At 38.0% G+C, this 288,358-nt stretch overlaps 1 protein-coding gene and 1 long non-coding RNA gene across 6 annotated transcripts; one reads left to right on the top strand and one right to left on the bottom strand.

Moving 5' to 3' along the window:
* Positions 1–32,612: 32,612 nt before the first annotated feature.
* On the bottom strand, positions 32,613–69,068 carry LOC135578981 (uncharacterized). 2 transcript variants are annotated; one of them, XR_010471165.1, is made up of 4 exons: positions 68,930–69,068; positions 54,201–54,270; positions 34,411–34,533; positions 32,613–33,535 (listed from the first exon to the last, which is right to left on the bottom strand). It is a non-coding gene; the product is annotated as an uncharacterized LOC135578981 (long non-coding RNA). The 2 variants fall into 2 exon arrangements; XR_010471166.1 differs by having other exon boundaries at positions 34,428–34,533.
* Positions 69,069–146,948: 77,880 nt separating this feature from the next.
* Positions 146,949–286,129, top strand: SEMA3D (semaphorin 3D). Of its 4 annotated transcripts, none has more exons than XM_021300628.2 (18): positions 146,949–147,142; positions 191,499–191,689; positions 208,333–208,493; positions 220,467–220,529; positions 222,207–222,326; positions 226,434–226,527; positions 229,827–229,955; positions 236,017–236,159; positions 249,645–249,759; positions 250,184–250,253; positions 251,645–251,789; positions 263,656–263,878; positions 266,987–267,075; positions 268,888–268,929; positions 270,177–270,334; positions 272,501–272,565; positions 274,726–274,865; positions 284,590–286,129. In XM_021300628.2, the coding sequence occupies exons 2-18, from the start codon at positions 191,575–191,577 to the stop codon at positions 285,001–285,003; spliced, it is 2,286 nt and encodes a 761-aa protein (XP_021156303.1). In that variant the 5' UTR covers positions 146,949–147,142; positions 191,499–191,574; the 3' UTR covers positions 285,004–286,129. The 4 variants fall into 4 exon arrangements, with proteins under 4 accessions (XP_021156303.1, XP_005512120.1, XP_021156302.1 ...); XM_005512063.3 differs by lacking the exon at positions 146,949–147,142 and adding an exon at positions 147,306–147,542; XM_021300627.2 differs by lacking the exon at positions 146,949–147,142 and adding an exon at positions 147,498–147,839.
* Positions 286,130–288,358: the final 2,229 nt, after the last annotated feature.

Here is a 288,358-nt window from a genome sequence, read left to right as displayed (position 1 = left end):
TTCTTCCTTCCTTTCTTTCTTTCTTTCCCTTTCTTCCTTCCTTTCTTTCCCTTTCTTCCTTCCTTTCTTTCCCTTTCTTCCTTCCTTTCTTCCTTCTTTCCTTCTTCCTTCTTTCCTCTTTCCTTCTTTCCTTCCTTCCTTCCTTCCTTCTTTCCTTCCTTCCTTCTTTCTCTCTTTGTTTCTCTCTTTCTCTCTCCCTTTCTCTCTCTTTCTCTTTCTCTCTCTTCCTTCCTTCCTTCTTTCCTTCCTTCCTTCCTTCCTTCCTTTTTCTTCCTTTCTTCCTTTCCCTCTCTACTTCTTTCCCTCTATCCTTCTTTCCTTCTCTCTTCTATAAAGGCAGCTAAAGCACTGAAAGGAACAGTTACATAGTATGTTCAAACCTGAAAAGGAAACTAAGACTGATTATCCCAATCTTAGCTGGATTCATTAATTACTAGACGATATTTCCTCTGGGGTTATTTTCAGCCACCAGTTTTTAGTCATTTACGAACAGGAAGAAGGAAAGGAATCGTATTACCATTATGAATAAGGGAGACCAGATTCAGATAATATAAGAATTGGCTGAGGTCCTTGCTCAAACCTCAAAACTATTCAGAGGTTTGAAAAAGTTTAGTACACCCCTTTTATATTCTTCATTTACCTCAATGGCACTTCCTGATACTGGTAGGGACAGAACAGTGAAAATACCATGTGAAAAGCTGAGATTTGAATAAATTTTGCCACGTGTACAGACCTTTGGTGTGGTTTTCTTTGTTTGTTTGTTTTTGTATGTGTGTGTGGTTTTTTGTTTTTTAGGAGGGTTGTTTGGTTGGGTTTTTTTGTTTTGTTTTTTGTGTGTGTGTTTGTTGCTTTTAATTTTGTTTGTTTGTTTTCAAAGTTTACTTTTATTAGATTTCTGTAAGCAGAAAAGGCAATATCAACAAAGTACACTCAGATATAATAGATATCTAAGCATCAAGCCTGAAGAATACAGTGGTATGTGGACGAGACACAGATGTCTCCAGGCTCCTGCTTTGCAATGGAGCCCTCTGGGTGGACCCTGCCATTACACAGTGGCTTCAGCAAGGCACTGGAGAGCCTGTGTTTTCAAGTAACATCATATACTTAAAACCTTGCATGATAATTGTCAAACATATGGAAAAAAAAAGAAAAAGGATGTACAAATTCAGTAAAAACAAAATCTTTCCCTTTTACTGATGTTCTTTCACACATTAATTATTACAGTCATAGAAACATCAAACAACTTCTGGGATGTCTGCATCAATCATATGTTGGTTATACATTTGTCAGATTATTGCCAGCACATATATGCAAGCACATCCATATTGTCAAAATCAATCTTCTCCTAGAAATTCAGAAATCGGAGGAGTATCTTGTTATAATGCTTGAGTGAAATCGTGCTTTAGGAGCATAACATCTGACATACAAAAAAGCCCCTAAAGTGTCATGACAATTAAGTTCAAGTTTTTCTAACATATTGTATTCTCTTTAATATTTAGAGTTTTTTAAAAAGTCATGCATGTGTTCAAAATCTTTCAGAGTCACAGTGAATTTTAGGGTGTATTTGACAGTTGCTTTCTTTTTATCTTATAGATCCACCTTTTACTATCTATGTATGATAATCACAAGTGAAAGTTTGTGATTGAAAGATCCTGGCAATTTTTTGGTCTATATGAAGTGAGTGACTGCTATCAGCCCACCATCTAGAAACCTCAGCAATTCAATTAGCCCTACTTGAAATGATAATTGATAATGTCAGCTCAAAGGCTGCAAAACAAATGAGTCTTTAATCTGAACGGCTCCCTTAACTCCAGAATTCAGATTTATATCCTGGAAATGCATATTGACAGAGAAATGCATTTGTTGGCAACTTCACTGGAAAAATTACTGGAAGTGTATAAAATAAAACTGGAAGTATAAAACTAAAAGAAGATGTCATTAATGTACTATAAGGTAGGAAAGAAAGTAAAATGTCCAGATACTGTCTGTCATTTCAAGAAAGGATTAATTTTCCCTAACTTTAGATGTTTTAGAACTTGAACTTCTGCTTCTAAGCTAAGGTATCTATTCAGGTGCCTAGTAATTGTCAGCTAGTTGTGTATTTGATGACCCATGAAATCCTGTCTTGTGTCTAACTGCTGCTCCAGAATGTCACAGATTTTCTGTGAATCGTAAGTGACTTTTGCCAACTACACATGCATGTTTGGGATGCCATGGAGCACCTCAAGTGGAAGGAGATACAAAGATTGAGGCAAAAGAATCATGCCTATGGTGTCTAGACTTCTTTTAGAGGAGTGGAGATTTTTATTCAAAGAACCAGTCTCCCAGCTTAGAGCAGTGATGGTGAGAGGTTGCTCACAATAGATAAGTCATGCCATTTGAGATGCCTTAGGGTACCTGGACTGGCCTCCCACTGCCCTAGGAGGGCACAAGTCTCCCATAATTGACATCACCCTGCAAATATCACAGGCAACTCAGGGCATGTCAAGTGTCACAGGTTACTTATGTGTGGACAGCTGAAATGAGCCCATATATCTCTGAATTTGGAGCTATATCTGACCTTTAATATTAGAAGTACTTAGAAGTATCTTCTGGATGTATTCTGTGATTCAGTAACAGGAATCCATGCAAAAGATAGGACATCACTTTTCTGTATGGTGGGTGCAGCACTCCCACTCAGCTTTGAAACTGAGGTTATAGAAATGAGAATGATACCGGTGCATGTGGATCTCAAGAGTTTAAGGCTCTAACCTTAACCTCTAACCTTGCCTTAGAGGGTTATTTAAGCAGCTGACTTGGATCAATTATTGACATAAACCTGTCTTTGGAATATCCATCCTGAACTACTGTTGTAAACTTAAACACTCAGACAAAACAAATAAATAAAGACACAGAAAATTCAGGATCAAATCTTCAGCTTAAAGAAATTCAGCATAACCATGTGCCTGGCTAGGAATCAGTCCTTTTCATTGAAAACTCCCCTGTTTCCCTGAAAATGACACCTATTCCAAAAATATGCCCTAGCATGATTTTTCAGGATTTTTGGGGATACTTGAAATATAAACCCTACTCCAAAAATAAATCCTGGTTACAGTTCCTTAAAAAGTCAATTTAAACAGTATCCAGGCAGCTATAGCTGTAAAAAAAAGTAATAAGTTTTGGAGCAAAAATTAATATAAGACCCTGTCTTATTTTTGGGCAAACAGGGTACCTAGTGGAAAATCCATCGCACAGTTACTGAGGAGATGTATGTACACATGGCAGATGGTGTGTTTCAGAAGGAGCCATAGGACAAATTACTTACCTAAATTTGTAATTTATTGGGCCTGTGGTCTAGAAAGACACTTAAATGACTGAGTATCTTTCATCATTGCTATGAAAAAGAATAATCCTGCAATCCTGCAAGAGCTTAAATATCTTATTCTACTTGTCAGAAAACTATCTTGTCTGGCTGTTCTATGAAGTTGCTCTACCAGACTGGAAAACACTCTACGCTTTCATGTCCTATGTTATTCTACCATTCTGTTTATTTTGCTCTTTAATGAGAATGCTTTCAGAGTGGCTTAGATATAATCAAAATACTATGATATCCTCACCTTCAAGGTTTGGCAGAGCATAAAGCACAGGCTAATATAGCTGACCAGCCAAAGAACAGATTATCTGTGACAGACAGACAGTGTCATGTTGCTTTTGCAAAACAATTCCCTGCATGTGTGCGTGGCAGGAGGGAATGAATTAGAGAAATAAATTTACACAGAAATAGGATATATTTGTAAACACAAAATGCTAATCTAAGAGTTGCACAATCTAATCACTTTCTATTAATGTCACTTGAAAACCTACCAATATACACAAAAAACTTTTAAATGAGGATTTAATTATAAGATGACAACAAATTGCTGAATCAAGTCAGCTTCAGAGAATATCAAAGGTCACCAAAGGTGCTTATCTATGAATGAACAAAAATATGTGTTAATTTTTTTCAAGATGGAAGTGGCTTCCAACATAAAATTTCTCATGAATATTTACTCATATGCAGTGAGCAGTTCTGTATTTCCCACATGACACTGGATAGGATTTTTCTGGTGTGTATTAACTAAAAATATACAGGTTTATGTTTATATTACAGATCATTATAATGCTTAAATAATCATAACACACTGAAGGAGTCTAAGTATGAGCAGTGTCAGATTAAAATATATAAAAGCATAGTGTATATTGATATAGTTCCTTCTCTGGAGGCAAGTAGGAGATTAAGTAACTTAATGAACGATGATGAAAAGACAAAACACTGTTGTAAACTCAGTCCTGCTGTAAATGCACATAACATGACTGATGACCAAATCTGTTCTTGTCCAGGGCCATATTTAGTTTGTGGGGTCTCCATCCTTGTACTATACCTGTTACTTCTGTTTCACACTAAAGCAGCTCTATTGCTTTCACTAAACGGAGCATGCTATTTTCTTAAATAAGTGCCTGGCTGTAAAAAAAAAAAACAAAAACAAAAACAAAACAAAACAAACAAACAAACAAACAACAAAAAACTATATAGAGCATAGCATGGAGAAAGCAGCTTCATATTCTGGTGCATGCCTTTGATTTCACAAGCCCTATTTCTGTCAATAATCATATTTAGAGCACATCCATTTTAATTCCCCAAAGCACTGCATATGTATGAGTGAACAAACTCCTATTATTAAACCAGTCTTGACTTAACTTCACAATTAAGCTGCCGTAACATACTTGACCAGAGTTCTTGAGAAAGTACAGCAGGTAGACTGTGCTGGGACTGGGAAACCAGGATCTCTAAACCAACATTTCAGGCCTGGACAGCAGAACTGAAAATGTGAAGTTTTTCTATCAATCCAAGTTTCTTGGAACCTGGTTATACCTGAGATGTCTCTCCTGGAGATGTGACACAGAATCCAGCCTCCTTCAAAGTTTCAAGAAATACCAGGACTCATGTACCCTGGCATCCCAGAGTTCCAACAATGATTCAGTGTTACACGAAAAAGTGACAAGAGGCCTCACTGGCAATGTCCCGGGTTCTCACTCCCCAGCTATGAATACTAGATTTGTCTTTTGCATACTGGAATTCTTGACAGGGCCATTTCCCTGGATTTCCTTTCTATGAAAAACCCAGACACAGATGGGAAGTTGCTAAATACCTAAGTTTCTGGGAGACTGGCACAGTTGTTATGTTCAGTCAAATCTGAAAATCTAAAATTTTCTGACGGATCAAAATAGGGTTAAGGGGTTTTGGGTTTAATAACAAAAAAAAAAAAAAAAACAAAAAAAAACACAACAACAAAAAAAAAAACCACACAAAAAAAAGTTTTCCTAATTCTAGTTATAAAACAATTTTACCACAGCTACATAGTTTTCGTTATAGATCTTGATTCCATCAGTATTACAATTTGTCATTAATGGACAGATTCTACCGTAAGTGTTATTTCCTGCTAACAACTAGGAATTTTGAAAGTATGCCTATCTCTTTCTTTGTGTCCAAACAAGTTTCATCAATCTGAGAAGCATTTGTATCAGATATGTGGAGAGGAAATCCACTCAGTCTCAGTGTCAGGAGGATATGGTATTGAAGAGATTCCTCAAATTGATTGAATATTTGCAGCAGCCTTCACATTCCACAGTGGGTTCCTCCAAAAGATTACCCTTTCTTCACTCCCAAGGAACAAGTTTCCTACTCTCATACAGATGTGAATTAAGTTGATGTGGAAGTAATTGAGATTCCTCCATGTATCTTAGAAAGAGTTGGATTAGAAGTACAATCTATCTCTGCTCCAATCTCACTTCATGTAGAGACACCAAAATGAACAGCAATGGGTACAAATCACAATATCTCACAGAAAACAGTCCAGATTGAGTAAAACTCAACCTTACTTTTCTGTGCATCTTTACCCAGTCTCCTCTGGGTTGGCATTGATGTGTTTGCATCGTGGATGCATAAGAAAAACATTCAGACAAATGGTCATGAAGTGTATGCAAAATAAAAATAAAACCACTGATACTGCTAATCCTGCATTTAAATGAAGTAATTGAAGCATGGAACCAGGATTAAGAGAGGGGTACACAGCAGAAAATAAAATATGTCAATATATATGTATTTAAATGTAGGAAAGGGTGGAAACATACGGTTAATCAAGACAATGTGACATTCCCCTCTCTCCATTTCAGAGTAAATAAAACAACCCCATTTTCTTTCCAACAAATCAATCAAACCACACCACTAGTACAATGACACTCTATTATTTCTTATGGCTTTCAAAATGAGTGTGAAGTTATGCGTGTTTTGCTTGGCAAAACTGATTCTCCTCCTCAAATCCCACCAACTAGGTCCCAAGACTTAACTTTATCAGAATCCTCTGCAAATCATTATTTTTCAGTTGAATGGTCTCTCTGAAAGCTTCCTGCACTTCTCATTCCAGGCATCTGCAGGGATGTTGTGTGTTTTTGGAGCACAGGGAAGTGCTGACTGTTTTCAGCTCCCTTGCTGTCTACAACCAGCAGCCACAATCATTTTTAAAGAAAAGCTGAAATATTTCCCTCAGCATCCTTCTCCTTCTGAATTTAAAATGCACATAAATATATGTCAGAATACCACCTAAGTTATATAGCTGTTAATATTAACAGATTATACACCATCCAGAAATAAGGTGGCCTTTGTTTTTGATCTCCCCTCACTACAGCCTTCTGTTAGGAAGCTGTAGGAGTGATTGCTGTGCAAGAGGAGAACCAGGAGCTGGAGTGATGGGATGGAGCCATGATCTCACCAACCAGGTGTACAGTCCCACAGCTATGTAACAAGAAGAGTAGATCTGAAGATGGCAACCAGGGTCAGCCAAATAGTCCAGTCATCATCAGGGTAGTCTGCTGTGATGAGACAGACCAGAGGTCAAGCTAGGAAGTCAATTCAAGAAAGCAAGGTCAGGATCAGCAAGGGAGGCATGGGAATATCAATAATGAAGCCCAGGCAAAGACCAAGACCAAGCACACGGCTGAAGGGCAGCTTCTGTGGTAAGAAAGAAATATGCAAGTCTTCTCACTGTTTTCTCATGCACTTTGCTGTGTTTATGAAAGGTCAATCCAAGGTTACATGGCTTCACCGTATCAGAGCTGACAAACACATGCAGCTAAACCCCTAGGAGGGAAGGGGTTGCTGACCCTGTTGATGCACTTGAAGCCTTGACACCTTCTTGATCACCATGCTGTTTACTTACCTTTCAATATGTCCTTCTCAGAATGCCTCCAGAATGGGTGCGTGTGGCAAAAGCTCACATCTTCCTCAAAGAGAGTAGGTAAGCATCAGTCCTGCACAGCTGAGTGGCTGTGGATAAGCTCTGCAAGCTCTGCAAGCTGTGTTGCAGGTTTTTTTGAATAGTTTCATGTATCCACAGTGAAAGTACAAGGAAACTAAGATTTGGGTTAGTGAGTCATGCTCAAACATAATATGGCATTTAAGATGGGCTCAAGAATCTATTGTGCTATCAAAGCTCCAAAGTCAAAGCCTGCAGAATCCCTTTATTTCTAGGCGTGTCGTATCTCACACCATTAGAGGAGAAGGGGAAGATCTGTTACTGAATTGTTTTGTCATAAATTATCCACTTATTAATATTTTGCATCTATGTTGGACACCTACACCCTTGCAAATTTTACTTCAATTTTAATAGATTATTTAGATACATCTTTGTGGAAACAAAATGTTGTTATTGAAAAATTAATACAACTATCATATGAATAGGAAACAAAGGCCAGTCTGGATCTATAAAAATTCTCCCTGTTTCAACATATGTATGCTCTAATCAACACTCAGGCAGATCAATTTGTTACTCACTTAGCAATATGTCCATTTTTAAATGTTAATTTTTTCCCAGTTCAGTAGTGAATATATGTTTAAACCATCAGTGTTACTTTTATGCACTATAGTCACAGTCCTGATTTCTCTGCTTAGCTTCAGCAATGTGTAGAAAAAAACAATACAGAAAGGGACTTGTCAATTTAATTGGCCTGCCACTGATATATGTTAGAATAAAACGTTATTAAAAACCAAGAAAAATAACTGTTTACAGTTACAATGGCTAAGTTGAGCTCCTGAAGTAGTGTTTGTGAGATAGTGAATTCTGGCAAAGAAACTCTTGGGATTTTGTGGATTTTCTTTAAAACTAAGTACAGCAGAAATAGATGCAGTTGCTTCACTTGAATAAGTCTCCTAGTGCATTAAAATGATATTTGATGTCACAATATGTTTACTTCAGCTACGTTAATTGCAGGCAAACATTTCTGTTTGGTCACATTGAAAAAAAAATAAGATTCCTGGGAGTCTTCTGTATGCTCATTTCTTCTTCCAATTTCTTATTTGCTTGAGGCAAATGATTTTCCGAGAATCTCGTCTGTGATTAAAGATGCAATAATTCTTCCCAGAAAGCAATGACACCATCCAACAGTACCACATTCTTGATTAAGCTTCTGTACTTTTGTTATTCATTTGCAGAAACCAGCAAACACTTCTGTACAGTTATACCACAGGTTCATTAGAGTCTGTGCATATATATGTGTTTGCCACTGAAAATTCACATCCATCCAAGCCTGACAAGTCATTTCAATTAAATGAAACTAGTCTTAAAAAATGAAACACAGTAACCTGTGGGTAAAGGCAATTGAACATTTTAGGGAAATTGGACATGATGGAGACCATCATCTTTCCACACTAATTACAGAACACAGTTACTCAAAACATAAATTTGAGACATGTACAGTACCAACTAGGATACAAATTATTTTATAGACAATGGGGAAATTCTGCTCCTAAAAATACTCAATGTGAATTGCAGTTAATTTGAACAGTGTTACCTCGAGACATCACACCAAGAATTAACATTACTTTCTGGCAGAAAAGTTTCCGCAATCAACAACAGAAGGCAAAAAACATGAAGTTTAATGACTGCTGCCTAGAGTTCATGAGAGAATTTACAGTGATGCCTAATTTAAAATGTCCTGTGCAGCAGCTGCATCTGTCTGGGTATATCTTTAACAGAAAGCTGTAGAGGCTCTTAGGACCAGATAAAGTTTGTCTCAGTTTAAACATTTAACTGAGACATTTAAGAAAGAATTGTGGTCATGTTAGGTTCACCATACGAGTTAATGAGAACAGATAGAGGCCTGTAGAAGGAGAATTAGTTCTTAAGTAGATACAAAAAAAAATGGCATGTACATGGATTTGAAACACCCTCTGAAATGCATAAATTTCTGTGGTCTATTGACTGGTACCTGAAGTGGGGAGGAAGGAATTCAGCTCCAGCGTATTTCTGCCTACTCAGACATCCTCCACAGCTTAAATATTTCAGTGACTGTGTCATTTCAGAATCATGTTTATGCTTTCTGGCAAGCAGGCAGTTTGGATCCTGCTCCCTCCTCAGTCTGGAAAACTACAACTCATTTTTCTGAAAAGTGACCTAATCACCTCGAACTGAGATTGCCAGAAATCTATATCTACTCCCCCTGCTGAGAATATGTCACTGTGGAGAGACTAATAGAAGAAGAAGAAAAAAAAAAAAAAGAGAGAAGGAAAAAAAGTAAGGAGACTGATTTTATCCTACCTACAACAACATCAACCTGGACTGGGTTGGGGCCAATGCCTTGAAGTCAAAAGCAGGATTTTCAAGAACCTGATCACCACCCAGCCAGTGATCTTTTACCCCCATTTCCTTTATGGGTCTGACAAGTAAATACCTGATTGGGACTGGATATTCGCATGGTTCAGGAAACACTGGGAAAAATCATCACTTTGGTCCTGCTGCACCAAGGACAGTACTGAATAAATTCTATGAAAAATATCTTCAGAGGCATCTATTTGGCGAATTATAGTTCAGGTGTGATGGATTCCTTTAAAGCTACCACTGAGTTTGGAAAATTCAGTCTTCAAACCAATCTTCGTGTTCTTCTATGATCCTCTTTCTTCAAGAAAAAAATCTTAGTAAGCTGAATTATGTCACTTTTATAGGGGTCTTTTACTATTAAAATTTCAGTAACATCTATAAAGTAATGTTATCTGTGCCTTAAAGAAGTCAGGAATACAGAAAGGCATCCTGTGCCTAAATCTAGAAATGCAGTAGTCCAGTAAATCTTAAAAAGAGAAGAGAAATATGACACAGAAATTTCAGCAATACTGTATGAGATACCATTGCTAAATTTCAGGGAAATGGGAGAATAAAAAGTTAAAAAATTAAAAAAAAATAAAATAAAAAGGAAGGAATATTATAGGATATTATAGTCTTCCTGTAATAAACAGGAACAGGAATAGAACAGCTTCTATTTTAGGAACTTTCCAGGATATGTCAGCTGCTATTAGCTATCCCCACAAAACAGCTAAGGAATGCTAGAGCAAAGCTTTAAGTATTATCCTAGTAATTAATTTCAGTCTTTGAGATTTATGAATTGTTACTCTGTTACTGAAATCAGAGTTTCAAAATAAGCATATCTTTTCTAAATTTCAAAACTTTTTTTGATAAAGTTGATTCTGAATAATGTTACAACTCCTAAGACATCTCTGTCCTTTAAGGCAGTGATTTTTGAGAGCAGGAAACTGAAACACTTTCCGAGTAATCAGAGCACTTATTACACATTCCCCAGGATTTCTAAGAAACATCTTGACTGAGCTGAACAAACTACTCCAAGCTCCGGTAATTCATGGATCTAAAGAAAGAACTGTCAGGTAGTAGCTAATATTAGCCAAGAAACCTCTGTAGCATCCTTGTGTTTCAACCATGAGTGTCCCAGGAGGCTTCATAACATCTGCCTAGAACTCTAACAAGGTTAACCCTATCAAATGCTTGGTCAGCTTTTAGAAAATGAATTATGACATCATGGTAAACTAAGTATTCCACTTCCACAGCTTTATGTGCAGAGCATGGGGTTCAGCTGTAAATCTATCGTCTGTTTCCAGATACTTAACGTTTATTTTTCCTTCCATAATCAAGAAAAAATATAATGCAGAAAGCCCTGTTTACTCTGCTGTTATTCCATGCATCTGAGTGGTGTGAAACACAAGCAAGAAAGTAAGGTTTTACTATCTGATAGAAGATGTCTAACACCCATTTAAACATCTCCATGTATGTACATTTCAGTTGTATAAACCCATCTTGTAAAACTGCTTTTGTAATGAGACTAAAATGTAAAACTCAACAGAAAACATGCTTTAATCAGAGTAAAATTGAATTAATGTCTGATTATGCTGTCTTTCTAAGAAATTATTGCCAGGATATGCTCTGGGGAAGCCCTGCAAGTCTTTTCAGTCTCTGCGAATATAAGCTATAGAAGTTAAAATAATAAACAGTTAATTAACTGATCTTTCAGCACAGTAGCTAGAGGATACTGAAATAATATGGAATTCTCATATGTCATATTATCAACTTTACTGTTTTGGCAGGGGTATGGGGTTTTGTTTTTGGTTTTGTTTTGTTTTGTTTAAAAAAAAAATAACATTGTGAATATTGTGAACAAAAAATTCAATAAGATAGAAGTACAGATATTTTATGGATGGTCTGTTGTTCATAGTGTATAATTTATGCTTGGATCACAGAATTATCCAGTAACTGTTTGCCCTGAGGATTTTTTTAGATGAGTAAGAAATCACTAAATGGAATTCAGAAAAGTGTTCATAATAGTATGCTTTTTTTTCAAGCCACCATGATACATATAAAGTTTTAACTAGCACAGCTTTTGAAGACAAAATACCTAAAAAAAAAAAAAAAAAAAAGACAAGCAAGTCTTTAATCAATTCTAAATGTTGTTAGAATCCAGGATAACCTATTTTTAATCTATATTGAGGCTCAGACTGATCTCATCAAGCTTCAACGCTAAAATTTATGAATGCAGTCTCAGTCAGCAGGGTAGGCTCATTCAATAGCCCATAAAAACAAATGGAGACCTCCACTGGAACATTCATCCTATGTATTCTCAAAACTTGTTTTCAGATAGATCAAATTATCTTTTGGAACTGCCTGTATCTTTGGACTGATGAAGAAGGAAGCTTTAGTAATTAATTCATTCCTGACATCTATTTTAAGTAATAAAAGTATTGACAAAATTAATTCCACCCTGAATGGGAAAGGAAATATTTCTAAACATCTCTGTGTGTTTCCATTCAGAAATCTGAATACTGTTCCTATTAATTGGATATGCCTGTAGACTTTCAAGACTGTAAACCAGAGACATTAAAGTGCTAGTTTCTATGTGTAACATGGGATGCGTCCTTGCATCTCTGGGATGTTATTCTGAAAACTCAATCTTGTACATATGTATCAGCTGCACTTACCTTAAGCATCTCTGCAATCTCAGTGAAACAAAAATTAAATGCAACTTCATGCTTGGACTCAGAGAACCACAGAATTGTCAAGATTGGAAGGGACCTCAGGAAATTGCTCTAAGCAGAGTAAACTAGAGCAGATTTTTAAAGGTTGTGTCCAGTCCAGTTTTGAATATGTCAAAGAATGAAGATTCTACAGCCTCTCTAGGCGACCTTAAATATCTATTATTTATTTTGATATGTTCCTTAGTCTTTTTATTTTAGTGCAATTTCATAGGAATTTCATACTTATTTGGTAATTATATTCAGAGATATGGCTGCAGCTACTGCAGATGTATCAAAGTTAGTTTTAAACTATCTACTTTGGGTTCTCATGCACTACGGAAGCAAAGTTCTTTAATAATAGTAGTCACTGACAAAGTATTAGAAATATCTCCATACTAACAAAAATCAACCATCAGTGAAAACGCAGCAAAAAATTTTAAGGAACATTGTTGTGTTTTCCGAGCTAAATCCTGCATGTGCTGCTTTTTTATAGGCTTTTTTTTTTAGAAAAGTTCACTACATTGTTGAACTCACTGAGCAGCTCAAATGAAGGATGTTAGAAGGAATCTTTCAATCCTCGGTCTGCATATTCATGCTCTCCAATAAACTGTAATCTCTCCCTCAGCATGACTATCCTCCCATGTGTAACATAAGTATCCAACTGTTCCAAATCTGATGTGCTTTCCTGTGAGTTTCTTACCCAGCACTTAGCTGATCACTGTCAATTGACTGTGCTGCTGAGTTCCCCTGAGATTTCTCAAGCATAAGTGTCTAGAAAACTGTTTTCTTTATATGATCATGTATAGAGAGGACAAGCTGTCCTAAAAAGAAAGAGTAAAAATTACTTATAACAGAATCACAGAATCACAGAATGTCAGGGATTGGAAGGGACCTCAAAAGATCATCCAGTCCAGTCCCCCTGTCGAGCAGGAATATCCAGATGAGGATACACAAGAATGCGTCCAGGCAGGTTTTGAGTGTCTCCGGAGAAGGAGACTCCACAACCTCCCTGGGCAGCCTGTTCCAGTGTCTGTCACCCTCATGGTGAAGAGGTTTCTTCTCATTTTTAAGTGGAACCTCCTGTGTTCCAGTTTGTACCCATTGTCCCTTGTTCTATCATTGGTTGTCACCGAGAAGAGCCTGGCTCCATCCTTGTGACACTCAGAGTTTTCATATTTATAAACATTAATGATGTCACCCCTCATTCTCCTCCAAGCTAAAGAAACTTAGGTCCCTCAGCTTTTCCTCATAAGGGAGATGCTCCACTCCCTAAATCATCTTCGTTGCCCTGTGCTGGACTCCCTCCAGCAGTTCCCTGTCCTTCTGGAACTGAGGGGCCCAGAACTGGACACAATATTCCACATGCAGTCTCACAAGGGCAGAATAGAGTTGGAGGAGAACCTCTCTCAACCTAATAACCACACCCCTTAATACACCCCAGGATGCCATTGGCCTTCTTGGCCAAGAAGAAAAGCAAAAAAGGAAGTGAATTAAAAAATAGAACTTTAGAAATGCCTAATTCTCTCCACTGACTACAAAGGGAAGGAAACAGGTTACATAAGAATTACAAAAATGCCTATTTCTCCCCATTGACTGCAAAAGGAGCCCAGGGTGACTAGCTCAGCTATTGACACTATTAATGTAAATGCTTAGTTAGGGGAGACAAATCCCATCCTAACAGTCTGCAAGAGGCTGTCTTTTCCAATCTTATTTTTCTGTCTCTGTCTCCCACTCTGGTATATATATTTTTTTTTTCCTTTTTCATTCTTACGGATATGTTGTCAGGAAATGAAGCTACAATGGCAGCAAAAATGTTTGGATGTATAAAGAGCCTAGGAATGTTTAGGCCTCCAGACACCCTTAACAGTATCAGCATCAAAGCTTTAGTTTCTTTTGTTTCCTAGGATTAAAAGAATAACTACTTTTCTTTTGTTATAAAAATCTAAAACAAGATTGTTGGTTTAATCATCCCAACTATCTGCATCAACTTTTCCAGAGGTAAATAACTAGCTAACCATGCTGTACTGTGTATTATATCCTCTACCATTAGTTCCCACTACTTGAACAGAGGGAAAATATATGTGGAGATAAAGACTGTGCTGTGTTACCATTGTGCAGAGACAACATGAGCAAAGAAAATGCCTGAACGAACCTGTATCCTAGCCTCACTGCACAGAAACAGTAACATGGCAATAAGACCAGTGTTACCCTCAGTTATATAGAGTAACAAGTCTAGCTTTGGTTCAAAGATTACAGGCTTCCCAGTTATGAAGGAAAAGATTCTCTAAGGAGCAGAAGAGAGTCAGCTTGGCTCCATGTTGACTCCTGGAGGTTCCAGTTTTTGCCTGTTGAGTCGTAATGGGACTAGGGTCCTTCAATAAATTTAGCCTTTGTGGAGATATGTATGGTCCTACTTTGAGAACTGAAGGTGTATTTCCATTTTTCAGTGTCAACTAAGTGTCATGAAACAAGGAAGGAAGGAAAGCTACATGCAGCAAAGTTTGCATGTCCTGTTACTGCTATGTCTGGGCAAAGGGGTAGGTGAGTAATAAAGCTGTAATCCAGTAAGGATGCTAAGACATGGTAATGCACTGACTAGTTCTCCCTCAAATGAGTTTTTTTCATGAGACAGATTGACTTTGTTTAAAATAGAAAGTAACATTTTATTTTTCCCTTTAACTTTGTAAGTGCTCATGTTAAAGTCTTTCAAAATTTATTCTTCAAAATCTGCTTGCTGAGAACTACACCATACTATATATACTATGTTAACAAGCCATCTGACATCTTTAAAATATTTGCCTATGTAGTCTAATAATATTAAAGAAAGGGATTCAAATACAAATGATCAACTGTTTTATATCCATGCAGAGAGAGAATCCAGTCATCAGGGATGTGGGATATGGGGAAAGACAGAAGGCTGTGTAGGTCTGGATTAGAAAACAGCTTCCAATTGCTTCTGTGTTTGGTGCTGTGGAATTTATTAGCTTTGCTCTAGTAAAGTCATAGGAGAGCTGGTAGGGAAGAAATATAAAACTGGTTGAACCTACAGCAATACCAGGTGCACAAGACTAAACTAAAACCTTTAAAAAGTTTGTATCAAGCAGATTGTATGAAGCATATAACTCTAATGTATCCTTCCCTGGGCAAAAATTCAGTGAAAGGAAAAAAGGAATGATGCAGTGTGTATGCACAGAAGGTTTACAATTTTCTCATCTGTATTTGACATTTAAATTGGATGGACATGAGCCAAGCACTAGAGGAGTAGAAGTTATGTGGGACAAGTTAATATGTATTGGCACAGAGCTTAGTGTTCGTGCTTGCTTGCATGGCTCCTGCTGTTGTTATAGAAAGCTTTGGACAACCTGTTATAAGACTTGTGTACTTTAGCAATTCATACTGTGGAGAGGTTTACTGAAACAAAATAATAACTTTCTTCTGGTAATGGTTTTTCTGAATGTCATTTTCTTGCTATAGCAGAGATCTGATTTGTGCTGCAACTTGAAACCAAAGAAACGTAGAGATTTGCACATACACATGTTTTTCTTATCCTCCCTTTCTATACAACTAAAGGATTTAAATTCTTTAAAACATTAGTCCAACTGGCTGTTTAACAGGACATTTCCATATTCCATATCACTTCCTGAAATAAAAATATTCTGTGGTTCTTTTGTTGACCATGAGCTGAATCTTAATTAACCACCATAAAGGCTGGTTCATACTTTACCATTATGAAGGTAAAAATATCCTTCTTTATATGAACTGAAGGACTGATTGTCCATTTTCATTTTTTTGTCTGCTCCCTAGGTACACATCTTCCTGGTCCAGTATCACTAGACGGTTTTGTAGTTTGGTTTTAGTCATGCGGATGAGTATATGTATATGTGCATGTCAATCCTCCAATTATAATGATGCTAAGTATTGTGATTATGATTAGATTTGTACAAAGTAAACACCTAGGAAAGATGGAAACACTTTGTAAATCTTTCTTTCTTCTGCCAAACAAACAGGAAGAATTTATCTTCATTCTGGAAGGTAAACAAAGATCCTGATTTGAAGACTGACTGCTTGAGGTGGAATTCAGTTCCAAACTCAAGACATCTAACTGGAGATAACAGCCACCGTTGAAGTCTGTGAAGCTCTAGTCAATACAGTCAAGAGAACTTAAGAGGGAGGGAGGGATGCAATCCTAGAACTGGCACATATTTGGTGAGCTCCTCAGTTATCTGGGCTGTTGACTTGATTGGCTATAGGTGGATTTCAGTTGCTTGAAAATGAGTGTTTAATGCCATATCAAGCAGCACAGGATATTCAAGATGTGTGCACAGGGCCTGCAGATAGGACACAGAATCTGTGAGAGACTAATGCTCTTCTTGTATGGCAGCTGAATATTAGCAGGGAAACAGTAAAGTTATTAAAGTGACACTATCTGTCTGTGTTAAGGCAGCTGAATCTCTCCTTAGAGTTGAACTGACTCTGATAGGAGTATAGATACCCAGAGTGCATGCAAGAAGCTAAATTTAGGAATCTGAAAAATATGTAGCTGAGTCCTAGCTCATTGGCTCAAATTGATTGCATAGTCATAGGTATTTATTGTCATTTAACATATCCTGAGAGATGCTCATGATAGGGTTGGAGTTATGAGATATGATTTATTGCCAACTCTGTACCTTTCTAGATCTGTCTGGAAGTTAGATGGGTAAACCTTAGAGCATGTCTAAGGGCATTACATGCATATACTGGAAGCTGAAATAAGCTTCATATGGTGAAATTCCTGGGGCAAGACTCAATTATGGTATCATGGTACCTCTGTCCTTGGGAGGGGTGCATGTGGCATTGGGCCCTATCAGGTGATTCCTGAAAACACCTTCTTGCTGAGTACTCTATGCTTTGGTTATCAAAAGAGTCTGTAAGTATTGTTAAAGGGAAAAACAACATTCACAAACACAAACATAGAGAAGATCTGACACACTGCCTGACTCAGTACATCCATTTAGCACCTCTTGCTTGTTTTCACTCCTTTTCTTTCCCCTGCTCCATTGAATTGAGCTGGAGAAGACACTGGACTGCTTTGTCTTTGAAACCTCCTGGGGTTGCAATGTACATCTCTGAAAAGAGACTGTGTTGAGAAATGAATGGAAAATACATAGCACATTAAGTACCACAGTTCTCCACTAGTCCTGGATTTCCCTGTTAAGACATGCAATACCTTCTTACCACTTACACATCTTTGCTCCATTTCTCCATTATCTCCAGCCCCAGACCCCCCAATTTATACAGTCACACAAACTGGCCTTTCAAATGACTATTTGGAGGGTGGAGAAATCAAGTGGTTCAATAAAAGCACAATCTGAGGCTTGTTTTGTCTGGATTTCTTTCTTGTCTATTGCCTAATTGGGGAAAGGACAAATACCCTTTTCTTTCAAAGAAGAAGCTAAGCTTAAAAGAACTTTGATTAAAAAACCAAAAACCTCAGTTTCAGAAGGGAACAAATTAAATATTTCTTTCATCCTTTTTTTTGTGACTGAAATTACTTGCTACAGTGGTATTCACTCATTTAATTGCTCCTAAATTACATTTGTGGAAATTATTCTATTGGTTTGAAAAAAGCCAACAGAAGTGGTTTTAATAGTTAAAGGTTACCATTGAATTGTTTTCTGGGAAATTATTTTCTTGAGTTCTCATGGATGTCTGCGGTAATATGGTAGAGTGTCTGGTGCATGTAGGAATCCAGGTATTAAGTGTCTAGATGTGTCAAAATTCCAAACAAAATTAATCATTTCATTTTAACGCATGTGCACTTCATATGCAAAATAATTATTTTTATTTTTCAATGGCTTTACTTCTTTTTTTGTACAAAATACATTATTCAAAGATAAATAGTAGAGCCTATTCCAAGTGACAGTTTAACATGGTTTTATTAGGAAATATTAAATTTCCCTTTTATCTGTCTCATGGGAAGTTTCTGCAAGTCCTACTCCCCGTGAGAATTTTGCCTGGGAATTTTGTCTTAATATACATTAGTTTAGGTTCTTGTTAGTGCTCCAAGGGGCCAAATCACTGTCATGTCTGATAAGTTTCCCTGTTATTTGCAGTGGTTATATACACAATCTTGTTTCACATGGGGTAAAGAAGATGTTATTTATTGCTATTTCTAAAGTATTCTAGGTGCTCAGAGTTAAGTCATGCAAAAATAAGACATGAGAAATGAAATCTTGAAATCTGTTTCATACTGAAAGATGAGACAAAAAAGAGGAAAAACTCTTTTTTTTTTTTTTTTTTTTTACAATTCCATAGTATTCTCTTTCTTTTAGAATGATCCTTATCTCTATACCCCGAATGTGCTGTGTAGTTAGTACTACATGAGTGCACGTGTTACTCCAATTTTCATTTCAAACAGTTTAGAGAGGTATATTGACAATTATGTTCTGATAGACAGAAATCCTGACCAGCAAAACTGAGTCAAACACTTTTCTATCCCTCTATGATTTTTTTTTTTTTTCAGTAGCATTATCTCCTGCACCAGACTGAGCAATATCAAAGTCCAGAAATCATCTCATTTTCCTTTGCTCATCCTTAAAACTTGATTTGGTTGAGATAAAATTGGTAATGATTAAACATCCAGTAAGCTGAATGTATACCCACTCATGCTGAGCAGTGCTCTCCTCTCTTTTTCCTGGCTATTGGGTTGTGTGGAGTTTCCTGTAGTGACAGCCTTCCTATTACTTGTTACTGTGCTTTTTTGATCACATCTCTTTTCCAGGAGCTACTTAAGCAAACCACAAGAACTCTTTGCACCTCTTGCGCCTATAATATTAGTCATATAAGTGACAGAAGTGAAACTGTAACATAATTTGGAAACACCAACTCAGCCCATTTAACAGCAAATGAGTGAAATTCCCAGAAACAGACAAGATCTAATAGTGTCCCAGTCTATCCTCCACCATGTTGATAACACATCCTACCATATTTTCCATACCTATTTGTTGGCCCTATTTCCTTTGCTTTGGTTCTGTTCAAGAGTTAGTGGATAAGTTAGGACTTGGGAAAACAAAATGAAGAGTGGGAGTGAAAGGGAAAAGTAAAGATAAGACTCATAATCAATTAATCTCCTTAAGAAATACGGCACAAAAACATGAACTCAAACTTCTTGTATGGACTTGTTGGGTTTCCTACTTTGCATGTGAGATTGATTTATGTGTTACAGCCCTCCATTCGAATGAAAATTTCATTCATTTTTGAAGACCATATCAATGGCAATACTTTTTTGTAAGTCCATATATTAGATGTAGTTGAGGTGGTTTTTGTGCCTTTTTTTGTTTGGTTGGTTTGTTTTTGTTGTTGGTGGTGTTTGGTTTGCTTTGGGTTTTTTTTGTGTTGTTTTTTTTTTTTTTTTTTTTTTTGTTTGTTTGTTTTTTTTGTTTTTCCTCAAACTGCTGCATGCTTGATCTGGGTGAAGGAGCAGGGGAATGGTAGGAATATGCATTTAATGTAGCAGTCTCTCTTCACTTCCACATGTATTCCTTACTAGGAAAAAAAGGTAGGACACAACTTTACATGTGCAAAAAAAGAAACTTTAAAGGTCACTTTCTCTTAGCCTGTGTCCAAACTGATAGCCATACCAAAGAGCTCCCTTTGCCAACTGCTGTGCACTGGCTTGTGCCACATGTCCTACATTTGTAGAACAGCCAAGCAACAAACTATAGTAGTTTTTAATTAGTTCAATTCATTTGTCCAGTAATCTGAGTGTGTGAACAAGCTGAAAATCATGTTTTAAAAGGTTCAGACAAGGACTCTGTATTGCATCACGTGTGCCTCATTCCAACAGAAATCTCTCCTAGACCTTCCCTCTAGCTACATCTTATTGCTCTAGTCATTATTTTTTATAATGTCATATTTCCATACAGGAGGGAAAGGCAGTGATTTTTATCCTCCACATTAAAACACACATGAGATCAATATTAGGTCCCTTTGCTTTTGTAACATGCAGACAGCCTGGACTTTATTGTTCATTCTGGTTTTGTGCCACTAGGAGAAACATTTTGCTGGTTGGTGTTTCACTGTGTGTCAGTTTTGATGGTGTTCATTTTTCCCCTCTCACAGTATCGACTACTAAATATTTAGCCAGAAACACATAAAGCAATTTCAGACCTACTTTATAGAAGATCATTGCACAAAAGAGATGAGCAGTGGGACAAAGTCAAGTCATTCATCCACTCATGGTGCACAACAAAATCGGCTTCTCTTTTAGATATTCCCTATTCTGATTTTATAAACATGTTTCATATTAGGGTTTTCTTAGCAGAGTATTGATAATTTTGTTTTTGCTAGGAGCACTGTAAGGCTATAGAAAAGGTGGGTGTGTTCTAAGTGTTTCTTGGTGATCACCAGATAACAAGGTATTTATGTGGGAAGGAAAAAAGAAATTGCATATTCATTGGAGAGAGGTTGCTGTAAATCAAGATGCAGGTGTGTGTGTAGGTGTAGTTTGTTGCCACTGCTTGTGTAAGCTCTGGGAGGGGGTAGAAATCAATAAATCAATCTCACTCTTGTCTGTGGTCTTTTGTGGTGACAGAAAAGCTAGCAGCTTTATAGCAGATGCAGCTATAATGCGTCCCAGGTACCTCCTAGTTTGTGTGTTGGAATTCAAGTGAGACTGTGGTTAAAAGACAAAATAAAGCATTCTTCCACTAGCAGTCATTTAATATAATAATTTTGTCCCAGAGGGCAGCTTGGCAAAATGTTATTAATAAAGGAGTGTAGCACAGTGGAGAGCTTCCTGGCACAGCTTCTGAATACTGGCTGGTGTTACACAGTTGTAACTGGAGCTGTTCGGAAGTGTTGTGGTATAACTCTGTTCCTTTAGAAAGCTAAATCTGAAATCTTCCGGTCACAACATTTGGTGAACATCTTCCACCAAACACAATGTCTTGACTTCTGGCCATCTGGTCCAACCAGTGACTGACAGAGGTCCAAGAGTGGAAGTCTTCACCAAGGGATCAGTCTGGGAGCTGGAGTCGCTGGAAATACTGTATGTCCAGCTCTAAGGCAGTATGTCATTGGAAATGCCAGGAACAAGAGGGACTTGGGTTACTGGGACACACCAACTGGGAGATGTTTAGACATGGACAACTGTAAAGAGTTGGCAAAGGCAACAGAATAAGGGGATAACATCTTTAGCTCCAAGGGAAAACCAAAAGCTCACTCTGTGGCATGTGTTTTCCTCCTTCTAGACTGCTGGGAGTAGGTAAGACTGCAGCTAGACAGAAGTTTGTGCATCTGTTTGGAGAGGAACTTGTACTCTGTGTGCATGTAAACCTCTTTATTTTTAGCAAGATTCTGTTCACAATAAGGGGCTTCTCTGTCATTCAGTCACCGTTAAACAGCTTACATCACATTTTTCAACTGTCTCTGGTTCAAGGCCATCAAGTGTAGCATTAGTTTGCATTGCAGCCCTCACCACAGCCATCATTCTCAAGTGACATATCCTGATCCCCCAACATGATCAGATTTGTTGGGGGTTACCAAAGGGAGAAAAAGGCAGAAAATTCACTGGCTCCAGTCTGTCTGTATCCTGAGTGAGCTTTTCTGTCACTGTTGCAAGAATACATTTTCTTGCAGTTAGAATGAGGGCAAAATTGTGAAGGAAAGTATGGTTAACAAAATATACAATGCCATAAATGCACAACTTGATAGAAAAGACATATCAAGCATGTCTCTACTTCAGAAGGTTTGGACTGATAATTCTTTGAAACTCTTTGTGGTCCCACTCTGGCTGCCATCCTTGGACACGATATACTTCAGGAATTTTGTAAGATCGGTTTAGAAAGGACCAATGTCTTTTTCAGATGTAATTCTCTGTATTGTATGGAACAGTGAATCTTGCCCAGTCAGGAGTGCATCGTAATTTCTGTATTAGCTACAGCTTACGTATCTCTTAAAAATTGTTCATATGTTAAAGATTTCACGTTAGATAATTTGCCACATCTTTCAGTGAGCTGTTGCAATGGTTAATTACTTACACTGCTAAAAATGCATGCCTGTGTGAATTTCTAGTCTGAATTTGCCTAGGGTTTGCTTCTGGCTATTAGATCTTACACATGCTATTTCTGATCTGTTAAATACATGCTGTCAGAAATCTCTCCCTCCACAACACCTTGCAATGCTAGATCTCAAGACAGCAACATATCAAAGGAAAAGGGTTCTTTAACTGTTTGTGGAACAGGTACATTGCACTCCGAGTTTTTCTCCTACTTTCATTCAGCAGTCTGAAAGCTATTGGGTCAAATCTTTCCTGACTTCCGTTGCACACCAGGGGCAAAAAAATAGGTGTAAAAATCAACCCTCTGGACATGTTTGTCTCTCCACCTTATCTGCAGAGGGAGCCTGGTGAACGAGAGAGACTAGGCAGCTTTCAGAAAGCTGAATACAAGTGAGATGGATCCCCCTTTACGTGACACAGACTGTTCAAAAGGACAACTAGTACTTAGATACCACAATGATTGGCACCCTCAACTGAAAATATAGGGAACAGGTCCAGCATGCCTAAAAACCTTGTTTTCTGGCTGTCAGCTGTGACATTTTAGAGCGCCAGCACTATATGCGCACTGGAGAGGCCCATGAGAACTCAGACATTTCTGACTGCAGCATAACTGAGAGATCCATGAATAACTTGTCATTACTAAGGTTCATTTAACTTTGCAGCCCAGATCTGGTCAGGCCCATACAAGAGTCAGAGGCCCTTGATTCAGCCGAACAATAGCGTCGCAGGGTGAACCCATGGCACTGCTAGGGCTGACCACAACCACTGAGGGATGTGTACACATGTGTGGCTGGATAAATGAAAGGGAGATGTTGGCAGCAGCAGGCTGAACATCCAGATGTGCTCCTACAGCCCTAAGGAGTCTAAGATAGGAATGGAAGGAAGGGGACCCGACGTGAGCCACAAAACCAGGCAGTGACTTCATCATGTTTATAGTGGAAAGTGAATATTTAGGAGAAAAACAAGGCAGCAACCTTATTATGAGCACAGTTTTCAATGTTGTGTGTGGTGTACAGTAGATGTAGTGAGGGGCTCTTTGTTGCCATTTTGTAAGAGAGCTTGGTATTATCTCAATGAATCTTTCTTTATCTCTTAAAGCAAAAAAAAATGTTGACCCTGGCTCTCTTCTAAAGGATCTCTCCAAGATCAGTCTTTAGAGAAGCATTGTGTGTTTGAGAATGACCAGGGATGTCCAGTGCAGTGTGGAGTTGAGAGAATAGTGGGCAGCTGAAAGGAAGTGCCTGATTCCAAAGACTTGGAGGAGCAAGCCAAAAAACTCAATGTAGCCAGGTCATAGCCAGAGTGAATCTGCCTATTGTCACCACCTGCAACTAATTTAAACTCTGAAGGCCTGCTGGGACCTCAAGGCAAGCCATCAGCTGTAGCTATGGTTGACCATTATAGTCAGAGGAAAGCTGTCGTTTTGTTGTTGGTTCTTTGCAATTTTTAAAGTGAAAACTTCTCTCTAAGGTAGTATCCATAGAGGAAGCAGTCTGAATCAGTGGGCTGCAGAGTATTATGGACCAAAAATCTTAGAGAGGTCCCCATGATGCTATTAAATTATTTGTGGATAATTCCCTTCTCACTGGAGCAGAGCCTGAAGATACCTATAAACTGATGATTAAGTGCCCATGGAGGAGCCAAGTATCTGGGTTTTGTTCTGATCCAAGATAAAATGTCCTGTACTTTAGGTGAGCATCCTGATTACTGCTCTATTGCGTTCAACTACGTAAAGATAAAATCTCTTCCCCTTCCTCAACTTTCTGAATTGCCCTTTTGTGTCTAGCACTAAACAAAGTATTTTCTTTCAGCATTTCCAAATTTATTGCTGTTTCTTGACTGAAGAAAGTCCAGTTTACAATCGGCATTAATTTCTCTAACCCACATATTGAGTGAATAAATAACTTTTAGAGGGAGAGGGAGGCGAGCTGCCTTGCTTTCAAACAAATTGTGGTGACACAGGCAATTCCCCTCAAAGCAACTTAATTCGGTACCCTGTTATCAGATAAACTTTTTCTACAGTAACTCAGAATTCAGGTTGTGAAAGTACTGTGATTGTTGCTTTGCTGTTTTCATACTGATATTTTGTTTATACACTAACTTTTTTTTTATTCACTAGTTGTTTGTTATTATATTTAGATAATAAGTAGTCCTGAATTTTTGTAGTCTCTTTATTACACTCATGGAGTACTTGGCATAATGGGCTCTTATTTCAAATATACAGGTATTTCTTAATATAACAAGATCCTCAGTATACCTGACAAATGCTATTTTCATACTAGCAGCAATCAAAAAATTTCAAATTATGGTAAAATTAAAACAACCAAGAAATTCACAACTGAAAAGGCAATACGTTTGCTTCTGTGCTTAGAGATTGCAGATGGGAAACTGGGATCTTTGGCAAAAAACAGTGGCAACGTTGCCCTGCAAATCCATTTTACTGTGCAGTACATTAAGGCTGTGGTGTTGGCTAATATAAGAAAAAAGATTTATAGCTGGGAGATGGATAATACCATCAGCATAAGTTGTTTTTATTACTCACCACATACTCCCATACTCTGACACACAGCACTATAATATTAGGAGGCCTGCTTGGGCTGATGCTGGACTACATTTTTTTGTTTATGATCTGTTCTCTGAGATTTACTGCATGCTCCCGGATGGAGCTTGGCAGGCTGTAAACACCAGAGCTCAAGCAGAGAATGAATTTTTATCTCTGCCTGAGTCACCGGGACAGGGTGGGTGACCACAAAGCCCTGTGTCCGCCCAGCCACGCTGCTGAGTCAGGAGTAGCATCCAGCAGCAGCTCATGGCCTGGCACTTCTGGCAACATGGGATTACATCTCCCCGTAGTGCTGACTATCAGCAAAAAGCTGAAAGAAGGGGACCTGATGGGAACCACAAGAGTAGACTTCTCTGGTCAGCACAAATGCTCTATGTGACACACATGAGGAGGGCAGAAATTACTGGTAGGTACATAGATCTATCAGTTCACTTCAGGCACCTACTGTGGGGGAAAATGGATGCTCAGGGAGTAATAAGCACAAACATACAAAGCATGTTCTAATTTGCTTTGTAAAATTAATCTCCAAACACAAACATGCTGGAGTTATTGCAAATTACAAACACTGTAGGGTGCAGGGCTTTTCCAGCCTGTTTACAGCCCTCATCTTGTTGGCAAGTGCAGAGTTTAAATCATGAGATGAGCCACAAAAAAGCATGGACACTGGCTGGTGTAGCTTTTGGCTTCAAGGAGAGCAACTTGAACAAAGCAGGGCAGCAGTGTTTGCATGGGTGTTAAAGCAATTCTTCTCCTTGCCTGTTTTCTCCTTCCCAGTCCATTATTTGCTTCCACTCCTTTGCCATCCTTTTACCTGCCATCTTTGGAAAGAAAAAAAAAAAAAAAAAAGAGAAGAGGAGAGAAAGAAGGAAAGATAAGAAGAAAGAAGGAAAGAAAGAGAAATAACTATGCTTTTAACTTGGATATGTTCCTACCTCTCATTCAAATACATTCGCTCAAACAGATGCCTGAGAAAATGAGAGGGCAAAGCACAAAGGCAGCATAGGAAAACTTCTGTGGAACATCAATCTAGATGATCTAGTCTTTTAATCTCTCCAAAACACTGTGTATTGCATTGATGGGAGGTACTGGCATTCCTGGTAAGAGGCCAGTATGTCTTTGCGATGGCTGTTGCACAAATTTATTGTGAAAAAGCAGGTTCATGCTCTGATCTGGTTACAACTGTGTACTATAATCAGTCTTGCTTTTTTGGTTGTTGCCACAGTAGTTTAAGATGCCACCGCCTCCTGATGTTTTATATAAACTCTCTCATCAAGTTGTCTGTCCTTCCCACATCAGTCAATGCCACACAAGTATCCCATGCTCAGCTTATTACAACTCTCAAGGCCACTCAGCCCATTTTACTCCTACCTGGTCTTTCACTGCATCTCAGCTACAGAGGAGATGAACGCTAGGCCATGGACAGTCACAGAGAGCTCTAGGTTGTGTCTTCTTCAAATTATTTTCTATATCTACCAAAGGATATCCAAGTATGCCTCAAACCCAGGACAAAAAGGCAGGACCTTATTTGACTTGGTATAAAAAATATAAAGTACTCTAAATGCTGGATTTGAGAGACATTCACATACACAATATAAACCCAAGATCTCACATAACATTTTTTCTTTCTCTTTAAAAGTGATGCAGTACACTTGAAAATCACGAAGAGGATGCATAATAGCTGTTAAACTGCATCATTATCTTTATTCCTGTTGGATGTGTCATGTTTGTCTAATGCAGGTGTAGGTCATGAAGAAAAGAAATTTCAGGACACGGGTTCAACTCACTGATTAAGATGCTCAATCTAGGAGAACTGGGGAGGATGTCAGACCTTCCCCTCTCACCACTACTGATCCAGTACACCTTGTCCAAGAAGCTGTAGAGTTCTCTATAGAGCATGCACCTTCTTTGGTCAGCTATGAACTCTGTGTCCTGGTTTTGTTAAAAACAAGTTTCTCTTTCAGTGAATTTTGCCTGTCAGCTAAAGCCTTCATATTAACTGCATTTTCCTGGAGAACCAGACACATGTTTTGGTAAACCTAGCAATGGAATGCAAACTTATTGATAAGTATAGATGGACATCTCGCGAGAGGGGCGACAAGAAACAAGTGACCAAGAAACTGACCAACTGTGTATAACATTCCATTCACATGAATACTTCATATAAAAGTGGGAGATCATGAGGATCTCGTCCCTTTTTCCCTTTTGCCTTTGCTTTTTCCCTTCTGCTTATGGCCGACATTAGGAGAGGACCTTGCTAGTCGTCCCTGCGAACTGAGGCCAGTGAGAGACTGAATCCAGCTCCGGTTGGCTGCAAAGTCTAATCCAGGACTTTGGTTGCCGGCTCTGCAGTTGCTGAGACTTTCAAGATTGGTTTTGTATATTTTGTATTATTTTCTCTATTCTTATTAGTAGCATTAGTAAAACATTGTTAATTTTTCCAACTCTCTTCTCTCTGTCCTTTCCCTCCTGATCGCCCGTGGGAAGGGAGGAGAGGGAGGGGCAGAAAGGGCAAGTGGGTGGGGGGAGAGGAGGTTAACAATACATCTGCCAGGCTTTTATTGTCACCCCGCAATCTTAACCCTCGACACTCTGTCATCAACATTAAGTGGTTAGGAACTTAGCTTGGTTCAGCTGGTCACTCACAGGAAGCTACTGTCACATGTGATGCTCCAGGGCATCCTGCCTGGTCTCCTGCTGCCCCTGTAGGAGATTGCCAAGATCCCATGTCTTTTATTCTCTTGTCTTGGACACCATCTAGTACCTCGTGTGGTAAAAGACACGCAGATTTAGGTGACTGAATCCCGTGCCAAATATCTGTTGCATTCTAAAAAGTGTCACAGCATGAGACAAGCAAATCAGTAGAGTGAAATGGTCCTATGGAAAACTTAAGTGAAGTCTGTGAAATGCACATACATGGTCACTGTCACAGGGTCTGTTGTAAGGGTGGGGACACAGAACAATACACAGTCAATGCCTTTAGGAGTTCACAATCCAGAGTTGTGATCCTGCCAGTACTGCCATGAATAAACCCAGTGAATGGTTCTGCCTATATGAGTAGTGACAAGACCAGGCAGAACTATGAATAGTGACCAGTTTGTGGTTAGCAAAATTCTTACAGTAACTCTGGGAAGCTTATATTGGAGCATATGCTGATGCCTAGTTGAAAGTTTCCAAATAAGAGCCAAGAGGAGTTGTCTCTTTGCTGCCAACACCAGGATCAAGTACACATTAATTTTTATGTGTTTTGTGTGTACATTGGCTCAGGCACACAGTTATACCTGAGGTGTAGATAAAAATCACCAGCTATATCTCCTCTGGAGGTGCAAAGGTCTTCAGAGCTAGCTGAATATTCTGCTAACGTGACATGGAATTAAAGGTGAACCTGTTGGTGTACAACACAGGCAGAGTGTGTTATAAGGTGTGATTCATGTGCTGTGCAAACACATGGTAAAAGTGGTCCCTGTGTCAGTAAACATACTTTTTCCAGAAAAACTTGGGAGATATCAGCTACATAAGCACTACTGTGGGCAAGATAATCAGAGCAAAGCAAATTCAGTGAGTCAGCTGTCGACCTTGTACATACACCAACTCCTTAGGAGGACACTGTTAAAAAATATGTATCACACCTTTCAGGAGGTGTATGAGCTTGAACAACTAGTACTGTGTTAATAAGTATAATTTGTCATCAAATCTTTCTTTAAAAAAAAAAAATTGTATTACCAGATCAAAAAGACAAAGTTGATTCCTGAAACAGACTCCAGTTGCACACTAATAGAGCAGAGAAGTGTTCAAATGTAGTTTGAGTTTATCAAATAACCTCCTAAAAATAAGAAAGCACCTTGGGCCAGCTTCATTTCTGTGTGCTTCTTTTAAGTTGCACCAATGAGTGGCTCTGCCTTAGCTACAAAACAAAGCCATAAGGCTAGACCAGATATGACTTGAACATTTAAACAGGACAAAAGTGCATGGTAAATACTAAAATTCAAAAATCTGATTCCAAAATTATTTTATTGGAACTGCAGCTCTCCTTTGACCTGAAAGTTTTGTAGAGGTCTGCAGCTTTATTTTCACATGTGTGTTTAGGGGTGGCTGCTTTTCTTGTAAAATACAGAGTTGAGTTCTCACCTCTAATGAGACATCTGGGTTCAGTTTTCTGACCAGTCTCAGGGGATTCAGAGAAATATCTGTTACTTTACTAGCACACCTTAAACAGATGACTCGGCAATGACACTCTACATCTTACATAGAGAGTCTGGGACATTTTTCCAAAAGAACTACAAATTCTGTGTGAGAAGAAAAGAACTACTGTTGATAGTTTGGTTAGGATGCTTGGTTGAGAAAGGGAGGCCCTGCCTATGAAACCTTGTAGGTATGATCTAGTTTTACATAGTTGAGTAATAAGTTGCAAATCCAAAATAAACAAATGATTCAGCTTTCACCCTTTAGGTTTTTAGAAGGCCTTGGCTAACTCTAGCCCAAAGATGCTCAGCCTTTTTGGACAGGCTATATGGCATATTCTGATGGCAGAAAAAGACTATATGCTTTGATCTTTTGCATGTGACTTAGTCTTATTACATCTATGTGCAGTATGAGCAAATTGTATATGCAATAGGTCTTATGTCTCTCAAGCGTGCTGGGCTTGCTGCATGTGCTACATAGCTAACGCACATTGTCACTCCCTAGTTGTATTCGGTCACCTTCTTCCTTAGTGGTCCATTTGGAAATGCTTAATTTATATATAATTTTCAAGAGTATGCTTGCAACACCAAAGCATTGATGAGTATCTCTACCAAATGTTTTATTTCTCATCAGCAGTTCTGGGGACTCTCCAGCACTGTCCTCCTGAGGCTGGAGTATGATTGTATGTGGTCCAGTTCCTTGTCCCCTCTGCTGCCTGATGCTTACGCCACCCAAAATTTAAGGGAGGAGGAACATACTTGCCACCTACCTGCTTGATGAGGAGGATCAGCAGCTAACATCTGCAAGACAGTCACAAACCGCTTCCAATGCAGCCGTAATGGTTGCGTTGCCCATACTGGCAAGGACCAGTACATCTTTGATCCTGGGGCCACCAGACCTTTCTAAACCTTTACTAGAGATCAATGTATCCCAAGCAGAAATCTTTAAAAATGTGGGCTGGAGACAAGTTAAAGTATTAGGCCCAATTGATTTTTATGCCAAATACATAGTGTAGACAAAGACACAGAGTTATGAAACTAGAAAATTTTGAACTGCCCTCATTTACCATTTACGCATACACATGGTTCAATCTGGCCTTCATTTAAAATACATTGTTTTCCATGTGCTCTATATTTTCCTTAAGAAAGAGTAGACATGTCAACTAACAATTTAATGAGGCAAGTTGCATACTTACAAACAATTTACGAGCAAGCTGTGAGATGATATCAGAGCCTGTCTATAGCTCATATTAAACTAGATTAATAAACATCCTCAGGCAGTATTTATTTATTTATTTGGTTTTGTATTCAGATCACTTGGGAACATATTACTTGGATACTAAATCCTTAATATTGCTAAACTGCAAGACTTTGCAGCATTTTTCTGTACAGAAACACACAGAAAAATATTTAATTTGTATTTCCTCTTAATATTGTAGTGAGAACCAGCCCAATATGTACTATAGCAATAATAAAAATATTTTATTCCAGAAATTCACTTAAATGCAACTGAAACACAGGGCAGTATGAGTAAGTCAGTTCTGGTTTTCCAGCTCATTTCAGTATTTTAACACAACCACCTCTAAAACAGTGTGGAAAATGTGGGTTTTGTAGTGCACCTGCTGGGATGATGTGTGAGTCACTGGCTAAGCACACTTTGGAAGCCAGCTATCATATAGCTGTAACATTGACAAAACATATTATTACTGTCATCTGCCATCAAGAATATGAGTAATGTGGAAAGAAACACACAAAGAGAATAAATATACACTTTTCTTCCTTTACAGGAAAAGTTGTCATTTTGAACAGAAGAAGCCAAAATATCTCAAACTGCATCCCTTGTGTAAGGTACCATGTGTAACATGCATCAATAACTGGAATTTATTTACCTTATAAAAGTTACCTCAGTGCTATAGAAGCATCATTCATGCTGCTACATTTAAGTTTATTACAGTCTTTCCAGTAAAAACTTCATTTTTCAAACATCCGGGATTCAGCTGTGCAAATCTAGGAGATGAAATGGAAGTATACATGTGGAATTGCCGCTAAGGTGGTATCTCATATAGAAAAATGTGCAAAGAACTGCCATGGCCCTGGCAACCTTTACATTAAAGAAATGAGGGGGAGAGAGATTGGAGAATGCGGCCACTCTGCTACTTCTGCCCGACACAGAACGTGTTCTGTGTCACAGGGTATGAGAATCAACATTCTCCTCCTTCCCTCTGCCTTCAGAGTCCATCCCATCTCTTATCTTCTAGCCTGGAAACATTTTGGTTCACCACATAAGTGGGAGCAAGTGGCTAGAGTATTTTTGCCTCTGGGTTCTGATTCATGGATAGAGACCACAGAGGTGAGGATTGCCCAAGCCTGGCTACCCTGTCCTGGAGCAGTAGCTGCACAGAGGGGCTGCTCACAAAACAGCTCTTCAGTGACCACAATTTACAGAGCAGCAGATTAAGGCAAACTAAAATTGCTGCTACTTTATTTTAAAATATGACACAACAACAAACAGTGTTGTCCTTTTTGCATCAGCAGCTGACTTGTGGGATTTTTTGTCACAGAAACTCTACAGCCTCATGGCCCCCCAGAGTACATCTTTAGTGTTTTAACTCATACAAGGAGTGCGAATTTGCAGCAAGTCATTTATTGTCCCTAAATACTGTGCTTTTAGTTGGCTTACAGGAGCAGTCCTAAAGCACACAAAAGGTTTCCTTTCACTAAGCCACAACTGTTTTGCTAAAGCAGAAGATATCGCCTGGGAATTCACTAATGGTGAGGGGTTCCCTGGCAGATTACAACGAGTTTGAAGTTTTATCCTACAGATCCAGCCATCTTGGGCTGTATTTCAGGTAAGGAACGCAGTGTTGATATTTGGAGGTTACATCTCTGATTTCCTGGAGGATTTGGTTTTGCTGGATTTTTTTTCAGCAGTCTTAGTGCCAAACAAAAAGAGAAAATGTCATAATCCCATGAAAATCTAAACTTTGCAGCTGACAAAAGGCAGGAAGACACAGATGGGATATATTTTAATTGGTGTGGCTGAAAAATGACATTTTGAACAGAATTATACTAAATACCTCTCAAACACTAGCTTTTTAAATGCTGTTATCTTGCTAGGAGAAGTTTTTGTTTTCTATCAAAGATAGCCAATGCTTTAGCTGCCAGAGAAAGAATAAATTTGGACTTTTCTACATTCTTTCTATACAGTTTCCCAAAGTTAGGGAAAAACTCTTCTGCCTTTGATTAGGTTACAATAACATGAATGTTATATATTGATGTACATCTCCCAGTACATGTTCCTATTAAATTCAATCTGAAGTCCTGTAGTTTCACTTAGAGTCAGTAGAAGGAGAGAGGATAAACCTGCTAGAGAACATTTCAGGTGACCAAAGAGGCAAGATGTGGTACCCTCTTGGAACTAAGTAGCATTTTGAGAATTGTAGTGCCTGCTGGTGTAAATATGGAAACCATCAGAAAGTTAGGGATACATCAAAGGTCTGACAAAACTTTATTTGACAAAAGAAAAGTATAATCAAAGCTTGACAATCTGCACTTATGTGGTTGTTGTTGGACATTTAATGACATGTTAACTAAGCACAGCTGACTAAAGCATCACTAATTGGTCAAACATATATAGCCTGCTTCTCAGTACAGTATAATATAACATTTAAGGGTACATATGTTTTATATCTGTCTTCAGAAGTAGTGTGTGAAAGTTGCATGTAGGTTACAACACTGTATAGCTCCAGAGTTTGTAGAGGTGTCGCATATGTGAACGAAGTATGATATAGGCCCTGTTAAGTGAAATTTTCCACAGGAATTTTCAAATAGAAATAACTCTTTATTCATTATACGTACTCAAGATGAAGTGAAAAAATTTCACTTTGACCCCTGCCAAACCAATGCACAGTGCCACAAGCTGGCCTTAAATGCTAGTTATCTCTACAAATGATTACAAGCAGCAAATAGTCTTTTGAAATCAGTTAGACGAGACAATAATAGTCTCCATACAACAAAAAATAACAAACAAGTGAAATAATTTTGCTGTTTTCTTTGTTAGGAATAATTCTGCCTGTGAACAGAAGAAGAATAAATTAATAAATTAATAAATTAATAAAAAAGGACAATTAAACAGCAGAAAGCTGAAGGAAAATGCAGCAAGGAATGTACAAAACTACTGAGCATGAGTTTTAGAAGCTGAGTTTTGGTATTTACTGCGAGATGAAAGGGGTATTTTGAGTTATGAGCAAAAGTACTCTTGTAGTGTTACTTTTGTGATTCACAATACAAGCCTCTGTTCATTGTTTGCAAACAGAATTTCATCAATAAATTTCCAAATCCATACATTTCTCCGAACGGGAACAACAGACTTCTGACTTTTCGGCTAACTCCTGCAGAAGAAAAGGAGACAGCTTTTAATTATCAGTGAGCAGTTTCTAAGTCATCAGGCCCTTGAGGATATCTAACCCTCATTTAACATTATTACCTATCGAAATTAATCAAGAGAATATAGTAGAAGACACAGGACTGAAATAAAGAAACCTGAGTTGTACTCTTTGCTCTTGTATGAATAGATGCTCTATTCCTTTTCCATTTGCTCTTCTTCCTACTCCTGTCCTCTGTGTTTAGAGCTCAGGTCTAGTTTTGAGGCAGGTATTTATTTTCCTCCTGTATGATAGGTGCTCCAGTCCTTGTTCTGCAGAGAGCCCTGGGCATGTGCTTTGTACCATTTACAGCAGCAGCAAAGGGTGAACCCTCCAGACTGTCACACTGCAGGTGGGCTTCAAGCAAAATAAGCTTAAGACTGTCCAAGGCTTTTCAAGAACTGAGTAGGTTGCAGCTTCATGGCCCAGAGAAGATTCCAGCTACAAGCAGACCCTTTCCTCAGAGTTTTCCAGATATGGAAGAGCCCAACCTGCACTGCATCTGATGGGAGGGAGTTGAATAACATCATTTTTCAGGTGAGAAAATAAAGCCCAAACTGCCTCACCAACTTTCTGTCAATGAGTCTTTCACATAGGGTAGGGCAGTGCTCTCATCCCCAGCCATCTGGTTGACTGTTAGTTTAAATCCCCTAAGAAACCGGGAATTGCTTTTTTAATGAAACTGCACCATTGAGAGGAAAATCTCCATTTCATCTTAGCAACCGATGGCTTTGAAATAAATAAAATAAAATAATTAATAATAACATTCCATAGCTCTGAAAGCAATGCCAAAGCTGACCAAGGTAGTTCAAATGCAGTCAGGTCAAACCTAACAAACACACCTTGGCATCCTTCTTACCAGCTCGCCGGTTGAAATAATTGTCAAGTCCCTCTATGAAAGGAACAGCAACCATTACTTTGTGAAGGTTTTGTTTCCTTGAAGATAAAAAGCAGTGGGGAATCCCCTGAAAAAAAAAAAAAAAAAAAAAATTTGTTGTCCTTTCTGCATATTTGCTAAAACAAACCTCCTGCTTGCATGATGTGTACACGCTGCTTACATTCCTGTAAGGCTGGGTGTACTACAAAGGAGTGAAGGTGTGTTTGACGTTTTGTGTCTCTGTGGTGGTCCAATGGAGTTGCCTTTTAGTTACTAGTGGAGAAAACATGTTTTTCAGAGTTAACTCACTCACTGTTGCCATATGTAGGAGGGAAATGATGGGGTGCTGACTAGCTCTGTGGGGAAGCTTGGAAAATCCTCTGAAAACTGAAATAAGAGACTGTCTTAGGCATTTCCTTCACCTCTGCCTTTTAGGAGTTTTCTCTTCCCATCTGCTCTGTCTACAATTGCTCCTGTGTTCTGCCACCTACATTGCTTATTTGGGGCTTCTGCTAGAAACTGGCTTGAAACTATAAAAGTATTTGTTTTGTAAGCTAGACAAAACATTGGAAATACATGACTCTAGAATGACAGGAGAAGAAATAACTATTTGAATTTGGAGTTTTCCTATTTGTAGCTTTCATCTGTTTCCATAAGTTAAAAATACATTAAGAAACGTTTAGAGACATTTAAAAAAACATACAATTTAATGTCTTTTTTCCTCATAGAAGCTGAAGAGAAACCACCACTGACATTAATGGGACAAAAAATAGAAATATTATTATCTTAAGCAAGGAGATTTTACATTTTGACTTTCTGATACACAGAGAGAAATACAAAATGGAAATGCCCACAAACACATTATTGTTATTATAGTCATAGTTGTAAGTTGTAAATTATAATTACTGGGCAAACTTATTTACTTTTGTACTTCTGGTTATATCATAGACAACATGCCAGTGTGTTACAAGAGCAGACCGTGAGAGAACAGATTTTCTGCAAAGGCAGTGAAATAGAGGGGTTACTCCTCACAGAAAGGGGAGAATGAAAAAAGACAGAAGGCTTTCATAGCAAATCACAGTAAAATGGATGTTAACATTCCCCTTCACCAGTTCTATGTCCCTTAACCTTATTTTTCCCCACCATGTTTTCCCCCCTACTTCTCTCATGGCCATTCTACAATAGCAGGACAACAACCCCTTTCTTCTGCAGGGTATAGAAGTCATTTATACTCTTGAGAGGAAACTGCTTCTCCTCACAGCTGAAATTTCAGTGACATTTCTAATCTGCAAAGTATTGACACATAACATTTACAGCCATGATTTGCCACGACCAATTTAACAACTTATTTACTATCCCTCTGAGTTACATATGTGAATCTTTTATATATGAAATGAACAATGTATCAGGGCTCCAAAATGCCATTTTTTTTCAAATAATTCTGTTTATCTTAATTACAGACTAATGTACAAACAACAGCATAGCAATGAACCACATACAGTTTGTCAGAAAGTGACAGTCTCCAACAGCTCGGATCATGCAAAACCCGTTCAGGTTCATACAAAACAATTTAGTTGTGTCTGTAAACACCCTTAAACTTGTGTTCAGACATACAACATCTGTTTCCCCCTTCTGAGGCCATTTTGCTTAGTTTGGATGGGTAGGATTTGCTCATTCTTGAAACATAATGGTGACAAAGTCCTCAGAGCCGGGCCCAGAAATGGATACAGCAGATCTGTTCAGCTTAGTGTTACTGACCTAAGTCCTGCTGAGCAGCAGAGCTGCTTGGAAGAGATGTTAAAGTATTGGAACAGTCCTCGCATGCAAGCTGGTGTATACAATGCTGTACTGTGGGGTGCAGTTGAACAGGTTTTCTTGAAGGATGTCTAGCAAGCAGCCCTTAACTCTTGGAAGGAGATTTTCTGTGCAGATTTTAAAAGCTTCATCCAACTACAAAAGTCAAAGAATCATTATTGGAATATATTAAGAGTTCTTATGACATGTCTTTTGCTCTCCTGTTTTGAATATAATGTTGAGAGATATTATTATCTAGCTGGTCACATGGAAACTAATACTTGGATTATGCTCCTGACTTTCTCTAGGATGGGCAGGGAAATTATCTTTGTAACTGTTTGTGTGCTGAGACAGTAAGATCTCTGTTCTCTCATTTGTGTTTGCACAGCTTCTAGCACAACACTGTAATCATAACATGTATTATAAATCTGATAGAAGACAAAGCTATGAATCCTTGGAAAGACAAGGATATGTTAAATAATATACCATTTTTAGGTGAAAATGTTAACTTTAGGAAGGTGAATTCTCTTCTGTTTTTCTTTTCATCTTTTGGAAAACTATTTTGTCCATGAACACATTGCATCTTTCTGAAACATCTGGCAAATGTCTTTTAGGGACAGACTAGAATTGTAGAATGGGGCAATACAAATAACATAATTATGGCTTTGTTTTGGTCCGCTCATGAAATTGAAGGATTAGATGTATGGGGCAGCTGTTTGTCAGGGAGGTGGCCCAAGGTCAGAAGGTTATTCACTTGACTACAAAAAAGATCCCTAGACCAGAGAGAATAAAGCTTTGGCTAGTAACAAACTGATGTTTTAGCTTAGTCTCTTTAAAAAAGTGAGTTTATGGGATGCCTTATATAGATATATATGCATGTATAGATATCTATATGTTTTAATCTCATTCCCTTCCTTTAATACATTTTGAATCCATTTGTCAAATTCAGTGCAATTTGTCAGAATTGAAGCTTTCAGAGACATTTTGTTCCTTCATGTGTTGAGACAACAGGTACCTGATTAAGCGGAGAGACTGTATTTGTTTTCCACAGAGTGAAAGGCTTTACTAGGGGCTTGGATCCACCAGAAAAGTTGAGACATCATGAAGATGCCCATTAAAGGGGCAACTTCTACCAAGGTTCACCCTAGAGACTCCAGCTGCAAAGGATCTCTCAATAAGAAAACAGATTTATTTAGTAATTAATTTCACTGTGGTGCAGATTCAATAATAGAGATAAGAAGTTCAGATGAAATAACTAATTGTGTGTCTACAGAGACAGGTGTAGTTTGTTGTGACCTGGCTCCACCTGTCCTTTGTGCTGACAGTGGCAGCCCCAGAGCAAAAGTCAGATGACCATATGCAGAGATTTGTTTGAGCTGATGCCTGCCTTCTGGTAAGGTTTTTATTGTCTCAAACACAGAATTATATCCTTAGGTTTGAACTACCTGGGTTGGAGAAGGTGAACGCACAGAAAACAATACCAACAGACACTGTGATCAAAGCTTTCTCCATTTCAGTTTACTGGGGTGCTTTAACCACACCTAGCTACTACCTTCCTTTTTTCCACTGAGGGGATCCCTTATTGTGCTGTATGAAAAGGTTGTTGCTTAAATAAAGAATTATGTGAACAATGGAAATGATAATAGCTGTTCTTTATTTTTCTGTTGAAATTTCTGGTGTGTAATAAGGGGAGAGTTTTGAGTGAAATATTGCTTGCTGCCCAACAAGAATTTCTCTGTCCCTCCTCCTCCTGTCCCTTCTGAAGTTCCCCCATAATGATGTATTTCTCTCATGTATTACCTCAAATACAGCACCTTTTCCTTCGACCCCCTTTCCCAAGCACCCTGATCTGGAACTAACTTTCCTCAGAGACAGCAGCCATCAACAGCTAACTCCATGCTTATTTCATGTTTTCTTTTTCTCCTAGAGCCATTCCCATTTATCACCATCTTCAACTTCTTCTTTCTTGAGTGGCCTTGTGGAACATTCTCATCAGGCAAGCCTTACACATCCTACTTCTGCAGTGATGACTCTGCTCCAAGACCTACTATGACGAAAGTACATGGAGAGAATCTGGGCAGCTAGCCCCATAAATGCACAGCATCGTATTCATGAATTCATGTAACTATGGTGATCCATGTTCTGAGAGCAACAAGTGAGATGAGGAGGAACCAAGGAACACCTCTTTCCTCTGTGGGTGTGTTAGAGGAGCAGAAGCAAAAAGAGCTATCAGATTGTGTTTGAACCTAGAACTCAGACTTCAAAATCTCTTCCTGCCTCCCCAACAGACAAAGTTTTACTCTACTCAGCTTTCTATTTAAGAACATGTTTTCACCCATGCCACCAACATAGCTTTTATATGCAGTGCACACAACTTGTGCAATGGCATAAAACCTCCAGTAAAAAAAAAACAAAACAAAACACCAAAAAGCTGAGCTATATCTGTCAAATTCAGTGGCTTTGATCCTTAAAGGAGGCATTCAAAGCTGAATGCCAGAAGTTAAGCATCTAAAATAAATATGTGGTTGGTTCATTAAAAGTGCAGAGCACCTTTTAGTGCTGTTGAAACCTGAAAATCAAACACAAAAGCCGATCAGAACCAACACTTGTCAATCTGATGAAAAAAAAAAAAAAGAGAAAAAAGAAACGAAAAAAAAAAGGAGGAAAAAAGAAGCAAAGAAGCAAACAAAAAAAAACCACAAAAAACCAATGACCTCCACCTATTTATACAGGTCATCAGTATATCACTTTAAAAAAAAGAGTTTGTATTCATCACTGAACAGGCTGTTACAGTAACTGAACAGGAAACTGAAGAAATAATATACAGGTTCATGGAAAAATGGCATTCATTTGTGCCTGCTGAGGATCTCATCCATACTGTTGCAATAGGTTATAGATTTTAAATCTTGCCTTGCTTACCAAGTGTGCATAAAAGTCCAGGCGTTAAATGGAAGAAAATGTGGAGGTTTCTGAATTCTTTCTTCTACTCTCCAGACCCTCGAGGCAGTTCTGACTCAAAAGAAGAAAAAAAGCTAAAAAAAAAGCTTAAATTCTCCTTTAGCTCAGGAAGGGAGGTTGCTTGAGACTGTCCCTGAGGGGTTAGTGCCATGCATACTTGAATGGCAGATTCCTGGAAAATGGGATACCTGAATATCCACACGTGCTTTATCAAAGAGTAGAATAGAAAGGTATGAGAGCTGACAGAATACAGCAGGACCCTTTTCAGGGGATTATCTCCAGTTTGCAATCAACTTAAAACAATCTTATTTTCTTTTGGAGGTTTATTGGGGGTTTTGTTATTTCTGCTTTTCATTATGCATAAGGCTAATAAGCTTTTCTGTCATTGTCAAAAATGAATAGATTTGCAGAGACTGTGAAACCTACCAAGCATGAAGGTGCTTCACATAAAGAGTTTCCTGAGCTTGGGTTGATGTGCTTGGGTCAGGGTTGTCCAACTGACATGAATAACATCCCTGCAAGACAAATGTTTATCCCTGTGTTTTCAATGGGCACTCAGAGAAGAATAAAAATTCTTTACATGGCTTGCAAAAGGTTGAAAGAACAGAAAGAGAAGTAGAAAATCATGTCCTATGTGTGGAAGTGAGATACATCTCACCTTATTTCAGCTGTCTGAGGCTTAGGCACTTAGTCTAAGCCAGTCACGTCAGTATCTCTGTAGTTTATGAAGAGCCAGGCACCTACAAAGGACAATTCATCTTCTCCAAGAACAGATGTATATGAAGGATGAAGGGGAAGTCTGTCTTTCATCACAGACTACCGGCGGAGCCCAGATGATGAGCTGAGGCCAGATGCCTTACTTTTAGACAGCTGACGTTAAAGAAGATGAATCTGCAACTTTATCAGAAGATGAGACGTGATTGTACTGCTGTGTGACCTGACAGAATAAACCAGTTTCTGAACAATGCGCACCATGGATTATTTTAAAATCAAGTTGTTGTCTCTTCTTGTGATAAGGAAAACAGAACAATATTTGATAATTCACTGGACTGCCTTTACGTGAGTTTCTTCATTAGTTTTGGACAATGTCTCTTCTGAGAATGGAACTGGAAAGTATCTAACAAAAATTCCTTAGAAAAGATGAAAGAAGAAAGAACCATGGAAAGAAACAAGGTTGTGATTAAAGTACATGAACTAAAGAACCTCTATGTTAAGGATCAAAGTGTTATGATGTTGCTCTGAATTGCCAGCCTTTTAAAGTATTGCAGAACATGGAAATGCATATAAAAGTAGTTCACCAGTACTTCATGCAGTCATGGGAATGGATAACTGGGATCAAGGCTCTCATTGACCCCAAGATAGTACTAGTGTCACGAAACATGATACCAAGCACTGGAGGGCTTTCTATCATAACCATCATACAGCTTCAAGGCTAGATCTCATAAAAGATTTAAGGTACTTGCAGAACGATACAGACACCTTGAATTGTCTAAAATCCCTTTTGCTTGCTCGTAAAGATTCTTATATGCAGGCCATACATACTTTAAGCCACCCCAATCATCCAAATCTCATACTTTACTGCTTCTTCGCAAGACCAAGTATCATCTTACAGCTATACATATCACCAATCTCTTGTGAAAGGCTTACTTCTCAAAGTGTTTAACACACAGAACTTACCCCAGCACCCAGGACAGCTGACTTAGCCCTGTTGAATTCTTAATTAAATAGAGGGCTGTCCAACCTCTGAATCTTGAGTTCTTCACATGAGATCTCCATGAAGTATTTGCAATACCTGACTTGCAACCGAGGCTCCTTCATAAGGACAATACTGTGAGATAGCATAAAAATTCTATGAACCAGATACTGCTGTTCAAGTTGCTCTCATTAAATCATCCTTGACACCCTTCAGCCTAGCACATATTTGGGTTATGGGACCTTCAGAAGTTTTCTTCTCTGAATCATTCTCTTCCGGTCAGCTTTCTGAAGTTTGTCTTTAACTTTCATGTTCAAAGGTAACTGTCTTGCTGGATAGATGATGTTGCAGCCATGCTCAGTCTGAGCTAATGTGAGAGACACCTGTCTTAGGAGAAGGTCCTGAGCTTTGGACTACCAAGAACTAGAAGGTGAATGCTTGTAGCCTTCAATCAAGTATCAAACTTATCTGCATACAGTCCTATGCTCTGATTTCTATAAGGTAGTTTTAAAAGACCCACCTGGCACACAATGTTTTTAAATACTTCATTCTCTCCAAACGTTCTGTCAGAAAGCTTAATTTCTTCTGTACTAAGACATGGTTCTGATTTCCACTTAAGGGGCTCAAGGTGTCTTAAAAATGAAGCATTTTTGCACTTGTAGACAATGAAGTCTTTTACTGAGCCTAGCCCTTTCCCTATAAATCTTGTTAGTAAAGGAGAGGAACTCACTTGTCACTATCTAAACAATCTACAGCTACTTACGGGTAAAATTGGAGCAGGTGCAATGCAGTTTTGGGTTTCCTCCTATAGGCCTGCAGCCATATGATTCTTTGCAGATGACAGACAGGAAATTTATAGCCATGCAATTATTGAATAAGCTGTAATGAGTCCTGGGGAAATCTCGATGTACAGGAATCCCTGAAGAAAAAGGCAATCTCATCTAGCTTTCATGCTACTCTTCCGCATTGATAATCAAAGCAGATATATCTACAGTAACTTCCTGCCTATTAATTTACTTGGCAGTGCTTTGCTTTTCCTGTCTTCAGTGGAGAAAAACCTCAAAACTGCATTAAATCCATCAATTCTCATTCATCTGCCTGAGAAATTAAATGTCTATGGAATATTTCCCTTCTAACAAGTTTAGTCCAATTGTAACTAATTGAAATAGTTACAATCAGATGGTAAAATAACCATATTTAATTCTATTTTTTTTCCAACTGGGGCACTCAAAGCTGTTTGATTCAAAGGACACAGCCTATGCATTTGTGAGACAATAAATCTATTTATAAAATTCTTAATGCATGATCAAAAATGCTACAGCCATATGAGGTAAAACACTGATACAGTTTGTGCTTCTGGTTTATTCACCGTGCTGGTCACTTTGCTACTTTAAGCTTATTCCAAAAAAACATAAAAGGCTAACTTTGTGCCAGAAGGTCAGCTACCACATCTCTTCCTACTGCTGCCATCCAAGTGGAATTAGCCACTGTATGTCCCTGCCTAACCTCCTGTGTCACACACATCACAGAGTCCCTTACCTGTACTGGAGGAGTTAACCAGAGCTATTGGAGGTCTCTACACATATGGACAGTGAATCTGGTCAAGGACTTCTAAGTGACAGTTATGGCTTTTTCTTACAAATGCAGAATACATATAGGGAAAATGTAATTTTTCATAAATTTACCTAATTTGTATTTGAGGAAACAGCTCTCATAAAATTTTCTTTTAACATTCTGCAAATTAAAATAAATAAATGAATAAATAAAAGAAAAATATTAATTTTAGAAAAATAACATCTGGGCTCTAAAATCAGCTTTTAAGTAAAACAGAATATGATAAAATAGCATTGTAATCAAAATACGTACTTCTGACAGTTTCAGAACATTTTCAGTGTCCTAACTCATATTTATTTATTGGTACTAAAAGCTGAAGATTTTGATTTTTGATCCAAATCCATGAAAGGGGCTCTTTGATTTGTTTGTTTATCTTTTTTGGAAAGTCCAAATCTTACAGTTTGGGGAAAACATCTTCTCCCTCAGCATAATGCTCCCCATCGACTTTAAAAGCCTGTCAAGCGTCTTTCTGTAATTCTGATTTATTGAAGCCATGCCAAAGGTGGACAGCACAACTCTGTGCTTACTTGACCGATTCAAAGGGGGTGTTTATGGGCAGACACTGTGGCCTAGAGGATGTTATCGCTTTCCCACCCCCTGCCAGGATGGAATCTGACACTTCTCACTTTGCTAATGTTTTCTTCTCCCTTGCCCCTGGCTGTGGCTAAGTGATTGTTTATGGCAGATACTTTAAATCATTATCACCTCCTGGGCCTTTGAGTACTGCTACATAATCTGCTTTTGCATCAAGGAAACTCTTCTATCAGTACAAAACAAGGCCAAATGTTTATCTGGTGAAATGATAGTCAAAGTGTCTCCTCTAATATTTAAAAACAAACAGCAGTGCCTCTGCTGTGTTGCAATGAACACCAGATAGCTGCAGCTAAGCAGTATCTCTGACACCCCTCAGTGCATGGCACAGGAATCCTTAGGTGCATATTTGTTATTTGTTTTCAAAACATCAGAAATATCCAAGGAAGTTGGAGGACGATAAAATATATGAAAAAAACCTTCACAAAATGTCGTTGTGTTTATGGCATTGCCTTAGCACTTAAACCCTGTTTTGCAAAGTGGTGGTGCCATCGTAATGATGAGATCTGTGCTTCAGTGACCATACAGCAATGACTCCAGGTCATTCAGCTGACAGCTGTGCAGAGCAGAAGAAGGTGCTGGGGGGCACCAGGAAGGCCATGACCTCTCTGCCCAAGTTGGGAAAGCAAAGCTCGAAGTTGTTCCCAGGGGAAATACAGGGCTATGAGGGCTGGGATTACTGATTAGTAGGGAAAACAGCCTCTCCCTGATCACCAGTAACTACAGCTATGACCCTCCCAACACACTGGGAAGAAGGACTCTTCAGGAGTGTCTTCCACAAACACTCTGCGATTCTTACCTCCTTGATTGTACCTCTCGACCTCCTAGCTCTCATCCTCAAGGTAGCAATATTCATTTTTTTTAAAGGGTTGAAAGACCTTCCGCAACCTCAGTCAACTGCCATAGCAATCTTCACAGCTCACCAAGGGTTTCTAGTAGTTGTCAAGTAGTTTGTTGGCAGAGGAGAGTTCAAAGGAAGCAATTGAAGGATATGCGTCAGTTGACTGGTTATAATTACATATCTCCTCTTACATACTGAGGCCAGGGGTATATTCTGGAAAGCTTCTATTTGAAGAGGAGTTTGAAAACAAAAGTTTCACCTCTTGAAAATGCTCAAGTGGGTGTTGAATACGTGCTGAATGGAAATTGTCCCAAATTTGCAAGTCTTAGGAGTTTCAGATCACTTCTTACTAAGTAAATGTGAAAAGCACTGTCAAATATTGGTGGATAAAAACCCTAAAATGAGAGTTTGTTTTAGACTCTACACAGAATTTGTTATTTGGAACGGAAGTTTAATAATTTGCTCGATAAGTAGCTAATGTTAGTGTAGGGGTCGATGTATAGGCTTAAATCCCGGTCCAAATTAAGTTCCGCAGGGCTTTGGCACTGACCAGAGCTGTTTTGGGCTTTTTTCTAAAGAAGTGGGTGCAGAGGGAAGGAGACAATAGGAGACAGTATTTAAGAAAGAACTAAGCAGGTTTAATGGATATTCACATTTTTCAAAAGGAAGCTTGTTGTCCAAAATATAATGGTCTTACATTTCTGGTTAATCATATAACACAGCTGTTACCTCACTTCACTGTTCAATATATTGCAGGTTAAGTGCATGAAATTACTTTGACATCCAAACTAATCCAAAACATGGTAGCGGGAGTAAACACAACTAAATAAAGAAATGCTGGTTGTGGCTTTGAAAAACTCCTACTGTTGCACTGCATTGAAAATGTCCAGAATTGTCAGCACAGCCAGCTCAAGGCTGACTCACAGCATGGGTGCCTAGGAAATGTTTTAAGCAGCTAAAGGAGCTGAAGTTACAGTTCTCTTCAAGTCAGAGGCACAGTAGTTGTTTTGTCCTTTCTATTATATTACCCCTTTCATAGTAATTGCTTGACAAAGAAAGTAGTGGGCAACAGCACAGGAGCATTTTTGTTGACTTTGCCCCTGTAAGCATGAATTAAAGGAAAATCTTTCTGCACACAGAAGCACTTAAAGGGTAGCATTGTTTTCTAGCTTGGGCTATCAAGGACCAGACATGGACTATAATGAAATAATGAGGTTTAAATTTTAAACACTCAAAGAGGGAGTGAGTCTGGCCCTTTTATTATTCTTTTGGCTTTGCATTTAATGATCTATCCACATTGAGTATGTTACCTTTGCACTCGTGTTTCATTCAAACTATTCCTTCTATTGTAGCTACATCTCTAACAAGTAACCCAGAAGTTAAGTCTGAAAGGACATTTAATCACCCAGCTGCAAAACTCTGTGAATTTGACCTCAGCAATCACATTTTCTCTCTTTTAGATGACTCTGGTTTATTCCCAGGTAGATTTCATTCTCCCTACTTTGCTCAAACCACCTAGACAATATTTTTCATCTTTTTTTCTAGTGGTTTATAAAAAAAATATATTTTCTGACTCACTGTAGTTTGTGACACAGCCATAATTCAGCCTTCTCCTTGTCCTACTTTGTTTATAGTTTTTCTTTCTACCTAATCTGATCCTTGTCTACCCAACCTTTTCTTCTCTTTCTACTTAGAGATTCATCAAAATCTTGTAGAGTCCATTCTTTTTTTCTCTTGCTTTTCTTACATCTCCCTTTCAATGACCTCAGGACATGAATGACTCACTTAAAGTGGATTGCTCATATTTGCCCTTTTATCTCTAGGCAATTCCAGATCATATGATCAGTATGAAGTTATTTTTCTGATCTCTCATCCTCGACATTCTAGCGTGAGTTCAGACTTCAACGCCTCTGAAGAAGTATCAATTCTCTTGGTATCTCTTCTGCTAGATTTCTCCACAACTGTTGGTAGCTTTACTTCCCCATGTTCACATTCTCTCCCACATTTCCAGTCATCTAATGATTCCTATAATCTTCTTCAATAGTGTCCATTTTATGTCTTTCTTCAAGTTTTTATTGTTCTGATGTTAATCTGCCCCACACCTGTGTTATCTCTTGCCTTAATTAATCTTGCTGTTAGATTTTCAGCTTTTTTCTGAAGTTGTAGCTATTACATTTGTTTTTACTTTGCTTTCAGTGTCTCCTGGGGATCAAAATATCTTTCATTATTGGAGTGTCAGTTACTATCTAGGTTTTTTGCCATTTTTTTTTTTTTTCTAATTTCAGTACCTGGATAAAAATGCTTAAAGAATGACCCAATACTTATTTCTTTAAGCTTTTCCTCCCCTCAAGTTTTTCTCCTGAGTATGCATACGCATAGTATATGCAAAAGGCTGATTTCAAACAGAGTAGAGAGAATACTACCACGTTATTTTGCTGAAATATTTTGCTGAACTTTTCCAGAGTTATCTAGGATTTGAATCATCCTGAATCAAATACTAAATACTTGAAACAGAACAATGGATTTAGAATATTACTTCTTACCACCAGCTCTAGTTTGAGAATATTCATCCACAAAATCTTCAGACTATGACTCCTTAAAATTGCCAACTCCCATGAAACCTGGTCTACTCTTCAAAATACTTGTGTACTGAAAAGAGCAAGAAATTAGGATCTTGCCTCTTTCTCAATTCAGTCCTCTATACATCAGACAGAGAGGATTCTCTATACATCAAACAGAGAGTAAACCATATTTCAGATTATTGTAACCACTGAGTTTTAGGGAACAATTTGTTCCGGAGTTGTTAAAATTGATAGTTAACATATTAACTTTTTTTTTGCTAAATTGGGCCATACTTTTGAAGTGACCCAAGCTCACAATATATAGTGAATGGGTTTTGAAACTCAGCCAGCTAAATCTGTCAAATGTGAGAGGCATTTCATTGTTGAGATGCAATCTGACTTTGGTGTCAATTTCATATGTAGTAGCTTACACTGATCTGTATAAATCTAAAAGAACTGGATGAAGGATACTGAGTGAAGTAATTGGCATTTTTGTCCTGCTAGTGGAGATTTTGAAGATTTTTTTTTTTTCATTTGCTGTCTTGTCCTGATTGTGTAACACTGTTTAACTGGAATAACTGGATGAAAAAAAAAAAAAAAAGAGGAAAAAAAATACAGAAAAAATAAGGCCTACTTTTGTGGATTATGAGCACAAAGAAACTGACCAAAGGCAGCAAACATGAATTTAAATTCTGCTTCCAGCATGACAAAAACTATGCACAAAGCCTGAAGCTCTTTCATTAACACAACAGATTTAGAAAAATGTGTCCTCATTGGAACTTGATTTCTTATATGGCCAATACTCGAGAGCTTTAATTGCCCTAAGGAGGGAGTTCTGTTGTATTTAAACCTTTATTTGAAATATTGTGATGAGTAGAAGAAAAGGATTATCCTTTAAAGTCTACCTGCTAACTTGATGAGCATTTATTTTCCACTACTCATTAGTGGACTACTCATTAAAACACTTTAAGACACAGTGCAATGGAAAGGAACATCAGCTATACACCTCTGGAGAGCACTGTTCATACTGTCTGAGATCATAATCCAAAATGAGCTGTTCATCTCACCAGTTCTCATTTGTTTACAGCATAAAACCACCACATGGTTTGTCACAGAAAGAATTCCCTGTCCAGGGAAAACTGAGGCTTTTGAAGGGTGTAGCAGGTTTAGTATATAACTAAACACAAGGAATACACCAAGACCAGTGTTGTTTAAGCACAGAAGTAATTAGCACATGGAAATAATATGTTATTTGTGATTTCTGCTGTCAGATACCTTCATGGTTTGATTATTTTTTCCTTCTCTTTATATTCTGTGATCCTCTCTAATTAGAGGTTTCTAATTTCCAAACAGTATCATAGAAACAGTCTAGTCAGAGTATCTATGAGTTTGTTGTCTAGATGTTTGCATCATTTACTGATAAACACAGCTGACACTGTTTTAGCTGTTTAGCTCAAATTAAGCCTTTGCTTCTTAGCAAACAAACCTGACCTGAAAGACAATAACACCTTGGTCTACTGCATGGCCTCTCGTTATTTTCTGAAATTAATGTTAAATGAATAGGATGTTGAAAAAGGTTGTTTCAGCTTTTGTGCATGTGAAACTTGAACCTGTCCTGAACCATTGCATGCTAATTAACTCTTCACTATTCAAAGTCAACACACAATTACATCTTTTATGTCAGTGTTCAAATTTTGAGGGGGAAACGTTCAATTAGCATTGTCAAATGAAAATGTAGACATTCACTATATAGAAGGAACCTTTTGTTGACTTAGAGTCAAGCGGTGTCAAAGGCACAGCAGGAAATTACCATTAGCCAATCTGGACTTTCTCAGCATTCAGCTCTACATCCCACAGTCATCAGTTTCTGAAGGAAAGCAATTTAGGTAGCAAGTCAATCACATCTGTAACTTTGGTCAACCCATCTATGGCATGCATCCACAGATGGGATGAAGATTGCTTACACATTCCAGCTCCTGGACCTAGTGCTTGACTCTTTTCTTTATCAGATATGCTAAACACCATTGGGAGTCTGTTGTTATTTTGGAGGCAAGAGATTAATGATTTATCTTTAAAGTTACAACAGCTGTTTCATTTTATGAAGCCTATTTTTTTCAAATATTCATGGCTGTGTTTGGTAATTGATATTTATTGTCATGCTCAGGAGATGAAACGGTTGGAAATTGGGATTAATATTTAAATGGAAGACTGAGTCATATGGAATGTTTTTAAGCAAAGTCAGAAAGATGTACTGAATATAAGCCCACATGCCACTTCCAAAAAAGACAGTATTGGAGCCATGTGTCATGTTCATCCCATTTTTCCGCCCCACAAGTGATCCTCTGTGCCGTGGCTGCATGCAACAGTTGTGCAGTTTTAAGCTCTGGCTGACATTGTGCAGCAGCTGAGCTTTGGTGGAGGAATGAACTTCCAAATGTGCCCCTCACTCAGCTGTAAGGAAATTTAGCTCACATGTGTATCCTTTTTAGAAAAACCTTACAGAACTTAATGGAACACAGATTTTAGATAACGGTGCTGGGGGAAGACTGTGCCTCTGTTAAACAGAATCTGCAGTTATTTTGATTTTAGCTAGCAAATGGTTAGGCTCAGCATTGAAAGATGCAATAAAGATTCATTTGATTTCTCTTGAAGATACAGGTTAGTTGCAAGCTCAAGGATTAGAATTAAACAAATTAATTAGTTAAACCCAAACATACTGATATAATGTATCTTCAGATTCTTAGTCTTCCTCTCATTTTGCTTTGTATGTGTGCAAAACAATTAATCTCAGATATAATTTCTCTACTGTCTAAACTGAATTGAAGGGTTGGAGAAAATAATGCAAATAGTCAACACTTTGTTTAAAAAATGTACCTTATCTGGAGGGGGAACTTTGCTGAAGGTGTATAGATAACTATGGCTTGCAATAAATATCCTGAGCTAAATGTTAACTTAAAACAGCATCCTTTCTGTATTTATTGTTGAAAGAAGGCACGTCAAAAGATAAAGCTAAATATTTCTTTAGGCTATAGATACAGAGTACCATAAAAGACCAAGTATGCTTCTTGCAAGCAAATGCCTTAGTGATGTTTAGCAAGATTTTCAAATAGCTTCACTTTATCTTAATCTGACTTGCTATTTTTTTCACATGAATTTGTATTTATATTGGTTTGAATCACTGCTGAATGCAAAGAACTGGCTCAGTTTTGCAAGAAGTACTGAAATACAGAAATACTGAAATACAGAAATACTGAAAGGACTAACATATAGACTGATAGAATTGTAACTCAGCTGACAGATGTAATGAATTCCAGTATGTTGGTGTATACTCGTCCATCACAAAATCATCCCTAGCTCAGAAAAGTAATTCAAATTTTCATGGACCACTTTTCAATAAGCACATAACTCAAGACCATGTGCTCTTACCTTGAATAGCTAAGAAAATATAGTTTAAACGTAAGGAAATTGCTGTTTTGTTGTAAGTTAGGTTCAGTCTACTTCTAGAGATGCAGTGGCAAATCCATGATGACAGAATAATTGATGGTATGTCACACTACTGATGAGATAAAGTCATTACTGATCTACATTTTAGTAACACAGCAAACACCATGATTACTTTGTTACTGGTGAACTAATCTCTCAGTTCTGAAAGAGCAATAACAAATATTTCACCTTAGAGGATAAAACACACACAAAAGTAAACCATTTTCAAGGAGGTTGGAGCCATGATTTCCAAGTTTTATGTCATGCAACCTTTGGTTACATTATGAACAGTCAGCAGTTTTTCTTAATTGGTAGACATGTATCTGTGGTTGCAGTAAAGCAGAAAAACTGGTTATTTGGGTTTTGTAACACTAAAATAATGTTTTACTAGATATTAAGTAGGCATAACCTCCTCTACAGGTGGGATCAGAATACAAATACAGATGTATTATTGTACAAAATTAGTCCCAAAACTGAAAAATCTGCTCTTCAGGAAAATTCAGCAGCTCGGGAGAAGTTCTATTCTAAATCTGAACAACAAGCAGTAAGTCTGAAGTTTGTCTTGGAAAACAAAACTCCTGAAGATTCTACCAGAGATTCTGATACTAGGGGTTTAGCTGTTACCATAACTAGAGAAGACCCTGATAGTGCTGAAGGCAGTAAGCTTTTCTAGCATGGGGAAGAAAAAATTTGCTGCATCTAGATAAGAAGTGCAGAAGAATAAGACAGCCAGAGAACTCTCCCACAATTATAGGTTTATGACACAGACCCGGAAAGTTTTCACTCTATCTGCACAGCAAGGTTCTTCTAGAGTATCAGGTCTTGTGAACCCGAGAGGCATTTGAGCAAGCAGTCTTAGGACCAGGAAAATATTAATATTCTACTGAAAAAGTATCAGGCAAGTGAGATATACTTAGGATAGCTAGCTAGATAGATTAATTCATATTATAAAAATGTTAACAGAGTCATAGAAATCAGTATGATCTCCTGAAAAGAAAAAACCTCTACTGGAATCAAAATGAAAAAAATCTACTGGAAGTTTCATTTTCAGACATTTTATCTTCTTTCATTTCCTTGATTCTTCCTTGTCCAAGAACAAATCTTTATGATTGAAGTTATGAATTTTTAAGTTTTCTCTCTGCTGATGAAAAGAAATAAAAGTTGTTGACTTTGGTATAACACGGAATGTGTATGAAGATATCCAGGATAAAGAGGTAATTCAAAGGCAGTGCTTTATTTTCTTGGTCGTTATTAAGCATGGCTGGAGAATTAGAATGTAGTAATGTCTTTCATACTGATTTTTACAACATGTTTGTATAATGGATAATAGATATTTCTCTGGACATTTATGGTAATGAGCTGGAGATCTTTTCATCTGATAGAACTAACCTCTTCTTCCTGTTGGAAATGAGTGGAGGCATAAATCTCCGTTTGTTTGGGTTTTTTTTCAATTTACAAGAAATATAATTGTATATCAATGTACAGTTGATTCCTGGTCTTTTTTGTTGTTGTTGTTATGAACAAGTACCCAGAGAGTACAATTATCACTACAACTGACTGAATGCTTTGTCTATACTCTTTGTGGTGTGGGTATCTGAATTAACCATTGAGACTTTCTGATCCAGTGTGGACTTCCTGCTGGACAAGTGGAAGTATAAAAAAAAAACAAACCAAACAAAATCCTAATATTTTTTAGGTCACTTAAGAACTTTGTCGGGTTATTGAAAAGAATTGCCCCATTGCCCCTTGTCTTGTCATTGGTTGTCACTGAGAAGAGCCTGGCTTCATCCACATGACAGCCACCCTTCGCACGTTTATAAACATTAATGAGGTCACCCCTCAGTCTCCTCTTCTCCAAGCTAAAGAGACCCAGCTCCCTCAGCCTTTCCTCATAAGGCAGATGCTCCACTCCCTAAATCATCTTCATGGCTCTGCGCTGGACTCTCTCCAGCAGTTCCCTGTCCTTCTGGAACTGAGGAGCCCAGAACTGGACACAGTATTCCAGATGTGGTCTCACCAGGGCAGAGTAGAGGGGAAGGAGGACCTCTCTCAACCTACTGACCACCCCACTTCTAATACACCCCAGGATGCCATTGGCCTTCCTGGCCACAAGAGCACAGTGCTGACTCATGGTCATCCTCCTGTCCAGGAGGGACCCCCAGGTCCCTTTCCCCTACGCTGTTCTCTAGTAGGTCATTTCCCAACTTATACTGGAACCTGGAACATTACTATTACTATTACTATTACTATTACTATTACTATTACTATTACTATTACTATTACTATTACTATTACTATTACTATTACTATTACTATTACTATTACTATTACTATTATTATTAGGGCTCCAGCATTTCAGCACATGTAGCATTCCACTTGAACCAAAGAAAAGCATATCACCAGCTAGCTCTTCGTCTTTGCTATACCCCTGTTAAAAATGCCTTTCACTTCACTGACACAATGCCATGTGCCATGAAATGATTTTCCTTTCACAGATTCCTGGTGTCATTCATAAGAATATAATTAGATCTGCTGCTTGGTCATGTAAGTAGCCTGGAGAAGTAAAATACTGAGTTCAGAGACTTAATGTTTTTAACAGCCATACAAGTCATGAGCTGTGCTCTTCAGAACTTTTGAATTGTCTGCAAAACATTTAAAAAAACTAGTTAAAGCTTCCAGATGGTCAAATGTGCAAGTATATGTAATCTACTAGTGAGTTACCTCTCTATTTGTCCCATTGTTATCCTGCTTAGTATGATTCCTGCAACATACTTGGTAAAATTGACTCAAATGTAGACTAATCTCAAAAGTCTCCTAACTCTGATTACTCTGAAGGTGCTTGATAAGAATTAACAATCAGGAATAATGCATGGGATATTTTGCTGGCATTATGCAAGATGAGTGCAAGATATGCTTGTGGGTAGGCTAGGAAAGGTGGAGTGAGAGTTTTGAAATAAAGAAGAAAGAATGAACTTTTAGTGGAGGTTCCTTGTGAGGTAAAAATACAGAATATTTGTTATACAAGGCTATTAGCAAAGGTCATATGTTCCTACTGATCCCTTAGGGAGAGTCTATTGCCATCAGTCTTTGATAGAAATCCCAGTGATGGATGCAAAGCTTAGTAGTGAATACAAAGATAAAATTCCTCTGTTATTGTATTAATTTAGTGTTTTGTCACATTGCTTGTTAGAAATGATTGTTTGGATACTACAAGTTATAGTTCTGATTCAAATATTTATAAGTAATTATGTCTGAGATTCAGTGCATCAAAGCCTCTTCAGCTTAGATTTACAAAGGGCTAGACGTACTCTTATTCAGGAAAATTTTCCATAGAATTCAATTTCATAGCTGTGTGCTACCTTCTTTTCCCTCCTAAGCTGAGTCGTCCTACCTTCTCTTCAAGTAAGGGAATTTGCAGGTGTAGTATAAATCTTAAGAGTGAGACCCTCTGAAGTTTTACTTCAAAAAACAGGTAGTGGTAATTATGGACTGGAAAAATAATATTTCTAAATCAATATGATTCCATGACATTTCATATCCCATAATAAAATTAAAAAAAACCCAAAAACAGATAAAGTCTTTCTCACAAATGAAAAAAATGTTACATCTATTGTGGGCTCTGATTTGGTGTAACAGCAGATGCATGCTCCTGAAAAACAGGTTTACAAAGGAAAGGGTTCCAGACTCTACCTTAAAAGGATGACAACAGGCACCACTATGTTTGAGATACAGATAACAGCCCAGCTAAGAATGATTTTCTTTTATTGTAGTCACATGCAATTTAAAACCAGCTCCTGAATTTCATTGCTGAGTGAGATTCATAGTGGATAAAATTCAATCTTGTGAATTTTTTGTTATATGAAAATATAAATTCACTAGTTTATATTTATTTTCTCATGAAAGCTATTGTTACTACCAAATCAGATTCATTAACCATGTGTTAGATGAAGGACAGTGTGGTTTCAGCTGAAGAATGATGTTCAAAAGCATGACTTGCTCTTTCTATCAACATCTATTACTATTTCAGTGAATGCAGTTTATTATTTTTTCACTATCTGTAGGTATCTTAATAATTGGTACACTAATACTTCTTTTCTTTGGTTCTGCCAAGAAAGCCACTCATACTAACTCTTAGTAAGAACACCTTTTGTCTTCTTTTAGGCCTTACAGAGTTAAGAGCAGTGAACAAATTGTCAGTGAAGAAATCTTATTTTACTCACCCCAGCATTCTTTTTTTCCCTTTTTCCTCTTCCTTGTCATGACTGAACCAGCTTATTTATTACAGTAGTCCTGGAAACAAAGATAAAAATCATCTTAACAAGTCTGATAGTCATCAGTTGTTCAGCAGACACTACAAGACTGTCTTATCTCTTAATTACTCAGGAAGGCACAAGCTGCACTCTCATGGCTTTCCTGAAATGCAGGGAATTTGAATTTCTGTTGTACATGCACTTTTGTTTCTACAAAAACAAGAAGATGGTAGAAAAAGATTCCATGGAAGCCACTGTGCAGCCTCCTGACTCAACTGGTCTTTGATCCTGAAATCTGACTTCATCAATGGTAAATACAGCTATAGAGCTGCAAAGAAGCCAATGAAGGTCACCTGGATGAAAACAGGAGAGCTAAGTTAAAATGCTCGTAAGTCTGGAATATAAAGTCAATATACGAAAGGAAAAGACTTGGAAGATTTAAGAGTCTGTAGGAGCAAAATCTGACCGCAAGTGTGTTTCATCACTCTCAAAACCTACAGGAAAATTCAAAAAATTGTCTTTAGTGTTGAGAAAGTGAAAGTTTAAGTATGTGAAAAGAAAGAAGGAGGTGTTAGGGATGGTGTCAGTTTGCTGAACTGAGTGATTTGGCTCCTAAGAAGCTGTGTTGAGTGACAAGGAAGGGGGAAGGAAAAATGAAGAATTCCATTCTAGTCAATAAAATATTAAGGAGAAACATTGCACGAACAGCTCATTCTTTTGCAGCTTGATTCCTCCCTGCTGAATCTGAGGCAATAAATAGTTGGGGTTTTCAGGAAGAATGCATTTTTATTCCAGGAAGTGTTCCATTTTTTTATCAATAGTTTTGTATGCTGCATGTAAACGGTTACTAGGAGCAGTAAAGTGATAAGAAAAGGTTCAATTTACTGATGGAAGAACTGCATGGGCGAGGTAATTCAGGCCTGAGATGTTATTTTGTACTAAATGCAGCATGTTTCCTTCTTGACAGTCTGAGAAAAGCCACCCAGTTATGCTGCTCATGTAATTCTAGTTTTTGAGATTAAATCCTTCTGTAACAGGATCCAAAAAGTTTATTCTGAACTTGAACAGGTTAGGCTTTTGTTTTTTTTTCTGTTTCTGAACACCCTGTTCTCATGAGCAAAGGTTCTTCTCTGAGAGAAGATCCAAGGAATTTCCAGCCCATTCTGGAATGAAACAAGACTGAGGTACAATAGAGAAACAGAAGAAATGTGCCATATTCTTTATACTCAGTTCTTTCAACTCTTGAGCAAGTATCTGTGCATCCAGAAGTAGCTGCATCAACCATTTGGTCTTGATTTCTTCCATCTTCCTTACATGGATAAAATGTATAGTAATAATGTATAGTAATAAGCATGAGGGCATGTCAAGAAGGACAAATGTCAGATGTAATAGGGAGTTATCATCATGTTTTCCATCCCTTGTAAAAGTATGGCATAACAGTATCTGAAGACCTCTGTTTGTTGAGTTGAGATCTTCAACAAGATTATTCTGCCTTTATGACACTAGAAGTTATGAAGGATGGATATTTGCGTTGTCACAATGCCCGTTTCTCAGTCATTATTTCTGTAGAGAAGCATCACTGAGCTTTCCAAGCCAGCCTGAACTTTTTTCTCTGCATTTACCACCATGAAACATAACTACTATGGAGAAGACACAGCTTTTATCTGCCTGCTCCATAGGAAGTTTGACCTGTGATTCGTAAGAGGTGATCCTCACTTTCCAGTCTTCCCATCTTTCTGAAGGCTTCCTGCTCAGATTTGATTGATAAATAAATGCATTTTACAGATACACTTTCTTTTTCGCCTTTTTTTTTCCTCTGTCCCCTTTCCTTTCACGTTTTCAGAAAGAAGAAACAAGGGGGAAGAAATTAACTGTAAAAGAAGTACAAAAGCAAAGATTTGCTGAAAGATGAGAGCAGACTCAAGGGGCCTCCAGGTAAAAATGGGATAATTGAGCAGCATAATATCATATAACTTCAAGACATGATGTAACTAGCATCCATGCAGCATTCAATTATACGTGTCTAAATGCTAGTCTGTCTTCAACCACCCTTCTTCTGGGGCCTCTCTGTATCATTTAACTCATGGTGAAGGATGCTTTGTTCCTTTAGGCACAGAGGGGGATTTATCAGATATCTTTCAGCTTGCATTTAGGAGAAGTGGAGTTCACATGTTTGCAGCCTGTTGTGGCTGGTATGGCAGGTCTGTGACAAGGACTGTCCTCAGGGCTACTCAGTGTCCTCTTCTTCTGCTGTGGTTTTGATATGTCTGCATGCAGTCCTACTTTTCAAGTGAGGAAGTTGGGAAAAGGGCATAAAGAACACAAGACAAAGGTGATGTCTGAGATGTCTCCTATACAGCAGGTATTTCTTAATGAGGAAACATAGAGCCCCTTCCTTTTCTTCTTTCTGAATCTTCTGCTTAGGTTGAAGGAAATGTCTCTGTAACACAAGCTTGTATATGGTGTGAGAGTCTCAAACTGCCATGGCTAACGGGGATGATAACTAATTTCTAATCAAAACATGAGATGAACAGGAGCTTTTGAAAAAACATCCTTTGAGCTAGGTTGATTAGTGCTGCTCTATTGTTCAGAAATGTATGAGAAACTGTCTGTAGCTTGTATATTTAAAAATGTATTTCTATGTCAAACTGTATAGAACATTCAAAATATGTTTTGTATATGTGTAACTACATTTAACTAGTAACGATATATGAGAAATGCATTGAGTGGTTGACTTTACACTGAGTTTGTCACATAGGACACTAATATTTTTTAATACTATTATAATTTTTTTTTTTCCTACAGCTTTTTTCCTCTATAGCCTGTATGTATCAGGCATAATATTTCTTTTTTCCTTTTTTTTTTTTTTTAATTGAATCTGAAGAAATATCCTGACACAGATCATGTCAGATCTACCAGTTTTGAATATACTTCTTCAGATAAGTTTTGCACAGACCTAGCTAATGTACAGTGATTATGACAATTGTTCAGTATCTTCAGGAAGGAAAAAATAACCATTTATACAAAACTACAGTGTTTTATGCCTATTTCTGAGCATCATAAGTCATTAGTAGACTTCAGATGTCCACTGGATGTGACTGCCTTGGGTCTACGTTGCTATGTCCCCAGCCTATCCCTGAACATTGAAAGTTAGCTGTCCTTCTTTTAAGGTTTATATGCAGATAAAGTACAACATTAAAGACTTTGAGTCAATGGAATTTACAGCCACTTGAGCAAGTGGCATCTTTTCCAGTCTCTTCTTTCAGTGGAAGAGGAGAGAAAGTTGAATGTATCTTTGATCAGAGTGAAATGAGTGGGGAAGATCTGTGGAAAGTGGATAGGAAGTGTTTAGCTGTCTCCTTTCTTGTGACTGAAGTCACTTTAAAAGAGGTTTATTTGTATCACGCAAAACACAAAATAATTCAGTCCTGCAGAAAAACAGGGAAAGCTCCCTAGGAACAGCACTTACCCTCTGCATCAATAACCCTGTTTTGTTCTAACCCTTGGTACAGGGAGGCTTTTCTTCCATCCACAGAAGGTAAAAAAGGCACAAACGTGTTTTTTGTGCACACAGAAAGCAAGAAGGCCTTCTCCTCCTTTGGGTTTCTCTCCAGAAGTCTTCTGTTGCATCACCTTTTCCTATTGCAAAAGCCTCGTTAGTGGGTTTGTGTGCCGCAGGGAATTCAGTCTGCCTTGCTTGCCAGCCATTGTACTTGGCTTTCTTATTGTTTATTTGTTTTTTACTCACATTTCTGTGGCTTTGACTCAAAAATAAATGTTTACAGACTTCTGGATTCTCTTTTGCTGAAGGCATTATTTTTAATCAGTATCAGCTCCTGGGAAGTCATTGGTCCACAGACTAAAATTTGCATATATATAAGATAGCAAAAAGGGAATATAGGAATCTGTTCCCGTTTCTCAACCAGGAGCTATTTTTTTTTCATCTCTGTGTAAATGCTTCTCAGTTTTAGGCCAAAACAAGAAAGCTTTATGGCTGTTATATCTGTTACGTTGACTTCTATATCATCAGTGAATATGGACAGAGATGTTCTACATTATATTCTAGTGACCAAGGAGATGAAACTGGCCACTCCTAAGAGTAACTACACTCATGATGCTTGATCACTGCTGAGCAGGATTAGTAGCCTATATAACAGATCCATTATCCTTTAAACCAAGGGTTCCCAGCTATAGTCCCAGATACCACCTCCACTCTTCTTCTTCATACCAGCACTGCAGTTTATACGATGCAGTCTGTGGGCAGTTACCCCATCAGCTGATAAGCAGCTAACACTGGTCAGCTGGTGGCAGCACCTTGTTGTTGCTCTGTTCATAGTACTTGCAACAGGAATTTACAAACACGGGAGCATAAATATTGAATCCCCATTTTCATCCCAGTGAAATGAAGATATTCTAGTGTAAGGCAGGGAAAAGACATATTGTGGGTGGTTTTTGCTTAGGGGAAAGTAGTGATGGATTGTGAATGGAAAACCAAAGGTTGTACACTTGCTGCTGAGAGCTTGACATGGGGCCAATACCTTGGGCTCTACTGAAAAGCAGTGATACAGCAAATTAAACCAGGGATTCCTTCCTTAAAACTTTTAATCTCAGATTCACACTCTTCCAAGACATTATTTGCAACTTCTGTAATGCTCCAAGAGAGGTAGGATTCATATTGATCACAGCTGTCCGTTTCTTCAAGCTTCAAGAAGCCATATGTTGATCTTCAGAACGACACATCTGCCGTGACATTATCATGGGGATTTTCAGGGCATTCATACTGATCTTACTGAGGATGAAAAGCCTTTTGCAGAGCCATCTTCCTGTATGAAGTCTCTGAGCTTCCAGTGATGTTCTTGCATCTTGAATGTGCAATAGCCACTGTAATGGCAAGTATGGAAAAACTCACACATCTGAGCTGAAGGAGAGATCTGAATTCTATCCTAGACATGAATATCCCCACTGAACTAACTGAACTGTTTAGGCATTTGGAACAGTATCCCCATGTCAGGACTGCACACCCCATGTAGTTTACGGTGTTTCAGTGCACACGGATAAGTAACAATTTGAATTCAGTCCTTATATCTCTTGCTGCAGGTGAATGTGCTATATTCCCTCCATAGATCATTTAATCTGTTAATTTACAAATGGATAAAATGTTAATGCTCCAAAGCTATTACTTTTAACACTGGTTTCTGTTAACACTGCCCTTCCTGCGAAGACCAAACTTTTTGCTATAGATAATGTGAATGGTACAGTACAGTAAGCATTAATCTGTAAAACCATGTAGTTTCACCTGGCCTAGATCACTATACTCCTTCTATATGCAAGTGCAACTGCTCGTCATGTTAATGAGGAAAGCATGCTCTTTGAAGAACAAATACACACATCACACTTCACATCCTAAAGCGCTCAAGATGTTTTTTTGACATGCCAGAGATAAGTAGCATGACGCACAAATGCGCATAATACTTGATGAGGTACCGTACTACTTAATAAGATACCATAATATATACAAAACCATTATCACTCAGCTGTCTTCCACTATACATGCTGAGACTATCAATAATCACACTTGGTTTGGATTTATGGGTAATATCTTGAATTGAATTCAAATACAAGTATAACCTGGCACTAAGCCTTTATTTCCTGCATTACAGGAAAAGCAGAGCTAATTCAAAAATGATGTATCCACTGAGAACTTTGAAGCATGTATCTGCATCTATTTTGAGTAACTGGATGATTTTAATTCTCCTTCTTTCTTTCTTTCTTTCTCTTTCTTTCTTTCTTTCTTTCTTTCTTTCTTTCTTCCTTCCTTCCTTCCTTCCTTCCTTCCTTCCTTCCTTCCTTCCTTCCTTCCTTCCTTCCTTCCTTTCTTTCTTTCTTCCTTTCTTCCCTCCTTCCTTTCTTTCTTTCTTTCTTTCTTTCTTTCTTCCCTCCTTCCTTTCTTTCTTTCTTTCTTTCTTTCTTCCCTCCTTCCTTCATTTCTTTCTTTCTTTCTTTCTTTTTCTTTCTTTCTTTCCTTCCTTCCTTCCTTCCTTCCTTCCTTCCTTCCTTTTTTCTTTTTTTCTTGTTTGTTTTGTTTTGTTTTTTATTGTTGTTGGTTTTGTTTTGGTTTTTGTTATTGTTGTTTTTGTTTTGTTTTTTGAGTTTTATACCCTCTTCTCTATTTTTCCAGCTTTGACTTAGAAAAGTACAGAAGGGAAAAGGTAATGCTTTAGTTTTCTTTTATTTGTGATAAAATTGTAAATAAAACGTAAAGTGTGTAAGTGTGTCTTCTTTTTTTTTTTTTTTTTAAGGAATTCTGGCTTTGGTCAAAATGTCTTTGAATAAAAAAAATAACTGCATGAACTTGATCAAACTCAAATGTCTTGCTACAACAAAAATCATAGTTAAAGAATGAAAATAAATGTAATAAACAAAAAAAAGTATTATAATGAAGTAATAGAATTTGAAAAACATCAATTTTGATTGGCAAACTGAACACATGGAAATTTGCACATGGAAAGGAAACGAAGTAAGTGTGTTCTTTAGAGCATTTTTACTCATTGACAACTCCAGCAATTTAGATATGAGGCTTGCAATAGGACCTGTAAACCTTAGCCAGCTGGTTCTCTTTTTTTTTCTTAATTGCCAACAAATCAGGAATGAAATGCATGTTTGGCAGTATATTTTTGACTCATGCTCTTATTTTTGCAAAGTCAGGCTCCTGATCTCCCTGAATATACAAATCTCTTCATACTAGTGAAGACGTGTAGGAAGAACACAATATTTGACCTCATTACTCCATAGAATAAGACACAGTAAAATTTGGTTATAAGTAGCATGAAATAATTACTCTAAGAAAGTATCTCTGTCTGGAGGCATATACTACATTGAAAGAGCTACAGATAATTACTAAATGACAAACTGATCTGAGTTGTAGACATGACCAGAGAGGTTAAAAGGATGAAATGGCATGGTTCGTCTCAAGTCCTTGCTCTAACATGTCAACAGGACAATCAATTGCATTTTGATATTTCCTAATATGTGTACTGTTAGAATTTTGATTTTCTTCTTAACTGCTTAATTTTTTTTGTGTATTTTTGTGTGCCTTAAAAGGAAATTACTCAAATGAACACACCAACTTCACTCAAATCTTCAGAAAAACACATCAGGTTTTGGGTTTCAGTTCTCTCCTCCATGCTGTTATGTTTTTATTGCTAGAGCCCTATTTCTGTTTATAGAGACTATGTAAAAATGTGCTTACCTTGTGTATCAGTTGGGTTACGTTTCTTCAGATTAGAAGATCCAGCAACGAACACGAAAGCCTATACTGGGATATGTATGTCTATGTGATTCCACCTGAGCATGAATATATGACTCTAACTGTGAATAACTAGGATGATATAGTTTAGGTTTTCTTACTTCAAGGTATTTATGAAAAACATTGATAAGGAAACTGAAGACCCAGGAGCAGGAAACATGGGAATCTGAGTAGTCTTCATATAGAAGGATGTCACATAGGTCTGGGCAATGCAATTCCTTTTGACATGGTGTATCTTTTTCTCAGGCAGACTTAGGATCAATATGCAAATTTCACCTTTTCCTCTCTATCCAGAGTTCATCTTCTACCACATCTCCTTGCTTATTAGATGATAAGTTTTCGTTCATTTTTGGGTTTTGTTACTAGTTTTTTGCTACTGGCTGAAAAACTCAGCATCTCCAGGCAAATATCTTCCACAACTTGGAAAGGAACAAGAACATGAACAAATGTTGCTGAGGAGTATAAAATAAACAGGAAACACTTTCAAAGCCAGATCATTACATGCCTTCTTGCACAAATGTATTGCAATCCTATTCTATTGTGTGAGTCTGTATTTCCTGCAGTACAACTGCTTTCATCAGAGCACAAGATGAGCAGTTCAGGAGTGAGGACACTGATTTTTTTTTTTCCATTTGTTTACTTCTGTATAGTATTATGCCTCATTTACTCCACACTAGTTGAAGACTGCACAGAGGAATCTGTTCCTGGCACCCATCTGATTCTTACTGTGACAATATTTGAGCACATCTCCAACAGGAGCAAACTCCTCTTTAATCCCCCAGTTTGGGACGGAAAAGTATTATCCACAGCTGACAGAGATGAAAGAAGACATTGAGCCATTTTCTCTGTACAATATAGGGAAAAAATGCCAAGTGCTCGAAAAGTGTCTGGCTCTCTCAGATCGCACTCTAACACCCTAATTCATCAAGTAATTATACATCATGCTCTTTCTGCGATTAATGTAAGCGTACTACAGCTCTCAAACATCATCGGGGCAATGCACTGCAGGACAGTGCTAAATTCAGCTTTCCCTGCTCAGCAAGCAAGCTGTACATGGAACAAACAGTACAAACTCATGTAGCAAAGCCCTAGCAGCAGGGCTAAGATCACTTCTTTTTATTTTCTTTTTTTTTTCTTTTTAAACGGCTATTTTGCAGCCAAGTGTGTCACTGAATCAGACTCACACTGATTTTACTGTATTGTACAGTGGTAGAGGAAAGGACCAATTCTACTTTGTTTTCCAGTATGTTTACCGGGAAAATGTTGGACAGTAATCTGGAGAAAGAACAGCACTGAGACAACAGAAGTGTCTATGATTCAGCACTGAAATGGTGACAAAATAGGTAGAACTGCCTTCTTGCTGTTCCAGATACTGCTTTCCACAGCCAAAGGACTCAGTGCTTCCATTAGCCAGTCCTACATGGAGAGAGATGTTTGGGAAAATCACTTGTGATATTTGTGTACTAACTTCCCCCTAACTTTGTCCCTATTGTTGCTCTATCCTCATGATGCTCTGCTTGCTCCATTCACACTAAAATCCTGATTCATACAGCATGATGGGGAAGCCTTTCTTCTTGCAGGTAGTGCAAATTTTCTACAAAGAAAGATGATGTTTCTTCTTGCAGAAAGTGCAAGTTTGCTACAAGGAAAAAATATGTTTACGTTCCTCAGCTTGATTATAAGGAAACTGCTCTGCAATGTCTGAAATCTCCCATTGTGACTGATTGCTATCACTTGACCTTGACATGCTTGAGGAGTGGGGAAATGTGAAGTACATGAAGTTCAACAAGGCCAAGTATAAGGTCCTGCATCCGGTTGGAGCAATCCCCAGAATCAATCCAGGTTGGGGGATGAAGTGGTTGAGAGCAGTCCTGCCAAGAAGGACTTGGGGGTGCTGGTGGATCAGACATGAGCCGGCAATGTGCGCTTGCAGCCCAGAAGCCAATGGTGTCCTGGGCTGCATCACAAAGATTGTGGCCAGCAGGTCAGGGAGGTGATTCTGCCCCTCTGCTCCGCTCTGGTGAGACCCCCTTGCAGTGCTGGTCCAGCTCTGGGGTCTTCAGCCCAGGACACACATGGACCTGTTGGAGATGGGCCAGAGGAGGACTATAAAAATAGTCAAAGGGATGGAACAACTCTACTATGAAGAAAGGCTGAGAGAGCTGGGGTTGTTCAGACTGGAGAAGAGAAGGTTATGGGGAGACCTTACTTTGGCCTTTCAAACTATAAAGAAGGCTCATAAGAAAGATGGAGAAAGACTTTTTACCAGGGCCTGTAGTAACAGGGCAAGTGGGAATGGTTTTAAACTGAGAGTAAGTTTAGATTGGACATAAGGAAAACTTTTTTTGCAATGAGGGTGGTGAGACACTGCAATAGTTGCCCAAAGAAACTGTGGAAGTGTTCCAAGGCAGGTTCGACAGGGCTTTGAGCAACTCAATGTAGTGATGGCAGGGAGGCTAGACTAGGTGATCTTCAAAGGCCCCTTCCAAGCCAAATCATTCTGTGATTCTGTGACCTGTAAACTACTCTAAAAAATCTATGATGCTCATACAAAATGGATTATAAATGTCCTTAAAGCTTTGATATATTATTCAGTTTGCACTTGTTTCCGACAAGTCCGTGACCTTTCTGTTACATTGCAGGTGTCTACCATCCAACTCCTGCAGTCATGATGTATTTTAAGTACAGTAGAAAGCTTCTCTAATAGTGGAAAACACACAATTTTTCATCCATCCTTATTTTTGAAGGTTGTATGTTCTAGGGAAAAAAACATTTTGGACTACTACTCGAACTGAGAGGAAACAAGTTATTCCAGATGGAAAAATTAAAACAGAGAAATACAGGGAACTGAAGGGCTTCTCACAGAAATCTTTGTGTAGCTTTAGTGACAGGGATTACTTTACATTCTGACTATAACAAACACACATTTCATTGAAGCTTTAACTCCAGCTGGGAGCCCACGTTGTAAAGTAATATAGGGTGAAAGGATGGTTGTATGGTAAAAACAAAGTTCTGCATGTCAGGCCTGTATTTGCCCTGGACTATGCATTGAAATAAACCCTTTGGTCTGTTCCTCCATTTGAATAACTACTTATAAAATCAGTGTTGGTCTTACACACCTCTTGGTATTGTTGGACTGTTAAATTGGTTTAGTGGAGGATTATTTTGAGTGAACAGTTCAAGTTGCTGAAACGTCATTGCAGATGCTAACAAGACATCTGCCTTTAACATCATTCTCCATCATTTAGATAAAAGAATTTCAGGTATTTACAAGCTTTAGCCAGACAGTAGAAGTGGTATCATCAATAACTAAATGTATTGTTTTGATCCTGAGCAGAGTTTTGTATTTTTTTTTTTTTTTTTAGATATCTAAATTTAAGCTCCTGAAAGTCTGAATTTAACTTAGCAAAAGTCTTCCTGGGTTATCTGTATTACCCACAGAGAAGACTATCCTCCTCCAAAAGGTCATTCTGAATATGTAAATTAGGTTTTCCTTTTAAAATGACTTTCAGAAGAGTCATCACTGACTATGCAGGCAGTAGAGGGTAATTAGGCACAGGATGCACCTCACCAGGTTTCAATGCCTCATAGATACATACCTTCATCTGAACTAGCCATTTAGGTTTAGTGGGGAGAAATAAGTACTTCAGAGTGCAAAATACATTTTTCTCACAAAACGCAGATGCTTGTCCAAGCAGTCATGAAGAGAATTTATGCAGTGATATTAAATCTCTCTATTGAAGAAGTCTCAAGTCATATTGCTAATGTTTGAACAACTCTCTATTCCCTGTTGTCTACCTGTCTTTGCTAGGAAGTAGATGTACTGACTATCCTTAGCATTTAAAGTCTTGATTTTCAACACAGCTTTAAACAGATTATCCCCAAAACAGAAATTCTGGCAGTAAATAATTTTGGTCTGTCTCTTACTTTGAAGTGGCAAAACTTTTGTTGAACAAACTTCTTGGATTCGGGATTTAATTTTGAGGTAGGAATGCCAAACCCAAAGAGGCCCATACTCAGGGCAATCTGCCGGATTCAGAAGAGCAGCATGCGTCTCAATTCTTCTCATGCCAGATGAGAACCTTATCCTGGCAGCCCTTCTCTGGATGTCTCTTTTTCCTCTATGTCCCACTCTCCCTACCTTACTTCTCTCACCTTTAAAAAGATTTGCCAAGTTTGACTTGCTTTCGTTCTCCATCAGAACAGAAACACGTTTTACAATCTAAAATCCGAAAAGTGGGAGCTTTGTTTTCAAGCCAGACAGCCTGTAAGTATCCTTAGCATCAGCAGGTCAATATAATCAGTTTTGCTTAAATGGTGAAAAGTCTCTTTTTTAAAAGCTAAAAATATTCATTGCAACAAATATTTAATTAAAATAAACAAACAAACAAAAAAGGTTAGGAAATGGAAATTAGACTAGTCTTTCAAAACAACTTATAAAAATTTTTTTGCTTTAATTTTCTGCCTTCACTCAGTTTTCTGTTTCTATGTGTTCCAAATTCATTTTAGTTAACAGAAGTATTATTGCATTCTTTTTGTTATAGATATTGCTTTGTGGTAAACAAAATGTGATCTCTCTTTTTCCAATACTTTTGTCAGGCTAAATAAAATTATTCTAATGCTTTCTGAGTTTGTCTGGCAAGTACACTTCGATCTTCTGATTTCCTTTCTTTCAAAACATCAAAAAATTAAAAATCTTTTAGTCTGAATGTTTCCACCTTCATTTTTGCCCCTTTTAAATATTACTCTTTCTGCTCTCACTAAAATTGTATAATAGCACTGTCTCAGGATATGATCTGAGAGGGTGTCATACAACAAATGACTTCTACAAGGAGGTTTTTGCTGACCAATTGTTAAAACTTTTTTTGAGACTCTAGTTGACAACAGAGAAGAAAAAAAAAAACAAAACAACAGTGTACTCCTATTCTGAAGACCCTTACACAACAAAGCCTTCCTCTGTTTGCCATAAAGGTTTTCTCCTTGTGCTTGCCCATTCTTCAACTTTAGTCTTGTTGCTCATTGTCTGTTCCATGACCCTCTTTTCATCTTTTCCCCTTCAGCTTTCTGGGTCTCCAGAAGCAAGGTGCTTCCAGAGTCCAGTTAGCAGCTGGATAAATCAGTTTCTTGCTCACTCTCGTCAGTCCCAACTCTCCAGCCATTTGAACAATGACATTACTATGTATGGAAAGCAAAATTGTTGCACTTATAGCAGGTTTGCTGTATACCAGGCTCTCAAAACAGAGGAAAGGCCATGTGATTTTCAGGCAAGTGACCTCTGCTCTGTTCCTCGCACTACAGCTTCTGATAAATATGTTGTGTCATTGCCTGCACAAAGCACAGCAGCAAGTGCAGGATGTTTCTGTTTTTCTGATTGTCAGCTGGGTGTTGACAATGTGCCTAGTCTTGTACAATGCCTAAGAACATATTGTTCTGTCCCAGAAGGTCATTACATATGTATTAGACATACAATGCAACACTAGACCTCAGAAGGGCTCTCTCGAAACAATTTTCTTTTTTCTTGCTGGTAAAAAAGATCAAAAACCCACTGCATTTTTCACTCTGAACAAAATCAAAAGTGGAGTTGGCCTCTCAGGAATTTGTTCTGCCAGAGATGGTGTTATGCTGAGAGCAGAGGGGTCATTAAATATACCAGTAAGTTCTTACAAGAATAAGGCTTCAGATTTACTGTTAGATCCTAAGTGTAATGCCTCTTTGAATCAGAATCCTTCCATCATTTTTTAGGTCCATCTAATAATTATCCAGGTACCTCAAATTTCATAATCAATTTTGTATTTCCTAATTACTGTCAACTACATTTTAGAAATGGATTGAATGCTTTCTGTGGAAAACATTTTATGTGAATAAGGGTAAATATATGATGGTTTTCATCTAGAGAAAATCTCTGCAACCTCTTCAGAAGGACAGACTTAATCCAAACACATCAGTACATGCACTTCAAGGTGTGAACATCTGCGGTCTGGATCTGACCCTCTTCAGATCCTTCTCTGTAGTTACAGTGTCCAACCCTTCTAAAGTTTCTGTTTAAATTATTACGTATAGTATGACATTGTGCCTCCACTATAATAAAAAAAGAACTAAGATGTTACATTCTGCTTTTCTAGATCCTGAGAAAAAATATATTGTTTCACATTACTTTGCACCTCACTTTGTTCCTCTAGTATTAATCAGCAGTTCTATCTAAATTCAAGGATTTAAAGGACAAACGATACCTTTGGACTAAAGCTGTAGAACAAGGTTACAGCACAGTTACATTTTTTACTATTTTCTGGAAGCGTTCTGGAAGTATGAATACCAACATCCAAAAAACTGCAAAATCACCCACAGGAAAAAAAATTAATTTCTGCTTTTGAAACGACAAAGCAGACACAAATATCAAATGTCTTGCCATGGATGAAAGGTAGACAAAAAGCCCCACCTTTCAGACTTCATCATTTGTACCACACTTTCAGGGCTAGAACTCAGGAATGAAATCTTGCTTTCATTTGGTAAAAATTTCATCATGTGCTTTGAAGTTAAGTTTTCACAATGAACATTCCTAAATTTGAGCTAAAGAAAACCTCTTTCAGTAGATGACAGCAGGAAGGTTTTACTCTTTGAAGGAAACTCATTAAAAAGGGTTGAAGCCATAAATACATATGTATTATGTATGTATAACTATGAATATGCCAACTGTAGCTGTCATTGGCCCTGTTGCAAGTAATGAAATTGAGTGATGTATTGTGCGTATCATCTAACACGTTGTTAGAGATTTCTTGTGTAGACGTCTATAGAAGATCTGACTGTCTGAGTCTCCTTTCATTATCTATGGAGAGCGATTATCGCCAGAAGAGAATGATTTAGCCTATATATCTCCTAGCTCTGTATACCCTATATGTATATGGGATGACATGAGTTGTTCCTCAGAAGCGTTTGTTTTTCTCCACATCCTTTCAAGTGACTTTGTGATGACCCTCAAATCCTGTATTTGGCTTGATTAAATGTTTTCTCACTATACAACTGCACTTTTGTGATCAGCCTACGTTTTCCAATTGCAATTGCACTTCCATTTCATCATTGCAATCTAACTCCAAGGATTCTCTGACAAACAAATCCCAGAGCAGCTTAGCATCTGTACATGTGACATATTACAGACACAGTGCACTGAAATATATTGTAAAAATTCAGATTTTATATGGCATTTGGAGATATTTGAGTGAAAGCACAAACTGTGCAATCCAAGACCAGATGTTCATTAATCAGCCTTGTATCATATGTGTTCTTTATTCTTTATTGTGCTGTTTCAGAAGTATATTTCCAGACTAGTTCAGTTATCTCCAAGACAGCTTGTGTCTTCTATTGTCTCACCACTCCAAGAATAAAGTCAAATTCTTACCTTTTGGAGAACATATTCTGTCTGAGCAGTTCCATGTGTGCTAAAGCATATCCATCTGGCATCCGTGAAGAGAACTCAGTGTGATAAATATTACTACAAATTAGCATAGTTTGAAACCTTGGCTCAAAAAGAAGGTTTTAATTAACTGTATTTACTGAATGGTTTTGGGATGTGTTTTAAGACTACTCCCTGCAGAGAGATGAAGGTAAACAAAGACTTTGACACAGCACGAGTGTGTTTGCGTGTGTGGACATGTGTCCTCTGATCCATTTTCTTGTCCAAAATATGGGATTTATTTTCTTGTTCCAAATGGAATATTTGACAACCTAGTCGTTGCCAGTAAAAGTTTTGGATTCAAAATAAAATGTCAATAACTGTCTTTATAACACATGACTCAGGGTAAAAGTGCTATTGCCAAGGTTTATCAGTTGTTAAACTTTCACTCAGTGTAGATACAATCTGTCTGCCTGAGAGCTGAAACAAGAACATGTATTCCAAAGTGTAAACAAGTCTCATATGATTATAGTGCTGACTTACCTTTCGTTAAAATACTTCCCAAAACAGCGATGGACCACCAGGCACATACTTATGGACAACTCTTCAGTTGGTAAATTGATGGAGCTTCTCCTTTTGGCCACAGCCAATGTGAGGTGTAGGATTAACAGCAGTAGAGAAGCAGCCACTTTTTGGACAAAGTGTAACAGTAGCAGCAGAAGATAATAAAAGACAGCTGGAACCACTCCTAGGTGGCTAGACAGATGGAAATGAACTCAGTTTCAAAAATAAATTAAATTATAACACTCAAGTATGTGCAAAAATTAAGAGACTCAGCAACAAAAGACATTAGGAAAACGTAAAAAAAAAATAAATCTCAACAACTGTTCAGCTTTGCTGCTTTACCTGAAGTGATACTCCAGATGGACTAACACCAAGAAAATTGAATATGGTAAGGATACTTCAGATTCATATAACATAACTAGTACTGTACACTAAAAGACTGATTCACCTGCAAAATCTCACACGCTCATAGTAATGTTTTTTGGAAGACAGAAAGAATATTACTTCACAGAAGGACATGGGGTCAGGTCCTCAGCTGATGCAAATTGGCTTAGCTACTTTGATTTCAGTGGAGTTGTGCCAGTTAACTCTGGACTAGATCCTCAAATGAAGTTTTAACTTGTAAAACTTTCAAATGTTTTATTTAATGCCTTCTATGTTGGAAAAATTCTCTCTTCCACTCTTCTTCCATAGTTCTTATTTGGTTCTACAATTTTCTCCATCTTTTTTTGCAGCCACTAATGCATTCTGCTGGAATAATTAAATTGGAACAAATATTTTTTCAGGAAGATATAATAGGAATAAGGAATGTATCAGCTGAGTTCATTTGTAAGACAGAGCAATCCCAGTCAAAATGGTATTTCACTTATTCATTTTGGGAATCTACAGTTACACTGGTATTTGTCTTTTGTTCTTTGCAGTCTTGAACTTGCCTTTATAAAAAATTTGTGGTGTTTTTTTTATTTGTTTGTTTGTTTGTTTTGTTGTTTTTTTTTACATAAGCCACTTGACTCAGTACTGTACTCCACGAGGTGTGATGTCAATGTAATATGCTAATATGTAGATATATGGTCAGTTTCTTTTTTGAGTTTATATCTGAAAAAAAATATACAATAGAATTTTAATAAATAATTAGGAAATATAAAATATACAACATATTTATAAGATAAAATATGTGATAAGATTAGGAATTACAGGGCAAACCTGATTACATTACCCAAGGTCTTAAGAAATGGGACGTGCAGTCCCTGGTTCAGAGGTTTTCTATATTATGCTTGGAAACTGCTTACTCTTTTTGCTTCGGTATCCTTTTACTTCAGTTTAATGAGTCATTTTTCCTTTCTTATCAACAAATAGTGAGGATAAAGTTGCTACTATCTGAACTGTTAACTTGACATGTACGGGTATAATGCGATTCATCCCACCCAATTTTGCCTTCCATGCTGGGTCCTTCAGTACTGTAGTCTTTAGTTTGCATTGTAAACAATGGAAGAAAGGCTATTTCAGGAAGATGTTTCTTCCCACCCATCTCATGTTTGTCTTCTATGTCAATGTGGATCAATCCCGGAGATGTTCATTTTCTTCTCCCTGGGCTATAAAGAGCCCAGATTTCTAAACAGCTTAAGCTTTCAAATAGGTGAAATTAGAGAACATAATCACAAATATGGTCCATATAGTAGTTATATGTACAGCCAAATAAACATTTCTGAGAACACTACTATTTCTAAATTACAATATATATAAACCTACACACATAATTACTAATGTTCATTACCAGCTGGGAATTTCCCAACAATTCATAGCAGAAATGTCTGAACGAGGAATTTGATGGAGAGGAGATGATTGCAATATGCTGTGGTTCAGGTCAGTCTTTAGGGAATATTTTACAGAATATCAATCAACAAATATCTCTTTATTATAATCTCCCAGTTATGAGACATGTCATGTGTCAGTGCTTCTGACTTGAAAGAGGCAAAATCAGCAGCCCACCTGAAGTGCGTGTACACTAATGCACGCAGTATGGGCAACAAACAAGAGGAGCTGGAAGCCATCATGCAGCAGGAAAGCTATGACATAGTTGCCATCACAGAAACATGGTGGGATGACTCATATGACTGGAGTGCTGCTATGTGTGGCTACAAGCTCTTCAGAAAAGATAGGCAGGGTAGGAGAGGTGGAGGGGTGGCTTTGTATGTTAGAGAGTCACTCAACTCTGTTAAACTTGAGGTCAGCAGTGACAAGGTTGAGTGCCTGTGGACCAGAATCAGAGGGAAGTTCAACAAGGCTGACATCCTCGTGGTCTGTTATAGACCACCCAACCAGGACGATGAAGGAGATGAATTATTCTACAAGCAGCTGGCAGATGTCTCAAAATTGACGACCCTTGTTCTTGTGGGTGACTTTAACCTGCCGGATATCTGCTGGGAGCTCAATACTGCACAGAAGAGGCAGTCTAGGAAGTTCCTACAGTGTATAGAGACAATTTCCTTCATCAGCTGGTAAATGAGCCTACCAGGGGCAAACCCCGCTAGACCTACTGTTTACAAACAGAGAAGGGCTGGTGGGAGATGTAGTGGTTGGAGGCCGCCTGGGGCATAGCGACCATGAAATAATAGAATTTTCAATACTCAGAGATGCAGGGAGAATCATTAACAAAACCTCTACACTGGACTTCCAGAGGGCAGATTTTTGCCTATTCAGAAGTCTAGTTCAGAGCATACCTTGGGAAAAAATGCTTAAAAACAAGGGGGCCCATGAGGGTTGGACATGCTTCAAGCAGGTGGTTTTGAGTGCACAGGAACCGGCTATACCAGTGTGCCGAAAGGCTAGCCGTCGGGGAAGACAACCGACTTGGCTAAACAGGGAGATTCTGAATGAAATCAGAAATAAAAAGAGACTTTACCGACTGGAAAAAAGGGCTGGCTACTTATGAAGAATTTATGGAAATAGCTAGATCATGCAGAATAAAAATCAGGGAAACAAAAGTGCAATTTGAAGTTAATTTGGCCAATTCTGTCAGGGATAATAAAAAGTCCTTCTTCAAATATGTTAATAACAAAAGGAGGGGCAAGGAAAACCTCCATTCTCTGTTGGACTTTGAGGGAAATATAGTTAACAAAGATGAGGAGAAAGCTGAGGTACTTAATACCTACCTTGCCTCAGTTTTTACCAGTAAGACAGGTGGCCCTCAGGACAACTCATCTCTGGAGGTGGTTGACAGAGACAGGAAGCCAAATAGGCCCCTTGTATTCCAGGAGGAAATAGTTGGTGATTTACTGAGCCATCTGGATCCTCACAAGTCTATGGGACCAGATGGGATCCATCCTAAGGTGATGAGGGAGCTAGCAGAAGAACTTGCCAAGCCGCTCTCCATCATCTTCCAACAGTCCTGGCTCACTGGGGAGGTCCCATATGATTGGAAACTGGCCAGTGTCAACCCAGTCCACAAAAAGGGCTGCAGAGCTGACCCTGGCAACTACAGGCCTGTCGGCCTGACCTCGGTGCCTGGCAGGGTTATGGAGCAGATCATCCTGAATGGAATCACACAGCACCTTCAGGATGAACAAGGGATCAGACCCAGCCAGCATGGGTTCAGGAGGGGCAGGTCCTGTCTGACCAACCTGATCTCCTTTTATGATCAGGTGACTCACCTGGTGGATGAGGGGAAAGCCGTGGATGTGGTCTATCTGGACTTCAGCAAGGCCTTTGACACTTTCTCCCATAATATACTCTTGCAAAAGCTGGTAGCCCATGGCTTGGACAAGTGTACTGGCTGGAGGGCCGGGCCAAGAGAGTGCTGGTGAATGGGGCTGCATCCAGCTGGCGGCCAGTCACTAGTGGTGTTCTCCAGGGGTCAGTGTTGGGTCCAGTCCTGTTCAACATCTTTATTGACGATTTAGATGAGGGGATTGAGACCATCATCAGCAAATTTGCTGATGACACCAAGTTAGGAGGGAGTGTCGACCTGCTGGAAGGCAGGAGGGCTCTGCAGAGGGATCTGGATAGACTGGAAAAATGAGCTGATTCCAATGGGATGAAGTTCAATAAGGCCAAGTGCCGGGTGCTGCACTTTGGTCACAACAACCCCCTGCAGCGCTACAGGCTGGGCGCAGAGTGGCTGGAGAGCAGTCAGACAGAAAGGGACCTGGGGGTACTAATTGACAGGAAGCTCAACATGAGCCAACAGTGTGCCCAGGTGGCCAAGAAGGCCAACGGTATCCTGTCCTGTATCAAAAATAGCGTGGTCAGCAGGACAAGGGAAGTGATCCTTCCCCTGTACTCTGCATTGGTGAGGCCACACCTGGAGTATTGTGTTCAGTTCTGGGCCCCTCAGTTCAGGAAAGACATTGAAGTGCTGGAGCTGGTCCAGAGAAGAGCAACACGACTGGCGAAGGGACTTGAACATAAGACCTATGGGGAGAGGCTGAGGGAGCTGGGGTTGTTTAGTCTAGAGAAGAGGAGGCTTAGAGGTTACCTCATCACTCTCTAGAACTACCTGAAGGGAAGTTATAGCCAGGTGGGGATTGGTCTCTTCTCCCAGGCAGTTAGCAATAGGACGAGGGGGCATGGGCTTAAACTCTGCCAGGGGAAATTTAGGCTGGATATTAGAAAGAAATTCTTTACAGAGAGAGTGGTCAGGCATTGGAATGGCCTGCCCAGGGAGGTAGTGGACTCGCCATCCCTGGAGGTTTTTAAACTGAGATTGGACATGGCACTTAGTGCCATGATCTAGTAAACGGACTAGAGTTGGACCGAGGGTTGGACTCTATGATCTCTGAGGTCTTTTCCAACCCAGTCAATTCTGTGATTCTGTGTGAAAATATTCATGACTGGAAGCAAAATCTGTGTATATGATGAGAGGCATCAGGAAGACATAAAAAGAAATTCAGCCTAGTTTAGAGAACCATTATAGATCTATCCTGAAGGCTTAAATGATGTGTCACACTTAAGATATATAAACTAGTTTGTTTCATGGGAAACCCATAAAAGTGATCTCTTATGCCTAGAGGGGTTCAGCTGTCCCTCTTGGGGTTTTTGACTTTTTCAAGAGTTAGGTTATTGGGCAGGCTGTAAACTCAAAACTTCTGCCTGGAAGGCAGAAGCTCTGCTTGACCTGTGATTCCTCTGTTTTTGCCAAAGAAGGTTGCAGGAACAACATACAAGTAAATTAGGCCTCTGCCAGTAGAACGTATTTTTTGACCTGAACTTCCCTTGCTATTGCTGCAGCATTTGCCTGGAAATCAAATAAACTTTCTTTAGTTATCTTGTCATTCTTCTTTACAGACTGTTTCAGGTTAGTAAGAGAAAGTTTTGTGCTCCTTTCAAATCCAGAGTTCCTCTAAGATTTCTCAGGCAGATCTTGAAAGATAAATATGTCCATGAACAACATTTATGTATTCTTTTTCATCATGTTTCAGCTCCAGCGTTTTTATACTGTTTATTGGAAGTTCATCTTGAAACTACTTTAATTTTCAGCTGTTTTACTTTTTGCCGTCAAGTCTGTCCCACACTCAAAACCTGCCTGGAAGACAAACAAAAAATATGAATCAGTTTGTCAACTTATATTGGTGTTCAGAAACTAGTGTGCAGGGGTAAACTGTAACCACCTCCATTGTCATCAACTAGTACAACATATATTCCCACAAATTATTTAACGAGGGTAGAATGCATTCTTTTCTGTTACTTAATGAGGTCTAGAACAAATCTAGGAAATTACCTAATCCCTTATCATGAGCAGGACAATCAGTCTGCTTCTTGAGGGAACAGAGCAGCTTTCATGATTTAATTTGGTAAAAAAATCCTTGTAAAACTTCAGAATTGTGGTCATTCACCAAGAACAAGATAAGCATGGTGATGCTTAGGCAGTGGTATTGTTTATTCTTTTGATGTTTCATTTTTCTTCCCATTGACTGTAATAACTACTTTTAGAAGCTAACAACCTGCATTCTTACATATGACAGCAAGAAAACGAACATTTTCATACAAAGCACTCTGTTTTTCCCAGTCTCCCCTCTATGCAGAAAACAGAGAGAAATTCAGGCATTTAGACACTGTCAGTTATAGGTGTAATTTATTTTCCACATAGTTAGGTCTGCCTTTATTGACAAAGTTTTGTCCTTGTTTATTATCAGTTTAGACTCTTATCTCTGTACCTAATGCTTTATCTTTATAACTTGGAGTTGTGGGTTTCATAACCTGTTCTGCTGAAAGCAAAATGATAAGGGGAATAAAGTATCCTGTATCTCACGAGAGAGTTGTGTAATAGACCAGCTCTCAATGGCTTACAGTGCCAGTGAAAACAGATTAGAAAACTTGAGCTCCAAATAACAGCTAAAAACCATTAACATTAGCATTACCTTTACATGTCTCTTGTCATGTGTTTATGATGTGGTATTTTCATCTGTCTGACTTTGTGTTGTTGCTATGTTTGCTATATCCTTTTGCTTCTTCAAGAGCTAGAAGGAAAGGCACAAAATCCTATGTTAATTTGCATTTAGTTCTTGTGTTTTAATCTCTGATCAGTTCTCTGGATTGTTTCAGGAGCCCAATAGGTTTAGGACATGGTTGTACTTGCAGTGTAGATACAGATCTACAGTATCAGGCTTAATATTCCCTAACATGCCACTCTTGGAAAGTCTGCTACTCTAAAATCTGCTGACCAATTCAGTGGGATGTTACAGAGCTGTAAAATACTGCTATCCTGACAGTTTGCTGAATTTTCTGCTCCTTACTGAAAATTGGACTCTGAAGTTCTGATTCTCTCACCCATCTATTTACTCCTCTGGATTTCCTCTTCCTTCAGAGACGATAGACTGGGCCTCTACTGTAGTTCTTTATGCAAGCCAACAGTCTCTGACGTTGTCCTAAAATTGGAGAGGGAGTCATATTAAGAATCCTGAAAATACAAGTATAAAAAACACTTTATGAGTAGTATAATGAATACTTCAATTTTACCTTCTTTACACATTACCACAAACCTCAGTGTGTTGATAGCTTTCATTCACATTCCATTGAATCTATTAGGTGTTTTCATCCACCTAATTTAGGAATAAATTACTGAAAAAATATTTTAAATTAAATCCACTGCAATATTTTAAATTAAAACTTTCCCCATCTACACACACACATACACACACACTTCATTAACACAACTGTGCTACTTCCTTTTGACTGAAACTGAGAGCAGCTCCAGACAAGAAATCTCTGGATTAAGTCTACCCTTGCACAAAACTACTTCTTGGTTCTAACTCACTACTGACTAAACAACTTTATGGCAGGGTCTAGGGTATAAAAAGCATCAAAGCAAATTAAAGCCACTTTTGTTCTCCCTTTACTTATATGAGCTACAAAATACACAATTCAACTCATTGTGCTTTATACCACTTCATAGCCATCCCTCATCCAGTTTTCTTCTCATTAATGGCAGTAAAAGGGTCATGACTAACTTGGGAAAACTATGGCCTTAAATGCTGATGGTTTCCTGAACACAGTTCAGATGATACACACACTCAATCTTTGTGTTTCCTGGGATATTGGTCAAACCACCAAGAAAAGCACAAAAACTTCATTCACGTTTCTTTTTTTAGTAGCAGAAAGGGATATTATGTAACTTCAGAAATTTGATAAAGATTCAGCTTCAGAGATTGGCTAGTTAATGGAACTATTCTGGTTTCCTCAAAAGAACTATGTGTCTTTGCAATGATAATGGTTGAAGGGTCCTTCAGGGCTTAAAGTCTTCTTCTATATTGCTGAAAGGATAATATTTTGAACAGAGACAATCTACTATTCATCCCCTGCCCTGATTTATGTTGTAGACTTTGGATAACTCTCACTTAGTAGCGGAAATTGTCAAAGCTTTGCCTATCTTTTAAGCAATGGATTAGGATGGAAGGGTAACAAGAAGCTTGAATGAATCACTGGATATGATACAGTCAGTTGCTATGCAAAGTGATTGTAGACACTTTAATGTGCTTTTCTGGAAATGATTTTACCTCAAGGCAATCAGAGCTTCAGCTTAGTATTGTTTTTGCCATGAACAAGAGCTATTTCACTATGTAATCTCTCATGTGCCGTAGAGAGTGACTACTATAGTTTACTTACAGTGTGACATGCGACTTAAGGAAACAGCCATAAATATACAGCTGGAAGAGGAGAAAATGTCAGAAGACAAGGAAGATTGGATTTTTCACAGATGAAAAAGGAAATACTGAGCTTGGGGAAAAACCATGAGGTTAGGAAATGTGTGATTCTAACTCTGATGACTAGTTATGACAAGAAGAGATAATTTTTGTTTGATGGTATAGTTCTGTCTGGAAATAGAACGATACCTGATAGGTGAGGCGACTTGTTCAAGTTGTGTTTCATAGTGTTGGCATAGTTTTAAGAAAATATAGTCTTCTTCTCTAGGCTTTTAGTAATGTATTAGGCTTTAGGCCACCTAGTTCCACTACTCAACAAGTTCCCTGTAGGCAGCAGCAGGAGGTACTGGAAGGATTGTTCTTCAGATAGCAGCAACAGAAATTTTTTTCCAGATATGTCATTGATTCTCAAACTAATTTTTCTTTACTTCTCAACGGGAGGCCTTGAGATAGGGCACAGTAACAGTGGTTTGAGTCTACGGCTCCCATGAACTATAGCCCCTGCCTGCTGCTTCTGCTTGTGCAGTCCATCTCTGCCCCTCATCAAAATCACTTCTACAACAGATTCTTCCCCTTACTCTAACTGCCACTGCTTCTTGTGGGAATCTGCCTGGCAATATGTACCTTACCAAAGAGACTATATTCTTTACTCTGTCTTGGAAAAACACAATTATCAGCAAGTTAAACCAGTCAGTCACAGCGAACACAGCCTGTGACTGTGCTGACATCAGCAAGGTAATTTTGTTGCATGAATCTTCCACTTAATTGGGAGTTACTTTGCTCCCCCTAATTAACAGCATGGTGGGCTGACCTTGGCTATCTGTGAGACTCCTACTCGGACACCCTCTCACTCTTCCTTCTCAACAGGACAGGGGAGAAAATAAGACAGAAAGCTTGTAGGTTCAGATAAAGACAGTTTAATAAGAAAGGCAAAAGCTGTGTGTGGAAACAAAACAAAAAGAGGAATTTATTCACTACTTCCAATCAGCAGGCAGATGAACAAAACCAGGGTCTCAGTATGTGTGGCTGTTGCTTGGGAAGATAAATACCATAATCATGAATGTCCCTGCATCCTTCTCTTTCCCTCAGCATTTAATACTGAGCACAATGTCATATGGTATAGAACATCCTGTTGGTCAGTTTGGGTCAACTGTCCCAGTTATGTCCCCTCCCAATCTTTTACTCTCCACCAGCATCCTAGCCTTACTGAGAGGTGGTTGGAGAGAAGGCCTTCATGCTGTGAAAGCACTGTTTAGTAACAGCAAAAACACTGGTATGTCAACACTATTTTAGCCATAAATGCAAAGCACACCACTACACCAGCTGCTGTGAAGAAAGTTAACTCCATCCTAGCCAGACCCTCTACAAACAGCAATTAAAGAAGTCCATCACCAAATAATCACAGGATCTGAAAATATGAGCAGAAGGTGACCAAGTACTCTCAAGAAGTACAAACAACTGAAAAGTGCTGCAGGATAAATGTTGTAAAAAGTTTAAGAAGTTAAATGTGAGATGGCATTTATGAGATCTGCAAGTGTTATCTTGCATTTCCCCGACATCCTTCCTGATATAAGTAATGCTTTTATAGACATTGGCTTGCCTACCACAGTGTCTGTTCAGAAAGGTTTCACATATGGAGAAAGATGATGAACAGGAATTCTGTAGAAGAAGAAAATTCTCTGGCATTAATTAGTTGACATTACTAAACAAGATTGTCTTCAGCACTTGGTATGAACCAAGTAAACTCTTCCAAAGTGAAGCTCTCTTCTGTTGGCTTTGCTCTGGTAAAGACTGGAACTGGCTGAAGCAGAAGATAACATTTGAATTCTCATGTCCATATTCTGAAACTGAGATAAAATCACCTTGTTTTTGAAATTATTTCTTGGTTCCCACTGATCTTTTTGAAGGTAGAGAATTCCCATTTCACGAAAAGGGTGTTCAGTTAAATTCATATGCTGAACAACAATATTTCCTGAAATAGAAATAACAGCTGGCACAGTACAACTAAAGCCCCAAGGTCATTAAATATTAATGATAACAAAAAAGAATATGAGTATGTTAGCTCTGTTTAAATTCTAAAACTTGTGAAGTACAAATGAATTTTTCATCCATGTAATATAAGTGTATGAAGAAAGAATGCTCTGTTGGGCAAATTCATGACTTTATCTGCAAAGAACTGCTGTATCTTGAAACAGCATAATATTTTTATGCTGATCTTTCCAGAAGAAACCACTGGAAGATATTGAAGATTATAAACTTCATTGTGAATGCTGAAATATTGAGACACATTCATAAACTTTGCTATAAAAGTATTCTTTTGGGATGATAATTCTTACCAACCACAAAAATCAGCAAACCTCAACTCCACGTTCTGTGTTTAATACTGCACAAATGCACTTTCAATCATTACGCTCAATACTGAGATTTTGACATTTTCTACATGATTAAAAATGCTTATAAGACTAAATGAAGCTCATTAAAACACTACTAGCTTCAAAACTTTTTAGGCAAAAGGAGGAAATGCCTGATAGAGATGCACTTAACCCAGTTTAACCCTCATTTATCTTGGGGGAATAAGCCTTTATTTTATATCACTGTAAAGAATCATTTTTGTGTGTGTCATTGTTTTAAATATGTTGGATACAAACACCATTTAAACCAATCCAGCACTTCAAACGTTGACCAAGCTTTAATTGGCTTTAATCACACTCTCAAGCATTGGCAAGCTAGGGCCTTAAATTGTAAGAGCATGTCCCAGTGGAAACATTAAAGACCTTGCTAGTGGAAATAGGATAGCCGATCTCACATTAAATAGGAAATATAAATCTACATGAAAAGATCATGGCTATCCTGAAAGTCTTACAAATTGAGGTAGTTGTTTATTGGTTAAGAAAAACTTTCTAGTTCTCAGGGTGTTGTTAGCCCAAGTTAATGAACCATGACTTTCATTCCATCTCATGCAAGACTTCCAGATTCATGTTAAACTGAGGTGTACAAGCACTTTTAAGCTTCTTTTTCTTTTTTTTTTTTTTCAAAATAACAAAATATTTCAGTGTTTGTATACCTGAAGGTGGACATATTAACATACAAGCTTTGATGAGAATTGTAATTTGAAAAGCCTGTTTGATCAGAAAGAAGGAAATAAATTAAAAAAAAAATAGTTCTTCTGTTACAATCCATGGGTTTCATGTTACCAGTATCAAGTCTAGAAAAAAATGACAAAGTATCATTTAATATGTAATTTAAACTTGGCCAGTGTCTGGTCTGATGGCTTAAATGTTTTTGTGTGAATCTTACCCTCCAAGAAGACATTTGTAAAAGCCTTATGCCCACATAAAAATTAGTGTCAGACCTTATAATTTCACTTCTATACACATAAATAAATCAATGTTTGGGAGTAGAAGACAGGAATTTTTCATCCAAACCATTAATTTTGTTTGCCATTAGACTAGTCAATAGAGTTCTGAAAGGAATCTTTCGTGTGTCAAATAAAAACAGGCTAGTAGGGAATTATTTTTTCTCTAATGTAATAAAAGAAGACTCTGTGTTTATTAGATGTTATTCAAAGGTTTACTATAATGGATCTTCTGAATAAATCCAGGATATATTGTTCTGGTTGAAAAAGTATCAACTTTCTAACAACTTGACTGATCATTGTGAGACTTTGTGTTCAGACTCTGGATCTTACACTGGACCGATACCAGTAGTTACATTCATTAGGATTGTTGATACTTACTTGTACTTGGTAAATTCTAATGGCTTGATCTCTTCTGGACCTGCCTTAAAATCATAGTTTATTTGACATTGCCTTTATATGCTTCGAGTTTAATGATTCAAATTATTCATGTAGAGTGGAAGTAAATATGCAGTACAACTGACAAAATCTTAGTCTGTAGCTGGTCACTTGAGACTCTCTTTGCACACAGCAGAGTTACTTAGCAGAGGTATATTTCATCACATCTTAAAATAAATGTCAAAAATAGGTCAAGTGTATCACACCCTGGAAGTGCTTATTTCTGTCTATTGACATTTGCAATCTCAGCTATTGATGTCTGTTGCAGAAATCCTAGCACAAGTGTTTATACTTTCATTGTCAAATGTGATCAGGAACTTGCACATAGCACTAAAGTGTTTGAAGAAACATTCCCGAGGCCTCTACTTCAATCCATCCAGCTATTGAAGAGGTGTATTTATTTCATCATGGAAATTTTAAAATAATCAGTTTAGGGTTATAATGATAATTTTATTTTTCTCTGACCAGGGATTCCAGTTGCATATGCAGGGACACAGGTTTATGTGTGATGATTGCAAACTTAATGAGCAGACAATGAAGACTGTCATGAGTGTTAATGAGGAAGAAGTTCACATTTTGTCAGTAGTAAAGGCTGGACCCAGCAATGAAAGAAATCTTAAGCCATGACAAGTGCTCTGCCTGATGTAGCAATGAAAAAAAAGCAAGCAGGAATAAGGCTCAAAGAGGACTGAATTCCTTGAAGTACTAAAAGAAGAAAATGGTATTTAGAAAAGTTAAACTGAAGAGACTGTTGGTCAGAGAGGGAAAATAAACTTATTGTTACAGTGGAGAACACAATAAGATGAATTAAGAGAAGTCACAAGTGAGAGAGGCCAAGTGGTTCTTTCTGGGCCTTTCAGAGTTGCTGATAATTGACAGTTCTTGGATTCAAACCAAAAGTTTTTCTATATTTGTTCTAAAGATAACCCCAATGGCTTGGACAGAGTTTCATTAATATACCTGGGAATACTTATCTCACCCCTTGAAAAGAGTATGTATTTTTAAGAGATAACAAGTTCATTTCTGTAGAGTAGAGGAGAAATAAGGTGTGGAAAAGTGACTGATTTCCAAATGTGATAAGAAAATAAGGTAGTGTTTAGTTTAGAAGGTGTGTCTGACAGCAAAGTTTAATTTATACGCCTAAAAAACCTTGGAAAAAAAAGGAATTAAACCTTAAGGAAAATAGAACTACTGTCAATCTGAGGCATAATCTGCCCCCATTAAGGAGGTAATACATATCTTGCCTTGTTTTGAGCAAAATGCATGGATGTGTGGAGATCAGATCCAGTAGGAACCAAACAGTTGCCTCTGTAATACTGCACATTTTCAGGTCTGTAACATGGTAAGGAAAAAAATAAATTTATTCAACTACATAGCTAAGAAAGAAAAAATGGCAATACACATATGTTGTTTATCCAATATTCAGAACAACAGTACCAGGACATGGGGTACGTGATTATCATAGTTTAGTCATTACTGTCTGCTACCTAACTCAAGGTGTTGGCTGGACAATAATGGATATTATTAGCCCACCACGAGTTGTGTGGTTATATATTAGTTGTGAAGGTATCTAAACCAATTTGCATAGCCTCACATCTGAAACAGAATAATCATAAATATGTAGACGTTATTGTGAATGTATAATAATTCCACCCACCTAAATTGTAATTAAGGTGTATACGCAAGACATTGAGCCATTAGATGCACATGCATCCAGATGCATTCAGGAATACAGAGGGCTTCTTCCAGGAGGATGGAAAAATTAGTTTTTATTACCCCCAACAACAACTTTATAAAGTGGTTAAGACAAATTTCTCATTCCAAATCAACACGATTTGTGAAGATGGCACGAGAGAAAACTCACATTGACAAAAGGCTGAGAGTTCAGTTTTGAGGGAGTTATATTTTCTTGCAAGAACGGATTTAGTCCAATCAGATAAAAATCACACACTTCCAAAGTATTGCATGGATCAGAAATTCTGCAGTGTTCATTTCTGTGTTTTGTTTATTTGGGTTTTTTTGCCTTTCTTGTTTGTTTGGTGGTGGTTGTTGTTTTTTCTCCTTATTTACAATACCCTGATGTACTGGGAAACAGGTCTTGGGAGTTTCATTAAAACCAACAATGGTGGCAATTAGACAAGACTGAGTAAGTATTTCACTGAACAGTTGTACCTCTCTTCAAGGAAGACCATCCCCAAAGGCTATGAAATCATGAAAGATACTGAAAGACGGAGTAAATGCAGGCTCTGTTCCTGAAAACTGAGGTTCGGTGCCTCCAGACTCCTCACTGTAAATCTAAGAGTTTATCCCACTTAAAAGTCTGCTACTTTGCAGATTCAGGGATTAGAACGTACCAGATGAATCCCTTTTGCAAGGGAAAGCATGGAAGTTGCGTCCCGTCTGGTTTTCACAGAGAGAGGGTGCCTAGGGAAAAAAATCCACTCAACATTTTATTGGAGTTAGCAAAGTGGTTATTGAACTGGAAATGCTTCAAAACAATCTGAGTTCAATAAATCACTCCTGAATTAATGCTATTAATTGAATTTTCCAACAAGTTCTGGAGAAAAACCTGAAATATTTCAGTTCCTAGGTTTTTCAAATCATAATGACTGAAAGGAAAGTACAATTATGAATATCTTTCCAATATAAATTAGCCAGTTTTAGTGTACACACAAGGGTCCATTTAGAAAGAGAAACGAGAAGAGTTTTTGATTGTTCAACAGCCAACAGACTTATTTGCTCACAGCAGAGACTCTTTGGTGCTGACACAACACTTGTGTCTAAATGGAAAGCAAAAAATGATCTATTTCAAGGAAATTCTGTTGTTGGTATTGGGTACACGTGAAAAATGGAACTTTGTTAAGGGAACATGCTAGTTTCCTATATGCTATGTTTTTTTTTCTTTTAAATCTATTGCATTTAAACATGAACCTGCTTGGCAAGCTATAGAAGAATTTACATTAAAAGATGCAATCTGTTACTGTTACAGTAATCTGCAGTGATTATTTCATAACTCAGAACTGCGGAGGCGAGGAACCCATACCTGAACCATTAACAGCTTGACAGCATATAAACAATGTCAGTATCAAGGAGTCTTTTTTCCCACAAAGATTCATCATGATATTAAAATTAGCACCTGAGGCTGCAGGGTGGGGTTGTCAACAGCTGAATTGGAATAAAGTATACTCTAGATAGAGTTCATTCTATTAGACTGACTTGTCAGAATTAGTTTCACTTTGTATTCTTTCCACAGAGCTCAATGAATGCAATGAATGCATTAAATGAAACTTGATTCTTTTTGTTTGAAACATAGATCTGAGTACAAATACATGATTCCAATAAATGTATGACTATATTTCCCATAATACAATGACATTTTACATAGTTATCAGCTGCTGATGTTTTAAGAAACTGTATTTTTGAAAGTCAGACTATATGTGCTCACGAAATATATCTGGCAATGTCAGAGAAAGCCTGTCACACTAAACAAGTTATTTTTCTGTAAGTTATCTGATAAGTGGCCCTTATCCCTGCAGAGATCTCATGTAAATATTTAAAAAAAAAATGTAAGAAAATCTTGTTATGATCACAATATGGTCCTGGATGTTTTGTAAAGCCAACAACTCTTCCAGCCAACTTAATATTCCAGCCCAGGGAGGGACTCCTCCCTGTGTTTTGGGAGCCCTACAAGTTGTTTCTGAAATTCCAATATAATCACCAGTTTTATACCAGAAATCCCATGGAAGGGGCCTGATTGGAATGTGTGCATTTTAGAAAACTATATGATTTTTTTAAAGACTTCTTTTTGTAGCTCTGTTTAATGGAACTGACTCAAACCTCAAACTTACAAGTACGGAAATACTTTCCTTCCCAACCTGTCAAAATATGGTCACTTGTTCAACTTCAGAAAGAACATATTCATATTCATTTCCGTGCTGCCTCTCATGTCACATCCACAAAGACATCTCTTTAACTTCCAAATGATTGCTTAAAATTGTTCCTTGGGCTGCTTAAAAATAAGTAAGCTAATATCAAGTTCAGACCATTGACCACTATTAGTGATCACTAGATTGACTGGTATTACCTCATTTTCTTAAAAGCCCTTGGCTGCCTATATATATCTTTTTCACCTGCAAACTTATTTCTCAGCCTTTGGTGACGTGAGTTCAAGATCCAGTGTGCCTCCTTTCTTCATACAGTGTATATGTCATGGCACTTTCAAAAAATAGACTTGGCATGGCATTTACATGAAGATTAATATACTTACAAGAAAGCCACTTGCATGCAGGATAGGTATTAAATTTCCTTTTGTATTTAGTTGCAATATAGTCAAAACCACCAGTAGAATTTACTAAGCACTTCAATTCACCCTTAAAGAGACACATAAAGTTCAGTTCAGTATCCTAGACCTTGGCATCTAAAGCCATTTGAGTGTTCAAGATAAACAGACAGAACTGGCAAGTATGGCACACTACCAATCATCTTCTTAATTAGCACTTTAGGCCACTACAAATGACACTGGGCATCCTTAGTCTGAAACTCAATTCCACATTTGGCATGTAAAAGGTAATTTAGATTATGTAAATTTCTTCTGTCATTAAGAGAGTGAGCCAAGGTATCCCTGGCAGACAATTTGGAAAGTTTATATGAGTGATGAGCTACCAGGAGCTCATTAAAAATCAGCTCAATTCAGATGTATATCCAAATTTCTTCTTTTCTACAGACATGTTCTTGGGGCTATACAGAAAGCATATCTGTATATTTGCTGGTGCATAAGCTGTCAACAACTATATTTCTGAAAACTTTCAATTCCAATGAGTAGTGCTTGATCCCAAGGCCAAGTGGAAAGGCAAGGCATATGCCTACTCTACTCAGAACTATTTCCCTTTAAAGCACTCAGCCTACAGTTGAGTCCCATAGACTGGGGCCTACATCTGTGGTTTTGACTGTTCTCTATTCCCTGTGCTTTTACCCAAGGTAGCTGATGTTCACATCATATAGACTGTGCAGAACTGAGACCTCTGAGCTCCTGAAACTAATTCATTGATATGTTAGAACAGATCTTCCTGAGGATGCTCTTGCTGTTCCTCTGAATTTCTTCCTAGTTAAACCACTGATCCCATGTAAAGATGAAAGTTACCATCTGGACAAGTCATCAGTATTTTTTCTTCCAGGAGAGAACACTTTCTGAAAGACTACTAAAGAAAATTTACTCTGATCCAGCTGGTGGTTAAACTGGTACTGATCTAGTAATTGCTCTTTTAAAACACACTTGCTGAAGGACTGTAGTCTAAATTTAGCATAGTGAATGTTTTCGTTCAAAGGCTGTGCTAGTCAACAATTTCCAGTGCTGGAAAATATTATAGAGATGACTGGGAACAGCAAGCTGACTGTTTTTTCCAATAACATTAGAAATTACCAGCTCTGAAATGAGACCCAGGCTCCTGGTTAGCCTGGAAATTAAATAAGAACCACCTATTTCTCCAATACAAATCTTGAATGAATTCTGGCTTCTGGTTGGAAACATAATTCATTTCCCTTTAATTTTTATGTAGTTGAAAGGTTTTTTGTTTAAAACTGGGAAGTGATGTGACAGGAGAATGCCAACCCTGTGCTGCTCTTGAGAACAAGAAAACCAGTTCCCTGATGGAGGCTTCATAGGAAAAGATCCATAATTTTGAGAGGAGAAAGGTGAAGACAAAGGGAGGGAGAGTGGAGAAGTGGAGAAGAAGGGGGGAGATTATTAGAAAGAGGAAGATGAACACAGAAAGCTGTGAAGACTAGAGAATTATTGGGTTGCTGCTTCGAGGGTTTTGTTCTTGCTAAGCTCGTGTCCTGCAGCACTGAAGGTGTTCTGCACACTATGAAAGGAGACAGTTTGGAAAGGAAAGTAGAGCCGGACATACCTTCTGGCCTGACTTCTAACAGCAGATGGGCTGGGCTGCCATCACAAGTCAATTTTACAGTGGAGACAGACAAGTTTGGAGACAAACTTGAGCATGGACTAGGGGTGAAATACAAAAGCCTCAGGTTTTAAAGCAAAGAGGAGTGGCAAGAGGCTGTGCAAGGTAATTAAGAGTGTCTGACTTAAAGACATTAGCTACACTATTAGGGTACATAAGTATACAGCTGTTTTGTCTTTGCAGGGTGACAATAATTGAAGTGCTTTAGCTATATGTTAATAATCATTGTGCTTCAGAAATGAATGTGGGAATATTTCAATGAAAGTTTATAAAATCCATCTCTGTATAGACTTCTACAGTTATGTATCTCAGAGCTTTCAAGTAAATTTTAATATTTGCACAATTGCAGACTAATACATTAAATGAATCAGAAAATCTAAGGTATTCTAAAAAAGCATATTAACAAACAAACAAAAATGCTCAAACAAACAGAAAAACCACAACTCTGTATGAGAAGCATTTCATTGTAGTTTATTTGTTTATTCCAGCCTTGACTAGAATAAAGGAGAATATTTTATTTTAGGAACATGGTTTAACAATAAATCTCAGTTCAAGAGAGCACTGGAGTAGTTTCTTAATTTCCATTGGCACCTGTGGGACTTAAGCACATGATTCAAATTATACAGATGCTTAAGTGCTCCCCTGAATAGGACTGTGAAACAGTGACCTAGCCCCAAAAATGTATTAATGTATTATATATAGTCTCTATAATATGCCAGTAAACCAGAAATAAAAGGGTTGCTTGTGCCAAAAACACCTCCTGATATGTAGCTTACATAATGGTACATTGTAGGTTTGCTACTATAATTCATTTTTGTCACTGCAGTTCAGCTGATTTCCTGAGAGAAAAGGCAAACAAGATACAAGAATCAGTGCTCGATGATTCTGCTGTACCTAAAGAGATTCCTTCCCAAATCAGCTTAAGAGCATTCCTTTTGAATTCTGATAGACAGCAAGCAGCTGGAAAAAAAAGGCCATGCTATTCCCAGGGCTCTCAAACAGTAGAGAAATAAAAGAATTCCTAAGACAAAGGTTGAAACTTTGTCAACATTCAGCAGAACATCCTCAAATGTAACTGAAAGGCAGAAATAATCCAAAAAAATAAATTCATTCAGCAACTCCTCTGTTCACTAGTTGAGAAATAACCTCCCATGTGACAGCTAAGATAAGACACATTTTAAGATAATTTCCTTATTTGTATTAATTTCTTTTGTAGGTATTTCTGATTTTATAATTATGAACTTTACTCTTTAGGTATTTCAACCAAAAAATCCAAATAAATCAGTGTTTAAAGTTTGTGACATGGTCTATAGTTTAGGAGGAATTAGGGGATCAAAATATACGGTATCCTTCTTGCTAAATTCAGTGCTTGATTAGCGTTTGAAAAAAAAATAGGAATTGATCCTGGATGTTATTTGGCAATTCATGATTCTGAACTACACTGTCTGAAATAAAGCTTGAACTGCTTTCTGTATTGAAAAGTGCTGAAGCTGGAAAGCTAGAGTGGAAACATAGGCAGATGTCTGGAGGTGGAGAAATGATGATAGGTAGGTGAAGATATGAAGGACATTAATTCAACAAGGTAAAGTCCACCCTGTGTAAATAGAGGCAGGGGCTGCACGAGCTCAGAGCACACAGGAAGTCTGGTTGGAGAACCAAAAATCAGGAGTGTGATTCGAGTGTGGGGATGCCACATGGAAAACAGATGTCATGTGAGAGGGTGGTACATGGAATACACACCATAGAGTAAGAAATGTCTAGACACTGCAATGAAAAATTATCAGCAACAGGCAGGCATCGTTGCTGGAGACCCTTCACTTAAGTGCAAAAAGAACAGAAGCAATTTGTTACCATGCAGGTTTGAGTCCTGTATTGTGTTTGCATGGCAAGGTTTTGGTGGCAGGAGGGGGCTGTAGTGGTGACTTCTGTGAGAAGCTGCTAGAAGCTTCCTCCATGTGTGACAGAGCCAATGCCAGCTGCCTCCAAGAATGACGCACCACCGGCCAAGGCTCAGTCTATCAGTGATGGTGGTAGCACATCTGTGCTAACATTTTTAAGAAGGGGGAAAAACTGCTGCACAACAACATCTGGAAGAGAGGAGTGAGAATATGTGAGAGAAACAACTCTGCAGACACCAAGGTCCATGAAGGAGAGGGGATGGTGCTCCAGGAGGAGGTTTGCTGGTGGGACTTGTGACCCCATGAGGGACCCACTCTGGAGCAGTTCATGAAGAAAGAACTGCAGATTGCGGGAAGGAGTCACACTAAAGAAGTTCACGGAGGACAGTCTCCTCTGTGAGGGAGCCCATTCTGGAGCAGGGGAAGAGTGTGAGGAATGCTGCACCTGAGGAGGAAGGAACATCAGAGACAACATGATGAACTGATCACAACCCTCACAACCCATCCCCCTGCACCTCTAGCAGGGGGGAGGTAGAGAACTTGAGAGTAAAGTTAAGCTTGGGAAGAAGGAAGGGGGGGAGGCAAATGTTTTAAGATTTGTTTTTATTTTCTCATTACTCTGATTTGATTGGCAATGAATTAAATTATTTTTTTTCCCAAGCTGAGTCTGTTTTGCCAATGACAGTAATTGCTGAGGGATGCCTCTGTTCTTGTATTTACTCACAAGTCATTTGTTACGTTGTGTCTCCTCTGTCCAGCTGAGGAAAATGAATGACAGACCAGCTTTGGTGGACACCTGGCATCCAGCCAGGGTCAGTTTACACACCCAGAAAGACTTTTTAGCCATGGTTGATTCATGGTACTCAAAGACTTCCAGAAGATCAAAGTATCTCATCAATGCAGTTTTATAATATTCCAACTGTGGGGGACTACGGTGAATTCATGGATTTCCTGATGGAGGGTATGGGAACAGAGATTGGCCTTGAAGATATTAAGGTGTACCCATGAGAAAGAAGGGAATAAAGGAGTATCCAGAGGTATTAAGGTCCACCCATGAGAAAGAAGGGAGTAACAGAGTAACATCGACGACAGCAAAATTAGCCAATGTTATGTTACTATTGCAGCCTGTAACGAATAACAAAAAGACACTTGAGGTGGTAAAGACTATATAAAAAAGCATTTGTGGCAATAAATGGAGACTGCTGTTTATACTTAAGAAGAACTTTGTCTATGTCATTTGTCCGTCCCAATTGTGACATTCCAACTATTACCTTGATTTAAAGAAGTAAAAATGACTCTTTTTATAGAGGTAAACTAGTCTGTTACATTCAGTCCAAATGCTACAATCCCGATGAACTGTGACAGTAGTGATGACATCAGAATTACTGCCTGTCACCTTCTTAGAGATGATGAGAAAAATGCTTCAAAAAGTGATCAACAAATATTTCCATGAAAAGAAGTTCAACAAAACCAAGAGATTGCAGATCGGGAAAGCATTACTTAGGAAACTGGGTGTGTCATGGAGTACTGAGGGCCAGTTGCTTCCTATGGGACAGAGAAGATGAGGAGTTCTCTCACGGTGTCAGGGCAGAACATCTCAGCCAGGGCCAGTCCCCCTCAATCAGTAACAGGGCAGGTGAGGGGACAGCAGAGGTAGCCCTATCCCTGGGCATCAGACACCTCCATGGGGATGGGAATGGGGATGGGGATGAAGCCAGTCTGAGACATTGACCTGCAGGTGGGGGTCAGAATCCAAATCAGGGAGGAGGATCAGAGTCAGCCCCAGCCTGGGATGTCCATGCAAGGTGATAGGGATGGAGGAGGAATCTGTTATTGATGCCTGATTCCCAAGAATCCATGTGAATATTACATTGTGTAGCCATGACTACATATGCACTCAGAAACAAACATACCACAACCGAGAATTTATAATTTTAAATGTTGAAGAGGATTTAAACAACAGAGTTTAAATTACTTTGTTTAAACTGGTTTCCATAGTTTATGAATTGAACCTTAATTTTGGCACAATGACTGAACTGTAACCTGGTTGATGAAAGAAACACATGAATATTTCCCATGTTGCTGCCAGATACTCAGTTCTTACATAGCATTAATACTCACTACATTTTCACAGAACCGTAGAATCATAGAATAGTTTGGGTTGGAAGGGACCTTCAAAGGCCATCTAGTCCACCCCCCCTGCAATGAGCAAAGACATCTTCAACTGGATTAGGTTGCTCATAGCCTGTCCTTTTCCAAAGGGTCTACAGCATATATTTTATCTGACTTGACTAATATTTCAAATAATTGTTTTTTATTAATGGAAACTGATTCTGTTTTTAAGATAGGCCACCAGGTACATTTTCTAAGTCCTCTTATCTTCATTGAAATTACCACAAAGTTTCACAAATGCAGGAAGCAGCTTTGATCATCACCTTAATCTAGCCCCAAAGCCTTGGCTTTGGTGGTCATCTACTTCTTTCAGAGGATTTACACAGAAGACAACTGCTTTGAATTCCTGCATTGATACAGGTCTGAAATCATCATCCACCTCTATTTTTATTACCCACAAAAAAATAAACAAAATTCCACACATCCATTTAAATGAGCTTAAAGTCCAATGTATTAAAATATTTTCTATAAAAGACCTCTTGAGTAGAACCTGTTCTGTTATTCAAGCATATTCAAATCCACAGTTGCATGTTCTGCTTTCTCACAAATGTTCTGATAGGAAATATTAAAATAAAATGCAAGTTCTCTAAAGAAAAAAACAAAAACAAAAACAAAACAAAACAAAAAAAAACAAAAAATCAAATCAAAACAAAACAAACAGCAATAACAAAAAATGCTCTAGTTTGATTGCAGTTATAATTCATTTGAGTGTCTAACACATCATTACTGTGTGGCTTTTTGAATCAAAAAGTGGTTTTATTTCTAGGCCTTCTTTCAGCCACTAACAGAATTTCTAATCAACATGAACAATTTTGTCCTTTGCTATCTTGCTATAAATTGTGACAAAAATCTTATTTACATTGGTGTGACACAGACCAAAATTTTGGCTACTGCAGGATAAATAGGTTGTGAATGTCCATGATGTCTAATATTCAACGCCATGTTCAATAGGTTGCCCAGTACAATGTGGGACTGAAGATGTCTTGAATAAAGAAAAAGGCACATCACATGTATTGTCTCAGTGTATTTCCTTGCAAGTGCAGACCTGCTCTGCAAGGTAACATCCCAGCCAGGTTACCTTTGTCTGAAAGGAGAGGGAAATTAGGGAAGTTTCTTTCTCAATTGATTTGGTCTTGTTTTGTCTTTCTCCATAAACCAGACTGAGTATCAAGTGTGTAATAACCACTTGGAAATGAAAAAAAAAAAATATATATATATACAAGAACATAATACATTACTTGACTAGGACAGTTCTAAAGCAGACCTCTTTTAGAATATGATGCTTGGCACGCAATGTCTGTGTTCAGACAAGGGCTGCGAGCTTTGTGATAAGAAATTTCGTCCAACCCAGGCTTTTTCTCTTCCAGTCTGTCAGATGCTATTTGTCCATTTCCCTGCATCATTGTGATCCTTAATCACTTAAGACAATGCTCATATAACCATCAGTGGAAAAGGTTAAGGGTCTTAATGTGCCTCAAGCACTTTACAAGCCTCAGAGGAAAGGTTCAGTGACTGAACAATATTATCTTACAGGCTAAAGACTTTTTTTTTCTGCTTAATGTATTTAACTAGATGTGCTTTTACTGTTAGAAGCAGAAGTGACCATTAAGGTCATTGATAATACATTTCATTTATAGAACCATTTAGAAATATTCCTATCTCTTCACAGCATCCATGTGGAAAAATTTTATAACCCTTTTCTTTCATCAGGTTGGCCAATGGTACAATTTTTTTGCTACAACAGTTTCAGAACATGGGTAGAACTTTGAGCAATACTCAGGAATTTGAATGTATGTGGCTAGGCTGTTTCATCTTCTTCATAATAAAACCTTTAGCTACTCAGAGACTTTAGGAGGACTTTCACAGTTCCATATATAGAAAAAAAATGGGTTTGGATAAAAGATCTTTGAAATTGAGAAGATTCAAGGAACTTATCTTCTTCTGTCTGAGAGAAATCATTACCTATCTAGCTGATATTTTGGGTTCTAGGTTTAGTAGAATTCACATCTTGTGCTCCCTTTTTGTCTTTGTTTTGTTTAAAAAAAATGCTGAAAAACTATGAAAATCTTATAGTCTAATATTGTTGTGGTAGACACTATAATGGGTCATGGAAATTTTTCTCTGAAATACCAATTTAGATACAACAATGCACATTAAATAGTTCAAATAATAGCATCAATGAAGCCAATTTGTCTTCAAATTCACATAAGTAAGCCTAACAAACTGAATAAAACCTCAGGGGCCTGGTGTTAAGATACCACAGATACTCTACCATTGACATCCAAAATCATTCCAGTAAGTCCAAAAAGTGGTCATACATTTCCGTTTCAGCATGGGCACATCCAAAGGGGAGGAAAGCTTAAGTCTGAGACATGTGGCTGGAGAGGCCTCTGAATCTTTTGTATGCATTGTGGATAAATAGAGTATTTCAGGCTCCAGGATGTCCATTTGGCAGTTCTTCAAGAATGCAAAAAGCAGGCTTAAATGAAAAATTAAATGTTCTGAAACAGCTGAATTTTTCTTAACAAAGAAGCAGTAACAGACAAAACACATTCCTCCTTTACTGAAAGCTAAACCCTTAGTCGAACAAAATAATTCTAAAAGCAACAAAATCTCTTTTTTTCCCACATGATGTGATCAAGTATATTTGTCATGGGTAGTTTGCAAAGTGCATGTCTCTGACACCATGTTCGTCACAAGGTTTGTACATAGCAAAGGCCCAGTAAAAGCTTGGAAAATAAATCCTTGCTCATTATAACTAGAGCATGGAACAGGCTGATATCTGAGCAGTGAGCTAACAAATGACCCATTACAGAGGTTATTTAAATGTTTGGAATAAAAATGGTAATGCCTCTTCAGGTGGTAGCATGAATACTCTGTTGCAAGAACAAAATGTTACAGAAGTTAATGAGAACTGCCAGAACTATTAAGCCCTATAAAGGTCACATTAATTGAAAACTGTGTATAAGTCATTTAACTGTAACAGCTTGATTTTTTTCTTTTCTGCACTTAGAGTCTATTATTATCTAAATATTTTACACAATAGCATTGATACAGTTTCTCTTTTATCAATGAGAATAACTTACTTTTGGTATGTCCTGGTGGGTCTTACAGTTCTGTGTTTCTCTCTACATTCAGGTTAGATTTTAAAATATTAAGCATCGGCAACCCAGTCATGCACGGTAAGTCACTGTCTCCATACAGAATACTAAAACTATGTATCTTCACACAAAGATTCACATACAGTAAAAAAAGTACTTGAGTATTCTGTGCCATGAATGAAAAAAAATTAGTGGTTTTTGAGACCATCAAGTGTGAGAGGTTTTCTTCAGAGATGAGAATGCCTGAATTCAGACTAGAGGTAACGAGTTTTATTTTGATCTCTTCATATACAAAGTGGAATTCTGTAAATACTGCAGTCTAGACTCCCTCTATGCAGTGACATGTCTAGAAGATGATTCAAGTCCTCCATTACAATACTGTCCATTGAGTACAGCCCGTTAAATAATCCTGATGCAGCTGTTAGACTACAGATAGTAGTGTGTATGCTTATAGTGCTACTCATTAGCATTCCTGTAACCTGAACAATGATGTAAGAGTCTTTAAAACATAAAAGAAGACAAATTTTCCATGAGTTTTTCCTGAGTGTGGTGGCTCTAGAAATCTTCAGTTGATTTAATTTAATACTAAATGTTTTCAATTCACAAAGAAGCAAGTAGGGCTAATGAATACTGACACCTGAAAGACTTGGAGACCTGTGCACACTCACTTCATCATCTTACTATACATCCCTAGAGTCAACCAGTGCTCCTAATCAGTCACTGGATAAGAAATTTCACTGACTAGGGCTAGTTTTCCTTAGATTAAGATTGTTTCACATGGTCCTCTGAAACCTAGCAGAACAAGCCAACCTAATAACTTCATGTTTCACTTGCCGACAACAACCATTCTGCTCTTTTCACTTGGAGACATTTTTCAGTCAATACTGATGACTAGAGTTTGGATAACTGTTTTCTGTCTAGTCAAGCTTAATTTCTTTATCTGATACATGGATGAAACTTCATATAACCCAATCTAATATAAACAGAACAATACATCAAGCATAATGGGATCAAACATATGGGACTTGGAGAAGCTTTGTATGGGATGTGCAGCATCAACAGGCTTTCTGTGCCAAACATTGTTTCATTTAAAGAGTTGAGAACTTTAGACTTTATTATTATTATTATTATTATTATTATTATTATTATTATTATTATTATTATCGTTATTATCTTGCCATCTATAATTTCATGTTAATTTTCATATGATGGACATAAAACTAGCTGCTGCTAAAACATGTAGAAAATGATTACAATAAAGCTGAATTTGTTGCAGTAAACAACATTTTATGCAAGTAGAATAACTCAGAGCATCTATATAGTAAAATAACCAGATGCTGTTCTTTACCAGCAACATTCGCTTTGCAGCTAGACTGTAACACAGTGACGGAACTTCAGCAAAGATAATTCATGGGAAATATTTGTCTGTACAGTAGGTTTATAACTAATATTTGAATAAAGTAACTAGTATTAGAAAAATTTAAACTTAAGACACATTCATTCTTGTAATTACACAAAGTGATTTCAGACCATTCTGACTTGTAGCTATTGACACTATTAAATCCTGAGCAAAGGTTCATGCCTTTAGATCTGTCTTTCCACTGTTGATGACTCATACAATTAAACTGTTAAATTAGCCTTCTTCATCACATTGGAGACAAGCAACAGAACATTCTACTTCATTTCTTTCCAGATCTTGTTCTTTTGTTAGGCATAATTCATATCTCTGTGTATGAGGTCCATCATCTAACTGTAGACAGGCTGTGATCATGAACGTGTTTGCTTTTTTTTCATAAGCAATCTGTCAGCTGTCATCTGCCACATTTCACCATCATTCATTTTTAATTAGAATGTTGAATGGTTGTGTTGACATTCTCCTCGTTTCCCTTTGCCTCTGAAAAAATCATCGTACTTTATGTTCTGTACATTTAGAGCTTCTCTGGTTTCTGTTGATTCTAGTGTTCTGGTGACTCTCTGATTTTAAAAAATATACTTCCAAATCACTGAATGATTAGTCCATAATTTTGTTAATTTCACTGTATTGCTTATATCAAGCAGACAAACTAGAGAGGAAAACATATACCAGAGTAAGTAAAAATTCAGTTTAAAAATTACTAATGGATAGATCTTCTGAATGGAAGTCGCGAAAGTTTCCTTAACATTGCAATGACTTCCATGACTTAGACCAGGATAACGTTGTGCTGTAGAATCTCAAAAAAATAGACAAGTTTTTACTTTGAATTTAAAAGGTGAAATGAAAGCAAACATGTTTTCAACAAAACAGTTAGAAGGATCATTAGCAGGACTCAGTTCTGAACTTGCACCTGTCAAACTAAGTATCTATAATGTAAGTACCTCCAGGTGAGTGAAAGACATTGTTTGATGTCTCATGGTAGTTGATGGAGACCTAGGACCTGATTTAGTCATGTTAGATGTCTGGTGGACTTTGAGACACTTTGTGTCAGCTCCCTGGCCTCCATCTGCCACTTGAGAAGGACATAGCTCTCCTGTAAGTACTTTGCTGTATCTTCAAGTCCTATGCAAAAGTCTCAGACTCTTCAGGGCATTTCAACTGGTGTCACATGCCTACATTGAGATCAATTAATTAAATACCATAGATGCTAAAGATCACAGCTGATCAAATGTCAGGAGTGATTCAGTTGCATAAACATAGGAATATATTGTCATTCAAAATATTTTCAGTAGCTGACCTGGGCTCCAGCTTTCACTCTATATGAGCTGGCATCTGCCCATTGTTCTGCACCATAGTCAGCTAGGTCCCATGTGGATATCTCTGATATGTCAGTACATATTGGATGACACTTGATTCCAGCAAATAAATCATGCCATAGGTGTCCATTCTAAGAGAAGCTGAACAGATTTCCAACTGCTGTCAACCATATTATTGAAATCTCTGTCGATCATTACAAGATTTTAAACAGATACTGAGTATTTAAAAGTCTTCATGTATATTCCTAAATTTAGACACATTTTAGAAAATCTAAGTCTGCACTGTCATTATATATATTTGTTTGTTTGTTTGTTTGTTTGTTTGTTTATGCTGGTCTTTTGAGAATGCTAAATAGCCCTGCAGAGGGACAATTTTTCCACTTTGACTGCACCTGCAGTGCTGCATCCAGCTCTGGAGCTCTCAGCACCTGTTAGAGCAGATCCAGAGGAGGTCACAAAAATTATCTGAGGGCTGGAACAGTTCTGCTGTGAGGACAGTCTCAAAGAGTTGGGGTTGTTCAGCCTGGAGAAAAGAAGGCTTTGGGGAGACCTTACAGCAGCCTTCCAGTAACTAAAGGGAACTTAGAAGAAATATAGAGACAGAAATTAGTAGAGCCTATAGTGACAGGATGAGTGGTAATGGTTTTACAATAAAAGAGGGTAGATTTAGACCAGATATAAGGAAGAAATGAAGGTGGTTAGGCACTGGAACAGGTTGCTCAGAGAGGTGGTAGATGTCCTGTCCGTAGAAACATCCAAGACCAGGCTGGATGGGGCTTTTGGCAACCTGATCTAGTTGTAGATGTCCCTGTTCATTGCAGTGGGTTTGGACTAGATGACCTTTGAAGGTCCCTTTCAACCCAAACTATTCTATGATTCTAACCACACTGAAGTATACAGAATCAGGAAAACAGAGCTGAATGTGAATAGTACATTGATGTAAGTTAGCAGTGGACAACAGTAGCTGACAGCCCTCCATGCTAATAGCCTGGAGACCAGCTGACCCTTGATTTTGGCTTTGTGCTTCACAGCCAACTCAGTCCAGAAGTGTTGCATTTTGCTGCCTAATGACTTGTGCTGCTTGGTCATACAGCAGTTCCAAATAGAAATCTGTCCAGGCCACCTGATGGGAGGCTGGTCTTAGTTTTGATGGAAGTAATAGCAGGTGTGGAGAGAGCCCTTTGGCTACAAAATGGGCTGGCACAATTTTTTTGTTAATACAACATGTGTTCTTAGTTTCATTTGCATGAAACCTTTTCTGTTCATGTGCATGAGAAATGCTAACATTTAAAATCAGACAATGCAGCTTTTGGAAAGCAAAGTACATATTTGGAAGACAACTGTTCACATCAAGGCAGAGGTAGATTTTTTTTATTTTAATACCAGGACAACTTAATAAAGCAAACGAACAATCTTGTTCTTGTAACAAAACAAGATTTAACCCTTACTCTCTGATTTTTTACAGCTGTATTGGGTGCTTATAGGGGTGAGGATTATCTCCTCTTTTTAATTCCATTTGCCAAAAGCTCACCTTTCCTCTCAGCAAGGCTACAGAATCCTTGGAAAAAAAAATAAAATAGAATTTGGCCAAGAATTTGTTCTTGCTCCTCTGTTTGTTATATTTATGAACTGAAAGCTCATCTTTGAGCAGTATAGGCATGATATGTTTATTTTTTGCCTAACATTGGGCTTTCTGGGAATCTTTGATGTGATTTGAGTTTGCTGTCTGCCTTGTATAGTACTTGATATTTCCAGACATGTTCTTCTGCTGTTTGAAAACTGAAAAAAGAAAAAAAGAAAAAAAAGACACAAATGAACAACAGAAGACATTCAGTGACATTCAGAGTAAAGGAAACCCAAGCATGGAAAAACTCTCTGTTTGAATCTAATGGTGAGGGTGGGAGCCAAATTAAAGCATCCAAAGAGAAAGCTTAAATCATGTTCAATTTGCATTTTTTTGCACTAAGGTGTTTGGAAACATTTCTGTTTAAGTAAACTTGTTGTAACCTGGGAGAAATTATAGCTGTAATAATAATCTGTGAAAGTCTGAACAAACTAATTATGCTTAGGCATGCCTGGGCTGAGGTGTTACCCTAATTTAAGGTAACATTTTGTGGCTTAGAGGTGCAATAGTCACAAACCATAAGGAAGAGGCTATTAAGTCTCCTTCTAGCAGGAAGAACTGTGTGTGGTCCTTCATCCTACTTGTGCTCTCAGCAAAATGCAGAAATCGCTGTAAAATAAAGATGATTAGTGGAGCAAGAGTAGCTCGGTGCAGTGAATGGCAGCTCACATTTCTGGGTCAGCTGTAACTTAGATGTGTCCTTACTAAAGTCCAGCCCTGGAAATTGCAAATTGTGAATGGAGAATTAATATAGAGTGTCTGGGAAGTGGCCAGTTGCCCAAGCAGTTGTCTTCCTAAGAAATTTAAGGAGAAGACTTAAAATGTTTTGGGAACTACTTTGGGCAAAGAACAAGTGCTTATTGTATATTATTCTATTTATTTTTTTGCCATTTCTAAGTTCTTCTTCAAAAAATTGGTTTTTTTTCTCCTTGATTGCAGGGCTAAAGTTTAGTTCATTGAACACCTAGACAGTTCACTATAATTTTACCAGGATCCTCCTTGGGTGATAGAAATGGTTTTCGTTAGTAATCCCAAGAAACTTAACACGGCCTATAGTACTGCCTGGCTGAAATGTTACACATATTTATTTACTCTTTTCAGCTCTACCTGGCAAACATTTCACAACTGCCCACTGCCTTTCAGTGGAAAGCAATTGTTGCACTGCCAGTGACTAAGAAGAGAGTCTCCATCCTTAGTTGCTGTAAATGCACCAGTCTTCAGTGAGCAGCACTGATAAATCCCGGATGAGTATGTGACTAAGTGTCTAACCAAGATCACTGATGTATTCTTGGAAGCTGTGTTCCTAGTTTTGCAGATCTGAGATGGGAAACTAGGGTTCATATTTTTGTTTAAAGTGTCATATTCACATCTCCAGTTGCCATGTGTTCTGCATACCTTAAAATCAACAGCTGACTTACCTAACCTGGCAAGAATAAAGAAAAACAAAACAATAAACACTTAGAACACTCTTGTGAAATGGAGGAAGGCTAGAAAAAATGGAGTATGCCCTTTGTATCTGCCATATCTTGCTGATTATTTTGCGTTCCTATGCTGTTGCAGCAATTTCCAAGTACAAAACATCGTTTTCAGTGATGTGTGGTGGGAAGTTACAAATTAGACCTATAGACAAATATACATGAATCTGGGGCAGTATGTTAGTGTGGATGAGAAAATTTCTTTATTCACAGCAAAAGAAAAATCTGTCTTCATTAAAGCTGTCAGTGACTCTGCTATCCCACCCAAAATGCTAGATAATGGTCTTTTGGAAAGAATTCTGTGCTGGCAACCAGCAGAAGTAACATTAATAGGTCTCCTCTACCTCAATTTTTTAAAAATTCTTTCAACACAAGCGTGGTCTAGTGGGCGTCTGAGGATTTAACTGAAATATGGTCATTTAACTCATACTTTAATTAAAACACGTACATCCGAGCATGATCTTTTTCCCACTTACTAAACAAAATTGCCTCAAGTAGAGGAGTTCTGCTCTAAGGAGTTAAACCTCTGAGCGCATACTTTGTTCCTACACTGTGTGACACTTTAATTTGCCTTTTGGTTTCCCTTCTCATTTGAAAATTCTCTTGCAAGTGTGGGGAGGTGGTGCTCTGATGATTGAACACAGATTTTAGTGGCTTGCTTTATTAACAATGTTTCTTTTTCTGCCAAATTTTTTTGTCTCTTCAGGATTCTTCAGCATGTACCAAGAGCTGGCACATATTCCTGCATTTGTTCTGGCACTTTTCAGTCCCCACAGTGTAGAAGTACAGGCTCAAGAAGGGTAACCCAGCAAATCACCCCAGGGACTGAAATGCCAGCCGACCAAATCTTGAGTTTAGTAATGCAGCCAGTATACTTAAACTGTCCCAGAACACAGGAACTGGAGGAATAGAATAGAATTTTACAAAAGATGTTGTTGCTATTAAAAAAAAAAAAAAAAAAAAGGAAAATAATTGAACTGAGCTCAGTTGTAAAGCTAGTGTGAGCCTGTGCAAGTAGCAGTGCAGAGTTGGTCCCAAGGCAGGGCAGGAATCAAACTCTGGTCCACATCTTTCCTGACAATATGAAAACAACTGACATCAGCTCTTCTATCTGCCTGTCAACCATTACCACCTACCTGATGAAGAACGAGGCACATTGTGACCTTTTCTCATACAAAGCCTGAACAACTTTTAGAAATACAAGTAGCCCCGTGAAGGACACCTACCTGTGTCCTCCTGCAGGGGAGAGCAGGAGTGACCTGTGCCCATCAGATGTGAGGCAGGAGTACACAGACGCTTGGAGGCAGAATCTCGAGTGTAAAGTTGAAAATGTAATTGCTTTATGACTAACCCAAGTTTGCACAAAACACCACAAAGCAGCAGCATGGTAAGACTGACAGAGCATCAGGCTGTGATTTGAAGCCCAAGTTTCAAATGTGAAGCCTGAAGTCCATGCTGTGATCTGCAATGCGTAATGGGGAGATCTCCAAACTGCAAGTGGTTTATTCATGGTTGGGTAACTTAACCCCCAGAGAACTCCCTGTCACAGAAAACAAACAGCTTGATGTACTGGAAGTAGCTTTGTTAAGCCAGCGTGGTCTCACTCTCCTGGGGAGACAAAACGTCTTCCAGCTCTGTTCCCACATTGATCATGTACTGGCAGAGCAGTTGCGAAGAAGTCAATTTGCTGCCCTACCTGCAATATAGGAACTATGGTTCTTGCTTAAAGTGCTCAGAGATCTGCAGCTAACTGTGAATGACTGATTTCTTTGTTCACTGATCAAAATAGCTCTTTTTTCCATTTGAAAACAAAATATATTAACCTCAGATCAGCAAGTCAGTTTTGTCTCTCTCTCAAATAAAATCATTTTTAGGGTATCATTATGAATTTTAACTTATTCAAACACATTAAACATCTTATTAAACCTTTTCCAGCTCATCAACAGTCTATAATTTTTTAAAAATAAATGTAATTTACCTGAATAATCACTTTTTAAATACAATATTTCTATAGAAATTAATTTATTTCTTTAGAAAGAACAAGCGATATTTTCTTTCTTTCGTCTCACTGACATTTTGATACTCTTGGTTCCATGAACTCTTGGATAACACAGAATAACACTTAAAAAATTACAGGAGTTTTTATTTACACTGAGGAATGCATTCATCAGTGTGGCGGCAATAGCCACTCTGGTTCTCATTGCAAACACAAGAGCTTAAACAAATTCCCAAACATGCAGCTGTGATGCCTACTGTGTCCAGCTGTGATGCCCATGACTATTTTAAAGATCCTTTACAATACTAATGTAACAGCAAACTGTTACAATCTGCATGCAATACAAAGGTTCCTTGACTAAATGAATAATCTTCCATTATAATTCAAGAGTGCTATTAATGGTAGGGATTTACATATTTTTAAGTATCATATGCTTAATTTGTCTTTCAAATTACTCCAAACATTCAGTGCATTGGTAATGATCCTTTTGACTGTTTTCTTCTATCTTGTTGAATTATTTGAGAGAGTTTCATCACTGTAATAAATCATAGATTGCTTAGTTGGAGTACTGAATTTGCATTTAGTTGTCATGACTGCAGCTGAACACCTTTCAAATGTTTAAATCTCTCTGCCACCTCAACACCTTTTTAGAAAAGCAGCCTCTCAGTGTCCTACAGAAATTAGCCATCAAAGGAAAGACAGTTACCATAATCTGTGAAACCACTGAAGCATCATTCAGGAAGCCTTTTTCCCCCTTAATTTACTTGTTACCTAGGAAGAAACTCAACTGGTTTTATGTTATTGATCCTTCCCTGATGGTTATCTCGATAAATAGATTATAAAATAGTGCTCTGTAGGGTCATGGCCATTCCTGTCATTCGTAATTTCCATTTCTATTAAAAAGATACTGTCATTTTATTTCAAACTCACTAACACATGTGTTTCAATTTAAAACTGAAATTATCTCACACAGATGCAAAACTTCTTGTTGCCACCCCAGGGATTGTGCGAATTGGTATACACTTTTTTTTTTTCCTCATTGTAACCTCTTCAGCTTGTGTGTTCCCTTTGAGCAGCCACATAAATTCCTCCTTCCACCTGCAATATTATTCCCTTTAGAAAGAATTGCTTTCACTCCATTGGGATATGTCAGAATTAACTTACTGGAACCCAAAGAAGTCTTTCAAAAATATTTATTATATTTAGATTTAAATAAGAAAGGCTTCTATGCAAGACTGCAGACAATCTACAGTACAATTAGAGCAAAATCTTAGCATTCAAATAGTAATTTAAACAGGAACTCAGCCACCTAAAGAAACTCCTTTCCACTTCATCATCGTTCTGGGAACCGTGCCCTGAGACCTGTCCAACAGTCTGATCCTGTGGAGTTAGTTCTACTGGTATAAAACTGGTATAAGAGGAAAATCAGACTCAAAATTTTCACTTTTTCCAGCTGTTAAGTGCCTTTGAGTTAGTCTCCTTTCTGCTATTAATACTGAAAAATGTCATTTCCCTGACCTTTTCTTTCCCTGCCTTTTCTATTTGGATAATGAAAGTAAAATGGTAAGATTCATGACAACATTACAGAAATTAAATCATATTAGCACTGCCTTCAGTTTTGTATTCTTGTGGACCATGCTTCACTAACTGGTTTGTATACATCTACTAAAATTATTTACATAAACACTATTAACACAGTATCCTTTATTCTTTTTTTTCAGCAAAGTAATATGGAAACACTTATCTACTTGCAAAAATAGCTCGCTGGATAGATTTCTTACTCTTGAAAGCTGTTTAGCAACTCTACTGACTTACATGAAAATTAAGGAAGGATGAATTATGATTGGGTTATACCTAAACTACAGGTTGGCTTGCTACAGATCAATTTAAAGAGTTGGGGTTTTTTTCTACATTTTTACTTCAGAACTCCTACCTATTCTGTTGATGATATGTTGTGGGAGTAGCACGTGTGTTTGACTTCTGCTTCATTGAAACAAAAGTACCATTTCCTTCCTCTTCAGGTCAATTATCTCATATACTTGCAATTTCAAAACCTAGCAACTGAATTTATTTGCAAGAAAATGCTCGCACATTGAAGGATGTCCCTGTAAGTAAGGGCTACTCTATGTAAGGCAATGCAAAATCTGAGTCTTTAAAGTATAATGTTGACATTTCAGCTCTTCAGTTTCAGACTACTAAGGTAATGGCATAAATGCCATTTTCTTTTTGAGATGGAAAACATGCATTTCTATTACAATGTGGCAACATATCTCTATGTACCATTCATGACAGAGAATTTTAGATAAATTTGTGTAAAATCTCTTCTTTATGTCAGTAGGTATTGGAATACTCTGATGTCCAGTTTTCATGGTTGCTTGGAATCCTCTGTGACAGAGTTTTAACTTTTTTTTTATCTGTGTTCTCACTGAAAACCCATCATGATGGGTTTTGCAACTTACACTACCCAGCATTCTTCTGCCATTTAACATTCTTTGCTGCTACACAAACAAGTTGAATAAACTGTAGCAATGGTATGCAGACAAATGTGTTCCTTTGTTTATAGCAATCGCATAAATCTGTGTGTATTGATATTGATGCTGAGGTGTCGGATGATCCTGAAAGAGAGAATTTGGCCAGGATATCAATCTCTTATGATCCTGAAATAATGCCATGGGATCTTTAACTTCCACTTGAACAAGCACTAAAGGCAGAGAGCTGGAAGCTTGGATTAACTTCTTATCCAAGTGACACCTCTCGCAATGTTTTTGACCCTTACTTTAAAGCTGTCACCAGTTGCCTTGATTTATGGAATCACTATCCTTTTAAATCCTCCTCCCTCTTATCTCTGCAGGCAGTTTCCTGATTTGCTTTTCTTTCTCTTAGATCATCCATATTATTTCTTGACAGAGTCTGTGTGGACAGCCACACTTTCGATAGTACTCAGAAAGAAAAATGATTCTCTGTTTTCCAGTAGGACAGAAGACATTATGGACATTTTTAGTAATTTCACTCAGAAGACTCCAAGTCTTTTTATTTCAAGCTACAGCAAGATTTTTTTTTTATTTTATGTTTTTTTTTTTAATGCAGAGAAAAGTCACTACAAACTGCATTTCATCTTACTCTAGTTTCATGAGCTAAGTTTCCTAGAAAAATCAGAAGTGTACTATAGTAATAGGATACCATTTCTGTCATTCCAAAGAGCTTATGTTAGTAATAAAGAACCTGTTGGACTAACATTGTTATACCAACAAAAATGAAAGCTGGTCCCAGCCCCAGAGATTTTGTCTATCTTAGTAAATAGTATAAAAAACCACAACCAAGGAGCAAGTGAGAGCATGAGCACACCAATATTTAATAGTTGCCATGTTCCCCGCCAATGTTTTGCCTTGTGACATTTATCATTGTCTAGACAATACCTGGGCACAATTCAGAAGACAACACATGTCTGTGTCTGTTTCCCATGAGCAGTTTGGGTATTTTCATCCTGGTTTTCTTTGGAGAGAAGCTAGATGAAGTGTATGAAGTCAGACCATGCCATGCCATTGGAGGTCAGGAACACAGAACAGTCTTTGTCCATTGTTTGTAGCACAGATGCAGGCAAAGAGTCTGCAGCTGAACCACAAGAAAAGTGACAATGGAGGGACGTTGTGACTTAGCAGCCCACAGGAAGAAAAATTTGGGAGACAGCATATCACCTGGACAAATGCTGTCTGTATTGGCATAGTCCTGAGAGTATTTAAAATGAGATTTTCAAGAATGTGATGGTCAAGTTGAAAGACGTAATAAAACCTAGTCTGAAAAACTGAGAAGAGGTGTTTGGGTAGGATTGCTAGGTTTTTGTTTTCAGGCAGAAATATACATCATTTTAAAAAATGGTAAAGACACTACTATTGGCCATACTGTTATTAACTACTGCCCATATTGTTGGCTTTCACATTTTCCATTGGAGAGTGGATACTCAAAAAGTTCATTCAGCTCTGTTACAAAAAACAAACAAACAAACAGAAAACGAGTGATGAGGTGGGACAAGAATGGAGCAGAGCACATTTCTCCTGCTCCACTGGTGACTGATCTGCCTACTGGAAACATGACCTTTCCCAGACACTCATCCACCCAACCCCCACAAAATATTGAGTGCTCTCTATTATGTTGATTTTTATGCCATTGGTTGAGAAAAATCTTAAAACAATGCCAGAAAGGTAATTTTGCAAAGATGACTGCCTGTAAATTGGTGAATTTGGACCCGTGATCTCTGTAGAGTAATAACTTGAATGACAAAGGCAAGAAGAATTGTCAGACCCCTGCAAGGTGCAAATGAAAAAAAAATTCTACCTCCAGCAAAGTCACTATCTTTCTGATTTTAATATTACAACATTCTTCTGCAAAGAGATCAAACCAGTCCCACTATAAATATTCTGTACAGAAAACAAATTAGACTTTTTTTTCTTCTTTTTTTTTTTTTCTTTTTTTTTTTTTAAGTCACTGTTTGGTGAAGGAGTGAACTTTAACATCTTTCTGCAGAGACCATCTCCTGCTGCTCCAAACCAGCCAACTTTGGTAAGATCAGAAACAAACAGCAGAGTCCCAGTAGGCTGCAAACATCCTGAACATCTACTCATTAAAGTAGGGCCTTAAGATAATACAATATGGCCTCCTCTAGAGATATATTTTTTCCAAGAAAAAAATAATACACTGAATATTTTCAAGATTTTTTTTACCTGTCTAGAGACTTTTGTGATGAAGCAGGGAAAGTGCAGCATTATTTCAGTATGTCTTGGATGTATACAGTGTGAATATTGACTTTTTAATGATTAAAAATGTAAACATATCTTGCAGAATCCACAAAGCTTCAATACATGACTAGCATAGTTACTTAGACTGTGGGTATTTTAAGAACAAATAATTTTACTCAATATATTTATTACAGCTTTCTTAAATGACTTGTAATTTGTAAAGTTGAAGTCCTGTTTTTCCAGAAGTCAATTATCACAAAGCTATGGGAGAAAAACATTCTTTTTTCCACATGAAACCCAAGTTCTTAAGCTCTGTTCACACAGTTGGGCATGCAGAATCAGCAAAGCTCTTAAAATTTCCCCAGGGTCGGCTTAGACCTCTGCGACTTAATGGCAGTGTAACAATGGGATAGGGCTTCTCACAATCTTCCCACTGACTTCCAAACAGAATAAAATTATAAAATAAATAAAATGAAATAAAAACAAATAACCATTTAATCTTCTCTGACATAGAAAGTAGTTGTGATGGTATTAACTGGCAAATTTGTCCAGATTGAGACTGCAACCCTCACTGTGTTTACTCTAATGAGACCAATGCCACAGTTGTTGGAAGTGTAGCATGTAAAAATTCTTTATTGTTTATGCACTACTTTGTTTTGCTACAGTAGCTGAGGCAATTTAAAGGACAACTCATTGGACTTACTGCAGCATAGATGTGTAATATAAACATTATATTAATATCACAATACAGTGTAATTTAGCACTTTTACATCTCCTGAAGGCATACTACTATACTGTGCTTCGTCTCCTTTGAACTGAAGATATGCCTTTTCTTAATGAGAGCACAATTTTTAACCGATTACTGAGAGACACTTTGGCTGAATATTTTACAGAATTTTATGGTTCTTACAATCCCAATTCTCTTTTAATAGAGAAAAATTGGCTGGCTTTCTCATATGAGTCGTTCTGGTGTTGAAAAAGGGAAAGCAGCCAGTAAATGTTACATAAAAACAGGAGGGGAATTGAGTTACAGAAGTACCCCAAAGCATCCAAACCAGTAAAACACATCACATATTATTCTTGAACAGTGCAGCCTCTTCATAGATGCTAGACTACTTCTCTGAAGTCCTGTTTTATATGTGATTGACAATAAAACTACACACCCTTATCTAGAAGCTGTCTTGACTACCGAGAGTCAGGCCTTTGACATCCATGGAGGAGCTTCTTTTCATCCTACCTAGACTGAGCACAGACAGGTCATCCTGTGTCCTTTATCTCTTTCCTGCTGTCAAAGCATCAGCTTTATCCCTATTCAGTTTGGGTTTCTGTTGCCTATCACTCCTATCCCAAGTGACATACCCTGGGGAGACACTCCGTGCCACCCTTGTGCATTGATGGATTCAGCTGTAAATTCCACACAGACTTTGCCTTCTCCTTCCTCCAGTCTTTCCTGGAGTTGTCTCAACTGTGAGGCCCACAAAAGACTTGATAACAATTATACAGATGTTATAGATTATGAATGGGTTATGAAAATAATAGAGTTGCAATTAGTTTATTTTAATTCCCCAAATTAATCAAAGAGAGAGAGAGAGTGAAAAAAAAAACAAAAAAACCACAAAAGGTATATGACTAGGTACAGAAGGAAAATCACTTCAGATCTGAAAAGGTAGAAAAAAACAACCTAAAAGAAAAGAGATACGTTTTTTTGAGGAAAAAAAAAAAGCTACTAAAGCTACCACTGGAAAACAGCTTGACCATCATTCTGCTTCAATACTTTGTTATTATAGGCTGTCAAACCCTTGGGCAGAATTCAAGGGTTTATAGGGCTGGTCCAGGTTCAGGTTCAGTGCATTGCTCTGCTTGAGGACATTTGACCCCATTTCCTTGCCCCTAGAAGGACTCAATAAGTGCAGCTTCATGGCAGCATCATGACTGAGCTCTTCCACTTCCTATAAATAAACATTTGTAAGAGTGGAGCACAGCTACCACTTCGCAGGTAAGTCTCTTAAAAAAAAGTACGTGGAATACGTGGAATAACTAGTGCTAATATTTTTATTTGGGGTAATGTTTCTCCCAAAGGAGAAACAGGAAGATACCTTCAAAATTTCTGACATTATAAGATTTCCATATTCACCTGAAAACATACCCTCATTTACTGAATGGTGAGAGGATTGCTGTGGAAGGTGAAAGACTGGAATTTCTTTTTGTTGTTAGAAACAACACTTGATCATGTGTTTTATGAATTTGGGATAAATTCTGTTATTACTGACTTAAAAAAAAAAAAAAAGAGGCATTGTTTCTGTTTCTCTTTAAAGTAGATTTAAGAAACTAGTCCTTTTCCTTCCGAAGCTCTAAAATTTTCTGGAAAAAGAACTCAAGAGAGCTACCATTTTTAAAAAACAAGAAGAAAAAAAAGAAACTAAAACCTGCCCAGCTTTCATTGTAAATCTTGTTCCTAGATTTTGTCTGACCTAACGTAATCTAAGTTTCTCAATACTCTCAGATGCATTACACAATTCAGTCTCATTACTGTGTCCACACATCAATATTTTGTTCTCTATTTATTCTGAAAATTCTCTGCATCTCCTGATTCATATTGTAGCCATGCATTTGATGCATGGGCTTCCTTATACAGTGAAGCAGTAATTCCTGGCGGGAGGCACATTTTTGGGAATGAAAGAAGGGAGAAATCTGAAGAAGACCAATCAGAGGGTAACAAAGTGTACATTTAGTAGAAACTCCTATTCTTACCGTCTGGTGATATCAGAGTAAGACTGTGTTCTGCACTGCGTCTTCTGTAATGTACTTTATTTAAAGAAGTACAGCTCCCATGGTACAAAGTTTCTTAAAGCCAAAACCAAACATAAACATAGAACTCACTTAGAAAGAAGCTTATCCCCACATGAACTAGAGCAATGGCCTACAATAACTAGGTGTTCCTAGATTAAATACTTGAACTGCTTACTTTTGAGATCACATCTCAAAATAACATAACTGCAGATTGTGTTTTCCAAAAAGTAACAGGCTTGATCTGTCTTGGCTGGGTAATAAAATTGTTGTGGGAGGTTATTGTAGAGCATGTTCTTTAGGCAAGTGTGCTCCAGGTTAGATCATTCAAGCCTGAGATGAAACCCCTGCTCTGGCAGTTGGCAAAGGGTCGTGTTCTTCAGAAAGATGCAAGCCCCAAAAATGTCTGAGAAAAGGCATTGGCCATGGCTCAAGAATCTCTTTTCTGTCTTTTATGAGGGGTAGAAGGGAAGGCTGGAGGCACTGCAGAGTTAGAAGGAAGCTTGCTTAGGTGGTAGGGAGGTAGCAGAGCTAAATTATGACTTATGAATAATAATTTGTTGTCATGAGGTTTTATTGTGTTTGGCACTGAATGGCTGTGTCCTTATAGGAATTTCGTTCAAATGAAAAAAAATATGAATAATTTGTTTCTAAAATAAAAAGAACATGCAGGAATATCCACAAGAAAAATGACCTCTTTCATTCAATTCAGCTTTAAAAATTTGGACTTAGTGTCCAACCTGTTTGCTTAAATTCTATTCAATTGCCCTGGAGACTTATAGTGAATCAAGCAAAGTAAGAACCCTGCTTCCTAAATTTGAAACTGAACATCTATGGGTGAGATTTAAAAATCTCAGGGTACCTCCAAAGACTTTTTCACATGAGTTGCTGGTGCTGGTATTAGAATTAACTACAAGAGATATCCATCCCTATCAGAATTTTTCTAAGGGCTCCCTGACAAATGAACACTGGGAAGCCTATGTTTTTGGAAGGGTTAGGTATGAAGATTTGAAGAGCAAGTGAAGTGGAAACAGTGTCTGTGGAGCATGGTGTAAGAAAACAAGATATCCCACTTCTGCCTAAGCTGGATGTTGTACTTGCTTTTTTCCTGTCTCATTTCAGAGGTGGACCTATCCAGCTCCACATGTTTCCCCTGAAGCTCCTGGGTTGCTTTTAAAGCTGAGTGACAGCAACACTTGCACTAAAAAAGACTAGAGTTAGGATTTGCTGAACCAAAGTTCAGTGTATGTGGGTGTTCTTCCCGGTCAGACACTTGTGTGCCCATAGCAACTGACTTCTCATGATGTCCACTTTCTTGTGTTTTTCTTGGATGGCTGAAAGAGAGAATTCTTTACAGCTATTTGCTTCACTTGACCGAGGATGGAATGGTTCCAGTTGTGTAAATACCTCCTGGTGCTCTTCAGGCTTTTCTCCTCACTACCCCATGGAGATGCATTTGCTTAAGCAGGGCATAGTATGGGAAGAAGCTCAGCTGGATTCCTCCCTCCGAACCTTCCAGCATATCACAGGCTTGAACTACAGTATCTCTGTCAGTACAGATCTTAACTTCCCTTTGTGCAAAAAAGACCAGTTGCACCACATTAAGTCATGGTTTTGTCTAATGGACAATTAAACACATGTGACTCTTGGTAGGACTTAGGACTTAGGCCTCCAGAGACATTTAATATCCCAATCAACTACACATTTGTCTATTCTTATACAAGTCCCTTGAGATAACAATGGTACAAAAAATAATATTATCTAATTAACACATGCAGTTGGAGTCTGATCTTTGTTTTTCCCTTGGAATGTCTTAGCTGAAACTGCACACACATTACTACAGTATTTATGAGGATTATATAAAGTGCTTTTTCCCATACACATAGTGAGTATGAGTTTCATCCATCAGTGTGATTTTGCATAAGCCCTGTGAGTAAAAGGTTATGCATGACTTTGAAACCCTACCTCAAGTGGCAGACAAAACGGAAAGTATATAGAATATGATACACAATGTGTGGATACGCATTTTTTCTCATGTTGAGTTGTAATATATAGTTTATGAATATTGCGTTGAGGCTGGAAGGTATAACATTTTGTATAACATAGTTTTCCTTTGTATGTTTGATAAAATAAAAAGCATGGGAATTACAAACCATGTTTTGATATTCTGTGTCTGAGTAATAACACCTGAAATTTACTGCTGATTTTGGAGGCTTACTTCCTTCAAAATATCTAATGTTAAAGAGGAAAAGAGTAAAAGAGTAAAACCTAGTATTTATAAGACCCCAGCTCCTAGTTTTCTGGCCAGATGACTAGATGTTTCCTAGAAAATTGATGAAGAAAGGAAGATACCTGAGTCCTGGGCTGATACAAAGTCCTGTAGTCATGTTTGTTTCTGGAGCTATGTTGTTGATATCTGCTGAACATATGACATGCTGTTAAAAAAAAAAATTGAAAAAAAAAATAATAAAAAAAAAAAAAATAAAAAAAGGAAATTGACTTCTGACTGGTAAAAATGACCCTCCTTTTCCACATATAGCAAACAACACAGTGTGTTGAACCTAGCAAATCTATATGTGGAAGTTACTATTACAGATCAGACAAAAGGTCCAACCAGCCTTTCCTTATCCTTTGACTAAGCTTTAGAGTAGGGAACATCTTTCCTTGTTTTTCCCTTCTCACTGTTAACTTTCTTCTCAAGCCCTTCAGTATACTTAAAACTTACTCCCCAAGGAAGTAGTAGTAGCAATAGAAAAAGGCCAGGCAGAAAAAAACCCAACATACTCTAGAGGTCACAGAGACAAGGCAGGCAGTATTCTTCTATTCATAAGCTGCTGATCTTTGGCAACTTTTGGCATTTTGTAGTTGCTTTTTCCATAGAGGTGGAAATCATACAGGTTCTTGGGTTCATTACAAAAGAGTGTAAAAGAAAGGCCATCAGCATCCTTACTATCTTTAGAGGATTTGTCTTAGTACAGAGAGAGCTGCTAACCATAAAATAAAGATCTCAAAAGAAGCAGGTCTTGAGTCTAGCTTATGTAACTTTAATGGAGTCCTAAATCTGAAGGAGTGCTGAGCACTGACCTGGAAAAACAATTGTCAATACAGATATCTAAGAAGTGACAGCAAAAAATTTCCAGTTAGTTTCAACAGTTGAGCCTGCAAAATGGAAACTGCATTTCCCAGAGGATTCCTAACAGTTAAAAAACAAAATCAAAAAAAACCCAAACCAAAACAAAAAAAACCCCACAACAACAACAAAAAAGCCCTCCTGTCTCCTAGACTAGATACTGATCAGGATGCTTTATTTAAATAATTTCTGAAAAAATAAGACCCTGTAAAACATAACTTATTTCCTGGTACAAAGGTATTAATCATATTTGTACCTCATTCAGTCCAGTTGGATTAAGTTCTTGCTGAGCACATCAGTTTTTATTTGCTTTTTGTCATACTAAGAAAACATTTAAAATTAGAAAATAGCTTTAAATCTATATAAACATCTGCAGCTGAAAAAGGACCCACTCAGAGGGAAAATCCTTGCTTTTTAAAACAAACTCACTTTCTTGAAGTGCTTTCAATCCAAATATTCAAATGTTTTAACCTTTGTTGTCTTTCCTCCCTTCTTCACACACATCTTTGTTCAGTAGTTGCAGTATACTTGATTTAAATTCTAGGTCTTCACTTGGTCCTCAATATACTGAGTTTTAGACATGCTAAAGTCCCATTAAAAATAATAATAATAATAATAAATATATATATATATATATATATTTAAACTCCAGACCATGCTTCAGCTTTAGAGATTTGTATGGCAAGAGAACTGATGTGTGTCTTTCACTATGGAGTGCTGTAAAACAATAAATGTGTCTGGAAAGTTAAATGGACAAGCCTGTATCAGATATCCATGCCAAAATGCCATCATTCTGCAAACCTGAGAAGCCCAATAGGACACTTTACATGTCAAAAATTAATCATTTAAATGCAGTGGGAGCATAGCCTAGATTTAGACAAGTCCAGGCTATAGACTTTAACAATATCTGACATATAGGTTTGCAACTGTATCTGTCATATAGAGATGTAGACTTTAATTTTATTTTCATAATTTCATTTTCATAAAGAAAATCCTTCCGGATTGTAGGAACATCTAGCTCAAATATCAAACCTCCATTAAAGAAATGTGACTCCTCATTTTAGAAAATGTAGAATTTTTATGTGTCTATAAGGTCCATTGGTCTTAATTAATTTTTGGACTATCCACAAATTGAATTACAGTCTATATTTTGAAGAAAAAATAATGAATTATGAAGACGAAGGACTGATTTAGCAAACAATTCAGTCAGAACTCGTAGATGAAAATACAAGAGATAGTGTTGCATCTGGAAACCATGTGTGTTAGAAAAAGATGTTCATTCCAAGACTGGCCTTTGGCTTCGGTTTCTCTGTGTAGTTCTGTTCACCCTTGAGGTGTAACAGGCATAAACTTTTTTAAACTCTAAATGCACACATCAGGATTTGTATAATCTGTGTGCAAATGGAACTACCAAAAGAGCTGGTTACCCTATTCCTAGAAACCAAGTACTAGCCCACAATGATTTCTCATTTTCTGTTTTAACAGAGACACACGACAGCTGATTTCAGGTTGATTATCAGTCATCACCTAGTTTTTCTGCTTTGAAATCACAAGTTAGTTTTTCTGGATGATTTTAATCTTACCTTTCATCAATTTTACCTTTCAATCATACCTTTCAAGCAGTAGCCAAGATTAAACAGCTGATCTAGTTTCTGAATGTGAATTTAGGTAACCATTTAAAATAACTCATTAGAATAAATAAAGAGAAAATGTCAGGGGCACCTGTAGGCAGAATTAAAATTAACTACCCTGTCAGCTTCTTGCTTAATTTGTTTAAATATCCCTGTATCTCCAATTGTTTTTAATTTGAAGATTTGAATTTCATTTGACAGGTGTTGCAATGTCATCTGACTTTACTCATACAGTCTTCATTTCATATCTGCTTTGCTCAGACGAGGCTTAGAAAGAAAGAAGGAATTTTTAAAATGAACATGAACAAATTCCAAGCATGAGAAGATATCCCACAGGAGATTCAAAGGAACATGAAATAAATAATATTAACAGGAATTGTATAGGCAAAATTAATCATTACCATATACTTGAAAATCCCAAACACTTGAAAAACCACTCATTGGCTTACATGAGAGACTCAAAATACATGATGTTTTCCAAGCATGATCTTCAGATATCTTTTATTTGCTTTCTATTTTTTAAGTTGCTATGGTTTGAATTTCTGAGCTTCTCTCTGCTATGGTCTGGAAGATGTTGTTGTATTTACATTTAGTGGAAATAAATCTCATAAGAATGCAAAGCTTAGAGATGAATTTTGTAAGACTTGATATAACATGATGAGACTTGGCATCACAGAGACAGGTAAGAAGCCACCCACTTAACACTGAAAATTTACTGTATACAACACACCATGTTATAAGATCAGTAAGACTGCTGAAAAACCCTTTTACAAAGTGCAAGACTTTTCTGTGCAGTGTTTTAATTACCTTCCCAAGCTGATAAAATGCTGAGACTGCTCTAAGCTTTTGGTAGCTGCATTCAACTCTCTTAAAAATATTCCCAGATCTCTTTCATTGACCAAGTGAATAACTGATCCATCAGGTTGGCATTTGTTAGTGAGCAACAGCTTGGAATTTTACTTTTCTGATTCAGAGATAGCTTGAGGGGTTCCCTTCCCAAACAACCCCAGTGTTTTTCTGGAAAACCTAAGAGCTGTTCCACAAAAAGCTTGCTTAAAAAGAGAGGACCATAACAGAAGAGCCCAAGAAATCATCCCTTGGGGTCTTTACATCAGACCTGGTTGCTTCTGCATTGTGCAGGCTCTCTTACTGCAGTCTCACACATGGTTATTCAGTGAACTCTGGCTGAGGGAGACAGCAGAAACCATGCTATACTGCTGGGTCAAGGTAAGCTAATAGCATCATTTGTTCTCTCTCTAGAAGAGAAGAAATAAAAACCAGAATGTGTAAAGTACTACAGCACAGTACTGCAAGACTGATGCTTGCAACGCTCATTATCTATGAAATGCATTCCACTTCCTTCAGAAGACTGTAAGAGCTGGAAATCTACAGTAATTATATGCCATTTTTATTACAGTCTTCATGTATTTATGTTATTGACAATTTTCAGGGAACTGGCGTTAGACCTTCCTGTAAACTGGGAGACAGGACACAGGATTAGTTTACCTTGGTCAAGTCTTTGAAAGAGTTGAACCTGGGCCATCACCAGACCACACACTTCTTCCTCACCTGGCCAGGTAGAATTAACTTTTTATTTCCATCTCACAAAAACAGAGCTCCTTACAACTACACTTTGAGTTTAAACTGCACTTTTACTTCCTCTCAAAGAAGACAATGGCATTGCAGCAGGAGTTTAATCTGACTTTTATTTCTATCAGGAAAGTAGTCTGACTTTTTAAACTGATCTGCTGTGACTTCTAAGTTGAAGACAAACACAAAGGATTTCATTAAAACCAAATTACTTAGCTTTTTTGAAACACCCCTGCTTGGTATTTGCTTTCTACACATAAAACCTGTTTTTCTTTTACCCCTCCAAAACAGTTTGATAAAAAAGACCTTCAAGCCTTACTATTCAACAATTGGGCCTTTAAAAATAAATTTTGGGTAATATGAGTTTTTTACAACATATTTCTATATTTATTTCTTGGATTAGCGTATTTAAGGGCTGTGAGGAGTTGAGGGGACTAACTGCTTTTTTTAAACCACATGGGTTTTTTTGGCATTAGCAATGAAGTTGTTCTATGCCAGACAACTGAGGCTTATGAACAAAGCTACTTAATTTAAAAGTTCATGCACAGGTTACAGAAACACCAGTGGCATGGGCAGGTTTTCTTCTCTTGCCTCTTCTAAACCCTTGAACACCTACTTTCACAACCATAGCCAACTCTAACTGAGGGGTAAATATATCCCTGAAGAAAGCAAAATGCTTATGCTCTTGCTTCTCTAGGCATGCTCAGTAAACCCCGACACAGGTCTTGTGTCAAGTCCTCATTTAGTGCTTAATTCTTCTTACAGGCAGCAGGTATTAAGCAAGATTCTTGCAGCAGCTGTTCTGGGAAACACTGGCAGGACTGTAATCCTCCCAGTTGAAATACTCCTAGGTATTTACTGATTCTCACTGCTCATAGCTGAAGAGGCTCCAAGTCATTGGAGCCAAACTAACCCTGGGGTCTCAGTGTTAGTAGCCAAGTGTAAAAATGAAGAAAAATGTATGTTCAGGATCTGAATTTTAGGTTAAATAAGAAAAATACCCAGATCAAAACCTCTACTGTGGGGCACCTAGGAAGATTTGGTTTAGCTTTTGAAGCCTTCTCAAAACTTTCTTTTTATCCTTTAAATTTCATACAGCTTTTGAAATGTAGAATATAATTTCAAACTGCAATTAGAAACATATTTGCCTATGTCTCAAAAAGGTAAATTTATGTTTATTCCTCCACCCTTGGTTCCTTGCTTTATTTGAAACTTTTCAACTTCTGTTTCATACTTTGGTGACACCAAAGCTGGTTTGTGGGTTTTTTTTTGTTTGTTTGTTTGTTTGTTTGTGTGTGTTTTTTTTGTTTATTTTTTTGTTTTTTTTTTTTTTTTTTTGTTTTGTTTTTTGTTTTGTTTTTTTGTGTGTGTGTGTGTTTGTTGGTTTTGGTTTGTTTTGTTTTTGTTTTGTTTTGTTTTGTAACTAGACTTTTATGGGTTGAGTAGACAGAGTACTAGCTGCTGCAGTTACATTTTTTCACTTCTTATTTTAAAGAAAATCAGATCATTCTGAATGGAAAACTTTTATAACCTTTGTATAAGATGGGCAAGGTGGACACCAGTATCCTCCATCCACAGGATAAATAAGATGATTGTATTTGCCTGTGTAACTTGGGAAAGAACTAGAGCCAACTCTAATAGGAGCATTGAGATGGTTGAGCTTCCAAAGTCTGGATGGGATTTCAGGCAAGACTGCCACACTAATTCACTTATTATTTAAGGAGTCAGATCGTACCAGGTCATACTGCTGGATACGGAAAATTCATAGAAGTGTGAAGTAGCTTTTATAGAAAATCTCCCGGTGAAAATTATTCAGAGATTAACACCCTTTTTCAGCATTCCCTGTTTATATCTTTGAAGAAACGTGAACGATCAGTGCTTCCTTGTTGTGCTACTGGATGTCCTCTCACCTGGTCATGGTTCTGCAGAGCAGACTGCAGAGTCAGAAAGGCTAAAACACAAAAGTTTTCACTGTCACAGGCAGATTATGACTAGTTTGCCTTTTACAATAAGAAACAAACCATAACCGGTACTTGGAAATTTTCAAATTACTTTCATATTATGGTGCTGCCTGACATTCTCTTCCCATTTAAACCCATCTTTCTACTGTTTGAGTATCAGACTGTGTGCACTGCACCAGATGAGGTCTTATTATTATCTTGTACACAGGCATTTTTTTCCTCTTTCTCTTTGGATCATGTATGCATTTATACAACTCCACAATTCTAGCAACTCATAGTCACACTGTAACTCTCTAGTATGCAGTCTTCTTTTCTTCTTTGTTGCTTTCAAGCCCTCACCATCCAGCCCCTCCAGCAGAAAGTTTTAGTACTGCTTAACTAAATGTTCTCACTTTTCATTGTATTGAATTTTCTCCCATTTCTGTCCCTGTAACAAAAGGCCATCTAATTCTTTCTCTATGGCACTCCCATCTTTCACTACAGTGACAATGACTTCCAACTCTGTGCTGTCATTTTTTACTAGATGACTCCTGGCTTTCCATGCCAAAGTCATAATGAAAACGTTACGTGAAGTCAGTCCAAGTTTGATCCTCAAGAAATTCCACTGCAATGTCCATGTGATCTAAGGCTTCCTATTTAGATACAACTTGTCATCTCCTGTTTAAGCAATTCTTTAGCCAAGTTCTAGTTCCTGTGTTAATCGTGCCTGGCCCAAGAAATTTCCCCTGTGACCCAGTCTCAAATACTTTACTGAAGTCCAGATATGTGACTACATTTATTGCATTTTCCTCATGAGAAAATGAAGTGTTTTATCAAGAAGACTGAGAGTCTTCGATGCAAGACATTTTGGATAGTCGGTATTTTTGTCATATTTTCAGTGGACTTTCTTTCTTTAAGCCTTGAGTGGTATTATAAAGAGGATAATTACCTTTCTTTTTTTTTTTTTCCATACCACTACTAGTTTTTCCAGTTCCCCATAATAATGACAATACTCCAAACTGTCAAGTGCCTTAAAAATCCTTCATATCAGACCTATTATTTTATCAGGATTTTGCCTATTTGTTTGTTTGTTTTTTTCCAGAAATCTTGAATGCATATTATTCTTTCTCTGTTCACTTCTCCTTCAGGTCAAGAACAACAAACACTGAGTTTTCCTTCCACTTCACATGTTATTTACTATTTCACTATTACTTTCATTAGTCACTCCACCTTTATGAACACAGTCATTACTGAAACATAAAGATTCACAGGGTTTTGAGTGCAGTTCCTTTAATGTCAACTTAGTCTGCCCTGCACAGCTACCACTGTTCTTTGTTTTTTGCTCTGCACAGATGCCTTGTGAGAATTATGTTTTTCTTATATATATTTTTTTAAGTTGGTCTTGCTCCATCCTTACATATTCTAACCTCCATGTATCTTCTTCATAGATTGATCCTTTTTCCCCGCTCTTTACAGACTCTGCATAACATTTTCTTCTGTAATACCTCTATAACATCTACAATGACCCTGCCACTGTTAAAATTATAGTTATTTTTCTCTTGCTCAGTGTTTATCCTTAAAAAACATCTGTTCACTGGAACAACTGGAACATACCAATAACACCAATAACTTTTATAAACTGTATGGAAAATTAATCTCACACATGTGCAGTATTAAAATTATGGAATCATATAGAATAGAATAGAAGAGAAGAGAATAATTTCAGTTGGAAGAGACCTACAATGATTATCTAGTCCAACTGCCTGGCCACTTCAGGGCATATATTTTTTATATTTTATATGGCTTCTGTTCTTGACTGCTGTTTTAGGGTAAACAACTACAGAATACAACCAGACTTGTGTCACCAGTTTTCTGAGGGAGTCAAACAAATCAACTCCAAGACTTGAGGTCTTCTGATTGACAGCAGAGAATGACAGGAAGGCCAGCTAACTCATTTGTTTTATGAAAGAATCAGTACAACTAATTTTTATGCCAAAACTCAATGCCAAACAAACTCTTTTTGTGACTCAAATCCCAGCCTTCTCTATAAGCTTCATGTGTGTATTTTTATTGTTGTCATAGGGCATCCCTGAATTTTCCATCTTCATCTGGCATCAGTACAGCTAAAATGATACTACAAGTTGGCAAAAGAAAAGCAATACATTTAGTGAGTTTCAACATGAAGAATTTTCAGTCGTGAGAAACTGGAAATAGTGTACTCATCTGTAACACAAAAAAGGTCATAAGGCCACTGTCAGCAGTGATGAAAAAGATGGTGTAAATTACATCTAGGCTTTGGTGAATCATAGAATCATTTAGGTTGTAAAGACCCTCAAGATCAGTGAGTCCAACCATAAAGCTAACACTGCCAAGTCCACTACTAAATTATGTCCTTAAGTGACACATCTACATATATTTTAAGCACCTCCAGGGACAGTGACTCAACCATTTCCCTAGGAAGCCTGTTCCAATGCTTGACAACCATTTATGTGAAAAAAAAAAAATAAATTCCTGATATCTAATCAAAGCCTCCTCTGGCACAACTTGAGGCTGTTTCCTCTCATCCTATCACTTACTATTTGAGAGAAGAGACCAGCACCCTCCATGCTACAACCTCCTTCCAGGTAGTTGTAGACAGTGATAAGGTCTCCCCTCAGCCTCCTTTTTTCCAAGTTAAACAACCCCAGTTCTCTCAACCACTCCTAGTAAGACTTGTGCTCCAGACCCTTCAGCAGCTTCATCGCCCTTCTCTGAACTCACTCCAGCACCTCAATGTCTTTCTTGTGAGGGGCTCAAAATTGAACCCAGGATTCGAGGTGCAGCCTCACCAATGCCCCGTACAGGGGGATGATCACTTCCCTGGTCCTACTGGCTGCACGAGTGCTGATACAAACCAGGATTCTGTTGGCCTTTTGGCCACCTGGGCACACTGCTGGCTCATATTCAGCCAGATGTCAAGCAGCACCCTCAGATCCTTTTACACCAGGCAGCTTTCCTGCGACTTTTCCACAAGCCTGTAGCACTGCCTGGGATTGTTGTGACCCAAGTTCAGAACCCGGCACTTGGCTTTATTAAACCTCATGAAATGAGGTGAAACCTATGAAAATGCAAAATGAGCAAAATTGTTACATTCAGAAAAAGACAATAGAAATTCTTTTTACCATACGCATTATATCAAGACTACTTGTGATCTTTTTACTTTGGTTTACACACATGGAACTCTGCTGAATTAACTACAGAATTACTTTGGACAATCACTTCTCATGAATGCACTGACTGTGATTGACTACATACTTCTGATCAGACACTTCACTGTCTTTACAGACACATTACCGAAAATGAGAGATTTACAGAGATTCATTATCAGTGGACAGGTATTTTTTCGTTGGACTATCTTAACCAAGTTTCTTAGAGTATTTCTGATTCAGTTCTTCCAGCCCGTTCAAAACCTTGAGGCCAGGTATTAAAAAAAAAAAAAAAGCATAGATCAGGGTGGCACTTTTCAAGCTATCTCAATATAACTTTGACATGTTCAGTTAATTATTATCTTGATGGTGATTCATGTCTTGATCTGCTGTAGAGAGTAAAACACATGTCTTCTTGTATTGTGAAATGAGGAGCTTCAGCAAACTCCTAGCCATTTTAACTTCTGTTAAATTGTTTGGAACCCAGAGCTAAGTGAGATAAATTTCATCTAAAATTCCTGATTCTAAACATTACTGTTCATACGGAATAACACCTGCTGTAAAACCCCATTTTAGCAAAAAACATAAAGGATACAAGGACATCACCCATCTTCACTGCCCTAGTAATGTGTGTGATGCCTGGTGGAGATATCAAGTAATCTGGGTAAAATACATAGTGATATTTAACATCACAGGAGTCCAAAAGAAGAATAGATAATTTAACAGAATCAGTGCTGCAGGAAAAATAAGAAAAGATAATTATATGAATCTATTTTAGGGCAATTGATGTTAGAGCTAATCAATTAGTCATGCAGAATACATAATAGCCACTATACTAAAGCATCATACAAAGGAACTAGATGGATTTTTTAAGAGCACTAACGAGACTTAGACACCAAAATACATTGACTTCTACTATCTCTTCCCTAAATCTTTTTATAACCACAGAGTAATTTCCTTGGCTGGCATACACTGACATGGTTCAGTTGAGCTGAGTGGAACTAAACAGATTTATGAGAGCTGACAGTTAATTCCTTATACCTCTTTCTTCCCCTGTTCTGCTTGCACAATTTAGCTTTCCTTGCAATTGCAGTTTGTTTTGGGTGGGCTTTACATCTCATAAGAGGAAATTCTATGCAGAAGTTTTCTTTCAAAATAAGTCTTTCTAATGTAAAAGTTTCCTTGATTATCTCCTTCTTCCCTTACACCTATGCTTTGTAATCTCTGAATTTTTTCTCATCTATAAAGTGGGAAGGGGATGTTATTTGGCGAGGGGGTTCCCTCCACAATACGTCATTTTTTTAACATTTTCTCAACACTTGCACATGTGAGTGGGTTTCTGCTGACTTCATTATTATGTGGGAGCAAAAAGGCTTGCAGAAAACCAGTCCTCTGTGAATAGTGAAAAATGCTTAGAAGTGCATTATAACTCCTAGTCATTAGATTAAAATTTCCAAATGAGCCAGCTTAAAATCTAATATAAGCTCCCAGATTTCTGCATCCAACTTTGATAATTTTAGCTGACATTCCTGCAATGACATTTTGCACAAATACTTTACGTAGTCCTCAACTGTAGAATTAGTTTTCGCACCTCTTCTCAATTCCAGCAGAGGAAAAAAAACACATTTAAAATTATTGATTTATTTAATGTTTCTCAACACCCCTTTGCTACTTAATGTATCAAACCACTGTAGAAATAAAGAAACCAGGTTGAAACAACCAAAGGTAATGAAAGTCCTCATAGTAATGTAGCTATTTTTTTTAATGAAGCCATCAAAAAAGCACTGACAATTATAAAATGTATGCAGTAGCATCATAGTTTAAAAAAATAATGTACTTTCATTTGTAACTCAAACACCTTTTGGATTTACATATCTCCCCGAAACTGGAATCTTTAATATGCATTATGACCAACAATGTATAATTCTGTACTTTCATGTAAAATTATTTAATATATACATTTAAAAAAAAATAATACATCCCATTCTTCAGTGTTTGAGGCTAATAAGAATACTGCCAAACAGTGAACTGTTAAGTCTGATGAGGACTGGATACTTTGAACATTAAACCTACCACTGGGTTTTTTGCACTGTGGTTTGCTTTAATCGTTCTTAGCAACTGTGTCTTGGATTGCTTAACATGATTTTAATTTATAATGGTATTAACACAGCAGTTTGTTGCATTGTCAGTTTTGAGAACCATGAAATGAAACATGCCATTACTGGATTTGTTTATAGGCACATGGGAAGATTTCATCATCACAAAAATCTTTTTCTTGGGACTGAACAGTTAAGACTTGGATTTTTTAACTGAAACAGGACAGACACTAAATATTTCAGTAAGAGACTGTTTTGTGTTGGGTTTTCTGTTGGAGAAAGAGTCTTGAGAAGGTGAATCTGAATTTAAGTTTTATACTCGTTGCTTGTATTGATACTGAAAAATCCTGTGTGAGCACTGGGATCCCATTGACAAACCTATATCCTCATATCTATCACTCTATCAGCAAAATATCTTTTTCTTTATTTTCAACCTGTAGAAATAGACTGCAGAATGAATCAGGGAGGTACCCTAACTACATCATGAGTAGTGTGTGCAACTACAAATCTGTCTACAGCATTTCCTGTGACATAGGGACTTTCTGATATGAGTGATTTTTATGATTTTTTTTTTCCATTTGTCTAATCCTTGTTTTAATTCCTGTAGGATTTTGTCATCCACTAAAGGCTGCTTGATTATATGCCACAGATTAACGCTGCACTGTGTGAGCAGGTTATTCCCTGACTTTTGGGACTTGTCATTGGGTAATTTTTTTGACGCTTACTGTTTCTTGTATCACAGGAAAGAATGAATAGTTATTTCCAATGTGTTTCGGCCAAGAGCAGCAAAACTAAACTGTACAATGTGCGGATGAAAAAAAGAAGCTAAATGACAATTGCTAGCTTCAAAATTAACTAGCAAAGAACATCAGCAACCCCGCAACTTACCTTTATGTCAGCAATCTCGCCCAAGAAGTATTGTTTGTTCAAGCTATTTGAGATATTGTGGCATTGTACATGACCTCCACTTCCATATTCCTTTACTCCATCAGTACATTTACTTGTCAGAAAAAGTCTGTTCTTCTCCAGCATCATCATTCTGAAACTGTCTTTGACACAGTGACCTAAAAAGCTGGAATTCTCGGTTCTTCTGCACACTCAGAAAGAGATGAAAGGGAAGATCCATAAAACACATGAAATGATTTTGAGATGTGTGGCACAGGAGAGGCTGGTGGATGTTTTGGCAGATGAATCTGGCTGTTGTAAGCGATATGGGCTAGGTACTCCTCTCACAAAGACCCATGCCAGCTGGGTCAGCATGGCAGGCATATCACTAATTCATGAATGTATTCTCAGAATCATTTCCAGATTGCCCAGCCTGGCAAAATGTAAGCATTTAGTGATGCTGAATAACATTCACAGGGAAACATCCCCCTTCCCATTTTCACCCCAGCTGGAATTGTTCCACTTGCTGCTGTCAATGCAGAGTCCTACAGACAGGAGGGAGAGTCCTGAGAGTTTTGTGTGCCTGATAATGGATCTGCTCTTTGTCAGCCAATTATGTTTCCCAGGTTACCTGTGACAAATCTCTATGTGTGTCGCAGTACCTAAACAGCAGTATTGCCTTTCCCTGTTAATATGTTCAATTTTTCTTCATATGTTTTCCAATCTATTTATTAATCTGTTGCTCGGAATACTTTGAAAACAGTAGTTTCTGATTGCAAAATCACATATAATTGCACAACTTGAAAAGACGCCAGTTTGCCATGAGAATGGTTACAAAATGTTTTAGATTGGCATTCTAGTCAATTTGATTTCTAATCTATTATCTAGGCTTCATGTTTGCCATTGCATGTTCTTGTTAAGTGCTGATAACTCCACATAGTTCATTCCAGTACAAATTAAACATTTTCCTACTGTAGCAAAGGACTGAGTATCAATCTTTTGTGATAAATAAAGACTGTGACTGCTTATTGATACTTACCATTAGGATACTTATTCTGTATTCTTAATGTCCTATACTTAAGGGGTTAGGATAATTGGTATCTAGAGTATAGGTCGTTATGTTTCCAAATTGGAAAAACTTGCATAAAAACTGGGCAAAGCTCCTTATTTTGTCTCTCCAAATGGGATTCAGCTCATGGACTAAACCTGAATTTACATACCTATATGTAGGTGCCTAGTTGTGAAATCACGTGCTGAGGTTGCCACTGTAGATGCACATGCAGGTGTATTCTAAAGCACCTCAGATAGAACTAAATTCCTACATTTAAGCAAGTGTATTGAATCCAGAATACAAAAATCATTTTGGATTATCCTAGAGTAGAGGCCTATATTTAATTTTACAATACTAACAGTTATGAAGCTTGTCAGGTCCAATGAGAAAGAGGCACTTTGGCCTTGTTGAACCTCACACAATTGGCCTCAGGCCACTGATCCATCCTATCCAGATCCTTCTTTAGAGCCTTCCTAGCATCAAGCAGATAACACTTCTACCCAATTTATTGTTGTCTGCAAACTGACTGAGGGTGCACTCAATCCCCTCATCCAGATCACTGATACAGATATTAAACAGAACTGGCCCCAGTACTGAGCCCTGGGGACGCCACTCATGACCAGCTGCCAACTGGATTTGACTCCATTCACCACAACTCAGAAATGTATGCTGTTTGTAGATGGGTGATACTGAAAAGGCGGTAGCCTCTGGACACGTTATCCTCCTAATGAAAGCTTTCAGGCTATAGTAATCATCCTTGTTGACTTAAATAAAATGATTTGGACATTACGTGGTGTCAGAATTTGGAAAAGAAATTGCATATTCAGTCTTTCTTCACCAATGTAATCTAGATGTAGGCTGCAGAAGGGGTCCTAAACTGAAGGAGCATAAAAGGCAATTCAGACGAGCTGGTATCAGTGAGCAAGCCAGCTCTTTCTGGGTAAGCACACCCTGGGTCCTTGGACTGAAGATGTTGCTTTTGGAAATGCTGCAGCAGAAATGGGTGGTGTTTGCCTAGTGTTACAGTCTGCTTTGCACGTTGTGCTATCCACTCACAGAGTGTTCCCATGTTGCAGCACGACTTCTGCATTTAACAGCTTTATCTGCATTCTCCCTTTATCTGATAGAATGAGATATTTTTTTACATAACAAAGCTGTTAATTAGTTCATGCCAAGATTAACAGGCATTTATTTTGACATAATTAGAGCTAATTCCATTGCTCCTGAGGCTAAGATCATGATAGAACAGAGGCTGATGAGCTAAGTAAACATAAATTCAAAAGTAGTCCGTAAGTACACCTGTTTTACAAAGGTTTAGTAAATCTATGTGTGAAAAAGCTGTATATACAAAGTATATTTTGCAAGTACACATAGCGTTAAGGAAAAACAAATTTTCAGAGGGTATTATTGAATATAATAGAGTGAGTAGCTGTTACTTCTCACAGATTTGTATATTTGTAGGCTAAATACCCAGCCTTTTTACTTTTACATATGCAGTACTAGAAAGAAAGCAAATTAGTTTTTCCGTGGAACTCCTAAGTTAAACACTTTGCTAAGGCTAAAACTCTGCCTTTGAAACCCTGTGTAACACTGTCCTTTGCTTGACTATGTTATTTTGATGATTACAACAGAACAAGATGTTTTTATAGGTAAGTGAGAAAGAGAAATAACTATCCACACCCTTTAAAACATAAAAATAATTGTTTAGACTCTTCCAAGGATTCTTGTCAAGTTTCACAAGAAAAGCGCAAGGCAGGCCTTCGTTTAGCACTTGTCTGAACCATTGTCTCTTCACTGGAGGAAATAGGGACTTCAGAATCATAAAACCATAGAATGGTTTGTGTTGGAGGGGATCTTTAAAGATCACATAAACCAACTCCTCTGCCATGTGTAGGGGCATCTTTCACTAGATCAGGTTACTCAAAGCCCCATCCAACCTGGCCTTGAACACTTCTAGGGATGGGGCACACACAACTTCTCTGGGCAACCTGTGCTAATGTCTCGCCACCCTCATAATAAAAAAAAATTCTTCCTTATGCCCTGTCTAAATGTACCCTCTTTCAGTTTAAAACCATTGCCCACTGTCCTGTCACTATAGACCTGATAAAAATCTTCCTCCTTCTTGTAAGTCCTGTTTATATATTGAAAGGACACAACAAGGTCTCCCTGGAGCCTTTTCTTCTCCAGACTGAAGAGCCCCATCTTCCTCAGCCTTTCTTCATAGGAGAGCTGTTCCAGCACTCTGACAGTTTTTGTGGCCTCCTCTGGTCCCTCTCTAACAGGTCCATGCACTTCTTGTATTGGGGACCCCAGAGCCGGATGGACCACTGCAGGTGGGGTCTCACAAGGGGAGCATAAATGAGGTGTGAATAAAATACAGAGAAATCATGGACTCAGTATACACTTACTAGACTAAATTAATGTGACTTAAAAATAGATTCTGAGAACAATAACTACTGTCTGAGTTTCAATCTGATTAAAATGTGTTTTTAAAATTCGATACCAAAAGAGCGCATCGTTACAAATTTGGTCCAAACTTCATTAAGGGAAGTAAGCATCACTGAATGGCTTTATTGATCTAAGAAGAGTGAAGTCTGGGTTTAGAGAGTTGAACATTTCTAAATTTAATATGTTTCTTTGTTATGAAATAAAAGACATTTTTTGAATGTCTTAAAGTATGTCTGTCTTAAATCTATTTGCAAAGTGCACATTCTAGAGCCATTTGTAAATCTAACTACCCTGTAAAAAAAACACTTTATTTGTGATCCTGTTCCATGATCTCTGCTTACTTACTCTCAGTCTCTGATGGACCATCTACTTGAAAAGGTCTGCAAAAATGCTTTATATCTGCAAGGTATTTCCATAAAAATCAATTTTCTTGCTGAGACATAATTACCACTCATGCAGTTGCTTAAAAGCTGTGCTTATACACTCAATACGTATAGACTATTTTGAATGTAATCTCAAAAAAATACAGTTGTATTAGAAAAAAGTACAGAGAGTGATAGCTGATGATCATTGATATCTGTATAAGTGTCTCAATGGATAAAGCCTATTTGTCATGAAAAACAGAACACTGAAGGGAAGATTATCACTGAGTTCTGCAAAATCACACCTAATATGGGAAAAGGTGAACAGTGAGTGACAGCTGACAAGCTATTGCGACACAAGAGGTTTGGGGCATCAAATACTTTTGCAAGATGCATGCTCAAACAATCAAAGGGAGGTGACTATTAACATATAATTAAACAATGGAACTCACAAAATGTTGTGAACAATCATTTCAAAAAACATAACTAACCAGTTCATGAAAGGAATGGACCATGGGTGGTTTTCTTACATGAATACACCATGTCTAACTTGAGGAGGCCAGTTTAGCTGTGATTGGGGTCTTAATATGGGTTCTTCAAGATTGTTCTTCCATAAAAATACCACCTGCTTGCCTGTGTTCCTGTGACTACCCACTGTCAAAGACCAGATGCTGATACAGATGGGCCTTTGTTCTATGCCAGCACTGTTGTTCTGAGGTTCTGAGAAGACTTATTTTTCTTAATTAGATGTGGTGTTCAGTTTATTCAATCATAATAGGCCTTCCTGTTCAGATGAAGTATGAATTTAAGCATGGAAAAAGTCAAAAGTAGACTTGAAATTCTGACTTTCTGGAGCAATGTGATGGTTTAACCCAACCTGTGAATTAAGTAAAACGAAGCTAGCCTGAATGTGGGCTGTTCGATAGGTCAGAGATGTCCTTGGGAATGAGCCTGAACAGATGGCCACTCTGCTCTGATGCCAATGGAGGAAGCTGGCCGTTTAGTAAACTTTCCTCCTGCCATTCCTCCCAAGCTTGCTAGTGTGTTTAGAGTTGCATCCCTGGAAAAAATAGCATGCTCTGACCACTTAACTATATAGTGTATGGGTTCAGTGCTCCAATATGAACCACCTCATCTGGTGCTTTAATCTCAATGCTAGAATAGTGCATTTGACTTGGAAGGCAAGAACAAAAGAAAATGTATTGATAGTGTGGAGCCATGAAGTAACCACACGTAACATTTCTGAAGTAAAGCACATTTGTAAAGTTTTAAACTGATCTCTTGCTAAAAACAGAGCACGTCCTTGTATAAACAATACGCCCTTCTTCTTAAACTTGAGTACAACTGTCCCAGTATTGACTTTAACCAACTGCATAGAAAATTTTATATGTGATAAACATGACTTAACTTCAGATATTAAACATTTCCGGTCTGTTTTTATCAAGTCTTGTTTTTATCCACATATATGAAACATTAAATCTTCAAAACTTTACACCAAAATTCTAAGAGTTGGTTCTTTCATCATTAAAAGTTTATAAGGAAACGCATACTCAGATTAAAAACTGTTTGCCAGGAATGTCCCTATGCTGCTTAAAACAAAAAGAGTTTTCCTGAATTTAGTACTCAGAGCAACAAAGAGATGACAGATGATCTCAGAAGGCACTTTCAGCATCCAAATGCTTCATTAAGGATCTAGAAACCTGCTCTAGTTGATGTGTCCCTGCTCATTGCAGGGGGTTTGGACTAGATTAAATTTGAAAGCCCCTTCCAACCCAAGCTATTCTATGATTCTATGATCTGTTATGCTTTAACCCCAGCCAGCAACTAAGCACCATGCAGTCATTCACTCATCCCCACCTGGTGGGATGGGGGAGTGACTTGGAAGGGTGAAAGTGAGAAAACTTGTGGGTTGAGGTAAAGACAGTTTAATAAGCAAAACAAAACTCGCACATACAATCAAAACAAAACAAGGACTTACTTCGCTACTCCCATCGTCAGACAGGCCATCTCCAGGAAAGCCAGGCTCCACCATATGTGACGGTTACTTGGGAAGACAAAGCTCCATAACTACAAATGCTGTCCTCTTCCTTCTTCTTCCCCCAGCTTTATATGCTGGTCATGATGTCATATAGTGTGGAAGACCCCTTTGGTCAGTTGGGGTCAGCTGTCCCAGCTGTGTCCCCTTCCAGCTTCTAGTGCACCCCCAGCCCACTCACTGGCAGAGTGGTATGAGTAGCAGAAAAATCCTTAACCCTTTCTAAGCACTGCTCAACAGTAACAAAAACATCTTTGTATTATCAACACTGTTTTAAACATAAATCCAAAATATAGACTCATACTAGCTATTATGAAGAAAATTAACTGTACCCCAGCCAAAGCCAGCACAGGACCACAAGCCATTGTTTAGGTGCCACTAACACTCATCAATTTTCCAGCTAACCCTGTAGCCTAATTTAACAGATTACAGGGTTAGTCACACAACTTTAGCATCACGATGCTTATTCTCTCTTTAATGGACAGAAGGTAGCTCCTACAGGCTGACTCCAAGTGGCTGCATTAGGCTTCTGCTCTGAAATGACCTGCAGGGCAGATCCTTTTTCTCAGCAGGGAATGAAAAGGGAACAGTGGACAGTAGTCTCCCTTCAATTATCCTTTGTGATTATTCCACATAATTTCCCATGTGACATCTAAACTGAGAAATTCCAGAGCAGAAAAATTGTTCCAAATCCTAGTGTAAATCTTAGCCTGTCCTAACTCCACATGAAAGTGGGATTTAAGCACACCCTGGACATCTCCCAAATCTTGTTTACTGGGGAAAGATAACTGAGGCACAGGCTAGCCGTCATCTGCAGTGAACTTTTAAGAAGTCTTTGTTTTGAAACACTGCAGGTTATTCTATTGTGTAGAGCTAAAAGTCAGTTTGGGAGCAGCCTGGGACACTAGAATTCCTGTGTCGGGAAATGTCGGTTTTCAGGATGTCCAGTAGCAAGGTGGTAAGCTCATGCCTTCATCCTCCTCATCCTCTTGTCTTGCCTAGCCCACCTGTATGACCTGACGCAATAGACCTCCTTACAGCATGTCTAACTCTGAAACAGTACAATAAATACAATGTTGGCACCTCTCCACACACTCAATATATTCTAGGTTGTAGATTGCCTTCTTCTGCCTGAGATTAACACTCATTTTGTGTGAAATAGTTGACTATTCATTTGAGCAGCAAATGGAACGTAGTTTTTTGTACAATCCCGACAATCTTGTTTGTGTCTTTGTTAAAATTGGCTATAAGGTTAATTAAATCATGGAGAGATGTGTGCCCAAGGCTTTTCTTAAAGAAAACTTGCTATCTGTCCAAATCAAACTGAAAGATGCCTTTTCAAAATTTCCTGCAAACTGGAAACAACGAGAATGTTTTTCTAAACTTATTCTTTAAAAATCTATGGTAATTTTATTTTTTTTCCCCAGAAAATAGAATGTTTCCTGAAATTCTGAAATTACTCCTTGAAATTAGAAGGGGTAAACCTAGCAGTGACCTCTCCCCTTCCTCAGCAGATCCCATGTGCAAGAGGTGTTCCTGCCACTCCTCAAACTCCAAACCCCAAACCCTTTATGCTTCCTCACAGGAGTGTTCCAATCCCAAACCTGTTACTTCCAGGGTGAATCCTTATGCTCCCTGTCCCTTCCAGGGTTCTCACCATGAGACATAAGCTGCCTCTTCTGCAGGACTCAGGTGGTCCAGCCAGCAAGGCAAAGTGGTCAGAAGCAAACTGGCTAATGCTTAGTAGGGAGGCTGAACAGGGAGGTTTTATAATTAAATTTAGAAGGCAAAACACACTGGTGTATGAGCCGGAGCAGTTAATAAACTGTGTGATGTGGAGAAGTGAACAAGATGACTTCTCTGAGTCATTTTCTCTCTTATTTTCAAATATGCTCATCCAGAGACAACTCAACCTCTGCTGTTACCAGGTACAAGCCTGGTGATAAAAGAACTGAGTAGCATTCAGAATGGGCTCCAGAGAAGTAAGGGACATCACAAACCTTGCTTGCTACAAAAATGAAAAAAAAAATTACTTGCCTCTTTAACATACAGAAAAATTAAAAGTAATCCAAAAGATCACCGAACAAAACATTGCATGGGGCATTTCATTCTCCACCTTGGCAGAAGACAATGGTGGAGATGACTTGCATATGAAAACTGTTCATCATATCTGGAAATGGTTATGAAAATCTTGTCAGCACATTTTCATCTCAAAAGGCTGTTTTAGCAACAGCGAATACATTTAAATACAGTATGTTATGCTGTTTCCAACAGAAGATGCTTTGATCTACAGAAATGAACGTTTCATTTATCGCTGCACTAAAAAATGTCTTTAGTAAACTGCTATGATTTTCATCTTGTATGTTAGTTTTGGCATGGCATTTCACACATTTTTTTTACTCACACGTATGTAATCACATAAAAAGTAATAATAGAAATAAAAAAAACCTGGAAAAAGTATTCAGGGTCTTTCAAAGTTGAGGTCCAGCAATGCCCTTTAATACACTTAGTGCAGAGTCACCGTCATAACCATACCTGTATACAGGTGTGTATATAGCTACCGTTATAATGGTAAACAAGTCTTCTACCACTGATTTTCCACCTCTTTATCTCTTTCTTGAAACTTAAAAACTTAAACTGAATTTATCAGGTTTAGGTTGTAAAGAAAACTTTTTTAAGAGGTTTATACCATGAGGCATCGACTCCATTATTTATAGTGATTTGAACTGAATATTGTATGATTTTGTATGAAGAAAACTTCCTACTTTCATTTGCTCAATTTTCTAAAGTTTGAGTAGCTTGCTTTGTCTTTTATTCCATCATTTTGCTATAATTTACTTAATTTTAGTTGATATACTCACTAGCTTGTGCCCCAGAGAAAAATCCCTTCACAGAGTTCTTTTCATGTGGAGGATTTAGACGTTTTTTATGTGCATAAATTCAATATATTCAAGAATCATCTTTCTTATACCCTTTCAAGGTAAAAAATAAACTTATCTCTTATTAGCAGAGAGCCAAAAACTTGTCCTGTTCTCATTGTGCTCACACATAATGAACTTTTAAGTTTTTCAATAATAATCTTAATGAACAAGTCAGGGAATTGCCTGTGTAAGTGACTGTGATCAGGTCACTTAAAGGGTAAGACAATCTAAAAATTAGTGAGGCACTGGGGAAGGCTATTTAGAATATTTCAAAATTTATATGTTGACATATTCAGGAAACCTTTTAAATCCCATATTTTTCTATAAAGAGAAGGTCTCCCGCTGGCTGAAAAATGACAAACCATCCACATATAATTTAATTTGTCTTTTATAATTTTACACATTATTTTATTTGGAATAAAAGAAGCAAGTTTGCAGGGCTTCTCAGCAAGTCTCTACTTTATTTGAATTTTTGCATTTTGATAGTGCACAGCAGGATAAATACATGCAGTTTCTTTGACCCTGTAAGTAATGGAGACTGACAGTGCGTTGGAAAAATATGTGTCTATGAATAGTACTTAGTGCAATTCCTTTAGTCAAGCAGGTCGGTGGCATCGCAGAGTGGCAGCTTATAACACCTGATTATGATGACTATAACACGAATGGCGTGTACATATATCTTTCCCTCTCATGGTTGCTGAGCCCACAGACAGCAACCTACTGCTGCTACCCATGAGTGGAACTAAACTGTGTTTAGTTCCTAGACTGTGCCATATATCAGACTCTGACAGTTTTTTGTTCTCATGACCAAAACAAAATGAGAATCTTCAGGCTACACCCAATATAATATTTAGTTTTTGTATAGTCTACATTGTTACCATTCAGAACAGATGGTTACGTTTCACAAGGTATTTACATGAGAAAACTCTGGTGTATTACGTAGATTTTTATTCTCATAAGTGGTATCTTTTTGTGTTCCATTGGTCTACAGCAGAAGTTCTGAATCTTGTACACACTTAAGTGTGTAGAAAAATAAAATGACAAAAGGCAAAACCGAGATGACAGTGTGGGTTTGTCTGAAAAACAGAAGTAAAATAAAGCAATGATAGGATCAAACCGGTATGAAACAAACAAAAAAGAAAGCATGGCCATGAGCACTTAAAATTTTATTTTATATGAGCAAGAAATAAATTGTAAACACAACTGATTTTTCACAGTTGATTCTCTTTGCTCACAGTTTGAAGTTCTGTGTAGAATGATGGTGGCTCAAATTCCAATTCATTAATGAGGGTGAAAAGCCAAAGGCTAGAATCATACCAAGGAAGATAAATTTTATCAAGGTAAAAATGGTTCTGAAGTTCTTGTTTTCATTAGTCCTGAAACAAACAAACCAACAAAACCAGTCAAACCCCTCTCACAGCACAGTTGACACTTTTAAGGTATTTTATGTCTTTCACTTCATGCATCAAGCAGGGTCTGTCTACAACTAACACAAATTAAACACTCTGTAATGAAACGGATCTCTCTTAAATTATGGCTAGTAATGTGGAAACATAACATGTTTAATATACATCAGTTGTAACCCACATTTGAAATGGAAAATGAATAATTTATATGTGTTTTTTTAATAAATCATTCCATCACTTTTTTTTTTTTTTTTTTTTTCCTTCAGAGAAAACAGTGTATTACTTGGCATAAGTGGTAGGATATTGTGCAATACACAACAGAGTTCATACTTTCAGTCCATTGCAATATTTCAGCATAGCTTCACTGAGGTCAGTGCTGCTGTAAGGAATTACATCAGCCAAGAATCTGCTATTGAACCGAACTGGAAATTTAGTGTGTAACATACCAAGATTAAAAAAAAACCTGCCCTCTTCATCACAAAAAAAAAAAAAAGTAAGAACAAAGGCTTGAGTCCCTGGTAAACAAAATTTTGCAACCAACAAATTTTACAGTTATTCCTCATTTCAGTGGCTCATGATTCACTCTTCACTAAGCCATCACTAGATATTTGTTTCAAGGTACTTTGCTTCTATAGACCAGATACAGAAAATAACATAGCTTAAGGGTCATGGAAAGGGCAAAATGACATAGTAAAATACAGAAATAGAGAAATCAGCAGAGCTACCTGGGAAACTAAAAATACAACAAAAAACCTCCCAGAAGTCTGTTGTTCATGGTAGGCGAAAGGTTTGACATGATAAAAAGATAATAATTATAAACTTTTTTTTTTTTAATAATAAGTATGCTTCCTTTAATCAAATCTAAGAATCTAAAGCACCTAAATAAAATCTCTCTTTCTGGTTCCAGTAGTGTAGAAAGAACACAACTGTTCAAAGCAATAGCAAACCTCTGGCTCCAGCAGATGCCAGGTTTTTCAAGTTTTAGAGGAAGATGCAAGATTTATTCTAAAGGACACATGCAAAACAATCTGCTGGAAGGGAAGCTCTGCTGGAAAAATACATGCCATGTTTGAATGGTGCCCTCACTGAATAATGATAGAACTGAACCTTAAGTCTGCTTTCACACATCATCTTTCAAAACATACATCAGACCACAAATGAAAAATGTTAGAGCCATTGTGGGCTATCGGTTAAGAAAAATATGTGAGGATTTTTATACTACAGTTTTCTTCACAAATTGCTGAGTTTATGTCTGCCAGAAGATTATCTGCTCTTTGGAGAACATATGTACTATGACAGTTGTAAATACTATCCCATTTTTCTTCTTGAGTGTTCATGGACAGAATGCTGCACTTTAAAGGAATATTGTGAGACTGAAAATTTGAGGTCAGTGGGTCTGGTTAGATATAACTGAGTGGATTTTCTATATTTAATTAAGTGGCTGATCCTGAGGGAATAATCATCTGCCATTTCCACTAACCTGAAGATGTGACTACTCTGGACTCTTTAGAGTCACTCCCTAGAAGATTAGCAGTTGGAGAATCCATCATGTGACTCATGGGACCTCAGACTCAGCCCACCACAAGTCTTCACTCCCCTCCTTTTGCAGGGGAGTAGTGAAATTTGGCTGGTTCTGAGTATTTTCCCTGGAGGTTTCTATCTTGCCTTAATTACTTTGCAGACTTCTAACCTGCCCATGTTACCCTTAGAACTGTACAAGAAGAGCAATGGCATTCTGTGTCTATGGTGCTCCTTGCTTAAAAAAGATCTTAAGTCTCTTATCCCTCTGCTGCAGCATTATCTATGGCAAAAGAATGTTATGTAGAGGTCTTGATAGAAGGTAATTTTCTGAAGAAGCCTTGAGGGAGACTCATAGTGAAGTGATTGCAAGGCAGAAATTCCCACTTTCATCTCTGTCCAGCTGTGTGGTGCAAATGCTTCTTCCCACAACTGTGCCTTTCAGTTAGTCCTTTTAGGTTTGACTTAGGCATTAGTGCATCCTGAATTTACCTCCTTTTTGCAACAGTGTGCTATTCCACAGATTCTTCTTCCTCATCTTCAGTACTATTTGTCGCTTTACCCATGGTAGCCCCTGGTGTCAGTTAGATGCATCATTAAGAGATGAAATTAAGAAAAAAAGCATGTCCCAGACTGAAAAAAACACAGAGTGCTAAAGATTGAATCTCTGTAATTGTTCTGTATTTCTGATGTTTCTCCTGGATTAGGATGAAAATCTGACTCTCTTGACTACCTCTAGATGAGAGTAAAATATAAAATGCTGTTCCCAGTGGGATCTTCCTTGGTTGTTTTTGTGTGTGTTTGTTTTTGCATTGAGAAATGATTATGACCTCTGCTAATTCTTTTTCTGTGTAGGGTTTGCAAAACCTCTCATTCTTCTATCCCAGAAATAGGCCTGACATGCGTGAGTGCACAGGACTTGATTTTATGGCCACATATGAAAGGAATGGAAGTAATAGGCATTGTCCATAACAAAAATACTAGTTTGATGCATGGTTTGTATTTTGCCTTGTCAGTGGTGTGGTATCACAAAACCAGGCTTAGATTTTTTCAGTGAACTCAAGGCTAACTGTTTTGGAAAAGATATAAGATATGTCAGTATAGGCATCCAAAGATATTCCAAAAAGCCATGTGCACAGAACCTGCTTCTGCCACAACCACCACAAAACCTGGGAGTAAGTTGCTCAGATCACTCCAAAAACCACCTAGATCCTTGCCAAGTCTGTTTTCCTTTATAGTTTAATTTGGGATTCAATAAACACAAAGAAAAGGCCACCAAACAAACAGAGGCTATGTAATTTACAATTAGAACATGCAACTGGTGTTCCATAAAAAATATGGATACAGTTATGCCTCTGGGCTGACTTGAAAGAACCACAAGTTTTGACAACTTGCACCTGCAATATACATTTGCTGGATTTTTAGAAAAGTAAAATGCTACATTACATGTACACAAAGTGTGTATTCCTTAGCTGTGGTCCTCTTTTGAAACCTAGCTCCTGAACAATGTTGCCAAAAGAAACAGCTTTTGTGCTTTCAGACAGCCAACATCTTATAAAACCAGGCAGCTGAATGATGTTATGTGTAAGGGATGAATAAAAATATCAAAGGTCTGAAATTCCAAACAGGCTCTGCAGGCCAAGAAAACGGCATTAAAATTCATCCCATAGAAAATAAAACCAAATAACATTGAGACCAGCCTGAACATTTAGTCCAGTTCCAGAAGCTAAAGGCTTGCGGATGCTCCTGAGGCAGAATGATCCCCCTTTTTGCAGTCAAATTTCATAAGACTTTTGATAAATGTTTAAGCCTATGATTTATGAAAATTTTACATTGAACAAGTGACCAGCAAGTTGAGGAAGCTGATTCTGCACCTCTGCTATCGTGAGACGTTACCTGTATTACTGCATCGAAGCTCTGGAGCCCCCGAAGTAAGAAGAACATGAAACTGTTGAATCAAGTCCAGGGGAGGGCCATGAAAATGAGCAGAGGGCTGAAGCACCTCTCCTGTGAAGACAGGCTGAGAAAGTTGGGGTTGTTCAGCCTGGAGAAGGCTCCAGGAAGACCTCATAGTAGCCTGCCAGTACCTAAAGGGCACATCCAAGAAAGCTGGAGAAGGACTTTTTATAACAGTATGTAGTGATAGGACAAGAGGTAATGGCTTTAAACTGAAAGAGGGCAGACTTAAATTAGATATAAGGAAGAAATTCTTCACTATGAGGGTGGCAAGAAACTGTAACAGGCTGCCAGGAGAATCTGTGGATGCCCCATCCCTGGAAGTGTTCAAGGCCAGGCTGGATTGGGCTTTGAACAACCTGGTTTAGTGGAAAGTGTCCCTGCCCATGGCAGAGGGTTTGGAATTAGATGATCTTTAATGTCTCTTCCAACCCAAACCATTCTATGAATCTATGATTTTATGATCCTTATTGTTATTTAATACTGACAGTATTCAAAGTCATGCTCTTGATTTATGGCTTTTGAGTTTACGGGAAGCCTTTTACCGTTGATGGCAGAAGACTGTATTTCATTCATAGATTAAAGCCAGAATAAAAATTTTGATAATTCAGACTGATCACCTTCATAATAGAAATGTTAGATGAGTATGCAAAAAAAAAAATATACACTTGAGGTAGCACCTTACAGTTCAACTGCCTGAATGCCTTTCTTCAGTGATCTCTAGAGTTGTATCAATGTACAAATTAAATACAAAATGTATATTCCCCATTCTATCTAAATGAAGGAATTGAACCTAACTTTAATCAGCAAAGATACACACTGCTTTTATACTTTCTCATGTCAGTAAAATATGCAGGTGAAAATTTCCTCTCTGTTCTTCAAAACAATTGCCAATTCAATCTGCTTTCACTTATATGTATGTAAAACATAAATATTGATACCATAACCAGAGACTTCAGAAAGAAATGTTATATAAATGCATAGGAAAATTCCTTCTCTTCTAGGCTACACCTGATTTTAATCAGGAACTAGCAACGAACCACCAAAAACGATAAGAATGGCAGTATTCATAAAAATGTCACCTGCAGACTAATTATGGGTGTGAGTCATCTCACCTGATTTTACATATCTGAAGATTAAAGTTCTGACAATGAACTAGTCACCATAGGTTGCATTTGTGGGGCTCCAACAAAGAAGTCATCTGACCTCTCTAGAACAGGATCATGTATTCTTTGGAGGTGCCTATTTCCCTTCTTGGACTAATTGGTAGTCTCAGGTGACTGGATCATAATTAATGCCTTACTTTTGGCTCACCCTTGCATGGTTGAACTTTCTGCATGACCAAGGAATATCCCAAAGAGAGGAACAGAAGAAAAGAGGTCACAAACTGCATAACAGAAAGTGAGGAAAGAAAAGTGTACTTTCACCAGTATTTTTTTTTTTTAAATGTCTTATTTAATGAGAATGTACCTCCTTTGTTTTATTTTTTGGTCTCCCTTAGAAAAGGTTTGCTCTAATACAACACTATTCTGGCAGTAATCCTTGCTGTTCCAATATACATTCTGGAAGAATGTAAAAAGCTGGATCAGTCTCTGTCCCTCAGTCACATAAGTTACAGCTTGGATGGATGTTTGAGCTCTTTATGTCCTTGCAGATGCTTCTATTATGAACTATCACTTCATTTGTTTCCCTCATTGCTTTTTATTTGTGTTTTATTATTTTCCATTGAAGCACAGGTTTTTTGATTGTACCTTTTTTGTCTTTCAGAATAAAAAGCTTCACAAACAGCATAATGTGACCCTTTGATCCCTTTTGTCATCCACACATAAGATAGATGTAAATACTCTCAGGTAAGGTCAGAAGCTATCAGGTATTTTTAGTAATGCTGAGACACATCCCGGAGTTCCCTAACATACATCTGGATCTGCTCTGTTTCTTCGTTTTGCCGACAATACATTAATGTCTAGTAAATGGTCTACAGGGTCTCATGTATTCAGAGACCTTAACATGCCAAACTAATTTGCTGTTGTACCTTTGCCTTCCAAAAATCAGGATGATGAAACACACTGCTACAATGGGGCTTGCTCTAACACTACTTTAAAAATCAGTCAACTTTATAATGATCATAGTTATAGGCCATTGGAACAGTTTCTTCAGAGATTTCTCTTCCTTCTAGTTACTTAGCTCAGGACTGGCATTTTTTCTCATGTATCTGTTCTAGCTCAGACTGAGGTTGAAGGCCGAGCTCAGAGATCATCCACTGAAATTCTTGAGTCAGGTCAGAGATAAGTGATCAAATTGTAGTTTTGGTCTTAAAGTCTTTATATAAACTAAGTCTTCTCATCTGGCTGACACTAACGTGCAGCTGTTAAGTAGCTTAGACTGCAATAATTAATAAATAATAACAAATTATGGAAGCGTGTCTATTGGTATAATCTTTTGTGCTACAAGTCTGATCAACATTTAACTATGGAAAAATTAAATGGATATTTTTTTTTTTCTATGCTGAACAAAACTGTTGAAAAGTAACTGATTTGTAAAAACTGGAATCTTCTTTTTTTCATCTAAAGCACTGTTTTCGTTTTCTATTACTCTTACTTACGTTTGTGAACTGAAAGTACCTGGAGCTATACATTAACTTAGTAGATACAACAACTTTCCACATATAAATACACTTTGTGCGTGTATTTTCAGAAGCATTCACTCACTGTGGTTTCTTTTCTATGGCCTCAGATTCTGCTCTCATTGCAATAAATGATGAAAGTCTTCATTTACTGAAAGGAAAAAGTTTAAAAATGTAAAAGCTAGCTAACCCAACACATGTACACACTGCATTTCACTTCATATCTGCAGTTTACTAAGACAGAAGATCTACCCAAAACCACAGTATCAAATGCTGACTTGTGAATGCACTGGGATCCTTCACATTTGAGTTCAAGCTACAGTGTTCTCAGTTGATAGAACCACTGAATATATAAGCATTTTATATAAATGTGCATGGTTTCAATTATGCTAAACTTATGAGTTTGTTTTTCTTTTTTTTTTTCCTTTTTTCTTTTTTTTTTTTTTTAATTTTTTAGACCATAGCACTGAAGACTGAATGGCAGCCAGGCATAGCCACATCTAGAAATGTTGCTGTATTAAATCTAGTATAAAACTGAATAAATGATTTATTCTGAAAGGAGAAATAAACAAAATTAATTAAAAATCTGTTTGTTTAGCTTGAATAAAATGTATTTCTGTCAGACTTTGAAAGTAATTTTGTTCAACAAAGACCACCAACATGTGGTCACTCTGTTTCCAGGTTATAATGCTGAGATGAATAGCACCTTTCATAGCAGTCCTCAACAACCTCTGGACTCGATCCTGAAAACACTTTGTATGTAATTATGTTGGCTTCAGCTGTACTACTTCAGGGTGGGTTTCACTCACTTAACATTAGACATTTAGAAGTAGACATGTAGGCTCCCTCTGCAGTCAAAGGAGAGATACAGAAAGCACTAAGGAGTTCTCATCCTTGTCTACATATATATATACTTTTTAATTATGAGATGCATTATCGTAGAGGGAGATTGGCATCAGTCTCTTTTGACTGCATGATTAGCCTATATAATTAGAAAGCTAGGTTTTATGAAATAAGTTTATTTGCAAATTTGAATTCATATGTGTATGACTAGCAAAACCTGGAATACATGCATGAGTGGACAGAACTAGTCAGTGCAATATTCATCACTTTATTAAGTGTATAACATATATCAGTGACAACTGATGCCTCCTTTGGCTAGAAAGTTGGTGGTCTAAAGGCCATAGAAATGCTAAAGTACAGTCAAACCTGGATACAGTTACGATGTAAATGGCAGTGGGATGCAAAAAGGACTCACTTTATCATATGAGCCAGAATTACTGTAACGGGGCAAGGGGGCTACAGCTCCCACAGAAATAGGTTCAGCTGCTAAAAAACTACACCTGGCCACATGGGCAACAGTGGGTTGTGCTCCTGTAAAAAGGTGTCATTGAATTGTGGAGTAAAAAAAGACAAGAAAACAGTACTGGTCTTTTCCCAACAACTCTCCACAAAATAAATTTCTAATTTGAAATGTAGCTCACTGTGGATCGTAGAGATACTAAAAATATGATGATGTGTGCTTGCAAGGATTTTGCTAAGCTTTTGGGATTTGGTTTCCATTCACTGGGATTTAGATGTCTTGCTAAAATCTTTTTGGGTACTTTAGGTTTCTTGTACAGAGAAACCCAGACTTAAACTTTTGAAGTTTCCCTCTGGAGTTCCCAAAAGCCACAACTTCCATGAATATATGGATGTTTGCATTAAAAATGATGGGGTGATCTTCAAATCTGTTGCACACAGACAAGATGAAAGGGTTTAAACAGAACACTAACACAGAACTGAGGGAGTGTGTAAACAAACACTCTATATACCAAGTTACTGTTTTCGACCTGACAGTGCTGATAACTCCCATCTTCCAGACAAATTTTATACCAACTTGGCCAGTAGTATATTATCTTAAGCTACTAACAACAATCTATTCTCACTGATGAAGCTATAACCAATCTAATGTTTACAGTTTAAGGGAGAAAATATTTTAATATAATCAAAATAGCTATTTATTGAGGACAGTGAACATGAGCCCATGTAAAGTATGCTGTAGACCATTAAGGCATGTGGTTTCATTTAACACTATTTTGCTTGCAAAGTGATCACCTAGAGTTAAGGTTTGCCCTAAACTGGGTAGGAAACAAAAATATGCAAGAATAAATAATAAATAGGGTGTGTTTTGGACAAAGACATCTTTTAGAGCCAGAAAGAACATTTCTATCTATAGAAGCATTGCTTGGATGTTTGTCTTCTGTTAACCACAAGTACATATTTTCACTAGAAAAAAAGTGACTTTTAGGCATTCACAAAGATTTGTTCATGCTAAGGATAAACAGAACTAGATATCCTGTGTTCAGAGATAAGAAAATACATGGAACCTTTTATTGTAATAGCACTCATGTTTTATTAAAATTAAGGGAGTTTTTATTATTTTTGTTATTACTACAGCCACTGTGAGGGGAAGTGAAGTTCTCTGGACACAGCTCAGAACTGATATTGTTCTTATCCTCCCCTGCTTGATGCTGAAGTCGATAAATCAATACAGCAGTTGTTGCTATTCTGTGAATACAGGATAATGCCTTAAATCCATTAGGTCAACCACTGGTTTCACTGGAGGCAGAAGCAGGAGGTAGAAATGCAACATATGCTTGCAGCCCAGAAGCCAACGATGTCCTGGACTGCATTACAAAGAGTGTGGCCAGCAGGTCAGGGAGGTGATTCTGCCCCTCTGCTCCACTCTGGTGAGAACCCACCTGCAGTGCTGGTCCAGCTCTGGGATCCTCAGCACAGGACACACATGGACCTGTTGGACAGGGGCCAGAGGAGCCACAGGAATGATCCAAGGCTGGAACAGCTCTGCTAGGAGGACAGGCTGAGAGAGTTGGGGTTGTTCAGCCTGAAAAAAATAAGGCTCTGAGGAGACCTTATTGCAGCCTTCTGGTACCTAAAAGGGGCCTACAAGAAAGCTGGAGAAGGACTTTTTATGAGGGCTTGTTGCGACAGCACAATGGGCAATTATTTTTTACTAAAGGAGAGTAGGTTCAGGTTCAATATGAGGAAGAAATATTTTACCATGAAGGTGGTAAAACACTGGAACAGGTTGCCCAGAGAGGGGGTAAACACCCCATCCCTTGAGACATCCCAGGCCAGACTGGACCAGGCTCTGGGCAACCTGAATTTGAAGATGCCGCTGCTCATTGCAGAGGGGTTGGACTAGAGAAGCTTTGAAGATTCCTTCCAACCCAAACTATTTTGTGGTTCTATGAAATCAGTTCTGAGATTCATTGGTTTTATTTAACATGGCAGGTACAGTCGTTGTTCCATGTTTGACACTTTCATGTCTGCTACTGGAAGCAGAGACAGGGGTGGGTGGCTGGGAATAAGCACTGCCAGGGCATCCAGGCTTGTATGTCAAGACCTAATTTCTTGGTCTTTTCAGCAGAGAGTGGGAAGTTCTTTTTGAAATTTTGAAAGCTGGAAATGAGTTACAGGGTCTTCTCATGAAGGACCTCCAAGACACCAAATGTATAGTTGTTCAGTTGGAAAAGATTCATTAGGCACAATTTAGCCTTACATTTGGAAAACAGTCTCTCTCCTTAAAAGATTTAAGCAACATCGTTGTATTGCATAGTGCTGCAAGCATTTCCATCACTATTTACAGAACGAATAATAGAACTCAGCATAAGGTTAAATGCCTATAGTGTGGCATCATGCTGCTGTCTCATGTTTCTCCTGCAGCTTGTACTATGAGTCTACCTATATGCTTTGACAATTTACCTCAGACGGAATAGTTTTCTCCAAAATATGCCAGATAGGCATTACAGTATCTGGACAGTGTACGGACTTAAGATCAAGCAGAAAAGAAAGGGAATAGAAAGTGACAAAACCAGCTTACCTCTTTTCCTGTTTGTAATTATTTGCTAAAGAAATATTTGATTGTTTAATTCATGCTTGTATTAATGTTCAATGAGTAAAGAAAAAAGCAGATATCTGATGTTCAACTTTTGCTCTTTTATGAGCCACTCAACCTTACAGGAAATGTGAACTGTTGCCCAGGGCACTGAATGTGGAATTTGGTTTTAGGGAGTCCTCAAATTAGCTACAAAATACAAAAAGGAGGAAAAAAAATCAAATTCATGTTTGTAAGAACCTGTTGAATATTTCTTCCACCCAATAGTCAGCATCCTTTCTGCAGAAAAAAAATGATGTCATCCATTATCACCTGCACCTTTATAATCATCATATCTTAAAAAAACTGAAAGGAACCCTTCTATTTCTATTAAAACTTCAGACGCTTTCTGTAAATTTGTTAGAAATTCCTGCAACTTTCGGGGCATTTCAAACACCCTGCAGTCCTGACCAAAAAGGTTGCTCAAAGAAATAACATTAATACAGACACTGAGAAATGTAAAATTCCATCCAGTGTCTCCCAGTGAAGCTGTGCTTATCTGCTCTGGGATTTTCTGAACAGTGGTTTAAAATACTATGCCAAGCAATGTATCAACTGATCATTTAAAATGATACAGTGCAGATGGCTAAGGCCTCCTCAGCCCGTGTCCGTGGTATGACCTTGTGTAACCTTGGTTTACAGCCTTAGTAACAAGGAATAAAAAATAATGTTCTTTCTGCAATGTCTGCACAGAAATTTTATGAACTTTCACAGTTTTCATTCAGCAAACAGCCACAAGAGGGCATCTTTTTTCTTGGTTTCTTGCACTTCAATACATGAAGACCTTAATTATTCCACAAAATCTTTTGTATAATTCTTGAAAGATGAATCTTCTGCTATTTATGCGACCAAAACTATGTGTTTTCATGATAAAAACGTTTCCAAATCCATTTATTTTACGTTTCATAGAGACTACAGGCTGGTTCCACAAATGAGAAAGGAGGAAAATTCATAGTGATTTATTTTTCACAGGAGTCTGAAACATCTCCAGTATATGAAGCGAGCACTACTTTTCATCGTGTTTTATTTTTCTACCAGGATTCACGTTTTTAGAACACATTAAAGCCCAAGTCTGTATTTTTAATGAATGCTTAAAAAATCAACAGGGATTTTTCTGCCATCAACTTGCTCCTTATTTTCTCTTTCTTGAGCTTCTTCTGGAGCAGAAAGTGGTTACCAGCAGAGTGCTGTGATGTTCAGTGTGTATCTGGGAATGAGGTAAAATACAAGAATCATTTAATTTACTTTACATTACTTTACTTTACATTAATTTAATTACATGAATTTAAAACACAAACTGGGCTCTAATCTGCATCATACTGATCACAATGATATTTTTGTTAAACAGTGACATCCAGGGATTAAAGCAATGGGAAGCCTTATTGATGATAATGAAATGAGTGTGGGAAATCAAATATAAAATTCCCTTTTGAAGGCCTTAAACATCAGAAGTCAATGGCAGCTATTAAACAACCTGTCTTCAGATCCCTCCATTTATTTTGTGGGAATAGAAGACACATGTAGACAAGTGGAGTCTGTGTATCTGTGTGTGTGCCGAGTTTATAAAAACATCACCAGCTTGGTCCTGTAGTAACAAACTGTTTCAAAAATGTAGATTAAAAAGTGTAAAGCTAGCTTTTGGTGAAGTTAGGAAACAAAAACAAAATCCATATTTAAACCCTACCTTGTATGCCCAGACCACCCATCTGACTTCTATGTGAACGGCAGGTGAAGATGAATTTCTACTGAGGGTGGTAACATAGTGGAAACTCCAATACATTCATCTGGACTTCTTTGGTTCTGTTATTTCATAGAGCAACAGTCACGGTCTGTTCTGCAACTGTGTTGCCAGCTGAAGACTTTCAATCTGAGCTCTTCACTAAGGGAAACACAGTTTTTGAAAGAGTCCTAGTGTGCCTTGTCTGGAAGTGTCTGACATTATCTGTGCCATGTGTTCAATGGCTCTCAGCCTGTGGGCAGAAAGGCGCTTCCTCGGGCAGCCACAGAAGGAAACATGTTGGGGAGAAGGGTTTGGTGTGGGAGTGGGTTGGTCCAGGAGAGAAATTCTCTCTTAGGAAGTGGTCTGCAGCATGCAAAAGCTGGAGAACCACCGATGTAGCACATTCCATGGGCAAAACAAATAAATGCAAAGGCACATTTATCCCTGGCAGCTACAATTTTACATGCAGACTCCTCTTAATCATGCACCAACCCCTTGCTATGAGCCACTGCCCATTTGCTCTCTCCTTATCAGAAAGTGTGGCCAGCTGGCCTTTTTTTTTTTTTTTTTAACTCCCAGTGTACCAGGCAGGGACCTGCAGTTCATCCCCAGCGGGAATGTGTCACGAGAATAATGTGAGTGGAGCTGAGGTTGCTTTAGACATTATGATTTGGACCAACACCCGTGCAGAGTGATCACAACATTGGATTGGGATGCCCCTGTGCAAACTTAGAGCTCTGTGATCCAGGTCTGTGGTCCAGAGGAAAGCACATGAGCTTAGGGTCCCGCAGTGTCCGGTGTCATCAGGGTGAGCATATTCCTCCCACGTTCTGTGTGTCTGATTGTATGTCTGTGTGTGTACTCCGCTGCTTTTCACGGAGCTAATAGTGGCCGGGGCTGTGACCTATGCCGGGAGCAGCAGCAGTGGGTGTGTGCCTGAGCTGACACACACACACACACGCAGCAGCCCATTTGCTGGAGGGGTGTGCATGTGCGTGCGAGGGAGTGGAAAGGGGTGGCGGGGATGGAGGAAGGGAAGCCAGGGGAAAGTCTGACACTCCGCGCAGAAGGAGCGAGACCCTCCGCCGCCGCCACCGCCGCCGGGGAGGAGCCGGCCTCACTCGCAACGCCTCCAAAAACCCGGCCACCGGCCCCGGCCCCGCACCGGCCTCACCCCGCACCTCGCTGCCACTCCGGCTCCCCGGCAGGTACCAGCCAGCCCCCGCGGGAACCCCGCCACTTTACGCCGCTCCGCTGCGCGCTGGGGCACTTTTCCGGAGAAGGGGTGGAGAGGGGGGCGGGTGGAAAAGTGCAAGGGGTTCCCCCTCCTTGTCCCGAACCCTCTGCTCGCCTCTGCCCCGACAGCTGCCGTGGCAGCTGCGGAGCGGGTGACAGCGCCCGGTACCTGGCGACGGTCTCTGGGCCACCTGCCCGGCTGTCATCAAGGAGGTGAGGTGCGCTGCCTCGGGGAAAACCCTCGGCTCTGCCCTGGGAGCGCAGAAGAGGTGGGTTTGGGAGGTCAGGAACGAGGAGGTGACAATTTTGCGGAGCAGGGGTGAAAGCCTGGGGAGATGGGAGTGGTGCCGGCAGGGGGAGAGTTTTGTTCCCTCAGCCCCGGAACCTCTGCGCCTGATACCGCTTCGCATAGGTGTCTCAGGGCGATGGAAAGGGTAGCATGGGCATAATCATCCCATGTCTACCAGCAAAACAGTTGCGTATTGGAGTGGTGGCAAAATTCCTTCCTTTCCATGAAGTTCTTCAGCATTGCCGTGAGCTCGACTCTGACGAACGTGTCCATCACTAGGGGCTGCAGAGCACCTGGTTGGCCCGGGGTGCTCACTGAAATGGGATTGTTTGTCTTCTCACACTGACAACCTCTGCTTTGTGCAGTAACACAGAGGGTGGTAAAGCTCCTTGTTTTGCAGTGAATATTACAAAATGAAAGTTTTTTGCTTCTAGAATGGAAACATTCCTGAGCACGTTAGGTAATCAGTGACTGTAGAGAAGAAGCTGAAAGCAGCCACTTTTCTTTTAGAAAAGCTTCACTTTGATTTGAACTGGGAAAATTTGTCCAAGAACAATAGAGATCAATGGGGCAGCAGTCTGACCATAGGCAGAGAGCACTTTGTTGAGAAAGCAGCAGCTAAATGCTGCATCTGTGCCTCTGACAGAGGTCATGAAGATGCAGGCAAGAACTTTTGTAAGAAATTTTAGCACGTCTTTTTTTTTTTTTTTTTTTTTTACTTATTACTTGCATATCTAGGGAATCCAGGGAGCAGGTAAAGGACTTAATTTCACTGTTAACCATTAGGAGGTGATCTACTGTATGGAACAACAATTTCATATTGTTTTTCAAACCAATATTGGTAGAGCTGATGCAATTTTCATTTTTGCCTTTGAATTAGTTCGTCTAGTTTATTATGGGCTTGATTCAGAAAAGCACTAGTCATCATCATCTGCAAGGTATGTTAGGGTCAAGGTCTTTCCTAAACCTGTAGAAAGCTGAGAGCCTAAATAGATTTCTAAAGAGGAATTTTGGTATTTTAATCTATAATTGCAATCCTGCTGTCAAACAGAAGTATCCAAATTCTGCAGGTGTCATACCTCTTTTTCTTAAACTTTCTGTGACAAGTCCTGCTCTGAGGTGCTTCAAAAATAGAAGCATTTCAGCCTTGATGAGGTTGAGCAGCTTGGCTTCACTTTTATTTGAACTTTATTTTGGCTTGAACATCCAGACTAGCCTGAGATCCAGGAACTAAATTTACTTTCAGTCTTCTTACCAATCCAATAGGGATTGTCAGGGTACGGTGAACAGAGTGGATTCCCCATTAGATGCAGTCCTGAAGCACAGAGAGATGTTCTCCAAACCAGGCAGAAACATTTTGAGCCAAGTCTCCCGCAGCCAGCATGTGGGCTCTGCCCATGGAACACTTTAACCAGAAATGGAAATAGCAGCTTCACCAGTATTCTATGACACATCTCAAAATATAAGAATGACTACAATTAGAAGAGCTGGTGTAAGTTGCTTTCAGGACAATAATCCCAGAAAGAGAGAAGAGCCCTCCAGTAGTGGTGAAAGAGGTGACCCAATCTCAGAAAGACATAGTTTTGAGTTGTATTCCTGACCTCAACTTTGGTTTCTTGGGTAGCTGATGTTAGATTACCTTGAAGAGCGATACCTCTTTTGGCTTCTACTCTCAAGTACCATCCTCTGCCCACTTCTTTCCAGCTGCAGGTTGTGCCTTCAGCTGACCTTCCAAAACACTGTTCCTAATAGTCCTGATCTCACTCTACTTCTCGGTGGGGTTTTGTTTTATTTTCTGAGTGTTTTCACTGTAGGTACCACTGTGTTCACTATGCAAATTATACTGCACCATTTAAATTCTATTGAGATTTTGCTACAGAATTAAAAGAAACAGGCTCTAGGGAAAAAAAAAAAAAAGTTTTAATTAAGATAGAATATTAAGTGGTTCTAGCTGTTGTTGGGGAAGAGCCCTTTAAAATATTTGAGGATACTGCAGCATTATTACTCAAAGATTAAATAACAATAATTAAGCAAATCAACACTGTAAACATCAAGTTATTAAAAAAGCAAAGCCAAAGACTGAAACATTCCCAACAACATGTCCTTATTCTGGTCCAAACAGAAGGGATATACTCAGCATCTCTTTCCATATTCTATCACAGAACAAGTACAAATGCCCCACACAGTCAGAATCTTTGCAGTTTAATCTGCAGAAGGTCATAATCATTCAGACTCACTCTGTGAGCAGGCTGTCAGTTTAGGGTAGTCCAAATAATGATTTATTTCTTGGTTCTTTCTGAATCTCTGTTTTGTTTCTTATTCTCCTTTTTGCTGTTAAAACCACAGAAGTTGTAATCCCAAGTGTCTTTCACTGTGCGCCACTGCAATGTAGACATACCGGTTACCTGTGGCTCCAGAAAGGCTGATTCATCAGCTGGGAATCAGCTGAATTCCCAGCACATGCCGGCATTTCTTTGGCTAAAACCCCTGGTGCTGGAACTGGCCACTGAGCCACCTCTATAGTCTTTGAGGTTTCCTACATGAGGGAAATCCTCCGGTGCTGGTTAAGCAGGCTTTCCCACCGCGCTCTGCTGGCACGGCAGCCTGTGGGATAGCCAGAGCTATGTTTGGCCCATTGTGTTTTTAACCCCTGGAAAATGCTTAAGGTGCATGCTGAGTGTCATTAACTCAAGCAGACGCAGCAAATGTGTGATGTGTTTGTTTTCCTTGCTCTCTGGATTTTCTCTAACTACACACAGGTAACAGAGAAGCTCACAGTAAAGCTGTGCCCATGAGATGTAAAATGTGGTGGCTGTATTTAAACTATGTGAGAAATTAAGTTTTACTCCATGGGTGTGTTTTTTTTATCTTTTGTATAGAGCTGCACCTCTGACGTACATCTTAACACAGTCTCTCTCTCTCCCTCCCCCTTCAACATTTATGTCTGGGTTTTCTATATTCTGTAAATTAGCAATGGCAATGAGTCAGTGCTTAGCTTACCCTTGTAAAATCTTTAGTCCTTTTATCTTCTCCTTTCTACCATTGTGTATTCAGAAAGGCCTCTGTCTGGTGTTGTTATTTTTCACATCCTAGAGACATGCTGTGTGAACATCCACATGTTATCTGACAGTGGGTGATTGAAAAAAAGACATTCTATTCTACTCTCCCCAGCTTAGATGGATCCAGCGTCACATGGAGGGGATCCAGGATGAGTCAGGGAGCAGTGCTGTAGTCCAAAATTCCAGTTTGTATTACAGCTGGGAGGCAGCATTTAGCATCATGTGGATTTATTTTCTTTTAACAGGAACTCCAAAATAATTTATGGAAGTCATATAGCCTAATGGGCAGAACAGATAACAGTAAGCCAAGAAGAACCTGGATTCCCATCTGGGTTGAATCATTGACTCAATTTGACTATCAGGGTGATGGGTGTGGTGTTTATACCTAGAACATTATACTAACCTTCCCTAAATCATTGCATTCCCCTAAAACTTATTGGAAAATGTGATTAAGTTTCAGAGCTCTGTTGGTACCAAACAGTTTACCTAATAGTGAGCTTCACTGCTCAGACTAAGCACAAGACATTAGAGGCATTTATCTACCAGCATTTGTTTGCAAGACAAATCCTAAAGGGTTCAAGATACATACAGCTAATGAGAAATTAATGCTCTAGAGCTTATTTGTATGTAGAGATCTCTAACTCATGAGGACATTCTGCACTGCATGAATTTTCACACTGTGTACATTACTCAACTTTCCTATCCTTTTTCTAGATATTTGCGTATTTTTCTTCCTTTGTTATTATAAACATAAATAAGAGTCATGTGAGCTTTTTCTTTTAATGTGGTCAGTTTCAAAGAGAAAAAAAACAAAACAAAACAAAAAACCAACAAACAAACATATCCATAATTAAACTGTTTCCAGTCTACTTGGTCAATGAATCAGTAGACTTGCATGAAGCAGGTGTCATTTGGAAGAAGAGAGGCTAAAAAGTTCTGTAACATCTGAGCATACTCCAATGATATGCTGAGTTTTTGTTGTTGTTTTCTTATTTATCTTTTTCCAAGTGGATGGGGAGAAGTTACCAGTTTTTCTGGAATGTCCCTTTCCAAAAATCCTGGAGAAACTGCAGCCCTGAGTCTGAGCTCATCTTGCATCAGAATAACCCAGGACTAAATGCACTGGAAACAGAAAGCCTAGGATTAGCTGAAAATTATACAAAACTGAGGCTATCATGAAATTAAAGTCTTGCGCCTGTTCTCAGTGTTTCTGTACTTGGTGACTTTAAGGGACTTAAGCACATTTTTAAAGATAGACTGCTATGTAAAATACCCTCTAGAAAGAGATACTTTCCTAAAGTCTAAATCCAGAATGAGATCAAGTCTATTAAAATTTAAGTGCAGTCCTGAGGGCTGATGTGGCCAAATACTCTAGCTTAATCTTGGCTAGAATTTTAACAGTACGAACAGCTAGATCTAATGGTATGTGCCTACCTAGTCTGTTATATTCCCCTGGAATTTATCAATGACACACTCCATATAATTGTGGTTACATTTTGTCCTTCTAAAATCCTTTTTTGGTTTTGCAATTGAGAGATTGCAAAGAGAGAGCATGTAAAAAATTCTTTCTCAACCAAAGGCAAAAAGTTGATATTTTTTTCCTTCCACAATGAAGAATTAAAACAATGTCTGTTGCTCTCATGCTTAATGTCAGAATTTCTACTAAAAACAGTAAGAAGAAATATGATGAATTTTCCATATGGAACTTATACCCTGTAATTTTATAATGCACATATGTGAGGTTTTATCAAGACTTATACTAAAAGGCTTTAGAACAGTGTAATAAAGGAAAACTGTTCATAACAACTTTTAGTATCAAAAGAGCTAAACAGTTAAAATTTGAGAGGGGGAAACAAAATGAAGGGCAATGACAAATAGTGTTAGACTGTTGCAAATGCAATTCCTTTTCTCCAAGATTTAGAGAAAAAAATAACAGCCTTGACTGTAAGTTTCCCCCACTATTTTCTGATTTACTTCATAATCTGTGCCTTCGCAAGAAGCAACATTGGTATAACTATTCTCTTCTAAAAGACATGTTTCACCTGCATATAAAAGTGCCAGTAATTTACTTAATTTCATTACTTATTTTCTTTTTTAAGCAGGTGCCTGAAAACCTTTATTAAGGACATCTTCAAAGCTACTATAGTATATCCTACTAATAATGTGATCACATGTTACATCTTTGAAGATCTGTTGTTTAATAGAAATCAGAGGAGACACAGCAACAAATTTGTTTATAGGTCTTCCATATTTCTTAAAATCGTGCTTTTAGTTGGAAGTATAAGATATGGATAGTCATGATTTATCATTTCTGTCAGTAGTTGCAAGAAGTAGAGCTTTTCTCATTCAGAAAATATATAGCAGTAGCATTAGGAGATCCAAGTCAGAAGTGAAGATCCTCTCGTCTTAACACCAGTGATGTTTCCAGCTAAACAAAAGAAATAAAACCTGCTTTCATCCACAGTGTAAGGCAAGAGTCAGCAAGCACAGAAGACTCAGACATTCTAGTTCCTCGAGAAGACAAGTAACAAAAACATTTTTATTTTGTAGAATAAGCAGATGTCTCAGCCTGTTTTTCTGTTGTTGAATGATAAAAGCATCAGGGCAAAGTTGAATTTGTAATGGCATTACGAGATCTCCTATTGTGAAAGATAAATAGCAAATTTGGCCTAATGCCTTAATAAATTAATTACATTGAATTAACCTGACTTTTGATTCCTGTGACCTCCTTAGTTTAGCAGATTAATTTCTGAACAATGAAGCTTCAAAGAATTCACTTTATTCTGAGGAGGTATATTATGAAGAGGTTAGGGGATTTTCTAGAGGCACAAAGTGTCCACATGAACAAATCTGGAATTCTTGGATCCATTGAGCCATGTAATACTTTGAGTTGGAGACTCTAAGCCTTTGTGTTTTAACTGGAGCAGAACTCATCTTTAAAAGAAAGAAAAAACACATCTGCTAGAAATGCTATGCACAAACACAGACTTACCAAGCTAGAAAAAACATAATTCAGGATTTTTTCATCTAGGGAGCAGGCATACCAGTTTTTACTGTATCTTTATGTATTTCAGCACATTAATAGTGAAGTTGAATGGTACTTTATAGAAACAGATCAATTCAAAGGAACAGAAATCCAAACATAAGAAGTGAGCTAATAAAAGTAAATATCTTTATTACCTCTATTTCCTTCCTGAAGCTGCAATGTAACACCATTTTTTCTAAGTTTTTTGTCAATGGATCTTTAAATCTTCATGTCTTCATTTCAGAGTTTTAAGTTAATAAAGTATACTTCCTGGCTGAGGGGTTTCATAATGATCATTTTAATTATAGAAAAATCATGCACAGATGGGTGGATTTTAGTTTAGCACAAGCCACTGTACACTTGCTATTAATATGATGTACTCTTGAGTTGAGGCGTAAATTTCTGCCATACCTTGTAGATAAAACTGCTGCACTGAGAAAGTGGACAGTGCCCATGGGAGTGATAGTAGTGCAGAATGGTTGTGTTTGAAAAAAAATGAGGTAGAACAAGCTGTGTCTTCAGTTGGTATAAATTAGAGACACATAACTGAAATTGGTGGAGTGATCTGTAATAGCTAAGGGCAGTCCTATGTCTTTACAAGGAATATGCAGCTCTGAAAGTGGAAAGAGGAAAGCAGATGTTTAAATTAGCTGTATACACCAAAAACAGTTGAGGGAGTAGAGTTGTAAAGAGAAGCTAGAGACTGAAGTACTAAGCAAGTGCTATTGCTTCTTGTGCACTGTCTGGGTGATTGTGGTAGGATCCCCAAAAACCACAAGTCATGAGGTAAAGCAAGTTGCATAAATAAACTTCAAAAAATCTCTAACATATACTTAAGTGGTTCATGTGCCTGATCTTCCCTGAGGTGACCTGGAAGTGAAGTTTTTCAAGCATATGTCTGGGTGGTGGTCTTGCTGATGCCTGGAAGTGTGACTTTCTCAGTCGCTGTGGTTCCACTTTGTTGTGAGTGCTCTATTATCAATGTCTCAACAGAAAGGGGATGGAGCTTGGCATAGTTAGAGCATCATCTTTCAGGGGTAAGATTTCTTACTGGACCAGCTCCAATTAATGTTTTAGTATTAGTGCTGATATTTCCTATTTGGTACTGAAGTAAAATATTGAAATAATCTTTAGGAGTCCAACCCTATCTGTTCCTGAAGGAGTGAGCTAACCTTGAGTCTGATGGATAAAAGGTATTGGGAGAAGTGAATCACTGGTTTCAGTCTGGGGGAGAACAGGGCACACTTAGAGCTTACCCTGGTTTTGGAAGCAAGGTGGACAGAGCAATGCCTCTTTTTGAACACCACAGGCACTGAACAACTTGAAACAATCAGAACTTTGTTATATGTGCATCCAACAGTCCAGGTGCCATGGGGCATGTGTTGTTAAGCAGCTGTGGTTACATGCAAAGCCTGGTAACAATTGAAGACTGGTCTTATACTGGTCTCTAACACTGAACTTGGCTGACTGGAAAGGCAGATAAAATCACATTTCTCTGTTATTAATCTAATATTTTGGCTAAAACAATGTTAATAGACAAGGATGCTTTACATAGCTAGTGCCTGAATCATTGTGGTCTGATGATCAGATGCTTTATAAAACACATAATTTTGTCAGAACTGAGGTTTTCTCAGACCTGATGAAATCCAAGGTGTTTATTTTAAGACTAAATTTATTATTTTGTAAATTGAACTCAAAGTTTTAAAGGCTTTGAGGAAAAGCTGACTGGTTGTAATACTTGGAGTGTCAGTCCCACCCAAGTGAAGAAAAAGTGAGAGAATTGACACATCTAAGAGAGTTACTAATATTGTTCATGTTTGAGGGTCTTTTATGTCCTCTTTCTAGAAGAAAAGGTGTGTTTATCTCTGCTGTTCTGTGCTGTTTAACTTTTTAAGATGAGTGTCCTGGGTAATACCATTTGCACTGTGCAGATTTGTTCAGGAGTTATGACTTGGTGGTTATAGTACTCTAGTGATGTCTACAAACAGCAGATATGTATTATCTCACAGAGCTGCCTCAACCTAAAAAAAGTAAAAAAAAAATGAATCTATGGCAAAGAAATATATTTCCTAATATAACACCAGAATAACATATACATGCTTCAGTGAAATCAGGGGAGTTTTCACATGAGAAGATTTTCCACCTTCAGATAAAATCATCATAGACTGCTTACGGTGAAGACTGATTAAACTCATAAAATAAAATATATGTGAGGAGGAAAATGGTAGACTGATACTCTTATGGTATCCTTCTCAAAATTAATGTATCCTTTTTTTTTTTTTCCTAAAGAGATTTATATTTTTAAGTACAGATCTATTGCTATGCTATGCTCATGAACCTGAAGCTCCTGAGTCCTTTGCTTCCTGTGTGTTTACTACAGCTCATTGCTTTCCTAAATGGCAACAAGAGCACCGTTATGAAACTCATGACACAGATATTGATCTCTTTGATGGCACTTAAAATGGTACTTGATGTATAGAAGAATTTGTGCTTTGACTTTTACAGTGATGGAAGGATCTTTTTTTTTTTTTTCTCAATTTGTTGCTGTTCTACACTGATGCATGAGGCTAAAGTATAAATAGTTAAGCACAAAACACTGCTGAAAGCTCCAATGCCAATTTCTGTACTTTTTCAGAGCCTAACAGAAAAGCAGGAGGTACGTGCAACAAACAGGGCAGGGAATTTGTCTCTCTTAATCCCAAACATCTGGTTTCAAAGCAAAAAAAAAAAAAAAAAAAGTAAAATGAAACCATCATATTTAGTTTAATACTCAAGGTGAGATTCTGTTTGGTTTATCTCTGGCTTTTCCGTTGTGCTGGGTCTGTGCTGGCTGCCAACATGTCCTATGGCACAAGGGCTTAGTCTTTCTGAGTTGGAATTACCATCATCACGTCTTTGCTGCAGCGGTTCTCCAGGTGGTTCCAACAAACAAGACAAGCTGCTCTTGCCTCCAAACTCTTCTCCTCTCTGAAATTTCACCTTCTTCATACCATTTAAGTCTCTCGTGTGCTTTAGTAAAAACTCCAGGCACAGTTATCCTGTATCCTGTCAGTTCCCAGAAACGGTCCCAACTTGATGAAAAATCTTCACTCCTTAGGGGTACTCTACTCGGTAGCAATCACACATGTGGGGTGTTAAGCTGTTAAAGGGAGAGAACTCAGATTTCAGATCTTGTGTCAGGTTCTCAAGGCGATGGCAAAAATGCCTTTGTTTGTGATAGCATTTGTGCCACCAATATCACAGGCACAGCTGTTCTGCAGTTGGTCAGTGCTGAAATATTGACTGCAATTTTCTTAGAAGAGACAGGCTTTACTTCTATTTTTATCCTAGGATATCAACCTGTTTTAAGGACAATAAAATCTAGCTTTATGAATAGTATCTACCAAAAAAAAGTACTTTCCATCCTTTCTGCTATTTCTTTCCCTCCTTTCCCTGCAAACAAGGTAATTGCCACTAAAGTGATATGAGAAGAGCATTTTGGAATGTATTCACATTCATTGTGTTTTGTTTTCCATCCAGGAATTCATATGACACAATGGAAAGTGGCATCTGACACTTCCAAGATAAACTGTTAGTTTTTCTTGTCTATAAAGTGCTACACTCACCTTTATGAGTGAAATTTTATGTGGGCCCAGAATAACTGGGGCACAGTGACTTTGAATATAACTAGAATTATTATATTTAGTGCAAACATCAGCAGAGATTACCGTCGTCTGTTGTGTTGGCCCTAGGGGAACCTCACAAGGCCTTGCAGTAGGCACTGCAATATCCCTACTGTCTACTTGTTTTCATTCTTTTCTCAACAAAATAGTGCTTTGGTGCTCACCAGGCATGATCTGTTTTAAATTGTGCTATCTCTCTTCATTCTTCTTTGAGCCACATGGGAAAAAAGGTGTGAGTACAAGCAATTAGAAGAGTTGGAAATGTGCTGCTGGAGGATGGGGAAACTAATGACTAACACTGTGGAAACAAAAGTTTTTCTCTAGAGCCACAAAGATTCTCCAGGCATTATGTTCAGACAGATCCAGCATCCTCACTCAGTGTCTTCACTGTTTTCCCTTAGAAGATCGGTAGGTTTTTTTCCAACTCATTTTATTAGATCCCACTGATGGTTCTGGTCTGACCTACAAATATATTGTGTTACAGAAAGCTTCCCAGGCTTAACCTGTGTGTGTGCCACCATTCAGAAAGAAAACCCAGCAACACTGGCGTGGCAACAGCAATTGCTCAGAGCTCTTTTTGGACATGCTCAAGTTGAAGATGTGACCTCAGTCCCATGGGTGCCTTTTCTTGTGTAGCTGTCATCTCTACCTCCTGCTTTTCGGTTAGGCTGAGAGAAAGTCCCAAAATAGGCATGTGAGTTTTTGGCAGTGTTTGCTGCGTAAGTGCTTATTCTTCATTCCCCACAGAGATATAGTGGTGCGTGGGATTCTCTTGTTTGTGTCAAACTTCGAAGTAGTGTGTTCCTCTTGTGGTTCATAAGATGTAGGTTGGAAACCCTGACACAGAACAAACATGTTTCCTTGTTCTGAAGCTGGGCTATTGGGTAAAACTTCCTCATTTTGGTATAGGAATTTTATCTTTTTTAGTATCAGAAGATAGCAAAGTAATTCCACGGAAGGAATGTTGCAGAATCTTGTGTTCTTGATGTCCCCAGTAACTGAATCTTATTTGGACAATAAATGCTAATTCATAAACAAGCTACTGGATTCAATATAAGGATAACTGTGTAAGGTTTCTGTGGTCTGTTTAATGCAGAAGTCCTTCAAACATCCCTCTAATAATCTGAAATCTGGAAAACCTTTTACAATTATTTAAACATCCTGAAAGGTGCATTATACTTTGCCTGCACGTTTCCCACAAGTTATCCATACTCTGTGCTTATAGTTTCTAAAATCAAAACACGAATAGGCTTCAATGTTAATTCAAAGTTGATATAGGATTGTTTTGATTAGTTAGAGATCAAGTCTGCTGTTCTAAAAGGGGAGAATTGTGTAATACCAGAAATAGTGTTTTATCTTGTCATTTTTTTTTAATAGTGTGAAACTGACACCTCTCTCTCTCTAGAGAAACTTGCTTTTCACACCAGACTGAGATTACTAAAAAAAAATAAAAATTAAAACAAAAAAAAAATCAAGACAGATGAAAATAATTAAGCCTATTTTAAAAAATTGACCCTTATTGTGATCCAGGTGCAAGTCCCAAGAAAGGCAGAGGACATGCTTAGCATTCAGCAGTTCTCCCCAAGATTATTCTAAGAAACACATATCGCCCAATACTGAAGCCTGCTCTGGTCTGATAAGGTTTGTCTACATGCAAAAGCCAGTGTGCTGTTAAAATAGAATAACAGCGTGCGGCGTGGTATCTTTTTTGAAGGTGCCGGAGCCCTGGAACAGGCTGCCCAGAGAGGCTGTGGAGTCTCCTTCTCTGGAGACATTCAAACTTGCCTGGACACATTCCTGTGTGATCTGCTCTGGTGAACCTGCTTTAGCAGGTGGTTTGGACTGGATGATCTCCAGAGCTCCCTTCCAACCCCAACCATTCTGTGATTCTGTGATTTTTCACAGTAACTCTCTCCACAACCAGTCATGTTTTATATGTCCTTAGTTTGCTTTCAAAGTGAAGCAAGCTGCTTTCTAATTAAAAACTAATGCACACTTTTGTGTCATGAGATTGCAGAGCAGTCAGTATGCTGCTAATTTACATCTTGCTGTGTGTGGAGTCTTATGTTGGTAAGCCTTAATTATTTCAGTTTTAAAGTCTTGGTCTGTTGTTTCCATACATGCAGTAGGCAATATCAGTGTGCTGTACTGTGATATAGATTGCTCAGATGCTACAAACCAGGGTAGGACTCTGTGCTATACAGTATTCTCACTGATTTTAGTGAAAGATCCAAATTCGTGATGATGTTCCCGTGTTTATTTGTACCACAGTAACACCTAAAAATTCAACCTGGAATTTTGGCCTCATTGTGCTATTACTGATAAGTTAACATTTAAAAAGAGCTTAGAGAACAGCAATAAATGTGAGAAGGAAAGCTTTGAGTCAGGTTTGATTTATGAAGAAAAATTAAAGGATTTGATTGTGCATAGCTTGTTTGAGTGTGACAAAGAAGATGACATGACTGTAAATACTTCAAAAGTTAAATTCCAAAAACAGCAGAGGATTTGCTTAATGTTAAGGACATTCCAAAGGTTAGGACAGCAGCTCAGGAGACCTGAGGTTAATTCCATGACATATATCCTCAGGCAAGTCATTTCTGCTTAGATCCCAGCAAATTCCTAAAGGCACCCAACTGCCACTTCTTTGTCTACATCACTGAGTGTTAGTCAGCCGAGAATGCAAACCACTTAATTTAGACAATTAACTTGTTAAATACCTTTGCAGGTCTGGATCTTGGCCTTTACCTGTGTCAGCTGTATAAGTTTGGAAGTGTGTAAAACCTACATTTTGTCATAGAAAGAGTGTGAAAATAATAGATTTGGAAAGTATGGGTGTTCAGATGTTGTAACAGTGGGAGCCATGAGAGCATCCTGAGTAGAAAAACTAATTAAGATGGGATTTATTTCACTTGCCTTTAGTGTAAGGTGGTTACCTAGTCTTCGTCAGTTTTCAGCACAAAAGATGAGGTTCTCCAAAGGGCAATGCACCCTATTAGGTGAGAGTATCTCTGAGTCAGGGAATGAATTCACCCCAGCAGTGCACGTCTCCACCCTCTCTAGAGACAGAGGAGATGACGCCTGAATTTTAGCTGCTTGAAATTAAACAAGATGAATGTTATCTTAAGAATAAAAGGATCAAATCAAATCGACTCAGCTTGATTTAAAGGGAAAAAATGTCTTCAATGACTGTATTTGCTGAAATGCTCTTTTAAAAACACTACATAAAACCACCTCAAAGAACTTGCGTTTTCCTCCTGTTCTTTCTCATAAAGTGTTCAGGAAGTCTTTTATTAAAAGCTAACTGCATGATAAAGCTCCCATTTATCTTTCTATGAAGCAGTCCTGTGCAGACTAGCAACATCCAAAAGTGCTATGGTCCATGTAGCACCACAGAACACTGTATGCAGTAAGGCCTACATGTCCCAAGTTACCTAACACTACATTTGAAAAGCTAGGTCTTCAAACATAAATGAGAGCTGAGCTCTTTTGGATCTACTCCTAATATCTCTTTCTTTATTTCATCAGCCTTGTGCTAGTTGAAAATACTGTGTTACCTCTAGGTGGTAGCTACCTCCTCAAAAATGACTGATCCTCAGAGAAAATACAATTATGGGGACTGTGAGTTTAAAGAAAAACAAATTACATAGGAAAATGAAAGTTATTCAGAGAAGAGCCACAAAAATTCTGGGAGCTTCTATTAGAGCTTCTGGAGGTCCATGTGCAAAGCAGCTGTAGGATGCTGGGGATCTGAGAAAGAGCTGAGCAATAGAAACTAATAAGGAGGACCAAGATGACCTATCTGAGGTCCCTGCTAACCCATGCAATTGCACAAGTTCACATTTCAAAGAAAGATGAGTTCAATTAGTTTATGCTGCTGTAGGCGTGACTCAGTGAGTCCTCCCTTGTATTACTGCATTCGTTACCCTGCAGGACAGCAATGTCTCTTTGTGACTAGTTTACTCTTTTTGGTTTGCACTCTTCAAAGAAAAGGCCTGCTTTCAGGCTTTGTCCCTCTTGTTTTGGTAGCTCCCATCTCCAGCCTCACCAGAACTCATCTTCAAGCCGCTGGACTCTTATTTCCTTCACAACAGCTTGTCACTTGCTTACTTTACTGTCTCTGCAGGGAGGGGCAGAGTCACTTTGCTATTCAGCCCTCTGTCTTCTGTCTCATCTATTGATGAAGAGACAGGGATGAATGAGCAATCATTCACTTCAGGAACAGGGACCTGGTGTTGGAGAGCCTGTGGCTACATACCATATCAGACTAGACTTATGCTTGGGAATGTCTAAAATATGCTGAATTTAGAATAGTAAAATGTGTTTGTAGGAGTTTACATTTATTACTTTTTCTTGCCCTGGGAGACCGAATAGTTATCGCTCTGGGAAATCAGAACTGAATTGTCCTAAGAAGTTAGAGAAGGATTTAGGGTTTGCACAGGGAACCTAAACATGGTGGGGATCTCATCTGGGTGTGGAGTAATCCTGATTCAGATCAGGACACGAATAAGAACTACCAAACTGAGTGTAATTTGGGTCACAAGGCTATGAGCTTAAAAGCCCATCTTCAACCTGAGTGAGATTTAGCCCACGAGTTACACGGAAGATGCACCTACCTCTGGTTCACCAGAGAGCCTGGACTTGAACTAATCACTGTCTTACAGGACACTGTAAGGACTCCTGGCTGCTCTTGCTGCAGAAGTGCAGATGCCCAAGGCACTTATGTTCTGCACTGTCAATATGTAAGGGAATAAAGGTGGAGATTATGTAAACTGCACTGAGAACAGCTTCTTGCTGGGCTCCTTTAACACCCCAAAGTCTTAATCATTCCCATGTGTGACCCAAAACCTGTGAATTCACATAAACTGCTTTGAGCCCTATCTCAGGGGCTCTGAATCATTCTCTTTAAGTACTTACCTCTTTCCCCTGATTTAGATCCTCGGAATCTCACCTAGATGCCTGAAGTGGGCAGTGGAAGATACTTCCAAATGCCCATTTGTTCAGACACAGAGAGTTCAACTCTGTGTATGAGTGCTTGTCCACAGGTCACTGCACATACAGAGGACAGAGAGAAAGCAGACAACAGTGACAGGATCACCACACTGCCTATATATAGATAAGTAGCTGTTGTGCTCTGACTGTTACTGTTGTTAACAAGCATCTCACTTTTTGCTCCCTCTGATTGTTTTAACCATCTGGTGTCATTCATTATATTTAGACAATATGCTGCAAGCAGGAGAGGTTTTTGTACTCCTTCATAGTATGTGCAGCAGTATGGGGTCCTGCCCCTACTGGGGCCTCTAGGCACTATCCCAGGATAAATAATATATAAAAATAGATCAGCAGTGTAGCATCCATCAAGAAAACCATGCAGAGACCTAAGCAATGCTTTAGTATTGAATTGCTCTACTGTCTAATGTGGGGTTCATGTAATAGCTTACTGTAGTTTTCTGAATTAGAGGACAGATCACATGAAGTCTTATATCTATGGGCAATATGCAGAGAGCTTAGGGGAAATCTATAATTACTAAAATTGGGAAGTGTGCCAAAGATGATTTACAAGTATGGGGAAAAATGAATCTTTTGTCATCTTCAGGACTTTATCAAGTTTGTTTTGGAAGCTTTCCAAGATTAATAGAAAAAAAAACAGCCAAAAATTGTGAAGTGAAGCAATCAGACCATATTTCAGTTTCAGCAATAGCTGCAGTAGCCCAAGGGTTTGCCTCAGCTTCCTATCTCTTGACACAGTACTGTTTGTTCATGTAGCACCAGGTAGGATCACATTAAGCAAAACAATCTGAGTGGCACAGACAGCTTTTGAGTTGTGCAAAGGCAATACACAACATAAATAGGTATTATTATTACCTTTATTACAAGCATTGTTGTAAAGTTAATCTGCACCGAGAGCCTTACTAGACTATACACTATGTCCAAAGGAACATTAGTAAAAACTCCTCTGGAAAAAAGTTAACAAGTATGTTAGAGAACAAAGACGTACCTCAGAAATGAGATATTACTATTCTCATTTAGATTGGAGTCATGAAGGTGTAGGGTTTTGCTCTTGTAGACAGTTGTTTCTTGAAATCAATTTGATGGGAATGCTAAAGCAAGTTTTGGAAGGTGGAAATTAACATGTCCATGGTCACATCACGTCATGAAAAATATTTAGTTGACTTAGGTTGAAGTGCTTTGAGGCAGTGAGTTGGTGTGAATCTCTTAACTGTCAACACAGAAGCCTGTTTCAGTGCCAGAAGTTTTGGTCAAATAACCTCTCTGCTGCTTTTTTTTTCTCTTCCCTTCATCTTTGAAAAACATACTGTTGTAAACTTGCAGCAGAGGTAGCATCTCCAGTCTCTGCTGCTGAACCAGAATGGGTTTGTATGCTTGTGAACCAGGATGGACTTCCACGTTGGTGACTGGTGGCTGCTGGAGCAAATTTCCCCTGTTGTTCACTGATGGTGCTGTAGGAATGTATGGTATTTAGTATAGGAAAAACACATAGTATTTCATGTAAGACCATCACTGCCATGGCTGTTGAGAACCTAGGTAGCTGTTTGTTGAAGGGAATATGACAGCTTGTTGGGTGCTTTTATGTCACATCACAAATGACATTAAGAAGTAAATCAAAGAGAATATGATTGAAGACAGTAAGACATTACCCTTAACTTCAAAGAGTTGGATTTGGCCTATTAAATCCAAAATATACACATGCAGGAAAACAAAGACAAACCTTCTTATTTATCTGTTTTCCATAGCATCTGTGTTAGTCTTTTATGGTTTAGTTGGAGTCATGGTGGCCCTTTTCCTGACCAGGCTGGAAGAGGGAGAGTTCTCTGTGCCATCAAATAATTTATTTTTGTAAACTTTTTGGACATTGAGCACGCCTGTAAGTGTAAGTGCATCCCCTGTGTAAGTGCTGAGAATGGTGCAAGTCAGACTCTTGATTCTTTCTATATCAGACAAACTGGTGGCTGATCTCAGTGTTTCTTCTTACTAAACAAAGTCTTTCAGTTCTGCAGTTCTAAGGGTCCTTGGTTTCCACAGAACCAAATAAACCCATGAAAAGAAAAAGGTTTCTTTCATTGCTCTCAGGAAGAGTTAGGCAAATAAACAGTGAGAGAAGAGGTAAGCAGTTGTGCCATCTCCATTCATATCATTCACACTCACATGTTGGAAAAGTATTCCCAGCTCAAGAATGGGCTCATAATTAAAAGAGAAACATCCCCAAGGCTTTTGGAATAGGAAAAAGAAAAGAAGCTGCAGAAGCTCAACTCTCATGAGTTGTTAAAACAAAACAAACAGCTGGATAGCAAAAGGCTGTTCTTTGCTGTAAAACATTTCCTGACACTCTTTTTTCAAAGATCCATGCTGTTTATTTAATTGTTTTAGTTTTTCTTTCTCATGAATTGATTTGATTAAAAAAAATAGACATCTCATCTTCTGAATATTACAAGAGGATGCTAGCAATAATTTTGCTAGTTTCTTAAGTGTGATCAGTTTTCATTCCCTTCTTCTGAGCATGTGGTGGAAGAGAGCAAGGGATTCATCACATATCCTTCTTTGTCTGCAACACTAGCATCTTAGAAGTTTATTTTCCATTTCCACTCTCATTTCACCATGAGCCTTCTGTCCTCAGTCCTGCAGATCCTTTTCCAGCAAGTACACCAGCACACTGAACTTAAGGTGTTTAAAGTAAATCAGCCAATATGACTGCAGCTGAGGGTGACTCCATGAACAGGTGCTCCGGGAGAAGGGAAGAAATGGTGACATGTGGCACGAGGGCCATGACAAGTACTGGAGGTCAGTAATGCCTCCCTGTCATAGCATTGCCTGCATGGTTTATATCACCTCACTTTCGTTTTGTTGTCCATATCTCATGGAAAGTGAATTAAGAACATTCATGGAGCAGTCAGTGAACTTCCACTTTAAAAGCGTGTCCCTGAGCAGAATCTTGTAGGAGGGCAGTTGTGTGCACTGCAGTTAATATCAGCTGTTTGCTGTTTTTTTCCAAGTTTGTCAAAACTTTTCTGAAAACAGAGTTTCAGTAATCATGAAAGAGAAAAAAAAAGAAGAGCTGGTGTTACAGCTTAGCAGGACCTTTTTTAAAATCAGAAGAGTTAAATTTCAAACATTTCACCTGTAATTTATCTGCCCACACCCTCACAATACCTTGGACCCCTTTCTGCTTTGAATTTCTACCTGATGGTCACGTTAGCCTAATTTGGACATCTGTATTTACACCGTGGAATATTTTGCATGGCTTTGCCACGTCTCATATTTTCCATAGAAATTACACAATGAAAAGCAGTATTTTTTAAGTGCCAAAACTTGATGGGATGCTTTGCTGGCTCTGTCACTGACTGCCTATCTTGCTTGGCTGATGACATTAGTGGCACATTTCCCTTGTGGGTGCAGAGACTCTCAAGCAGACCGCAGGACAGACACATGGGTCACATCTGTATTTGCAAGTTAAACAAGGCTAAAAGCTGTTATTGACCTGCTATAGCTCATGATGTTTGTTAGTGTGCTCACTGGGTTGTTTTTTGCTGTCGTCAACTAACACATTTCCAAACTTCCCTATCATAAGCTGAGGGGGTGTGGAGGGCTCTCAGGAAGCAATATGGATGGAAATATTGGGTTTTGAAGGGAATGGAGGTTTAGCTGAGTGAACAGAAACTGTGCCAGGCTACTCTGTCTAAGGATCTGCCACATTTTATTTATTATTACAGCCTTAGGTTTGGGGTCTGGAAGCTCAACTCAGAGCTGCACTGGGGGTGACTGTACTGTATTCCTGTAACTGCACAGGCTTTTCCTCCACCCATCTTTTGTTTGTTTTGTCTTCTTAGATGTAAGCTTGTCAGGAAAGGTCTTGACACTTGCTCTTTATTTGTAGAGTATTTAGTACCATGTGGCCCTGACCTGCATGTGTTTCAAAGCAAATTGAAAGTTCCAAGTTAAATCTGCTCTTGCCTTCTTGCTCACAGCTTCTTATGTTTTCCCTAACTATAACTGTACCATTAAGGAGGGAACAAAGGATAGATACTTAAGAACTGTAAAACCTGCTTCACTTCAGCCCTGACTATTTAATTGTGTAGGTTTGTGTCAGACTCTTAAGGTTAAAAATGTTTCTTTTCCTGTCTTGGCTTGAAAAGCAAATGGAATGTTTCAAAGGAAAAAAAAAAAAAAAGAAAAAAGAGCCCATACAGCACAGGCCAGAGCGATGCAGCCTTACCTGTTTTTCTTGATTTGAAACACTTTATTAGCTAGAGCACAATATGGCCTGGCTGTCTCAGTTTCTATCCCATTTTTGGATGGAAAGTTGCACATGAAACAGGCACAGAAGCAACCATTTGCTCATGAACAGACAAAAGTTTGCCCATTTTCTTTGCAGCATAACATTTTTCCTTGGTTAGACTTTTCTTCGTCCCTTCCTCCTCCATGAACACCCCCAAAACTGCAAAGTAAATAATTTTGGCTTACAATGAGCAAAGCTCTGAGATGATAATGAGAAACAGTGAATAAACTCTCCAAGTCTTACATGATACAGACTTGAACTCTGCTGAAGGGGCCATATGCAGCAAGGTCAGGAGTGTGATGAAGTATAAGTTTGGAAGGAGAATCTGCTGGAACGATAGTATAACCCACTGAGTGATAAGTGCTGACAGACTGGCACTCTGACATTTGAAGTGCTTTCCCTTGCAGCAGAAGCATGTCTCTGATCCTGTTGTGTTATGGCCAGACTTGGTCTGTTTTGAAAGCCTATACTTTCTTCACATGGAGCCTCAGAAAGATTCAGGCTGAATGTATTCAACAGACCCCTGAATTTTGGGCCACAGTTAAAGATACATTTTAAAGATTTTATATGACCTTCCCAAAAGCCATTTGTAACAATAATCATAACACGTGTCAGTACATTTACATTATTATTATTACTATTATGCATTCACATTAATGCTTTTCTAATACTTCACCATTAAGTTACTGTGCTTAGCATACTAGGTCATAGAGAATAAAAGCATTAAGTTTTGATTTCAAGAGAATGATAAAACAATAACACTGGGGAAGTTCAGTCATCTTCTAGTGCATAACAAATTGGGACCATTATTCAAGCTGTCCAGGCAGACTCTTGAGCGGTTCCTGTTCTTCTCTGTTTCTTTCCTGTGGGTTTAGCTTGTGAGTGCTCCCAGCATGGCCACACAGGGAGAGAAACTGAAATATGTGAGACCCAGAGTGGGAGGTTGAAGATTAAGTGAAACGTCCTGGGACCTTCTAGGAGAAAGCTAGTCTGCTCTTTACCCAAACCTCAATGACAGAAGTAGTGTCAGAAGCTAGTCAAGGATGGCTTGACTAATATGGGGTATTAAGATACGGTAGCTACATGTTTTCAGTTCCTTGAATCAGTTTACTTCAGTTACATTTGGAAATTTATATATTCAAAAAGAAAATAATTAAAAATTTTGTGAGTAAAAAACCTTAGGAGAGGGAAAAAGAGCTTTGTTGCTTAAAAAATAAAAAATTGTTTGTTTGTTTGTCTTTACATTTAGTTTCTAGTCTAGGACTGGGAGAAGTTACACATCTCATTTTCTGTATCTCCAGGACAGCAATATTCTATCACATTTTCATAAAATTTCTGGCACCTGACATGGCAATTCTATCAACTAGTCTGGTTCTCTGACAACCACTGATCAGAACATTTCACTGATTTGGAAGACAAGAGGAGACAGGGATACAACCCTTATTGGTACATCAGGCCTCTTTATCTACTTGAATGCAGAGGGTATATCTGCACAGACAGTAGAAGAAAATACTGTTTTCATTTTGGTTAAGAATAATAAAACACTAACAGACATGTAGATATGTCACTTTTCAGTGATTTGCAGCCATGTTTCCCTCCATTGGAAACAATGAGAAATAACTTGCAAGTGCTTTCATTATCAGTGTCCCAAAGGATAACTGTCTATGCTTTCATTCCTTCCCACCCTCTAATGTATATGCATTAGGCTGCATTTTTTAACTATGCAATCAGAAAGCATGTGTTCCTCAGGACCTCTGGGTCATTCCTACAGAGGGTGGATACTGAATGAGAAAGACACCAAGGAAGTAGCAGTGTTGTCTTGTTATTTTTAAATTATCTTCATAAAACATTGAGTTTATTTTCCCTCAGCTTCATGGCCTTACTGTGAGAGGCAGGATCACATTTGCCATCACATCCCAACTGCAGCACTAACATTTGTAACTTTTCAGTTCTTGGCCTTATAATCTGCTCATTTAATTTATCATGGAATCCCTTTTGTGTAGCATGACATTTTCTTTCATTTCCCCCCAAGTGAGTATACTGCCACAATAAGGACATGTGCAACTAACATCACTAAGAGACTTTTCATTTTTAGAAGCAGGAGAATAAAAGCCTGTTGCACAGTCATGAGAGAGATTCATACCTTTATCTGCTAAAGCCCAGGACCATGCTCAGACATGTCAGAGTTTTGCGATGGTTCAGAAAATGATACTCAGTGAAAGGTGTTATGTAGGGAATAACTATACATAGGTCTGGAACTGGAGCAACAAAAGTAATGGTTCTAGGAATGTTTTTTGTTGTTTTTGGAAGCATTTATTTGGTCTGGCTATAGTAAAATAGATAAACAAGTAATAGCATAGACCTGCATTTTTTCCTCCCATGTAGGATCTGATACTTAACTAGAGTCCTCAGAAAGCGCTGAGCAGCTGAGGTTGGTAGTTTTGTTTTCTGGTGGATATTGTTTCTCTCTGTTGGTTATACATGCATCTTGCAGTGACCAAGCTTCCAGCTTCTGTTTTTCTGATACTTAAACTGAAGGAAGATGAGTCTGAACCTTAGAGATATTATAAAATATTTTTACATTAAATTTATTAAAGACAAGATCTACTGTCATTCAAATCATCTGAATGAATGTGCTCACTAATTATTCTGTCAAAACATTCAGAACTGGAATGAAGATGATAAATTTTTGTATTAGTGAACACAAGTATCACCAATATTATAGGGCCATGATGGTCATGTTCTTTTTCTACCTAATTAGTGCAACTTCAGTGAAGTCGGTGGACACATGTCAATGTTCCCATACTAATTAGCTCCATAGTGGAGACTTTTTTGTAAGTCTTTGTTATAAATCTCTGTTACTTTCACTAAAAATGTTAAGACATCTAGTAAAATACAAGGTAGGTAGTTGCTGGGAAAGTAATGTAGTAGAAAAATGAGAATGAGTTGTTAGATAATTATTATTTGCAACTGTAAGCTTTTCTAAAGTATTGATCACCATGATTAAGGAAAAAAAAAAATTGCATTTTCATGTTATGTTTAGAAATTTCATGATCTCAAGGGGTTTGAAAACCTTTAAAGACATTGAACACAGGCAATGATATTACCGGGGTAATAGTATTCTTATCAATTTCCGTATTTGATCTAAGTAGAAGAATATCTCCTTAGGAAAATCAACTTAACATTCATTTTTAATGTTATTTGTGGATTTCAGAACATAGAATTTTCAGTATTTATTTCTCTACATTAAATTCAGTATAAAGCTTTCATGTTTACTCCAGCAACTCATTTGCTCAGGAGAGCCAATTTACCTGATACACATCTCGTGTTATGGGACAACTTTATGCCTTTCTAGAGATACAGTTCATCTTAGTGAAAAAAGAATTAGGCTGTCAGTATGCAATTGTTTAAAATAAGCTCCATGCTTCACCGATGTGGTGGGTAAGATCATGACACAGTTTATGGATCTACACAGGATTTTAGAAGGAATTCATAGGGATTCCTATGGGGCTTAACCCTGTTGACAGTGCTATTGACATAACTCATCTTCTTCTTTGTTAACATGATGGAAATCTAAAATCCAGCCTTACTAAATAGCCTCATATAGTTGTAGGAGGGTTACAACTTTTTTATCCTTTTTTCTTTTTTTTTAATTTAATTTTTATTTATTAACAAACACATTTTCTTATTCGGAGAATTTTCTGTGGACAGAAATGAACCATCTTTTTGATGTATCATGTGTGCTGAAGACATATTTCAAACTGAAGATTCTGTAATATCTTTCCTTCTTTTTCTTGGTTGAGAGAATGAAAACAAAAAAATATGGGGTTAATTCTGTTTTTCATTAAGATGCTTGTGCTGTGACAATTGATACAATTATAGAATGCTCTGTAGGAATTGAAAACTATAGTGCAGAGAAGGAGATATTGGTTTGCACGCTGACTCTTGTTTTATAGTTCAGATTTTCTCACTATTTCACAGCACAAATTTAGTACACAGTTCAAAAAACAAATGAACTGTTAATCAATGGCACTGCTTGTGTTTTTCTATTCTTGTGAGCGCTTCTGAACTATCACTTTATATGAACTTCATTTTGCAACCAATTTTGCGCCTCTGTAATTGAGCACTATTTTGCTGACATTTTTTGTTTTAACCAAAAAATAATTCCAACCCTGCATTAAAAAAAAAAAAAATTACATTTCAGATTATATTGACTTAGTGTATTGAATGTGTTCCCAGAGACGTATCCCAGAATCTTTTTTTTTTGTTGCAGTGATAGTTTATAATTAAACTTCTTGTTCCCTGGAGGGCCCTTGTTTTGGCTTTCTAAGAGTAAAAATGCAATATGATAGATGTGTCTTTGGTTTTTTTCACCTCAGATGAATGGAACAAATGTCCAGATTTGCCTTAATTACTGCCAACATGTAATCTTTAAAAATTAAAATAACAAAACAAGAGCTGTTTGTTTATTTGAAGGAATTCTGCCAGTGTTTGGAAGCAACATAAATGCAAGAACAAATGGCTATTTAATTATTTTAAAGCACTAGTATTGTATTTATTGGCCTATTGTTTGTGCTAAATTAAGCTGTTGTCATGACGTTAGTCTTAATAAAACACACAAATATGCAGCTAATATCCTGAGTGTTTTCTAAAAAGACGTTGCCTTGTCAGATGTCTTTCAGAACTGCCTTTGTTGTGACAGTTGTGTTAGATCGTTTTTGGTTTCGTTATTGTTCTCATAGTCAGTTAACACAGGGTAATCAGTTCAGCACTTTCAACTCTATTAAGCCTATTTTACCAAATCTGAAATGTTTCTCCCTCCCCCTCCGCTCCTTTTGCAGGTGCTTTTCACAGAGATGCTCTGCAGATTCCTGACAGTGTCAATGGGCAAAGTCCAACCCAGCAGGGCTGAACGGGTTTGTTAGACAGATAAATCAAGGTCCACAGTCTGTCTGATCAAATTGAATGGCTTTTGTGAAGACGTTAGCTCAATACCTCACTAATGCATGAGTTCCCTGCCTTGGCCGTGGTTGATAGGCTGTTACTGTTCAGAAAGACAACATTGCCTTTTGGTCCCCCTCTGAAAGCTCTGCTTTGAATGCTCCAATTAGTGGAATTAGTGCATGAGGGTTTTACAAGCAACATCCTGCCTGGAACCACATGCTGGACAAGGCTGAACTGCAAGATACACTCAGGGTCGAGGTTAGTCTGACATGCAGGAAAGGAGGAGAAGAGTTCTTGCAGAGTTTCGAAACTGTTCTGTCCTCCAACTTGGATATAAGACTGGGCCAGATCCCAGTGCATGTATCCGTTAGTTCATTACTTGCATCTACTGCATTTTAAAAGTTAGAACAGGCTTTTGAGAGTGACCAAGCTCCTTCAGTTAGTTTTTTGTTTCTTTGTCTGTGGACGTATTAGGGAGTCATAGCTAACTATCTTGCGGCAATATCTTTCTAAATTAATTATCAGTTTAGAATTAGGTGCTTAACATGAGAGTAGGGCACTTGTGTCTCTTGTGATTGAGTTTGATACACTCCTTGGATATGACAGTCTGCCAGCTGCAGGGATGCATGTTCCCATTCAACTTTTGCTATTTGAATAGTGAATAATTTCTGTGTCATATAGACTTTCCTCCATTTTTGAGAGGAAGATTGAGAGTCAATACTCCCTCCCACGCCAATCATCACGGTGTCCCAAGCATAGGCTTGTCCCAGTCCAGCTTGACACAGCCAAATATAGGTGCAATGGTGGTTTGGGGCAGCACTTGCAGGAACAAGGGCTAGCCTCCAGTTTGCTCAGGTGACCTTATCCTTTCTTGCTTTTATGTGCCCTTCATCCCCTTCAGTGATCTTCCACTGTAAAACAGCCCCAGCTTTTCCCCAGACCAGGGCTTGGCCTTTGCAATGGCACATTTTTGCTCATGGACAGCTTCACTCGGGTCCCTGTCCTTCTCACTGGCTTCCTCACGCCACCAAGGTTGTCCATGACAAACGACAGCATTGTTTCCCTGTCTGGTTTCTGAGATTTCTCACCATGCCTCCTGCCCCCAGAGTTAAGCAATTGCCGTTGCATGGGGCGCTGAACTCTGCATGACCAGTTTGAAGGATTTCTCAACTGTGGGCTCCCACAGTACAACACCAGAGCCTGCCTCCAATTAGCTAAGGAGCACAGTTCCAGACACATGTATTTGGTTCAGCAGATGCTATTTGTTTGTTGGGTGATGATGTTTTTCTAAGCTTATGCTTTATTCATAGCATGAGTGACATTTCTGCAAGAGGTGGTGATGTGTTTCTAGGTCTTAGTCTTTTCTGAGTTTGGAAATATACATCAAACAGCTGTAGCAGTGCACATTAGATGACTTATGCATGAGTGATAACCAGGGACTTATACATGAAATTAAACAAATAAAGTCACCAGGTTTTATAAATAGTATGGCATTAAGATGATGAAAGAAATACTTCTGATTCAAGGATTGAATAGATCTTATTTTAAAATTTAATTTTAATTCACTATTTTGTGATTGTCATTGTTGGATTATTCATGGGATTTAATGCACACCTATTAAAAGGAAATGTGAAAATAAGAATATTTAAACAATTCATTTCAAGATCATTAGGTACATTATTACCTCATCTACAAGATAATTTCATATTTGCTTTTATGCCCTTTGATCTCAAACAGATAGCAACCAGCTTTCAGTAGTGTCTCTTCATAATGTTTCTTTTTCGATATTCCCATGCCTTGGACTAAATTGCTTCCATTGAAGATGTTCAGTGGCCCAAATGACATTCTTTGAATTCTGAGTTTGTTGGATCTCCTACCCTGTTTTTTTTTCTTTTGGCCTGTTTTCAGATTAATAAATGTGAGAGTAGATAAGCTTCAGGAAAAAAAAAAAAAAAAAAAAAAGGAAAAAAAGGTATATTTCAACATGTTAGACCAATAATACTATTATGCAACATCTAAAGTCTAAAGCTGTGTGTGTTTCTCCAGTGGCCTAAGAAGAATATGTTTTTTAAACCCTTGCCTCACAGACATTTATATTCCTGTGGGAATGTAAGTGATACCAAGGGCAGCAGCTTTTGAGAGCAGCTGCAGTTATCATTAAAAGCGATAAGCATTTGAAAGAATTTTGATATTTCAGCCATGCTCTGATATCAAAGGTCTCGTGTGAAATGTAGAACTATGCCAACAAAAATATAGATGACCATTGATTGGTACTTTCTACTTCATTAGAAAAGCCTCTAAAATGTATTATATTTTTAATATTTAAGAAATAAGATCATAATAAGTTGAAAACTCATGCATAGGTGCTGTAAATCACAATAATTTGCTATAGAACCCATTTTCACCAGGGGCCACATGAGCTTCGCTGTTGCCTTCAAAGGGTTGAATGTAATTCTAGGATTGTATAAATTTCTTACCTAGTAATATTAAATTAGAGAAAAATAAGGTTTTTGTATAACATCTAAAAGCCTAGAAAATTACTGAATATTTTGAAGCACTGCCTTCAGCTTTCACAGATTTCGTTGAGAAGTGAAGAGTCACCTCACTGAAGAAGGTGCACAGTAGCCTCCACAGGATTGACCAAAGCAAGGAAATCTGTGTCCTGAGTACATGATGAAAGAATACCAGTGTTAGCTTGAGAGGTTCCAAGTTCATTGCAACTCCTGATTCATCTAATAGATTTGCTATTTTTATAATTTAAGCTGTGCTTTTGCTAAATATCAGGCTCAGAATTTTGCACCCTACACTTTGAAAAGAGGCAGTGATGTAAAAGTGGGGGGAAATGAAGCTTTAGCAATATCCCTTCTCCATTTGCCATTCTCCCAAAGCAAAACTTGGAGACTCTCTGAAGCCATTTGCCAACATTTACTATCGATCTACAGTCTACGTCTATTTTTTTTTTTTTTTTAATTTTTAATCATATTCAGCCAAGTGGTCATGTTAATAAATCTGCTATCCAGACATTATTCATCTAAGAAACAATGTAACTTAAATGTATTATGTTGTTCCTATCGCAAAACCTTGTCTGTCTTTTTAATTATTATCATTTGTTATATATTTTTTTAATTTTTCTGAAGACAGAATAGATTCGAACACAGTACCTGCCAAACCTGGAGAGACTTCAGACTTAAGTTTCAGGTTTTACCAGTCTCTAGTGATTTGTGGGTCTAGATTCAGGCATTCTAACTTAGAACATGCTGATAATTTTTAGCCATTTAATATTTAGGAGTCAAAAGTCACACTGGCATTGAGGAAGGTATACAAGTGCAGTCTTTAAGCCCACAAAATAATGTAGTTGCATTAGAGCTGCTTAACAAGTTATTGCACATCAGCTGAAGTACTGTAATTGTCTGTCCATGCACTTGAGCTTGCCCAGAGTGAGGTAAACATTCATGTGCTCCAGGGATTACTCATTAAATGAAGTATTATGTTTTAGTACTGAGAAGTGTCTGCTGTCCTTCCATTATTTTCAGTTTTAAAGACAAATTTACTCTGCATAAAAGTAATTTTAATTATGTGGCTTGCTGTGTGCATATTTTGGATATTTCTCAATTGCTCATGCAGACTGTAGACAAACACACACATATGTGTGCACACAACATTTTCCCTGCTGTAATTAAGTATTTCTGGGATCTTGCAATAGCAAGATCAAAGCTAAATTGTAGCTACCTTTGGAAATTTTTTAAAGTAGCTGTAATTTAAAAAGGAGGTGTATCTTTTCTGTTTCAAAACTTACGGAGTTTTTGAGTTTGGTTTTGTTCTTTTTGTTGTTTTTTTATTTTTTTTTTCAGAAAGTGTAATGTTTTCCGTCATCAATTAGTTAGTTTTTGGCAAAAAAAGTCACGGAATTTTTACATGTGTGTATTTTTTGAAACAGCTTTAAAACTCACTAGGCAATGTCATTACATTACCATGATCCACTGCAGATACAAACAACTTGAAATTTGACTTTTGATAGATATACAAAACAACTAAATAACTTTTAATTCTAAATAAGTAAATATAACTGACTTGATTCTTTGGAAAAATTACAGTTTATAATAGTGAGTTGAAAACTCTGTTGTAAAAAGAAAGAAACGTTTTTCTATGGGGCTCACTGTACTACTTCTATGAGATGTAACCCATTTAGATATTTACTGCCCTTCATGATTAACTATATGTGTTATTGCTAAAGAAGCTGTGTTCTGACAGGCTCTTAAATTAATCACTATGCATGTATGAAGTCTAAGTGTGGAGTATATAAAATACAAGTGTTTTTTAGTATTTGTATTAGTGTACTAATACACTAGAATATAACAAACTCAAATGAGGAATCTCTTTCATGAGCAGTAAATTTCAAGTTCTGACCTATTGACTTCATGACAGTAAAAAAGCTCCAGTGGGAGTAAGATGTTCAACATGTCTTAACATGAAGTCCAGGAGTCAAGGAAACTCCTGACTGGAATAAATAAGTAGCTCATCCAGTCTGCCATTCTGGCACCAAGAGTGGGTAAGACCAGATGTTTCAACGGAAGACATAAATCTTCACAATTTCACTGTTCTAAATTGCAAGACGCTGTTTCTTACAGCACTCACACCTTGAAGTATGAAGATTAATAGATCTTATAACTGTATTTACACATAGTCATTTTATAGTCTAAAACTTAAAATACATTTTTGAAATTATTTATCCTAACAATTTTGAGAACATAAGATTTTGAAGATATCAGTTCTACAAAAATAAAACCCTTCCACGCCCCTCATCCCCTCTTTTAATTCATTTATAATGAGAGTAAAAGTTCTGAATGTGGGATAATCTGGACATTTCAGTAAAGTAAAACTGAATTTTGCTGCAATGTAAGAGAGGTGGAAGGCCTTGCCAGGGAGAGACATGACAGGGCTATCCAATTGCTGGGCACTGGGATGCTTTTTTCATTCTACCACCTGAAAGCGATAACCAAGAATGAGTGAGAGTTCTTCTGCTACTGGTCTTGAGACACTGTTAGTTGTGTTTCCTTTTCACTGACCCGAGATTTTGCCCCGCCCATGTATTTGCTAACCTTGGAACATTCTTGGATTGAATGCTCAAAGCTGGATTCTGACCAAATATTTAGTTGTGAAATGTTATATCTCATCTTGTGCAGTGATGATAGCGAGATATTTTTCTTCTGCAGCACTCACTGGAGCTGACCACCACTATCATCTTCTTAATTTTCTCTGAACAGTTTTCTCTTAATTTTCCAGCCACTCTGTGAGTCTGTTATACTAAGTAAAGTAATGAGGTAGCATGCATAACGCCTTCAGCATTACAACAGTTGGATGATCATCACAACTCACTCAAAATCTTTCTATTTTATTGCTTATAGGGATCTGTTATACTTTCTGGCTAATGTTATGAAGATGGTGGTATATGAGGGGAATACTATGATGTCATGTTGCATTGCTGGTGTTGGAAGTGGTTTGTCACACATTAGGTGGCAGACATACAAAATTGTTTGCCAGATGGTGTTGGAGATGCAAGAACTGTACAAAGGCTTGAAGGGAGACTGGACAAGTACTTGAAAGTGATATCTGCTTGGGGGTTCCAAAATAGACCAGCCAAAATAGGTTCAGGAAATCTCCTGAGCTGAAAATAGATGCGGAGAAGGGGGAGCACAAAGACTGGGGAAATATATATGAATGTTCTATTCTTATTCTTCCTTACACTTACTGTTGAAAACAGACTACTTGTCTGGATGAACCTTCAGTCTTGCCATTACAAACATATTTATAAGCTTATTTAAGTAAGGAGTTGTTGTGTGAGAGAGGGTTTTTCTGGAACAGGAAATGAATGATGAAGGTGGAGAAAACCCAGAACAGCATAAATGTAGAAAAGCAGTAATGTGTTTTGTGATACATATTGCTAAGGGAAGCAAATTGAGAGACAACTTTAATGTTGAAAGAAGCTCAAATATGATTGCTTTTCTCAGTTACAGACTGCATAGGTTTGCAGTTTTGCTGTTTTAGATTTTCCATTTCAACTTACATTACTGTGAGGAATAGATTTGCATTGTTTTCTTGGTAATTTATCCTGGTAATTCTCCAAGTACATACAGAAGGCATCTGCTGATCTAGCTGCACATCTGCATGCTGCTTTCTAAACTTATAGCCATACTTAAGTACTGTAACTTGTGCTACAGGACACAAATCTATTGATCAACAAAGAAACAATCAGTTTTAGCAACTATGTCTGCTAAAGATGTTCTTTTTCAGAAAAGAGATCATTTTCTGGAACAATTAAAAGGGGCATGGTCAATTTGTAGTTCACAAGTCAATTCAGTGACTCATAATATTGAAATTTATTATGCACTTAAAGCATTTATTTTAATCTTGTTTTCTTCATTTGTCTCATCCTTTGTTAGTATTGGCCTTGCATGCTGGATTCTTATATTTTTATTGTTTTATGCTTTTTAATGTTTATATAAGCACTTCTGAAAATCAAGACTGTGGCTGAGGTGCCTCTAAAGGAATAGAGATGCCAAGGTTCCAGTGGCCTTTTTAAATTGACTCACTCTGCATGTTCTGACTGCCAGAGCTGGGTTATAACTTGTAAATGGCACTGGAAACAGCCTACTTTCTTATCAACCATAAAATTTTAATTTGCCTCTGGCATAGTTGTTGTTGCAAAAAAAAAAAGAAAAAGGTTTTTAGAAAAATTATGGTTATTGGTGTTATTGTTGTTCTCACTATTATGGATATTAATGATGATGGTGAAAATAATAACTGTCCTTATTCACAAAATTGCTCTGCTTAACATTGAGAAGAATAAAATTCTGTATTTCTTTGCATATTTTAATGTTTTGGCAGATTATATCAGCCACAGACTTGTATCAGCTGTGTGAAGTAACTGCTTGCTAGTCATTAGAGTGATTACAACCCACGAGCTCATAGATACTCTAGAACCTGCCAAGAAAAAAATGCTGTGAGAAGGTATTTTTCCAGAAAGTCCATATGAAGGAAAAATGCTTTTTGCCTCCTCCTAGTTTATTGATGGTGTAAGAAAATTGCAGTTTAGCAATAATTTTTTTAGTACAAATTGTTAGTAATTTTTGTTCTTAGATTATGTTTCAGTCCTTTTTTTTTTGTTGCCTTTTTTTTTTTTTTTTTTCCGGTCATTAATGGCATTTCTGTCACTATTTGTCTTAGTCAATCACAGATCTCCAGAATAAGAAAACTCACAGTTTACATGCATGTGTCTGTGTTTTTCCTGGCTTCCAGAGAAATGTGACTATTCTGTGTGTCTTAGAAATGGAGTTGTGAGACCTCACTCTGAACTGTGCATTACACAGAAAGAATTAGCAATGAGCTCTTTCTGTGCCTCAAGAGGAGCACAAAGCAGCTGTAGTGGGACTAAGGGTCTAGACAGCTGATCTCATTGAGGATGGAGGGTGGCCAGCATAACAGAGAAAATGTTCGATGGCTTGTCAATTCATGACCCTAAGGTCTAAGAGACTTCCATTCGCTCAGACAAATGTGGATGCCCATTAATATGAATGGCTGAACTTCATTTGACATCAGTCAGTCCTGGGTCTGAGTGCAAGTACATTATTTCCTGTGCCATTAATGCAAGTCACATACTCCAGCTGAGCAGACAAGGAAAGCAGAGTTTCCAGTGATCATTGTTGTTTTGCAAAACTGTGTGAAGATGGTTAATAGATTTATTCCTCTGTAACCATGTTCCATGCTTGAGGATCTTCAAGATATTTTATAAATTCATCTTTGCATTCATGCATGTTTATTTAAAACTGATATGCTACATCAGGTAAAATATTTCACTGGGTAGAAACATTAATATCAAGTTTAAGGTAACAGCATCAAAAACTATCAAGTAATAGAAATGGATTCCACTTCTTGCTCACTTCAAGTCCACCTAGGATGACTACTGAATACATTTTGCGTCAGCTTCCCCAGCTATGAAACTGGAATTGTAGTACTATATTTCCTTTGCAAAGACTCAATAATGTATGTTCTACTTCCTGTTTGAATTGGACATGTGAAAGGTACTATATAAATCAAAAACTACATCTTATCAGTGTTTTACTCCCCTCCAGTCACAGGGATTTCAGTTTTGTATTGCAGATTAATATATATACATATATATATATAAAACAATCAAGAACAAATTTGTCTGACATACTAGTATCTATCTTCTCATTTTACTCATATTGCTGAAGGACTCATGTAGTGAGGCTTATTTTGAACTGCCTATATCTAGCTTTCCTGGCAATTTATTCACAGTAGTTCTGTTTTTCTAGTTTCTTGTGAAGAAATTGCCCTTCACAGGGTCTGTTCATGTAAGGCTTTTGTATAATGCATGCTCATTTAGTTAGTTGTTATATTTCTAAGTTCCAGCTGCAGCCATCACTCTCTAAATCTGTCATTGAAGGATTTTGTTTTAAATTCTGCATGGCTTTGTTTTCAGATGTCTCTGAATTCCTCCCTCTGTTGAGTCACAGCTGTGAAAAGAGAAATCTACCTCTTTAATTCAAGGGGTCAGTGGTTTAAAAGCACTAAAGCCCAGTGGGGAATAGCTTAAGGAAGATAGTGAATCATGATGATCCCAAGGGGTTTCATAAACTTACATAGATCTCATCTGACATGAGGAGTCCTGGATATCTTCAAGCCCTAGTTTCTTTGGGGGGTGCCTGTTTTACTATGGAATGAGATCCTCTTTAGAACAAGCACCTGTGGCGGATGTTTGCCACCTGCTCAGCTGTGTCTATGGAAACAAAACTTAATCTTCTCCACCACATCCCTTTTTAGCTAAGATGGTGTGGAGGACAAACCCTTTCTAGTAATTTTTCTCCACACACCCTTGAGAAGCATTTGGTTTAGGAACTACAGTGGCTTCCACTTCTTGATCCAACTAGGAGATAACAGACTAGCAGGAAGGAGTTGCTAATTTGGACAGGAAAGAGAGGTCAGGCTGGAATACACAGCTGATATTTTGTCTTCTGGGTAAGCAGAATTTATTGGCTTGGTTTGTGTGTCAGCAGTCTATCTAGTGATCTTTCTCACCTAGCTACCTCTTCTAGCTCCAACAGGAGAATCCTGGAAGAAATCCCCTTCTTGTCTCATCAGTGCAGAAAAAAAAACATTTCAAACACAGCGTCAATAATTTTGACACTCAGTTCTGTGTTTAGTTCTCATAGGATGGGCAATCCAGGGTTGTCTGTGTGAACAATATCTATCAGCCTTGAGATGTTGGATTAAGTTATATAGGTAATGCAGCATCTGTACCTATTCTGTGTGTACTTCGTTTGCCCTATGTGTGCATTACTGTTTTTGATACAGGGGTTTATGATTTACTTGTGAATCAGCTCTTGAATGACTGCAGCTTTCAGACAGTTTCATAAAACAAAAGCACTCCTTTTATCAGTAGATTTCAGTAGTAAAGGAGTTGATTTGTGAGCAGCTCAGGTAAGTCTTGCCCTCATCAGAAGAGTCCTCGGAAAAGTAAGAGTGATAACCAGAGAGTACGAAAAGTCATTTGATGGATATCAGAGCCTTAAATTGATCAATAGAAAGGTGTTGGAAGCTATTTAAAACCTTCAGCATGTGATCCAGTTCAGTTATTCCTCTCTGCACTAGCTGTTCAAAGAAGTAGTAAAAAAAATTAAGTTGGAAGGGGCATCAAGAAGTTATATGGTCCCATTTGCACTCAAAGGAGAGACAACTTCAACTTTGGATCAGGTTGCTCAGAGGTATCCCCACTCAAGTTTGAAATATCTGCAAAGATAGAGAATCCACAAGTTCTCTGAGTCCCTGTTCCAGTGTTGACCACCCTTGCAGAGACCGAAGACTCAGAACTTCCTCACGATCAAGACTGCCTCATCCTCTTAGATGACAGGTGTCTACCAGGAAAAGGAAAATAGAGATGGTGTTTTACACCCACCTTTTTTCTTATTATTAATAATCTTCTGGCTATGGCACCTCCCCAGTAACTAACTGGTTAACTGTCTAAAAGCTTTGTTATTTTTCAGTTAAGTATTGATTCGTCTGTGCACTCTGTGTCCTCATTTTGTCCTCACGAGACAAAGGAAAGTTATTGTGGTTTGAAACCAAAGTGGTAATAGTTCTATGTTGAATGGAGGTGGTGATGCCTGGATTCTTGTTTTCTTTTTCAGTATGGCTGTTTCAGATTCCAGGAACTGTCACGCTAGCACACTTCACAAAGCAGCTTAAAAATAGACCAGCAAAACGACTGTATTGCACCAAATATAAATTGATTTCTGCTGCAACACAAGCAGACAGTTCTCTTAGAGTCCGATAGCAGCTTGTTACAAGCCTTTTAAATGGTAAAATTAGTGATCAGTGAACACAGGATGGCTAAAGCTTTGATAACCTGCTGCCTGAACTCACACTGTCTGCTTGTTACTCCTTACGCAGCTCTATGAAGTTCTTGCTTATGGAAAATGAAATTGCACTTGTAATTTTCTGCAGTTTGTAAAAGGGTTTAAATCAAGAGTAAAACACTGGAAGAAGTGGTATATGAGTCATGGATCTCACCACAGGGATCACAGCCAGTAGTGTGCAGTCCCCGGTGAGAAGAGTGGCTGGTTGACTAAGGCACTGCCTGGACATCGAGGGGATGTGGGTACTGGTCCTAAATGCTGCTGTGACCTTAGACAAGTGATGTCATCTCCTATGGTAACAGTAAAAAAAGAAAAAAAATCAATTAACTCATAATGACAAGGATAGAGGATGGACAACAGAGTCATTAAAGCTTTTAAACTGCTCCAGTGCTGTGACAATGAGCACCTGAGGGAAACCCATCAGGAGGAATAGGTTCACATTAAGTTAGTGACTTGTGTAAGCTTATAAATGGGATGTGTTATAGTGGCTCTGTTGTTCCCTTCTGACACATCCTCTAAATGTAAATGAAATCAAACATTAAAAAAGCTAGGAAGAAAGCAAATGCCTTCAGCCTAACAATATAATAACTGGGTTAATGTGCCAACACAGATCACTTACACTGCAGTGTACATGTTCATATGTATATAATTTTACATATTGGCTGAACAAAATGTTGATCCATAATTAGTTGGACAATGAATATGAAAAAACCTCCTCCAACAGAGTTCAAGTGTACAGTTATGAATTATTAAATCAAAATTTGTTGGAAGTGCAAATTAAAATCCTTCTGGCATGTCTCTTCCTATACTGTAGTTTACATATTAAAGCCTTGCAGAGTGCTGTACAGAGTTCACTGACAGTTCATCAAATAATGAGGCCATACGTTGATGAAAGGAATTCTACAAAAATATTCCATTGGATATACAGCAAACATATTTGATCAAAGACCAACTGTCATACCATCACTAAACTGTAGTAGCCTGAATTATTTGATAACTACCAGATCAGACTTTTGCACAGCTGACAATGAATTAAATTATACTGGCAGCTAATGAAACATCCTATCAAGATTAGTACAATAGAAATATTTTTTAAATGCTTAATTATGTTATGAGGCCTACTGCGGTATGTAGTTGCCTGCTTCAAAATTTGTAGCATTCTAGTTTTCTCTGAGGGTGCCATAGGCAGATATTAGTTATAGCTGGAAAATCTGTGAGTGCCAACAAGCATTTAAGCAAAATTCCAAACTAGTTGGCAATACCAGTACTAACTAGCAGGACTTGATGATCATTATGGATTCCTTCCAACTCAGGATATTCTGTGATTCTATTAAACACTTCTGCTTATATCAGATAAATCTAGCTGCAATTTATAGCATAATAAAGTATTTGTTATGAAATTAGACTAATATTATGAATATATTTGTATATGTAAAGCTTTATTAATTTATTTCAGTTTTGTGGGTTTTTTTGTTTGCTTGTTTTGTTTTGTTTTTATTTCTTTGTTTGTGTGTGTGTGTGGTTTGTTTTTAGAAGGGTCTGTTGGGTTATGACTGTATGAATAGGCTGGGTAGCTATGGGCAGAACCAAGATATTTCTGCCTGCCCAGCGAGTTGGCTGGCTGGTGATGCCTCGGATGCATGTATAACTGAAATGTGTCATATATTGTTATGTAGGATGCAATTAATGGAGACATACAACTGCAGGAGTTGGGTAAGGTCTGGATTGCTTGGATCAAGGACAATAGAAACCTTCTTATGTGCATCTATAGATATATCCATGCAGATAGCCCACTGCCTATACTCTGTCAGAGTATTATTTACCTTCCTGCTCTGTGGTGCCTAGAAGTAAGTCTGGACTTGATTTTTCACAGATTTTGCTAGAGCACTACACTACCTACCCATCAAGCTGGGCTTTTCTCAAGCATGCAAAATACATGGCAGAACGAGCCTCCGTTCAAGTAACTAAATCTATAAAAGATCTCATTGTCAATAGTTACTGGTGACAACAAAAAGAAGAGCAATCACAGACCTCTGGTAGTTGAACTGTACCAGAGGACTCATGTTCCACCCCTGAACATGTTGGACAGTCTCCTATGAAAGGAGGTACAGAGAACAGTTTTTCCATAGTAAAATACTGGCAAGAATTCCTGGAGGTGAAAAGGAGACTGTAATCCTTCCTTTGAGTTGGCCATTAAGGGTATATGTTTCTTCCAGCAATAGAATAGTAGTTGCAGGGTCAGTGGTTTAGTTGGCTTGACTGTGCTGCTTGGGGTTAATTCAGGTTTTAGCAGAACAAATACAATCTGTTAGTGTTTAAATGCTCAGGCAGGTCATCTCAAAATGAACATTTCTTTTCTCTGATGGCCATCATGACACTTTTCTGGCTTTTCAGTATTTTCTCAACAGCAAGCCAAGGCTGTTCCACAGGCGACGTTTCCTGTATGCATGTGTTCTCTCCCTGTCTACTTTGTTCAGAGCAGAGCCAAGCCACCCCAAGTGCTGCAGGTGGTGACAGACATTTTAGAGGGAAATTCTCTGGCTCTCTTTGAAAACCTTCAGACGTCACGGTACTCGGCAGGAAGCGGTTTTCATCTAGTCTACCTTTTCATTAATGTCTCTAGGAATTTTCATCCTACCGCCTCTTTCTTTTCTTGGATACCAAAGCTATAAAACCCGTCTTAGAATCACTTTACATAGCTTCAGAAGTTCAGAAGTTTTTTTTGGTCTGCTGGGGAAACATACTATACTCAAAATAATGTAACACTGAGGTTTGGCTTAGGGTTCCTTTTGCTTCTTATGTGTTATTAAATTGTGCCATACACTGCTTGCTTCTTTGGTTTGTGTTCTTTCTTTTTCCTTCCTTTTTTTTTTTTTTTTTTTTAATGATCAGACATGTAAAGTGTTCTCATGTCATTCTAAATAAAAAGCCTATGGGAAGATGCTATTACAGACGTAATATCTGAAGTCACTGTTCCTTCCATCAAAAAAAGAAGAAAAAAAAATATTTATATGAGATGCATATGCACATAACTTTACAGTGAAAGGCATGTAGATATTTATGTGTGCAAGTTATCAGTTGCACATCTGTCTGGTGGAACACTTTATTCATCTGCCTATCTCCTTTTTGCGATATCATTATCAGATGACAAATTAGTTTCCATCCCATCCTTTTTCTTGGGCAATAGACATTGCACTTCAGAAGCAGCCTATAGAACGTAAAAGTATAGGCCTGATTTTTTGCAGACACAATGTACAATGCATTAGGAACAGAGAGTAACATTTGTTTTATCAAACATTATATGTCTAAAATATATAATGACACAGATAAAACTTCTCAGAATCACTGCTTCTAGTGATATATTATCATATATTAATATGTCTGTGTGCATGACTGTCTATTTGTTGCATTCTGAAAGAACTTCTTCTATGTCTATGTGAAATCTTTGGGTATAATCCTGACCCCACTGACACTGACCTGAAAAATACCCTGATATCTTTTGAGGATAAAGTGCTCATTTTCTATGTGTATAATTTTAAGTGCTCGATAGTAAATTTCTTGGTCAGATAAGCTCTTCATAGCAGTGTGACACAGAGTACTCTAGGTAGGTTACCCATTCTTGCCAGTATTTATCTTCAAACAGGCTACATGCCTTTGATAAATGCTTCTATCAGTAGACTAGCTTCAGAAAGATGCAGAAAACTATTAAAAACAAACAAACAAACAAACAAAAAGAAATAAATTAACTTCTTTTTCTCCTCTTGTTTCATTTTCTTAGTCACCATTTTTACGGTGGCTTGGGTTTATCTTAATGGAAAAAGATCCATTGTAATCCTCAGACATACTTTCTACCCATTGGAGAGCTTTATTTATTATCAGATAGTTCTCTTCAATAAAACTAGTTTTTTTTGCTGACTCTTTGTTCCCACAGTTGTATCCTTGTCTCTTAGTCCCTTCATTTTTATTTTCTCTATTTGGCTCTTCTCAAGTGGGAATCAGAGCAGAGATTTTTCTTGCCTTCCAGATTACTGGTGTTGAATGGATAGGGTATAAATCCTGTGAGGAGCTTGGTAAAGGTAAAGCCTGTAAAGCTTTGTAAAACTCATTATAAGCTGTGTTATACATCATATGAGTCTTTATTATTCATCTGGGTATTTAACAATAGCAAGGTCTGCTTTATAGCAAAGTCTTATCTAAACCAGATATGCCAAAACTAATGATTTAAGCAAAACCAAAACAAAACAATCATTATGGTAGACTCTTTTTTTTTTTTTTTTATTGTACCACTGTCTTTTTACTGAGTAATTTTTGCTAGTGTTGGGAAGTCATGTAATACTGATCTGAGGTTTTTGTAAAAAGAATAATTTTTCAGAATCCTGGAAGAGAACATTTGCTCCACTATAAACAGCACAAAAGCTGCTTAATAAATGGGAGAATAGTGTTTACCAGTTCTTGGATGGAGTTAGCTTTAAACTGAGGTTTCACAATGAAGAGAAAAGCCTCCTCTGCCAAATAATATATCAACAGAACATCTATCTAAGGGGTACAAAAACATAGTTTCAATGTAATCTGGATGAATATCATCTTTGTTATTTAAGAAGCAAGCTAAGAATGTTAAGTAAGTCTGGAAATGTAATTTTATTTTTAGTCTATTTTATAAGTTATTAATCTGACTCATATATGCTTGTAGTTTTCCCTTTTATTAACACAGAATGTTTAATATGCAGTTGATGATTATAGTACAGTTTGAACCACAGAGTAAAAAACTGTAGTAATTTTGCTTTTGTAATATATATCATTTATAGGAGAGATATCTACAGGTAAATACATTGGAACCATATATCTGTACATCCGTGCTTAAAGTGACATGCTTTAAATTCGTATGTATGTATAAAATATGTGTACAATATGAGAAAAGAAATAACGTACCTTTCAATGCATTTCAATTGTAGTTGGGGCAATTATTCTTTCTTTTTTGCAGCTAATTACTTTTAAATCTTTTAAAGCAATATGATTGTCTAACAGGCCACTCATGCTATTTTGTTGATGTCTGCAAGGGATATTTTTTACTCTCTTCTCACTCCGTGGAAAAATCAAAAAAACCTCAAGCTCTCAGACAGAAATAGATGAGGAGAAGAAAAACCCTGCCATCAGAGAGCTTACGTATTGAGCCTTAAAGGCCTAAGTAACTTATTCAGCCTACTTATAGGTCCATAGTGATTATCAGACTTTTTAATTCTATTCCAGCATTTTTAAATCAACATGAGCCGACTCAAAGGTTGCTCTAGATTTTCAGTAGTTACTTGCAATTTGTAACATTGCTGTTAGATTCAGTATAACTGAGACACACAATCTGGTTAATTGTATTTGCTGTATTTGCTACAGGCAGTTTTCATTGTTCTCGATTCTCTGATCCCAAATTTTAAAATGGCCTTGGAAAACTAGTGCCGGAGACAGGTTTTAAATTATTCTCCAATTCTGTATAGTTGTTTTTTTTTTTTTAATTATTTTTAATGGAATTAAACTGAGAGTTATGTGAACTACTGTTAAAAAAGTGTGTGTTTGCAGATAGGTCACAGTCCTTCCAGCTCTGGACTTCATGACGCCAGGAGAAGTCAGAAACCTACACAGTATTTGTGAATGCGACATTTTGCATTTAGATAGGTTTGAGCAGAATGATCTGAAAAACCTCCCATAAGCACAGAACTCCCTACTGTCTGTGCGTTTTAGGAAGCTGAAGAGCTCTGTTTATTGCGACAAAGGGCCTGGAATAAATTATGTTTAGTAAATTGGCTCCAGGTTTTCCTGTTTCAGACAGTAGCTCCAGAGCAATCTGTTTTATAGGCTTCACTAAATCTGACCAATTGCAGGAAGGTGACACCTCATTTCAGGGACGTGACATCATGCATGTGCCAGTTACGTCCAGCCACCCCTCTCTGGCAAGATGGCAGGACACCAGCAGATTGACATTTTGTCTTTTGGCAGTTTTAACCTACAGCTCATTACAAATTTATGAGCCCCACAGGGAGGTCTTGGCAGGATGGACCCAGGTTCCTTGGCCCCTCTTCACTACCCTGCATCCCATCCCCCTGCAGGGCAAATAATAGCTCCTTTATTCCAGTGGAAATATCCCTATTTTGGTGAGGTGTATGCATAGCTTCCTTCCCCAGTCAGGCTCTCAGGTGATAATTAATACAGTGCAGATATTTCCTAGCTGAAGCTGGGGTGGGAAAGCAGCTTTAGCCTCAGCACTTTTCTGTTTAGACTCTTTTCCTTCATTTACTTTGGGTCTGTTCATGATGAGGAAGTTTTAGAGTGTGTTGGTGCTTAGCAGAAGTATCAAAAAGCTAAAGGAAACAAAATTTTTTCCTCCTCTGACAGATGCCTTCTTACTTTTGAGGGGATGAAAGAATGAGGGAGTTAGATTTGCTTTTAGGCTTTGTATTTTATTTTTGTTCATGGGTCTAATTAATTCTGAACTGTTTGACTGTGGCTTTTTTAAGCACAGGACACTGATTGACATTGCATATGTTACAGAGAGGAAGCATATTTCCTTAAGATTAATGGCCGGTTAGTTGGTCTGAAGTTCATTAACCTAAGCTAGTCATTTGACTGCTGGAAGGGCTCTGTGTAGAAGATGGAATTGTATTAGGAGAACATCATAAACTAAAAATATATGTGACAATCTGGCCAGATTTGCAATGAATCTAGGGCAAAAAAAGGGTTGGCTCGAGCTCACAGAGCAGCTGCCTCCAGTGTAAATTGACTGCCTTGTGTCAGGAATTAAAGTGAATGGTTTTTCATACACCATATTCAACTAAAAGGTGGAAGAAAAAAAAAAAAAAGTAAATGGAAAAAATAAGGACAATTTCCATTAGCAAAAGAACCACATGTGAAAAAAAAGAGATTGTGAGGTATGGTCAAAAGGCCAAGTTTGGTGCTCATCCTTAATCTGCAATTAAGTGTATGACAATGTCTTCAGGCAATTGTGGTTTGTTGTTTGTTGTTGTTGTTGTGGTTGTTGTTGTTGTTGTTTTCTGTAAGTGACAAATTTAGTCTTGATTCTTCACTGTACTTTGCCTCAAGAATATGAGCCCCAGCTCCACTGTTGAAATCTCTATTAGCTGAGACTCAGACCCTCAAGGCATGACTTCTTAGCCTATTTGCAGTGAGACTGGCTCCCTCTTAACTGTTTCTTTTTAAAGTATGGTTAGTATCTATCATCTCACTGAAAATGAAAATGGCTGATGTCTCTTGTCTTAACACAGTCCTCCTCCTCCTCCTTCCCTTTTATTTTGTCTTCTTTCCCCCAAAATAGATTTCTTTAAGGTACTATAGCTTTGTGATAGTGTAGCCAACAGCAGTCCTTTGTAGGCCAACCACAACTAGAAGTAACATCATCAAAGAAGTAAGGGCCTTTTCTCAGGATTCTATACTCTAATAAATGGAGGAGAAAGCTAAATAAGAGGCATTTCATGTTGGTTTTGTTTTATTTCCATGTCATATCACTTGTCCAAAAATAGTGCATTCAGGTACTAAATGTGTCGAGGAAGGGATGGAGAAGAAAAAGCCCAATGTTCTGTGATAGGAAGGATGCTTTGAGCATTTTAAAAATAGTTTCCCTCTCTCTCTTTCCCCACCACACCCTTCCTGCACACTCCCTTGTCTGTTGCTATTGTTAGAAGGTCTGGAGGCTCAGAAAGCCCCAGCTTCATTCTAGAGGTTTTCCTCTGGCAGAGAGAACTGAAGTGGTCCTCTTTCCAGTCCCTTAGTGCCAGGAAGGATGTGTTGCCTGCATCATGAGGTGCTAAGTTGATTCTGGATGCCTCTGCAGCTTGCAGAAGTGCTCTGGCACCGCTCCTGCAAGGAGCTTAAATGCCAGACCTGAAGAACGGCTCCAGGGCCGTGAGCTGTGCTGCATCTTCCATGGACTCACAAGGAGCCTTTCCCTTGATGGCCATGCAAGTGCTGGTTGGTGTGGGCACTGGGATTACTCTTTTAATCAGATGATTTCAGTACCTTTCAGAAAAGAATTTTCATGGCAAGTCATGAGCCATTAATCTCACGACTAACCATAACATTTCCTTACTCCTTGATTTACAGCATTACTCAAACACTGGCGTTTGTCGTTTCTCTGTCTCCCTTGACCTCTGGTATCATGCACTTGCAGGGGAAAGGATCTGCTCTGATCTTTGTGATTCATTAACCGTTAACTTCTGCCATCAGAACTCAGGATGCCATTTCAAATAACTTCATATGCAAAAATGGAGTTATTGAACAAAAGGGATCCCTTGTAAGTGGATACAAACAGGATACCAGGAGACCTGTGGCTTCTTTCTGTTCAGCTACTGGGGTGGCAGTGTGACCTTGAAGAAGTAGGTTCACTGCTGTTTTATAATTCCATTTTTGCATAGGGAAAATAAGGACAGTGATAATTACTTTCATTTGTAAAACACTCTAGGATTTATGGAAGGTGAATTACTATTATCAAGTGAAAAGTGTTGCAAAGCTGGCTTAGCTGCACACTATACTAACAAAGTCCCGTATCAGCCTATTGACCTCAGCATGAACCACTTATTAAAGTTTATAGGACATTTTGGTGGGTGGATTGAGGCAGTTATTCTGCTGGAAATATCACACTAAAAGGACATTTAAATCCATCAGCCACATTGACTTTTTTTTTTTTCTCTATTAAAACTAAACACAACCACTTGCTCTATCCATTTTTTTTAGTTTATTTATGAAAGTTTATGATGGGTATGTACTCACTGTTAACTCAGCTTGTACAACCATGGTATCTGAGATATTACAGTTTATTCTAGTCATAGCATAAACATACAATAGCTGTTGTACTGAGATAAAGAGAGAGTTATAAAACATTAAGATATCCCATGGAGTGGTATGAACTAATGAGTTTCATGGTCAGTTTTGAATGGCAAATGTTCTTTTTTATGGATACTGCATTAATTTAATTTATGCTTAAACTTTAGCTATGCCAGACATTGGTGTTTGAAAAGTTTACATATTTTTCCAAACTCAAAGTGTGTAAGTTTAGTATTAAAGAAACAGATTTACAACATTTTGATTTATACTAGAGGACAGAATAGTTCTGTAACAAATGTGTTAAATGAACTACTCTTTAAAGATAGATCTGGCTTGCTTTCAGATTTGTTTTTTTATATAATAATGCAAAAACATCTACAGATGTTTTCTTTTTCTTCCAGATTAAATTTAGATTGTTTGAAAAGTGGGGAGATATTCCACCATAGTGCAAAAGAAGATACAGAAGAAGAGATCACAATGAAAGCTTCCCAAGTACCACATGCCTGCAGCCTGTTATCTTTAGCTATGCTGCTCCTTCCAGTCACTGGAACGTCAAAACAAAATATCCCGAGACTCAAGCTTTCCTATAAAGGTAAACTTTTCAGCAGTTTTTCTGATTCTGCCACTTTTGTTTTGATGTGATGTTGCCAGCAGTTCATTTGTATTATTAATCAGGAAAATGAAACACAGTTGTCCTTCCATTTCCCAGAAACACATGACAGAAGCCTTAAAGATAGACGAATTCTGCCTAGAGACAGTATTGTCCTTTTTTTGGGTGGAGGGGCACATGTTTCTGAAATAAAACTGGGTTTTTATATTCTTATTTCAATTTGCTCCAAGAGAATATGAATATACCATGCACAAATTACAGAGAAATCATTGCCTAAACAAAGGCTTCTAGTGCTACTTAAAATGTCATGAGGGCCATTAGAGACATTCCTGTGTGGCTGGTGGGGATGACATGGGACAAGGAGGACACTCATACCTTTCTAGAGTATCAGGGAAAGTTAAGAGAGCTGCCCCAAGTGTTTCTAATGGCACTGATAATTTATTTTTGTAATAATTTTCTTCTCTATCACTATGCTGGTATGTGAAAATGTTGTTTTCTTTCTTTTTACCTCTTTGGATTACAAAAGTGTGCTTTTCTGAGGACTTTCTTAGTCTTATGTGTACTTCCTGTTGAGAATGTTACAGTCTGAGGGGTTTAAACAAATGTATTTTTAACTTTCTATTGGACAAATTGTTAAAGAAGGTAGATTTCTTGTTGCTTTGAATGTACACTTCCAGAGTTCTTAGAAGGCAAAGAGAGACATCACTTTGATATTGTCTTCTTTAGCTAAAGCAAATGCTCTCCAGTTAGTTGTTTTTCAGTTATGTCAGCACCCTGCCCTTCTGGGACTTAATCCTGCTCTTAGTTTTTCAAACTTAGGTCTTCCTCTCCGTTACAGAATTACACTCAGGATGAAGTGATGCATCAGGAGGCTGTAAAGCCTTCATCAGTGGTTATGATATGTTTATAATGAGTTTAACACACACAGGAATTTATAGAGTAAGCACAATGACATACTATTTATTTACAAGCTTCTCTTTTGTTAGATTTTTATGCAACTGTGTATGGTATTCCCCTGTGTATATATGTGTTTGAATGTGCGTGTGAGAGAGAGATAGAGGAAGAAAGATCAAGGGATCTTGACAACATTTTTATAAATTCAGGAAACAGTTGCACTCACTTAAGCCAATGAACACATAAACTGGAAGACCTGACATGAGTTATGAAAGTCAGCAATAAAAACCCTCTAACATATAGCCAGACTTTTCACAACTGGGCCTTCTGAGATAATTCCCAATAGTAGCATATACCATATGGTGATGGCGTTTATTGTGAATTTGACACTCATGATTAGTGAATTCCTCCCGGCTTCAAAAGCAGAGAAGCTTTGGCAAAATTCTGATGGTTGCATTTGACAGGTAAGCAGGAGGAGAGAGAAAAAATATGGAGATCAACACAGGAAAAACAAACAAAAAAACCCTAAACCAAAAAACCACTGAAATCTTAGTTTAAAATAGTGACAGAGACCTGCTGGGAGCGGTTGGGAAAATTCCTGAGCTTGTTCAAAGAGACAATGAGTGGATGATTGATATTTAGGCACTGACCCAAACTTTTATTAGCAGCTTTATAAACCTTTCAATTTGGCTTGAGGGATAGAGTTTCCTACCCAAACTTACCCACCTATATCCAGGGACTGGGGGGGGAAGCAACAACAGATACAAAATGGCACATAAATCTTAATTTGGAGAGCCGTGATGGAACTGAAAAATCAAAGAAAATAGAATTATCAGACTTTATTGTGCCTCCTCTTCACTTTTTTTTTTTTTTTTTTTTAAGAGGGTATATTTTTATTTTTCCCCGGGGAACAAGAAAAAAAAAAATACTACTTTGTTTTCACACTTTCGCATTATAAATGGTGCAGGTAGTGCTTGTCATAATTAAATCATGTTTTTTTTGTTGATAGTAGCACGTTAGATGTCCTGTTGGAAAAATTAAGCTTACTTTCCTTCCTGCCCCCTCCCACCCTGCCAAGTATTCCATCCAAATTAACTCCAAGGTTCCTCAGAAAAAGAAGTAGGAGGAATGATCTGTCTTGACAGTTCTCATCACATTGTTACAGTCACATCATTGGCAAGTCCTGGTGTCTCCATTCTTTGGAATTAAGGCTTGAAATACCACAAGGAGAATGATTTACTTCTTTATGGAAAACTAACAAAAATTGGCTACATCAGGCAGCTCTGAAAACCTGGTCACACATGTGTGTTCATTTGGATGCTAGGGATGTTGTCTTTCATGGGAAGGTTTCATCCCTTTCCAACTGCAATGCGTTTATGGGACAGTACAGCTTCATATTCACAGAAGGGCTGAACATTTCCTTGGGCAGGAGAGCTGGAAGTGAGCAGGACTTTCCCCTGCAATTGCTTCATCTCACAGCTGCAGCCCAGCACATCTCAGCTGAGTACTAGGAAACTGCTTCTTCCCATGCCCTAGCAGAAGAAGAAGAAAGTGAATGCCACATGCTGAAAGTTGAGGGTGAAGAGGTGTAGTGGACAAGTAGAGAGAAAGAAGAGGGAACGGTATTAAAAGAACACAGAGAATTATAAAATTGAGAGAGAAAGAAGTCAGTGGTGGATAGAGGAAGACAGAGAAGAAGCAGGGTGGGGCAGCTAAAAAAAGTGTCTATAACTGAAAGAGTACTTCAATAAACCGTCGTGCGTCACAAGCCCTCTGCTTTCTGACGGCAGTTAAAACTTTAGAGCTTGTCTGCAGAGCAGCTATAGAATTTCATCTTCTGTGAGATAGTTTTAAGGGGGTGAAATTCATGCCGGAAATGGTAAGCTATAGATATTCTAGTGAATGATGTGAGTATCAACATGATGTCATATAATCGATTCCCTTTATTATTTGCCTCAGTTCTAAAAATGTGCTCTAAAAAATCATACACACATAAAAGTACAAACAAACACAAGTCATTTAAAATATCTTGTCATACACAGGCAAAGTCATATATGCTCCATCTGTGTCAACATAATACACTATGGTCTTTAATTGCATATTTCATCCTATATTCCCACATTTTCCCTGATTCATTAATTGAATAATTCTTCAATATTTCTTTTTATGTTCTTCACTTAGACTTCAGCTTTTAGGTATTGGTACATATCATATCATTCAAATCCCAGAAACTGCCACTGCTCTCATGATGCTTCTGGGGTTCTCTCACTACATAGATCTTAATCTGTATCTCTTATATTCTTTTACAAGATTCTGAGGTGTTTTTGTTATTATGTAATAGCTTTAACATTAGAAGGTAAACAAACTGTCTTCTGATAGAATATTATGATCTTTAGAAAGCTAGGGACTGATTTTTGAATAATATTCCATATTTTAACAGACTTTGAGTAACATTCTGTATTTTAACGGTCTTTGAATATCAGTACATTCAATCTCAGAGCAACAGTGTGCATTTGTTATTCATTTCCACGTAGCTGGAGATACCCTGTGACCATCACCCAAACTGCAGAACTCCTCAACCACAGAAGTAGCATTCAGCTTCCCTAAGCAGCACATCCTCATTGCCTGCTACCTCATTTAACATCCTCATTCCAACTTCTACAGCAAATACAAAAGGTTTTTGCATACCAGTCTCATTCAATAATGTAATTTACAGGACAGCAGCAGTTCCATTACTGAAGAACAGAATGGCCTGTGTCATAATTCATACATATAAAGGTGTTTAATTCATACAGTCTAGAGAGTTTTATTTCTGTCTAACTTTTGGGTAGCACTCTTTTCCAATTTATTGACAGGTACATTTATAGAGATTTTTTGTGTGTGTTTCTAGGTTTTATTTTATAGGCAGTGGCAGAAAATAATCAGACCAGGAAATTGATTGCCTTCTAGGAAAAAAAAAAGAATAAAAATCAATCTCTTCTATTTGTGGCTGTCCTAAAAATTTCCAGTAGGAACGCAGACTCCTGACTGCAAATTTAGTTCTAATCATTTGTTTTCCTTTGTTGCTTTTCATGGACAGCTTAGAAGTTGTCTGTGCATTCAAAGAATACATTTATATTACAAAAGTGTGCACCCTGCTTCCTTGGCCAGTCCAGATTTAGACATTGCCACTAGTGACATGTCCATGTTGACATCCACAAATACATATCATTCCCATGCAGGGATGTGGCCATGTCTCAAATCCAAGTCACATCTGCTGTGACCGGTGCTGGTTTGGTCAGAGGACCAGAATCCTGGATTGCGACACAGCACATAGGAAAAGTCGAGACTGAAGGCAACCTTTGGATTTTAAAACATGATTCACTCAATGCTGTTAAAAATAACTACGGCAGTGATGTAAATTTAATAAACAAAAATATTATTCACAGCTGATTTTTTCCTTCTTCACATTGAATGAATTAAGTTACATTCTCACTCCCACTAAAGCCATGGCAGGAGTTTGGCCACTAAAGTAAATTGAAGCAGGATTGAATTTCCATTGCTTGTTTTTTTCATCTTAAGTAAGTGAACTAAAGACATGTACTTCTGTCTCATCTGTTGAAGGATGACAATGCTAAATCATCAGCTCCACATGGAAATTAACCACGTCTAAGAATTGTTTAGCTTCATGCAGTGTTTTGCATGCACGATTTTCTTCCCCTAAGAGTGGTCCATTCTTACAACATGATAAAAAGAAAGTAGAGGATAACACTTTGGTGCCAGGAATTCTTTTGTAAATTTGACTGGATTAGTACATTTCCTTAATGTTTTAAAAAGGACCCTTTGAACATGCTGCTTTACAATATCAAGTATCCTGTTTTCTAAATATTTTGTGCTTTAAACATGTTTAATTTTATAACTGAAGAGATGCTTAACCTGTTGCATCAGAGCAGTTAGTTTGTTCTGCTTTAGTAAAGCTGGTTTATTTCCATGACATGCATTGTTTAACTATGCATATAAAATATAGTTACGATTGTATACCTCCATGAGCCTCATTTAAACTGTGATATTGCAGTAATCCCAGTACTACAGTGAGGGTGTTGCGCAGCTATGAATGTTGGGAACATTGTAAACTGGTGATATACAAATAAGCCTAGAAATGAGCTTGCGTTTCTGCAGCTATGATTGCTCTACAGGAAGAGGAAGAAAAATCAATAAAAACATGCTTTTATATTAATTTCAGCAGCTGTAATTCTGAATGTCCATGAAGAACAAGGAAAATGTGCTGACTGAAGAAGTGCTGCTTTTTCTGAATCCCTTATTAGTTGTTTAATTCATTTTTGATGATTTGTGACTTCTCAGAAAAATCTGTCTCAGATTCCTTTGTAGAGTAACATTAAATGTTTATATGGGAGTTAAGATCCCTGTTTCAAATGATTGTCTAGTTATGGAAAAGATTTTCCCTGTTTTGTCTCAAAAAAGCTTTCTGGAGGCAGTGAACACTGGGACTTAATATGTACCCTTGGCTGAAGATGGATGGGCATCGCTGTCCATGTGAGGAAAGACTCTTGTATATGTTGTAGACTAAGTATAAACTTGAAGGGCTTTATTACATTTTAGTAACGGGAAAACAGCAAGTTTCTTACAGACACTTTTTTCCTTTTTTAAGCTAGTGAACTTGGAGGTCAGATCCAACTATATGTTGCATTTTCTGTCATATAATTATCATATATATAATGTCTTGGAGAGCAGCCTCCAGTCAGTGACATCAACAGTTTACTTTGCAGTTGAACTAAGAATAACCTTAGAGAACTGACCCGTATCAACCTCTTAACAGTGTAAACAGCCTGTAGCTCACAACAGTTTTCTTCATGATCACAAAAGGGCCTCAATTGGATAAAAAAAGACTTGTGTTCACAGAATACCAAACTATTCTGCTGAGTGTTCACTTGATTAAATCTCAGAAGATGAGAGATAAAAACTGAAGAATAGGACTTTGGGAAGGATGAGACAACACTGAAAACTGCTTGTCTAGGAGAAGAATGTGGGGAAGACACATGATCAGTGGCATCAGCTTCGAAGAGGGTACTTTTCAGAAATATTTGTCTAATTGCACTTATACTAAGACATTTGTAAAGCAAGACCAATTGTGAGTAGTTTCAAATGTTCCAACCTTGTTCTCTTTCTACGCACTAATTTGAGGGCATGATCCTCTTGACGTCAATTTGTCTAACGGTGGCCATCTGTGGTTGCAGCGCAGGTCCTCGAGTCACATCCCATTTCCCTTTCCTCCCTCCCTGTTTCTGCTGTTCCATTTATAGAGAAGTTTCTCAAAGAAGGGCTGAGGGGTGCAGGGGAGGTCTGTTCCGTAGTCAAAATCCTTTGGAGATAAATACACAAAGAGACAGCGGAAAGAAACAGGGACAAAATTTCCTTTATCACACCAGAGCACTGTCAGAGAAGTCAGAGGGATTGCCTAGCTGTGGTTAGCAGAGACATTTAGACAAGGGTGGGAGTGACAAAGGTAACATTTTTCCTACTAAGTCAAGAAAACAGCCATTCTCCTCTGTGATCTAAATTGTGGCTGTCCTAGAGAAGTATGCTGTGTTGTACCATAGAGTTACCTGGATGCTTTGGGATTACTTCATAACTCCCTCTGCATCATCTATGCAACCTTGATTTCTTTGTAAAATATTTCTCACTAGATATGTATCATAACAACAGTCTATATGACACCCATTGGTGCCCATAAATGGATAAATACATGTAAATATTGATAATAAAAAATATCAACCCCCTGACCCTCCAATGTTAAAGAACAGCTTATGCCTACATACTAATGATTGACAGGAGATAATATGGTGGTGCACATGATTACTTTGTGCAGAGACACTTCTCTTACATTGCTTGCCATGTCATTTTTAGTTAGTCAGGTCCTATTGCAATGTTGCCTCAGACTGCAAGGCAGATATTGGGTCCACCTGCACATCTGCACATGGGACTCTCAATCTGGCAAGTTGTTAGGCACAACTCCAACACAAATAACAAACATATAAGGGAATTAATGTAGATATACAGTGACCTCTAGTTTTAATAGCTTCATAAAAATTAACTCCTGTCAATGTCAGAAAGTATAACTGATAATTGTATTTTACTCTGCCATGTAAGAACATTATGCTAGTCCAAGGTGTTATAATGTAAATTGGTTTTATTTTCATTACTGCCAGTAATAAAACAAGCTTGTTGGAAAAAGAGTATAAGGAGAAAAATCTTTGAAGTTTTCTGAAAAGAGTAATCCTCTTCATCTAAACCACATTTTATTAGAAAATATCCATCCTGTGCATCTACCCCAGATAATGACTAAGTGACTTAAACAGTGCTTCCCTACAGCAACTGCATCTCTGTGCTGCTCTTCTGTAGCAATTCAGAGTAGGGCTGTTAATTTTGCCTTGTGAGCTCAATCAGCAGCCCTGACAGTAGAAACAGCTAAAATATTAATTCCTTCACTGTCGTTATAAAAGTTCTTGTTCCTCATTCAGAGCATGGAAAAGAAAGATTATCTGGCCCATGTCAGAGAGGGAATCCCCCTGTGGGGACAGGAACAAGCGGTTACGTGTGGAGAGAGCAAGCAGGAACCTCCTAAAGCTGCTTTGCTGCCAGCAGAGGAAATATCTGTTCCACTGGCAGGTAAATCTGCTTGCCGAGTTCCCTGCCCTTCGCCTGCTTTCCTGTTCAAGCACTCCTCCCACCACAGCCCCTTCAGCCCTGCCAAATGTCACCTTTGCTCCCTGGGTAGCAGGTCACACTGGTGAGCTGGTTATTGTTTCCCAGACCTAGTTTCACTTCCTTTACTGTACCTGCTCTGCTTCTTTGTCCATTTGGGCCTGACATGGTTGAGTCGAGAAACCAGAAGAGGTTTTCGAAGCTAGTTATGAGGAACTTTCCTTGCTCTCAGGGGGCTGTGGGAAGGGCGTTGAATGACCATCAGCACTTAAAAGATTTTGCAGGCTCTCTCAGATGGTGGTTTCTCAGCTGAGCCAACATAACTGCATGTTGCTTCTGGAAGGAGGGCATCTCCCTCCCTGCTTCCTTCTCCCCAAACACTCATATCCACTTCTTTCCCCCTCATCTGCTCCCAGATGTATGGACCTGCCCTTTTTCTTGCAACCAGCTCCAGCTCTCGTCAGTCTCTTTGGCAAGGACATAGGCTATTAGTATTTAGGATTTTATCTCTGTATCTTATTTAGCTTTACAGCCTGACCATACAGCTTGTGTGGGCTCTGGTCCAATGCTTGGAGTTAGAGAGGAGAACGGACGCAATGTCTCCTTGCTGTATGCTCAGGGTTAGATCTTCAGCTGATAAAATCATTGCAAGTCCCAGTGGTTAAACTGAGAGTCAGGCTACAAGTCTTGATGCAAATACAAGCAGGGTGTGTGTCTGTGGAGCATGCAGAGGGTGGGGAAGGGTGGGATTTACAGCTATTGAATGTTTCCATACAAATCTGTGTTGCTCACAGGCACTGTTTACAACTGGTATGTAGTATCTGATTACACTAGTATGGAAATTGCAAATAGTTTTCAATAATAGCAATGATAGGTAACAAATCTGGATTTTTCTGTTCGTGAGCTGTTCTTTTAAGTCTTGAAAACAGAGGGACTAATGAAGTAAATGAGCAAGTAAATCTGTTGTGCATTAACTTCCCTTTACACTGTCGTCTTCTTCAAGAATAGCTCATGCTGTTTTGTATCTTTCCTAAGCCTGTTAGTATTGATATTAATGTGGTTTTCAGGCCCATGCCATCCCACACTTGTTACAAGAGTCGTTTATGCCACTGAATTCAAGTCTCTCATCTTTTAGCATGAAAACCTTATCTACTTTGTTAGGAATATTACCCTCATTAGGAAGCTAGCAAATACATTTGAACATGGTGAGAAAAATGTGAAAGCATTATTAAGATATCTGACCATTTTAAAACCAATATGTTTCATATATAACAGCTGTAGTTTCAATGGAACAAGTCCTGGTGTCGGATGTGCAGCCTGAGAAAGCACGTCTGAACAGAGTGAGTTAGATGCCTGGAGAGATCTGTCAGCACCTATCGGTAGTGTCAGACCAGCTGCTGAGCCAAACCCAGGTTTCTGTAGCCAGTTATACTATAGATTTAATTAAGAAAACTTCATTGCAGGTTTAAATCCTGGACACTGAAGTCCGCAACAAAATTCCCTTTTGCTCCAAGTGTGAAACAAAGTCCAGTTATCTCACTTCCTAAGGCTGGAATTTCATCAACAGAGGAAAAACTGAGTAAGAATTTAAAAATGTGTCATGTTCTGTACATCTGGTGCCAGATAGTATGGGTGGAGGTAATAGCACAACCTGCTGTTGTTTTATCAGCCCACAGATATATGGGCTACAAGATTTAGTAAAGAGCTCCTCTGTCTGACTGTCCTCATGGTGCTTTGTGCATCTCCAGAGAATATCGTGTTGTCAGAAGTTTGTCAAGATGCAGTCAGTTGAAAATTGCAGGTATAGGTGCTTGAAAATTCTCTAGCCATTTTTGCATCACTCTGAAGAAAATAAAGTCTGAATTGAAAGCTGGGTATAGAAGGAAAAAGACATATAGTCTTAGAGAGAAATATTCCCTCACTATTGGGGTACTTTGAAGGGAATTTGAAGTAAGACTGAATCAAATGACTCAGATTATTTACTCATTGCACAGACTGAGGATCTGTGAGAGGTGAGGGGGAAAAAAGGGTAAGTTTGGTTCTGACAATAGAAAATGAGAAAATAGAGGTGATGAGTCCATTGCCCGCAAGTTTTGCCTTTCATTTAAAGAGGAGATTTGGTACTATTTAAGTCTATCAATGTGCCAAACATTTGTAATGGACAGGTATGTGTGATGAGATGTCAACAATTATCTACGCATTACCAATGCTCACATGCTTGCCAATCATTTATATTTAATTACATTTGTATTGCATATTCTTTAAATATCCACCATATCACTTTGGGAAAAAAAAAAAATGGTGATTTAATTTTGCCTTAGAAGCAACAGTGAGTTTGCTTACTTTGGCAGTTTTGCAAGAAAGATAAACTACTTAGGAAAAGGGAACCTGTACAAATCCACAATCTTAGGTCTTCTTCAGAAAAACAAATGTTTCACTCAGATACATTTTCAGTAGGGTTTTCTAAAGTTAATTATTTGGTTTGGCTCTGTGAAGATTGTGAATTGGGCCTTTGCATTTTTTCACCAATAACATGAAGTCACAGAACACCTTTTAATCATCTCTGCAATAATAACACTTTACAAGTTATTTGTGCAGCTGTTTCACTAGTCAAATTTACTTTCTGTTGAAATGCACTTCTATACATTTCTATACACATAAGTGAGAATTGTTTAGTTAATGCTTTATTGGGTGTATTTTTGGTGGTAAGTACCTGCCTAGTTTGTTTTACTGTATTACCATTTTTCCAGATTTAAAAGCACAAAGACAGCACTGTAGATAGATTTTATTCCCATTTCTGAAATAAATTAATGAAATAATCTGCAGTAGTCTTATTGTAGAAACACATCCTTTCAAGTGAGCCTCACTGATGTGAAAGAGAATCAGATCCCACAGCATGATTTTTTTTCTTATCTTTATGATTGGAGTAGATATTGCGAAGGTTGTCTGAAGATAAGATAATCTGTCCCTTCCCAATGAAAAGTGTAAAATATGTTTTCACAACACTGCACAGAGAGAATTATTTCTTAGTTACCATTGCCTGTAGTGAAGACTTGAGAAGCATAGTGCACAAAGGAGCTGCTTTAATTATGATTTTTCTGGGTTGTAAAATGCTGACAGATTTAACATCTATCAATAAGATGTGGGAATGTTAAGTTTGCTGATTGCTGAGCAGGTCCGTAGAAATGCCTGAAGCTCAAAGTGAAAATGCCTTGAAATATCTTAGAACCTGCAGCCGACTCTTCCTCAATTCGTGGAGCAATATTTGAAAAGATTTGCTTCCCAGAGTCACCTTCCTAGACTGTAATACCCTCCTAGAGAACAGTTCAATCCTAAAAGAGGAACAGAAATATGTAACCCCAAAATATGTGGTGAAAAACAAGGTGGTTTTGGGGGTGACTCAGAAAGACAACCAAGATTTTGATGCAATATTGTGCCAACAAGAAATAATATTTTCTCTGTTCCCAGTAATCCATATCCTTTTGGAAAGCTCCTGCTGTGCCATGAATATGACATTTTCCTCCAGGCCAAATAAAATTAATTTTATAGCAATGAGAGCTACATGGCATGCACAACAAATCACCATTGTTCATGTTGAGATGCAATTAAACAAAATATAACTTGCTTCTTGCAAAAAGTACTAGAGATTGGTAGTAGACTGGAACTATTCTCTTTGCCTTCATACAAATACATCTGGGGTCGATTGGATCTTTTAAACTCAGAAGACTTTAGGAATTAAGTAAATTGCTGTATTCATGCAATATTGACATTTCTTTATCCCAAAAATTTAATTGAGACTTCACACAATACCCATGTAAATTGTAATGTATATTTTCCAGCACGTGAAAGGACTTGCTCCTATCTAGGGGAAAATGACATGACATTTGGTTTTTTACTGTATATGAGAATTAGAGAATTATATATATGTAGCCTCTAAATTCCTTCAAAGGTGTCATTAGATGTAGCTGTTTTGTACCCAGTTGAGGAGTTCCTTTTCTGTCAATTTAGGCATAGTGCATCATTTAAAAAATGTCTGTGACTGGCCGCCAAGGCAATTCTGGGTCTTGACCAAGTGGTTCCAGACTGATGCATGCTTGCACCGTGATGGATTTGAGGAATGACGGCACATTCACCACATATGTGACTTGAGGCTAAGAAATCTAAATATGCTGTATAAATGCAAATATATGTTACCAGAGCAGAATGACTTTTTTTTTTTTTTTTTCCATTTAAAGTCTTTATGCCATAGGCCTGCTGCTGGACATTATTCAAGTAAGCAACAATCATGCCCTTGTGAGCCAAGTCCACTGAGATACTTTTGTAAAAAAAAATTAGAACAGTCACTATTCCAGCTTCTACTACTCAGCAATGAAACATTAACCCAGAAAGTGAGTTTGCTGCGTATTCATTTAATCACCAGATGGGAAAAAAGTATTTAATTTTCAGTAAACCAGTAAATAGACACAATAAACTGAATGGTGAACATGCACTCGTTAGAGACCATCCCTGTAACTAATTTTGTTTCTGTGCATTGTGAGAATGTTGTTTATACTAGCCTGTCAATAGAGATGCAGTGATTCAAATCAACAACTTGCTCTAAGCTTGAAAACCATTGGGAAAACATGTTTTTTGCACTTATATTTTCCAGCGTAATATCTTTCATGATATTACATACGTCTATATGTGAGGGGCAATTTCAACCCATAAGTTTGGATTGTTTTACTTTTATGGAACGAGAACAATTATTAATTTGGCTATAGTTTAATCAGTTCTCTGTTAATGTTTGCTTCAAAAATTTTATTAGGTCATGTTTCAGTTTTAATCTTATCAGTGGCCATGTTCAGGGCTTTATTTCCAAGCGCTTTTCAATAGTTAGAAAATAACTAACCAAACCTGATTCTTCACCACTTTGCAGCTTGTGTTGTCACGGGTGTCAGTAAGAAATCAGTGTGCAATGCTGTCATTTCAATCTGGAACATATTGCACATGTTTTCCTTATGATGCAGTGAAACAAATGACTGTACAAGGCATCAGACAGGGCTCGTTCCCATTTGGGCATTTCAGACATGAGACAACTTTTTCTCTCCCTCTTGTAGCTGTCCTAGGTGGTTATTTACTAAGAAATACTAGAAGTATTAAGCAATATATGACAAATGTCCTTTTGGGATGGTCACTGCAGAGATCATTCCTTCCAAATATGAAAGAAATGGGAAATGGAGAACAGCCTTAGTCATCTCCTTTCAGGCATGTGGAGAATCAGGTCTACATATTTTGGCAAGTGACAGATTTGCAAAGACACATGGATTGCAGGGCTCTAAGCAATGGAAGTGCTTTAGAGCATTTGCACACATGTATCATTTACCTTCAGTGAGATCAAATTCCTATGGCTGGGGAAGAGAAAGAATTTTCCTTCATATTCTGCATCTTAGTTACCCATGTCCCACAGGCAAGCACTGTGATATGACTGTAAGCTTGTCATCAGAAGATATTTAAAACTAATAGGGGCCGATATGGATTGCTGAAATACAGTAGCCTGTGAAATTCATTAATCTATCCTGTTTATTCATGTTAATGCCTGAGAATGATTAATTAATAGATATTGTGATCCTGTGTTGCTCTTCTTCCCTCCATCTTATCTACTAACTGGGACACAGAACTGTTAAAGAGAGATTGAATCTAGACTGTAGAATTTATAAGGCATTTATTATTACATATAATGTATCATAATCTAGTAATGCAGCCAGCTCTGAGGTCATGGGTGGAGAAGTGAAAGATGATTACTCAGAAATGATGTGCTCCAGCAATGCTCAGCTGATAAACAGTATTTTAGGGAGCAACTGAGAAGAATTTGAGTAGCCCAAGGGAGCTAAAACTTCCTGCTGTGCTGTGATCAGCATCAGAGAACTCTTTCCCAGTAAACAACTCCATCATAACCAGCATCAAGATTTTCCAGGCAGAAAAAAGCAAGGGAGGAGATTTATACACAGTATGACATTTAATGAAAACACATCTACACCACACACAACAATTAGTAGATTTTCACTAGGAGTGGCTGCCCATCCTGTATCAGACAACTCAGAAAACACAACTGTCGGGAGACATACATCTTTATTTCTTATTTGTTGAAAACACACTAGTGGCATGAGCTAAGCTTCAGGAGTTCTGTGCTTACAGGGATTCTCTTTCTTCTTTTTAAAATTTGTATTTATTTATTACACTGGCTTGGTTGTTTTTCAGCCAGGTTATTCTTCAGCCAGCTCTAGTGTAAGAAATAGTTTGGATGGGTCTTAGGTTTCAACCTTAAGTTGCTCCTAAGTGAACTTGCTGTCAATTAATAAGCAGGTCTTTTAAAGTGTTACTAATTGAGAAAAAATAAAAAAAAAAAAAAGAGGAAAAATAAAACCCAAACCCTGACATCTTTGTCTTCAGAAAACACAGGACAGGTGGAAAGCAGTGTAGTGCTTAATGTTGGATATGATTTTCAATGTGAAGATTTTTTTTTCAAAGTACTGCCAAATAAATCTCTCCTAGGGGACTAGGGGCTGCAATGCAAGACAATTTGTTTGCAGACTGTACCTGAACAACATTCAGCAATAAGCTAGACAAAACCACATGAGCTTAAGTAGAAGTGCCTGAGCCAGAAAATAATTGTCATAATTATATACCAGGTAGTCAGATTAATAAAGCTAAAATATTTTTTCTCCCACAGTGCTGTTTATTATCCAGCAAGAGGACCTAATCTTTGCTTTGCCTGTCACATGTTTAGTGAGAGACCTTGAAGAAAATGGTTTTGTTTTATTTTTTCTCTTTGTTTTGTTCAGGAGTTACTTTGCAAAACATTGCCCTTGATTTTCATCACGAGCAGGACGAGTAAATAACTTGTATTGTTAAGTCTGACCTGTCTAGCAGGAAGGCTACATTGTCAATACAGTGTCAGGAAGGTGGAAATACCCTTAATTTTATGTTCCATTAAATACAAGATTTACCTTGCAGTCCCAAGATTCCTGAATAGTTTAGCTTGTAGAGCTTGCTTGTGGAAGAACTAATTTATATGTTTATTTTCATTCTCCCCAAATTAATGACTGCCCAACAAGACTAAACTCTTTTTGTGCTCTTTTCTATACATTGTTTGTGTCCTCATCCAGAATTACATCCACAGACTCTTAATTAAGCAAAAGGTTACAGACTTTTTACTTTACAGCCTTTTAGCTTTTTTACAGGAGAAGCATAGATTCTTTCATTAGTTTCATAGGAAAACTTGTTTTTCTTAATTAGCTTTTGAAGGAGATAGAAGTCACTTTTAAATCACAGTACAACTTGAGTGTCAAATTTGTGCTTTTAACAGGGAATGATAGTAATTGAAATGATAGTAATTGAAAATTTAACTGCAGCAATTCTCTATACTGCCACCAGAGCATAATACTAGACACTGGAAAAACTGAACTTTATATCAAACTTTCTATACACATTGCGGTTGTTGCCCTCTTCCAGTTCTTCTTAACCATATATGTCTAAGTGAAAATCAGTAATGAGTGTTGTCCCTTAAGGGTCCATAATGGGACCAATGCTATTTAATATCTTCATCAAAGACATAGTGGGACTGAATGCACTATCACCAAGTTTGTGGATGACACCAAGCTGAGTGCTGCAGTTGATATCCTTGAAGGAAAGGATGCCATCCCTCATCTACTTGGACTAAATGATCTTTGAAGGTCCCTTGATAGGCTAGAGGAGCAGGCCCATGCAAATATGTGAAGTTCAACAAGGACAAGTGCAAGGTCCTGTGCCCCAGTAGGGAACAATCCTTAATATCAGTACAGATTGAGTAATGAACAGATTAAGAGCTGCCCTACACAGGAGGACTGGTAGATGAAAAACTGAATCCGAGCCAGTAATATGTGCTTGAAACCCAGAAAGCCAACTGCATCCTGGGCTTCACCAAAAGAAGTGTGGCCATCAAGTAGAGGGAAGTGATTCTCCCCCTCTACTCTGCTCTTGCAACACCCCGCCTGCAGTCCTACATCCAGTTCTGTAGGCTTCAGTACAAGAAAGACATGGAACTGTTACAGTGTGTTCATAGGAGGGCAATTAAAATTGTAAGAGGGCTGGAGCACCTCTCCTATGAAGAAAGGCTGAGAGAGTTGGAGTTGTTCAACCTGGAGAAGAGAAGGCCCTGGAGAGACCTTATTGTGGTCTTTCAATGTATAAAAGGAGCTTATAAGAAAGATGGAGAAAGACTTTCTACCAGGGTCTGTAGAGACAGGACAAGGGGCAATGATTTTAAACTGAAAGAGGGAAGGTTTAGATTGGCTGAAAGGAAGAAGTTCTTCATGATGAGAGTAGTGAGAGATTGGGGCAGACTGCCTAGAGAAGCTGTGGATGATCCATCCCTGGAAGTGTTCAGGGTCAGGGCAGATGGGGCTTTGAACAACATGATCTGCTGAAAGATGTCCCCTCCCATGATAGGGGCACTGGCCAAGATGATCTTTGAAGGTCATTTCCAACTCAGCCATTCTATGAGTCTATGATACCTGTCACATCTAACTGCTGTTTCTTGCTCCTAACTGTTCTTGCTGGCATTGATCTTCACTGATATATATGTAGAGCACTAAATATGGTGAGATATTGATCTTTGATCATGTGTATGTGATCGATAAGTATGATATAATCACATACTACTTTTCTTGCAACAAAGGAAGTGTATAGCACATATTTTGCAAATATTTGTCTTTTTTGTTTGTTTCTAGTTTCTGTTGAAGAATGTGATACCTTTAGATCATAGACACAATTTATTAAGAAAATTTCATAGAAAAAAATGTTTTATGAAATAAATATTACCCAATTTGGAAGTAAAAATGACAAAGAAAACCAAGGTTAACAGGACCTGTACTATGACCCTGGAAAGACATTCTCTAAGACTGCAGTTATCTCACCAGCATATTCCATGCTGGTTGCATATATTTATAAAAGACACCAATGAGTCATATGTAAACATTTTGATTATAAAGATTTTCTTCATTTTCCCACAGACTTGCTGCTTTCAAACAGCTGCATCCCATTCCTGGGCTCAACAGAGGGGCTTGATTTTCGAACCCTGCTGCTAGATGAGGAGAGGGGCCGGCTGCTAATCGGGGCTAAAGACCACATCTTCCTGCTCAACTTGGTTGATTTAAACAAAAATGTAAAAAAGGTCAGTTTATTTTCTGTAGAGTTCATTTCATAAATTCAATTTTGTTCCTTTGTCTCTTTTTTTTTTTCCTCCCTTCTTCAGTGTGTAACTGGAAGATTCAGCATGCACTGCTGTGTACCAAAATTTGATAATCTCCCTTCCCATGATTACACAAATTATCTTTAATAAATTGAATTTCTCATAGTATGTGACCTCTTATGATACTGATGGCCTGCAAGAGGTCACCTACCTGGAGGAGCCCTGCAGTGCATGAAAGTAATATCAAAATACCAGCAAAAATGCAAAAATGCCAATCAAAGTGTTTCCTGCTTAATTTCTCTGGTTATGGTCATCCTCCTCAAATAAAAGTGTTTGAAAGAAGATAACTGAAGACAGCTCTTTCCCTGTTTCCTGGCATCACTGATATTACATTATTTTGATATTAGACAGAGCAGAGGCAATTTGAATGGTTTAAATTATAATAAAAATGTTAGTAATATTAACATTTGTGCTATTATCTAGAATTGCTAGTGACAGGAGAAGCTTCCACTAAGATCTACTGTATTCCTGTGCCCATGGCCTGTGACAACATATTAACTCCAGACAATAAGATGACAATTTAGCCTTCAGTATTTCTAGTAGACACAATGAATTGGAGCTTTTGTAAGCACAATTGACTGCTACATGTAAAAAACAGATGCTTGCACAGGAACACACATGGCTTTACTGCTTCTTCCAGATATGCTACTTACTGAAGAAAATTTAAATTCTCAGCTGTCTTTGATATTTTCTTTAAGCACCAGAAGGAGGTTTTAAATTACTGTGTTCTGCTGTCAGCTCTGAAGAGGTAACTGACCCTGAATTAATACAACTGCAGTGCAGGGGCTTGGCAGGTGTAACAGGAGACTATTTTGCCCCACATGTCTGAGTGCAACACTTGCTGTGGTTGTATAGAAGAGATATAGTACCAGGTTGAATATCTTATTTCTTATTTTGACTTCTGCAATACTCCATTTGTCAGGTTCTTTAAAACTCAGATTTTGAGTGTTTCAGGATGTTTCTTCTCTGGGATGCTTTATCAAGCACTTTAATCTTCCATCTCAGTAATTTACTAAAGAAACAATACCTTCTCGATATATTGTATTGATAGCAGCATTATTTGGATTGCAGATTTTTCAGACTAGAGATTGATTTCTGGCATAGGCTTTCTGTAGAGAACAAATTTTGTTTGTGTGAAAAGCAGATTTTTGTTTCTGTGGGATGGTGCTTAACTCCTGGGACATGCTGAGTGCTGTCACCTCTCATTATGTTCAGTGATGCTTGATTAGTTCAGAGCTTTCTGGAGGCGGTAGCACCCCACATGATCTACCCCTCTAAGTGACTAACATTTTCCCTTTAGCCAAACCACCACTGATCATTATGGATGTTGTGCTTTCCAAGAAGAGCAGAACACAGACTGAGCTAGGAGAATTAGTGTGCAATCAGACAATGCCATTTAATATAGATATTGTAGAGCAAAGACTCACTTTATATTGAATGAAATTTTGCATTTAGTAAGCTGAATAGAGATGTATGTCTACACGTCTGTGATTAGATGAAAGGAGGGAATAAAATTCATAACCACTTGCATATCTGGATTAAATAAATTATTGTCTGCAGGTTCAAATACTTCCACTTCTCAGTTTAACCATTCAGATCATTTTTAACTTTTCAGACAAAACATTGAGGCAAAGTATATTTAAGCAGCTAAAACTGACTGAAAAGCTCCATGAAGCATCCTGCTGTGCTGATGTCCAAAATATCTGTGAGCATTTAGCAAATTTATAAACTTACCCTCTTGGGTAAATGACCAGGTAATGCAAGACAACATCACAGAAGCATTTCTTTTTGGTTCCTCTGTGCTGTGCTGGTAGAAAGATGTTTGGGGAGGGAAGAGATGACATGAAGGAAGTTATATGAGTGGTTGTGTATAAATCTCAGTCACCGAGGGGGTCTCAATGCTAAAGGATACTCTCCAGTAGCAGGGAAGTGTCAGAAAGTAGCGTTTGCTGGTGCTGTGTTTAGACTGACCGTGGTTTGGGTTGGCGTCAGGCCAGGCGGCTTGCTTCCAGGCTTTCCCGGTGTGAGGAAACCACACATGTTGGGACTACAAGGGTCTGAAGTGTGTCCTTTGTACTCCTCCGGAGTAAGAGTCATCTGGAAAAACAATATCTGCTTATGTGCAGCCACTAAAATGAGAATTGATTAGAATATTGTTTCTGCCTGTAAATTATGTGTTTTGTAATGGCTTTGAGGGAGGAGGGTTAAAAGAAACCCAACAAGTTGTGGGGAGTAAGAGAGGTGTAAGAGCTTTGAAACTAGAATGCAAGACTGTTCTTAATTTGGGGCTTTCTTTCTTTAAAACAAAGCTGTACATAAATTGTAGAATGCTCTGTGCTGTATAGATTCAAATTACTTTAAAAAAGTTCTCAATTTCAGACATTTGTTATACCATACCATACCATACCATACCATACCATACCATACCATACCATACCACTGATTCACCAAAAAGCCAAACCAGGATCTCTAGCAATTTACTTTCAGAAAATCCTCATCTGTGGATATAATTACTTGGAAAAAGTATATTAAAGATGAATGCTCTATATTCAGATGTTTCTGGAATAGTATTCAAAGAAACACCCAAAGCACTGTATTCTTTTCCCTTTTTTAGGGTATACATATACATCATTTAATAACTTCCTTTTTGAAACCTAATTGTTTACCTAAATTAGTTAATTTAACTTACACATATTAAGTTATGGCTTTATTTCCTGGTATTTTTTTCCTGATGAAATAAATCAATAGCTCTTCTCGAGTTCAAATTTCTAAAATTATTGTAGTTCTTATTCAATTTATGATGTAATTGGCTGAAAATTTCCTTAGCTGGAAGCTTGAAAAAAATCCATCCACTTCCAGTGCTTGCAAACCTTATTATAAAACAACAGTAAGCACCACAGTATAATAGAAAAGTCTCCCACAATGAAAGACAAATGCAAATGCTAAAATGGTTGCACTCCACAAATATCTAAACCTTAGCAAAGGATTATCATCTTTCTGTAGCAGAGACATAATTTCTACGAACTTATCCTGAATAGAAGCCTACAGTTCCTGATGCAGGAATAACATTATGAAGTGTCATAGTCTTATCTTGAAAGATACTGAGATGCCTGACAACTATTGTAAGATATTTATAAACTGGAGGATTTGTGGTTCCTCCTTATGAGCAAAATAAAGATGTTCAGCAAAAGAAAGAAGAAAAGAGCAACATCCCATATTTATCAGGGCATTGCAAATGTGGACAATAAATCTGAAGACAACTATGTTATAACCAATAAAAGCGCAGTGTAAAGCAAACGTTCATACATGTTTAATAGCGTGAGAGGTTGGAAAGCTGTAGAAGAAATCGTATAGGAATCCGAAGCTCTGGGATCCTGCTGGAAAGATTACTTTGGTATATAGAAATTTCTTGAGAGTTTGACTAAAGCCTTTGTTATTTCACTCCTTAAACTAAATAAATACTAAATACAAAATGTTTTCAGCTGGGTAAACACTTATGAAATAGCTGCAAAGAAATATTGTACCTTTCTGTAAGTTGTGTGCTGGCTAACAGTGCAAGTGGGGTTATATGTCAGCACTATTATCACTGTGTAATCCACAGTGCAACCCGCCCATCTCTGCAGGAATAGGAATGCTATCAAGGGCTGACAAGCTTTTGAAAAGCTGCCAACCTGCAGGAGCTGTCAATGCTAGAAGACACAGCCACATGTGGGCCAAATAGATAAACATGTCAGATCCCCAATAGCAGCTTTGGAACAAGTTGTTTTCATCGCCCTCACTGTGTGTTGGCACAGGGTCACAAATTATTGTTGCTTGGAGCATCTTTAGTCGCTACTATTTTTTTGGCATTACCAGGTGCAGCTGTCTTGTGACTTATTCTTTAATACCCTTTTGTATTGATTTTTATCTCTATTTCACAGTAAAACTACATATGCATATATATACAATATCAACTGGGTAAATGCTTATGGAATAGCTACAAAGAAATTCTGCACTTTTCTGTTAGTCCAGTGCTTACCAACAGTCCAAGTGGGTTATATATCAGCACTATTGTCACTGGGCAATATGTGTAGTGTGACCCACCTACCACTACAGGAAGGAGAACATATGCATATTTATGTAAAATGACAGATATAGGAGTCAAATTTTACCTTCACTGTGCTGGGAGAACTCCTGTCAGTCTTTGGAGGACTGAGGGAACAATTGTGTGTGGTGTTTGGCTGCATGATGGGTTAAGTCACAACAAAGTGTAGTCTCAATTAGAAATTAACCCACTGGGAATTTAACCAGCATTCAAGGGAGGATTTGGTTCTTGCCATCAAGCCAGAGCCTCTGGAATGCACAGAGAACTGGAGATGTTTATTGCAGTCTTGAAACACAGTAACACCAAGATTGGTCTTGCCTAACAAAATACATGCTACATATTCTGTATGTCACATGGAAACCAGTGGAGATATCTAAAGTTATGGAAGTGGAGGCAGGAGTACTAAGTGTAGAATAAACCCAGTAGAACTGGAGGAGGATGATCATGGGTCCATTTGGGATCACGTTCTTTTGTTCTCAGTTTCTGTGAATAGAAAAAGTTCTAAGAAAAGAAGTGAGATGAGGCTGAGATTTGACAGGAGCCTAGTTTGATCCTCCACACATAGGGAATTGTTTTCCAAGTGTAAATGCATGCTGATGGCTCTACTCTTTAAACAAAATGAACTTTTCTGGCTGTTGCGGTTCATAAAATACTAATTTCCACCTATTTTAGAGTATTTCCCTTCCTCCTCAAATTAGTAGAAGTATTATCTAGCTGTCTATCCATCTTGTCTATCATTTACAATAAAACAGGCGTGGTTCTACTGGGTAGCCATGTAGCTTAGTGTCCTGTCCCCAAAGATGGTCAACAACGGGAACTGAAGGATGAGTGTAAGAAACTTCAGGTTAGGGACTTCCAGAGGCAGATGTGATAACTTTTTGCTTGCTAATCCTTGGAGGACTTTTATCATTGAACTACATAACTCTTGTTTTGAACCTCTGAAAGCCTCTCGGACTCCATAAAATCGTTTGATAAACTTAAATTTAGGCACCTGTGTAGATAAGGCAGAAGCTTTTAAACAGTGTTTACAGACACAATACAACAGACTGGGACAAGATGTGAAGAAATCAGTAAGTAACGAGAATGACAGCAATCCTAGGTGGAAAAGAGTGTCTCTGTTATTTCCTTTTGCATTGTTACCATAAATTATGCTTCTATAAACATCCGCTGTCATTTTTATATTTTACCCATATGTTTAGGTATAAAGAACTGCCAATATCCTGCTCTCTGAAAATATTTACTATGTTAGGCTTTGAGTTTTTCAAAGGTAGGATTTGTCTTTAGTCTGCAGTGATAAACATGTCAGGAGCAATGCCATTTACCCTAAAAATCCTGGTGTATGTTTTCTTTTTAGGAAAAGTACATGGTAGTCAGAAGTCTGCTATGGTTGTACTGTGGAAAATGAAGTGTAAAAGCAATGAAGACTTTCAAGATTTAATCCAGTGTAAATGAAATAAGCATCTGGTCCATTTCCTTTTAGCTTTCATGTATGCTCATAATGCACACAGGAAAATGCCCTTTTCAGAAAATCCTTAAGTACTGAAAGCACTGTCTACTTGTAAAGTTGTTTTGGAGAGCAGGTCACAGTTCAAGAGGAGAACTGTGGCATGTGGGGATCTTGCTTTGTCTCAGACAGATGCAACATAAAAACCCCTTTTGGTTCTAATAAGAAGTTTCACTCTAACAGCGACTTCCTAAATTTAAGCTACCAAAAGTCTGTGAATCTGTTATCCCAATACAGAATAGTTATTTCCCTTTGACTTCCAGTACATTTTACTCAGTGTGACAGCACCACAAAAATAAGACAGTACCATACACTGGCACTGGCACTTCCCGCAGCATTGCAAATCATTCTGAATCAATCCTCATATCATCTCCCCCTGGCCCTGCCCCATACTATATCAAATGATATCTTTCAGAGATCCACTCTGCTACTATGAAATAATTGGAGTTGAAAATTCCAGTCAAATCTCTCCCTGGATATATATGGATATAGGAATTAGTGCATCAGTATAGGAATAACAGTCGGAAGAAGGAAAGATTGTGGCAGATATAAAAGATATTTAAGAATACCTTCCTAGCTTCTAGGGATCTCTAAGTTTTTATGATATAAAACTGTTTAGAAGAAAGCTAGGTGAAAAATCTAACTCTAAAGACAGTTTGGTTAGCTTTCAAATACAGGGAGAAATTCAGATAAGGAACTCAGATATATTAACTTTGTTTGCTGATGACTTTAAGGGGTTGAATTCCAGAGTACAGCAAGCGCAATGGGGTCTGGTTACAGAAGCTGCTTAGGGTAGCCTTGCTCTTAGGATTTGTATGTGAGAGTAATCCGTCAGTTTCTCCAAGTTGTGGACTTTCCATACTGCACACATGAATGCAGCAGGTGTGAAGTATTCAGAGAGCAACTGGTATACATGCATGCTATACTAAAATAAACTCATTTACCCATTAATTAAAATAGTCTTTATTTTCAGCAAAATAATACTAATAAACCATTAAATTCTTTCCTCTGTTTGTTGGGAAATTCAATAAATTTCCGGTGCTTTCAGCAATTTTCAGTGAAGTGACTCAGGGTCAGCATATAGAAGTGACAAATGTCCTAGTTCTCAGGAAGCAATCCATGAACACCCATTCTTATGTTTTTGGGGTGTGGTATGTATTATATTGTCTTATGCAGAGTGTGACAGCCTTATTGGATCACTGTCATATCTCTTCTCAGTGCTTCTCAATCTTACTGTTTTCCTCTCATTTTCATTTTTTAGCAATGAATTACTAAATTAAAAAAACAAAACAAAACAAAACAAAACAAAATAAAGAGCAAAAGAAAAAAAGCAGCTCACATTATCATCATTTTACTAGTGGGAAAACTGAGACCTGACTGTCACATATCGTAGGGTAGTGGCAAAACTGGGATTAGATTGTCTCCTGTTTTTTGGATCATGTTGCCCTCTTTACTGTGCTGGCTTTATAGTCGCATTGGATAAGTCATTAATCTGTTATTACTTTTTTTTCATTCAAGGGAGTAGTTTCTCATGGAGGAGAGTTTCTCGTGGGGAGTATATTGCATATGTCAGCATGACAATGGGCTTACAGCTCATTCTGGCTTTGTTCTTGGGAACCTGCAGTTTGGAGCATTATATGGGGAATACACTCCTATCGATTAGCTTAAGTTTCTGAGTTATGGCCTGGATGATTCGCAAAGCCTTAATGAGACACTTTGATGCCCCAGAAGCTGTAATTTAATTGTATGCCTTTCCTCAAGCATCAATACAACGAAAATCTAGAGCTTAGAATAAAACAAGAGAAGAAAGTGAGCTTACTCTTGCTGTATCAAGCAGTTGTTTAAAATCACTGCATTTTCATCTTAAGTGCTTCTACCACCTCTTATTACTTTGAAATAGAAAGGAAGCAATACCTTTCTTCACAGGACTCAAATGCAGAGAGTGATTGCTACGGGACATGTTGATCAGCTGGTGTCCTTCACTCCAGACACAGACACATCCTGCTGGTGCTACATGTACCACTAACAAAACACTTGGAGTTTCTTGTAGCAGAGACTGCACTGATAGAGAAGTGCTGAAGCAAGTGTGCAGGGTCAGGCACGTGAGAGTCTCCAGTGAAACCCCCAGGGCTGCTGAAAGCCATCAACCTCAATGGGAGACTCAAGTGCTTGCTGCTGGCATGATCGTGGCTATCTTGGAGACATGAGACTGGAAGGAGTCACGTTGGTCAATTGGTCTCACTCCCTGCTATCACCAGCAAGTACCTCATGTAGCAGTTATTTCTTTCGTAACCTGCTCCAAACCTGCTGTAAGGGGTCTTGTGGGATACTTCATGCAACGTCTTTAGCAAGGTCATTGTTACAGACCTGATCCTCGTTAGTCTGATGTTGTGCATTTATTTATTTATCATCTACAATCTGTATTTATTTATGACCATTTTACATAATTTCTTTTAACTGTTTATAATTCTGGTTCTTTGGTTCTTTCTGCATAATATTACCAGTATTACTGATGCTTCCCAATTTGATGTCACCTGCACATGTTGTAGAGTGCAGAGATTTTGCCAAAGCTACTGAAGGGTATAAGAAATAAGATGAACTCCAGCTATTATTTGTATCTACATATAATTATATATATATTATCCATATATAAATGTGTGGGTTTTTTCTTTGTTTCTCATTTTGTTTTGTTTTGCTTGGTTGGTTTGCTTTGTTTTTTTTTCTTGTTGGTTGGTTGGTTGTTTTTTTCTTAATTCACTTTTTGCTTTTCATTCCCTTCTTTTAGTAAAAATACATGTTTGGAGGAAAGAAAAAAGTTACTTTTAGAAATTCCTCTGGTTCTGATCTGAAAAGGACCTTTGTGGTTTTTAATGTTTTGTTTTAATCAGATATCAATTTTCAGCTACCCTTTAAAGTGATACCTTATCTGTCCTACACTTATGTACTGCTTAATTTTGTTCTCCTGGGAGGCTTTCTTTTACTCTGTTAGCAGAGAACTTATTAGCTTGCATTCATTAGGAGATTTTAATTTCTTTCCTGTTGCTAAATTTAAGAAAATATTTGTAGAATTATTTAAAGTAATAGTAAGGTATCTTTTTTATTGACCTGTAGAAGATAAAATCAGGAAATCACAACAATAGCCAACCTTTAGAATTTTGATATGGATGTTTTGTAAGGAAAATAAACTGAAGATTAAGGGCAGAAAAGAATCCTGTTTAAGTATGTAGTTCATCTGTTTCAGCTAGTTACCTTCTTGATTTAAATTCAGTAACCCCACCAAGCTATTCTAAGATTTCTCTAGAAATATCAGATACAGATGTAACCATGAAATATAGATTGTATATAATTTGTGCTGTTCATAACACAACATGATTATAATTTCACATGTCAGCGATGTTGTCACCATTATAATGAAGTTTTGGAGGTTTGTTTGTTTGTTTTTACTTTCTTTGGGGTTTTACTTTTTGAAGAATTTGAGAAAAAGACTTTGTTAAATAAGACATTACCATTGTGAATGTAGTATGTGAACTGAAAAAAAATATGAAACAAAATGACCAATTTAAAAAGCCTCAAAACATCTACAATCTCAAAGATTTTAAACATAAAAGAAACTACTGCAGCATCTAGTCTAGCTTTTTGCATCTTGTGAAACTAAGTTACTTGTCTGAATAAAATATAATATTAAAGCTTAATTTCCTCTGTTAGAGAAAGAACAACACAGATGCATGTAAATAAGCTTATGAATGTAAACATTCAGAGACACACTTTTCACATGAGTAAAATTACTTGTCTGTCAGCATTTGAGGGAACCAAACCTGTGGTATGGTTGCAGAGCATGTGATCTAGTAAAAAAAAAAAATTTAAAAAAAAATGCTTTTTGCTCATTATTATGCAATTTTCTTGACCTATTACAGATCTGAACTGACAGTTTCTGGGAACCTCTCATTTCTTTCCTAGAAAGCAAATAAATATCACTTTAACTCCCCCATATATAATTGCAAATTGATTTTAAAGTTGGATAACATAGCTTCACTTTTCATTGTCTAATATGGCCTTGTAAAATGCTAAATACTGAGACTGTTGAGTAGCCAGAAAGTAAAACAATTGATTTTTCCATGATAATTGAATAGGGTTGGTTATCATAGAAAAGAGGGTGTGTATATCTCTAGTCTGACTGGTCCAACTTGTGCAACAAACAGGAATTCCCATGAAGGAATCTGTAGAAGAATTGTTGGTAGAGTCAAGACCATTAATATATGTGATGTCTTCAGGCAGATGTCTTCAAATGTAACTGTGTCTCCCAAAGCAGGGGCCTGGTTCTTCTGTGTAGTTGGCAGGGAGGGATGGGCATTTTCAAAAACTTACAGAGGGACATTTGCTACCTAACTGGATGCCCAAAATTGGCCAAAAGACTCCAAAATGCCTGAAAAACCTCTAGCCTTCTCTGTTACTGATACAGAGATCTTGAGCAGAATTAGGCATAAAGCTTACAGACATGAGAGCTGAAGGTCAGATCTCAGCTTAAGTTTGCTTGGATAAATGAATTTGGAGATCCATGATCTTAAATTCCCAGCTGTTCCTTTTCATCAGCTTTTCTTCACCAAGACCTCTTAAACTTCAGGCTCTCCTTCACCTTTACCAGTGGCACTTGGGAATGATCAATGCTACAACAGAGACCTATCCCACTCTGCCCAGGCAAGAGCCCAGATGAGTTCACTGGTGCTCCTTTCAGCTCTTCCCAGCAGCTTTGCAGTTCTTCCAGTATTTTCCTCTGTACTTTCTGGCATTGCATACTGTGTAATCCAGACACACTGGTATGGCTGGCTTCAGATTGCTTTTTTTGTACCTGGATGCTATCACGATGTCATTCTGAGAAAATGCTCTGAGAAAGTGAATTTGTGCTCCGGTGCTGAGATGTCGTTATATTGCCTTATCTCTGAGTTTAAGTAAATATTGCTGAAAAAGGGTTAAGGTTTAAGTAACTTTAAACACGTTATCTGTACTAGGAGCTTCTAATCACCAAGGTGACTGTAAATTCACTTGAGAGAAAATTAATTTCTCTTCAGAAAGCATACATTTTCACTGGGAAGAGAAAAGGAAGAAGTGAAATAAAAAGCTTGTTTCCAGATGGAGAGGAATACAAACTATAGATTTTGGACAGTGATAAAGCTGTTTGACACAGGGCGCTCTTTCCCTTTCCTTAACAGCATGGGACTGAGCCTGTGTATGTAGCAAGCAACACCCCACAAGGCGTCAACAGCTGGGTGATAGAAAGGGAATACTACAGCAGTTAACTTCTCTTGCATGTCATTGACTTGTGCATCCTTCATTTATGAGGACTTCTTTTTTTAATGTATAGTATAATAATTCTTTATTTCTAAATAATTCATTATTTAATATTTTATAAAGTGTAGTTTGAGACTCAACACTACTCTAAAGCTTCTGTGACTACTACTAACCTGCATACTGGTTCCTGGGACTTGAGGTAATTTCCTAACTAATATTTGATCAAAAATTTTGGTGATTTGGTTCTGTTGTTATTATTAATCATGAGAAATGGCATTATATTTGTCCTGTCAAAATGAGAAGGAAAAAAGATCCATCTTTAGCATGGTGATTCTGGAAGACTTCATATTTAGCTTCTGTTTGAATTTAAGAGAATCAAACATATACTAAATAACATCCAGTTTTGGCTCTGTTATTGAAATCAATGAGCCATAATCTGAGTTGTTGTTCATTGATATTTCTTCAATAATATAATTGGGATTACAGTAACTGATAGTAATTTGCCATCTGTCTCCATCTGCACCAAAAACCTAGTTTACAAAATTCTGCAGTGCAGCAAATATACTTTTTGTTCTACAAATTCTCCTTGAGCTACCTCTAGTTTTTTTAATATAAGTAATTTTCATTTGAAAATTTGCAGAAATTGGCCAAGTTCACTACAACAATTTAATCACAAATGTGATTTGCCTAGTTTTGCAGTTCAGTTTAGTTTTAAGGTGACTTGGTTCATCATCAGAAAAACATACAATTCTTAATGGTGACAAGGTGTGCTAGCCAAATCACCTAAGTATTTTTTAAGATACTGTGATGAAGAAATGAACCAAGAACAGGCATCTTGATATAGAGCCTTTTCATCTTTGTAATGGATCCCTGTATTTGAAGTCATGTTAATTTCAATTGACATTCCAACTCCTTCAGCATAAATAAATTGTTTTAACTGTTCATTCAAGGAAATAAACTACAGTCACAGGAAAATTTCATAGTAGTCATAATCTTTGTCTTATTTTTAACTATGTTACAGATTTACTGGCCTGCAGCAAAAGAAAAGGTAGAATTATGCAAATTAGCTGGGAAAGATGCCCATGTAAGTATGGTATACTATATTATATATCTGTGTATTTGTTCCTAAATGCAAAGAATGGGTTAGTAAGCTGTTGTTACACCTTTTTCCTGAACTAATTAACTGTGTTTTCCTTATTTATAATATATATATATATTTCTATTTTTTTCTCTAAATGTTAATGATTCAAGAAAAAAAACGTTGCAAGCAGCAATTGTGCTAAGCCATCCTTGTATGTAGCAAATGCAACTGAGAGATGGACTTTCCTCTGAAATGTATGCCAGGCAACACTCTTCTGAAATCCTCTCTTTCCCACCAAACTGCTCCTTTTTTCTTGGGAATATCCTGAATGTAACTTCATTATAATTCATTAACAAAACAGAGTAGCAGAGCAGAGTAACAATTAACTTAATTTGCAGCCAGTTGCAGTTAAGGTTAAAACACGATCTCTGACTTATTAGCTTTTTCCTGGAATCACAAATCTTCTTTAGGAATTGTATTTAAGGTGCATTCATATATACGGTAAAGTTTCATGTCTCTTTTGGGTAGCACAGATTATATCATGTGTCTAGAGCACACTATAAATGTAAACATTTCCTGGCTGTATAACAAAATTTCTTCTCTTTCTCTCCACAAATCCTGTGGTTTCTATCCAGCTTGTCTGTTACCAAGGTGGACGCCAGCTCAAAGCACTCTCTCATCTCTCTGTCTGAGGAATTTCTACTTTTTATCCTGACTTATTGCCATCCTTATCTTTACAGCAGACAAAACCTAAACAACACCTCTGCTGAGCACTGGGAAAATTCTGATACCAGTCTATATGGAGGATTTGTGCTGATCTATTTCTAAACTAAGACAAAAGGAAAGGGACCAGAAAGGGGAATATTTTTTTTTGCACATAGATTATAAATATCTCCTTTTTGCTTCCTACATTGTCTCTGCAGTTTGCCTCTCAGGTGTAGCTTGAACCTATGAATAACTCTCGTGTATTTCCTCCTAAGTATCTTGTTAAATGTATATGTATTTATTTAATTTTGAGGAAGGTTGAAGCAAGCCCTTCCACCAATCCTTGCAGTGTGTGGCAGCCACCTGTGCTATGCACCAGCAAGGACCAAACTCGGCTGGAGCCAGGACTGACCTGAGCATCCTCTCAGACTCAAAAATGCCCAAATAAAAGTGACCAATAGAATGTGGTTGGTGCAAAGAAAATTCACTCATACATAAAACATACCTTTGGAAGTATGTTGAAGTTTCAGTCTACCACAATTTCTATCATGTAATTCTTGGTGTTAAAGCTTGTGCAGAACCCTGCACTGGGAGAAAAGGCAGGAGGATTGGCAGCCAGATTAACACGGTGTCTATCCAACCTCTGTTCAGTTGTTGACAGGGGATGTTTGTTACAACACAGGCTGAGTAGATATTCTCCAAAATGTGCTGTAACCACATTGCTTCTCATGGCTGCAGATGTTAGAGGAGAATTAGGCTTGCAAGTCTGATTGATGAACTGCCTAGGAGATAGCCACTGCAAAATTGTATCTGTCACAACTTTGAACTCTTTAGTAAACAGTCTCTGCTACAGTAGTTCTGAGTTTACATGCATCAATACTACAGCTATAACCTACTATCTATAAAACCTAGTACCTATAATGTGAAAGAGAAGAACAGACATAAAAATAACCTTTCTCTTTCTTTTCCCAATAGACAGAATGTGCCAATTTTATCAGGGTTCTTCAGCCCTACAACCGAACCCATGTTTATGTCTGCGGCACAGGAGCGTTTCACCCTCTCTGTGGATACATTGAACTTGGAACACACAAAGAGGTAATTTATTTCCTCACTACTCTGACATATCAAGGAATAACCCCCATCTTGTTTAGCATTCATCATAGATTGGAAAATACTACACGAGTGTGTAAAAAATGAACTGACAGCAGCTTGTGTAAATAATAGGGTAAATGGTGGATTTTGCAGGTCAGACAGGAACTCGTGTTCTCACATTTGATATGTGCATATCTTTTTTGAACAAAGCACTTTCCTCAGTAAAGTTTAATACACAAAGTTCTTCAGAATGACACTTTCATATGATTAACTAAGTGAAGAGAACATTTAACCCAGATGTCTTTCTTTATAGTAAGTCATTTCCACACACACTTTTTGCTTTCATACACACACACACAGAGTTCAAGATGACACTTGTAGGTCTATTTTTTTAATGTATATACACCCTTGGTCAACAGAGATGGTTTTGTATCCCTTGTGATACAGAAATTGTAAAGGGTCTCTGAGCCTGAGTCCAAGGACAGCACCTCATGACTTTGCAGATGTTTTGCAGCCCTGTCACTAAGTAGTTGTTGGGTATCTTCCATCATTAGTGGCATATTCCTGAACTGAAGTTAGCAGCTGATTGGTCTTCATTTGCTGGTGACAAAGAAATCTCTATCTTAAGTGGTAAATGTTTGAGACCTAACCCCCACAACAGAAGCATTTTGGTGCTGTGTCAAGCAGCCACTTAGTACACAAGTCTCTTTTTAACTCCTATATGTATAACACCTTCGCTATATTTATAATGCCAGCCCTGTTCTCAGAGGGTGTTGAGATGTGACCTGTCTGGCTGCTTGCCTGTGGTGCAGGCTTTCTATTTCACTATAGAAATAGCTTTGTCTTTTCTTTGGGTCTCAGTGAAATTCTGGAACAGAAGAAATTACCTCTAATGATATATTATTAAGTGTGATAACCTGAAGTATGCACACAGTGCAGTTATTCTGACTTATGGTATCAGGGACAGATGTTCACAGAAAAACAAAGTAAAAAAAAAAAAAAAGTATGAATGTTTGACCAAACTGAGACCCATAATTATATTCCATAAAAATCTGTGGGTGGGTTGGTTGATCACTCCAGAGGGGCTGCCTATATTACAGAAAACTGAAGCTGCCTGAAATCTGTATGGTGGTGTTCTTCCTCTAATAAGCCATTACTGCTCCTGGTATTGTTTGGTATATGCTGTATAATTGGGCTTGTGATGAAATAATTTTGTAGGCTTCTTTGCTTCACTACTTTAAATATTCCAGATGAAGCAAATGAACTTTTAGATCCTTTGTACCATGCTGATTCCTTAGCCTGAATGATCAAATACACAGCTGAATTGAACACAGCAGCTCTCAGCAAGAGTATAAGTAAAACTCTGTTCTACCTCAGGGTCATTAGCAAGATGCCTTATTCACTCTACCATTGCACCTTTAACTACTTCATTTGTGAAGGTTGTTATGAAATTATGGATTTGGTCTGATTGTTCAGTCTGGCAGCCAGTCTAGACAAGGGGTCTGTCTCAATTAGATGTGACCTATTACCTTATGAGAGGAAATAGAAGAAGAATCCCAGTATTGTATTTCCTAATCCCCTCACTGTCCCACAGTCCTCCGTCTCCTGCATTCCTCCTGGTTGCTCAGCTGCAGTGGTAGGTTGGAGAGTGTTCAGCACTACTTGTGCCTCTTCTGATGGTGCATCTCTTCTACAACCTCTTACTGAATCAACAGCTTTGAATGGCATGAGGTTTATTTCCCCTTTCCTTCTTGGATCCCAAACACCTACATTCACTGTCCTGGTCTTGCCTCTCCAGATAAATGTGGCATGGCAGGAGGGTCCTGAGGACAGACCTATTGACATGAATTTGACAGGCAGCTGCAAATGCCTCCTGCCAGGAGTCCTAAGTGGTAATTCAAAGCACTTCTATTGCAAATCTGTTCTTTCAGTGTGTACCCCACCTTTTTTTTTTTTTTTTTAATCTTTGAGTTATAAGAATGGATAACGGATGTTTGGTAATTAGCAGCCTCTACAGGAACCTGTGGGATGCGTGGGAGAGCCAGGGCCTGAGATGGCTTCACGGAGGCTGTGAAACCAGGCAGTGCCTCGCTGACCTTTGAAAGCTGCTGGTGGATCTGCCCAGTGGCCTGCTGACCAGGGCCAGTGCTGTGAAAACAGAGAGGAAAACAGTGTGGGTCAGGTGACTGAAAACCACAGCAGATACTGCTTTTGAAGCAGTACAAATCCCTTACGGTATCACACAATTAAAGGGGATTAAAGTTCTGGTCTTGTTATTGCTGAAGTTGCTGCCAAAACTTCTCTTGGCTGGTGAAGAAGAGGCTTGGACTGGTTGGTGCTGTCAGCCACAGCTCTCCAAGGGATGCTCTTTTCTTTGAAAGCTTTGTCCAAAACGAAGGCAGGAGGTTAATTCTGTGTGAATGGCTGGTAGTGTCCATCAGATTGTCTGGGTGAAGTCTGAAATATTTGATGCTGATCTATAAAGCCTTCAGTCCCTTGAGTACTGCTGGACTTGGAGACAACCCCTTTTCATACAATATGGAAAGGATCTTCTGAGCAGCTCAGGACTGCACACCTTAGAAAAAATAAGAATGGGACACTAACATAGTAAAAAAAAAAAAAAAAAAGAATCTTAATTATTAATTTAGCTTTGTACTTGGTGTGCTCTGACTCACTTCAGTAACCTGAGAATTTGGTTTACCTGATATCCCACATATTTGGGAAGATAAAAAGTATTGTTGTTTGATTATTATATTTTGTTTCATATCAGCCAGGATTGCTGGAGGAAATGGAATTTATGTTCATAGATTGAAACTGAGTTTTTCTTTTCTCTTAAGGAGCTTAGTTAATCAGTATCCTGGGCTTTTGTCTTCTGAGCCTAGACAGTTTAGGAGACACCTCAGTGAAATAAAAAAGTTTGGTCATTTATAATCTGATGTACATTAAGGATGAATTAATGTGTTGTGAAATCTGATCCTATGTGGCCATCTTTGAGCACACTTAGCTATCATTTGTATTCTTCAGTCCTCTTGAAAGGCAGAGATACAGAAACAAATAATTAAAATCACTTTACCCTTTTTAAAGTAGTTGTTTAAATCATAGAGGTGTTTTGGGTTTTTTAAACTAACTTCAAAAGTTGTGTCTCTACAGTAGACATTAAACCCACAATGATTTGATTCCTGAACACTAGTGGGATTTTCGATATCACTGTAGGTTGAAGAGTATGTTAACCATACTTCTTTGTGTTGGCAGTCTGCCTTCTCTAACAGCAGCAGAATTCTGAAAATCGAGTCTTTATACCTGCAAATACTTCACTTTACTCCTCTGAGCAACCAATTTGTCTTCAAAAGGACTCACTGTGGTTTTCAAGTTAAGTGCTCTTTTAGGAAACCAGTGAAAGGAACAAGTAAAAGCATTCATTTTGGCAATTCCCAACAACAGCAAAGCTTCAAATTGCTGCTTATAGCAATGGAGTTGTTGATTGCCCACTGGAAAGATCAGGAATAATTTTAAAATAATGTCTTTTCTTTATCTTCCTCTATGTCCTGGTTCTGTGACCCAGGAATTAATCACACTGTATTTGGGAACTACAAGGATCTATTCTGATATCTCTTGTATCACTAGCCTTGTTAAAAATAACATGAGAGAGCATATGCTGCTTTCATTTAAAAGGGGCTGAACTGTATCTGCCACAAACATTATTCAGCAGTCCCTGGAGAAATTTAGGAGTCAGCCAGAATCCCTTCTGGGTCTCCTGTTGCAATACACTCTATCAGCACTTTTCCAAATAGAAGCCAGTGCCTTTTAAGTACAATCCAGCATTTAATCTAAATGGAAATGAACAATGCATCTTTTTTTTTTTTTTTTTTTTTCTGAAAAGAATTGTGTTTTTCTTAGTTTTGTGCTTCACTATAGAGTAAACAGGATACATTAAAATGATAAGTGAAAAAAATCCAAATAGAAAACAGAGGCACAGACAGTAAATATCAATGCTGAAATGACAGTTGCGTGATCTAATACACCTTCACTTCATATCTTAGTAGAACAGTCCATCTAAGTAAGTTTTTCTCTGCAGCCACACCAGGATAATGAATATGTGTTTATTCTCAGGAAACGGTTTTCCGGCTGGACACTCAGAACTTGGAGTCTGGCAGGTTGAAATGCCCTTTTGATCCCCAGCAGCCCTTTGCTTCGGTGATGGCAGGTAAGAAACCATCAGAGCCAGTTGCTTCTCTCAGATGTGTGATGGGTTGATAATGCAAAGTCTGGGGTCAAAGGCTCAGAAGATGCCATGGCTGAAGCTCCTCTGGTTGTGTTTCTGATGCTGGTTTGTGCTCTTGGAGCTGAGGGAGCCTTCAGTCTGCAGACACCAGAGAGCTGGAGGTGCAGCAACACAGAGACATTTGAGTGGCTGTGAAGCCTTTGCCACTTGAGCAGGAAGGCAGTTTCATCCTCACCCAGTCATTTCTCCTTTAAGAAGAAAGCAAAAAAACCACACAGACAGACAATGTTTCAAGCGCTTCTGGGCCTCTTTTTGCAATTATCAATATGTTCTGCCCTTTGAAGTCTGCTGACATCCACTATTTCCATAAATACATTTTTGAGGTTTCTATTTACTCGAGTAGCCACTTCTGAAGCTGGAAGCCCGGGAACAAGATAGTGCGATCTGCCTGCTGCGTGCATCGCAGCACTGTGTGGTCTGACATTTGGTGCCGAGGAATGTCAGCTTGACCTCTGGATTTCAAATCACTGTAAGAGCAACTTTTGTCATGCTTTCGTTCATAGCTGTGGACAATTTTCATTTAACTTGTCCGTCAAGCACATGAATACAAGATAAGAGTGAAGCGCCATGACGTTTTCATTTACAGTCAAAGAGCAGTGGTGACAATGCTTTGAAGTATCGGTCACTCTGCGTTATAAAAAGAATATGACTAATGTTCAGTCTTTATTCTCAGATAATAAGATAGATGATTTGTGAATCTGACCCAAGAGATGGGGCAGGACTTCCTTTATTAAAGACAATAGATTAAAGCCAGCACTTATTCTTCTCAGGGACCCCTAGTACTGTTTAATGACCGTGAAGTCTATTTTTAAAATGAGATTCTAGAAACTTCAATTTTTTTTTCTTTTTTTTTTTTTTTTTAAATGCAATAGGACCCCATGATTTATTATAGTGTTGGCTAATTTCAGTAGTACTCTAGTGCTTTGACTGCTCTATTAAATCTTGTGAAATGAAGAAGCTGCTGTGTTTCAGCTAACTAAAACATGAACTTCAGTACATAAGAATTTTCAAGCTAGATAAAATTAAAGGTCAGAGTTTCTAGTATCCCTTCTCTGTCTGTGGCTGCTGTCAAGTGCTTTGCAATAATGTACAATGGGCATTGTAAAGAGTTACAGGCCTGACCAGAGAATGGTCTATCTTTTGATGATTATTTTGTTCCCAAGAATACTAGGAGAGCAGTATAGCTCATAGGTAAGATACTGCACTGGCATGCGGTTCCATCTCTGCCACCGATGGCATGTGATTTCTCTCTGTTTAGTTTTATGTACCTACTAAATGACCATAAATATTACTTGTATCCTTCAGAAAGCACTTTGAAAACCGTTATACATATATGAGCTAAAAAATGTTTCACTATATTTTCATTCATATATGTAGGTTAATAAAACTGTAATTTTAACTCTTCATAAAAATGTGTAATTTGAAATCTTCATAAAAATCTGTAATCTCTCTTTGAATTCCACACATCATTTCACTCCAAATAAATTCCACAGACAAATGTGAAAAGCTAGACTTTTTGACTGAAAAACCACCTGCTTGTCATCCATCTTCTATTACAAATTACTGCTCACTAGAACTGTTCTGGACATAACTGGAACTTGGAATGAGAGATATCAAAAAGCGAGAGAAGTGCTGAAAATGCCTTGTCAGCAGAGCCTAAGCAAGGATGGAGATTTTCTGTTGGCCCTTCAGATTTATTGATCACTGAGTGCCTGTCAGTTAGCAAACACCAATTACCCTGCCCATTCTTCATTTTGACAAATACCTTTCAGAATGCACTATTGTTTCTTTACAAAGGCGACATGCTGTCTGAAAGATGTGTTTTCCAATACTGTCATGGAAATAATACATAAGTAACGATAATAACGAGGTAAAAAGAAAGCTGATAGATCTTTTTTGGCAAATAAAGTGCTTGTGGATTGTGGGTTGTGGTTTTGTTTTTCTTTTCTTTTTTCCCTTTGATCTTATTTTTTTTAAGTCATTTACATCTTTTGCAAATGAAAACACGAACATCTATGTTGAATGGTATTTATTCTGCATTCACTCTCAACAAAGAACTTATTTCTAAAAGATCTTGTGAAATGTTCCCACCCAGAGTATCAGAAAACCTGGAGAAAGAACTCCCGGAAGGGGATTTTTATGTATCATATAGTTTTTTATATGATTATTGTTTATGAATGTTAACTTTTTTATTTTTACAAACTCCAAGGATTTATTGTTGTAAGTCCTTAAATAAAAAAGCAAACTCCTCCAACCAATAAATCTTGTTATTTTGAAAAAAAAAAAAAAAAAAAAAATTGTAAAATGCACTATGAAGTAAAAAAAAAAATTACAGTGTTACTGTTTCTTTGCTTCCTTTTAGAAAAGTACTGTGATCTGAAAGAAAAGATAAAATATTGTGCAATTCTTAAGGTTGTGAAGTTTTACATTGCACATGCTGACAAAAGACTAAATAGTAACTGCAATTGCCGCAAGGACACTGTACTGTATTATAGATATAGTTTCCTTGTGAGACAAAATCTGGCTGCTTTATTCAAGCAAGATGTCTCATTTATTTTAGTGAGACCACTTGCTATGTTAAAATGGTCACAATTGGGTCTATAGCCATATTCCTACCATTAACACATTACGTAGTTGAGAAGAATTCCCATAGTACCTAAATTCCTCTTTGTGAATGAAGTGTTGGATGGAGATCCTGATGCCAGGAAAAGGACAAGCTGTGAAGTTCCCATAGTGAAGCATCCATCATGTTCAGTAGCTCAAGCCCAGGGGCATCAAAACCATTGCTGTGGCAAGTCTGGGACACAAGAGTTATTAAAACTTGAATGGATAGATGGTTGTGTCCCTCCCAGAGCCCCCAGATCCATGGTCAGTGCTCATAAGGCAAGATGCTCAGTTCAAATATATCTTTATACTCTTAAGGGCCCAGCACGCACTAAAGCCTGGAAAATTTACTTTTCTGAGTGCCTAAAAGGTTTGAAAATTTGACTTGGACTCCTTCACTTCTCAGACATATAATTACAAATATTACGTCTATTTAAATGTAAGTAGCTTCACAGAATCCCAAATCCCATTAAAATATAAGTCAATAATACTTTAAAATATTAAATTACTTTATAGGCCAATTAAATGCAGGTGTTGTTCCCTCAACAAAACACAAATAGTTTTAATTTTGTTTACTCCACAGCTGTAGAAACCCTATCTCTTTTTTTCATTTGCAGATGAATATCTTTATGCTGGAACGGCTTCTGATTTCCTTGGCAAAGACACTGCTCTAACACGTTCTCTGGGCCCTTCTCACGACCACCATTACATCAGAACTGACATTTCTGAACATTACTGGCTTACTGGTAAGATCCTAAACATATGCTGTTGTCATTTGCATTGTCCCTTCCTCTCTGAAGTTAATAAGCCCTTTCTTATATAAATATATGTCCAGTTACTATAAATATAGATATTCTATCATGGTATCTTTGGATTACGTAGGCTTTTTTTAAAAAAGCTCAGTGGAACAAAAATGTACATGAGAAAAGACACAGAGGTGAAAATACTAATTAAGGAAAGACTAGGGGTGTAAGGCCTAACCATTCTTCCCGTCTTTGATCTGCTGTATATAGTCCTGTAATTGGAATAATACCATGACTTAAATGCTTTTATTTCCAGCCTTGTTGGAATAATTTTTTAAGCCCTTTTTTCTGATCACTTGTTAAAAGCTGTTCCCTGTAGCATGTTGAAATGACAGACTAGAAGTTCCATGTTTTTAGGTAGGAGGTCTTTTTTTTTTTATTTTCCTTTTTGAGGGGGAAAAATACCTTTTGTTGCTGTGAGAATCATTTAAAACCACTAAGGGCACCCTAAAATAGCTTCCCAAGGAAAACACTGCTTTTTCTTGCCTGTTAAAAAACATTCTGAGCTAGTAAACCCTCTAAAATATGACTGCATTTACACCCAGCCAGTCTCAAACCACACACAGAGTAACATGGAAAACTTAGCTCACAGCCTAACCCTGCTCAATTAAAGCATCCCCCTTTTAGCCGTCAACTGTCTTTAAAGATGTGGCAACCCTGGCCCTGATTCAGGAGGCCTGTGTAGCTATTGTGGGTGTATTGTAAAGCCAGGGCCTGCTGACCACAGGGTTAAGTTGTCTTCCCAGCAGAGACTTCTGAAAGAGATAATTTTGCCTCTTAACTCTTTGAGACCTCAGTCAGAGGAAGTGTTCTTTTTCTTTTTTTTTTTTTTTTTCTATTTCTCTCCCTTCTTCTAAGCTGTTCCTTGCATTTTTGTCTAAATATAACTCCATAACCTCAGGATTTCTGCTGGGAGATGAGTAGGAAAGGAGAAGATGCTTAAAGTAATTTCACTTTTTCAAATAGGAACAGTCCTTTGGCCAGATAGAAAAATCTCACACCTGATTTTGCAGACCTACCCCACTTTCATCTCCTATCTTCAAAACCTTTATTGTCCCACCTTTCCTATCACATTTCTCTATTTCTACACATCCCTTGTGCAATGTAGACCAGAAATGGGCTGTAAGCAATAGGGACCAAAATGGGTCCTTCCAACAGGTAACTGCTCTAATGGCAACTACCTGTGAAACTGAATATCCAGTTTTATCACCAGCAGCCTGCTGGTGCTCAGCATGGAAAGATAGTTGGGGTAGCTGCTTTCCTAAGGGATGATATAATATCCTAACAAGAAAGATTTACTGCAGTCTGGTCCTGAGGAGCATCTGGTGTTTTCATTAGTATAGGTTCACCTTGATGAGCATCACAGAGTTCAGTTCTCAGCCCAAAAAGAACTTACAGTTTAAACATCCAGTTCCAAAGATTTCTTTGTGCTACTAATGTTTCTTCATGAACAGTTTAAGGCAAGGGAACGGTATAAGAACACAGGAATAACTAAAGGTTTGAGAACTGATGATGTGTTGTAGTTTGGAGGCTGGTGTCAAAGTGTCTGCCTTTCTTCTTTTTTTGTTTTAGATTTGGTTTTTACTCCGTTTTCACTTAAAACATCTTTATTTGTGAAAGTTTTCTACAGAGAATAATATATTAATATGTCTGGGTTTGAAAAAGTGTTTTAGTGTGCTAGACTGTGGCGTGAAAATTACCCCACACTATATAAACACTGAAGACTCCCTGTATTCTTCAGGTTTACCTTGTTTCCAGCCGTATAAAAATCTACAGCCATACTCTGTGTAAGGCTTCTCATACACAATCCATGCAGTGTTATACTAAGAGGCATATATATAAACTAGGTGCTTTTAATATTTTGAAACACTCCTTTTAAGGCTGGGGAAAAGTTTGGGTGCAATTTTAAATGATGGGATCATTTCTGCAAGAAGCCATAGGGTAGCAAATGTATTTCTAGTTTATTGTGTAATGTTATCTATTGCATACATTTGTGCTTTCAGCTAGTATTGGTATATATATAAGAAAAAAAAAAAAAAAAAAAAAAGGTTTACTTAATTTCAGGTGTAAAACCCCCATCCCATCTGAATCCCCTCTTCCCTAAATCTACCACTCATTTACCAAGTATATGTTAGACCTTCAGGAAAGATTGCACATGCTTCAGTAATTGTACAATTAGAAAGAAATTATTTCCAGGCATGACTCATGTTTTACTTAGGATAAGCATAAAATGTATAACTTCTTGTTTTTTTTTTTTTTTCTGGAGGGCTGAGGAAGTTTTGCTATAATGCACCTTAATATTTTTAAAGTTTAGTCTTATTCTCTTTCTGGAAACAGGATTATCCTTTCCTGGGAGAAGGGAGAGAAAGACAAAACATAAGGGAAAAATGTGTAGGATACCTTCTAGTTCCTTGCAGGGCGTCTCTATCTTGACTAATTAAGACGTCTTAATCTCAATGACTGAATAGCAGCTCCACAAAGGAGAAAGGGAGGAAGGCAGCTAATCTTTCCCATGACTCATGCTTGCACAGGCTCATACTCCTGCATGCAGCAGCACTGAACACAAACGGGATGCTGCCTCTGCTCAGACTTCAGCCCTTTTCCTGCAGAGCTGAAGAATCAGGTGCTACCACAGTCACTGACTGGATCTGCCTCACCCCTGGGTATGGCCATGGCCAAGGATGAGACATGTGGAGCTGGTGGCCCCGCTCCAGATGGCAAAGCTGCCCACTGGAACCAAGTCTACCCTCCTCCAGCCCAGCACGCAGAGGAGGTTGTCCTGTGGTGGGATACCTAAGCCCTACATACAGGCATGAACTAAACAGCTGCACATTCTTCCCTCATTTATAGGAAGCTACAGCCATAATTGGAATGAATGCTTCCCTGAATCACATTCATCTTTTTTTTTTTTTTTTCTTCATTACAATTTAGTTGTCTTTGCCAGGGCAAAGACTTACAGGCAATGACTTCTTTATATTCTGCGAACTTTGGATGGGATTCAGCTCACTTAGCTTTAAAAGGCAAAAGTTAGCATCCTGTCTGAGCTCAGTCATTATGCTTGTCTCTGCCTGTAATTTACAGACAGAGGTGACACTTCCAGAGGGTGACTCACCCCACCTATTGTAGGAATCTGTCTTAAAATAGGATTATTCATTGTGATTTTCTTCCTTCTGTCCCTCCCTGAGAGAGGACCTGGATGAGCTTGACTTCTAGGTGATTAAAGGCAAATATGAGCACCTTCCTTTGCATTTTATCATGCCCCATATTTCTTTCTGGCAGCCCAACTGCAAAGATCTTCTGCCTCTCACAGTTTTGGGTTAGTTTGTCATTTATTCATGTTCTGGGATTTGCTACTCCTTTGTTGTCCTCTTTTTCCTGAGTCTAATGAATCTTCTCTGTAGGTCTGATTAAGCCATGCATGGTTGTACTGTCTAAAACTACTGCTGGTGTTAGAAGGCTATGACAGCCAGCAGGTAACTAACAGCAAACACAACCACTCCAGCAAATCTATCACTGAAGGACAAGGTGTAACAGCTCTTCCCACTAGGCCACAAGAGCATGTTTCAAAAAGCACGTGCAACACCTGAATTTATTGTACCATCTATTGTTGAAGATCAGGATGACTTTAGCTCCCTGTTTTGTTTACATAAATTCTAGCCATGAAAGTAGTATGTGGAAAAACCTTCTATTGAAGCAATTAAGAGAGACATCTCTGTGTATGGGAAAACAAACAATGGTTTAAAATCATCCTGATATAATTTGTTTACCATGCAAATAATCCAAAAAACTAATTCACAGTAGGTTTAAACACACTTTTCTATGTTGTGTGGACGGATTGCAGAAGATGAGACAAAGATCTCATTTCAGAGTGTAATGTGCTTTTCAGATCATGTTTAATTGTTTTCTGTCTCTTTATCTTCATATCTTTTACAGTGTATTTTTGTTTGGAATTAACTTTCAGTTTCAGTGTTTTCCATTGTGATTTAAAACAATAAAATATTTGTATTCCTTTAATTTGTTAGAGATTCTTCCAAATGCATTCTAGGACTTGGTATTGAGACGTTTGTTTTTGCATTTGTTTTGCCAAGTAAAGCAATGAAATTTAATTTAAAAACCCCATCTATTTAGAGTTCTGTTCTGTGAATGCTGATTAAAAAAAAAAAAAAAAATCTATGTGAAATTCAAATGAATGCTATAGAAGTATTTCACAGGTTTTCCTATTAAATGACTGTTTAGAAAACCACATATTTAAGAAACCATACTGGAAGCATATTTATGTATTTATTCACGCCTAGAGATTTAATATTTGAAGTAGCTTTACAGACTCTGAGGGGTAATTGAATATTTTCTTTAGACTCATTTTGAAATCCTAACTTAAATTTATAGGGCTTGATGCCTGCATCATTTCATTTTTCTACTGACGCCATTCTCCAGTGTCAGAAAGGTTTAAAATGGAAGCAGCACTGTGGCTATTTTGACCCATAAATTTACCCATAAATTTACTCTTCTATCATGAAGGTGCACATTCAGCACTTAACACATCCCATTTTGCCCCAAGCCTTCTACTGTGAACTTTTGAATCAAGGACCCTCTTTTTGTTCTGTGTGTACTATAGAGTTCATGGTGAAAATCCCTCGAGGCTAATGTAAAGCAACAATTAGAAAAAGGACAAAGGCATGAAGATACAGTAAAAGCTGATAATAGTATTCCCCACATATCACCAGGGTGCTCTGTTTGCTCTGCCACTTTACGCCATCCTTCCATTGCTTTCTACTGCAGCCTGTCTGCTTATGAGGACAAAGACTGTGTATTTTATTGCTGAAAGAATGTGTTTTAGAGTCAAGGGTCTCTTTACACTATATTTGTATAACCACTTCTGTTTAAAGAAAAACATAATTGATCCAAGTGCCCTCAAAAGAGCTCATCTATTGTAGTGCATTGGGGAATATCTTAAAAATCACTTCCCCATGTATCTGTTTCACTTTTGTGAGAAAGTTGTTGCCTGCTCTGCTGCAGTCAGAGTTCCCTGAAACTCCTTTAAATTCTGATTTTAGTGCAAAATTTAAAAGAAGGCAAAACTGAAACAATCAAAAAAAAAAAAAAAAGGAAGAAAAAACAACAACCAAACAAATAAACAAAATAATCCACCATAATTGGTGAGCAGGTAGAGCAGGACAGGAGATCATGAACAAGAGAGCCAAAGAACACAGTGAAGGACGTTTATTCAATCAACAAGCCTATAGGGTTCAGGCAGAGACAGTCAAACCTGCTTTGGAAAAGACCAGAAGTAGTAAAACTGCTCAGCATGTCAGGGTAAGGCGTGTTGTTATACTCCTAGCAAAAAGGAAATTTAAATAACCCAAACAGACAGCTACACTGATATAGCTAATGTTTTCATGCACAACAAGGAACAGTGTCCTTAAGACTGACGAGTCAGTTGTGGAGTTAGAGTGCTAACTTGGGCATGCCAGCATGGCACCATGTCAGTAAGATTGTTATAACACAGATATGTAGAAAACTTTTAACTTGGAAAAGCTATCATTTATATTGATTTTTTGCAAGCTTTCTGTAGTAAACAGTAGTGTATTTCTGTACTCGTAACTGCTGCAATGTGTAATTAAATTAATTTATATTCTACTGTGTGATTTGGGAAATTCTACTTAGCTTGATATTGGTGAAAAAAGCAATAAGACAGATTTTTGTAGGCAATACTTTGTACTAAACATCATCCTACTTTCATACAGAGAGTGATAACTAGTGCTGTATATTTACGCAGATGTTAGTAAAATATATACACAAAACCATCACACTACAAATAAATACTTCAGAATCAATGGTGGATTTTGCTTGGAGTTAGTAAGAAACTTAATACTCTGTGTCTATATGGTGATATTTTTGGTTTACTGGAAGATGCACAACAAATACAGATATTGAAAGAGAAATTTGGTATCAAGTATAAGACTTTTCTTCACAATTTAAATATTTTTTTGGTGGGAACTTCTAGGAGCAAAATTCATTGGAACATTTCCTATCCCGGACACCTATAATCCAGATGATGACAAAATCTACTTCTTTTTCCGAGAAATATCACAAGATAGTGGCACGTCTGACAAGACAATCCTTTCCCGAGTTGGGAGAGTTTGTAAGGTGAGAACTCTTATCTTTTTATTCTATTAAAAAAAGGTTTGTTTCTGTGAGAAATCTGTTTTTCCCTTTAGGTGAGAAGGAAATAGTTTTGTTACCCAATAAGCCATTGTAGTATTTTTTTCTGAACATAGACTACTAATGTTGTCTGAAGTTTACTCATCTGAAAAACAGACTTGGTATGGAATGTGTACCACTTCTAGAAAAGCTAATATGCTTATAAATTGTAATCCCATGTGTAAATGGCAATGTATTGACCTTCAGTTATGCACCAGTGACCTACTTTGTTTCATAAGCTTTCAGTGAAAATTGACTTGTAGAAGTTTACACAGTGGCAAGGTATTTGGGTTTTTGTGGAAAGTGGCCAGTGAACGGAGGAATATAAAAAACCATCCCTTCAACCTAGCTCAGTACATCATTCCTGGGCATTACTGAGAGCTGGGGGTCAGTCATTTGTTTTTGCACATTCCTTATAATCAGTTGGAGTGAGGAGGCTAAAAAATGTCTACAATATCAGAGCTACACCCACATCTGCCTGGAGGCTTCCTACTCTGGGAAGAAGTGCAGTCCTTGACCTGTTGACCAAGAGGACCCTGGTCCTGGGGTCTGCTGCAGTGCAAAAAGTTTCATTTGGTTAGTGCCTGACCTCCTTTAAATGATTACTCCTTTTACTTTCTCTTTCATTATACTTGGTTTTGACCCTCATGAAAGATTTCTGCCCTTATGGTATTAATTCTGTCAAGGACAGAAGCATCTTCAAATGGTAGTGAGAAGATAAACTAATTCCTGCATATGAAGACAGCACTCAGCATAGAGTTTGCTGTTTAGCGTACTAATGGTTTTGCTAATATCTTCTTCCCACTACAACAGAAGGATCTATTGATTTATGTGTCAAACTTTCTATCTACTCCTTTGTCCTACAGTACTGCAGTAACAGAAGCAGTGTGGGTGCTCCCATCCCTTCCTTAAGTCTTCAGTGAATCCAAGTACCCAGGAATGACTGGAACAAATTAGGAAAACGGGACTTTAAAGTTGTCATCTTACTAGTAAATATAAGCTTTGAGCAAATGTTTATCTAGTGATGAACTATATATCAGCACCACCACCACAGCAATCATAAAAATAGGTACATTTCTGTGGTATTTTGTTCAGGTGTCTTTGTTTATTTGCATTTTCTGAGCAATGTGACTCTGCTGGCAGTGAAAATGATCTTTTTAAAAAGCTTGAAAATTAGGAAACAAACAAAAGAGCATATGATTTGCAGTAAAATGTGTCTAGGAGAAGATTACCAAGAACATTTACTGGACACACACTGAAAAACAAAGAATGGAGGACACGTGTATGAATAACTAAATCTAGACTGTTCTGCAACCCAGCAAACCCCTAGCAATCAAGATTTCAGTGACCACAGCCATTTCACACTTCTGTCCTTGACCTAAAATGTTAAGAAAACAAAAACTCATTCATAAATCAGTTTTCTAGCAGGTTTTTTAGCCAGACGAAAGAATGGATAATCTTTAGTTGGGTATTTCACAGCACTGTGATTAATGGCAGAATGGAAATGCAAACATATATGATTTGCTGCTAGACATGGCATTTGCTGATTATGAGAAAGCACTTAATGCATTCGGAGAAGTTGGTAGACAACATTTTCAAGCCAAGGCGCATGAGAGATTATAGTAAACTAAGATATATTACCTAGAGATCACCAGCGTCCTTCACCTAGAGAAAAAAAGCAGATAAGATATCATAATAAAAGCAAAAGCATTGTAAGGAAATCCTAATGACCATGTGTAATCATACCTCAAACGAGACTGAATTTGTAGAGTAATCATGTTAATCGGAAGATGTCTTGAATTTTATTTTTAATAATCAAAGCAAAACAATGGAAAATTTTAAGTAAGGTGGATATTATTGATGTTAATTTTGCACTGTCTTCTTTATTTACTGAGCACTTCCCAGTAGATACAGAATTCTTTTGAAAGTTCAGTCTTGGTTTTTTCATACGTTTGTCTTAATTACCTGTAAATAAAAATAAACAAATAAAGAAAATCCAACTGCAACTATGATGCTAAATATCACAATAAAAATAAAATTATTATGGATTTTTAATATAAATTAAAATCTTCAAATAGACTCCTCTGCTTGAGGACTAAGATCCTCTGGATATGTGCTCTGACATGAAACATCTGCTATACTTAATTCTATGATATGTGGTCAATGGTTTTGGTTGCAACAATTGATAACATAATAATTTCTTTTTGCACTGTCTCATTAATGTGCACAAAGCCAAGCCTTTGCCTTCTTTCCCTAGCAAGCAGAGAATAATAGTGAATGGGAGGAGCCCAACAACTTTTGAAATAATTTGCTTGGTTTAGACCCTATTTTTTTCTACCCTCCACCTCACCGTGCCTTAGGGGTCCTGTACATTAATGCCAGAGACACATGCTGAAATTGGAATAGACTGTTTTTAATAAGGAGGTTAGTCAATGCAGCCTATTCTTTGGCTAATTTTCAACGGCTCAACAATATGGTCTCTCACTGATCCTGCCCCTTAGGGAAAATTTTCTCTGGAAAGCATTCCCTTTTCCCAGCCACTTTCAGACCCAGAAGATTACAATGCTCTTGCTGGCAGCTCCTTGCCCAAAGTCAAGCAGCTGTCACTTGTCTTGTTTGTAAGACCATTCTTACCATCTCGAAGAATGCATTGTAATATGTAGCCACTGTAGCACTAAATAGCACTAATTTAGATTTACATCATCTGCATTCTGTATATCGCTAGGGGTTATCAGTATGAATTGGGAGGAAGTGCTGTCAACAGTCACTTTCAGAACCGGTTGTGTAATTTATCATGGCAAACAGCATTTCCTATTTTTGGTTTGAGGGAGGCAAAAATGTGTCATTAACCTATCCGTAATACCTGATAGTACTTATAGTATGTGCCTACTTACATAAGTGTAATCTGTTGGGATATTCACTTTCTTTTCAAGCAAGGTCATAAGTAAGAAGAACAAAAAAAATAATAGTATCAAAGATTAGCCAGCAACATTTATTTGTTTTCAAAAACACACACAGATACACATAGGTATATTACATACACACACCAGAACCTAAGAGCATGAACCAGTGTATTTTTATTTCTTGAAATGCAGGCGTAAGTTTTTACAGCTAGATTGTCTTCAAGCCCATATTACCGAACCAGTTTGCATCAGTTAAAGACACGACAGAGTCATGACACACTGAGACAGATTTTGGAAAAAAAAAGCAACATCCATGCACTCTGCCCTCTGCAGTCAAATAACAAGTCAGCTACATTTTTATATACATACCCAGCACAAAATGATGATAGAATTGTAATTCTCTTTGAGGATAAGCTCACATATGTGCAAATATAGCCCTAAAAAAGACTTAGGTTTCCCTCCTATTTTCCTCAAATAAAGTCAGGAATGAAAATCTAACTTACAGGAGTCCACAGGAAGGTTTTGGAGAGGGAAGAAGGTCACTGGAGTTTTGTTTGTTTGTTTTCTATATAGAATCACATTTTTTCATAGTTACAGCCTCATTCTATTGGAATGGAGTGGAAATTAGCCAAAAGCAGTAGTCTCTCTGCTGCAGTACGAAAATCCTGTTTATTATTTGAGATGTTTGTATTTGCTGTGTTACAAGCTTCTCTTTAACAGTTTTGGTGATGTATTACAAAAGTTATGGACTGCAGTCTTAGAGTCTGATTTCCAAGACTTCAACTGCCAAGAAATCAGACTTTGGGCCCTGATGCTTTCCCATATTTCCCAAAGTGTTCAGTATCCAGAAGCGGCCTTTGTTCTACTGGGAACAAGTGAGGTCTTCGTCTTTTTATTTCGGTATGCCATTCTACCCTCATATATACCACGCTGTACCTGTGGACGAGAATATAGCAATTAGGCACAGCCCTCTTGGTTAAACTGTACTTTCTAAACACACTGGAATGTAATCATTTTAAGAGCTCCTGAGTTGAGAGCCCAAGACACACCCTGCATTCCACCTTTAGGTAATGTGATTTATTTCCAAAGCCATGAACACAAGCAGAGTTCAAGGCTATGACCTTGCCTTCTGTCTGGTGCTTTAAGGCAATTTGTATTCCTGAAATGGTGGGAGGGAGCTATTGCTCTGCAACTCTGACTCCAGGGTCTCTGGTGGGCTCTGCCATGGGGCTGCTTATGTGTAAAAGTTAGGAGGTGTTTTTCTAGTCCTGGAAATAGTCTAGCCATGGCTTTACTGTGGTTAGGGATAACTGGGTCATTAACATTCTTTGTATTTCTATATTGTGTAATGCATCACTCTGTAGATAATTGATCTATCTCAAAAGCATTTGAGTTGTCCACATAACATAATGCTTTACCATTCAGCCGTATTAGCTTTGGTCCCGGAAGCGAAATAGCCATGTTAACATGTTCTCAGCAGGCCTAATTAGTCTGGGCTCAGAGCCATGCTCGTGCAGCTATCCTGCTTCCAGTACTGGAGGCAACTCATTCCAGACAAGATTTAACTTACTGCATATTACATGCTTACATACTTTCTTTGTCACTATAATATTGCCTAGCCACAATACTAACCATGGGTAATGACTTTTTTGTTGCTTCTTTTTTTTTTTTTTTTTCCTCTTTTTTTTTTTTTTTTTTTTTTATTTCTCAAGGATAATGATTAAAAATACTTTTAAAATGTCATCCCGAGAAAAACTTCATCCCCTATTTGACCGTTGAACATCTTTGCAGCAGTGGCTTTTTCAGCAGCCAACTCCTTTTGGACATCCCAATTTGATATTTGAATATTATGTGCCATTTGAAAGTTTTCAAATTATGTAGAAAAGCAGATGCTCGTCAAGATGATTTTAAGGGCTGGTATGTTGGAGACAGGCCAGTTCCTTATAGTATCTGCTTCTAGCTATGATGGATTAAGAGATAAAACATCAGGCTTTGTCAGGCCTTTCGGTCCAACTTTCCTTATTGGCAGCGGTACAGGCGTGAGTATAGGAAGTTTTGTATTTTTTTGTTTCTCATGCGTGTGTTTTAACAATGTAGTTGGTGTCTTTTTTGAGGAGGGAAATCATGACGTGCAGATGAAGCAGAAATATGTAAGTTATGCTTATATATAAAGAGGTGTGGCTGAATTTTACTGAACCTCAGGGAAAATGAAAAAGAAATCACAGTGTCAAGATAGAGCTTTAAAAACTGGATTATGGAAATGCAGCTGCACAGTCTCTGAAAATCATTCTAGTCACTAGAGAGACTCATTGCAGAAGACACTGTTGGTAACCCACTGACTTGGAAATGGGAAGCCTGCAGTTAATTGGAATGGATTTCTTATGTCTAATCCAAAGACCCTGACTTCAGAGTATTTTGATTCAGATATTCAAATATCTCTAAGAGTATCAAATAATGTTTTTGTGATTTGGGGAATCTTCTGGTGTGATAAAATTAGCTTCCTGGGCTTTTCCTGTCAGTACATTTAATATGGAACTGTGCCGCTGTTTACAATGCACGCTTTGCTGTTATCAATCGAGGATTGAGTACATTGTCGTAAACACAGATGTTTCAGGATGATAAATTCTAAAAGTCTCTGCAAAATGTTGACCTACCTTTGTTTTTTGGTCTCATGCTTTTCCAGTTCTCAAATTGTGATTGTCTGTGCTATAGGTAAGCTGTTCCACATGAATGACTTTAGGCACTTGTATGTATCCAAATGATTAAAGTAATTATCAGGCATTCAGTTCAATCAATAAAGGCAAATGACTATTTTTTAGAGGAACGCTCCTTCCATCTTCAACCCAAATCACTCTTTGAAGGATGTATTTTCCACTGACTATAAAGGGAGCTATTAATATTTGACAGTAATTGCATGATCCATCTAGTCACTTGACTTGCCTGTAGCTTCATGATCAAGAATGTTATATCTCATAACTTGAAAGTTTTGTTCTGTGTTTTTTTTTTGTTTCTTTGTTTGTATGTGTTTTTTTTTCCTCTGTCTTTTCATATTCTGTTAAAGAATTTATATCGTATAATTTATATTAAGTATATATGAAACTTTAGGTGAGTCACAAGTAAAGGCAAGTCAAACAAATTGGAACAAACCATGAACAGATTATATTCAAAACTTAAGGTAGATTTTCCTGCAAATTTCTTAAAGTATTCTATTACTTTAGCCATCATATTTTGCTCAAATTTCTGCTGAAGTTGGAGTGAACAACCTAATGATGGATGTAACAGAGTGCATATGCTTTGTGGCAGCCTTTGAACAGATTTGGGGAAGGTTCTTGGTACTTCCAAACCTGATGGAGGTAATCTTAGCATGATTGTTGAATGACCTTGAAGTAAAATGGTGTTTGATTTTATAATTTTGTTTGGTCCAAACCATATTCAAACTTGCTTTTCGCATCTCTCTGTCTTTATCCAAGCCTGTTAGTTATTGTTTTTTAGTGGTATGCTTAGTAAAAATCCAGAATTTTTTTTGCTCTACAGTTAGATTTTCTAGCTTGGATCCCATCCAAAGATAATTCAGTAGAAACCTTTGGGTGTGATGTTTAAATACTTTTCAAAATAAAACTCATCATTTTCTGAAGTGAACCAAACCGTTATGCATGCTTAATGTGGGTACATTGCTATTCTGAAAGAAATTAACAACAAATCTGCTTGAGGAGCAGGAACTCAAAGTTAAACACTGTTTATCTCACTCATGGTTGAGACAGAGGGCTTTTCCACAGCAGATGTGTCCTACAGTCTTGTAGTTTTTGCTATGGTTGTGATAAAGACCCTCTTTACCTTTGTCTTAATGCCTAGAAATAAATGAATGCCCAGAGTGGCATCCTTACTCATAGGTCTCATATCAGCTTTCCAATGACACTGAGTCATCTTGCCATACATTCAGCTACTTGAGCTTCATTCTGGTTTCATGCCAAAGGCTTCCCTGGTTTCAGTCTTGCTGGGTATTTATTCATTTCAGCCAAGAAAACAAAAAATAGGCTCAACAACAGCCATGACACTCCTTCATGCTGATGACTGTAGATATGTGTGCCCTTCTTGTCTAATACTGCCATCCACATAGACAAGGGCATGGTTTGAGACAAATGTTTAGTATTTCTAGTTTTGTTCCATTTTGTTTGTTTTTGAGATCTGTATTTGACCCTGGTTATGCAATCATGGACATACACAGAGCTCAATGTATGATTTAATCCACACCCTATAATCTTAGCCTGTGTAATATACTATACTATTAATATTAATACTATTTAACCTCTCCAATTCCTTTTGCAATTAAGCCAGCCAGTACAGAGCAATGACAGGTTCTGAGATCAGTAAATATACTGCACTAATGGTGAAGACCCTTTACTCTTGGTGTATGACACAGTGCCTCTGTGTCAGGATGTGGAAAATAAGCAGGGATCCAGGATGAGTAGTGTATTAGGTTCTGGACTGTAACAGGTGATGGTTTCAGAAAGGTGTTCAGAAATGACAAGTCCCAGGGAACAAAAAGCAGTCTGGGGTTTTGCACATCTGTATTCTAGACTATGAGCTTTCCGTTTCAAGTTGTGCTGCTATTGAGTTATTAAGAAAGATGTGAAAAATAATTGTAGAAGAATTCTCTGAAAACAGGTTTGCCTAGGGGAAGGCTTAATGTCCAAGCCACACAAATCTAGAGGAACTTCTCATTATACTTTTGTAGGAGATAAAGGCCACACAGCCTTCACTCCAATGGTCTGAGGAACATTGTAGAGATGACAGGCTGATGCATGACGCTGGAAATCAGGAGGGCTGAGTTTACCCCAGGCTTTCCTGCTGAGGTGATGTGCAACTCTGTGCAGTTCCTATCAGGGGTTTGAGTGTGTTTACTCCTTTAGTTCTGTTGTCAATGTACAATGGCTGCTGATGTTGTAGGGACCTTGCAAGGCACAGTTCATAGGCTTAAGAATTGCATCATTCTGCCAGGCTAAACTTGATAAGGGACATAGCTGTGAGTGAGCATGCTGTACATGAGGCTAAGTTCCACTCAAATCTTCATCTTTGGATCAAGTAGTTCAAGCAGCAGAAGTATTACATGCTCGCAATATCCACAGTGTCCACAGGGATTGCTGCCATTTTATACGAAGCAATATGCAATCCTATAATGAGAAGCTTTTCCCATGAAAGGTTTTGTAATCTCATAGAAACAGCAAAATTACTAAACAGAGTTACCACATTCACTGTCAGGTGGGGGTTGCTGACACAGAGGTGAACTGACTTTCCCAAGTTTACTCAAGGTATCCATAGCAGAGCAATCAAAGATCTAAAATCACATGTACCTCCTTTCTCTTGTTTGTATTGCAAGTGTATTTTTATTCTTTCCCAAGTTACAGCTCATGTGTTTCTTGATGGTTTTGGATCTGACCCATAGCCTGATTAAAACATGGGAGGAATCTTTCATTTGACATCAGTATGGTTTGGATAAAAGATTTGCAACTTGAATTCCTGAAAGAGTAACTCTTACTTTCCCGTGTTAGATCGGTACCTAAGAGAGATGGGTAGGGCCAGAATATGCAATGTAAAATGAATTAATTAAAAGAGAACTAAGAATTAGAACACAGAAGTCCAAAGAAAATTGTTGTTATGTTTGATAGAATTTTTTGGTTTTGTTTTGGTTTGTTGGTTTGTTTTCCCATAATGTTAACCTTAGTTTTGCTGCAGGCGATGCTGTTTGTTTCTGGTGGGTTTGTGACATAGCTAGGCTTCACACAAGAGAAGGGCTGCAGGGCCTTTTGCAGTTTTAGTACTTTTCCCTTATGTTCTCATTTTATTCAGGCCAGGAATTCACTTTGGATGGTCCTTCTGCACATCTTGCCACTGGCTGTCATTAATAACCTGCTTCTAGGAATTCCACTCATTGTCCTTTTGTCTTTTTTTTTTTTTATTTAAGAGGCAGTTCAGGATAATTACTGTCTTTAAAGTTTTATGAATCACAGTGTTTGACATCTTTGATGTTGATTGATTTTCAGAAAACTGCACTTTTTGTTCTAATGTTCAATTTGTCACTGTTACTTGCAAACAAATAAGAGATTTAAAACCAGAAAGATGCAGATGTTCTTTAGATTGCCATCTGTTTTCCTACCTACTAGATTTCAAGATAACAGTTGTGCATTTTAATGAATCTACATTTATGTAATATATAAGATACAACAGAATAGAAAATAGATGCAACAAAGTGTTTAATATAAGTTGATTTTAAATCACTTGTTCATAAAGCAATATTTTTTCTATTTTTTTTCGTGATAAATGTCTTTAACTAGAGGATCTGAAAAATCTGTTGTTTTGCTCAGTTACACATAAATTGCAGATCAGAAAATTGAGATTTCTATGGATGTCTCCCAAGAAAAGCATATGATATAACTTCAATTTACTTCAAAAATTTTACATTGTGGCATTTAAACATTATTCTCCCTAGATGTCAGAAAGCCATATGCTTACCTGTTCTCATTAAAGTTGTATATCAGATATTCGAATTCTTGATGTACTTCAGTATAAACCTGATTTGTCCCTTCAAGAAATTATTTTTAGAACCAGTTCCTTGAAAAATGTTGAAATGTTAAGATTTCAGTAGAATGAAAGTCTATCTCATTTATTAAAATCATATTGGATTACTTCCTAATTTATCTAGATAATTTCTGTCTTTAAATATTTGTGATATTTTTTGGTAATATTTCCTCAACAGGTGATAAATTGAACTGTCCACCTTCTAGCTGACAATTATCTAAATCTCTAATTCAGGCAAGCACAACTAACCAAGGTTTCACAGGCACTTTTTCCTCTGTGAAAAGTAAGGTATTTCAGGCAGAAGTGTTGATATCTGTTACAGCTTGTGAGATTACCAAGCAGTAAGTGTTAATTAAACCTTTATTTATATTCAAAATGAAGTATGCAGTACTAAGTGCCTTCCTCTGTACAACAATGAAGTTTATAGTAAACACTGCTAATCCAGTGTGCTTAGAAGTGATATTTTGGGAGATAAGAGTTCAGATACTCATGGCTGCTCATCTGTTACAAGTAGATGAAGCCATATTTTTGGAATGAAAGGCTTGCTCATGCTGCCTTCCCCTTCTCTCAGCACTTAAATTGATCTTGTCTTTGTCTCATCTCCCTGAAATATTTAGCATTCTTTGTCTTCAGTACCAAAATCATTTCAGTGCATCCAGACTGGTCTTTGTTTTAGTGAGTTTCTCTCTTCCATGCATTTTTTCTTATCTACTGACTACCCAGCCTGTACATCTTATATTCACATCATGCTCTACATCTAGCTCACAGCATTTGAGCATGTCAGTGATTCATTACAAACTGATATCATTAAATAATCTTTTCCACAGAGGAGACTGTCTTCTTTCTGTACCAGCCCAGTCTCAAATGAGATTGTGGGCCAATATCTCTTTTGTCCAGCCTCTCAGATGCCAATAAACATGAACTGTGCTGATCCAAGGTATCCTCAACAGAGTTGTCAGATATGATGCAAAGCTAATGAGTTCATGCTAACATGTCTGAAGGAAAAGGAAATAATCACACGTTCTCCAGCACTTGGAACCTCAAGCCATGTCAAATACTGACTTATTATGCATCAAAAATAACGTCAGGAAGGAAGCAGTGCACTTTCTTTAAAAAAAAAAAAAAAAAAAAAGAGGATATTTCCAGAGCGTAATAATACAACTATTACTTGAGAGTCCAGGAGCAAAGATATTCCTATACTCTTAATAGCTTTTGAACCTACTTGGCCTGAGTGGAGCAAATACTACCTGTAGACAAAATCTCCACGACCTTTCTCAATTCCTGCATTTTCTCAGTCAGTGATTCTTTGGCACATATTAGGAAAACAAAGACACTGCATTATTTGGAGATGACATAAAGAGTTGAAGAGTATTACATCAATGCTAATCAAACAATAACAACAAACCCTAAAAAATACAAACAAAAACAACCTCCTAACAAAATGCACATTTGTACATTTTGTTTCATTTACCCATGGCAATAGGAAGAAGCATGTTGGAGGTTATATCAGCATATTAGGTGTGCAACTGTCTAAATCAGTGAAAGATCTTTCCAGACTTTCAATTTCTGCACCATATATTTTTTACTCTCTGGCTTCAGAAGGATTTGGTAGCTGACAGAGTGCTGGCTGGTCGTTGAATTCCCCTTGCTCCTTTACAAACTGCACAGTGTTATTGGCAACTTTCGGATATGTAAGGCACACCTAGTGAATGTCTGTTCTAATGTCTCTTAAATTCAAGTAGCATGTGTCTTGGCTTTAAAGTGAGGAAATATAGATACATCTTAAATCCAGGGGAATCTTATACTTCAAAGCATATAGCACTTGCTAAGACTGCTTCTTTTGAACACAGTATTTGGTTCACACCACTCTTTAGGAACTCAGTGGAACTACTGATATATTTAAAATAAGCATCTGTGAAAATGGTCTGTTGGATCACAGCTTAAGGGTAGTAAAACACAAGTGCATATTTTCCCATCTCCTGCAAATGCAGAATGCCTGTGACGACAGGAGCAGAAGCTAGACAAGCGTGATTTTCCCATTCCAGCCTCATCACGTCTTGCTTCCTCCTGACTTTCTGATCCTGGCCAAGCAGTTGGAGACACCTCAGAGTCCTGCAATGCTGCACTGCATCCACCAGAAATTAAAGTGGAAACCCTGCAATGTGAGAATTGCTTAGCTAATCTTAGTTGTTAGAGGAAGCAAAAGCTTAAGGCTTCTTCCTTTTTAAGATTCTTTGTTGTGTCTTTGTAACTGTTTTGTTTTAATTACACAGCAAAGTTTATCTTCCATGCCTTTGAACAGAACACACACATGCAGAGCTTCTTTTTCTTATTGGCTCCAGGCTGCTAATTTTGACACCTTTGTAATAAATCTGTTGGCTAGATGCAAAGCTTCAGGCTTGGCAGGACCTCAGGAAATAAAGGAAGGAGGTGGCAATTCTTGTAAGAACAGGAGTTCCAAAGGCGATAGATTAACAGGAATCATTTCCAACTGAGTTAACCCATTTAAAAGTAGCAAGTACATGAAAAGGAAAAATGGTTAGAGTGAGTTACCAGGGAAGTGTTACTCCTTGTGAAGTTCAGCATTTAAACCATCTTTCTGAATGTCTGTGATATTTATGATACAGCTTTGGAGGGCCAAATAGAATCTATGGACATACCTTGTAATTTCCACGATCCAGTGTTCCCTTCTGGCTGGTTCTATACCTTCAGAGTCTCACAACCAATTATTATATATATATATATAACAGTCATTTCTCCTGATGAATCTGGAAGGGATGAATACTCATGACCAATTTTGTGGTGCTTGAATTTACAGTACAGATCACCTAAGCTTCAAAGTTTATAAATTAAAAGAAGGAGGCACCTTCACGGGGTAATTCAGAACCTGTAGCTGTGTGACTTCTGTTGGTAATAAAAATTACTCTTAAGTGTTTGAATTCTTGGTATCTGCTGGAATATCATTGTCCTTACAGTTTTTGACTATGAAAAATATTGGGGCATACATAACATTGTGGAACCTAAATAGATCTGTTATTTGGGGCCAAAGGGGACAGATAACTGTATTGATTAGACTTTTCTGGTACTCAAAGGAAGAACGTAAACTCCTAAACAAACTTCTAGTTCCAGCATGTTAAAATTTAAAACTTTCATCTAAAATCCACTTTCCCCACACCCTTCTTTGATCCAAGTCAATAAGTCATCTACCCAACAGAAGGGTAATTCAAATTTCAAATGACCCCGTATAGGATTTTTTCTTTCTCCAGTGTCCAAAGGAAATTCAGGCAAAAATGCTCATATCTTGGAAACCCATAGTAAAATAAATGAAATAAAAATCCCTTTTGTGGAGACTGATATTTCCATAACAATGATTATTAAAATGATGTGACTGTTTTTCCCTGGAATGTGTATATCTATGTGTACTATGTACACAAAACAAACTGCACAGTATTTACATTACAAGAAATGCTGATGAATATGTTTTTTTCTTTTTATTTTCTTCTTTTTTTTTTTTTTTTCCCTAAGAGATCTATCCAACATATTCTGTATTCTCATCAGGTTTTTAAATAAATCTTGAAAAACAGCTGATTGCAAAAAATAGCACCAAAGGGAACAAGAAATCATGTGATATAGACTTATGTTCTCATAGCATCCCAGCTGTAGAACTGGTGGGAGAACTTTGCAAACAGATTTGAGTGTAAGTAAGAAAACTGGATTGCCCATTGTCTGAACTTAGAAGTGACTACTGGAACTACCTATAAAAAGGACGTCTTTTTGGAAAAGAAAAAAAAAAAAAAAAAAGAAAAAAAGAAAAAAAGGGTTTTTAGTTGTTATACTAAGATCAAACTGTGGAATCAGCCTGAAGAAGCACAGTCAATATTCTGTTACTATCAAATATCATATGATAAAGATCTTCTTTTTTAAAGTCCTTTAATTTTTTTGTTTTTATTAGAATGATATGGGAGGTCAAAGGAGCCTAATAAACAAGTGGACTACGTTTCTGAAAGCCAGGCTAGTATGTTCAATACCTGGTCCTGAAGGAGCAGACACACATTTTGATGAGCTACGTAAGTTGATTTATCTTTAATGTTCTATTTTAACATCAGTTTTGCTTGGACCTTTTTTTGTTTTTTGTAGAAGCACTGTGTCTTTCTCTGATTTTACTTCTCAAACAGTCCTGGTAATACCTCTGACTTTTGTCAGAAGTCCCTGATTATAACTGGAATTAGTCTGATCAGAAATACGGGTTTTTTTCCCCTCTCACTCCAAAAGCTGGAAAGTGAAATTCCAATCCTTTATAAAAAACAAACTATCTGCAAATGGACAAACTTCAGAATATTAGCACAAATTCACATGACATAAATTAGAATTCAGACAAAAATAAAGCTTTAATATATATTTATGAATGTTCAAATTATAAATTGTAAATGCAGAAGTATTCAGTGATGTTTAATTAAAAATAAAAAACCAAAAACATTTTTCCCATTGCAGAAGATATATTCTTACTTTCTACAAGAGATGAGAGAAACCCACTGGTATATGGAGTCTTCACTACAACAAGGTATGTGTTAGAATCACATTTGCCTCTGGAAGAAAATTCTGAAGCTGTTACTAAGACCTTTTATTAAACCCTTCTATTACAAGATCCTGATTCACAAGAACAGTGAGAAACTGCTTGTAATATTGGAGTCTTGTAATACTGGAGCTGTAGACACTAAGGGCAATATTTTCAAAAGTGGAAATATGAATTGTGTTTCTAAACTTTGTGTGCCTGACTTTTGAGAATGATTATACAAAATAATGAAATTTTAACCATCGAAAAGCATGCTGGTTTATGTTATCCTCATTGAGTTGAATTTAAAAATTTCAATGATATTTGTTCAAGCAAGCAATATTTCTTATTTAAGGCAAATCATTGTTGTGAAGCATTATTCCTGTAGGTGATAGTATCACATCAGCTATTTCTTAGGATCAAAACCCACTATGCTCTAAAGAAATGTTTTGGTGTTTACATAGACAGCAGTTGATGGAAGAATAACACATCTTTATCTAGAGGCAATAGATAGATTAATTAATGAACCCCTCAGCTGCAATAGTGATGTGGTCTATATAGAACTGTCAGCAAGGAAATAAATAATTATTTGTTTTGTCTCCAGAACCTTTGAATAAACAATGTGTAAATAAATATGTGTAAACAATATGGACTAGCCAAATGCTGAACAGTATGAGTACAATGAAGAACTGCCAAGGCACTCCTTAACTCAGAAGCAGCCACCACAGTGGCTCCATAGAATAAATAACCACTTTAAATATATAAAATCGAATGAAATGTTACACAATGAATCTAACGGCATATGAAATAACTAAAGTACATACCACTCAACAACCTGGAATGTTGTTCTCTGGGAAACTGAATTCTTTGGGTTTTATTTTAGAAAAATATGTTTAAACAACAACAACAACAACAACAACAACAACAACAACAACAAGTAGAAAAATGAATGTTTATTTCTACCTTTTTCATTGTCTGTCTAATGCAACCTGTAATTCTCAAGAGCATCACCTGTAATAGCACTAACGTACGGACTTCCAGATATGAATACAATGTAAAGGAATGTCCTTCATTTCCATAAAATTCTAATCAAAATAGCTAACAAATGATATCTGGAAACTGTCAGCCATTAGAAAAAAAAATGACAGTCTATCAAGTGGTCCCAAAGGCTAGTTCCAGGTTTTAAAAAAGCAAAGGTTTAAACTCTCATGGCAGTAACATTAAATATCTGTAGTTATCAGACTTGTGCACATTGTCTGTTATTTAGCACCACTTATATCAGCTCTCATTTGTAGGGTTGATCCAAACCCTGTTATACTCTGTGAAATTAGTTGATTTGCTGGACAGCATGCACTTAAGAGGTGTTTACAATATCCATATTAATCCATCTTCTTTTTCAGCTCTGTCTTCAAGGGCTCTGCAGTTTGTGTGTACAGCATGGCAGATATCAGGGCTGTTTTCAATGGTCCTTATGCTCACAAAGAGAGTGTGGACCATCGGTGGGTACAATATGAAGGTCGCATCCCGTATCCCAGACCTGGTACAGTAAGTGTCTCCTTAATTATACACTTCTATTTTTACACAAAAGCAATCATACTTCACACCCCTCCCCAGATCAGTAATTTATATTTTCCACTCAGGATGTTTCAAATTATCCTCTCAACCCTTTGCCTTCTGTTGACAGCTCAGACTTCTACCTACCCTATAGGTATATAAATATACATTTTTCCATGTCTCTGAGATAACATTGTGTCCAGACTGTGTATTTCCTGATTGTCTCTCGTATTGTGGTCTCCTACTGTACAGCTGCATTTCTGTCTGTTGAGATCACCTCTGAGGCATCAACACTTCATAAAAAGCCAAAGGCATTTCTTTATGAAGCATTAAGTTATGATGTTGTATTTATTTGAAGTTTTGTATTTCTGTTATCTTTGTGTCTGTTAAAAACCTGTTCCTTGAGATACGGTCATTGATTCTATTATGATGTGTGTTTGTGGATGTGTTGTGTTTTCAAGAAAAATAAGGAGTTGCTGGAAATTTCATGAGATGAAAGATAAGTGCTAGGAAGAAAAGAGAAATTTAATATCTGGAAACACTTCTAAATCCCAGTCTCTTAGACTTCAGAATCAAGAATCAGGACAAAACAAAGAAGAAAGTTTTGAAAGAGTTATTAAAAAATTCTTCCTCCACTTCTTTCTTGGTATTAAAAAGAAGAAGAAAAAAAAAGCATGGACCTACATTACAGCTGAGGAAGAAAACGGTATTAAAAAAAAAAAAAATCTACTTCAAAAAAGTCAGCAATCCTTCATATATAGAGTACAAAAGAACAATGAAGTAAGGCAGATATTATCAAGGACAGCTTTATACTATCTTGGTCAGGTATTCAGTGAACTAGTAACAGGCAGCTGCATAAATCCAGCCCAGGACTGACCCACTGAGCTGGACTGCTGTGGGTACCGTGGGTAGAAGTCATCTGAATGTTTCTGCACTATTTCTCTGATGTCAGCACTGGTGTGACCTTTGATGCAAGCCACATTATCTACCTTATTTAGCTTTTCTTTTCACCCATTTCCTTGTGTTTTCTTCATCATCCTTCCAATACACCCAGTTGCATGGCCTAGGCCAATGCTTTTTGCTGCACTCAGTGGTCCCAGGTTTCAGCAGGTCAGGCCATGAGCTCTGATTCACTCCTCTCAACTGCAGGCAAATCACAGTTCTCTATAAAGACTAAAGCAGCTCCAGAGATTTGGCCTTCCTAGGATCTGTGCTGCTGGAGCAAATGAGCTCCTAATTTAGACAATTTAGGCACTGTAGGCTTAGGCATCTATCTCTCACACAGAATACATAATGCCCCCAGAAAAGAAGATTATTTTTTTTTTTTGCAACTCCATTACGGGTTAAGAAGTGCAGATGAACTTATTTTTAAGTACAAAAATGGTGCCAGTGAGAACAATAGCTGGTCCCATGGCATCTAAAGAGATTAAAATAACTCCCTCAAAAAACTCTGAGTGCCCCATAAGGATGAACACTCTGCACAGATAGACGGGTCATAAGCTCATTGCATTTTTGAGTGTATTAGCCATCACATGGCTGAGTAGGGATTCGTAAGGAAGGAAATATGTCATGCTGAAGCATGTCAATGCTGATTTTTATCACTAATTTGAATATCCATGCTTGCAAGTATTTTAAAAGTTGAAAAGTTTAAAGATAAATGGATATTTTCCATAAGTCTCCCCTTAACTCTCCAACTGCTTCCTTTAAGCACCTGATAACAGCTGTGAGAAAATGGTCTTATAAAAATCCTTAGGACCTCCATACTCAGTGAATTTCTGTAGGAGTTTGTCTGACCAAGGACTGAGAACGGAAGTGGATTTTACCAAAGAAAGCTCTCAGAAGAAAGCTATCTGTAATATTTGCTATGTGGATAAGGTAAATGTATTGCCACACCTTTTGTCTTAGTAAGCTGGACTGCGACATATTTTGGGCTCAATAGTTTTATACAGGGTACCCAAATAAGTAGATTCATGGTCTCATAATGGGCTGTGCCTCTGGATATGAACAGATTTAGGCTGGGATCTGAAAAAGCAGCACAGTGCTCAAAGGCAAGAAAAAAAAACAGCATGCTACACCCCTGCAGAACACTATAATGTGAATGCTGAAATACACTTCCTTAAAGATTAATTTCATAATTTCTTGCCAGCTACAAGGTGGTTCAGGAATGCTCAGTACAAAGCCAAAGAGGGATAATCTATCCTTTTTTAAGTTACTTGAACATTTTTTAAGTTTAAGCTCTACCTAAGTGTTGCCTACAATTATCATAGCCAGCACTGCCTGATTTTATATTTCTCATATTTTAAGTTACTAGCAAAGTCTAAAAATGGCTATACTGGGAAATGCATTTCTTTTGATGTTTGACTTTGAGAGAAGCATTAACTTCCTTCCAGCATTTATACAGAAGCAGGAGACTGCTTACCCTAATTTAACTTTCTGCTCAGCTGCCTTTATCTCCTAAGTAAATAAAGCTGTTTCACCATAGAGGCTGTGAGTTCTTTGATATTGAAATTTTGACAAAATGCTTCCTGTGGCAATTTGTGTCGGAGATAAACTCCCGACATGACCATGATATCATGCATTCGCAATGCTGAGCAGTGTGCAGGCAGCAGGAGCCCTTGCCCAAGGTCCCAATGCTGCTGCAGGGTCCGCCTGCCCTCTGCTGTCGTGGGGAGACCGCTGAACAGGGGCACTGGGCATCATCAGCACGCTGCACACCATTGATGCTGCAAATCGTACAGCTCTACAGCTCTTTTATTCTAACTTCTCCCAGCGGTATTAAAGAGTAAGTGGAAATAATGGGAATTAAAGAGAGGCAAGGCTTCAAATCAATTTCAATATTGAAGCTGTTAAAAAAAAAAAAAAAAAAAAAAAAAAAGAAAAACCCTGCAGCTTTGAAAACTGACAGAGCTTCTGCTTTGTCTTCTTTAGCTCTTTAAAAATTGGACTTGCATATCTGCAGCTGTCCCCAAATAACAAATTCAGTTTTCTTCTAGTGTCTTAGGGTTTCACTGAGGAAATTATCCATTGATAAAAAATCATCAAGGGCTTTCTTTAAAGAGTGTTCTGTATTCTGAAACAGTGTTTTCATAATGCCCTCCCAGTAATCACAGAAGGAATTTGAACAAGATTTTCAGTGAATTAGGAGAAAAAAGAAAATCTAGCCTATTTATTTAGCTGTAACAATTGCAGTATCAGAGCAACTCACAGTGCCCATTTGGAAATTCTGACGGCTTACAAAGGAGTCATCCTCATTTCATTGATGATGAGTAAACATAACTGAGATCAGATTTTCAGAGAAATGTCAGTGTTTAAAGATGCAAACTAACAGGCTGATCTACTACACAACATAGGACAGTAACTGCTACCCAAGGTAACAGCAAATATTTTTTATATATCTGGATATTTTACTAACTGATCTGCCAAAGGTTCTGAACAAAGCTCTGCATCAGTAAAGTAAGATTCTTGCAGTTTAAGTCACTTTTTTGCTCCAAGAAGAAACAACTCAGCATATTACTTTTGTCCATTTGAAGAATGTCTCACCTCTTTTCAATTAAACCTGAATATGGCCCCAAGCTTCTGATTTTTTTTTTTCCTTTACAAGCCCTCAGATTCTACTGTGATGTTTTCCATCTTTTTCTCTATATATTGTTTTTTCTTCCTTTCTTCAATGAAACCTCTTCCTTTATTTCTTCCGCTCATCAAGTGCACAGGCTGCTCAAGATGTCATGTCCATCCCATTGGGACTTGGCTGAGCCACAGAGAAATAGTGTCTGCCAAAAAACCTCCCCCTGTACTCCTGTCTGGTTAGCTTTGCTGCTTTAATAAATGTGTTCATAAAACATTGAGGTTGCACAGGTTTCCCTTGTTAATTTCAAACTTATCTTCCTCTTCCACCTGATCTTTTATGGAACAGACTGCATTCTTTGCTTCTCCAATTCCTCTGTCCTTTGATCTCAACACTGTAAATGGGGCTGCTTAATTAAGTGAAATGTTTCACATTATGTGTTTATTTTCCTGAGAAAGCCTCCTCCACCTCCTCTTACTTACCAACCTGTTTTCCGCAACATGAATCACCCCTCAGTTCATAGCAGCCTTTTGAAACCCAGTCACCTTTCCTGCTGGCAGAGGTCATCAGGGAATTGCAAAGTGCCACCTGCAAAGTCAAGTTCACTCACCTAGCTGATCTCAGCCCAGTTAGTCTCAAATTAATGTTCTTTTGTCTCAGTCTTTTTTGTCAAAACCACAAGTGTTTAAAATGGAAAAATAATACAAAATAATTGCGACAAACACTGGAACAATGTCAAATGAATCTCGCATATCTAGTGGGATGCAAACCCTATCTTAAAAAATATAAAAATAGGGACTTCAATTTATTTGTAGGGACTTTGTTTTGTTTCTACTTTTTGTAGTGGGGACGGAGTGAGGTTGATTCCATTTGAAATTTGCACTGTTTGCCTCCTGCAGAACCTGACTCATTCCCCTCTCTGCTACCCTCTTCCAGGCTTGTTCTGAATAGCTCCAAGGTTAGCATGGAAGTCTTCCTTCTGAGTGTCCAGTCCTTCTGGCACAACCAATTCAGGCTGTAGAGAAACAATAAGGCTTTTTGCAGACATATCCGTATGCAAAATGCATTGTGCAGCTCTAAACAGACTCTTTAGGCCATTCAGGAACCCAGTTTTCGTCTTCAGAATAGTGCATGGTTGAATCTCCAATGACACATAAGTGCCTAAGCCCTTAGAGCCATCTCTTAGTTGTCATCTAATCCACAGAAGATTGTAAACCTATAGGTAGCCCATTTTCTAAAGTACTTCTGGGCATCCTGGAAGCTCATACCAGTCCTTGGTGTCACATTTTAACCCCTCAGGACTCAGACTTCGCATTTTTCTGTAAACTTATACAAATAAAGTTCAATTTGTTGGGAAGAGGGTCCTCATTTAACACAAGAGTGACTAATTGAAGTTAATTCTTCTGTTTCTCTGATTTTTCTTGAAAGATCAGTGATAAGGGAAGTTATTTAGAGCTTGGAATAATTTACATTACGTTGTAGGAGAATGCCATGTCTCCTTGCTAGTTAAATATTTGTTCACTGAGAGGTTCGGAGGAAAGGATCATGTGATTAATTTACTCCCTCTAAGGCCAGGTCTGGTGTTCCAGTACCTACAGCACTTAATATAGAGAGCTTTTAAGAGGAGATTTTCTTCCAGGTTAACATCTGAGCAACTTTCCTACTACTTTTGGCTAGGCTGAGAGGTAATTATCCCACAAAAAGTGAAACACCTTCAACAGGAAAGAGCTCCCAGGTGGCTCTGGTCCACATGCCTGGGACAGAGGGACCTGTTCCCCAGGAAGGAAGCCCAGACTAAGACAGCTGATTCCCCAATATGGGAGACATTTAAGAAATATTTCTTTCCTTTATGTTTCATGCTGTTTACTTCAGATCACAGAATCACAGTATGATTAGGGTTGGAAGGGACCTCTGGAGATCATCTAGTCCAACCCACCTGCTAAAGGACGTTCACCAGAGCAGATCACACAGGAACATGTCCAGGTGGGTTTTGAATATCTCCAGAGAAGATGACTCCACAACCTCCCTGGTCAGACTGTTCCAGGCCTCTGGCACTGCTCAGATGCTCCCAAGAGAGTGACTTGCTGGTGTGGTACTTAGTTCTCCTTGTGAAATACATAAAAATTCCAAGCCTGAATATTTCAAAATCCACCAAGAAGATGCCTACTGCACTCAATATTATCAAGTCCCTGTTGTAGCCTATGGGTGTTTGAATATAATTGTTAAATGGGTCTAAGGCTTAATGTGACAAGTTACTTTTAAACTGTGATTTTTAACACACTTGAAATAGAAACCCTTTTGAAGCTCACACAAAACAGCCTTCTGTTTCAAAATTATCAGTAGACAACAATGCTGCTGAACTAAAGATGCATTGTTAAATGAAAAGGGTATTTTTTTACATACCTTATAGGTAGGGTCCCAAATAATTGTCACAATTTTAATAGGTGTTAGATCCAACAGCTGTTACTGACTTAACTGAAAGGTGTGGGGCACTATATACATTTTGGCATATTGGAGGTTAATTTAGGAGCCTAATTCTGGTGCCAGCTTTTGAAAATCTTGGCCAGATTTCTCACATAATGTTAACACAGTCACACTGTATATCTTGTTATTGTGTGAGATCTACACATCCAGCACTCTGTTAAGCTGCAAATTTAATAAAACAAGTGAAAATATGAGAAAAGCTTACATGTGTGCAGTATTGCTAAGTTAGTGTGCATTCGCTTTTATTTGAGAAAGATTAGCCTTAATTTACCACCTCCTGGCTACATTTTGATACAAATACAAGGTGAGAGAATGAAAAGGCATCTTTGCAGATATTCTGGGATTAGGACTTAGGCCAGGGCGATTATTGTCAAATCCAGCTGACACAGAAGGCACTGGAAAAACTGTAACTATTGAAGTAATCCAAGCCACTTCTATGACATATGATATAAATGCAAATCTCTTATTGTCTCCTGTGTGAGATGTCACATATCTGAGACAGCATCTGGTGCTGATGATGTGAATAAATGTCCCTTGTGAACTGGGCAGAGAACACCGATATCATTGTCACGAGACATGGAACAGGATGTGAACTCACATTTTCAGAGGTGAAAGGCTGCTTCACTCACACACTTGGCCATGAAGCCTTTATCATCAGACATCCTATTGATTGCTATGAAAGGAAGCACAAGCCTACAGGAATTGTTCTGCAGCTATGGGTGGACTCAGCTTTAAACAGCTGCCTGAGGACTTTGCCAAAGGGTGGCCAAAATGAATTTTTCATTACCATGTTCCATCCATCATGCCACAGTGAGTGAAGCCTCTGAAAGTAGCTCCCTTGGCCAAGCATAACAGGGTCACACCTGCTCAGCTGTTCTTGGTGGTCATGCTGTCTTAGGATGGGATCCAAAGCCCACTGTTGACTCAAACAGATCTTTGGATCAGACCTTTAGTCCTTGTTTCTACTAAATTAGCTGCACAAGCTGGCAGAGATTTCCCTATATCATGCATGGTAAGGTTTGGGCCTTTTGGATTACTGTAACAACTTTGTAGTTTCATATCAGTAGATACTTTATCCTAGCAGTTTCCAGTAAGTGATGTCATGTCTCTCATCTTCCTCTGTTGATGCATTTTTGGCATACATCTAGGACATCTTTAAGATCTGTGGGGTTACTCCAATTTTTTACGTAGAAATGAACTTCTGGTATTGAGTAGTGAATAAGGGGAGTAATCATTGAATCATTGAATTTCCGGAAGATGTGGACTGTACTCAGAGTAGTGGGTGAGAACATGAACCACAGAAAATGCACATATATGGAAAAATCTACATCTAGTACTCTGTGAAGGGGGAAGAGAGTTATTGCATGGTTGGAGGAAGTGAAGAAATAAATTTATTTCTCATTATGTATAGAATAAATTGATGCAAAATCTTAATCGAAAGACAACTAAAGCACATGTGTTTCTATCTATCGATTCTAACAAACAGCCCCTGCAAAGACAAGCATGCTTTTGAAATCAGTAGAGTTTTTGAGGTCTGATTCTGGTATAAGTGACAAAGGCTCAGGCCTTGGTTATTCTAAAGGTAAGGAGAAACGATAATTCCTGAAGGACTGCTCATGTAGCAAGTGTGCATGTGATTCGGTTTCTGTGTATTTATTGTGCTGTATGAATAATTTCTCCTGTATTACGATTCATTTTATCTTTTGACCACAAAGTCTAAAATCTAAATTGTCTTATTTTTTTTCTTTTTTTTTTTATCACACTTTTCTGTAGTCTCTTTTTCTATATAATACAAAAGCATGTATTCCTTTGTGAAATTATTTAACTGATATTGTTCTCTTAAAAAAACAAGATGACTACAGCCCACTTCAATGCTGCAACCTTGTAAAGACTTCAGTTTTTGAAAACATATCAGAAAATAGAATGTCAAAGATCATACTCAGCAAGACAGAGGGTCAAGCTCTTACAGAAATGCTACCATAAACCCCCTAGGGATAACTCCCTGCAATACATCATGTTTCCTATTAAACATTTTTTAACTTTTTTTTTTTCTTTCAATAGGACTTTCATTTTTTATTCTTTTTTTTTTTTTTTTTATTAAACTGTATTTTCGAGGGATGTCCTTGAGCAGTTATCACAAGACAATAATACAAATCCACCTTAGCTTTCTTGTCAGTTCTTTCACAGCTGTACACTAAATTGTATATTGAAATAAAATGACTGAATATGCCCTGGAATATATCTCAGCTCAAACTGGCACGGGTTTACTGTCCATGGAGAAGTTTTCAAAATCTTTTAAGTGATTCAGAAGCCTAAGACTTATTTTCAGTAAACAATTCCAGTGTGTTTATGAAGATAAGGATGCACAGGCTTAACTCTTATGTATTGAAACTATGCTAAGCAAGTAGGCACTTACATAAAAATTGGTCGGTCCAAGCAAGGACTAGAAATAAGTTCGAGTCTCTTAAATCACTTAGGCTACATCTCTATTAAACAAAACCAGTGGTCAGATTCAAGTGCAGACCCACAGTCACTGTACTGTTTTATGCTAGTACAGGCTTTGCCATAGTTTATGCCTGCTTCATCTGGCACCCTCCCAGTCAGTGCTGTGACAGTGTTTGGGGTCTAAGGTAGACGAGGAACTGCCCCCAACAGGCATTTTCGATGTGGCCATAGGAGTGAATGTAGAATGTCAGCTGATTGGTGCTTCACTAACCTGTTCTATTTCCCAGCATACGGGTAGTCTCTGATACTTTGAGAATGTTATCCTCAGTCAGAATTTTTTTGCTTAACTAGTTGCTATTGTCTTTGCATTTAGGGTATTTATACAGGTGCATGTTCATATAGAACTGTATGTGATTAAAATTATACTGCATTGTATTAGATGTATTTACTGCATGAAGAATTCATCCTTAGGCATGGGTACATAATGCCTGTACCCACTGGGTGGAGGATACATCCCCTTTTTAGCTGTGTGCATCTCTCAGCCCAAGCAGAGAAAGGGCAGTGGAAATCCAAGGGAGAAAAGAGTTGAGGCTGGTCCTGACCTGTGGGAATGTGTTCACTGCTAGTGGATGGAGCTTTCAGCCATGAGAAGGGAGTTTAGGAGCAATGGAGGAGGGACATGCTCAGCCCTTGCGTGCTGTGTGTGTTCTTCCTAAGTCAAATGTTTTAAAAAACTTTACATAGTGAAGCAAATCCTAACCACAAGCCCTTAACTAGCACCATAGATTGAATATGTGTCAAAGCGGAGATTTGGGAACATGAACTAAAGTGTTCTCTATCTAAATTGGCCATGAAGGAGGATTGCAGAGCAACTTCACCACAAAACTTTCTCCTGGCAGACTACAAAGGCACTATTTATTCATATTTCTTTCTTCATAGACTGTGTTATGGCTCCACCTGTCAGGGAACACAGGGATTACTTGGATAAAAAGTTGAAGCAATTAACAGTTTATATGTAAAAGGATGTCACCTATTGGAATAGTGTTTCCAGTTAGTTGTCTTATTAGCCAGGATTTGTAGTGCACCCATAACACATCTAGATGCCTTCCCATTCAAAAGAAGCTTTCTCAGATGAAGATCAGATACTAAGCGTAAAGGGATGGAAGATACAAATAGCTAGGAAAAGGAAAACTGAGAAGGATGAGCGTGAGAGATGATGGGTCATCAACATGCCTGACCTTGCAGGTAGGTTTGTGGGTGGTCTTCAAGCAAGACATGTGAGAGACGGCTTATTTTGTGTAAACCAAAAAAACAGCTGAATTGATTAGTTTGTCAGTCTAACAGAGGTGGGAACCAACCCCAGCAGTAAATTACCAACACTGGAGAAGTGTCTGAGGGAGTGATCACTGTAGCAGAGCTCTGGACCAGAACAGGATGTGCTGTTCAAAGCCAGAGAAAAGGATGCTGCAGCAGCCGAACTGTGGGCCTGGACAGGAGTTTCAGTCACATGGATGAATAAGGAAAGTAACTTCTGAGAAATAATGAGCTGCAGGGGTCATCTGGCAGCTGGAGAATCTGCCTTTATTAGAAGAAAAATAAACGAGAGGTATAGGAGGTTCAGTTCACTGAAAAGTTATGGCATCTGATTACACAGACAAGAAAAAAGATAGATGTGGATGTTTCAGTCTGGAAAAATGAACGTAGTTAAAGCATTAACTAGGGGCCTTCTGCCACAATAACTCTGAGTGTATCTCCCTAGACTAATCAAGCCATTAGCCTAACATGGCAGCATTCTGGTGCTGCTCTTGCCCAGTTCTGGCTCTTTGCATCAACAGGGCAGAAATTGAGCTTCTATAAGAGGAGCGGAAATACAAAAAGCAGAAGAACTTTGACCTGTGAGTAGATCCTGCCCTTTAAATAGTTGCGATTCTGCACTGTTGGCCACCGGAGGGCACTCTAGACTTGCTGTTGAAAGTCATTATACTGATACCTGCGCTAGTTTGGTCAGCATGGGGCAAATGTAACTGTATGTTGGTACCTGTGCCCTGAAATGGAAGCTAGACAGCATGACGGGTCTCCTTCACTCCAAACTTGATTTCCTTGTCTTTGTAAAATATCCAGTGTGATAAAGCATTCATGATAGGGGCAGGGAATGAGGAGGTAAAATTTGTCACAGATGGACTGAGCCCATCATGAGAATTACTCTGATTTTAAAGCAGTGCTTTCAAAAAATAAAGTAATGATGACCAAGTGCTTCTTTGGGATGAGAAAAATCACTGAGCAACTCGATTTCTTACTAGCTTCACAAGTGTTCTCACAGAAAGCTTGATTTCTACTTGAATATGGATTTAATTTGTGACTTATTCACAAGACCAACTTTGCGAAGTGGCTTATACTTATGACATCTATTATAGCATTATATAAAAGTTTCTAAATATTTAAATAAAAATTCAGTGTTTTCCTACATTATTGGATTGTTTATGACCAAATTATGCTGGCTCAAAAATATGGTTAAAAATGTTCTAAGTGTATCACAGTAATGAATATACAGCATGAACGTCAATAATGTATTTTCATTATCATTGATAATGATGTGAATATTAAGACATGCCTTAATACTGATCTTAGAGATGATTTGGTGTTAAAACTAAAAAAAATAAATTGTGTAGCTTTCAGTAGTTTGTGTTTACAGATATGTTAGTGCAATAAATATTAATTAATTCAATGTTTATCCAGCTTTGAAGAGACAATTTCTCATTTCTAATGTTTCCTTCTTTTCCTGAGTATGTTAGAGAAGCTAAGGAAGCTCATCTCTCCTCTAAGTTTTAATTCAGGCTATCAAAATCTCTCGCTGAGAAAGAAGAAAAGCCTATACATTTTTTCTTTTTTTCAAAGCTTGTGTGAATCTATAGGTAGTTGCAGCTGTGGGCATATAACTAAAAGGAACAGAAGATTTGTATTTCTGAGTGGTAGTACAAATGAGTGAGCTGAAAAAAATTAGCAGTTTTTGGTGGTTTTAAAAGGTAAAGGAGAATAGGCAAGAGCAAAATAAAGGAAAAATGAAGATGTAGGGAAAGAGCTTTTGAAGAGAGGTAAAAATGAAAAGAGGAGAGAGTGGAAAAATGAGGGAGAAAACAAACATTTGAAGAACCAGAGAAGCACACACTGCCAGTGTTCTCCCATGCTTTCAAATCAACACTGAAATTTTTCAATTGAGAATCAAATTACCAGCCACTGAAAAATGTGCTTTACAAGCCAATACAGCTGATCTGGACCAGGCAGCTTTTCTACTACAGAAAGAAATGTGCAGATTACTTGTACTTCTTTCCTAATATTCTTATTTGTTCTCTCTCTTTCATTCAGTGTCCAAGCAAAACCTATGATCCTCTCATAAAGTCTACCAGAGACTTTCCCGACGAAGTCATTAGCTTCATTAAACGCCATCCACTGATGTACAAATCCGTTTATCCAGTGACGGGAGGACCAGTATTCACTCGAATCAATGTGGACTATCGTCTGACTCAGATTGTGGTGGACCACGTCATGGCAGAGGATGGGCAATATGATGTTATTTTCCTAGGAACAGGTATGAGAGAGGACTTGCACTATCATTCTGCAGAAACCATACCTTTTAAGAACACTTCTACTCCCGCAGGTCCTGAAGAAACTTGTTGATTAACAAACTTTTCCTATGCGTGCAGCTTCAGGAAGCATTTGAATGCTCCTGATTCTGTGCCAAATCTTCATGTAAATGCTAAGAATAAATTAATTTATCAGCTCAAGACATTGTTACTATTATGATTTTAATGCCTCCTGGTCCCGAGCTGATAAAGCATTTAAGAGTTAGAGTGCTTGGACTTGCCCTCTGAATACCATTCAGTACCTGGTTTTACATTATATGGCAGTCTGGCTACGATTGCCTCTGGCAGTACATCAATAGCAAATTAAAAGAAAACAAAACAAAACAAAATAAAACAAAAACAAAACCACAACACATTAATAACTTCAAGGAGTACTTCCTTTTATCAGTAATGACATAGTGCTTCAACATTAAATCTTATATGACATTAAACAGCTAAGAAAGAAAAATTGAACCTAAGGCAACAATTTCACTTAAACTCTTTTAAAGATGTAATTTAGCAACATGAATAGTTCCAAACAAGAAGATCAGGATTGAACAGAGAGAGGTTAAACTACTCTGTCAGGGAAGAAACCTACTTTGCAGATTTTTTGTGGATAATTACATATCTATTTACATTTTTATGATAGTTATATGCCTTAAGGACAATGCCTACTTTTACCATAGTGATTAAATTTAGAATCACCCAGCAGCACGGTACACGGAGAAACATTAATATATCTAATCATAACACTTTTGAAGTAACAATGTAAAGTCTTACTCCACTGGAATTTCTTGTTCTTAATCCACAGTTTGATGTTCTCTCACTAGTAATAGGTCTTATAAAGCACTTCTCATGGGTAGATCTGAATGCTTTAATAAGAAGGTCATTGCTGCTACTCCCATTTCAGAGCAGGTGAAACTAAGGGACATTGAGGTGATAAGGTTTGTCCAATGGCAGTGGATGACCTACTGCCACAAGCTGCAGAGAAATTAAGATTTCTATGTGAATTCTACCCCAGTGCTGTTGGATTACTCGGCATTTTATCTGACCTACAAGAAAATCTGGTGTCGTACAGTGTAGTTTGATAAGTATGGATATTCTGAAGTGAGCTGGGGAAGGAGTGGATTGTCATAGAGTATTGCCTCTTGTAAAGTGTGGGTTGTCTCAGCCTTCAAGAGCCTTCCAGCTGTGCTATCACACATGTGAGTCCAGAGATAGCCTCTCTCCTGCACCATTTATGTCTTTCAGTCCAATTCCCCTCACAACTCTTGTCTTCCAAAAAAAGATGGTATGAGACTCTCTCTGTGATCCCCACAAGTCAAGTACAGCAATTTCAAAGAGAATATCACACTGTCATAAAAAAGAATTTTAAAGTGCTGTTTGCTTCTGTGCTGCCTGAGAGGGCTGGGAATAATCTCTAGCTGTGATGACAGAAAATCTTTGTTGTTTTCTGAATGCAATCTTTAATATAGTCAACGGAGAAGGCAAAAGAACACACTCCCAAGCTGTGAGCTGGCTAGGATTTGGGAGTACTCACTAAAACTTAATTTTCTTCTGATAAGAGTGAGAAAAAGAAATTCAAAACTTAGCTGTCTGAAAAGACAAATTCACGAGTTATAATGTGCAAAATATTATTTTAATGGCTGCAGAGGTTGCTTTCAGATGTTTGCTATCCTTCACTGTAAAATTTGTCATATGAGTAAAATTATATTGAGACACCAGCAAGTCAAATACTCCCAGGTTAACTGTTACTACCCAGCACCAATGTTAATTCTTTAATAAATCAAGGCCAGCATGTTCCATGCAGTCACTAGGTGGCACTCCATAATATGCAGATATTTATTTATCTGCAGTACCGTCCCTAAGAGTGAGTTTTCTTCTCCCAAAACACATTTTTCTTCTATTTTATCTTCTTTAGAGAGACTGAACACAGATACATCAAATAACCCAGGAGACTTTGAGCAGCAACAGATCAGAAGCTTATTGATGCAACCAAATTGTGCATATGCAAGCTTTGGCAATTACGTCAAACAAACAAACCAAAGCTCTGATGCATAAGGCAAACTGAAATACTTCTGGCTTTGATTGGTAATAAGTTCTTCAGTAGTCTGGGAAAACAAGAATGCAAATCTCATTCTTTCCATTATAATGCATTATTTTTCATCATTTCAATGTTATTCAGAGTGCTTAGGAGTAAGCTGTGCTGTGTCATTTCCATGTTGCACATCTCAACATCCAGTCCACTTCACCTGAGAAGTTTTAAGGATTCTTTTTAAAGTCGTTCAAGATTCATGGATGTGTACTGGTCTGAGATGAAATGAGCAGCTATTTTTTTCACCAAGCAGGAATTCACATTAAAATAAATAAATAGATTTATCTTTTATAAGTTCTCTAGGTTACTCTAAAGAAGCAATTTCTGTAATGATTAAGTGGAGATCTTGATGTAGACTGGAGATTTTGTTCAAAAATTTCCCTAAAATGAAAAAAAAAAAAAAAAAAAGAGAAGGAAGAGCTCATTGCTTAACACCCTACATTAAAATGAAACCTCTTTCAGGTGCTATATGGGATGAAAACTAATTCTATAAAAAATAGAAAAAAAAAATCTGTCAATGTAGCCCCGTAAGCTGGGTCTCTTGGGGGTCAGATGGGCCTCAATTCTGGCTCAAGGAAATGTGCATAAACTTCTAGCTGGCAGCATGGATGTGCTCTCATGTATATGTGTTTGCCTGTGAAGTAGCAGAAGGATTAGACCATCCCTGACAGGCGCAGACTACAATTGTGTTGACTCAACCATACAGTAAAACCATAAATATATTGTATAGTGCTATGTAGAAAGAAATAGATGAAGATAGGGATAGATGTTCTTTGAAGGCTTCATCGTTGATGCATCAGTTTTATCTTTAGGACCAAAAAGATTTTGAGTTTTTCGTTGCCACATAAGTTTACAGCAAGAATTCTTAACAAAAAAAAAAAAAAAAAGTAAAAAAATCTAAGATCAAGTTGGTATGAAGAATGAAGTGACAAATAAGTACTGAAAAATAACTGTTTTTCATCATTAACATTTTTTTCAGACATAGGCACAGTCCTGAAAGTTGTGAGTATCACAAAGGAGAAGTGGACTAAGGAGGAGGTGGTCCTGGAAGAACTGCAGATATTCAAGGTAAAGCGTTAACAGCCACAATATCAATTAAATATTATTCAGGGGACTTCGAGGTCCAAATTGGCTTCATCTGTCCTGTTGGTTGTTTACTGGAACTAGTTCAAGTTTCCAGAGGGACACCATAAATTTTTAAATGCCTTGGTAGTCTTTGGGTAAGTCAATTGAAAAAAGTCCAAAACCAAACAGACCATGATTTTTCAAACTCATAGAAAGTCTCACCCTGCTTTGTTTTAGTTTGCAAGCTTACTATAAGCCTATATTTTTAATGTTTATTATTTTCTTTTTAATGCACATTTTTCTATTGTCTCAGTGTTGGGACTATTTTAGTACAATTATTTGTATTTTTAAAACAAGCAAACAAACAATGTTGAACAGATGTAGATAATTTTTTTAAAAATAATAACTTTGGGAGCTGAAAAAATATAGAAAGTAAAACAAAGTCAGTTTTGATTATCAGTGCTGACTCAATGTTTTTGAGCATTTTGATTTTGTTATTCTTATTTTGTGATAAAGAAGAAAAGTAACTATAACACTACTAACACCAATGACTTCTTCATAAACACAGCTTGTAAAAAGGCCAAAACTCCTTTCTGTTGCATGGGCACAATTTTTGATTAACCTCATTGCTGGTGAGGGAGCTGACATTAACATACTGTTGCAGTAGGAAAATGAAGTCCTGTGTCTTCCCTACTGATTTTCTTTTCCATTTAGTAGCTGCTTTTTCATTTTTCGCATTCTTGTTTTGCTTGCTTCCCACTCTATATGGGTCTTCAGTTTTCACCTTGCTTTTTCATCAAGTTTTATCCGCATCCTTGGTATTTTGATTACTTTCTCACACATCCTCTCTCCCATGCACTGTATGAGGTCTTAGCCAGAACTTCTGCCCATATTAAATATATGAATCTGGCACCTAGAAACAGAGTTTTCCAAGCCTAAGAACAGGAACTTTAATAATTATTTCGAAGAGTGTATTTCTTCACATGCCTTTTGATATGTCATGTGTGTAATGAAACTTTGACTTAAAGGGTCTCTATGTCTTCTTCCTACTGTCTTGGACACCAACTATAAATATCACTCTGAAAATACCAGGATTTCTTAGTGGCCTGCCAAGTAATCAGCAGTTTCAGCATGTGCACTGATTTGCTGCATTCTTAAAACTGAACGTCAAGGACAAATGTACCATATCATATTTAAAACAAAAAAGTTATTTTTTTTCTTCCTCAGCAGACATTCCTTCACTTTTTTATTGTTAACATTTATAGCTGTTACCCCTATGTTTTTGAATCCAGAAAATTGAAGGGGGTGAAAGGCTGAAAAAACATCCCTTATTTCCTCTGACTGCATTAACAATAGGCTTAAATTAATCATCTTCTATTAGGCAATTGATAATACTTCAATCTTTATCCTCTTCTTACAACAGTCACCGGCAAAAATTTTGCTGTATCTCATAACAGTGAAATGCATCCTGTTGCAGAGGATCTGCCTATGTATCCCTTAAATGCCATTAAGCCTTTCAAATAGTGTTTAATAAGAACATAAGTTGATGTGAAGGCTCAGTGCCAGTCTCTAGGATGGGGTGGATTGCCAAACTCTAAGAATTAAAGTCTGTTTCTTCATAAGCAGCAGGGACAATTTATGAGAGGTGGTTTTGGATGCAGGAAGTTAATGATTTCTGGGGTTTTGCTTTAAATATTTGTTTAAATCAAGCAAATTGATCTGTAATTTTATTTACTTTTTTATGATAAGTTATGTACTCTTTAATTAAGACCAGGAAATATGTAAACTAACACACCTTACTAATTCATTTTTCAGCACCCTTCATTTATCTCGACCATGGAGATTTCTCAGAAGCAGGTAATCACAAATTCATTTAATTCCTGCAGGATATATGCTACACTGAACATCTAGCTTGTTGTTTTCAGTTGATGCCTGTTATTTACTGGCCAGGCTTTCCATGGGTGACTCTTAAAATGTATCTGAAAAGAAGGAGATATGTTTGAACTTGTTTGCTTGCCTAATTCACATTTGCTTACAAACAGGAATTTGTATACCTAAGCTAGCAATGGAAACAAATCTTTAGTCATATGGTAGTGGGTTTTGTGAATGAAGCAAATGCACGTTCATTTTCCGGACACTAGAAATACTTTTCCCTTTACAACCTAATAATAAATTATTATTACTATTATTGTTGTTATTTTTATTAGTAGTCAAGAGAGATCAGGGACTCATTCTACTAAAATTTGTGTGCACACAGACTGAAAAACAGTCCCCCTCATCTAAAATTGCACTCAAAATCTGGGTGGTCCAATCCTTGCAGTCACAGGGGCCCATCCCAACTGGGAATCTCCTGATGGGAAGTGGCTTTATAGCAGCTCTGAGCTTTATGATGGATACATACACATTCGGGAGGCAGTGTGACACCAGGGCCATCCTTCCCTGTCCCACAGAGGTGACCAGAGCAGCTCTGGCACAATGTGCCTCCTTCACACGGCAGGAGGTATTTTGCCGTTCAGGCACGAACAGCACAGCTGGGTTCCATCTCCCCTGGAAAAAGGTGGCAAGCCAGCTGGAAGTACTGCATGAGCCAGCTCTGGCTCAACAGCAAGCACTTGGACCACCCTTGTCTCAACAGGCAATCTACTCACATGTTGAGAGAGGGAAATAATATTATCCCCATACTACCTAAGGATCAGAAGCAGAAGATGAAGTTTTATTCATGCAAGGTCATCCCTAGTTCCCAGATTCTTAACGTCATGACTATCCAGCCACTCTTTTTTAAACTTGTATTAAACCATTCTTTTCATTGCTTGCTTCTGATTTTTTATTACAGCAGAAATCTGGAGGTGTAAGGGTGTTGAGTGCTGGTGTCTGTCCAGGACTGTAGTCCCCTTTCCTCCGTGCCGTGTTGTCAGGGATGGATGGGGACTGGCCAGTTCACACAGAGCCCTGAGAAATATTTAATGGCAAAGGAGGAATTCTATCTTGTTTTGTAAAATCTGGGGCAAGGTTGAAAGTCTGCAAGTGTGGCATTGAAGCAGGGAACTTTTTAAATGGGCTACTTGAACAACACTCCTAATTCATTCGTTTTGCCTGATTTGCAGCAACAATTGTACATTGGTTCCAGGGATGGATTGGTTCAGCTCTCTCTGCACAGATGTCACACGTATGGGAAGGCTTGTGCAGACTGCTGCCTTGCCAGAGACCCATACTGTGCCTGGGATGGAAACTCGTGTTCCAGATATGCTCCTACTTCTAAAAGGTAAGAAAAAGAAATATACAACATGCTGTAAAAGATCTTGCTGTTTGCAAGAATTTTAGAGGTTCCCAATCAGAACTTGTTGCCTTTTTACTTAGCATATCATTTGCCTTAAAATCTGATCATAGTCTGGCCATGTTTCACATTTCTGCTCAAAGAGCTGTGAAGACCACATAGCTTTGTTTAAATGTGTATGACAGTAACTCAGCTAGTGCAGCTAACATCATAAATCCATCACTTTCCTTTTTTATGCTGAATGCTTTAAGGTGTGAAATACTCAAACGGAGTTTCAGGTTGTGGCTGACTCTGCCCAAGATGCAAGAACTTTCAAGCTTTGGCTTTTTGCATAGGACATCATCATAGTTATAAAGTGGTATTTAACCTAGAATCCCAGAGTGGTCAATAATAAAATACTCTTAATTCCCTGATCTAAATGAAGAAGCTGCTTCTGTCTGATTTAACTAACCCACACAACTTGAGTCAGTGTCACTCTCATCAATTGTATTTGAGGTCTAGCCATGAGAGGGAGACAGAGATTCAAGTATCGTGATTTTACCACATCCAGAGCAGGTTTTTCACAGTGAAAGAAGCTTCATCTGAACTTTCTGTACTCACCAGCTAGGACAGAGCACGCAGGCTCTAGCAGTGCAGTATATTAGTTGCTGGATCTGTTTCTTGGAGTTCTTGGCTGATTTAGCCAGAGGTCTGAGCTTGCTTGTTGAGACAGGGTCCTCCACAGCCTCTTCATTCCCCTTTGGATGAAGCCTTCCTGACAGTAATCACTGCAGTGAAGGTCAGGGGCTGTAATCTGAGTTCAGGCTCTGGAACAAGGCTTTCTACCTTAGAGGTTATAGGGCTAGAACCCAAGCAATCAGACAAACCATTGAAGTTGATGACTCATAGGTTATCGTGTCATGGTGTCAAGGAACTTTATGTGTTTTCCCCCAAAGCCAAAGCAAACTAAATTCAGAGAAGCGTAAATGAAAGGGGAAAAACAAATGTTCAGGCTCACTGAAAAGTTAGTGACACATGAGGCTTGCTGAAGCCTGAGGTGGTCTGGGACATGGAGATAGATGGTCCATTCTTTTTAACAGATGTGCAGTTTGGTGGGAAGGCAGAAGTCTGTTGCTCCAAAACAAAGGATGGGTGACTGGCCTTAGGAATCCTGCAGTAGATCAGTTACTTGAATATTTTTCTTCTGTGTAGCAGCCTGTGCTTCCAGCATGTCTACAGCTTTTACCACAGTGGACAGCTTGGCCTCAGGAACCCGTTCTCCTGCTGAGACATTGCTCTGCACATAGGAGGTCCCACTCCTGTTATCTCCACTGTGGCTTTGAGGGAGGAACCAGTTCCTGCATGGGTCTCCAATTCTTCTACTAAAACAAAAAATTACTTTTTTTTTTTTTTTTTTTTGTAGCTCTTGGGAGATAAATGCAATCATCCAGAGAGGAAGAATTTTATTTTATTTTTTTTTTCTTTTAATGTTATTACACTGAAATTACACTAAATCACAGTAAATCTAAGTAACACACCCAGGGATTAGCAGGCAAGTTAGTACTGGAAGGAAGCAGGTCATCTCAGACCATTGTCTCAAGCATTTTTGCTATCTGTAAATATGAAAGATAATCAGATTTGTCAATTGTTTGTTACCAAGCTAAAACATACATTTTTCTCTATTTTTTCTCTATTTTAGTGTTTGATTTACTAGTGAGTATTACCTTGGGTTGATTCTAAGCACAATTTTGAATATCATTTCTTGAATCTCAGATCTTTTCCATGTGATACAACATTAAGTATGTTTTTAAGTATTTCCAAGACAGTCCACCCCAACGGGAGACCCGTGCTCCATGCTCCTACAGCAGGTTTAGATGTTCTTTCTGTCACTATATTGCATACTTTTTGTTCTAGGCAGAATTTTTTCTCTCGCTTTTTCTTTTTCCCCTCCCAGTGGTTTTCCCAAATCACAGGCTCTTCTCTAGATGTCAATTGTACAAATCTCTCTAGGCCACATGCTGCTTTGAGGGTGAGGCTGGTTTTAGTTAAGACCGTAATTGTCAGCAGTAGGGTGGGAGCAATGTGAGTCCACATCTGCTGAGCTCCTCTGTATTTTGTTGTTGAATTCCAGCAATTATGCCTGAAGTGTTACAAGTTTGCATGCTTTTCCCATAGGCGAGCCAGAAGGCAAGATGTCAAATATGGAGACCCCGTTGCACAATGCTGGGATGTGGAAGACAGTGAGTGTTTTGCACCTTTCTTTGTCTTTTGTCATTTTGACAACAGAGTTTGCTGTAAGGGTCTCTGTGTGTGAAGACTTGCTGAGCTCAACAGAATAACATCATTAAAGTGATTGCCTTTCCCATACTTCATACATATTACCCTTCCTGCACTAAAATTTTCAGAGCCAGGACTGATAAGGGACAGCTGGCATGGGATGGAACCCTCACATGCCCTATGGGCGATGCTCCCCAGCACTCACCCAGGGCAGGGAGAGGTGCCCGTGATGCAAAAACATCACACATGTCCCTACAAGTAGCTACTGGGACTTGTGATGTTTCATTCAGAAACAGGGGAGATAATCCCGCGAGGAAACCCAAAAGGGCAAATGGGGAACATGCCATCTTCCCCCCCCTTGACCACATACACTTGACACAAGTCCCAAAGCCCAACTCCAGCTGCCAAACCAGCCCCTTCCCCTTCCTGCAGCTACTTAAATGCTCCTGTTATTAACAAGAGTCTACCCCCTCACTCCCTGTCAGCTCCCCCCCTCCCTTTCCCACACCCTCTTTTCAAATGCCAAAAGGTCTGGCTTGCTCCTTTGGCAACGGCAGCACTTCTCTGACAGCAAGCACTGTCAGTATGAAATCCTGCGGTTGCACGGCAATCTCTGCGGCAGCGTAAAATAAATGAAAAGCATTCAAAACCAACCTCGGGTTTGTCTGGGGCTCTTCTAGCCACTTATTAAAGTGAACAACCCAGTCAAAACAGTATTGATTGTATTGCTGTGCTGAACATTTGATTTGGGACGAGCCACGACTTTCCATTGATCTCTGGTTATTTTTGTGCCACTGTGGTGTTGGATGCCTGCCTCAGATCTCGACGAGAGTCGCTGCAGAAATCAGAGCTGCTTGCCACAAGATCAAAGACTTAACTCTGTTGCACAGTACAGAAGGCTCTGACTGTACATGTGTGCACTCACTGCTTATTATGGCTCTCCAAACAATGGTATCTGAGACTGTGCAAAGCTCAAGGTTAAAGAAACCCTAGCAGAAAGGCTGACAATGTCACATTTTCTGGGAAGGATAAATAGATACTGGAAGAGTTGGCTTTACTAAACAAATGTAAAAGGACTTAGTACAGAAATTAGTATTAATCCTTTGCCCTGATGTAGCGTCACCAATAGAAATTTTATCCATCTGGGGATGACCCCTGTGCACCATAAAACCACAAAGCTGACCTGTGGCACTCCAGGCTCTTGGCTTATTTATGCCATTTGCCATAATTAATAACATTATGGCCCAAAAACCTATTTAAATTCAGTACTCCACTGTGTCAGATTCTCTCCCAGAGACTTCATTGGCTGCATGAAGTTGTTTGGCTCTACTGAAATCTCAGTGGTACAGTGAAATAAAAGAAAAGTATTTAACATGGAGAGCTTGAATTTCTAAAGACCTCATATAGGTACTTACTATACTGAAAAAACAATCCAAAATTGTGTTCATTTTGCTTTTGAACTAACTTTTGATTTAGGAGACACCACTGCTTTCACATTTCTGTTATTGGCAGGGCATAAGAAACAGCTTTAGACTGATGATAAGGTAGATAAGACACAGATAAGACAGACTGGAAAGGGAAATAGAGATGCAGAGCTTAGAAATTACTTGCTTAGGTTTACAGAAGGCCAAGAAAGGAGACCAGATCTGCTCATGGCTTATTCAGTGTTTGGTCTGAAACATACTACAGAAGATTTCAAATTATACTGAGGGAATGTAAACTTCAGTTTACTTTTGTCCTGTGACTCCTTTAAAGTGTTTGTGATGAACAAACTGGACTGTACAATCTACCTTTAGCAGCTTTACCTCAGATTTAGTAGTTGCATTACTTAAAGAAAAAATACAGGTCAGATTTTAAATTCCTCAAAGGCGAAAGCCCCAACTTTAAAATGGAGCGAGCTCATGATATAGGTTTTATTGACCTCCTTAAAAACCGGTTGCACTGAAGGAAGGTTATCAGCCGCCTCTAAATCCTCATAGTTATAGTTTAAGCTAAAAGTTAAGTTTCCTTTTGCTTTTTTATAATTCACTCTTTCTCATAGCATCTGTTCTGAATCAGGCTATTTTCCCATTGCTTTAAAAAGCAGGTCAGGGTTAATCTCCTGTACCATGTTTGCTTTCCAGGCATTAGTCATGAAACTGCTGATGAAAAGGTGATTTTTGGCATTGAATTTAATTCAACTTTTCTGGAATGTATTCCTAAGTCCCAGCAAGCCTCTATTAGGTGGTATATTCAGCGCTCTGGAGAAGAACATCGAGAAGAGGTAAGTTATAGTCATCAAGGAAAGTTTCTCTATAGAGAATCCAGCTAAGCATTGAAAGGCAGGAGTTATTGGGATTAGTTGATATTTTACTTTTCTTTGCCTCACCTTAAGTATCACATAGCATTCTGGTATCATAATTTGGGGCATACAGTGGGGAAGAGAGAAGCCATTTGCACTCTGTCATAAGCAGATTTAGATATTCATTTTGACTTACATGCTCATTCTATTAAAAATAAAATAGGTTTTAAATAGGAGTAAAAAAATCAAAGTACTGGAAAAAGAGCCCTTTTGTCCAGTAATTAAGGCAACAACCACTTCTGTAGGCAAAAGTATGTTCAAACCCCTTTGTTTTAATAAAACCCCTGTTCCATTTGCATTCCCTTATCATGTTGAGCAGCGTAGTTAAGAATTGCACGTGTGGCTTGCTGCTTCCCTCCATCTCTCCCCAGAGAAGGAATGGTCTGTGCAGTAAAAAGGTTTTTATTTGCTTTTTTCTTGTTAGTAGAGTCTGAGAATTTTTCTTAAATGGCACTATGTGCTGACGCAGAGATGTCAAGGAATTGCACCTTGTGTCTGGAATAGGAAGCACTGAGACTTTTGATGACCCCTCACTCCTGCAGGAGGCAAGTTTGGGGTCCTCACTGCTGGAGAAGCCCTAGAGAATCTTCCAGGTCCTTGCATACCCTCTGCACAATTTCCTGCTGGTTCCTGTCTGAGCTTGTGACAAAGGAGCCCTCTGACATGCCCAAAAGGTCAATGTGCTGGGACTGATTTGGACTGGGTTTGAGTGAGTTTCAAACCTCAGGAGTTTCCATAGCCTTTTTCTTACATGAGTGATTTTGCATGTGTGGCCAAGTCCTGCTGTGATGGCAACCATGGCAACGAGGAAGGGAAAAGAACTGTCCTTTCAAATGAGCTGGTCCCAGGTGTTAGAGATGCTTTTTTGTTAAATGTTCATCCAAGACAAAAATTAGTTTCAATGACAGGAACTGTCAAACACCTAATGAGTCATCCACTCTCAATGATAATTCATGCTATACAACTTCTTGAGTGCAGAAAGTGTTCTGGTTCTTTCTAAAGGCTGGGGAGATGCAGATCAGGGTAGGTACCCATCAGAGTATCACCCCTGGGTGAGATGTGACTCATGGCAGTAGTTCCCAAGTTGCAATCCCAGATATGTCTTGTCCCAGAAAGCCAGAGTAAGGTGATATAAGGCACTTTTGATTTTCCACCAGATAATACCAAAAACCCTAACAAGGTTGTATATTTGCTACAGTACTTTTAATTTACACTCTTTCTTTTACTCATGCTTTGGATTTGCAAAGATTCTTTCCTTTCCTGACAATTAAAACTTAATTTATCTATAGACAAAGTGCTTTCCACTACATCTAGTAAACACCAAAGAGATCACTCGTTTGAAATGCTACCTCTTACCTCCATTACAGTCCGTAACTGGAAAAAAAAATAGTGACCTTCCTGTCAGCAGGCCAAGGATGTTCACAGCCACAGGTGGTTGAAGTATGTAATATTTCTGTATCATAATGCGTCACATTCTTAAGATCTGAAAGCATTTTTGAAGGGGTGTTTCCAAGTTCTATCTGTATCAATTTAGGAAAAAAATATCAGTTAATTTTCTCATAAATCACAGGTTTGGATATGCCTCTGAAGGTCAGGAAGCTAAGTTTAAGATACCTTTTAAGATACTGCAGGTCAAGCCAACATCTGAACACGGGGCAGGCTAAACCTATACCACATAGCCTAACTTCAGGCCATACTATTTTTTGCCATGCTTTGTATTTCCAAAAGGTTTATTGTGGCAGTGACCTGACCCCTGTTGCTTATTCTGAGCCAAATATCAGTTACCCAGGTAGGATGATGCCCAATACTGCAGAACTTGACCCAGTGTGCCAAGGATATGAACATTGAGAGAGAGTCAGGGAATGTGTGCACGTGTGTGATGGCATTTGAGTCTCCAGCAAGCACACAGCATTCCATCTTCACACATTAGCAGCCTTCCACTGCAATGTTTACTGGGCTTGCTCTGTGTAAACAGTCTGACATCTGTATGAGAAAAGTAAAGCTTTGCTAAAAGGCTAGATTAACCATTCAGGCAAATTTAGAAGAAAATTTGAAAGAGAAATCTGCAGACAGATTTTCTACTTTGTGACTACTAACAGTAGGTGAGTAACTTCTTACCACATATGGTCCCTAAAGGCATAGCAGTGTTTCTGTGATCTAGCTTTGATAAAATAGAAGTTGGAGCACATATTCTGCAACTCCTTGGGGTGGTTTTGTTAGTGTTTTGTTTTTGTGTTTGTTTTTTTTTACCAGTCTTTAAAGATAACAGTCTATATAAACACAGATGCACTTAAAGACAATGTATAGCTATTAGTTTTGTTCGATTTCTGTCAGAAAATTCTTAGAGTGACAGAATTTCTAGTATTTTGACCCAGGTTAGTTCCAAGGTCCTAAGAACTTTAACTCTTTCTGAGCAAAGTCAGGCTCAACATCTCAAACCATCATATTGGGAGATAATATTTTTAGAAGGGGAAATATAAAATAAGCTTTTCTGGTTATTTTTTAAGATAAATATATTAATCTAGAAATGTCACATCTTGAAATGCATCCACCTAAAGCTAAATTCCTAATTTTATATATGGCTGCTTAAATAAATGGCAAAGTCAGGAGAGATATTAAACAGTCATTCCTCCTATTAAATAGAATAGGATATTAGGAGGTTAGAATGTTAATCTCTTGTTAATTTTGGGATCCAGAAATTGAGATTTCCAGGTTTTCTAATTTGACTTAGTGAAAATGAATTCATTGACATTAGAGCCTAATTGGAGGTCTTCCTATAAAATCCAAAGATAGGCAGAGTAATTTATTTTATTTTCAAAGTATTTCAATTTGACAAAAATACCATATGTGGCAGAAACAGTGTGGTCATAGTGTGTAGTTTGATCTTTGCTCAGCCCACGCCTTACCATAACTTTTCCCATTGCAATTATATTTTCTGCTCTCTCTCTCCCTTCCTGCAGCAGATTTCTCAAATAACACTGTACATTATTTTAGTGCATGTCTTAGCTGTGTAACTTATTGTGATGACGATACCATGCTTTGCAAATGACTCCGTGCACCTGGAACTTAGGTTACGGACTTTTAGTTCCAGGGCTGGAACTGTAATATCTCAGCAAGTCTTTAAACCTGGCTTTACAAATCGATGGCTATGCAGCATCCAGGACATGTACTACAGCTTCCTGAGGGACGGAAAAGGGCAAAATCCAGACTAGATGGGAAGCGTTTGACCCAGCAGGATGTCCTCGACATTTCACCCTCAGGGTCATGGCTCAGAATGTGACTTCCAGGCAGAGCGACCTGTGGGGAGGGACAGGATCTCCTGTGGTACAGAAGCTGTCACCAGGTCATTTTGCTGCCAGTGGGAGTACATTTCCCTGTAGTTTGGGGCTGTTTTAAGGTCAGGAGTCAAATATCTAGTGCTTTTGTGTTTAGTGTTACTCACGCAATCGATCATGTTTGTTCCTGTGCATGCAGGGTTAGTCACTGAGATGAGGGAGAGCATTTTGGTGGCTGGAGTTCATAAAAAAGAACACAAAAAAAACCAAAACCAAGGACGTTGTAAACTGCTGGAGGTTTCTGAAGCTTAAACCAGATATTTATTTCTCCAAGAAATTCCTATGTGTTATGTTATGTATATAGAAGGTGTCAGGACTGCAAAAAACAAATGCATGGCTCCCTACAAAGCCATTAGTTTTGGTTCTCCATGGCTCTGACAAGTATTAGCCCCCCTGCTTTAGGCTGCACTTCACCCGAAGTCTCCTGTGGCTCCAGATCTGCCAAGCTGCCACCTCCCCTTGCAGGCGACAGAACAAGCCAAATGGTCTGAAGTGACAGATTCACTTTTAACTCTCTCCTTCCTGCTCTATTTGTACCTGGGAGTGAAAATAAATCCACCCAAAGGCAGAAGGACATTCCAGTTTCTTCTTCAGTGGTTCTCATCCTTTCCATATTCCTGCCCCACAGCCCCAGGCTGTGTTTTTCTGACAGACCCAGCTTAAAGGCCATCTGATGGTTTGGTAGGTATGAGAGTTTGACCAGCTCTTGGACAGGACATCTTGCCAGGCATAAGACTGTGACCTAGTTCCCCCATCAGAGCAAGATGTTGTTTCCATTCCACATTTTACCCAGACTGAGAAGACATTTTTTTCTGGTTATCCAAAACATAAGTTCACATATCCTTTAGTGGCTGGAGATTTTTGTTTTATGACAGTGATTTTCTTTGTTACAAACATCTGTTCAGCAGCATGTTGTGAAAAAAGGTCACAGATTCAGTGCCAGCCCTGAAATTTAAGAGTTGGATGAGAGCTGAGTAAGGAAGAGAACATACACCAAAGACTGAGTTTCTAGTAGTACCTTCTAGTACAGGAGAGTAGTTCAGTGCTTGAATCCTTAGGTTAATGAGAGATCAAGAGAGTGGGAAAAATAAGAAGAGATTCATTCTGCAGCCTAGGGACTACTTATAGCTCTCATGTTTTCACTCCTTTTTATTTTATTATATGACACACTGGCTTTCTCCTCCACCCCTAAACCCCAATACCTTGAGATTCTTAAGACTAATATTTTTAGCAGTTTCCTGGGAGGGAGAGTGGAAATAACTCTGAACTGAGATACAGCACGTGACATTTCTGCTTTGATTTGCATTTACTGGGGGGGAAATTTAGTTTTAGAATAAGAAGTTATCTTCATCTTGAAAATAACAGGAATCATGTGTCTCCATAATGACATTGTACCAGCAAATGTTCTTCATTTTCCTGGTGGCTTCTTGGAAAATAAATAAATATGTTAAAACAAATAAACAAATAAACAAACAAACAAAACCAAAACAAAACAAAAACACAAAAAAAACAACAAATTAACTCTACAGCTGTGTTAGAGTTAAATGATTGTTTCCCTAGTACAGGAGAAAGAAAGTAATGTGTAACAATAATGCCTCAAAAACCCAGAGTGATCTTTATTTCCAGGCAAATGGTGAGGACAAGCAATAGAGAAACAAAGACAAATGTAAATTCTCAGCAAATGTTCCTCATTTTCCTTTTTTCCCCCTCACAATTTGTTCAGGGGTTGCATCTAACCCATGATTAGTCCAGCTTTACCTCTAACATTTTTTCACATGTTGATTAATGAGGGAAGGCAGGCTTTGAAGGCACTTTCTTCTCCTAGACAGGTGCAGTGTTTTAACTGTGAAAGAGTTGACATGTGAATTATTTGTAAAGAGGGAACAATCTAAACACATCATTAGCAAAGGACAAAAGGCATTGACCTAACCTGGTGCCACAGCACTTTCAAATCCTTGGTTGTTTTCCAACTTACTGATTGTTTAAAGATTTGCCATCATTATTGGCAATGCTTATTTTTCCTCCATTGTTAAATCCAGCTTGTGAAAATTAAGTGTTTGATTTGCATGGAGATCTTTTCCTTTTGTCAAATATTGCCAGTATCTATGGCATATTCCATCCTTCATATAATGCAATTTAGGCAAACTTTAAGTACTTACAATGTTGATAAAATATTGTCAAGAAACTGCTCCCACTCCACTAAGAAAGGAAAGTTAATGGTAATAAATTGCATCATTTTTGTGGTTTATAATTGGTTCCCTATTGAACAAAACTATGTCTCTCATGTTTAATTTTTATTGTGTGCTCAAATTTAAGCACATGTCAGCAAGCTTTTATGAATTAAAGCCTTTGTGCTTCTGAGTTGTTAAATCCTATTTACAAATATTTTAGGAGAGTTATTGGTTATGACATGGGGGGTGGGGGGCAACAGTGAGCAACAATTGACCAAACTAAAATTGTGTCTTTTATCTAACTAGTCTTTTCACTCTTCTCAAAATTTAATAAAATATGTTTTACATCTATAGGTCAGGAACCAAAGAGCACATTAAGCATTCAAGTGAAAGGTTAAAGATCTACTACCAAGTAATGAAATGCCAGGTGTTTATGAAACTCCAGAGCCCTGTGGGGGAAAAAGTAGAGAAGAAAGTCAGGAAGAGTTCTGAACCTATGGGTAAAACAACATAAACAGGATACCAAAAAGAGAAGTGGGGGGAGGAAGCTGTAATGAAGTGTTGCTTAATACGTGTGAAATTGGAGCCATAATTTCATCTTGCCAGAGGATAAGAAAGGAATGAACAATGAAGGCACGGAGAAAGAGGAGGTGACAGTCACCGTAAATCAATATCCAAGGTTAACACAGGACATTCTGTAAGAACGCTGCTTCATTAAAAATAGGAATCGTGATGGGCTGGGATTAAGGGACACAACCAACAACTCTGTTAGCTTTTTCTGTGGTATCCCAAGGCAGAGGGGTGGCAACTCCAACAGTTAACACATTTAGGACTAGAAAGTGATGGCTGCTACACAAATGGTAAATAGTTATGCGTAGCAGGATGCTGGACTTGGGGGTCCAGTGATCTTTTCAAGTTTAGAACTGCCATTTTTCTGCCTTCCTTTCACTGAAAATAGGCAAAGCACTAGTGAAGACTCCTGGGACTGGCACCTAGCCAACCAAAACAGCCAGCTGGAGACCTTCCAAGTGTAGGAGGTACACAGCTGTCAAGACGCTCTAGACTACAATACTGGCAGAGCCACCGATAGGCAGATGCTACTGCTGCAATTGCATCAAGCCCTGAGCTCAAAGAGATCTGTCCTGTTTTCACTCAGACAATGTGGGAACTTGGTCTTTGCATCATGTCTTATGAAACCCAAATGTTGGGAAATTAGCTCCTTCTTCCCATCCTTTTCACTAAATTTCTCAAACTTGAGCCTTTGTGTTGACATGAAGCCCAGGCAGAACAAAGAGGGGCTTCCTTGTCATATCACAACAGCCAAGCCCCCGAGCACTCCCACCTGGCCCCTGCTCCTTTTTCTCTCTGTGGAGGACAGCACCACAAGGAAACACCTGCCCTAGACACATTTCTGCCTACAGCTACTTACTTGTGGATTCATTTATACATTCTATGCTCCTGTTTTTACTGTAAGGAAGGTACATTTACTTGGAATGAAGTGTCACTAGCTGATAAAATTGAGGATTACTGCCCTATGCTGTAGGTTCTGGAGAGGGAAAAGTGGTATTTTCTAGTCTGTCTTCCTGCTGTCTTCCGTATATGTGCTTGTGGCTTGACCATGATTTCTCTGGTTTAAAATCAGTGTAGTAAATCAAAAGTAGCCTGTGTTCATGTAGCACCTGTTGTCAAGACAATCGATTTTCCAGGAATTTCCTGAAATTAGTACGATTTCATCCTGCTGATGCCAAGTAGGCATGCTTGTCTACAGTTTACGAACAAGAAAACTAAAGCTCAGCATTGACCGACCACCGTCAACTGATGGCAGGAGCCAAAAAATATTTGGCCACAGAACCAGGCAACCAGAGCCGTGTTCTGACCAGGCTTTTGTAGCAGCTGATTTCTTGTCTCTGCTGCAGTCAGATCAATGGTAGTACACAAGCCTATATCCATCCATCAACATGTCTATCTGTTCATCTACCCATATACCTACGTATCTACCTATCTAATCTGTATGGTACTGAAGACTATTACAACTGATACAATAGTAAACCAAAGTTTTACTCTCTCTCTGTGCATATACTATAAATATGTGTGTATTGCTTTTTTTTTTTGATCTTTAAGTTCTCTCTCAAATCATTTAACCCTTTCAAAGTTTCATAGACGCTTAGAAAAGGGTAAAACCAAAAGCCCTGGAAGGTCATTTAATCCATCGTTTTGCTCCGAGAGACCCTATTTATTATGGATAAATACTAGTGAGTTAGAATCATAACAGATGGAGAATCATATGTATGTATACATTTTTTCCCATGGAGTAGAAAAGGGAATCGTGCAGATTTTTTACATAAAGAAACAGTGTGTAGCTTACCCACTGTGAATAAATCTAATTTAGTCATCTATATGCCTCCCTGATCTTCATCCTCTGAAGTCTGTGGAGGGTCAGATGTGCACTCTGGGAGATTTTCCAGATTCTGTGTTGGTTCTCTCTGCTCCCACTCCTTAAACCCACTGCTCAGCATTATGCTGGAGTTTTTCTACATGATAACAATGCCACCAGCAGTGCTGAGGCTCCGTTTAAAGCTCAAGCTTTGCTGCAGGCTGAGCAAGCAGCACTCGAGGTCCTTTGGTGCTGTTGAGTGCTACAGCCTCTGTGTGGCAGCAGAACATAGCGTGCCTGGGAGGTGACAGATTTGGACTAGACCAGGATCATTTTCAAAGGAAGTGCTGGTGTTGGACAGAGGGAGTTAGGCCTCTGCTTTCTACTTCCACCTCTGCTACTAATTTTTATATGGTCTTTGGCAAGTCACTTACCTTCTATGTTCCCCAGCTGCAAAAATACTTAGGTGCCCAGTGCCCCATCATGTGGACTTTTTTTTTTTTTTCTTTTTTATGGGGGGTAGGAGGGAGGCAACTTAAGCATTTTTTTGGACTTAGGTTATTTTGGAAATAATTTTCATATCACCAGATATATAACTTACCTGACAGTGTTATTACTCTAAGGTGCACCTTATTTTTTAACCTGTGAGGCTTGCTGCATTTTTTGAAATATTTCCATTTGTAAAGGGAACTGCAGTTCCACGTTGACAGACTTCAGCTCTCACTTGCAATCTCCTCTTTATTTCTTTTCTTTTTTCTTTTCTTTTCTTTTCTTTTCTTTTCCTTTTCTTTTCTTTTCTTTTCTTTTCTTTTCTTTTCTTTTCTTTTCTTTTCTTTTCTTTTCTTTTCTTTTCTTTTCTTTTCTTTTCTTTTCTTTTCTTTTCTTTTCTTTTCTTTTCTTTTCTTCTCTTCTCTTCTCTTCTCTTCTCTTCTCTTCTCTTCTCTTCTCTTCTCTTCTCTTCTCTTCTCTTCTCTTCTCTTCTCTTCTCTTCTCTTCTCTTCTCTTCTCTTCTCTTCCCTTCCCTTCCCTTCCCTTCCCTTCCCTTCCCTTCCCTTCCCTTCCCTTCCCTTCCCTTCCCTTCCCTTCCCTTCCCTTCCCTTCCCTTCCCTTCCCTTCCCTTTCCTCTTCCTTTCCTCTTTCTCTTTCTCTTTCTCTTTCTCTTTCTCTTTCTCTTTCTCTTTCTCTTTCTCTTTCTCTTTCTCTTTCTCTTTCTCTTTCTCTTTCTCCTCTTCGCTCCTCCTCAGTTCTTCTACACAGATCTGAACAATAAAATAATTGTACAGAATTGTATTTTTCTAAACTCATTGGGTACTTTGATCACTTTTCAACAAGTTAAAACCAGGATCAACTTCCTTTTGTAAAACCCAGTTGAAGAAGATCAGGATCACAGCATTCCACTTTAAAAATCACTAGTAGAATTGATTTTAAGTGTAATAGGTCCTCAGCACTCCAGATATATAAAAGCACCCTTGTCTATTGGGTGCATTACAGAAACCTCAAGAAGGATAGTTTAAAAATGAATGGGATTTGTGGAACTAAATAGCTACCCTTCCTTGGAGAATCCAGTCTAACTTATTGCATGTTAATGTGATGAGTATTTGAAGGGTGTCCTGGTATGCATATGCCCCACTGTGTGCTGGCATCTGAGGGACAGACCACGTCATGTGCCAGCCAAGCATTTTCTCCACCTCAGTATTACACTGACACATGTTCTGTTTTTGCCAATGAAGCTCACGTATCTCATTCTTTTTTGTCCAACCCCACAGCTGAAGGCTGATGAAAGAATCATCAAAACAGAGCATGGGCTGCTGATCCGCAGCTTGCAAAGAAAGGATGCAGGAGCCTATTTCTGCAAAGCACAGGAGCACACCTTTGTCCACACCATTGTGAAGCTGAATTTAAATGTCATAGAGAATGGGCAAATGGAAAGCACTCAGAAAACTGAGGACGAGGAGGGTCGGGTGAGGGATTTGCTGACGGAGTCTCGGCTGAGGTACAAGGACTACATCCAGCTTGTCAGCAGCCCCAGCTTTAGCCTGGATGAGTACTGTGAACAGATGTGGCACCGGGAGAAGCGGCGGCAGCGGAACAAAGGTGGTGCCAAATGGAAGCATGTGCAGGACATGAAAAAAAAGCGAAACCGAAGGCACCATGAACCAGCCAGGCCTCCGTCTACATAGTTTGTAAATGCTATTTAAAGAAAGGACATTTTTCATGAAAAAAAAAAAAAATACTGTGTTCTGGTTTTGTGCATCTTGCCTATGAATTAGTACTGCTTCTTACTGAAATCAGATAACTCACCATCACTATTAATCTGTATGAGACTGTACAATGGGATTCGATACCAAATAAGATGTTCCTTATTGGAGTACCACAAACCAGGCAATAATGTCAAATACATTCACTGAGAAGAAAAGATGTACACTTTTAGCTAATTCCTGGGTAGCCTGAGGCTATGTGAGCTGTGTTCTGTACATCCTGCATAATTTTCATGTAGGATTTAGTGTCTGTGTTCCCATGTTAATATTTGATGCCATATTCCACCCCAGAAGTGGCTACATTTTAGAGGAGGGCAGATGTAACTCTAGTTCTTTGGCATCTTTCTGAATAAAAAGCACAGTAGAAATGTGTGACAGATCTGCAAAAATACCTGCTAATTTACCCATTGGGTTTGTATACAGGCACATGGGTGGGGTTTGTTAGCACAGAGATGCATAGCAAAAAATCAAATTAGGTATTGGCTTAGGGACAACATTCATTCTTCTTATGAAAAAAAGAGAAAGTGTAATCATAGTTTAAGAGAGTGGAATTATCGAGCATTGCTCACTAGAGTTTGAGTAGCCACCAGTTTGCAGTCCATCTGCTGAAATGAAATGTTGACTCTAATTGAAACTGCCACAGAGAGATGCTTGGGAGTAAATTTCCTAAATGGTCCATGGGAGGTATGTGCACAAATCCTATCAGCAAATAATAGGATTCCTGCCTGAATCTCTCCTATCTCTCCAAAGGCTTGGCTCTGACTGTTCCTCTGTCCCTTTTCCTAGTTTTGTTTTATGCAGAGGAAAAGAAAAATAAAAGACAAAAGCAAAGCTAAAATGAAAGACGATGAGGGAAATATTTAGTGACTGAGACCAGTGCTCTTGACACAGAGCTGACATTCCTCAGATGTGTGTATTCTTTGGGATTTTCTCCCAAAGGTCTTATGTATTTTTAAGTTGAAAATTTGAGTTGTTGGGACTAATACTTTTATTATAATAAAATAAAACAAAAGATGTCCATGTGTAAATAAAACTTGTAAGTTAGGAATTTGCTATATACCGTAATTTCATTTGTAAATTGTTCCTTGTTCCTTGGTTCATATTTTGGTTTTAAGAGTGTAAGTTTTCCCATATAAGCAAGAAACACTGGCCTCATTTTTATCTATTTTACATCAATGTGATTTCATTGATTTTATTCCTGATATGCAGCAACAAACACAAGCTCAAAATCAGGTCTACTGTCTCATAAATCACAGGCCCCCTTTCCTCTCTTCCATCTAACCTCCCTCCATTTTGCCTTTCGCGCCTTTTTGAGTGTGAAATGACAAATTAACCACCTCCTCACATGGAAGAGAGCTTTGATGAAAACCAAAATGACAGACTTTACTTGTTTCTCATGCATTCTACAGATCTTGAGAGCAAAGTCTGTGGGAAACCCCTGTAATTGGTGTGCACCTCATTAAGGAACCAAAAATGTTGGCTCTGAAAATTGTAGATCTGCCCTTGCCCATGCTAGTGTTTGTGTGCGCATTCAGTCCCTGATCTGTAAATGTGTAGATCCAATTTGCATCGTTGTTCATTTCCTCTCTGTTGAAAGTCAGATATGGTGAAATGTTTGTCAGATTTCAGAAAGGAATCTCAGCTTACCCACATTTCTTGTAAAACTCGAAAGCCGAGTTTGCATGTGTTGTATAAAAGCCAGCAACACCATATGTCATTAATTTTCAATGCTTTTTTTAATAGGAGATGTATGAGTTAATTAGGAGATATTAGACAGCATGCATACAATGCTTTGATAGTGTAAAGCACTGGGTGCTAAATATTACAAAATACGTCTGTGGGGAGGAGGGAATTTCTCAGCACAGGACCTTCAATCAGCAGAAAGACTGATGCTGAAGATACTAACCAGTTGTAGAACACTTTGAGAACACACAGAGAACTTTTTGGCATTTTTGCTGCAAAATAACATTGGCCAGGCATTTCACAAGAGGCTCGTCATTTTGGGTACCTTGATTTTAAGGCCAATTAAAACTAGTTAAAGGAGGTATGGGGGCGGGTATTAAACTACTACCTATAAAGCACCCTAAAACAGGGATACTCAATATTCTTGGCAGGAAGGTTATGTTGTCACTATACAGAACCTGACCAATTATTCCTTATTAGATTTTTATCAGTCCACAAAGTCCCATTTCTCTGACTTGGACATTAAGTAAATGAGTGGAAATACACCAAGGCTATGGAATAACAGGTGGTCTGCATTCGCATGCCCTGACAAATGGCCTACTTTTCTCCCTGGTGGTGACACAGTACTTCAATTATTGCATTTTAGGCAACTCTCATCAGATGTTTGCCTCCTTCATAAAAAAGCAAATAAATTTCTTCTTCCATTTTTTTTTCTCCTCCTTGAAAACTGAGTCATCTGATTTATGTTTACATATGATTGGGGGTATGTATTCTACAAATGAACCCCCCCCCCACTGACTTCACTAGAAGCCTGGGATGGCTAAGGGTCTCAGTGCTGGGAGCATTAGGTTTAAATGGTTGAATTAAAATGTTATTACTCTTAAAATCAACTTTTATTTCTTTTATTTTAAACGTTGTTGCAATGAGATTCTTCTTAAAGAAATGACCTCATCAGTCTGGGGTACAGTGGTAATGGAAAACCCTGAGTGAGATACAAGGCCTCTTAGCTCATAGGAAAGAAATTCAATATCCTCCAAAACAGTGTGCTATATTGGGTTTATGCCACCTCAAGGAGCATATTTAACAATACTGCATAGATAAAAGTCTGTATTTTGATACACTGGGTAAGATGTACACTATGGCTGGCAGGGCTAGCACAACTCCTCACACACAGCAGGTATCACACACGCAAGGAAGCTGAAGTACCTTGGAGAACAGGGAATGAGAGAGGCAGATCAGGGATCACTACAGGACATAAGATTTTGTTAGGCAGGATTCAGCAGTGCAAAGGCAAGAATAAGAGCAGAAGGGGCAGTGGGTGTTGCCACAGCCTCAAGTCCCAGAGAGGGGTTCAGAGGATGAGCTAGCCCAGAAACTGTAACAGTAGGTGAGCCCCCTCTTTTCAAATAATTTCATCTTCTGTATAATATAAATGCTCAGCTCAAAGTCTACTTAAATTTAAAATCAATGGTTTGGGGATCAGCTAGGCTGCTGCTGAGTTAAGATGAAACTGAGCCTTGCCACCTTCAAGAGTTCCATAAAAATTAAGTTTTGGTCAAGAGTGGAAAGAAGTTGCTTTCACCTTAATAACTAT

The sequence above is a fragment of the Columba livia genome, chromosome 1 (genome assembly GCF_036013475.1).
Source record: "Columba livia isolate bColLiv1 breed racing homer chromosome 1, bColLiv1.pat.W.v2, whole genome shotgun sequence".
In the NCBI taxonomy this organism is placed as follows: domain Eukaryota; kingdom Metazoa; phylum Chordata; class Aves; order Columbiformes; family Columbidae; genus Columba; species Columba livia.
The sequence above is the reverse complement of the archived record's forward strand: the minus strand, read 5'-3'. Positions and strand labels throughout refer to the sequence as shown.

What these genes read in the sequence shown, in the direction of transcription:
- SEMA3D (XM_021300628.2), top strand. Translation starts at nt 191,575, where the DNA reads ATGAAAGCTTCCCAAGTACCACATGCCTGCAGCCTGTTATCTTTAGCT. An exon ending in TAAACAAAAATGTAAAAAAG is followed by an intron (nt 208,494 to 220,466) that starts GTCAGTTTATTT and finishes ACTATGTTACAG; the next exon opens with ATTTACTGGCCTGCAGCAAA. An exon ending in TAGCTGGGAAAGATGCCCAT is followed by an intron (nt 220,530 to 222,206) that starts GTAAGTATGGTA and finishes TTTTCCCAATAG; the next exon opens with ACAGAATGTGCCAATTTTAT.